Below are 274,132 nucleotides of genomic sequence, written 5' to 3'. Positions count from 1 at the left end.
AATGCAGAGGAACGAATAAGTTATCTGGAAGATAGAATAATGGAAATCACCCAATCATAACAGCACGCAGAAAGACAAATGATAAAAAAAGAAAAGAAAAAGAGACATATGAGACCTATGGGCTGATATAAAGGATGCCAAGCTGTGCATAATAGGGATCCCAGGAGGAGAAGAGAAAGGGGGATCTAAAATGTACTTGAAGAAATTATGGCTGAAAATTTCCCAAACCTAATGAAGCAGATGTCCAGGTAAAGGAAGCACAGAGGGTCCCAAACAAGATGAACCCAAACAGACCTATACCAAGACATATCATAATTAAAATGGCAAAAGTTAAAGATAGGATTCTAAAGGTGGCAAGAGAAAAACAAAGAGTTAGTTACAGAAGAACCCCCATAATGCTATTTGCTGATTTCTCTACAGAAACTTTGCAGGCCAGAAGGGAATAGCAAAATACATTCAAAGTCCTGAAATGGAAAAACCCACAACCTAGGATACTCTACCCAGCAAGATTATCCTTTAGAATAGAAGAAAAAATTAAAGAATTTCTCAGGCAAGCAAAAACTAAAAGAATACAGCAATATTAAGTCTACCCTAAAAGAAATATTGAAAGGTTTTCTCTAAATAGAAAAGAAGCAAGAACCTAGGAAAGGGAAAATCAAAATAGGGAAAAGCAAGTTATGTAAAATGATTGTACACCACTTGAATAAGCCAGTACATAGATTAAAAAAAAAATCAAACATTTTTGTGAAAGCAATTATAACTACAATGAATAGCAAAAGGATAAACATGAAAATGTAAAATAGGACATCAAAATCATAAAATAGGGGAATAAGAAAATGTAGATCTTTTAGAATGTGTTTGAGCTTATAGGACCACCAGGCTAAAGCAAGTAGACACAGTAATGAGTTAACATACTTGAAAACCAGTGTAACCACAAATCAAAAACATACAAAAGATTCACAAAAACCAAAAAGAACTCAAGTATAATATAAAAGAAAACCAGTTGCATCATTTGCAACCATTCTGTAGGTTTTCTCTTCGTTTTGTTTATGGTTTTCTTTGCTGTGTAAAAGCTTTTAAGTTTAATTAGGGTCCACTGCCATTTTAAATCCAGCTCCATACAATGCTCCACCACTGTTGCGGCCACGACTCAGACTGCGTGACAACACCCACCAGCCAACAATTCTGCCACCATGGAGAATATAAATCAGTACAGTAACGCAGAGGGATCCAAGATTAACGTGAGCAAGAATCAGCAGGATGACGGTAAAATGTTTATTGGAGGCTTGAGCTGGGATACAAGTTAAGAAAGATCTGACTGAATATTTGTCTCAATTTGGGGAAGCTGTAGACTACACAATTAAAACAGATCCAGTCACTGAAAGATCAGGAGGATCTGGATTTGTGCTTTTCAAAGATGCTGCTAGTGTTGATAAAGTTTTGGAAGTTAAAGAACACAAACTGGATGGCAAATTGCTAGACGCTAAAAAGGTCAAAGCTTTAAAAGGGAAGGAACCCTCCAAAAGTTTTTTTGTGGGTGGACTGAGCCCAGATACTTCTGAAGAACAAATTAAAGAATATTTTGGAGGCTTTGGAGAGATTGAAAATATTGAACTTCCCATGGATACAAAAGGAAATAAGAGGATTTTGTTTTATTACATATACAGACAAAGAGCCAGTTAAGAAATTGTTAGTAAGCAGTTATCATCAAATTGGTCCTGGGAAGTGTGAAATCAAAGTTGCACATACAAGCAACAACAAAAAGGAGGAAGATGTGCTGTAGCTGGTGGGTGAGGTGGTGCTGGAGTCGTGACTGAGGTCAGGGCCAAAACTGGAACCAAGTAGTAATTATTATCAAGGATATGGAAATTACAATAGCACGTATGGTGGTGATCAAAACTATAGTGGCTATGGCTGCTATGATTATTCTGGGTATAACTAGGAACTACGGATACAGACAAGGAGATGCAGACTACAGTGACCAAAAAAGCACTTATGGCAAAGCATCTCGAGAGGGTGGCAGTCACCAAAACAATTGCCAGCCATACTACAAGGGGACATTGAAGAAAACAGGAGGAGATTGCTTGCAGGATGACAGTGAAGATTGGTCTTCTGTTGATCTAAGATGATTATTCAATAAAAGACTTTCTAGTGTACAAGACACAACTGTGTCCAACTGTATATAGCCGCCAAATCGTTTTAACTTTGTCTTCTGCTGTGTTATGACTCAATGTGGATTTGTGTTTATACAAATTTTATTTGTATGATTTCATGTTAAACCTCAAATAAATGCTTCCTTATGTGTTAAAAAAATAGATAATTTGAGCAGGCTGATCACTAGAAGTGAAACAGAATCTGTAATTTTAAAAACTCCCTGCAAACAAAAGTCCAGGACTGGATGGCTTCACTGGGGAATTCTACCAAACATACAAAGAAGAACTTATACTAATCCTTCTCAAATTCTTCCAAAAGATTGAAGAGGAGGGAACACTCCCGAACTCATTCTATGAAGCCACCATCAGCCTAATACCAAAACCAGATAGAAACACTACCAAAAAGAAAATTACAGGCCAATATCTTTAACGAATATAGATGCAAAAATTCTCAACAAAATACTACCACACTGAATCCAACAACACATACAAAAGATCATACACCACGACCAAGTTGGATTCATCCCAGGGTCACAAGGATGGTTCAACATATGCAAATCAATCAATGTGATAAAGAAATGACAAAACCACATGATCATCTCAATACATACAGAAAAAGCATTTGACAAAATTCAACATCCATTCATGACAGAAAAAAAATCTTACCAAAGTGGGTAGAGAGCGAACATATCTCAACATAATAAAAGCTATTTATGACAAACCTACAGCCAACATAACACTCAACAGTGAAAAGTTGAAAGTCTTCCCACTAAAATCTGGAGCAAGACAAGGATGCTAACTCTCATCACTTCTATTCAACATAGTATTGGAAGTCCTAGCCACAGCAATCAGATAAGAAAAAGAAATAAAACATACCCAAATTGGAAGGGAAGAGGCAAAATTGTCATTATATGCAGATGACATGATACTACACATAGAAAACCCTAAAGACTCCACACAAAAACTACTAAAACTGATAAACGAATTCAGCAAGGTAGCAGGATATAAGATTAACATACAGAAATCTGTTGCATTTCATTACACTAACAATGAACTATCAGAAAGGGAAAGCTAAAAAAAAAATCCCTTTTAAAATTGCATCAAAAAGCATAAAATACTTAGGAGTAAACCTGACCAAGGTGAAAGACTTAAACACTGAGCACTATAAAACACTAATAAAGGAAACTGAAGATGATTCAAAGAAATGGAAAGATATCCCATGTGCTTGGATTGGAAGAATACTGTTAAAATGGCCATACTACCCAAAGCAATCTACAGATTTAATGTGAACCCTATCAAATTGCCCATGACATTTTTCACAGAACTAGAACAAATAATCCTAAAATTTATATGGAACCATAAAAGACCCAGAATTGCCAATGCAGTCCTGAGGAAAAGGAACAAAGCTGGAGGCATAACTCTCCCAGACTTCAGACAGCACTACAAAACTACAGTAATCAAAACAGCATGGTATTGGCACAAAAACAGACATATGGATCAATGGAACAGAATAGAGAGCCCAGAAATAAACCCACACACCTACGGTCAATTAATCTTTGACAAAAGAGGCAATGGTGTTGGGAAAGCTGGACAGCTGCACGTAAATAAATGAAATTAGTACACTCCCTCATACCATACACAAAAATAAACTCAAAATGGCTTAAAGACTTAAATATAAGACATGACACCATAAAACTCCTAGAAGAGAACATAGGCAAAACATTCACTGACATAAATCATAGCAATGTTTTCTTAGGTCAGTTTCCCAAGGCAAAAGAAATAAAAGTATAAACAAACAAATGGGACCTAGTCAAACATATGTTTTTGCACTGCAAAGGAAACCATAAACAAAATGAAAAGACAACCTACAGAATGGGAGAAAATATTTGCAAACGATGTGACCGACAAGGGCTTAACGTCCAAATATACAAAGAGCTCATACAGCTCAATATCAAAAAAGCAAATAACCCAATCAAAAAATTGGCAGACGACCTAAATAGACATTTCTCCAAAGAAGACATTCAGATGGCAGAGGCACATGAAAAGATGCTCCACGTTTCTAATTATTAGAGAAATGTATATCAAAACTACAATGAGGTATCACCTCACACCCGTCAGAATGGCCATAATTAAAGTCTACAGACAACAAATGCTGGAGAGGGTGTGGAGAAAAATGAACCCTGCTACATTGTTGGTGGGAACATAAATTGGTACAGCCACCATGGAGAATAGGATGGAGGTTCCTTAAAAAACTAAAAATAGAGGTGCCATATGATCCAGCAATTCCACTCCTGGGCATATACCTGGAGAAAACTCTAATTTGAAAAGATACATGCACCCCAATGCACTATTTACAATGGCCAAAACATGGAAGCAACCTAAGTGTCCACTGACATGAATGGATAAAGAAGATGTGATATATATATATATATATATATAATCCATGTTGCTGCAAATGGCATTATTTCATTCTTTGTTATGGCTGAGTGGAATACTTTCTACTGTGTGTGTGTGTGTGTGTGTGGATTATCATACTAAGTGGAGTAAGTCAGAAAGAGAAAGACAAATATCATATGATGTCATGTATATGTGGAATCTAAAATATGATACAAATGAACTTATTTACAAAACAGAAACTCACAGACACAGAAAACAAACTTATGGTTATCAAGGGGGGAAGTGGGATAAATTAGGAGTTGGGATTAACAGATACACACTACTGTATATAAAATAAACAACAAGGACCTACTGTATAGCACAGGGAACTATATTCAGTATCTTTTTTCTTTTTTTGCGGTATGTGGGTCTCTCACTGTTGCGGCCTCTCCCGTTGCGGAGCACAGGCTCCGGACGCGCAGGCTCAGCGGCCATGGCTCACGGGCCCAGCTGCTCTGTGGCATGTGGGATCTTCCCAGACCGGGGCACGAACCCGTGTACCCTGTATCGGCAGGCAGACTCTCAACCGCTGCGCCACCAGGGAAGCCCCTATTCAACCCCTATTCAGTATCTTATAACCTATAATGGAAAAGAATCTGAAAAAGAACATGTGATTTTATCCATATATCTCTCTATATAGATATATATATCAATATATACACCTACATATATATATATATCACTTTGATGTACACCTGAAACTAACACATTGTATATCAACTATACTTGAAAAAAAAAAATCCACTGGTTCAGCTTCTCTGGAGAACCCTAACACAGTGGACCTGAGAGGCACTGTTTCCCAGCCTCCACAGTCCTGCTTTGCAGTACACATATTGACTCTCCACACAGATTTGAGAGCACCTCCTCTGTGGTTCCTGTGAGCTTCTGTTGCTGAGGGGAAATGAGAAGGTGGAGGTTAGTGGAATGAGCTACAGCCCCCACCACTACAGGTGATCTCAATGCCTCCACTGGTACTCATCTCTTTTCTCTCCTCCACCTTGGCAAGTCTTTGTGGCTTGCTTGATGGAGTAACCCAAATATCCTTGAGGAGGGCTGGCCAATAAACATGAAAAGATTTGTGTTTCAGACTATTAGTCTATATATTACTGTCTCATTGGTTTTCATTTTTAAGTCTTAAAACAATCATTTCAAAATAATTTTTAAGGTAATGTTAAATAAGAGTGTGCAAATAAAGAAAATCTACTAATTGAGGTAAATCCCAACTTATCACAGTCCAAACTACATATTCTTTTTGAGACAGCATATCTCTTTTGCTAATAAGGTAAAAACTATTGAGTTCTCTATGTCCTTGTAAGTTGGATCTCCTACAGGAGCAAGAATAATCATATAAAGGGCTGGAAAATCTGCTTCCATTGAATCAAATACCAGGCTGTCCCCAGTTCAACAGGTTATATAAATAAATCTGTTTGAGAAAGAGCTTTCCTTGGCAAAACAAATTAGAATGTATGTTTTAGATTTGTCAAACCACACAAAGAACATTATTATACTCAATTGAATAAATCTTTATTGAGCTCCCACGGGGTGCATGAATTTAGGATCTATAATTTACATAAGTAGAAAAGTGTTACTTTAGACCCTTAACAATTTAAAAAAAAGCAAATTACAACTTCTCTATATATTTCAAGTGAATCATTTAATGTGAGTGAGGCTCAGTTTGATATTACCATAAGTATTAACACATGAAAATGGGAAAGTATAAACATTTTCCCTTCTATCAAAAACAGGTTTGATGCCAGGATAAACTAGCCTGTTGGTTTAACAATAGCTGATTAAAAAGGCTAGAGAATCTGGAAGTAAAAAACGTACTTGGAAGCAATGTCCTCTGAGGGCTCATTCCCCTGAGGGCAGCAAAATGCTGAAAAATTTAACTGGCTCAAAAATTATACTGAGAGATCAAAAAGAAGAGTTAGTCACAGCTTGGGAAAAAATTTTGAGAACAGATGACACTAAATGTAGTTAGATTAATAATTCCAAAGTTTCCCTGGAGTTATAATAGCACTCTGAGCTAACCAAAGGGGCTATAACCTCATGCTCCTTTGAACAGAGTGGTTTTAAATGATAGATTCTCCAGTGCACCAACTGTATTTTCAAGTATAATTCTAGTATTTGTACCTAGCAATACAGAAGAAAAAGCAGCAGGGAGAAAATGTCAAGTATATAGGACATAAAAGGGTTTGGCAGCCCTAGAATTCCCAGTTTGAATCTTTTTCATCAGGAAAATCCCATTCCGGCTCAGTCCAAGGTGACACTGGAGGTGGTGCTGTTGATGGCCTGTGACAAGCAGGAGGCAACAGTGAAAGTATTGAACTCTGGCTTTCTTCCTTCATCTGTTAAAGAAACTCAAAATAAGGCTGTTGGTACATAAATTCAATACATTAGTTTTATTTAGTAAAAAATAACTTTTAAAGAAATCATGTTAAATGTGTTTAAATTGTTTTTAGGTATTTTCACTTAAACATGCCTTTGATTCTGGTCATCCAAAAACAAGAAGAAGTAACAGCCAAATAAACTGACTTTTATCAGAATTATTTTGCCCATACATCATTTCTAGCCAATATAGAAAAATAAAATGTCTCTACGTTAATCAAAATATAAGCTGAGGATAAAGTAACACATGATGATATTCCGTTTGTCTTTACTCATTTTGTTTCGCAGAATGAATATTTTAGAAAGTCTATAATTAAACTACCAAAAACGTTTTCTTTTTAACTTTACCTTATAAGAAAATTATTAAGAATCTTAGTAACCAAACTGTCCCATTAAGCCAACAAAATGATGTGACTTTTTAATAGTATTAAAAAACATCTAAACAACAAAGATAGATCAGCTCACCTGTTTGAAGAAAACATGGGATAATAAACTGCTTGCTGATGGCCTGAAATTTTTTTGAAAAAATTATTTTAAAAAAGACCTCATATTAGAATGTAGATTTTTTTTGGTGTAAACTATGTTAGAACTTAGGTTTAGAGCTATAAAACTCAATACACAAAAGTTAAAAGGAAAAAATATATGTAAGGAAGCCCAATTCTTAGCTTCAACCTTAACTAATGGGAAGAATTAATTCTAGAGATAACCTTCAATTAGTCTGTGACTTAACATTTATTAGGCACTTACTAATTATAAGGAACTATACTATGCATTAAGGGGCTTAAAAAGATTAAAAAGACACACACCTTATTTCCAAAATGCTAACGCATTAGTTATCTGTGATAATAATTATTGTAATACCAGCAACTAACACTCTTGTACTGCTTGGAAGTTTCTAAAATGTCTTAACATAAGTGCAGTAATTAACGTCCACAAAGATTAACTGATTTTTACAAGGTGACCTGGTTAGGAAATGACACAGCTGAGACTGAAGCCCAAGTCTTCTGACTTCTAATCTATTCTTCCCATTTGCTCATTGTCTCCACTTGTTTTTAGCATTGGTATTTTCTGGATTAGGCTACTGTATAGTTTTTTGATGAATAGACTGATGAAAGATTTGAATTTGGCAAGAAGGAAATATCACAAAACTTCTATAAAATACAAGACACAGATGTTTTATGCTACTTAGAAGTGACCAATATTACCTTTTCTCAGGATCCTGCTGCAAACAGAGCTGTACCAAGCTAAGGAAGGCAGGAGAGAATGTTTTGGAGGGTGGTGTTTGCAATCTGTCACTATTTACTGTGCGAGTTCCACTGGAGGAGACATGTACACTTTCTCCAATCCCAGAGTCTACACCTGATCGGGAATTTTTCATTCTGGATTCTGACTGAGGGAAAATACTGATATCCAATGGGCTATAAGGAGGACCTTTCAGTTTCTGTAACAACATCTAAAAGAAAGAAAAATTTCCTTCAGTCATTTTCAGGCAAAATATTAAAGCAATAACAACAACAATAAAGGTTCTAAGAGTCTACAGCAAAGATGTTTAAAAGAAATTATCTAAAATGTAAGGGATCTTATGAAAGGAAAGTAGTTCAGGGATTTTAGAAGCATTTACCTGAGTCCTGTGCATGTCCTGGAAAGGTACCTGCCCACTGGCCAATTCACATGCTGTAATCCCAACGCTGTAAATATCTGACTTTACATTATATCCATGTAAATCCTGTAGAACAATTAATTTGAAGTCCTTTACTGTAAATACCCTTTAAAAAGTTACATACATATACTTTTTTGATAAAGGGTGGTGAATAATAATGGAAAAAACTCATGAGAAATCAAGATATACCTAATATTTGGTATACATTTAAAAATTCCTAACATAATAATTTTGACAAGAAAGAATAAAAAAAGTCTTGCAGTAGGCCTTTCATCAATCCAAATATAAGGGCACAACTGTCCTTTAGTCAAACTCAGAAGACACTTAAGACGCATAGACAACCCAATGCAATGGCCACACCTGACCTGTCTCAGTAGTTCTGGACTCAGCCACGGCTGCACTGATGTGCTGAACTGTGGGAAATCATACACAGCCCTATGCTTCTGTCCGTGCTTAACCAAACTATGCAGATGGGACAGGCCAGAGAGGGTCACTAGGCCATCACCAGAAATGAGGATATGGCTGGCTTTAATACTCCTAGAACAAAAAGAAACAATCCTAAATACTAAGAAATTGGCCAATGAAGAAAGGATAAAAATCTGGTCAGAATAAATCCATGTATTCCCTTGGAAATTAAATACTCCTTAGAAGTTATAATTTAAAGTTAAATGCAATATTATCCAATAAAAGATAGCCTCTCATGGTATTAACAAAATTTATAAAGATATGTTTAATGTAAAAATTTCCTTCATCAAATAAATTATAAAAGAGCCTTGTTTTTCATCCTAAACACGGAAACTGGAAACTAATAGAGCAGGATGGCCAATAGTCTGGTAAAGTATAATAAAACCTTGGTTAATTAGAATACTGTCTGCTAGAAATCCTCAGTTAACCAGAATGCTGCTAAGAAACAACAAACAGTAAGAAAAAAGCTTTGAGGTGAAATAAACAATAAGAAAACAAGCTTATTTAAAAGCAACTTAATTAAAAAGGAAAACAAATTCCCAATGTATCTTCGAACAGCACTGTTTTTAACATTCAGCCAATTACTTCTGCACCTACAGTTTGGCAACAAGAGAACTGATATTTAGTATGATAATCTCAAAGTGCTACAGAACACTTAAGAAATCAAAGGTTTAGTTACAATCTGTATATGATATAAACATGACATACAACTGAAAAGCAGATAAAGCAGCTCTTCATTTGCTTAAGGAAAAAACAAAACACAAGCGTTAACTAGGATCCCACTCTCCACAGCTTATACCCCAAACAGATAGGTTCTTGTAACCCTCATTACTGGGACTTGAGCTGTGCGAGGACAGGCACTCCATCCGAGCACGGAGCACAGCAGTTGGCACAGAGGAGGTGGTCTGAACATTTCTGGTAAATGAACTATAAAATGTAAGCATCTACTATACCTACTGGTCCCTTCCTCCCTCAATTTTCATTTGCAAGTTTCCTATCCTCCATTCTAACACTCAATTGCTCCTTCCTAAAATCTCCCTAAAAGACTTCTTCCTCTCAAATTCTTTCACTCTGTAAAATACAAATAAGTAAATACCTGTGAATGCAGCCATTTTGATGCAGATAGTTCAACCCTCTCACTGCTCCAAAGAGAATGTTTCTTATTAAAGCTTCACTCATTCCTTCAGGAAAGTAAGTCCTCAAGAGTTGACTTGCTGAACCTGAAAGAAACCCCTAAAATCTTTAGATGAACACTGAAAGTGATTTTGCTTCTAGCTATGTTTTAAATGTTCTTATCAACCATAAACACACACACACATACACACACACGCTCGCATGCACACGCGTTACATTTTAGAGTCTAACCACTTTCTTATGCCAAAGTAATTTTCCTTCACCAATCTTTAAAAAGACTTTTCTAATGACATGCTAGAGATTAGGAAAGTGAATTAACAATATTCAATATTACTAAAAAAATACATACTGTGTGAGAACATATATATTTTAAATCCACAGGCAATTCACAAAAGCTATCCTAAAAATCAAAGCTCTAGAATCCATCCATTTATTTATTCAACACACCTACTGAACACTACTTGTGTTAGGTATTTTATGAGCACCTGGGGATACCAAAATGAAAAATACATACATGATCCTGCCCTCAAGAAGCTCAAATCCAGTGAAGGAGACAGGTACACACACAGATGTTTACAATACAGTGAAATAAGTTTACAATGCAGAGAAACAAGGATAGGGATGGTGTGCACAAGCAGAAAAACTACTTTTGCTTGAAGAATAACAGCAGCTCTCCACTGAGAAAGAGGAAGGAAACTGAAGGGAAAAAGACAGCTTGTTCAAAGGATTGACTTCTCGGAGAAGCAGTCAGTGGTGGTTTCAATGATCATGAGACCCATTCTACTTTTTTTTCTGAAGACTAAAATTCAACATGAACCAGATATAAAAATATATCATGAAATCTAGAATTAGCCATCAGATTTATAAATTAAAAGCAGTGAATCATAAATCTAAGATCACACTCATCCTTAATTATAGCATCCAGGCCAAACCATGAATTATTTTACCCAAAATGAGTTTTCTTACCATAGGCCATAAAAGGAGAAATAACCCAAAGCCAGCTGCCAACAGTGAAAACAGTCCAGTAAGTTGTAATATTGGGATGCCGGAAAAAGTGGGATAGAATCACTGCTTTCTAGTATAGAAACACAGAGACAAGACATTTAAAAACAACTTTTTTAGCTGATCCACGTTGTTATAAAGCAGAAACTAATACACCAGTGTAAAGAAATTATACTCCAATAAAGATGTTAAAAAAAAGAAGGGAAAAGTAAATAACAATAAAGTGGATTTAAATAATAAAACAAAACAAAACAAAAAACCCAACCTTTTTCCTCATCATGAAGATAACAGCAGTAGTGGCAGCTTATTAGTACCAATAAGGGAGCTTATTAGGACGACGCACTGTTCTTAGCGCTATCATGTCTTTAAATCTCACAACCACTACACAAAGTCTGTGACGTTCTAATTCCCATTTTACAGAAGAGGATACTTAGAAACAAGTTAGAAAACTTGTCCAAAAGCACATAATTAATGAAAGTAGGATGTGAGCTTATTAGACAGTCTGACTCCAGAGGTCACAGTCAATAACTATACTGTGTTCTTATGATAGAAACATTTAAAAAATACATTAAAATATGAGTATAAAAGTCACTTCTAACATTAAATCATAGAACCACTGTTAACATTTCAGTATAATTTCTTCCAGTCTTCTTCTGTGCAATATACATGTGCACATATAAATAGTTAAAAAATTGGGATAATATCAAAACAAAATCCTTCCCCTCTTTATATCAAAAATGATTAGTGACAATTGAAATGGTATTATAATATTCCTGAAATGCAATCTGTTAAAATTTATCAATTCAGAAGTTAGTTTTACTTAGCTGGATGAAAAGGAAACTGTTTGCTTTTTGTTTTTTCTATTTCCCTATACGATTATTTGTGACTGGACTGACGAGGGGTATTTAAATAAATTCCAGACCAGTGTTCCAAATATGATATTCATTTGAAGGAACTTATAGTAGTTACCAAAGTTTGAATATATTTGCTCTTTCATGGATCTGGCTTCCAAGTATTCTTTCCAATTCTGTAATTGCATGTTTATTAGAAGAAAGAAATCTACCTTTCTCTAACAGAACTACTAATTTGTGAAAAAAAAAATTCTTATAGGTGTAATCTCCTCAAATAGACATTAAATTAAATGGTTTTTTTTGTTTTTTTTGGTATTGTTACCTGTAAAGCTTTCAGGCGTTCTTCAGTGCAGTTTTCCAGATTTGTAATTTTTACAGTGACCAGTGTTCCTGTAGGAGTATGACGTGCAAGGTGGACAGAAGTCAAGTTGTCAAATCCTCTTCCTATAATCAGACGTAAAACTTGTGTTAATGACCAAAGGAAAAAACTGATAATCTGGACTTCATCAAAATTAAAAATTTTGGCTCTTCAAGAAAACACTGTTAAGAAAATGAGAAGGCAAGCCACTGATTGAAAGTATTAACAATATTTATATCTGACAAGACTTACACACAGAGTACTATATAAAGAACTCTTATAGCTCTATAATAAATGACAAACATCCCAACTAAAAATTAGGCAGACTAAATAGGTAAGCCACAAAAGAAGACACAGAAGTGGCCAACAAGCACATGAAAAGATGCTCAAAATAGAGGAGTAGGAATTAAACACAATATACCATTACACACCTATTGTAATGGTTAGTACTGTGACTTGATAAACAAACTGTTACATTCAAACAATGGAATGTTACTCAGCAATCCCCTACTCCCAGTCCCTGGCAACCACTGATGTGATTTTTGTTTGTCATGTAAATAGTATCACAGGGAGTACAGTTTTTTGTGTCTGGCTTCTTTCACTTAGTATAATGCTTTTGAGATTCTTCCGTGTTTCAGTAGTTAATTTCTCTCTATTGCAGAGTAATAATCCATTATATGTATATACCACAATTTATTTTTATCTATTCATAAATTGATAAACTTCGGTTTTCAGTTTTTTGTGACTACAAATAAAGCTGCCAAAAACATTCTTTAAGTAGACATATGTTTTCATTTCTCTTTGGCAAATACCTGCAAGTGGGATGGCTAGGTCGTGTACGTTTATTATAAGAAGTTGTCAAACTGTTTTTGAAACTGGCTGAACCTCTCTGCATTCCCACAAGCCATGTATAAGTACTGCAGTTACTTGACATACTCACCAGCATTTGGTGTTGTCAGTTTTTAACTAAAAACACCTAGAATGGTAATCTATTAATAGACACCTAATACATGTTAGTTTCCTCCCTCTCTCCACAGTCACCAAATTCTGTCACTTTTATTGTTGAAATGCAGTTAATCTGAAATTCATCCCTTCCCCCCCAGTGACAAGCATCACTTGCCTTAGCTCAAGTCCTGTCCTTGTTCTCTGGATAGATGCAGTGACTTCCTCACTATGCCCTGCATTCTCGATCAGGACATGCACCAAAACTACTGATGGAACTACTTCAAAAGCCTGTGCCTAGTTCCCATTCACCAGAAATTTTGATTCAGGAGGTCTGTGATGGGATATAGGCACTGCAATGTTTTAAAAAGACTCAGGTGATGAGGATGATACACTTCTGGCTGTAAATCCCTGATATACTATATCTTCCAGATTGCTGCCTGGAACTGCTACCAGTTGTCCTTCTAAATTCAACATTTTATCAAAAGAAAGGTACTACAGTGCAGCAGCTGAGAGCTTAGACCTTAGAGTCACAACAGTTTGCTTTCAAATCACTAACTGTATGACTATTACTTAAATTCTCAGAGCCTCAGTATCCTCATCTGCAAAATGGGAGGGCTAAAGGGGTGAAATGAAAAAATACATATAATATGTTCAGCCTGATTCCGATTAGATGCTATTATGATCATCATCACTATTCCACAATGTCTCTCTGGTAGAGACGATAAATTCCAAACCTTTCCTTAAATCCACTGAGTAATGAAGTTGGTACGTTGCGGGGCTGACAGAGAGAGCCTGAACTTCTATATATATACCCCATATGAGATCTTTCACAATGTGTTCCAAGCCTCCTTTTTCAGATTTATCTACTCCTACTGCCTACTCTCCCTATGTTCCTGAGTCTAGGCACAGAGCAGCTATGGGATAGTCCTTCCTCAGTCACCTATTGGAGTAATTATTTTTTTACCTTTTTTGGATTGACACCATCTGAAAAGTCCTTTCTAATTTGGGGGCATTTTCCATCAGTGCTATTTTAGAAAAGGTCAAATCCTTATTTCTCTTTTGGTCACCTTGACCTGGGCATGGGAGGGTCAATGACATAAGCTTGGTCAATTGGAGGATGAAGTGAGTGACAAAAGAAGCAGAGGAAGTCAGAACTCACACTTAAAACTTATCTAAAATCCCATTTTTAGTAGAAACTTTTTTCAGTTAAGTTGGAACTCACCAGTGAGGTCCAACACCATCTAGTGGGGTTAAAGTACCCTACTAGCGTACATTAACTAGGCTGCTCTTATGCTGTGACCCAGGCTACGGTTCTAGTCACATAGTTTCTCTGGGTTTCTTCCAAGCCCATTTCTTTAGCCAATGATTCTGTGAGTTAGCAAAATTGTTCAAAAAATTCTTTTAGTTTAAGTAGTCAGGACTGTTTTTTGTTGTTTGAATAAAAACCCTGACTAGAATATTTAGTAAACTTTTCCTCATGCTTCAGGATCCAGCCCCTTTTTGCTATCTTCCTTGACTCCTAGAAGAGTCGAGATGCACAGGTGAACGCTCCATCTTCTCTGTTCCCATAACACTTAGCACATCTCTACTATAGTACCTTCCAGTGCATAAGACAAAGTTATCTTTCATGTTTGTCTTCCCAGAGAGGATGTGAACTCCTCAAGTGTTTTACATGGCTTTATATTCCTAGCACCTAAGATAGTTATCTCTTTGTATTATTTAAGAGATGTTTCTGAATACTCAGAGCAACTTTTCACAGGTATAAGGCTAAGAACAATAACTCAGCCAGTTCCAAACTTAACTGAAAAAAGTTTCTACTATGAATGGGATTTTAGGCAAGGTTTTAAGTTAAAAGAAAGTAATTTGGTTAAAGGACTGTAACTGAAAAGATTTACATGATTTGGTTTAAATCAGACAAATGATCAGAAGTTCCCCACAATAAAGATACAAATAACAAATGTTTAGATTATTTAGTGTCTTCCTCCTCTACAAGTACTTCAGTGAAAAAGTAAAAATTCTAGAAGGTAATCTTGAAAAAAATCTGGGCTACTGTTTTAGGACAGATAAAATTAACAGATCCGTTTGACTGACACAATTAACATTTAGTTTTATGCTGTGGGTAACAAGAGAGACCTGCTTACAAAGTAATCTTTTTGTCATCAATTTCATTTCTAACAATGATGAGTCAATTATATGCAATCCAGAATGATTACCTATTTCCACTTGGAGTTCATAGTGAGAAACATTGGTGGAACAGATCACTTCACTGGCTCTAGTGGATGGAGGCAACAAGGAGAGGGTTGGCTCATCAACCTGCATTGTTTTAAAAATATGAAAACAAAATAGGTATAAACTTTTTGGTGCCCCAATTTGGTCCCCTACTCCAATGTAAAATACTGATATTGTCTTTTCAAACACACAAGTGCTCATTAGGAAGGCACTGAAAAGGTGGCTTAAGAGACTGTTTTAAGATCCAAAAAGTATTTACAACAGCTAATAAGGGAATGCTAGTTATAAAGCTATCAGCCTGTGAAGGGGGAGACGGCTAGAAACACAGATTTACAGGTAGTGAAGAATACTTTCCAGCACAATTCCCAGGAAGCATTCTTAGGAGTTGCCAAGAATGGCTGTTGACTCTTCAGGGTATCTAATAAATATATCAAGGGAAGAAATGAAATGACCTATGAGGAATATTCTATTCTGGTGCTGTTAACAGTCTGGAGGTGTTAACAGTCAAGGAACAATTTCCATACTAAAACCTATTAAAAGAAGCTGAAGAAGTTTTTCAAAGATGAGATGAATCAGAAGGGAGGTCAGAAAGAAAAATAAGCCTCAAGAGATGGGAGAACAGGATAGGGTACCGAAGTCCTGAGTTAATGACCATGTACCACTATGGCCTTTCACGGGATACTATGGAGTCAGAGTGCTAGGTTTGCACCAGATCCCAGTGGCACTGAAATAACATGCACACAGGAGAAAGAAGAGGCCAACACCACTGGCATCATATGATAGCCATGAGGATCTCTAAAAGGACACCAGTACTCCAAAGGCACTTAGCAACCTTTACAGGCACCAGCAGGTGGCAAGAATCTTGTTACTACCTCCAAGGTAAAAAGAAGGAAAAAGGGAGTTAGGAATGACATTACTATGTACTAGGAATTCTGCTAACTAATTTTTACATTTGATTCTACATGTTCCCCAAGCTTTTAAGAGCGCAGAAAAATATAATTGTAAGCTCATGGTAAAAGGTGAATAATCTGCAAAAGGGATGAAAGGCTATAAAAAGAAATTCTACCATACGACTGGAAATAATCCCAATGAAGAAAGAAATCTAAATAAATCAATTCAATTTCTTTAGAACAAGTAGTCTTAAACTCAGATTTAAAGAACACATATAAGAGAGAGAAAGAAGAGCATATAGCAGTTTAAAAAATGTTTAAAGTGATAAGCTATAAGTCTGTCAGGAAGGCTACAGCACAGAATGAACTGAGGCTTACAGTTCACTGCTTGAAAAAAATGGCATCAGGTTACCAGATGATGGATTGAAATAAGACTAATCAACCCCTACTTTGCTTCCATCAACTCCATTAGGGAAATAGTCTTCTTTAAACTAGAAGCACTTCGGTTGTAATTAAGTAGCTGAAGCTCAAAACAGGTTGTTTTAAATAGGTTCAAACCTCCAAACCAAAGACAATTACATCTAGGATATTAAGTCTGAAAATAAAGTAAAACTCAGATGAGAAACCCAAATGGAAATAGTCAAACATTGACTCAATTTTCAAAAAAGGAAAAAAAGCATAAAGGGGCAAGCTTGATGCTGTTGCCCAGTAAGGTCTGGTATCAAATCACTACACAAATGAGTTATGGACACTTAAGAAAACAACATGGTAATCACAAGAAGACAATATAGGTTTACTAAGAGTAAATCATCTTAAAACTAACCTCACTTCTCTTTTTAATTTCATGACTAGAGAATTAGAAAGCAAAAATCATGGCAGGGTCCTTGTCCTTGTCAAACTTTTTAATAACTTTTTGAACTAAAAATTCAAAAGACCTGGTTAATGAATAATGTGAGAAAAAACTCATGAAAACAATACCATTTACAATAGCACCAAAAAGAATAAAATACTTAGAAATTAACTTAACCAAGGCAGTGAAAGACTTGTACAATGGAAATTACAAAACATTGCTGAGAGAAATTAAAGAAGACATAACTGAATGGAAACATAACTCATGTTCAAAGATTGGAAGACCTAATATTATTAAAATCTCAAGGGATCCTGAATAGCAAAAACAATGTTGAAAAAGGAACAAAATTGGAGGACTCACTCTTCCTGATTTCAAAACTTACTACAAAGCTACAGTAATTAAAACAGTGTGGTGTTGACACAAAGACAGGCATATAGAGCAAGAGAACAGAATAAAGAGCCCAGAAATAAACCCTCACATATATGGTCAAATGACTTTTGACAAGTGTGCCAAGACCATTCAATGGAGCTAGGACAGTACTTTCAACAAATGGTGCTGAGAAAAAAATTGGATATCCAGATGCAAAAGAATGAAGTTGGACCCTTACCTATACAAAAATTAACTCAAAATGGATCAAGAAAATATTTGTAGGTCATACTTCTGATAAGATGTTAATACCCAGAATATAGAGAGAACTAAAATTCAACAACAAAAAACAAACAACCCAATTCAAAAATGGGCAAAGGACTTGAATAGCCATTTCTCCACAGAATACATGTATGTGGTCAATAAACACATGAAAAAATGCTCAACATCACTAATCATTAGGGAAATGCAAATCAAAACTACCATGAGATAACACCTCACACCCTTTATGATGGCTGTTATCAAAAAAGCAAAAAATGAGTATTGGAGAGGATGTAGAGAAACTGGAACTCTTGTGCTCTGCTGGTGGGAATGTAAAATGGTACAGCCACTGTTGAAAACAGTATGGTCATTCCTCAAAAAATTTAAATAGAATTACCATAGGATCCAGCAATTCCGCTTCTGGTTATATACCTAAAAGAATTGAAATCAGGGTCTCAAAGAGATATTTGTACTCCTATGTTCACAGCAGCACTATTCACAATAGCTACAATGTGGATGCAACCCAAGTGTCCACCAACAGATGAATGAATAAGGAAAATTAGTATATACATATAATGGAATATTATTCAACCTTAAAAAGTAAGAAAATTCTGCAGTATGCTGCAACACTAGTGAACCTTGAGGACATTATGCAAAGTGAAAAATCTCAGTCACAAAATAACAAATACAGTATGATTCCACTTATACTGGTACTTAGAGTAGTCAAAGATCAGAGACAGAAAGTAGAATTGTGGTTTCCAAGAGGCAGGGGAATTATAAGGGAAGGGGGAGCTACTGTTTAATAGGTACAGAGTTTCAGTTTTACAAGATGAAAAGAGTTACAGAGGTGAATGGTGGTGATGGTTGTACAATATTATGAATGTATTTGATGCCACTGAACTGTACACTTTAAAATGGTTAAGATGGTAAATTTTATGTTATGTGTACCTAGCACAATAACCCCTCCCACAAAAAAAGCAGCACTTGTGGAAATTTCCTGAGTTCTAGGCCTCTCTCTTGGTAACAGCAAGGAGTCAACAACAGACACTTTACTTTCTAAACACTACCTGTCTGAAGGGTAATACTTGAATGAAAACTAGGATTGGATACTATATCCTATTGTACAACAAGGTACATAACTAGAAGACTTTACAGTATTAGTGAGTAAAAAGTGAAATGACAAAAATGATGACAATTGAAGATAAGGTCAGAATAAATTTATAAATAGGATTAACTGGGATTACTCTATTTTGTAGGACTAAGGTATCTGAAAGGCAGGTTCTATTTTATAGAAAGAATTATAATATAAAATGAAAGTTAAGAGATTTAGAGGGGAAAATCCCAGAGAAATATTTACTTCTCAGCATGTTTCTTTAAATATTATTTAATACATCAGGCATTGCCCAAGGATGATAAAGATACAAAAGACAGGATGCCTATTTTATGGGGATCACGTGGAGAGACATATACATCAATCATTGCGAGATAATATAGTAAATGCCATTTTATGAGGATGTCTAAGATCTGTAGGACCATAATAGAATTAAAGGTACAAGAGCAAAGGCTTCAGAGATGTGATATTTGAGCCAACTCTTTAAGCACGAGGAAGAATTTTAGAGGGGTATTTCAAGCAGAAATAAAAGTATGTGCTAAGACTCAGTAGCAATAAATGAAACTCAAACATTAGACATATTCCATACCATCAAGAGTCCTTATAAAACACTAACAAGTTTAGGCTTTATCCCATACACTTTAGGAAACCAATGGCAATTTTAAAGCTGGAAAGTGGCACAAACAGGCCTGTATTGGTAACAGTGTTGAATACTGATCTGAGTGGGAGAGGAGGTTATATGTGTGTCTAGGATACTAGCGGCAATGTGTTTACCTGCAATAGTCCAGGTGAGAGATGATGAGGTTTGAGTAGTAGCAGTGATCAGGTGAAGGAGGGGATGGACTCAAGGGCATTTCAGAGACAGATCCGTAAGACTTGGTGTGTAACTAGATGTGAGGGCAGAGGAAGAGGCGATGTGAGGGCAGAGGAAGAGGCAGTGTGAGGATAACTCCAAAGTTTCTAGTTAGGGTGACTTAGTAGATGGATTTTCATTTGCCAAAGCAGGAAATTCAGTAGGTCAGTGAAGTTTTGAGAGATTAAGGTTTTACTCAAACTGCACAGAGATGCCTTTGAAAATTCTAACCAGAGGAATTCTACAGACACATCTGGTGCCCAGGAAAGAGTCCAAAGTTGCAGGTAAAAACTTAAGAATCATCAGTCCTACCTGATGACAGGGTCCCTCACAACCTAAAGGAAAACCTCAGGTAGCTCCAGACAATCTGAAATCTGAGCAACTGAAACCACAGGAGCCAGTGAGACTGCTTAGGGAGAGTCTGTTTAGGCAGAAGAGCAGAGGCCAATTATAGACTTCTGGAGAATAGCTTATGTAGAGGAAGAAGAAACAGTAAAAGAAGAAAAGTGAAAGAAGAAAGAAGTAAAGAAAAAGAGATATAGGAGAACCAGAAATTATATTCTGTAAAATGGTGTCACAGAAGGCAAAAGAGGAGTTAATTGTACTTAACCATTTTCTTACCAAGTTTTGATGGGCACTGGTTTCAGACTGTTTTTCAGGTCTGAGTGATTCAACTTGTGTTCGTGAAGTGCAGAAACAATCCTGTAAATTCAGAAATATACTAAATAAGTGAAAAATAAGTCACAAGATAAGTAAGGGTGGCATGTGGATACAAAAAAGTCTGTTGACTGGGGTGAGGACCAGAGAGAAAGGGCAACGTGCAGGAACTTGAACTGGAGCCAGGATTCATACTGTGGAGGTTGACAGTATGGGAGAGAACGGAGAAGCAGCTGGGTATGCAGAAGACAAATTTCATATCTGCTATAATTTTACTTGGCGCTGTCTCTGATTCTTGCCCTCTACCCTGGAGGTAATAATATCAATTCATCTTTACTGCTGGTGTTAATTTTTAACCCTTTCGTAATCTTTGCAGTGTTTTTCTGAATATTGAGCTAGAGATTTATTCTGCTCATCATATTATTTTTATCTTGATCTTCAGATTTTCTTTTTCCCTTAAGTGTGGGAACCATGTTTATCCACATTAAACCACACATTGAGTATATCAATATTTGGAACCAATTTTGTTTCGTAAGGTGATAAACATCTCTAACCAACTCAAATCAAATTAAGAGACTTAGTTCCATTATCACAATTTACATTTTCCTGCATTTCAACTCAGTGTTCTGTTATCACATATTGTCAATAAAGAAATGTAACACCTACACATGTTAGTGGTGTGAAGCTGATGTTATACTTATTTAGGAAGAAAAGGTATGTCAAAAGAAAAGTATAAACAAGTTGTATGAAAGAGACTTTTAATTATTTTCAAGCATCTCACGAACATTCATTTTTATATGAACATTAAAGTATAATATCAAATGAGTCTTTAAGACAAGTCTATTTTGCAGTCACTTACTTAAAGTAATCAAACTTCCTTTAGCTTAAAATATGCCAGAATTTCTCATTAATCAAACTAATCATTTTCCCAGTTAGCCTAAATTACTGATTAAGTTGAATTCCTACAGTCTGTACATATCAATCTTACCACAATAATTTGACATATATCCCCCCCCGTTTTATGTAAAACTCGCCCCTGTAGAACAGGAGCTAACAGTGTCAAGATAGCTGTAGAATCATTTCCTTTGCAAAGTTTCTATTGGTTTGTGTAGGGTGAATAAAATTTACAATAAAAGTTTTTGAAGATACTTAATACTGTTGTTCATATAAAAAATAGCCACCAGTTACATCATTTATATATTATATTTGGTACTTACATATATTTTCCAACATTTGCCCTGAATCTTTCACAATAATCATTCATACTATTGTGTGGGAAAGGGTTAGCAGGCCTAAAACTGCTCTCCTTGGAAAGGCCTATTTGCAAGGTTGACCCTTGGCTGGTATCTAGGAACTCGGATTTTGGGAGGGTTCCCACCATTCCCCGGTAAGAATGGATCATGGTGTGCCTAAACTGTCTATGCAAACAACAAGGTTTATGCTGAACACCTGCTTTCTTTCTGGGAGTCTGGAATTTTGTTCCTGCTGCTCCTTTGAAAACACCACTTCTTAGCTGTCAAATAGAGGTAAAAGTTGAATGAGGAAGAATCCTTCATAAGCAAAAACATTAACTTTATCTCAGTTACACAAATATCTCACTGAGGAGAAAACAAGAATGTTTTGATTCAAAGGATTCAAAATATTTCATTGCAAGAAGAATACAAAGTAAAATTATTAACAAACTGAACAAATATAAATGACCCTATCAAATTCTATTTTTCCAAAAATCCATAATTATGAAATAATAGATTAAGTAAGATGTCATTTCCCCCAAATTTGGAAGCCCTGGGCAACCACACAGCCCTTTGAATCTCAGTATCTCCATTTATCAAATGCCCTTTTACATCTCATCCAACCTACAAATTGACATAAAATTGTTAATCTTAAGGAATCCTTTAGAGCAGGAGTCAACAAACTATGGTCCACGAGTCAAATCTGACCCGCTACCTGTTTTAGTGCATAAAATTTTACGGAAACACAGACACATTCATTTGCATTTATTTACATATTGCTTATGGCAGATTTTTACAAGAGTAACTTAATAGAGATCACATAGCACACAACTACTACCTGGCCCTCTAAAGAAAAAGTTTGCTGATGCCTGCTTTAGAAAATGAGGTAGATATTTCACCTCAATGTATTTTCCAGATATATAAAGCTGCCCTTTTAAGTAGATAAACTTTACTTTAAACATAAAGTAAATGCATTATATATTTTCCAAATAACTAACAATACAGTCTCCTAACTTCATAGTTCTTCTGCCTCTCAGACTTGGCAAGTGATAGAGTGGATTGGCAGATGTGAGTTTGAGCCCTGGCTCTAATTCTTCGCAATCATGGGCCAAACTCCAAATGAGGATTATACCACGTGCCCTGCTTACAATTTTGAAGACTGAGAAAGATATAATATACAAAAGTATTTGTAAATTACAAATCATCATACAAATGCACCTACCACTTTTTAAAAGATCACTGCTTTAATAATTCAAATATTCAAATAACGTATTATATTCTACATAAGACACAATGAAAGTCCTAAAACTACTTAATCTAGAGTAGATACCATGGACTTAATATAAACAAAAACCATGTTAGTATCTATACATCATATTAGACAATGATCCTAATGCTTCTTGTCTTGTTAAGACAAGGGGCTTATTTTTCATACTATTTTGCTTGCCTTTAGTCAGATGGAAATTTGTCAAAGGGATTTTTGAAAGATTTAAAGGATAAGGCATAGCTAACTGGATGGAAGAGTAATGTCTAAGGACAGTAAATGTATGAGAAAAAGTGGGTACGGGACAAAGGAATAGAAGGAGTATATCAGAAAAGTATAGGAGAAGCTCTTTTTTTTTTTTTTTTTTTTCTTTTTGCGGTATGCGGGCCTCTCACTGTCGTGGCCTCTCCCGTTGCGGAGCACAGGCTCCGGACGCGCAGGCCCAGTGGCCATGGCTCACGGGCCCAGCCGCTCCGCGGCATATGGGATCCTCCCAGACCGGGGCACGAACCCGTATCCCCTGCATCCGCAGGCGTTCTCTCAACCACTGCGCCACCAGGGAGGCCCTAGGAGAAGCTCTTTTTTAAAGAGACAAAAACTCAATGATAATTTAACTCATTTTTAAAGACCAGAAGTCTTTCAGATCAAAATAACATCTCAGAGCCTAAGAATATTCCATCAGAGTATGCCTATTATGGCTTTGCACTAACATCTAATTACTCTAATGACACAAAATTAGATCCATGCTTACAAAAACTTACCAAAAGAGACATTGAATCGCTTTAGTTCACAGAAAGTGAGAAAAATCCATCTACTCCAAAGAAGAATTCTGCTTTATCTTCAAGATACAGAAATATCCTAGTATAAAAACAGAAGCAAAATAACTTATATTTTCATACAAATTCCTTAAAGATCTAGTTGCCATAAACCCACCACTATAGGGGCAGCTATTATTTGACACAAGGACTACAGACATTCCTGAAAGGTGTCCTTACAGAGCATTTCTGTTTACTGAATACTATTTGGGATCTGACATCACAACAGAAAGGCAGAGTGAAGTTGAAAGGAGGTTCTGAATATTTCCAAAGCCTCGATAAACCTGCATCTCTTCTTCCTTATCTTTTCTATACTACTTTTATACAGAACCCTAAGCAAATGTAAAAGCAATACAGAAAGGCAATGTTGGACCCACTTTTAATACAAATGATGCCCAAGAATTTCCAATGGTTCTACTTAGAAGTAAACGTTGAATCTTCCAAAGCTTCCTTATCTGATTAATTACCTATTAAATCATCTAGGGTCACTGACCAGCAAATTTGGGAAAGAGTCAAGATTAGCAACAGAGTAGGAATTAATTACATTTTCTTCTTGCCATGTTTAAAAACAGATTTTTTTTTCAGTTTTCATGTGAAAATAATATTTTCTGTAGGTTGAATATTTTTTTACCTTATGAATCTTAGTTCTCATTTCCATTCTTCTTGGAATTTATTGACAGATAGGAAAGATACAGATTATTATACAAATAATTCCTTCCACTTTCACTGATGGAGTATTAATCTCAATAGTTTATGAAGGCTCCAACAGATGCAGAGGTTTAAAATAGTAACTTATTCAGATTCAAGGAGCTACAAAAGCACCACCAAGTTTCCAAATCTTTCCTAATAGAAAGGGTGGCAATGTTCGAAACTTGCTAGTGCTGGGTATTCCCTTACACCTACCCAGTATCTCTTTCACCTAAATTGTGGTTCATTATTTCATTTTAATGAAGTCCCCAGGTTTGATCAAGGCATCTGCAAACATCTGAACAAAATGAGAAAGAAAAAGCTTTTGTAAACCATAGATATTATACAGCAGCATCCAATTTTATTGCTAAGAAAAGATGTCAATTTATTCAGGATATTCACTACAAACCAAAGGAAGAGAATGAGAAGAAGAAAAACACCCGAAATGGTTTATTTTTGTCACCTGCCATTCATTACCATCAATTTAAGGCACTGGTGTTTGCTGTGTTACAAAAGGGGTAATGCAAAACCTGCCCTGCTCACTTTCCAGGGTGATTCGGATCAATGAAATACTTTATCTGAAAGTGCTCAGAACTACCAAATACTGTTATCAATAAGAGCTTGAGAAGATGCTCTGAAAGGTACCAAATGGTAGGACTCATTTGGAAAGTAAGTTGGCAATGTTTTGATAACTATAAAAACGTTTGTCCCTTTTGACCCTGTAAAATTCTCACTTCTAGTAATCTATTCTAAGGAAATATCCAAGTAAATGAAGAAACCACACGCATGTAGAAAGTAATTACCCTGTTACCTGAAACGGTCAAGTATTCATCCCACAAGTGTTTAATGAATGGCTGCCATGGGTCAGGCACTGTGCTGGGCACTGGGGACACTCACTAGTGATCGAGGCAGACAAGGCCCTGACCACTTGAAGCATACATTTCTACAAGCAGAAAGATCAGGGATGTCGTGATTAACTGCATTTCCTGGTTCTCAGGACTTTGTTTCTTGCTCTTTCCGTGTAATATCAGTTAAGTTCTTTCTTAAATAACAACAAAAAACCTTTAAATTCCATTACATTATCTATTTTTCAGAAAAACTCGTAAGAAGCGGACACAATCTGTGAGAATTGTCAGTACTAAAGGGGTTGCCCACGTGCGTGGCTTAACCCCAGATGATTTTGCTTTAGATGTGACAGACTATTAAGAGATAATTTTATGAGACATTTTGAGGTCAAGGCAGCAGCTGCCCCTGCTAAGAGACGGGGTGAGGGGGGGTCGCTGAAGGGCGGGGTATAGATCTGCCGTCATAATCTTCTCCTGCATGCTCTTTCACTAGGTATGAACATAAACCCTTTTCAAAAAATCATACTTGAGGGCTTCCCTGGTGGCGCAGTGGTTGAGAGTCCGCCTGCCGATGCAGGGGACACGGGTTCGTGCCCCTATCTCGGAAGATCCCACATGCCGCGGAGCGGCTGGGCCCGCGAGCCATGGCCGCGGAGCCTGTGTGTCCGGAGCCTGTGCTCCGCAACGGGGGAGGCCACAGCAGTGAGAGGCCCGCGTACAGCAAAAAAAAAAAAAAAAAAATCATACTTGAGACTTGTATTTCTAAATGTATTTACAAGTATATCAGTGTGGTCCCTCGCACTTATATCTAAAAAGCGAATTAGAATAAAGGTTTCTAAATAATTTAAATTTGTTCTAAAATAGGATGGTTCCTCCGAAAGCTTTAATCTGAAAGGTTAACGCTTTCTGCGACAATCGGAAGGCGCATCTAAATTACAGAGCTCGGGTTTTGAGTTAATTTAAGCATCCAACAGAGGCCCTTGTTACAGGGAATGCAAAAAAGCCAGATTTAACTCTCTTTGCGGAGCTTTAAAATTACTGTAATTTTCAAAGTTATCTTGGGAACCCATAAAATCTTAAAAATTATAGCCACACACAACTCGGTAGAATTTTCCAAACTTAGCATCGTGACTCAGGCTTTCAAAACATGTTTACTAAGCGCCTACTGTATGCCAGGCTCTATCCTAGATAGGCGCTGTCACCAATCCCAATCGAGTTCTGAAGAAAAAGGTACACGACATAACAAACCCACGAGGGAAAAACACAACGCTGAACTTAAATACCGAGGACGAAACGCGGCTTGAGCGTTCAATTACGTAAAAGCTTCCTTCCGAGTCCTGCTTTGGGGGACTTTGCAGCGAGCTCGCAGAAGGCGGCACACAGAGCCGGGCCGGAGGGCACCTCGGGTCTGGAGACTCCGCGTGCCTGTGAGTGAGGCCAAAGGTGACAGCAGGGGTGGGGGTGGCGCCGCGGGCAGCTGGGCCCCGCGCACCTGGCACCGCCGACCCCAGCAGGCACCGCCTACCCCGCACGCAGGTGCCTCGGCCGCCGCGCGGCCCGGGACGCCGGGCCGAGCCGGAGCCGCGCGGCACGCAGGGGCCGCTCGCCACGCCGAGCCGGACTCCCGCCACGGCTCCGTCGGCCTCCCGGGTTCAGGCTGCAAGCGGGGCGGCGAGTTCTAGCCTCCAGCTTCCGTAGGCGCGCGCTGGCGGAGCCGCGCTCCCTCACTTCGCCACCATCCCGTAGCCCTTCCCCTCCCCAGCCCGGCCTCCCCTCATTACCCTGGCGGCGACCGCGGCCAGCGGCTCTCCTCAGGCGGCCAGCGGCGCGGGGCCCGGGCGCCAGGCCCGCCCAGCGGCAAAGCGAGCGCGCAAGGACCGCTCGCGGCACAAGCCGCGGAGCCAGGAGGGCGGCGCGACCCGTCTGGCACTGTGGGCCTGGAATTCTGCCCCAAACCCCAGCAGCCCTCCGGCACTGGGCTCGCCCCACCCTGGACCCAGGGTCGCGGCCCCGCCCCCGCCCCAGGGCTAGCAGCGAGAGGCGTGGCCTTCAGAGTTAGGGGGCGTGGTCGAGAGGAAACTACAATCCCCAGCAGGTCGTGCGCTGGTGCCGTGCAGGCTGCTGGGAGAATGGGTTTCCTCTTCTCTTCCCCAAATGTGTGGGGGCTGTCATTGACCTGGAGTAGTTGCAAAACCGAAGTCGCCGAATGATGATGTTGTGAAATCGCCCGTCCGTTCCTGCCACGCCCGGGCGGTTACTGACAGCGGCGGCTGCTTCTGCTGCTCCTCTCAGGCTGCTGCCGCTTTAGAGGCTTCTCCCTGAGCAAGCGCGTGCGAAGGACGGAGGACGCCGGACCATTCCTGTGAGTAACCTTCCCGCGCACGACTCGAACTTGCCCTTGCCATCCTCCCTTGAAGGCAAAGGAACCTCCCCACCCCGCGCTCCTCCCGGTCTTCGGATGTCACGCGCGGACACCGGAGCCTGAGCTGGGTACCGGAGGACTGGGTCCTCGCCGGGTCCGTCTCCCCACCAACTCCCCGCCGCGGTGGAAAGCGGGTGGTTTCCCAAGTTTAAGTGCGAAGTGTTGGGCGTTGGGCTCTGGCCTCGGGGTGCACCCCAGCTGCACCTCTCAGGATTGGCAGCATCCCATCCTCTGCCGGACAGCACCCACCTGGTGCCTCATCCTTGAGCGATAAGCGGCTTTAGTGTCTGGACGTTAAACCTTAAGCCTTGGTCGCCATCTGTGATGTGAGCGAGACGAGAGGGTATTGGAAAGAGCTCTTTCTGTGTTGAGTTGGGCTTTTCTTGCGATTGATTTTGAGGCAGACACTGCACGTCTTTTAAAAGAAAGACGGTTGCCTTTAGTTTCAAGCGTAAATAATGGATATTGGCAGATGTCCTTTTAGAACCAGAGTAAAGATAATCTCCTAAACACTTAAAAGATTTCTGGGTCATTGTAATAGCGGTGAACTCAGTTACTTGCCCACGAACCTTTTATTTAAACCTGCAGTTTCTGCGTCAGAAACTAACTTTTCACTGGAAATTCATCAAGCTAGAATGGCCCATAGGAATAAAATGAAATGGCCTCTTCCAGTTTTGTTTCGTTTTGTTTTGTTTTATCTATTTCAATGATTATTTTTTCCTGACCTTCAAATCTTTGCTGTAGAATTGGAAGCTACATTATGTTAATAGCATGTTAATGGTGGTGCAGTGACACTTGCGAAGAAATTGTGAAGGACATTTGGTGGGGAGAAAGGGCAGGGCTGAAGACACTTGGTCACTTCAGCAGTTATTCCAGCTTTCTGTTTTTAAAATTAAGTAATGTTCAACAAGTCTCAGACATTCAGCAAACACATACTGTATGAAAGACAGTGTTTTATTATTTTGCAGATTTTTATTCGTAGGGTGAGGGGGGTCAGAAAGACAAAAATTTGAGTACTTTCAATCAGCCAGGCATCTCAGTTATGAGCTGTATGTACATTCGATCACTTAATCACTATAATAACCCTGTTGCATAATCTGAGGCTCAACTTTGTTTATGTAACAAGTGGAGATTCATACCTAGATCTGCCTTACTTCAAAGTTACAGGTCAGGTAACTTGTACTTACTTCAGAAATTACTGACCTTAAAGGTTGGATGATTTAAAAGCATTTTCCAGCGTTATTTCCTAATACTGGTTCCTACTACATACCTTGGACATCTAGAATAACTTACGAACCCTGCTTTAGTACTTTTTGAACCAGTTATTCTCTCTGCTTGTAATTCCCGTCCTCCACAGAGCTGCTCATTAAGACCCTGAAAGCCTGTTACAAATCCACCTGTTTACTTAATGCAAGCCATGATAGGACTGGCCTTGTATCTCAAAGATCTTTCCAGTTCAAAGGTTTACTGGTTCTGAAATTGAAAATATGAGCCAAGGAATGTTATTCTCTACTGCAAATGGTTAACATCTGTAGTCGCAAAGAGTAGAAAAACTTGTTTCTTAAGATTTTTTACTTCAATACCCAAAATATGTTTAAACACCAATATAAGGAATGAGGCAGATGATATTATTTCATGTTTATTTTGATCTTTGTTTATATCATCCATACCAGTTTTTGAACCTCTTTAGTTACTATCCTGTTTAGTTGGTAAGAAATCTGAGGCATTAACGTAATATTCACATTTAAAATAACTTCATAATTGAATGAACTAAATTATTCATGATTTCCAGTCATATTAGTTCAGATCTGCAGTGATCATATAATAGGAAACATTTGTATAGTACTTTTAAGTGTTAGATACCCGTCTAAATATTTTACCTATATTAACTTATCTTCACAGTAGCAGTGTGAGATGTTTTTAATAGATAAGCAACTGAAGCAGAGGATAAGTTAACATACCCAAGGTCATTCAGCTACTAAGTGGTGGAATTGGGTGTCAAACCCAGGCAATCCCAGAATCTGTACTCTAACATTTATTGAGCACCTACTGTGTACCAACCCTACAACTGGATGCTTTTATTATAATTAAGTCATTTATCTTTATAACTACCTTATGTAGAATGGAAGGTCAGCATTTAGTGACTTGTCGAAAGCCACAAGATAAGTAAATGGTATAGCCAGGATTTGAACTCACGCTTGCCTTTCTTCAAAGTCCATGTTCTTCTACTTTCCCTAAATAATCAAATCCTTAGTAAATACCTTCAATGGAACAGACACTGTGCTAAGTGCTAGAGATTTAGTCTCTGCTCTTAAGGAATACAGTCTGAAGAAGGAAAGAGACAACTGGGATAGTGTGTTAATGGGATAGCAGCATACAGAGAGCAGCATGCAGAAGTACTATGGGAACACAGAGACAGGGCAGTGAAATCTGCCTGGATGGGAAGGCTTGGGCCAGTCTTGGAAAAACAAATAGGAATTAGCCTGGCTAAAGAAAAGGAGAAGGGGTTGTTGTGGGCTGAATTGTGTTTCTCCAAAATTTGTAAGTTGAAGTCCTAGCCCCCATAACCTCAGAATGTGACTGTATTTGGAGATGGGGCCCTTAAAGAGGTAATTAAGTTAAAATGAGACCTTTAAGGTGTGTTATAATGCATTCTGACTGGTAACCTTATAAGAAGAGGAACTTTGGACACAAAAAGACACCAGGGACTTGTGCATATAGGAAAAAAAACCCCATGTGAGGACACATTGAGAAGGCAGCCATCTGCAAGCCTCAGGAGAAACCAATGTTGCTGACATGTTGGTCTTGGACTTCTAGCCTCCAGAACTGTGAGAAAATAAACTTCTGTTGTTTAAGCTACCCAGTCTGTGGTATTTTGTTATGGTGGCCCTAGCAAACTAATGGAGAGATGTTTTAGCAAAAGGAATGACATACAAAAAGCTTTTGAGATGTGACCGGGTGATTAGGTTTTATGGTAAAAAGTGTTGAGAGATGAAGCTGGAGACTAGGCAGGGGCCATATTTGGAGGAATTTGTATGAGACTCTAAGGATTTTAAACTTTATCCTAAGGGGGATGGAATGGAGGGGGTTTGTAGCAGTGGGAAAACATTAGGTCTGCATTTTAGAAAGATACTCTTTGAGCCATGGGAGGATGGATTAAAGGGGGTAAGACTGGAGGCAAGAAGATCAATTAGGTGTCTTATTGTCACAGGAAGCTGAACTAAATATTTTCTCAGAAACTGAAATGTCAAACTAAAACAGAACCATTTGTTAACATAGGGAAGATTTTAAAGGACCCAGCTAACCCTTAGGGCATACATAAGAAGATTTAGGAAGAATTTGTATATACCTATTTAGTACCTAGAGACTGGCTTCATTTTGCTTTCCTTAGATAAATAAAGCTTTACTCATGTATCACAGAATATTCAGTATTTTTCCACTGTATTTAATAGATACTTTTATGATGCTTATACTGTTCTGAGCCAAGTCCTCTGACAACTTTATGAAATATCTACTCTTATTATCTCCATTTTATACATAAAGATATTGTAGCATACAGAGATTAAGTAACTTGCTCATGGTCACATAGCTAATAAATGGCAGTATTAAGATTCAGATTCAAACAGTCTGTCTTCAGAGTCTGTGCTTTTAGCCATTATACTATGCTGTTGCCATATCCATATATTATTTATCAAGATCTTCAAGTACCTATGAAAAGAGAAGGAAGGAATACAGAAAGAAATTGGGTATGTTTACGATGGGGAGTATATAGTTTACCAGAGGAGATAAGGAACAATTGCAAGGTTTTTTGAAAAAAGTGTTTCAGAGAAAAATGGAGAGTATTGGGAGACAACACTTACTTTGAGTTGGGGCCTCTGAGAGAGCTTGGTGGGAAAAGTGGCATTGACCGGGGGTGTGAAGAATGTCTAGACTTTGGGTACGTAGAACAGGGAGAGGACATTAAAGACGACATAGCATGAACAGTCATTGGTTTGGGAATTTCCTGGTTTGTCTAGGGAACTAGGAAATATAGTCCTTTGTTTTGGCTGGAATATATTATGTGGTTGGAGAAGCCAGTTTGGGGGATGGTAGGTGGGGGGCAGCAAATGTCTGAGAAAGAGCACTCTTAGGGGAGTGAGGGGCAAGGAAAATTGTGAGGTTTTTAAGCCAAATGATTGAGGTGTATACTAGAAGTAATTATCTTTTAGGAGAGTATCAGTAAAGTTCATCTAGTCCCAACTTAACACGTAAGTCCTATTTTACTGTCTCACAAATCCCACACATCACTCTTACTGTTTCTATTCACATAGTTTATACCTTTATTAACAATAATTCAGGCATAACATGGTAAAATTTCTTAATTATTTTTCTGTCTCTAATCTCTCCATTCCTGAAATTTGTCCTGTATTCTGACTCCAGATTTATTTTTCAGGAGTCTTGAATGTCTTCCTTGGTGAAATGTCTATTCACATCTTCTGCCCATTTTTTAACTGGATTGTTTGTTTTTTTGATATTGAGCTCCATGAGCTGTTTGTATATTTTGGAGGTTAATCCTTTGTCTGTTGTTTCATTTGCAAATATTTTCTCCCATTCTGAGGGTTGTCTTTTTGTCTTGTTTATGGTTTCCTTTGCTGGGCAAAAGCTTTTAAGTCTCATTAAGTCCCATTTGTTTATTTTTGTTTTTATTTCCATTACTCTAGGAGGTGGGTCAAAAAAGATCTTGCTGTGGTTTATGTCCAAGAGTGTTTTTCCTATGTTTTCCTCTAAGAGTTTTATAGTGTGTGGTCTTACATTTAAGTCTTTAATTCATTTGGAGTTTATTTTTGTGTATGGTGTTAGGTAATGTTCTAATTTCATTCTTTTACCTGTAGCTGTCCAGTTTTCCCAGCATCACTTATTGAAGAGGCTGTCCTTTCTCCATTGTATGTTCTTGCCTCCTTGATTGTAAATTAGGTGCCCATATGTGCGTGTGTTTATCTCTGGGAATTCTATCCTGTACCATTGATCTATATTTCTGGTTTTGTGCCAGTACCATACTGTCTTGATTACGGTAGCTTTGTGGTATAGTTTGAAGTTGGGGCACCTGATTCCTCCAACTCCATTTTTCTTTCTCAGGGTTGCTTTGGCTATTCGGGCAGACTTCCTAATGTTAACTAGCCAAATTTAAAGCTCCAAGTATCTTCCCCATAATCATTCCCACTTAAGTTGGTCTGTACACTGCTGCCAAATTGGCTCTGCCTGCTGTTTGCTTTGGGGCCTCTTTTTCTTTCTATGTCCTTTACCTACTGGATACCCCCATTCTCACTGTTGAAATCTTTCCATCCTTGAGGAGCCCTGTATTAAATCTTACTCCTGTGTGAAGCCAGGCTACTTCAGCTAGAAAAGAACTCTCCCCCCACTGACTATACAACAGTTCTGTTCTAATACTCATTAGTTACTTATTTCTTATCTGGTGGTATTCTCTTATATTCTTACAGTTCTTTGATCATTAGATCTTAGATCTAATCTAGATCATGGAGATCATTGGAACTTTCCCCATCAGATTTTAGATTTCTTAGATCTTCATCTTCCCTTAAGACAGAGACTGTTGTATATTAACTTTTTATCTCTTTCCAGTACTTTTAGTTTAATTCAAGAGGCATTTATTGAAAGCTGTCCTGTAAGCAGCTAGTTGACCGGTTGTTAATTGAAATCATTTATTGAAATTTCTTTTGGGGGGTGTGTGGTGGGATGAACTGGGAGATGGGGATTGACATATATACACTAATATGTATAAAATAGGTAACTCATAAGAACCTGCTGTATTAAAAAATTAATTTAATTTAAAAAAAGAAATTTCTTTTATAACTGACTTCTTAATATGTAATGTTCTGACTTTACTGCTAGCTTTACTACTGACTCATATAACCTTGGGGACGTTCTGATTAACTGCACCCTGTATTATGGTTTATTCATGCTAGAAAATGAGCACACAAAGTCTACCTGTGGTATAGAAGTGGAACTAATTCATGTTGTAAAGATCATTGAGATCTTTGAAGTCTATCCATATATCTCTGTCAGTTTGCCAAACTGTGAGTTCTTTCTTTTTAGAAAGGTTTCTGACAAGTCATGAAGAAGGAAGGAATAGTTCGAATAAAATAGGGTCTAATTTAAGAGTGTCACGCTATGTTGTTTAACAATGGAGTTGATAGTTATACATGTTAATGGTGAAAGAATTCACCCACCAGTTCAGTCAATAGTTCATTTCAACAACAAATATTTATTGAGTTGCTTGAGCTCCTGCCGTTGTATTTCCATTCTGATCAGCAAGGAGGAGGAAAGGGAGTAGATAGCACCTTCCCCCTTCCTGTCTGGAAGAGGACTTCCAGGAAGTAAATTGTAATATATGTTGGGTAAGAAACATTAGATGCTGAGTTAGAAAATAAAGGTGGTAGGGGAGGCTACTTCAGATCAGGTGACTGGTCAGGACTGGTAACGTCTCCCAGAGGGTGACTTTTCAGCTGAGACCTGAAGGGTGAGAAGTAGTTACCATATAAAGAACAAGAGGGGAGAGTATTCTGGGTACAGTGAACAGTTGCGAAGGCCCAGGATAGGAGAGAGTGTGATGAGGAAGTAGAAAGAAATGACAGAAGGCCTGTGACCGAGTATGAGCAAAGAGGAGAGTGGTACAAGATGAGGGAGGAGAAGTAGTCAGGGGCCAGACGGGGCTGAACCTTGGAGACTGATTTGAAGTGTGGATTTTATTCTGTATATTATGAACACCTTGAATTTTTTTTTTTTTTTTTGCGGTACGCGGGCCCTTACTGTTGTGGCCTCTCCCGTTGCGGAGCACAGGCTCCGGACGCGCAGGCTCAGCGGCCATGGCTCACGGGCCCAGCCGCTCCGTGGCATGTGGGATCTTCCCGGACCGGGGAACGAACCCGTGTCCCCTGCACCGGCAGGCGGACTCTCAACCACTGCGCCACCAGGGAAGCCCAACCTTGAATTTTTTTAAAAGGAGTTTAGTTTTTAAAACTTTATTCTTGTTGCCTTATGGAGAATAGAGAGGAGATTAAGCATGGAGTCTGTTCGGTTTTTCATATTCTAAGAAATGATGATGGCTTGAATTAGGATGGTAGAAGAGGGGATGAAGAGAGGTGGGTGTGTTTGAGATATATTGGTATTAGACTATACAGGATTTGATAATGGATTGAATGTGGCAAGGTGAGAGAAAGGAGGCATCTGCTATTCAGTGGATCTGTTCAGGGGATCATCAGCCTGTGAGAGATTTGAGTGGAACTTAGGAAGAAGTCTGGTCTGAAGAGCCTGATTGGGAGTTACTAACATGAAGAAGTGGTTAATCTGTGGTCGTGAATGGTTTGCACAAAGGTACATGAAAAACAAGTACATGGTCACAACTGGAACTCTGGGATCAACACATTGAAGGATCAAGGGAGCGGGGAGCTGGGTGATCCAAAGGAGGGATTTGAGAAAGAGCATTCATTGTAAGATGTAGGCTCCAGGAGGCCACAGGAGGAAAGTTGAAGTAGGGAATGGTCAGTAATATTAAACCAGAGATGACCTAAGATAACAACAAAGAAGGTACGATTAGATTGGTTAGCAGGGACTGTTGGTCACTGAAGGGAAAGTGGTTTCAAGAAAAATCAGATCACAGTGAGGTTGAAGGATGAATGAGAGATGAGGAGAAGGGCATGAGAGTAATACTCTGTGAAGAAGCTTGGCTGAGGAAAGCAGCTAGAGGGGAACCCAGAGTCTTGAGGAAGGGAGATTTTTAAATTTTTATTTTATCTGTTTTTTAATAAAATAGAAGACTTTGGACATGATAATAGGCCAAGGAAGAGGGTGAAGCTAATGGAGTATAAGGATAACCAGTAGAGCAAAGTTTAGAGAAGGCAGGAGTAGAGACTTACAAATAACATACATTTCATTATTTTTTAACTGGATGGACATATACACATGGTAGGAAAATTGGAAGGAAATGATGAAAAATAAGTTTCTTTCCCCCTTCTGTCTTCCAGCCACGCAGTTCTTCTTCTTAGAGGATTGCTAATTTCCACTGCCGTCAATAAGTGTATAAATGTATGACTGAGATTATGTTTGTACTTAATTCTCAGAGTTTGGAGAGAAATCTAGCTATAGATTGTGTGGGTTTATTGGTGGGAGGAATAAGAGAAAGAGAGATGGAGAACAGATAGGGGTTCAGAGAAGAGTGAGAAAGGTGTGGTATGGAATTGTCTCAGAAAAGAAGGGCATTGAAGAGGATAACGGAGGGCATGTCTATGGGGTGACGCCCACGGGTGAAGAATTCAGCAGCCCCTCTCCACATGGTTTTGTGACCTTTTCAGGAGAGCTTAACTACTTTATATTTAAAATCTGTGTCAACTTAGAAAATGGCTTTCTCAGAAATTCATCACTTGGGTAAAGTAAGTACATGTTTGGGGTCCAAGTGCCAGAACTCTGCTTTCAGCTTTTAATTGCTTTCAGTCATGGGCATGTTGCGTGGTGCTTTGGGGTTATTCAGACCAGTGGGTATAAATCAAAACAAAGGGAAGCTTGTTGGTTAAGAGAGAGCACTCTCTGTCTGAAGGCAGAAAGGAAGAGGAGACTGGAAACCAACTACAGCGTCTCTGAGGTGGCACTACTGTTCCTAAAGCCTTTAACAACCTAAAAAGAAATTTTCTTTTCAACCATTCTCTTTTTAGCTAGTACTAGGCTAAACCGCTGAGTGTGACTTTGTTTTATGTTTAGTCACAAAATTGAAAGATTACAAATGAGACATATTATTGATTGTGAGTTTCTTAAAGAAGATATTTGGTCATTTCTTATTTGATCCGGGGCTTATTTTAAATGCATTCATAAACAGCTGCAAATGCTGTTTGTGGGAAACATGATAAAACTAAACAGTGAGCCAAAGGTTCAGGTTTAGCTTTCTGACAAAATTGACAACTCATTCTCTTTAGTTATTACAAGACAAGTGGGTACTGTGTCACAGCTATAACAATGATATATCACCCTTTTATCAACAAACTCTTATACAGAGTTTTTCATAAAGCAAATACAGTGCTTTCTTTCAAATATTCAATCTTAGCTTGATTTTGTTCTTCAAGGCAATTCATTTAGTTGATGCTGGACTGAAGTGTATTAATAATCAATTTTGTTCATTCAGTTACTTCTGTAATTCAGTGTGTTGACATTTTTAATCATTAAGCTTATAGTTGGGCATGTATTGCGAGCCTACTGTATGTCAGTTGCTTTAAGGTTTGGGGCATACAAAAATAAGATACCTTCTTTCAAGGAGCTCGTAGTGTAGTGAGGAAAAAATTGAGCATACAGTCTTCTGGGAGCATCCAAGTAGGGGAGTCAGTAAATACTGATTAAGGAGCAAAATCACAATAAAAAAATTTAAGATTTCCTAAACCATTTTCTCCACATTCCCACTGTATTTCTCTATAGTGATTAACAGTAAAATTCTCACAAAAGAGACGAGGACCTATACTTTTCTTAGGAGACAGTAAAGAAAGGACAGAGCATATTCATAGCCAGCCTAGAGAAAAGAACACCAGATGAGAAAGGCACTTGGTAACAGTGCCAAAGGAAGAGAAACAAGCCAGCTGAATCCCTAGTGCTGGAGGGATGAAAGAAAAGGTACTAGAGGAACTAGCCAGGGGTCAAAAAACAGGTCCAAGGGTTTTGTCTCAAGCAGACAACTTCTGGGTTCTCTGATAATCTGGTTTCTCAGCCAACAGCAGGTTAGAAAAGGGAGAGGCTCACTGGCAACAAAGGTTGATAGCCTCACAGTGAGGGAGAAAAGAAAATTAGAAGTGGACCTAAGTCTCCAAAAAATTAGCAATTTGAGATCATTTAGTGTAGGGAGAAAGAAGTCTTTAAAAGCTTATAATCCTGGAGCATATCACCATAGTCACCATAATACAGTAATTGCTAGTCATAGTTATGCTCCTGAGTCATCAACTTCTTTTTATTCTATTCTATCTAAGGACTTTTTCGCCTTTCCCATTGCAGTCTGTTGGACCTTTCTCATTACCATGTCTTAACTTTAAGGAGAAAACATCTTACTATCAGTGTTTCTAAAATAAAATGGGTATGGGGTGGGAGGATAGGGTACAAGTTTCCCCTGCTATCAGAAACTAGAGCGTTCCTATGAAACCTTTTGGAAAGCTGGTATAAAGCGAAGTAATTACCTTAGGACACATCTTACTAACAGCTGCACAAAATAAATCAGGATAAAGCGCAGATGGTCACAGACATGGTTCAAGGCTATAGAGGCTTGATGCTGAGATGCTGAGTGTAGTTCCCTGGGAAGGAGCTTGGTGGTGCCCCTCTCACTGCTCAGGGTGCCCACTGCCTCTATAACACTTCTCTGCAAAACAAATGCCTTTTTTTCATTTTTTTAGTTAGAGAAAACGGGTACTAATGTAGGTCTTTCATAAAAGCAAAGTGGCATAAAGTCAACTTTCAAAAAGCGGGGGATACAGGTATTAAACGTTTTCTATTTTTTTGCCACACTGTTGTCAAACCCGTTTCTAGGGGATGTTTTCAACTTCAATGTAACTGATGGGCTTAACTGATAAGCCCTGCTTGTATGCTCACATTTCTTACTGAAACCCATGAGAGGCCTATGCAGCTCTCTGTAAATTGGGTTAAGAAAGCCTTCAGTTTTCAGATGCTCTAACCGTCTTCTGTTTCTCATGTGGCTCCATTTTCTCCCTACTGCAGATTGCAAGGATGTAACTTGACTACAGATCGATTCATTCATTTAACAGATGTTTATTGAATGCCTGGCATTTGCAAGGTATTGAGATATAGGTGGACTTAATTTTTTGGAATAAGGATTTATTTTGATCTATATCCACTTATTATTTTTAGCAGCTCAGAACAAGTAACAGATTGATTGATTCCTGAATTTTATTGGCAAACCAAAGTCATCCAGTTCTCCCTCAAAAGATAACCGTATCTTGAAGTCCTGGAGTTGACTGTGACAACTGATTCAGAAAACAGTGAGCCTTATGTCTAAACCATAATATAATTTGAATGTCTCTTGCCTAGTAGAATTATATTACTAACATGGTTATATGTCTTAGATATGCAGAATTCTAGAATCATTCTAGAATTATATATGTTTATAAATATGTTTATAATAAATATTCTATCCTGACCATCACTCACCCCCATTTTAAGTTACACCCTGTTCCTGGTCATATAAGATTGCATATCCTGGTGCCACTGATTACTTCATTGATCTGAAGAGATATGTTGCCTACAGTTTTTCTTTTGGCAGCTTTTGGAAACTTTTACTTCTAAAGGCTTTAAGTATTTTAAGTTTAAAATAACTGAAGGATTTAGGATCACCTTAAGCCACCAAAAGCAAGTTTATGTTTGATTGTTAGAGGAGACAGAAATGAGGACACAAAAGAATCTAAAAAAGAGAGGATATATGTATGTGTATAACAGATTCACTTTGCTGTACACCTGAAACTAACACAACATTGTAAATCAACTATACTCCAATAAAATTTTTTTAAAAAATGAGGACATGGATTTTGAACTTCTTCTTGAATTTCTGTTTTTAAAATTTGAATTTACTGCTCTGTGAAAGTGCTGTTTCAGGGCATCTTCTTGGCTATTTGATTTGAAGCTAAGTCTGGAAGAGCAGATTATACAGAAGTATTCTTAAGTCTGCCAGCATGATTATATATGTTTGATTTATTTCTTAACCTTCTGTAAAGTGTTTGTAGGTTTTCAGGTGATGGTGTCTTTTGATTTACTCTACTACCTAAATTTTACCAGTCAACATTGAAAAAAAATGCTTTCTGATTTGTTGTGGAAGGATTTATTTGGTTCTAGAAGTATAGTACATATTTTAGTACCCACATAATCTATTATGTAAAATGCCTCTGCTCGAGATGTTTCCCCCCGTTTTTGGTTAAGAGAATAGGAAATCCACAAACTTTATAATGCCATTTCCTCTGCGTTACCCATTTTTGAAGACCTATAATGTTTTTTTTTTCTTTTTTTAACCATTACTTTAGTCAAAAGGACATAATTTTCTATGCTTAAAAAAGATTTAAAATATAATAACTATGATGACTTTATTAATATCCTGGAATATAAATTCCTGATAGCAACCACTCTTGTGAATATTTTAATATGTCTATACCTAAATGTCATCTGAGTATCCAGACAGACCCTTTAAGAACTAAACAGTTGGCTTGAACCTTCAGTTTCATGTTATGGAGAAGCCAAAAACCCTCCCTAAGATTTCTGCAAATTCCTAGTGTTCTGTGGCCTCTGAGTTACTGCCATCTGGATGGGATTTCTACCCCTTGCCTTCTCTCTCCCTCTCCAGAGGGGAAAAAACAAACAATTGTTTACCTAGTCTTATGCAGAGCATCTTTGCCTTCCTTTGATGCTGCAAGGCCTTACCTTCCACCATAAGTGCCTTTTCCATGTATTTTCCTGAACAAAAAGCATTTCTTTCCTAAGAGGAGCTCCACTGTTGATGTTAAAATGATGAAATGTGTGCCTTGTTAGGTTTAATTTGATAATAATAACCCTTACAGTAACTTATTTTCTCCATTTACCAAACTTTCAAAAATTTCAGTAATTCACACTAAACTCAGTCTCCATTCTTTAAAGAAGTTATAAGAAAACCCTATGCTGGAAGAGCTTTTGCAGTGTTAGAATTGATTATACTATATAACATTGTGTAGCTCTTTTGCCAGGTGGTTCAGGGAAGATAGTGCTCTCTTAAAAGGATACAGAATTTCAGATAGAGTTCAAGTATGGAGTTGATCCTTCTCTTAGAGAACTAAATCAAGACTGTTTTGTGAATGTGTGCAAGAAGTCTACCCTTTTGAGGTTTGCATGTAGTAATTTTGAGCTATTTTCTATCCGATTTTCTTTGACTAAACTACATATGAAGTCACTAAATTATTTTTGACTGCCAAATAATAATTTGCCATGGTTTTCACATTTCTAAGCCAATCATGATCTTTTACAGAAACAAGTTTGAAAAAAATGGGTTATGGGAAAAAGGGATAAAACTAGATGTATCACTAGTAGCCTATCCTAGTTTTAGGATTTTTATATATCTACTATCTTTTTTGATACTCACTGTCACTGGGAAATCATGCAAAAGTTGGAATTCCTGTCTAGAAGTAGAATTTTGAAAATATGATGTTGATACTATTATACTTATTCAGTTACTTGTTGCATTTTCTTTAAGAGTTTTGTGTCATTGTTTTCTTCTGTGGTGCAAAAATACTGTGATTTAGGGTATAGACCAGAGGTCAGCAAGCTATAGCCAGTGGGCCAAATCCAGCCAGTTCTATAAGCTAAGAATGGTTTTTCCATTTTTAAAGGGTTAAAAACAATAACAACAACAAAGATAATAGATGACCAGAGGCTTACATACTACCCAGCTTTTTACAAAAAAGTTTAGATTCTTGAGTTTTAAAGTGGATGAGCAATTGTTAGAAAGTCACTGATGGAAAAAATTGGTAGTTATAAATTGTATATTCTGAATACTGTGTAATTCATTACAAAGTGAGTTACATTAAAAAGATGGCATAGATTGACAATATGTTGGCATGGAAAGATAAATGAGTAGGCTACTAAACGCATACCAACAGTCTATCTCCCAGTGAAGGATGGTAAAAGATTACAAGGAGCTTTTATTTGATTGCCCATATTTATCTACTGCCTGAATTTTTTTTGAATGAACATATGACTTTATTTATAATGAAAAACAAAGGTGCACACATGCATATGTGTGTGTTGTGTTTGTGTGTTTTAAAGAAAAAGAGAGAAACCGAATGGAAATTTCAGTGTCACTTCTGGCTGATTTTCATCAGATGATAAATAGATTTGTTTAAGGAATGTAACTTATTATGTACCACTTTTAAACTCTTGTCATCTTTGAACTTTAAACATTTTTCCCTTCAAAACTTTTACCAGATAACCAAACACCTGAAGATGTCAACACTGAGGCTTAATCTCGCTTGTATTTTTTTTTTTTTACCATTTCTTTAGTTGAAATCTAATTACACTGCTTTAGAGCAGCTAGGTAGTAATATAAAAGCAACATGGCCTTTTAAGAAATTGTCAGGAACTGTGCCCCACATAGGTTACATTGCAGAGATTGCTAGTTCTGCATACATTGTCTCCAGAAAATGTTTTCACCTCCAGGCACATGTTCAGACATGAGAATTTCTTTGAGATAGATATACCTGGGAGCAGAATTGCTGGATCACAGGGTACGTGTGTACTTAATTTGACAACATAGTTTCCATGGTTCTTTTGAACGGCTGCACTAGTCTGCATTCCCATCATGGGCTTTTTATTTGGGTAAATTTTTGTAAGAGTTTCTCTACGGCCGGTAGTTAGTGACAAGAAAGGATTACCTTAGGTAAGAATAATTGTTAGAACTCCTGAATTATTGTTAGGTGGCAATCCCAGATGAGACATAGAGCCATGCTTTTTCTAAAAGCTTGTTCTTTTTGAGAGCTAGAGCTGTTGACAATGTGGAAGCGTAGGAACTGATCTGAATCCTGTATCTTCTAAGTCTGCGTCCCATGACCAGGTACCATGAAATGGTGTTGTTTGTATTTTATAATGCTACATCCTTATCTATTTAACTTTTAAATTATATTAAGCACATAAGTAATGCTCACTGTTTACAAAATACTATTATATATGCTTTATAAGTATTAACTCATTTAAGCCACATAAAATAGGTGCTATTATTGTTCCCATTTTATAAATGAGGAAACTGAGGCACAGAGAGATTGTTTTAATATTACCAATTGGTGACTGTGGATAACTAATGAAAAGTCTGTGAAAATAAATGGGTTATGTAGTATATGTTATTTCATAGTCCATTACAAATACAAAGGTGCTATTTAACTTTTCTGACTTTAAATTTTGAATACCAATATGTGTAACTCATTGAAATGCCAAATGGGAAAAGGAAGCATATTTATTAACATGTTTAATATTATACTTCCAAGAATTTGAAAATAAAATCCACAGATAGTGATAACCTTTATTAGATGCCATAGTTGTTATTCTAGCACATTGGGTGTGTAAATTTTCCAGATAGGTAAAACTTCATTATTTAAACACCATAAAATACTATCTTTTAACATTTTCTGTTAAATCCTGCTTTCCTAACTTCTTAAAGCATAGGTATGAAAGCATGATTTAATGTTTTCCTCGTGATTGGGGTCATATTTTAATAATTGTCATTGTACTTTGTTGAGGATGTAAATGTAAAATATGAAACAGAAGGCTTCTAGTAATGACTAGACCTGGCTTTCGTGAAAAAGTGCCTAATATTCTTTTTCTTTGGGATTATTTACCTAATTTTAGAACATGTAAAGTACAGAATATACAATCACAGTTGTATAATGTGGCTGCTGTAAAATTAATCATCGACTCACAGATGGTTCCTTGCCTAGAAAACCTTCAGTGTTGCGGTGGTAGTTTTAGCTCCTAGTGATTTGAAGACCCGGATGAATCAGTTACTTATTAGCAGTCACCCATTCTCTTCCTATTTACTGTTTGTTGAGGAAATATAGAGAAACAGTATCCCTTTCCACTGCAATAGTTCAGACTGGATTACTGGAATATAAATTCATTATGTTTGCAAACAAGACAGCCGACTAATTTTTTCTTCAAACCTTCTTTAATATTTGGCTTGAAACCAAATGCCAAGCACAAGCAACATCTAAAATTATGTCTCCAGGGCTTCCCTGGTGGAGCAGTGGTTAAGAATCCACATACCAATGCAGGGGACATGGGTTCGAGCCCTGGTCCAGGAAGATCCCACATGCCACAGAGCAACTAAGTCTGTGCGCCACAACTACTGAGCCTGCAATCTAGAGCCCGACTGCCACAACTACTGAGCCCATGTGCTGCAACTACTGAAGCCCGCGAACCTAGAGCCCGTCCTCCGCAACATGAGAAGCCACCATGATGAGAAGTCTGCGCACCGCAACGAAGAGTAGCCCCTGCTCGCCGCAACTAGAGAAAGCCCAAGCGCAGCAACAAAGACCCAATGCAGCCAAAAATAAATAAATAAATAAATATTTTTAAAAAAATAAAATAAAATTACGTCTTGGGACTTCCCTAGGGGTTCAGTGGCTAAGACTCTGTACTCCCAATGCAGGGGGCCCGATTTCAATCCTTGGTCAGGAAGTTAGATCCCACATGCCACAACTAAGAGTTCACATGCCACAAGCTCCCAAGTGCCTCAACTAAGAGACCTGGTGTAGCCAAATAAATAAATAAATAAATAAACAAATAATTATTGAAAAATAAATAAATAAAATTACGTCTCTAAATGTATAGGATAGAAATCCCTGTCCTTGCATGGTAGATTTACTTTCTTATAAATCGTTTGCAACACCAAATTATCTGCTTAAAACTTGTAACTTATGAACGCTTCTGGATAGGGACAAAGTATGCTACAGAGTAAGGGGTTCAGCTCTGCTGATCACCAATAGATGGTCATTTTCAACTCAGACATTATTGTTATTTATAGCATGTTTGTTTATACATGTATAGTTTTGAGGTATCTTATAAATATTAATATAAATATTACAAATATTACAAACCCCATTTTGTCTCTTTTTTTTTAATTAAATTATTTATTTTTGATTTTTTTGGCTGTGTTGGGTCTTCATTGCTGTGCCCGGGCTTCCTCTAGTTGCAGCGAGTGGGGGCTACTCTGTTGCGGTGCATGGCCTTCTCATTGCGGTGGCTTCTCTTGTTGCAGAGCACAGGCTCTAGGCGCGTGGGCTTCAGTAGTTGTGGCTTGCAGGCTCTAGAGTGCTAGTTGTGGCTCGCAGGCTCTAGAGCACAGGCTCAGTAGTTGTGGCTCACAGGCTCAGTTGCTCTGCAACATGTGGGATCTTCCCGGAGCAGGGCTCGAACCCGTGTCCCCTGCATTGGCAGGAGGATTCTCAACCACTGTGCCACCAGGGAAGCCCCCCATTTTATCTCTGAAAGCAGTACTAGTGATAGATGGATGAACACTAAAATAGAAATAGTGTAAAAAATTGAAAGTGAGGAAATTATACATATTAAATATATGACTGGACAATAAGAATGATTACGAAGGACAGTCCCAGGATGTGTGAAAAAAGATGTGCCTGTGCAGTTGAGAGTCAGCCAAAGGTGAAGAAATATGCATGTCTGAAATGGTTTCAGCAGAGGATCATCGCTAAAATGGGATGCCTATTTAGTCAAAGGTTTGAAATTCAGGTTAAAGTTGTAGTTCAAGAACTTAAAGGCTGAGCATGGTGAGTGAAAGTGGTGCTGTGGAAACTTATCAAAAGCCACAGACGCACCATGGGTTCAAGGCCTTTTCTAATCTGCAGGTGAAACTCTGGTGTGGATTCCTTAGCTGCCAGAGGCTGCCTCCCTTCTGTTGGTGGAGATTGTGGCAGGGAGGGGTTGCCTGCCTCAGTAAATGTTCATTGTAAACAAAACAGGACACTTATTTTTTTTAATGCCAAAAATATACCAGCTCGGAGGAAATGCAGACCCCATAAACCTAAATTTCACTCATGGTTTTGGACTTTTAGACTAACAGATTTCTTTTAGACTAACAGCTTTAACAGACTTTTGGAATTTGTCCTGCTTGTAAGTAGAGCTGCCTCCATGTATTTTATATTCTGAAAAATCTACTTGTCATTAAATTGAATGATACAAAAAAAGAGGGATCAAATATTTGCTAGGACCAAATAGCCCCTCAGGGTGAACTTTACAGTTGCTGGTAGAGTAGCTGTGCCGGAATGTAGTGTACTGTGGCTCACCCACGAAGCTGGCCTTGGTGTTGGTGTGTGGGCTCTGCCTTTGTAAGATCTGCTGCTCACTATCCAGCTTGGATTTCGGGGGTGACACCCCCTGCCACCCTTTTTTTCAGCTTTTAGCACTGAAGCCATTGTATAGTCTTTTTTTTTTTTGGTGGTTCAATATCTGATTTTAAAATTATTGTGTATTTTTTGTAAATTTTATCTTTGATGTAGCCAGATACATTAAAAATTAGTGAGTCTCTGTCTTTGGTGAAAATCCATTATTTAATATAGGAAACATGGTCCATTTATTTTATGTTTTAAATTATACAGTTTATCTTTTGTCTGGGTGAAGGTTGACAGTGTCTACAAGAGCTGCTGCTGGAGTTGGTGATTGGCACTGTTCCCATTTCTGCATTCAGATCAGCAGCCAACATGTATTTTAAATTAATCCCCAAAGTATTATTTGTACAATAAAAATTTTAAATATATTTTTCCAATTTAAATGTTTGTCACATCATTATATTTACTGTATTTCTAGGCTCTGCACTCTCGTCAAAGTGAAGTGTCCTGAATTGTTTTAGCCTTTTCTATAAGTCTGTTTTGGCCAGAGTATCCCGTTTTAAGGAAGTAGCAAGATTTTTTTAAGGCACAAGGCCTATATTTAGGCCCTCACTGTTGACCATTTTAGTTTCCATGGCTAGGCTAAACTAAGTCATCAGCACGTTGTATTCTGCCCGCAATGTTTATATCAATGACATGTTTTGTTTGTTCTTTTTAAGTCTCATTCTCATTAAAATAAGTCACTTAGCTGGTTTACTTTATTTTTTCCTAAATGTGCAAGAATTACAAAGGCTGGCTTCTTGTTAAATAACGCATGCTTGGTTGACTGTTTTATTAAAAAAAAGCCGTGAAGTTGTTCCTAAAAAGAGTGAATAAAGATCCAGCATAGCAAGTAGATGGTACTCAAGGAGTTACTAAGAATAAGTGTGTACAAACTAGGAAACGCACTGAATATGTGTTGCTTGTGCTTGCCAAAGTTTAGTTTCTACTACATTTAGAACTCTGACTCTGCAAGCTTTCAGTTTGTTCATGAATCACAGAGGTAGAAAGAAAATGATTAAGGGCACAAACTAACATCACTCATCAGAGGGCAGGAAGTAAATGTGACTTCTTAGGTTGCGAGCAGATTGTATTAGCAGTCAACAGTAGGGTTTACAGTGTGCCCAAGTTTGTGTAAGGTACAATAATAATAATGATAATGATAAAATTGTACTATTTGGTGGTGGTAGAAATAATAATAACTAATATTTACATAGTATTTACTGTATTCTAAGGTATTGTTCTGAGAGCTTTACATGTATTAACTCCTGTAATTTCCCCAGTGACCATCTGAGGTAGGTGCTACTGTTATCCTCTCATAACTCACTTAATCCCCATAGTAACCCCATAAAGTAGACCATGTTATTAAGCCCATTTTACAAATGAAGAAACAAGGTTAAGTAACTTATTCAAGGTCATGCAACTAGTAGTAGAGCTGGAGTTCAGAATCCATGTTCTTAACCACTCTAGTAGGCTCAATAATGGCCTCCTCCCAACCTCACTGGGTGGGGGTGGGCAAATCTTTACTGGTTTGATGCATTTTCGTTCCATTGCCCTTTCAGTGGTTAATTTGGGAGTGGCAGTTTGGACAATAAGATAGCACATGGGGAAGAATTTAATTGCACACAGTAGACTGATCTTGGATGTGAAAATGAATTTTTGACAACTGGAATTAAAATCAGAGTACCTAAACAAATACTTTTGAGCTTTACTTCATGTTGCACTGGCTAGTACAGATTGCTATATTGACAAACATGTTTCAAGAAAATAACTGTTTATATAAAATAGAATTTTAAAAATTTATAAAATTTTTCTGAATTCAAATATAGGAAAATTTTTATGTCAACATAAAATTATAAACTTTTCTGGGAAGGAATGTTGTTTATTATGTGTTTTTCCTTATACATTTTTTTCTCATTTATGAAGTATAAAAACAGCAACCCTATGCCAATAACCACAGAAGTTTTTGAAATTTTACTTGTCCACGGAAATTCATGAAAGCCTGGATGTTGCAAATCTTGGTGTATACTCACTAAACTCCATTCTTACCATCTTGCTTCCTGACCACTTACAGCCTGGCTTTGGGCCTCATCTCTTGATTGAACTGGTTTCTAGAGGGTTACTGTTGATTTTATGGTCTCTGTATACCACCTTTTTTAAACCAAAGATCTTTTTTGACTTTTCTGTAATGTTTAATTCTGTTACCCATTCTGTCTCTGAAATTCTCTTCCCTAGTAGTTGCTGACAGTGTGTCTCTGTGCTACCTCAGTGACCATTTTCAGTCTCCTTTAGTGCTTTTATTTTGGTCTTTTCTATTTCTTGGTGGTGACTCTTGTAAAAAAAAAACACATCATGTTTATAATGCCTGTAAATAGTAGGTATGAGAATGAATTAGCCATAAATAGAAGCTGCATGTTGCTAAGTAGACACTATTTAGTAGAGACTGTCTTTTGATATAAAGCTAGGTTTATAATTAATATTGAACAGTTTTTTTGATTGCAACAGTTGGGTTTTTTAAAGTACACACATATATTTAATGCATTATATTCCTTTGTATATACCATTATTAAACTATTTCTTTATGGATATCTTGATTCCAGTTGTGTACGTATGCTTTAAAAAAAGAAAATACTGTATGGGCATCCTTATGCCTACATCTTGGCATACTCTGTATCTCCATCATATAAATTCCTAATGGTAGAATTGTTAAATTATGGTGTATATGCATTGAAAACTTTGGTAGGCATTGCCAAATAGCCTTCCTAAAAGCTTGTATCAATTTGCACTTTTATCAACAGTATAAGTAGATTCTCTGTACCCCTCCAACAATGAATATAATAAAACTTAATGTTTGCTGATGTAATGGATGAAAAATATTTTCTTTACATTTTTATTTATTTTAATTATAAGTGAAGTTGAGCATCTTTTATATCAGTAGTTTTCGACTGGGGGCAGCTTTGCCCCCCCAGGGGACATTTGATACTGTCTGGAAACATTTGGGGGCTGTTAAAACTGGGAGAGGGTCTGGGAAGAGGGTTCTCCTGGCATGCTGCTAAACATCTTACAATGCATACAACAAAGTATTATTTTCCAGACCCAAATATCAGTAGTGCCAGGGTTGAGAAACCCTGTTTTATATTATTCCGTTTCATCTTCTTTGTTGGTTTATATCTGTAATTTCTGAGTTATTTTATTGTTTGCTTTAGAGTTTATAGTATATATTTTTAATTTATCACAGTTCACCTTTGAGTGATATTTTGATATTTTGGCCTTTGTGCTATTGTTTTAATATGTTTTCCTTCTGCATATGTTATAGACCCCACAATATATTATTATTATTTTACTTTAAACAGTAGATTATCTTTAAATTTTTTAAACAGCTTTAATGAATTATAATTTACATTAGATTGCACATATTTCAAATATACAATTTGATAAGTTTTGACATATGTATATACTTGTGAAACCATCGTCACAATCAAAATAATGAACATATTTATCATCCCCCAAACTTTCCTCCTGCCCTTTGGTCATCCCTCCCCAACCCCAGGCAACCACTGATCTGCTTTCTGTCACTATAGGTAAGTTTACATTTTCTAGAATTTTATATAAATGGAATCATAAACTATGTGCTTTTTTTGTCTGACCCTTTCATCCAGTATATCGTTTCTAGATTTATCCATGTGGTGTGTGTACCATTAGGAAAACATTCTTAATGACAGACGTTCTGGGTAATTGGACTGCTGTTATTAATGAGCATGCTGAATTCTAAAGTCACTTGATGTGTTCTTTGTTTTAGGTCATGACCATCCAAGGAGTGATAATCACATGACAGCACTCATTGCTCCAGATGTCATTTGACCATCAAAAAAAAAAAATCTGTTTAAAAGAAAATATCCATTTGACCAGAACCTTTCTTTATTGAATGGCTTGATGGATTTCCTTTACTCTGATTCAAACCAAAGCTGTCCTGCTCAACCAAAGCAAGAAAGGATCTTGCATGAGTCAATCCCAGAATGCCACTTCTACATCACCGATGGGTGAAGAAAACCTTATGAATATCAATCACAGAGACTCAGAGAGCATCACTGGTGAGTCCAGTTTAATAAATGAAGTGCTGTTGCTTACAGGATAAAATGCATATAAGACCCACCATGATGGAACTCAGCCTCTTTCCAGCCTGGTCTCCTCAGAGACCACTGAATTAATTTCTCCATCCTCAGGTCTCCTATCTCATTATCAAAATCTGCCTTGGGTGCTGTTCCTTGTCTGCATCTGACTCCCTGTACCGTGTGAGCCCTGGTCAGTAGGAACTGCGTCATACTCATCTCCCTTATCTTGTCTTCCTATTCCTATCTTCCTGTCTCCGCAAGAACAGGGTTGCTTGTGTTTCTGTGCCCTGCAGTCACCTAACAACAGTATCTGGCACATAAGAGGCTCTCAGGACATACAGGGTATGCAAAAACAGGTACAGCCCCGTAAGTCCTTACCTGCAAGACTAAATTTTAAAAACTCTGTACACCCAAAGTTTTTTCTAAACTTTGGTTCTAAAACTCACTGGTCCACAAAACCTGACCTGTCCAGTTATTTCTAGACATCTCACTTAGTTGGAATACTTGTTTGCTGAAATTGTATTAATGTGTTTAAATATGGGATACTGCTACAAAACCAGTTGGAGGTGTTATATAACATACAGTAAATACACAGTACTACTTTTCTAAAACTCCATAAAATTATGCAACCCATCTAAACCTAAAGTTTTTCCCATTTTTTGTTCAGCTTTATTGAGATACCTGCATTAAGATACTATAAAATGCACCCATTTTAAGTGTACAGTTTGGTTCAGTATGGCCTGTGGGCCATAGTTTGCTGACGTCTGCACAACAACATCAACACTTGATAATGTCAGTGTTTTTGATTTTAACCATTCTAGTAGGTGTGTACTGGTACCTCTGTGTGGTTTCACTTTCTTTTTCCCTGATGACTAATGATGTTCAGTGTCTTTTCATGTGCTTATTGGCTATTTCTAGATATTTTGAGTTGTCTATGTAAATCATTTGCCCATTTTTATATCTGTCTTACTACTGAACTGTAGTAAATATTCTTTATATATTCTGTGTAAATCCTTTGTTAGGTAAAGGGGTGCAAATATTTTCTCCCAGACCATGGCTCACCTTTTCATCTTCTTAATGGTGTCTTTTGAAGGGCAAAAGTTTAAAATTTTGGTGGAGTCCAGTTTATCAATTTTTGCTTTTATAGTTCATATTTTTTGTGTCATTTCTAAGAAATCTTTGCATACTTCAAGATCACAAAGACATTCTCCTTTGTTTTCTTTGAAGAGTTTTATAGTTTTTGTTTTTACATTTAGGTCAACAGTCCATTTTGTAATTAATTTTGAATATATAATGAAGTTAGGGTCCAGATTTCTTTTTCCCAGTTGAATGTTTAATTGTTCCTGCACCATTTGTTGAAAATATTATCTGTTACACTATTGAATTACCTTGGTAATTTCATTGAAAAATCATTTGATTATGTACGTGTGGATCTATTCCTGGACTCTCCATTCTGTTTCTTTAATCCCTAAGTCTATCTTTACATAAATACCACAGTGTTTTGATTACTGTAACTCTGTAGTAAATCTTGAAATCAGGTAGTGTAATTTCTCAAAGTTTGCTCTTCTTTTTAAAAAATTATTTTGGCCATTCTAGACCTTTCACATTTCTATATAAATTTTAAAACCAGCTTGTCAATTTCTGCCAACAAAGATTAATGGAAGTTTGAATGGAATTATATAGACTTTGTAGAGAATTGACATCTTAAGACTATTGAGTCTTCTAATCCGTAAACATGATATATCTCTCCATTTATTTAGGTCTTCTTTAATTTTTCTTAATAGTATTTGTAGTTTTCATTACACAGGTCTTCCACATATTTTATTAAATTTAATCCTAAATTTTTAATTTTTTTCTGCTACTATAAATGACATTGTTTATTTAATTTTATTTTCCAGCTGTTTATTACTAGTATGTAGAAATGAAATTGATTCTTTATATATTGACTTTGTATTCTGCAACTTTGCTTAACTTAGTTTTATTAACTTTCTTGTAGATTCCTTAGCATTCGCTACATAAACCATAATGTCTGCAAATGGAGACAGTTTTACATATTCCTTTTCAATCTAGATGTGTTTTATTTCTTTTCCTTGCCCTTTGAATGGGACAGGATTTCAGTATATTTTTGAATAAAAGTGGTGGGAGCAAACATCCTTGCCAAATTCCCAATATTAGGAGAGAAGTTACGGTCTTTCACCAGAAGTTTTTTGAGAATGCCCTTTTTCAAACTGAGAAAGTGTCCTTCTCTTCCTAGTTGGATGAGAGGTTTTTGTCATGAATGGGTATTGAATTTTGTCAAATACATATTTTTCATTACTGAGATGGTTTTTCTTTTTTAATCCATTGGTGTGGTGAATTCTATTGATTTATTTTTTAATTTTAAACCAGCTTTGCATTCCTGGGGAAAACTCCACTTGGTCATGATGTATTATCCTTCTTATATATTGTGGATTTGATTTACTAATGTTTTGTGTGTGTGTGTGTTTCCCATTCATTGGTTTGTACTCCTTTTTTTTTGCAATGTCTTTGCTTGATTTTGGTATTAGGGCAATGCTGGCCTCAAAAAATGAGTTGTGAAATATTCCCTTCTCTATATTTGAAAGAGTTTTTGTAGAATTGGTATAATAACATTTTCCATCCTTTTACTTTTAACTTATCTGAATATTCAAGGGACATCTCCTATAGATAGTTTAAAGTCAGATCTTTTTTTCATCTAGTCTGACAATCTCTACTTTCTAATTGGTATGTTTAGACCATTTACATTTAATATAATTATCAGTTTAGTTGAGTCTACTGAACTCCTACTTGTTTTCTCTTCGTTCCATTTAAAAGTTCTTTCTTCCTTTTTTCCCCTCATTCCTTTCCTCTTTTGAGTTGTTCGTTTGCTGGTTTTTTTTTTTTAGGACTCCATTTTAATTCCACTATTGACCTAAGTAGCTATACCTCTCTTTTTTCTCAGCGGTTGCTCTGAGTTTGCAATATGCATTTTTAAATTTATCACAGTCTATCTTCAGATAACATTATACTACTTCATAAAGTGACACACAGTATTCTTCCATTTCCCCCGCCATTGTATTATTCTTGCCATGCCTTTTACATTTACATTTGTTATATACATAATTAATTGTTATTAGTTTTGCTTTAAACAATTATAAGTTAAATACATTATGAGAATAAAAGGCTTATGTATTTCCACACAGATTTACCATTTCTGTCACTTTTTATTTCTTTTTGTAGATTGAACTTTCCATCTTATATCCTTTTTGCCTGAAGAACTTAAACATTTCTTGGAATATAGGTCAGCTGGCAATGACTAGTCAATGTTTTTTGCTTGTCTGAAAAGTCTTTATTTCACCATTTTTAAAAGGTGTTTTCACTGGTGCAGAATTCTAAGTTGACTTTTTTATACACTTTAATGACATTCCATTGTCATCTACCTTGCACTGCTTCTGATGAGATCATTTTTGTCTTTGTTCCCTCAAATGTCATGTGTCTTTTTTTCTCTCTCTGCTTTTAAGATTTTCTCTTTGGGTTTCTTTGTGTTTATCCTGCTTAGAGTCACTGAATTTCACTGAAATATGGATTTATAGTTTTGATTAAATTTGGAAGATATTGACTGTTATTTCTTCAAATATCCTTGCTGCTCCCTCTTCTCTCCTCTTCAGTGACTCCAGTTGCATGTGTGTTAGACTGATTGTTATTGTGATGCAAGTCACTGACACTCTGGTTTTTTTCCTAATCTTTTTTCATTTTGGTTTCCATTGCTGTGCCTTCAAGTCTACTGTTCTTTTCTTCTGGATAGTGTCTAATATGTTAATGTTATCCAGTGAATTTTTAAATTTAGATATTGTACTCTAGTTCTATTTGAATTTTATAAATATAGGAATACTTTCTGTTTCTCTTTTCATCAGATTCATGTTTTCCTTTTAAATCTTTGAGCATATTAATAATGGCTATTTCTAAATTGCTGTTTACTAATTTTATCATCTTTGTCTTTACTGGGCTTGTTTCTATTGGTTTATTTTCCAACTGATAATGGATTACAAATTGCTTATTCTTTGAATATCTAGTAATTTTTTATCAAATAGTGAATATTTTGAGTGTCATGTTGTCTGAATTTTCTTGTCTTATTTGAAAAACTGTTATTATTTTGGCAGGTCCTCAAGTTACTTGCTGATAATATGTTTTTTTTGTTTGTTTTTTTGCGGTACGCGGGCCTTTCACTGTTGTGGCCTCTCCCGCTGCGGAGCACCGGCTCCGGATGCGCAGGCTCAGCGGCCATGGCTCATGGGCCCAGCTGCTCTGTGGCATGTAGGATCTTCCCGGACCGGGGCACAAACCCGTGTCCCCTGCATCGGCAGGCAGACTCTCAACCACTGCGCCACCAGGGAAGCCCGATATCAGTTCTTTTGAGGCTTGTTTTTAATCTTTGCTATATAAGTCTCTATATCACAAGACCATACTCTAGTATGCTTTATTCTAGCATTAATTTAACCCTGCTACCAGTAGGCATGATACTTTTAGGATCTTTTGATTGCCCTTAACTGTTCATGATGTTTTTCTTCTCTGGCTACATGAAATTCAGGCCTTTCTTCGCTTTGTGTAGGAGAGTAACTAATAAATATATGAAGATGTAGAGGAAAATATGAGTGTAATGAGGACAGACCACTTTTGAGGCCATATTCAACAGAAACAAGAGGAGGCCTTGAACCTAAATGGAGGCAATGTGGCTAGAAAAAAGTGAGCATAAGGAAGGGACATCTGGAGGATAAAAATATTAAGACTGGGCAATCAGGAAAGCAATAAATAGTACATTATCAAAAATATGGGGGCTTCCCTGGTGGCGCAGTGGTTGAGAATCTGCCTGCTAATGCAGGGGACACGGGTTCGAGCCCTGGTCTGGGAGGATCCCACATGCCGCGGAGCAACTAGGCCTGTGAGCCACAAGTACTGAGCCTGCGCATCTGGAGCCTGTGCTCTGCAGCAAGAGAGGCTGCGATAGTGAGAGGCCCATGCACCGCGATGAAGAGTGGCCCCCGCTTGCCAGAACTAGAGAAAGCCCTCACACAGCAATGAAGACCCAACACAGCAAAAATAAATAAATTAATTAATAAACGCCTACCCCCAACATCTTTAAAAAAAAACAAAAGAAAAAATAATATGGAAGCAAATAGGATTTGCTCCTAAGGATGTTATTTGAATCTACTAAACCTTGATTGTGTACTCACTTTTAAAATTATTTTTTTGAAGTAGGGAATTGGTAATCTTGAATTTTCACAGAATTTTATTATTGCTTATTAAAAGAAAATTTCTAGGGAATAGTTGTTCTTTTAATGAATGTTACTTTTTTCTTCATTTTCATTATACCCTTGAATGCCTAAGAGTCTGTTTTTAGCTCTGCATGTATTTTATAGTCAACTTCTCTTCCTGCAGATTTATAATGACAATCTGTATGTGATATATTTGTGGCAGGAAAAATTTGAATAGTCGCATAGAATTCATAGTAATATTATTTGGATGTATTTTCAGATCTCTTATTTAAGAGATCTGCTAAGGGTTGAGAGGAGCTTCTTTAGATCCATATTTAAAGTTTTAAATGTACCTCATCTCTGTGATTATATACCTCATCTTTGTGGTTATGAAGCCACTGCTTGTCCTTCTGGGTGAATAGGATTGTCTGATATTGTCAGTCTCCTTGTACTTGATTTGATTAATGTCAGCCTCCTCATTGTTAAGATCAAGTAGTTGAAATTTACTCTTTTAATGTATGTTTTCTTAAAATGAACTTTGTTGTTCTTTGCCAGAGTTAGAACATGTTTCTTTATGCCACCCCCAAAGGAAATACCAGATCTCTTTTAAAAATGAGAGGGTTGATATGACATCCTGTAGTTTCTCTATTTTAAGCTGTAGTATTTTAAGCATATTAAAAGAGATAACTTTTTTTTTTTTTTTGTAAACTGCTAAATTTGGGAGGTGTTAAATGATGGGTAGCATTTGGAACAAGAAGCCAGGAGCAAACACATGAAGGTGGAGAAGCCCAAGTGTGTTCAGAGAAGTATAAGCAGGGGGAGTTAGAGGTGTGCAAGTGAGCGAGTAGTGATGTGAAAGGTATTCAAGACTTTAAATGTATCACATCTTCAGTAAGTGTTAATTTTTTTTATATCTAGCTTCTGTGAGAATGTAGTAAAATGTAATTTTTCCAGATTTTGAAGAATCCTCCCACAGAGCTCAATTCTGTTATTAAAGAACATGTAATTTTATTCCTTTTGAACTCCTTTTCTTCTGGTTGTTTTGTGTTGCCTTTTTTCCGCGAAGCATATAAGTTATTTGAGATCAGATCTCTTGTAAGAAGCACTAAATATATTGATAAGGAAGAAATAAGAAATTTCAAACTTTAAAAACATAAGTGTATTCCCTAAGCAATATATTTTTAGATAGGATACAATTAAAGTTCATGGTAGTATTTTTACTATAGAAGTTCTCATATTAAAGAAACCTAGAGAAAGGCCAACTGTAGTACCAGGATACAGTAATAAAAATCATCGGATACATGGTATTGGCTAATGTTTCTTTGGTTATCCTACTTTGACAAAACTAATTTCACCGATTTTTCTCTGTAGCCTAGAAAATTGAAATATATTGGATTCATTTACATGGAATCTCCTCTTTAGATGTGTGCTCCAAAGAAGATCTCCCTGAAGTCGAGCTGGTGGGCCTGCTAGAAGAACAGCTACCCCAGTATAAGCTAAGAGTAGACTCTCTCTTTCTATATGAAAATCAAGACTGGACTCAGTCCCCACGCCAGCAGCGACATGGATCTGATGCCCTCTCTCCAGTCCTTGCTGAAGAGACTTTCCGTTATATGAGTGAGTATTTTAGAGTTTGTCCATTGAACTAAAGATCATGAATATCTTGGTGGTGACTTTTAAAACATTTGACATCCCTAGCCATTGTTCAGTTTGTACCTACTTTAACTTGAGCTGATTTAACAACATGAAGAGATGATTCTAATTGTGTTATGTCTGAATGCAAAAAGTTTATCATTCTTAAGACTCTGAGTGTCCAGGGTTGCAAGCATACTCAGAGGTTTCCATTTCTCTCATCTTTTACTTGATACTTTCCTCCAACTGTGGAGAAAAGGGAACTTAAAAAAAAAAAAAGTAGTGAAAGTATTTAAAATTTAATATCCCTTTATATTTCACAGCATTTATTATCCTAATACTTTAATATCTTGAGCCATCAGCTTTTTGACTCTAATCTACCCTACTAAACTGACATAGTCACAGGAACTTGTCAAGTCATTAAGAAGCGGAGTTCTTGGATACATAAGTAGCTTTAATAATGCTGAGGAGAAATACGTGCACACTGTATAGTAATCTTCATCATTTACTTAAGGATTCGGAGAATATTTCAGTGAGAAAGTAAGCCAAATTTGTCCTGAAAATAAGTCTGTTTTACACCACACTCTTTAAAAATGACAAAATTAAATAGGACACTTTTTAAACTTTCAAGTATGGAGACCTTTTTTGCTTTTGACCTTATTCCAAAAATCTGCATTCAGGCTGAGCTTACTTTTTTAAAATTCATTCACTATAAAGATGTTTTATGCATAGTAGCTGTTAGAATATATAATAATTCTATAAGTTCAATATTGATGTATTTATAAAATTATTTTCATTTGAATTAGATATGAGATTGCATTAGGTCCTAGATATTTTCCCAGTGAGTGCTTCAGTGTTTTTAAAGATTCTAGCTGGAGAGTGATTGTTGTGAAATTCTCATTTTCATAGTAATCATTAACTTTTAATGGTGCTTTCCTATAACCAGATTACTTACTGCTCAGAAAAAGAATTGTAAACATTGTTTAAACTTGAATTAGGAACTCAAATAGAACTGTATTTCTGTCCTCAATAATTCTTTTAAGTAGCTGAATATTAAATTAAGGCCCTTAAGGTTTTCTTAACTTTATAGTTTGAGAAGTTATTTGCTTGAGATTTTCTAGAAAATGCTTTTTAAAAGGAACATTTTTTTATTTCTATTTCCCTTTGTTCCCTGAGTTTTTAGATTTGTGAGAAAATTTCAAACTGAAATTTCATCGGGATAAATTTAGTTTGTCATTATTCTGATAAAGCGGCATAGAAAGTGCCCCTTAGTTTACATGTTCTTTGTCCTATATGCTGCTGGAGGGGACAGTGAGGGAGACTAGCTAGAAAGATGTCTTAGATCATGATTTAATGGAGTTACTTTTAGGATGAATTTTAAATAAAAAGACTGGGAAATGAAAGGTAAACAGATTCTAAAATACTTGGTTTATAGGACTTTACATAAACAAACCATAGTGTTCAAGGGAGCAATTTAAAACTTGAGATTAATAGGATGTTACAAGATCCATACTTCCAAGATCTGGAAAAGTGTCCTATTCCTTTCATCTAATGGTACTATTTTCACTTCAACAATTTGAAAACTAAACTATATATGATACACCTAATATCATGAAGCAAAGAAGCTAGGATCATCATCCGTTCACTGATACTTTATCTCTGTACTGTACTTTAGTTTCACTGTTATTTTAAAGGTATCAATTCCTTGGGTTAACAGTTCACTCAAATATAAATAAACTTCATTATGAATTTCTATCTTATGATTGTAAAAGATAAGTGATTTACTTTATTTAGCAAATTGACCAAGATTTTAAAATCACGGGGACTTCTCTGGTGGCACAGTGGTTAAGACTCCTGCCAATGCAGGGGACAAGGGTTCGATCCCTGGTCCAGGAAGATCCCACATGCCACAGAGCAACTAAGCCCATGCACCACAACTACTGAGCCCTCGTGCTGCAACTACTGAAGCCCGTGCACCTAGAGCCCGTGCTCTGCAACAAGAGAAGCCACCGCAATGAGAAGCCTGCACACCGCAACGAGGAGTAGCCCCAGCTCACCACAACTAGAGAAAGCCTGTGCACAGCAACGAAGATCCAACGCAGCCAAAAATAAATTAAAAAAAAATTTTTTTAAAAACTTTAAAAAGCATGATACAAACCATTCTCTTACCCTTTTCCACAGTTTTCTATCCCCTTGAGATGTCAAGATTTGTGGTTTAGAATAGTTACTACAGACCCTGGCAAGCCATCCTAGGGTTCAGCTCCCTGGTGCTGTTTCAGCCCCTTCTTGTCCTGACTTACCTCACATGCCAGTAGATACTCCTGCTCATTAAAATGAATTATAACAGCTAATAAAAAGAGGCGGCACAGGCAGAGACACTTTCTCTCTTATATAACACAAAGAAACTGAAAGAGCTATGAGAAGAAAATAAAGAAATTTGGAAGGAAACATGGGCAAGGTTTTGGGATGGGAACCTATCTCACATGAATAAAAGGACACTGGTTGTTCTTTGAAGCCCCTACCAAACCAGAAAGAGATTGCTCTCAAGTGTTTTATTTTAAAAGTAAACAATGGGTGGGTCCAAAAAAGTAATTCCCTTCTAGTCCCTGCCTTACACACACAAAGTTTAAGATACTCAAAGAATGTTTTGCATGCAGGGTTTTCTTAATTTTATTGAGAGAGAGCCCCACAGTGACATGGGGCAAGCAGTGCGATCAGATCACACTGTGACAGAAAGTAGCATTTATTTGTTCGTGTGAAGGCTAAAAATAGAAACCTGATCTGCCCTTCAGGGCATTTTTTATTTGGGAGTAAGGGATCACCTGTACCACTTCCTAATGCATAACAAAAAGGGGGGTGGTTATATAAGTTGTAATTAAGGCATCATTAATTACAGGTACCAAGTGATATTATATGTAATTAATGATGTGTAATAATTACACATCATTAATTACATATAATATCACTTGGTACTTGCTAAAAACACAGATCCTTGTGCTACCATCCCGGATCTACTGATTCAGAAACTCTGGGGGTGGGACCTGTCTGTTTTAACAAGTCCTCCTGATGGTACTGGTGCACACTCAGATTTGAGAACCACTGATGTAAAGCTTTGTCACCAAAGCCATATGGCCATTTCACAGTGACATTAACTGGAGAATTTAAGGAATTAGGGAGGGTGTAGAATTTTGCAGAGGAATAGATTGTAGAAATTATTACTTCTGGTTGATAGTTATACTTTTCCTCAACTCTGCCCTTGAAAGTCATTAACCTTTACTGGCAAGAAAGGAAATACAACAGATAATGTTCAGGAAGCATTAACCATAAGTCAAGTTGTAGAGGTTAGCGGATTTATAATTCCTCGCAACCAGTTCCACAGAAGAATTAAGCCATATGCCCTAAGACATCTGTTGTAGAATGAATTACCTTATCACCTCTACATTATGTACTAGGTAGGTATTATTTGTCAGAGAATTGAGAACATTGTCACTCAAAGCATTATCTATGGGGCTTAATTCTCCCCTGGAACTCTGTTGAGAAAGGCTGTCCTAGACCGTATATATCACCAGCCTCCCTTTTGTTCTGCCTCAGTTCTTTTGAAGGAAGTTTTTTGTATTGCAGAAATGTTCTCTGTATTATAGTAGCAAGAACCACTTCTTTGGGGTTAAAACCTCAAGACCTGTCTGTAGTTATCAGGAGCTATTCTAGCTTTTACTCTGCCATGTGAACTGTGTGTTTCATTTTTGTTTTTTGTTGTTTTGCTTTTGTTTTTTGGTGTGGGAGGTCTGGAGAGTGATGAAAGATTAGAAGTCTTTTAAAAATTAGATAATTGTGGCGAAAACTCTAGACCTTGAAAAGGACATATGAGAGAACTATTCAAGAACCATCTCATATAAATAACAGGGATATCAAAATGGATTAACATTGGCATTTTCCATCTTGAAAACGATTGGGGGATGGTTGATGTGAAATTACGTGGATATAACAGAGTAAGAATTAGTGAAGTGCTTATATATATCTCCCCATGTTTTTTCAGGAATATTAAATTCTCCAAATATTAAACAAAAATGTTGAACATTAACTAACAACCTTCAGAAACCAAAAATGTTCTGTACAAATGTTTATTTTCTCCCTGATATATAATTTGTTCTTAGAGAGTTAGAAAGTTCGTCTGGAAACAAGCAAGGAGCATTGGTAATTTCTGTACCATTTAACATATTTTATTTTAACCTCTGAGAACTGAAGGAAAAATAGTATTGGATAGAATTATAATAAAGTCAGCCTGCTTGGCCCTGAATTCTTGGTTATAGAACTACAGTGAAGAATTAGTCTATCGCTTTGGAAGCATTTAATCACAATACTTAAATGCCAAGAGAATACTTAGGAGCTTTGCCCTGAGTACTTTTGGAATCATCCCAAGCAGCCTATCTTTATCAGGAGTATTGTGTTAAAGAAGAGAAGGCAGAACTGATTAGGCTGCAGAGAGGAATCCTTTGTGTTCCTCTATGAATTGAGCAACTCGGTGCAGTTGAGGTGGCCCAGCCTTTGGGGCTTGGTGGTCTATAGACTGTTTCACTTAAAACATAAGAATTGGAGGATTCTGGTTGCATTATCCAACTTCTTTGCCGTAATAAATATCTAAGCATTTGAAAATTCATTTTTCCTTTTTGAAACCTCTTAACAAGAGCTGCTACTTTTTGATTGCAATGATAACATTTGTTCTTCATGGAAAATTAGCAAAAAACTGAACAGAAAACAACAGATCAACCATAACCCCTACTCAGAGATAACCACTATTAACATTTTGATTTATAGCCTTCCAGCCTCTCTTGTGTATAGACATGTATAGATATACTCACACGTTAAAAACAAAAATGGTACCTATGTTGTTTTATAAGTTGTGTTCACAGATAAATACTCTAATATTTCATCAGATAAAAGCCTTTTGATCTTGGTGGGACTGTGGTAGAAACAGCAACATGGTGCAAAGAGCCCATTCCCGTCACTGAGCACGAGCAGACCCAAGTTTTTTCTTATGACCTTGTGAGACGGGAGTTGTTATCACCTCATTATTATTATATTGGCTTTGCCACTAATAGTTTGCTTTGCTGTCTTGGACATGTCACATAATTCCTCTTAGTCAAGGTTCCTCATATAAGAAAATGAGATCATTAAACTAGGTAACTTCTTAAGGTTCAGCTTTAAATTGTCAGACTATGACAGATGGTAAGCATTTATGGGAAATATATTTTAGTTTCTCCTCACTAAAACATATTTTATTCTAAACATTTCTTTTCTGTATTACTGTGTCCTTCATTTTCTATTCCCCTTTCATCATGTGTGACTGGTACCTCACAGCATTTTATTACATCCTTAGTTTACTGGTTTGACTTCAGATTAAATTTGCCACTTCATCTTCAACTCTTATCAGTCGTATAATATAAGCCATGTCATGTATTTTTTAAATTAGTTGTATAAAAACTGTTTTTAACTGGTCTCCAGGATTGCTGGTTCTTGCTTTGAGTGTTAACCCTGGATCAGTAGTTTTCATCCCTAGCTTCAAATCAGAACATCTGGCATATTTTATATACTACCTGTGCCCTGGACTTCCTCCAAATGAATTAAATTAGAATCTGGAGTTGAGACCCACTGCCCTGCATTACATTTGTTTTTGCAACCATTGGCTAGTTTTCTGTAGCTTAGAGTGTAGATATACTGACTTGATTTTTTTCCCGTGTATTATTGAGACAAGCAGTAGAAGAGACCATACACTGTTAGTATCTGCCTTAATTTTTAATCCTTTGTTCCTGCTATGCTACCAAGTTAAATTGTGAAGATTCCTGGCCCCAAAGCCTATTTCCCTTATCCCTGAGGTTAAATTATAGATTAATTTATACTTATAAGTAAAAATTCTCTACTTGTAAATAAAAATTCTTTTGGAGTAAAAATGTTTCTTTCTAGTGTTTTTGTTTTTGTTGTTGTTGTTTTTAGTTTTCTTATTTTCAATTTAAAACTTTTTCAGCTATCTCCTAACACTATCAACCCAGCACTTTGTTTTACTTTTAACTAGAAGTAAGACTATCATTAATAATTAAGCTCTGGGTAATTCCCAGTTTCATATTTTTTAATTTTAATTTTTTTATATTTATTTATTTATTTATTTTATTTATTTATTTTTTAATTAGTTTCTGCTTTATAACAAAGTGAATCAGTCATACATATACATCTGTTCCCACATCCCTTCCCTCATGCATCTCCCTCCCTCCCACCCTCCCCATCCCACCCCTCCAGGCGGTCACAAAGCACCGAGCTGATCTCCCTGTGCTCTGCGGCTGCTTCCCATTATCTATCTACCTTACATTTGGTAGTGTATATTTATTATTATTATTTTTTTTGGTTGCGCCGGGTCTTAGTTGCAGCAGGCAGGCTCCTTAGTTGCGGCTCATGGGCTCCTTAGTTATGTCACATGTGCTCCTTAGTTGCGGCCAGCGGGCTCCTTAGTTGCGCATGCACATGGGATCTAGTTCCCTGACCAGGGATCGAACCTGCGTCCCCTGCATTGGAAGGCAGATTCTTAACCACTGCACCACCAGGCAAGTCCCAATTCCCAGTTTCATTTTAAGCAGTGGTGGTAAGAAGAAAAATTAAAAGCTCAGATTAAAGTAAAACCTATCTAATGGTGTCTTTTGAGCAACCTTAAGTGTTAAGATGGGACTAAAAAAGTATAGATGACTTAAATCATAGTTTCTGCTGCCAACTCAGTGCATTATTTACAGAGAATTTTAAATCAGGGCTGTTTCATACATACCAGTTGTGTTTATAGCTGTAAATAGTTATATGATACTTAGCAGTTTACTAAATACTACTTAGTAGATTATCATATTTGAACCTCCTAATGACCTTGTGAGAGGTTATCAGCTTCATATTATCAATGTGGAATCTGAACCTCAGAAGGGGTAAGTGACTTGTTCAAGCTCACTCAAATATGTGAATTCAGCTTTTCTGCTTCAAACCTCTGATTTTTCACACTTCAAGGCAAACTAATTTTAAAATCAGTCTAAGTCAAACACAAGTCTGTTTCATGTAATGCACTCCAAAGTCAAAAGACCCCTCTTTTATTATGCATCATTACCTTAAAAAGGTATTGCTTATTGTGATTGTGGAATCATTAGGATCATATCTGTTCTTTTCTTTGGAGCTAAATTAGTCAAGTGCAGTTCCTGAATTTATGGAGTGCCAGAAATAATGGGTTTGAGTTTTGCAAGGAATACTATAGTATACAGTTTAGTTTATAGCAAAGGCCTACATATGATGAAGCTTATCATAAAGAAAAAGGATTTTTAATTAAGCTACAAAGTGTTATGGTTCATAATAGAATTACAAGAAGTCCTACAAGTCCTATTCCTTGTTTATTGATATTAGCTCACATGACAGGTGATCATAGATGTTCAAGATAATCACAACAGAATTCTAATTAAATTCCTTTATACATAACTCCTCATGAACTCGCCCCTCAATAACTTTAATTTAGATTAGGATGTAAAACAATTGGTGATTCAATTCATTCTCCAGTCCCACATTCTCTAGTGTGAGTGAACCAAAGTTCCAATCTTTTTTTTTTTAAATTAATTAATTTATTTATTTATTTTTGGCTGCACTGGGTCTTCGATGCTGCACATGGGCTTCCTCTAGTTGTGGCGAGCGGGGGCTACTCTTCATTGTGGTACAGAGGCTTCTCACTGCGGTGGCTTCTCTTGTTGCAGAGAATGGGCTCTAGGTGCACCGGCTTTAGTAGTTGTGGCGCATGGGCTTAGTTGCTCTGCGGCATGTGGGATCTTCCTGGACCAGAGCTCGAACCCATGTCCCCTGCATTGGCAGGTGGATTCTTAACCACTGCATTACCAGGGAAGTCCCCAAAGTTCCAGTCTTACCAAGGGAAGAGGAGACAGTCAGGAGGTAGCTGCCTTGTGTTCATTTGATACTTTCTTAATTTATTGTATGATGTACATTTTGTTTGTAGTAATTGGTCTATTTCCTGAGTGTCTGACACACGAAATACTTCTTTCCCTTTTCTTTTTTCACCTATTTTTTTATTCTGAATGGCTTTTTGTAAAAGCCTGGGTTGTTTGTTGTGTTGTTATCTTTCAATGCTTATGACTGTTTAAAACTTTGTGTTATTTCTATATCCTATAAACTGTTGTTTTTAACTATCTTAGTTCTAGGCACAGACAGGGTGGAGCAGATGACCAAAACTTACAATGACATCGACATGGTTACACATCTCCTGGCAGAGGTAGGAATATGTCTTTCTTTTCCTCCAGTACAAAAAACGAAAACTTGAAGATCATTTAGAATCTATCAGATTTGCATATCAATGAAAAATGATGATGTCTTTGCTCTAGGTTGTTCTGTATAAGGTTGTTACAGATAGAACAACTGGCATACCAACTGGCATCCCAAAGAAGAATGGCTTCTGAAGTTTATTGTTTTGAAATTGTAGAGGGCTTAATTTTTTGTTGTTGTGTTATAATAGTGCTGGCTGGCTTCTCTGTCCTAGAAAAGCAATCTTGTAAAAAAAATTTTTTAAGTAAATCCTTGGTGTCACTCACCCTAAAAACAGAGCTGCCCATTCAAGAAGCAGCTCCATTGCAAATCAACACCAATAGTTTGAAGCATCTTCCCTTTTCTACTTTTATTCAGGCTATTATTTGAGCTCACTTTGTCCATGACATTTTTAGTATGTATAGTATATCTCTTCGAAGTGGCAGTCTTAAGAGGTCTCTCCCTATGCTTCAATTTCAGTTGATCTGATGGAAATTTCTGTCTTTCTCTTTGAAGTACCCTTCTCCCCATATGCCCCCCTAACCCCCAGCTGCACCCCAGAATGATTGTGTGTATGCCACTTAGCCTATGTTGAAAATGAGGTAAGTGGGCCTTGAAAATTTGGAGATAATCCATCCACCTGTTTTCATGTTGCTGTGGACCAAAAAAATAGAAGCATAATTTTATTTACAGTGATTAATGTAAGTGGAACCCATTCTCATATACTATAAGGCACTCAGATGTATATTGATAGTTTTCCACCTTACAGAATACAATCCTCACCACCACCATGTCGAGGATTCCTATGCCTTGCTAAGTATCACCATCTACCCAGAAAGAGTAACTCTTGCCTTGCTTGACTTTTCTTTAGGCTTCCCTGCATCATTACCACCAATTTCTTCACACTTCCTTCTTTTCTACACTCTAAGAAGAGTCCTATAGCCTCAAAATGTCCAGTCTATTAAATCCCCTATTTTATTTCACATCACGATTCTTATACCAGTTGACAATAGGGCTCTTGATTATGCTTTCCTCTAAGCCTCTGGCTTTGAATGCATATAAGCTTTGCCCTAATTGGAACTGTATTCAACATGCCTACTGTATCATTACCATGCTTAATAGACAAATGCATTCAACAAATATTTATTTGGCTTTTACTGTGTGTCAGGCCCTGTCCCCATTTTTAAAGACTATATTGATTTTGTAAGTCCCTAAAGTCATAAGTTGAAAGGTTGGGTTGCTGGATCCTAATTGATGGAGTGATCAATAAATCTCACTTGATATCAAGAAATGCCCTCTTGCATTTATAACTATGGTGGTCATCCATTTGACTAATGTATATTAAACACAATTTGTGTGTCAGGCCCTATATTCCTTTGTAATATCTGGGCATTAAAATGGATCTTGATGCTTTCTAGGACATTGCTTTTGAGTTTAGCAAAAATGACTGCAGAATTTTAAACTACCACTTAATTTTGTTTGTACTCAAAGAAGAGATGTGTTTGGTATTTTAACAGAGGGATCGTGATCTGGAGCTAGCTGCTCGAATTGGACAAGCTCTCTTGAAGCGGAACCATGCCTTGTCTGAGCACAATGAAGCCCTCGAGGAGCAGCTGGGACAAGCCTTTGATCAAGTAAGTCTTGGATCAAGTATTTGCAGCATGAAGCAACTAGGTCTTGGGAAATGGAGAATTTATTTTCCTGGGTGTCCCTGAAGCGATGACACTAGTATCCATTAAACTCACCAGTAGAGAAATGAAGTGTTATTGTACAGAGGAGTACTCATGTTACTCTACCTTAGTCAATATAAAAGCTTGTATTCAGTACCTACAGTACTTGTGGCATCCTGCTTAGATTTTAACACTTTATCCTTACTCCTTTCTGTAGACTTTTTGTGTGATCTTATCTTAAATTTATTTTTTTAAATGTACCCCCAAATAATAGATACCCAAAGGAAGTATCTTTTCAGAAACCCAAACAAAAGGAGAAAAGAAAAGGAAAAGAAATTTTTGAAAATATATTCATCCCATAACAATAAATATTTGTAGTGAGAACTGATTTATTATTAATTTGAATGGTTACATTTTAAATCTTCTATAATTTGTTATTATCTGGTTTCATTTATATTTTATAAATCATCATGTTTAATAACATTCAAGCCTTTGTGTTAAAAGTACTTATTCCCTAGAACTAAAGTTGGGAAGTCATGTATAGTTATGCAGCTTAAAAATACAAACCTTTAGGATGAGAATTTGAAGTAAGGTTCTATTCTGATACTTTGAAGTTTCTTCCATTTTGTTTTGTTTTGAACTGTGAATGTATCATCTTATGTGAAATTTTCCTCTTATATTCCCATTATATAGAATATGGAAATTGGCTTTTCTTTTCACCTAGTATAGAAAAAGCTGTATTTGTTGAGTTAATGCTCTAAAATTATAGCTTAGGAAGTATCTGAGGTTTGTTACTCTCTTTGTAGCCCTTGTTACTTTAGTCAGTAAAACCTAACAGCTGATTTTATGACTTTGTTGTATGGTGAGAAACAATTGCTCCATGAATTAGAAGCTATATTACTTGTAAATAATGCAAAATAAAGACCATCTTTTAAATCAAACCCTTTTGATGTGCAGGTTAATCAACTGCAGCATGAGCTGTCCAAGAAAGATGAGTTACTTCGAATTGTCTCCATTGCTTCTGAAGAGAGTGAAACTGATTCCAGCTGCTCTACACCTCTTCGCTTCAATGAGTCCTTTAGCTTATCTCAAGGTTTGCTGCAGTTGGACATGCTGCAAGAAAAGCTCAAGGAACTGGAAGAAGAGAATATGGTTCTTCGATCCAAGGTACAGTCAACTTAATTCTCACTCTCCTTTACCTTAAAGGCTATAAGGTTTAGGTCCAGGTAGTATTGAGGTGAAATATGGCATAACTAAGGATTTGCTATTGACATTCCAGTTGCGGTGGGGGGCGGTGACAGCCAAGGCACACGTGCTTGCCCTCCATTGTTACTTAGATACCACTGAAAAGTGGATAATAGCAAGCTGACAGGTGGAATAGAGAAAGGCACAGCATAGAATATATAGCTTGTGGAGTTTACACAAATAACTAAATAATTACAACTAAGTTAAGAACTATATTGGAAAACTACAGTGTTTCATGAGCTTATATAATGGGGGGTTGGGGAATGGATCAAAGAAGTCCTACTTAAACATGTGACATTCTAGCTGAGGCTAAGGGTTAGCCTATCAGAGATATATGTAATGGAGGGGAGGGGTTGGGGTGGGGATGAGTAGACATGTGCAAAGGCCCTGAGAGGAATAAGGGGGAGATGTTTGTCATGTCCTTTTCCATGGTCTTTATTTTATGATAGATAAAGCTTTATGAGTTTTTGTTTTCCTTTGTAAGTGATGAACTTTTATCTTTAAATAAGTAGTAAAGATTTTTTTAGTTAATACTATAAAATCATTAAAAGATATTATCACATACTGATTTTTTTTTTCTTGAAGGCTTGTCACATAAAGACAGAAACGATTACCTATGAGGAGAAGGAACAACAGCTTGTCAGTGATTGTGTTAAAGAACTTCGTAAGTGTTAATGTATTCTGTTTTATAGCCTTTGGGCAGTTCTTTGGTAGGATATCACTAACTCAGAAATTAGGTCTATGGTTTCAATAGAAGCATCTCAAGAAACAATTTTAAATAATTGCTGAAAATCTTGGAATATCACATTGAGCCCACAACTCTAAATAAAGTACCATATGTACTTTTAAGAAGTATCTTTGTTTCAAATTGTCATCATCATTAAATCAAGACCTATATTTCTACCCATTATAGCATGTTAGAATGAAAGTAACCAAAGCTCTTACTTATTTTGTTGATGAGGAAATAGTCCTATAGAGAATATGACTTGCCAAAGTCAGAAAACTGATTAGTAGCAAATCTAGGGCTTAAATGATAGTGTAAAACGTAACATCCTGTGAGTATTGTTAAATGCCAACTCTGTGTCTATAAAGGAATATATTTTACTTTCATGTATTGTTACCTAAAATTTTTTAAAACAAATCAGTTGGAAAAAGATCAGCTTTACTAGAGAAAAAATTTTAATCTCTTTATAAATACTGATATATATAGCCTTTTATGTGGAAAGAGAAGGTATGATAACAACATATCAGATCATTTGAGCTGTGGGCTTCAGAATGTGGTACCTTGCACAGAATATTAGAGAACCAGAGGAATGTAAATTGAATCTTCTCCATCAACACTATCATTACCCACCTTTTACACTTTAAAAACAAAAAGCAGTGACTTACCTAAGAGCTTAGATTCTGGTCTCCTGTCTCCTTATTGCCATCCTAACACTTAGAAATAGCTTTGCCACTTGGGTTTAGATGTCAAAATTTTTATATGAAGCAAAGATTTATTTCCCCAGTGGAATTCTAAAGCATGCAAGAATGCTGCATTGTAAGAATTGCTTTAGAGGCCCTACTCAGTTTGCTGGGTATCCCAGAAAGTCTCTCCTACAGAAGCATCTCAGTAGCTTTTACAGATTGCGACTGTTCCATGCTGGAAATATTCCTTTGTTAGATTTGTTAAGTTTGATTTTCATTTCTTTGGGGATCTTATTTACATTCCTGAAGAGTTTTCAAAGACATAAATGTCTTGGCCGTTGCAAAGATATATAATTCACCTTTCTCTTTTCAGCCTTCTTGTCCTTCATAAAGAAAAAGATTGAGGCAGAATCTTTAGCTTGCTTGCCTTTACAAGTTATCTCTTTTTAGCTTCAGTGCCTCCTATTAAATTCCCAGCATTAGTCTATTTCAGAAGAATCTTTAATTTTCTCTATTGGGTTATCCAGGTTTATTATTTTAAATTTATGTTAGAGAAAAATCAATTCGTGATAGTCCAGTGCTTGTTACAAAACAGGATTTGGCCCACAGGCCATAGTTTACCAACCTCTGCCCTACATTTATATTAATTTTAAGTTTTTTTTTTTTCCAGGTGAAACAAATGCTCAGATGTCCAGAATGACTGAAGAATTGTCTGGGAAGAGTGATGAACTGATTCGTTACCAAGAAGAGATTTCCTCTCTCTTGTCTCAGATTGTAGATCTTCAGCACAAACTTAAAGAAGTAGGTTCATTCGTTCAACAGATGTTTGTTAAGCACTGACCTAGTACTATGCACTCTGCTAAGTGCTAGATACATTAAGCAAAATAAACATGGTCCCCACCCTTTTACATTGCTTTAGTCTGATTGCTGTTTTAGTCTTCTGTCATGAAATATCATGAATAACTACTTTCAAATCACTATTTCTTTCCATAAAATGGATTTTCCTCAGAAAGTTGTGATGTGAACTACTGATTCATGCTCATTGTCCTCTGAACACCTTGATGGATTTTGTATTCTGCCCATTTTATTGCACTTATTTGGCTTTTTAAAGGTTAGCTTTTGATAGTCCTCTGGACTATATCCCTGAAATACGTTCTTAAGATGTCTTAAAAAGAGAGTAACCTGTATTTTATATGGGAAGGCTTCACATGTCTCTTTTAATATGTTGTTAGCATGTGATTGAGAAGGAAGAGCTGAGACTTCACCTCCAAGCTTCCAAAGATGCCCAAAGACAACTGACAATGGAGGTAATGAAATCTTCCTTTATCTTGTGTTATATGGGAGGGGAGGAATGAATAGTTCCTTTCTTCTTTGTGAATAAGAATGGCTAAAGGTGATAACCAGATTTAAAACAACAACAGAAGATTAAGCTGAAAATTATGAGATCTAAGAAGTAAAGCTTTTTAAAGATTCTGTCTCTAAAATAACAGTGACAAGACAACATCCTTCTTGATTAATAGGAAAACCTTGAGTTTATAAGATTCTTTAGGAATATATGACCCTTTTACAGGTCTGTATTAACTAACCCAACAGTTTTTAAAATAAGATAATCTGAATTTTTTAATAAGCACCCCTAGCCCTAGTGATGCTGATGATCTAGTCCACATAACATGCTTGAAGAAATTTTTGAAGTTATTATGTTCTCTGAAAATTATGTACTCTTTTAACATGCTTGTGTATCTAACTATAAAAAAATTTTTGAAACAAGGGAGAAGAAACTACTTGTTTAGGATGATTGAGCACCCTGACATCTTTTTAAATACTTTGTAGACTTGATCTTGTCATTTACAGACTTCAGATTTCATTCATGTTCATTATGTTTAAAAATATACATATCTAATATTCCACTAAACTAACTTGACCATAGCTATCATACTTCCTCTATACATTTTTTTTTTAAGGATAGGAAGCATTAAATATTGAATTGACAGTTACGGTTGTCTCAGCTACATTTCACGTTTTTAGGAAATCATGCATATGTATAATTCTGGCCAAGACACCCCTAAATCTGGCAGCTTGAAATATATATACTTTCCTTGCTTAGTCTGTTTCAGAGTCTTCGTATTAAATTTAAATTCATAAAATTAGTCCTCTGGATAAAATTTAAACTTATCCCAATGGGACTTTTTCCCCATTGTCATTTTGAGAATATAATAAGGAACACTAATTGCCATCCTATCTTTCAGCTGCATGAGTTACAAGACAGGAATATGGAGTGTCTGGGAATGTTACATGAATCCCAAGAAGAAATAAAGGAACTTCGGAATAGATCTGGCCCTGCTGCTCATCTCTACTTCTCCCAGCCATATGGAGTTTTTTCTGGGGTAAGGAACTGAGAAAGAAACTTGAGATTAGATGGTCCTGAGAGTAATATGGTTTCTAATGGTGTAAAGCATCTTGAGAAGAGGTAACATGGTTTGTCCTTGTTGATTGAATTTAATTATTGATTTAGGCCTTCATTTGCATATCTGTATCTACCTTAATAGTCTTTATTTATTGAAGCCTTCCTTCTACCAGTTGACCTTCCAGATTTATTGTATGAGATGAACCCTAAGGAAATTAAGTTTAGGTCTGTGTCCCATAGAGTTACTTAAACTTCAGTCATCCTCCCTACCCTAATCCCACCACAGACCACTTATTCAAATAGTGCTCTGAACATTTAAAACCTCTTTTAACAGATCTTGAGTTTCTTGCTCTATTTAACTTCAGTTAGAGTGTAAGCCCCGTGAGAGCAGGAATCATATTGATTTGATTCCTCAATAAACAATCTTTTTTTTGAAATAAAGAAATTAATGAAAACTTCTGAGTTTATGCCCGAATTTGTAATGTTGGTTCAAAGAGTTATTTTAATAATCTAGTTCTTAAACACTTACATGCAATCCTGTGAAATTTTTTAAAAGACTGAAACTATAAATTATAATAGATTTTCTAGAGAATATTGGGGCAGAATATTTTTTAATTTTTAATTTTGAGGTAATTTTAAACTTAGGGTAACGTTCCAACAGTAGTACAAAAAACTCATATATCCTTCATCTAGATTTCTCAAATTTAATATTTTACTACATTTGTCATATTGTTCTCTTATTTTTTCTGGACCATTTAACAGTAAGTTGCAGATAACCCTATTACCCCTTAATAATTCTGTGTGTATTTATTAAAAACAAGGATACTCTCAAGGACATTCTCCTACATGACTACATATAACCATCAACTTCTGGATATTGACATTGATACAATACTATCACTGTCTCATCCACAGAACCCATTTAAATTTTACCAATTGTCCCAACAGTGTCCTTTGAAGGATACATTGCATTTGGTTGTTTCAATTGGGGACAGTTCTTCTGTCTTTGTTTTGTCTTTCATGACCTTTGTAGAATGTCCTCAGTTTGGGTTTGTCTGTTGTTTCCCCACAATTAGATTTAGGTAATGCATTTTCAGCAGAAATAATGCCATGCTCTTCTCAGAACATTGTATTAGAAGGCACACATTGTCTCTTTTTCCCATTGCTGATGATGTTAATTAACTTTGATTGCTTGGTTAAGCTAGTATCTGCCAGTTTTTTCCACTGTAAAGTTAATCATTGTTAATAGTTAATTGAATTAATATTACTAAATTAACTTTGCATTGATGAAAATTGTCAGATACTACCTTAGCCAAGTGATCAAAATTACTATTTTGGGGGTGATACTTTGAGACTGTTTAAATATTCTGTTCCTCATCAAGCCTTTACCCACAGTTTTAGCACCTATTGATGGGGATGTATCTGACTCAGTTATTACTATGATAATTGCCAATGGTGACTTTTTAATCCATCATTTTTTCAACTTTTTTTAATTGGCATTCTTTTATATGTTAGAGCTTTTCTGTGTCATTTATTTATTCATTTGTTCATTTGGTTATGTCAGTATAGACTCAGGGATTCCTATTTTAATCAGTGGATTATAATCCATTATTATTGTTTTTTATTTTGATACTTAAATTGTCCAAGATATGACCAGTGGGATCTCCTTCAAGCTCCTCTTGCCCTTTCCCTGGCCCAGTCCTGGGATCAGCCATTCTCCAAGGAGCTCTGGTTATTTTTAATGAGAAATGATATTTAGAATCCAAAATCTGGGTGCTAGGTATCCAGTGCCACTAGAGTACCATTGCTTTGAGGTCCCTTCAACAGATAGAGCTAGGAAATATGTGTACGTTCATATACACCCACATAAACACATCTATCTCTATCTTTACATTCATACCTATGTTTATATGTATATTTAAAATCATGAGTTCACACCAGTACCTCCAATTCTAGTCATTGTTAGCACAGCCCCACTGAGCATGACACCCATGCTAGTTGAATCTTCATCCATGACCAGGGGAAGGGGAAGCTTACTTATTTTTCTCTTAACAATTTTTTATATTATAAAAGCTTTACATGTTTATTATAGAAAAGTTAGAAATTACAGAGAAGCAAAAACAAATTGCTGAATACCATCAAATCCTGACCTCCACAGAATCACTATTAACATCTTGGTTTACAGCCTTTCAAACATTTTATTTTTGTGTGTCTGCATATGTAATACTTTTATTTATCATAATTGGTTTTCCCACTGCTTTCTTGTAAAAATATATCATGAAAAAGTAGTTGGTTCTTGTTTAAAAGTTACATTTCCAGAATGTCTCTTTTCTTCCCCTGCATTTTAGCCTGTGACTTTTCTTTCATTATAACGCCAAAAGTATTTGATTCTGGAAACTCCGTTAAATAATTTAAAGATAGTTTATTTCTCCTAACAGGCTTCTTAGATAACAACTGTTAGTAACATCAAACTCTTTTTCTTAGGAATCTCTGGCAGCTGAGATTGAGGGGACCATGCGTAAGAAGTTGAGTTTGGATGAGGAATCTTCTCTCTTTAAACAAAAGTAAGTTCAGATCACATGTGTTGTTACTCAACCATTGGGATGGAAATTAAACAGAAGCCACAATCCATAGTGATTGGTATTATGAGATTCGGTAGTAAATCTGCTTACTATTCAGTTTTTTCCTCGTAGTGCTTGGATCTGTGAGAGCATTCTCTTGTTCTGAAATTTACTTTCTAATAATTTCTCCAAAACTTCAGATGCTCTTCAGGGTGGCTTTATTTTTAATTAACTACACTTAACATGTCTCTTTTCTAAAGCACTCCAGTGGTAGGCAGTGGCAATAATGAACACTTCTCTTTTGACAGAGCCCAACAAAAACGGGTATTTGATACTGTCAAGGTTGCCAATGACACACGGGGCTGCTCTGTCCCATTCCCAGCTCTGCTACCCATTCCAGGCTCCAACCGTTCAAGTGTCATCATGACAGCAAAACCTTTTGAATCTGGTTTACAACAAACAGAGGACAAAACAATCCAGAAGAGTAACTTGGAGGAAGATCCAGGGTAAGAAACATAGATTCACACACTCAAATTCCAGCATTGCTCTGTGCTGTCCCAAGGAAGTTCTAGAACTGTCAGTTTTCATTCAGTAATGATTCCCTGTATCATTATTTGTTAGATCATTGGAGTGAAAAAGTTTAATTGAGCATATTCAAAATGGAGTTTTCATTGAACTATAAAATTCTTTACTACTTTCGTCTCTGGTTTGGCAAAATTTGAGTCTAAATCTTTGTGTTCAAAGTCAAATTTGTTTGAATCTGTTTGGTCATTGGCAGTTATGCATAGCATTACATGACACTTTCTCGTAACCCATGCTCCTAATTTCAGTTGCTTTGGTGCCCATTAGGATAAACAATAATCTAGAATACCTATCGAGGAAAACTAGATTGCTCTTAATTTCCTATTTGTTTAAATTTAGATTTTTTTCTGCTTTTTATTAATTCAGTTCATTGAATTTTGTATAACTAGAAATTAAAGAGAATGACTGGAAAGTCAGCTGAAAGTTTTTGAAAATTAGATGTTTGGCATCTGAGGGAAGTCTTTCTTAATGCAGAAATCCATTACCTTGGGTTTTCAATTGTATTGCCTGGTTTTAGGGGTAGATTCTATACACACAATAGCTTGATGTTTCAATACTACCTCATTGTACACAGTTACCTTAGGAAAAGATCTAACAAACAGATCCGTGTGAATTCACACATGGAATAACTAAAGCTTGGCTTGCTACTCTTTCTTTTGGTATCAGTTGTAAGATACCGCCAATTTTTTAAATGTTAATAAGTGAAAAACTGTGTATTGCAGAACTATGAAAGTGCGGTGTTTACAGATCTTGTTGGTTTCTTTTAAATGTTTGTAATATTCATAGAGGATTCTATGGCCTAAAGTAAATTTTTTCACATTTTAATATTTTTGAAATTGTTTATCTTTTGCAGCTAATGACATGTCATAGTTTAATGGGTAACATTTTTTTCTTTCTTAGTACATAAAATAAGGGTACCTCTTGCCTTCAATGGTATTATAGATTCAGTGAAATATAATAATATTTAGTTTTTTGACTACCTAAACTGAATTTATAGATGGTCATTATCTGTAGGTTCATAAATTAAGTGAAACAGAAAAGTTAATAAATACAACATAAAGTATAGTTTTGCCTATCTGAAGTCACTTGAAATGATCTATAAAAACATTATATATATGGGCTTCCCTGGTGGCATAGTGGTTAAGAATCTGCCTGCCAATGCAGGGGACACAGGTTCGAGCCCTGATCCGGGAAGATCCCACATGCCGCGGAGCAACTAAGCCCATGCGCCGTAACTACTGCGCCTGCACTCTAGAGCCCACGTGCCACAACTACTGAAGCCTGTGCGCCTAGAGTCCATGCTTCGCAACAAGAGAAGCCCCTGCACCACAACTAAGAGTAGGCCCCGCTCGCCACAACTAGAGAAAGCCCTCGCACAGCAACGAAGACCCAGTGCAGCCAAAAATAAATAAATAAATAAATTTATAAAAAATAAAAATATTATATATATATATATTAGAGATTTGGGTTTGTTGTTACTATTTCTGTATTCCAGGTATCTAAGAAAAGATATGTGTTTTTAAGATCAATCCCTTGAACATTCACCATTGTGGAAAGGAGAGGTCTATGCTATGCTTATGCCCCTCACAGATCTAGTCAGTGAATATGTTTTTCCCATAGGAACGTCCAGGAGGTCTGTCAACCAGGACGCTCTGCAGAGAGCGATTTGGCTACAGCCCTGCATCGCCTGAGTCTGCGGCGACAGAACTACTTAAGTGAGAGGCAGTTCTTTGCTGAAGAATGGCAACGGAAGATCCAGGTTCTGGCTGGCCAGAAAGAAGGAGGAAGTGACTGTGGCATCCCCACAGAGAGCCTTGCCTCCCTCTGCACCGACCAGTCGGAGATCACAGACCTGAGCAGTGCCAGTTGCCTTCGAGGTTTTATGCCTGAAAAATTGCAAATTGTCAAGCCCCTTGAAGGTACTAAGTAAGGAAGGGCTGTTTCTAAGCCATGTTGTTTGTTGGCTTTGCCTTCCCCTGGAATTGAGATTTCTCATGTAATTATAAGAACCCTAAGTGTAGAAGAGGTCTTTATTATCCCTAAATCTTCGCTGTTTGTGTGACCCTGCAGAACTTTGTGGAAAATGAATGAAGAGATTTGCATTCTCCAAGCCATCGGCTGTCAGTTCTCTTCTACTGATACAGTTTTTTTACAAATGTGAGGGAGGAGGAGTAATCTTTTCTTATCCTTTTCTAAGGAATATCCTTGATAGCAGTTTTCATGGTAAGATAAACAGGATATGATAGATGAATGAAAATAATCTATATGTAATGCTTCATCTCTACCTTCCTTTTCAAAAAATGTTCTTTACCCAAAAAGTGTCAGTTACTTACAGATATGTATGTCTGTATTTTTCTTTTGTTCAGTTCTGTTAATTTCAGGTCAGTTTCTATTCTCTCCTAAGAACTTGAATTCAAAACAGATCTCTTTGTTTTATGGAATATTGACGGTATTCAAATGATCCTCTGCTATTATCATGAAAGAGTCTGCATTAGACAAAATTTTGAGTCAGTAACCCATAAGGACCCCTCAAACTCAAAGGTGCTATAAGTTCGTTTTATTCATTAATGGTCAGTACAGGTATTTGTCAGAGTTGCCATTTTTAAGATTATATGACTATTAGTGACAATTAGACACTGCATCTGGTGCAGGTACTTGGGATGATCATTCACCAGTATTCGTAGACAGAAACCATGAGGATTGATCCTCCTTTTTTTTATCATCTCCTTCGCTTTCCTACTCTCCCTGAGAGCCTGGTGAAAGGAGAGTCATGAGCACATATGAGTCTTGAGAAATATACAGAAAAAAACATGGTAATTCAAGGTGCCTTCCAACCTAGGAGCCTGGCTTTTAAATTCAAAGTTCAAAGTTCATAGGCATAGTTCCAGGACAAAGGAGTATTGGTTTTTGTCACCTGGGAACATACAACCCGCCGTGATACGTATCTTCTTTCTCATCACTGCCTCAGCATCCTAGTTCCTATTAAGGGTGTTGTCTTGGTTTTTTCACCCCTGCTTTAGATTTCCTTTTTAAAGTTAACTTTTGAAATGAACAGATTATTATTCATACCTTTATCATCTTGTTAATCTTCCACAGATAACCTTAATTTACAAATTTTACCAAAACATTAAGACCAAATAAGTAGTTTTATTATTATCATTACTTTTTTACACATACAGTTTTAGCTTCTTTCAAGATTTAATATTTGTGGGAAATTTAAAACATGTTCCTTTTTTGGTTTGCATCCTCAGGATCACAAACTCTGCACCAATGGCAGCAGCTTGCTCAACCAAATTTAGGAACCATTCTTGACCCACGACCAGGTGTCATCACTAAAGGCTTTACCCAGTTGCCCAAGGATGCCATCTATCACCTCTCAGATTTAGAAGAAGATGAAGAGGAAGGTATCACTTTTCAGGTTCAGCAACCTTTTCACGTGGAACAGAAACCATCAATATCCCAGCCAGTAACAGGAATCTTCCTGCCACCCATGACTTCAGCTGGTGGTCCAGTTACAGGTGAGAAGAGTGCTTGGTTGAGTGTAGTCTAGTAACCAGTAGTACTTTGCTTTCTGCATAACTGTATGGTCAGCTGACTGCCTCTATATAAATCTTACTGGAGTGTACTCAGTCTTGAATATAAGACAATAGAAATCTATAGCATAAGTGCCCCTTCTAATTCTCTCCACTTCTTAGCCAACCTGCATGAATAGATAGGCAGAGAGAGAGCAATTCAGCCAGTGGTTCACAAAACTTTTGGACTCAGGATCTCTTTACACTCTTAAAAATCGTTAAGAATTCCAGAGAGCATCTGTATGGGTTGTATCTACCGATATTTACCTATTAGAAATCAAAACTGAGAAATTATAAAAATATTTGTTAACTCATTATTTTAAAAGAGTTACATGTTAACACAAATAATATGTTTTATGAAAATTAGCTGTTTTTTTAAGTAGTTTACAAAGTGGTTTAGTTTTACAGTTTTGCAAGTCTCTAATTTATGGCTTAACAGAAGATAGCAGGGTTCTTGTGTCAGCTTCTACATTCAGTCTATTACAATATGTTGTTTTGGTTGAGGAGTATGAAGAAAATACAGCCTCACCATCATCAAAAAGTATACAAACAATAAATTCTGCAGAGGGTGTGGAGGAAAAGGAACCCTCCTACACTGTTGGTGGGAATGTAAATTGGTGCAGCCACTATGGAGAACAGTATGAAGGTTCCTTAAAAAGCTAAAAATAAACTACCATATGATTCCTGGGCATGTATTCAGAGAAAACCATAATTCAGAAAGATACATGCCCCCCCGTGTTCATTGCAGCACTATTTACAATAGCCAAGACATGGAAGCAACCTAAATGTCCATCAACAGATGAATGGATAAAGAAGATGTGGTACATATATACAATGGAATACCACTCAGCCATAAAAAATAATGAAATAATGCCATTTGCAGCAACATGGTTAGACCTAGAGATTATTATACTAAGTGAAGTAAGCCAGACAGAGAAAGTCAAAAATCATATGATATTGCTTATATGTGGAATCTTAAAAAAATTGATATAAATGAATTTATATACAAAACAGAAATAGACCCACAGACATGGAAAACAAACTTATGGTTACCAAAGGGGAGAGGGGGGGTGGGGAGGGAGAAATTAGGAGTTTGGGATTAGCATATACACACTACTATATATAAAATAGATAACCAACAAGGACCTACTGTATAGCACAGGGAACTATACTCAATATTTTGTAATAACACATAAGGGAAAATATGAAAAAGAAAAAATATATATTTATGTAACTGAATCACTTTGCTATATACCTGAAACTAACAGAACATTGTAAATCAACTATACCTCAATAGAAAAATAAAATGAAATAAAAAGAATTTAAAGTTTAAAAAAAAGAAAGGAAATACAGCCTCACACAGATACATGGTTGGAAAAAGAAAGAGTATTTTAATAGCCTCTTCAGGTATTTGTGGATATTCTTTGATATTACACCAAAACTTGATAAGTGGTAGTCTCTTTAAGGTTTGTAGCAATGTGAGTCTAAAACCCTATCAGTGAATTTTTCATACTTTGTTACGTTAAAATCTATTAGTCTGTCCTGCTCTCTGAATGTATCTTTTACCCATGCATGATTTTGTTAACGCATTGGTCATTTGGAAAATATTGGTTCACTGAGTTATGCAGATCTTCCAAATGTTGACCCGTTTCATTATAGAATATATTAAAATCATATAGTATCACCACCTGTCTCACTGGGTAAGTCTTTTAGTATTAGGAAGCTTTCAAGCTCTCAGCAATGGATACAAGTCTACCAAAACACTTATTTTCACTTGAAAGCTCAAATTTTGTCACTGGCAGGAAATCCTGTCTGCTATTTTCTTGAAGAGACAGACTCACTACCTTCTTTTTCAAGAAAATGTTGCCAGATATCCAAGTCTGAATAACTGTAGTTTTTGTATTAATTGTTCTTTCAAGTAAAGATGGTGTTCTGTGAAAAAATGTAAAAATTACATATGTGCTTTTCCTTTAGATAATCATTGTATCTCTGTATAAAGCAGAGTGCTTAATGCTTACTTCCTGTTTCATCACACAGAATATTAAAAAGATTCAAGGGTCAAGATTTTTTTTTTAATTAATTAATTTATTTTCGGCTGCTCTGGGTCTTCATTGCTGCACGCAGGCTTCCGCTAGTTGCGGCGAGCGGGGGCTACTCTTCATTGCAGTGTGCAGACTTCTCATTGCAGTGGCTTCTCTTATTGTGGAGCATGGGCTGTAGGTGCACGGGCTTCAGTAGTTGTGGCACGTAGCCTCAGTAGTTGTGGCACGTAGGCTCAGTAGTTGTGGCTCACGGGCTCTAGAGCATAGGCTCAATAGTTGCAGCACACGGGCTTAGTTGCTCTGCGGCATGTGGGACCTTCCCGGACCAGTGCTCGAACCCATGTTCCCTGCCTTGGCAGGTGGATTCTTAACCACTGTGCCACCAGGGAAGCCCAAGGGTCAAGATTTTTTTTTATAAATTTATTTTATTTTTATTTATTATTTTTGGCTGTGTTGGGTCTTTGTTGCTGTGCGTGGGCTTTCTCTAGTTGTGGCAAGCTGGGGCTACTCTTCATTGTGGTGTGCGGGCTTCTCATTGCGGTGGCTTCTCTTGTTGTGGAGCACGGGCTCTAGAGCGCGCAGGCTTCAGTAGATGAGGCACATGAGCTCAGTAGTTGTGGCTCGTGGGCTCTAGAACGCAGGCTCGGTAGTTGTGGTGCACGGACTTAGTTGCTCCGTGGCATGTGGGATCTTCCCGGATCAGGGCTTGAACCCATGTCCCCTGCATTGGCAGGCAGATTCTTAACCACTGCGCCACCAGGGAGGGCCCTGGCAGGCGGATTCTTAACCACTGTGCCACCAGGGAAGTCCCCCAAGGGTCAAGATTTAATAAATAATTTTTACTGCTTCATCAGGACACTCTGATATGAATTTGGCTTCTTTTTTCTACTGTATTTGGACAATAGTGATGAATACTACTACAGCTTGGTGCCATTGCCTTGATTTGTGCTACGGAGCCAGCAGCTTTACCCACTATTACTTTTGCACCAGCAGTGCAAGTGCCAACCCAGTCAAAAAGGCAGATAGCATCTTAACATTGCTATGAAAGTAGTTTTGACCTGTAGACTCACACAAGGTGCAAACAACACTTCAAGAACCACTGGAGTAGATAGTTTGGTTAGAAAGATTGGATGACTAGTTCTTGGTTTGGTATTTTTTTCTAATGTATTTTTTCAGAATGAGTTTTTCTCTTGTTTCTAAGCTATATTAAATCCTTTTGAACTTCAGTTTCAAATTATTGAAGGATTCAGCTATATACTAACCAGTGGATACTAATACAATATGTAGGGCTTCCCTGGTGGCACAGTGGTTAAGAATCCGCCTGCCAATGCAGGGGACACAGGTTCCACCCCTGGTCCAGGAAGATCCCGCATGCTGGGGAGCAACTAAGGCCGTGCGCCACAACTACTGAGCCTGCACTCTAGAGCCCGCGAGCCACAACTACTGAGCCTGTGTGCCACAACTACTGAAGCCCACGTGCCTAGAGCCCGTGCTCTGCAACAAGAGAAGCCACTGAAATGAGAAGCCCGCACACCGCAACGAAGAGTAGCCCCTACTTGCCACAACTAGAGAAAGCCCACGCACAGCAACGAAGACCCAACGCAGCCAAAAATAAATAAATAAATAAATTCATGGGGGGAAATGAAATATGTATATTTCATTTCTAGATTTGGGAATTTTTGTATAAAAGACACCAGATAAATGCTGTATTATTAATAGTAATGACGAACTTTTTACATTATTAACCTAGTCTTTCAATTTTGTGTTTGATTCCCTAAAACTCTCTACTTCAGTTGCAACCTCAAACCCAGGAAAGTGTCTGTCCTTCACAAACTCAACGTTCACCTTCACCACCTGTAGGATATTACATCCTTCTGATATTACTCAGGTTACCCCCAGGTAAGAGGGGCTGGGCAATTTGAGGCCTTACTTCTTTCCTCAACTCTGTTTTCTTGAATTTCTTTTTTAAATTACTGTCATTTTAATTCCCAGAATTTTAATTAATGTACTGTGATAATTAGTCTTTAGAATATTTTCACATTGTATTTTCTCATTTGATCATTATAACTCTTTGAAGTAGGCAAGCCAGGAGAGTATGTAGTGTCTAAATGAAAAAAATGAGGCATAGAAAGTTCAGGTGACTGGTCCAAGGGCAGGCAGGTAGTAAATGACCCAGCTGAAACTATACCCATAGTTAGCAAACTGCAAGATTGGAGGGACTAGTCCTCCACACAAGAGTGCCCTCATTTCTGATATGATCTGCAAGTTCAGGGGGTTCCCAAAACCATGCTCTTGTTTGATAAATTTTCTAGAAGGACTCACAGAACTCACTGAAAGCTGTTATGCACATGGTTACTGTTTATTACAGGGAAAGGTTACAGGATAAAATTAGCCAAAGGAAGAGACACATAAGTCAGAGTCTGGGAGGGTTCCACACGTGAAACCTCTCTGTCCTTAGGAGTCATTACTTTCCTGGTATCAGTGTTTGACAGTGCACACAGAGTATTGCCAACCAGGGAAGCTCACCCAAGCCTTAGTGTCCAGATTTTTTTTACTGAGGCTTCACTGTGTAAGGCATGATTGATTGATTACCTATATAGCTATAACTCACTATAACTATAAGAATTCACCTACAGGTCCACTGACCCAAAGCTTCCACCCTAAATCACATGGTTAGTCTTCCTGGCATGGCCAGTCCCCATCCTACAGCTGTTGGGTGTGGCCAGGTCCACTCCAAGATCTGGTGTGGCCAAGCTCCATCCTGAACAAACACACTTCTAGCAGCCATGGCATAGATTACCTCCCAGAAGCTGAGGGCAAAGCCAGAACCCTCTGGGCAGTCCAAATTATTTACTACACAGACTAGAACAATAAGCAATATTGCTGAAATATCTGTCCTACCAGTTCCGAAAAGAATCTAAGGCAATTTCCAGAGATATGTAGAACTTTGCAGGATAATGTTAACTAGAAGTAGAGAAGAAAAATGAAGCAAAAAGAATCAAGAGTAAGGATATAAAATGGATAGAGGAATACACCTAGTGTATAAATTGTACTATAAAGTCTTATATACTTGCTAAGTAAGGTGAGCCATGTATTTGAGTCTTAGCTTTTTAGCTGCCAGTGTGGAGGGAAATAACATTATGATTCACAATGTCTATAAGATAGAAGCAAATTGACTGTTTAGGGAAGCATTTGGGTGGTATCCTATAAAGACCTCAATAAAGTCTATAATAAACAGGCATACCTGCAACTTTTCTACATTGTTCTTGTAGTCAACAAGATAGCAGGGGTTTTGGGGTTTTTGTTTTTTGTTTTAAAGAAGATGTTGGGGGTAGGAGTTTATTAATTAATTTATTTATTTTTGCTGTGTTGGGTCTTCGTTTCTGTGTGAGGGCTCTCTCTAGTTGTGGCAAGCGGGGGCCACTCCTCATCGCTGTGCACGGGCCTCTCACTATCGCGGCCTCTCTCATTGCGGAGCACGGACTACAGATGCGCAGGCTCAGTAGTTGTGGCTCACGGGCCCGGCTGCTCCACGGCATGCATGATCCTCCCAGACCAGGGCTCGAACCCATGTCCCCTGCACTAGCAGGCAGATTCTCAACCACTGTGCCACCAGAGAAGCCCAAGATAGCAGGTTTTATAAAATTGGTTCTTGAGGAGGCTCTCGATACAGGTTGATACCATCATTTGGTATGGTAGTGACATGAACAGTTTAGGAAAAGACAGGCAATTCTACAATAAAGTAGGACCAGGGAGGTGGGAGACTGGGAATACAGTAGACAGACTACATCAGAACCAAGGTGTCGAAGTTGTTTGCATTTTGCTTCTTTAATACAAGTTGGTACTTTAGAAAGTTTATTTATTAATCCTAAATTTGCATCTTGTTCATAATCTTTATAAATCTTGATATCTAGATATTCTGAGTATTTTGTGTTAAAGTGAAAGTTTATGTATTAAATGCTGGTAACATTTGCTCAAGGGGGAATAATTTGCTAAAGATGTACCCTCTCCATTCTATCACCATTTCCTTGAGTACATGATTGTTTATTTTGTTTTTTTTCTTTTTAACAAAACACAGAATAAGAAGAAAGATTCTAATAGGTGTCAAAACTTTTAATTATTTTTAATCTCCCAGAAACCCATGCTTTAAGTCAAGATTGAGAAAAATTCATTCCATGGGTATCCTTATACTACTATTCTTTGGAATTAACATTCTTGGAAATTTAACAATTAGAACTTTATTCTCAGTAATATAAAATTGACAGATTAAAAAGAAATGTGTCTCCTTAGAAAACCGTCTTTGGTTTAATTTTGAAAGATTGTATTTTCTAAAAGGTTGAAGAATTGTTAAATCACGAATTATTGTCTCTTGGTATATTTCATTTTATGGAATGGATATGTTAATAAAAATTTTAAACTTTACTTTCTTCAGTATTTAAATTTCTTTGATTTTTTAATTATAAAATTTAGTTGTATTTCCACAGATACATATTTTAGAGTTAAAATTTAAGAATAATAAAGTAATTATTTGAGAATAATAAAGTTATCTAAGTACGGTAAACTCATATTCTGTGAAAAGAAATATGTTTCAATAAGTTAATGACTAAATTACAAATAACTAATCATTGAAGTAACACATCAAAATTTTCATTCCTCAGATACTGACATGTTGCCTGTTCCTCTATATTTACTATGGATAACTACTGTAATTACTTTAAATGCTGACTTGGGATTACTTTTTATTCTTAAATTCTCTCTACTGCTTTTTTTTTTCTTTCTTTCTATGTAAAGCTCTGGCTTCCCTTCATTATCCTGTGGAAGTAGTGGTAGCAGTTCATCAAACACAGCAGTGAATTCTCCTGCTATGTCCTATAGTCTCAGCATTGGTGAATCCATCACCAACCGACGAGATTCCACCATAACCTTCAGCGGCACCATGAGCTTGGCCAAACTTCTACAAAAGCGAGGCATCTCTGCTAAAGCATACCAAAGCCCAGATTCACAGGACCCCCTCCTCCAGCCTCTCCCCAGAGGCCTGGCTATCCCTTCCACGCCACCAAATTCACCGTCTCACTCACCTTGCCCTTCTCCTTTGCCCGTTGAGCCTCGAGTGCATCTCTCTGAAAATTTTTTGGCCTCCCGACCAGCTGAAACATTCCTCCAGGAGATGTATGGCTTGAGACCGTCCCGAAACCCTCCTGATGTTGGCCAGTTGAAGATGAACTTAGTGGACAGGCTGAAAAGACTGGGGATAGCCAGAGTGATCAAGACCCCTGCAGCCCAGGAAAATGGAAGAAGCCAAGAGGCAGAAAATGGTCTTCAAAGACCAAACTCTGCTGTCTATTTAAATTCAGGTAGCAATTTATTGAGTGGACTGAGGAGGAATCAGAGTCTTCCAGTCATTATGGGTAGCTTTGGCAACCCAGTTTGCACATCGTCACCCAAAATGGATATCCTGAAGGAAGACTGAGGTTCAGCCTTTGACTGACCTCTTACACAAGTTAGCACATGAAGGAAAGATTTGCACTGATACATGTAGTCTTGTCTGAGAGAAAAGGAATGTTGCAGAAGGGTTGTGAATGTGGGAAGGGGAAAGTGGAAGAACGGAAACAGAACTGGCATGAGGTCTGTCTGATAAATTGAAAGTATAAATGAATAGGTCATGAGTGTTTGGAAGCAGAGAAAGAAGAAATGTTTAATGTGGTCCTCGGTTGGTATTTCTTGTCTTGAAAATAAAAAGTGACTAGAAAATAAATTCATTAATATTGGAACATACCAGAAATACTGAACTTGCTAGCACCTTTACTTCTGGTGAGCATAAGCAGGGAGGACCCAGGTTAGGAGATGGGAAAAAAGAAGGAGCAGCTTTGACCGTTACCTTTAGAAAGCTGTTCTAGACGGTTGCTGGAGTAAACTCAGTCTGTTAGTGAGACAACAGTGAGATGGCTTATCTGCTGGCCCCTGTTAATGTCTGGTTAAATTACAACTCCATCAAAGAGTATGCTCACTGCATTATCAACAAGGAATTTTACCTTTTTCATAAGATCAGACTAGTGGAGACTCCCTTTTTGCTTTCTGTTTTCAGGCCTTTGAGCCACTGGGATCCCAAACATAATCCACGTTCCTTTTGCATTTGTGATTAATAGGGTTAATTTTTTTAATTTGTATTTTTATACATACCCCCCCCAAACAGCATGAGTGGGGGGTAGGAGGGATTTACTTTAAGAAGGAAAATATGGGTACATTGGAACCAAGGAAAATTGTTTTCAGAATATTTCTTCTGAATAAGTGCATTGGCCAAGGTGTATGAACATAATTACTGTACATGTCTTTCAAATTTCCTTGGAGGCTGGATGGGTTAAACCAGAAGTGCAATCAATAGGAATTAGAGAATGTTGTGTATTTATCTCTGTAAGTTTTTTTGGAAGGAAAGTTGGTTGCAACTAAACTTTTTCCAAAATGTGCTATGCATACTTTTAATGAAAGATGACATATATTTGCACAAAAAATTCTCAGGCACAGCAAATTATTATGAACTGAATTAAAACCCAGGTGCTTTCTTTGAGATTGTGTTTTTTTTAATATAAAATGAAATTAAAACATCTGCCTTTTTCTTCATATCCGCAGAATTAGAGAGTGAACTTTTTTCGATAGGAAAGTCAAACGCTTTTGCTTTTTCTCTGGGATTCCTTTTTTCTTTTTTTTAACTATGTGAAATGGCAAAGTGAAACTCCGGGATTAGGTTTCAGCTTTCAGCAGTGTGACGCAAGGCTGTGAATTGGGAAAAAACAGGTCTGTTTTCTGAGCATTGCTGACCGAGGTCTGCTTCTCATCAGATGACATGGCTTTATCTCGGCTATGCAGTTGATAAAGAAATGCTGTTACATGAAATGCATTATGGAGAGAAGATGAAGGAGGGGGCTAGTTCTTTTTGAAAATGGGAGGTGTGTTACTTGATGTTTTCATTGCTTCATTAGCAAATGTTTTGCTCCTCTGTTCTGACTTAAACTGAAAGGTAATTTTCTGCAGAATTCTTGATGGGCATGTTACTCCTGTGGCTCCCATCCATACACCTGTTACAGGCCAGAGGAGGGTCCTTCTCTCCTCTTGAGCTGCCTCTCCTTCAGAAAGAGCTATGTGCTCAAAACACACATGCAAGAGTAAAATGTGTGAGTTTTCCATGATTTTTAGAATCTTTTAATAAAACTTTTCTAAATAAACTTCTTAAAAACAAAAAGAGTGTCCTCTCCCCATTCTCTCCCCCTTGCTCAGTCATTCTGAAATCAGCAGACCACACACAGAGATGTTCAGAAAGGATTCCAGGTGGTTTGTAAGTGAACGCACATGTCCCTGAATGTGGACCAGAAGAATTCCTAATGTTTAAATTTCTAGAATATTCCAATTCATATTTTAAATGATATTTGAGTTTCTACTTCATAAAGTAACTCTGGGGTGCTTATTTTAGACAATTCTTTAAGCTTTTTATTTATTCTCTAAGAAAGTAATCTTCCTGTTACCAGTTTCCGAGAGACATGAGGAAGTAGGAAAATATAAGACCAGAGAGTAGTACAAAGTATTAAATTATCAGATTTTATGTGTATTATATAAACAGCTATAAATTAAGCTAGATTTTGGAGTGTTCTGTATAATTAGTATACTTTTAAAATAACCGAGGCTAAAATGATCACTTTGGAGGCAGGGCAAGGGTGTATTCACAGCCAAATAAGCCTGTCTGATTAAAGAGAACCAGACTTTTGTTTTTGAAAATTAAATTGATGTTGCTGTTCCACCAGAAACACAATGATTGGAAACTGGTGCATGCTCGTCTCTAGAAATGAATCCTGTTTTGAAACTGGGTTTTGTTGTTTTTGAAATTTCCACCTAAAATCATTTTTGGTTGAGAATGAGAATCTCTATTATAATGAAATTGTGTATAAAATATAATAAGAACTGGAGCCTTGTAGCAAGTTCCTTCTTAATTTATCTTTTATGTTTTAGCACTGTTCACATTTTAGTTTTTCTTTATCAACTGTGTATGTACTTTAATGCCAGTATAGGGAACTCTGATCTTTTTTTTTTTCTTCCTTCTGAAGGGTCTCAGTGATTATACCTCAGGTATTTCTGAGTATCCTATTATCTACTAGGAGGGATACCTTCCCTGTGAACTCAGAATTAAAATTTCTCCTGAATTATGATGATCCCAAATCTTATGTAAATAGCCTTAGGCATGGGTCTTGGAAAAAAGTTAATGACTATTGTTAAAGTAGTTTTTTAAAAAATTTTGTACTATATGTCCTTGATTTGACCTGAATGGACAGACTTTGGCAAAGGGAGGAAATAAGTTAAAGGCAGCTCACAACAAGAGCCTGTTCTCTATAAAAGGTGTATTTTATATAGTATTGAAAGCCTGTTATTTTTTCTGAACATTCTGGTACACAATTAGTACTTGTTGGTAATAACATTGACTTTTGACACCTGGAACTAGAACTCTTAGTGTTTAGTAGCCCACTCCTTTGATGTCGGATGCCTGCAAGCCTGTACTCCAAGTACAACACAGCAGCATCTACACTGAGTGGTTGCATAGCCAGCACAGCTACCTGGGAGTGGCATGGTGCCCTCTGGGGCTGTCAGGGAGATACTGTAGTTTGATATCTGGGGCTTGACTTTGTCAAAGAGCTCTTTGTGCACCTACCTTTGCTTTGTCAAATGTTAATCAGATAATAAACATGAGTATCTTCTTAAATTTTCATTTGTCTTTCTGTGGTTTTGTCCCAGTTCTTTTCACAGGTAATCCTGCATTAAGTCTTTCCTTTCCATTATGTTGTTTTTGGTACAGAAAACAACTCTATTTCTCAAAACAACACAAAACAAACCAACAATAGTCATGAGTAGTAAACATCTTATTCTATTTTCTTAGATTTAAAAAAATAGAATAACCATATTGTTTCCTCAGCAAAATATCAACAACAAAAAAATAAAATCTAAAGTCAATGCAGATCTTTAATTTAAAAAGACTCAGAAAGTATGAAGCAATTCATTACCTATAGTCCACAATTTACTATTGATACTCTTAGCTATTTCGAAACTGTTTCCAAGAAATTAAATTTGAGAATTGTTGGATTCTAACAGAAAAGTTATTTGATGTTCTCTTTTCTCTCTCACAATTTAATTGATGTATTTATTTTAAACTCATTTAATATCCATTTAGAAATACGGAGATTGGTTCAAGATAGCGGAATAGAAGGACATGCGCTCCCTCTTGCAAGAGCACCGGAATTGCAACTAACTGCTGAATGATCATTGACAGGAAGACACTGGAACTCACCAAAAAAGACACCCCACGTCCAAAGACAAAGGAGAAGCTGCAATGAGACAGTAGTAAGTGCACAATCACAAATCAAATCCCATAACTGCTGGGTGGGTGACTCACAAACTGGAGAATAATTATACCACAGAAGTCCACCCACTGGAGTGACAGGACTGGGGGAAACAGAGACTCCACTCTTGGAGGGCACACACAAAGTAGTGTGTGCATGAGGACCCAGGGAGAAGGAGCAGTGACCCCATAGGAGACTGAACCAGACCTACCTGCTAGTGTTGGAGGGTCTCCTGCAGAGGTGGGGGGTGGCTGTGGCTCACCATGGGGTCAAGGACACTGGCAGCAGAAGTTCTGGGAGGGACTTCCCTGGTGGCACAGTGGTTGAGAGCCCACCTGCCGATGCAGGGGACACGGGTTCGTGCCCCGGTCTGGGAAGATCCCACATGCCGCGGAGCGGCTGGGCCCGTAAGCCATGGCTGCTGAGCCTGCGTGTCCGGAGCCTGTGCTCCGCAACGGGAGAGGCCACAACGGTGAGAGGCCCGCGTACCGCAAAAAAAAAAAAAAAAGAAGTTCTGGGAAATACTCCTTGGCATGAGCCCTCCCGGAGTCCACCATTAGCCCCCCCCAAAGAGCCTGTAGCCTCCAGTGCTGGGTTGCCTCAGGCCAAACAACCAACAGGGAAGGAACTCAGCCCTACCCATCAGCAGATAAATGGATTAAAGTTTTACTGAGCTCAGCCCACCAGAGCAACACCCAGCTCTAGCCACCACCAGTCCCTCCCATCAGGAAACTTGCATAAGCCTCTTAGATAGCCTCATCCACCAGAGGCAGACAGCAGAAGCAAGAACTACAATCCTGCAGCCTGTGAAACAAAAACCACATTCACAGAAAGATGGACAAAATGAAAAGGCAGAGGAATATGTACCAGATGAAGGAACACGATAAAACCCCAGAAAAACAATTAAATGAAGTGGAAAGAGGCAAGCTTCCAGAAAAAGAATTCAGAATATTGATAGTGAAGATGATCCAGGACCTCAGAAAAAGAATGGAGGTAAAGATCAAGAAGATGCAAGAAATGTTTAGCAAAGACCTAGAAGAATTAAAGAACAAACAAACAGAGATGAACAATACAATAACTGAACTGAAAAATACACTAGAAGGAATCAATAGCAGAATAACTGAGGCAGAAGAATGGATAAGTGACCTGGAAGACAGAATGGTGGAATTCACTGCCACAGAACAGAATAAAGATGAAAAGAAATGAAGACAGCCTAAGAGACCTCAGGGACAATATTAAACACACCGACATTCGCAATTAAACAAAATTGATAAACCTTTAGCCAGACTCATCATGAAAAAGAGGGAGAGGACTCAAATCAATAAAATTAGAAATGAAAAAGGAGAAGATACAATGGACACCACAGAAATACAAAGAGACTACTACAAGCAACTCTATGCCAGTAAAATGGACAACCTGAAAGAAACAGACAAATTCTTAGAAAGGTATAACCTTCCAAGACTGAACCAGGAAGAAATAGAAAATATGAACAGAACAATCACAAGTAATGAAATTGAAACTGTGATTAAAAATCGTCCAACAAACAAAAGTCCAGGACCAGATGGCTTCACAGGTGAATTCAAACAAACATTTAGAGAAGAGCTAACACCCATCCTTCTCAAACTCTTCCAAAAAATTGCAGAGGAAGGAAGACTCCCAAACTCATTCCACGAGGCCGCCATCATCCTGATACCAAAACCAGACATAGATATCACAAAAAAAGAAAATTACAGACCAATATCACTGATGAATGTAGGTGCAAAAATCCTCAACGAAATACTAGCAAACAGAATCCAACAACACATTAATAGGATCATACACCATGATCAAGTGGGATTTATCCCAGGGATGCAAAGATTCTTCAATATATGCAAATCAATCAATGTGATACACCATATTAACAAATTGAAGAATAAAAACCATATGATCATCACAATAGATGCAGAAAAAGCTTTTGACAAAATTCAACACCCATTTATGATAAAAACTCTCCAGAAAGTGGGCATAGAGGGAAACTACCTCAACATAATAAAGGTCATATATGACAAACCCACAGCAAACATCATTCTCAATGGTGAAAAACTGAAAGCATTTCCTCTAAGATCAGGAACAAGACAAGGATGTCCACTCTCACCACTCTTATTCAACATAGTTTTGGGAGTCCTAGCCATGGTAATCAGAGAAGAAAAAGAAATGAAAGGAATACAAATTGGAAAAGAAGTAAAGCTGTCCCTGTTTGCAGATGACATGATACTATACATAGATAATCCTAAAGATGCCGCCAGAAAACTACTAGAGCTAATCAATGAATCTGGTAAAGTTGCAGGATACAAAATTAATGCACAGAAATCACTTGCATTCCTATACACTAACAATGACAGATCAGAAAGAGAAAATAAGGAAACAATCCCATTCACCATTGCAAGAAAAAGAATAAAATACCTAGGAATAAACCTACCTAAGGAGGTAAAAGACCTGTACTCAGAAAACTATAAGACACTGATGAAAGAAATCAACGATGACACAAACAGATGGAGAGATATACCATGTTCTTGGATTGGAAGAATCAATATTGTGAAAATGACTATACTACCCAAAGCAATCTACAGATTCAATGCAATCCCTGTCAAATTGCCAATGACATTTTTTACAGAACTAGAACAAAAAATCTTAAAATTTGTGTGGAGACATGAAAGACCCTGAATAGCCAAAGCAGTCTTGAGGGAAAAAAGTGAAACTGAAGGAATCAGACTCCCTGACTTCGGACTATACTACAAAGCTACAGTAATCAAGACAATATGGTACTGGCACAAAAACAGAAATATAGGTCAATGGAACAAGATAGAAAGCCCAGAGATAAACCCATGCACCTATGGTCAACTAATCTATAGCAAAGGAGGCAAGGATATACAAGGGAGAAAAGACAGCCTCTTCAATAAGTGGTGCTGGGAAAACTGGACAGCTACATGTAAAAGAATGAAATTAGAACACTCCCTCTCACCATACACAAAAATAAATTCAAAATGGATTAAAGACCTAAATGTAAGACTGACACTATAAAACTCTTAGAGGAAAACATAAGAAGAACACTCTTTGACATAAATCACAGCAAGATCTTTTCTGACCCACCTCCTAGAGTAATGGAAATAAAACCAAAAATAAACAAATGGGACCTATTGAAACTTAAAAGCTTTTACACAGCAAAGGAAACTATAAACAAGATGAAAAGACAACCCTCAGAATGGGAGAAATTCTGCAAATTCTGCAATTTGTATTCCTTTCATTTCTTTTTTTTCTCTGTTGCAAATGAATCAACAGACAAAGGATTAATCTCCAAAATATATAAACAGCTCAAGCCGCTCAATATTAAAAAAACAAAGAACCCAATCAAAAAATGAGCAGAAGACCTAAATAGACATTTCTCCAAAGAAGACATACAGACGGCCAAAAGGCATATGAAAAGCTGTTCAACATCACTAATTATTAGAGAAATGCAAATCAAAACTGCAGTGAGGTATCACCTCACACTGGTTAGAATGGACATCATCAGAAAATCTACAAACAACAAATGCTGGAGGGGGTGTGGAGAAAAGGGAACCCTTTTGCACTGTTGGTGGGAATGTAAATTGATACAGCCACTATGGAGAACAGTATGGAGGTTCCTTAAATAACTAAAAATAGAATTACCATATGACCCAGCAATCCCACTACTGGGCATATATCCAGAGAAAACCATAATTCAAAAAGGCACATGCACCCCAATGTTCATTGCAGCTCTATTTACAATAGCCAGGTCATGGAAGCAACCTAAATGCCCATCAACAGTTGAATGGATAAAGAAGATGTGGTACATATATGCAATGGAATATTACTCAGCCATAAAAAGGAATGAAATTGGGTCATTTGTAGAGACGTGGATAGACCTAGAGACTGTCATACAGAGTGAAGTAAATCAGAAAGAGAAAAATATCATATATTAACACATATATGTCGAATCTAGAAAAATAGTACAGATGGACCAGTTTGCAAGGCAGAAATAGAGACACAGATGTAGAAAACAAACGTATGGACACCAAGGGGGGGACGTGGGTGGCGGGGGTGGGTGGGATGAACTGGAAGAGTGGGATTGACATGTATACACTAATATGTATAAAATAGATAACTAATAAGAACCTGCTGTATAAAAAATAAAATTAAAATAAAAAGAGAAATATGAACATTTTGTGAGAAATGAGTAAAGTATGTGTCTCTACTTCTTTGATATATTATTTAGTGATATTCCCAGCATCTTTGTGTTTTCCTTCACAAATTATTATCAGTGGATGTGTTTTAAGTTTAAAAACCTGATGAGGCTGAAGATTTGAGGCTTTCAGCATCCTGTTGACTTTCATCTCTGTTTTTATTATATGTTTGAGTTATGCTAGTATTGGTTTTTCTTTTTTTCATTAGTTTTTATGAAATAGGGCTAAAAAGCCATAAAATTTTCAAGTGAACAATTGCAGTGCAGGTTTGGCGAAGATGCCAAAACACAACTGTTGGCTGACAGGCAGGAAATGCTTTCTTCTTTAACATAAGAAAGTATGAGTGAAGCACACCAAAGGTGAGGTGAGATGTTAGAAGAAATATATATAAATGTCAAATAAGTAAAAAATATTTTATTCCATTAAATTTATTTGCCTTACCTTCTCAGCAAAATCACTAAGTTGTTTAAAAGCAAGAACTTCACATCACATTCAAACATTACAACAAATGGGCCAGAAGATTTTACAAAGTATTTTAATTTCATTTAATTCACTACCACTTATAAAGCTATTTCACCATCTCTCAAAGCAATCGCTAGATCTGTACAATAATGTGAAGAATTGGCGCCATGATTCATTTGCATTCCATCTAGACCTCTCTATATATATCAGTTTAAAGGTAATCAGAACCCATATTGCAAAATGCTCTTCAGCTATAATATGTAGTTATTGCAAGTACCACTCCAATATATGAGTACCTGTGGATTTACAAATGAAAACATGAGAAGCAAAAAATGGATGCTCAGCACCACTGGGAAACAGTTATCTCATTACACATAAATCTGTGCATTCATGCTGAGTGTTTTTGACAAGTTCCCTTTCCTCCCACCTCACTGCTCCTGCCCCAGTTCCACCTGCATTCCAAAGCAGGGCCTCTGACCTTAGCAGCAGGACAACCCAGAAACGTTCATAGCATGTGGACACAGTCATCTTTTGTTCTAAAGATAAAGGGCAAGAGATGGGGAGAAGGGCTTCCCTGGTGGTGCAGTGGTTGAGAGTCCGCCTGCCAATGCAGGGGACACAGGTTCGTGCCCCGGGCCGGGAAGATCCCACATGCCGCAGAGCGGCTGGGCCCGTGAGCCATGGCCGCTGAGCCTGCATGTCGGAGCCTGTGCTCTGCAACGGGAGAGGCCACAACATTGAGAGGCCCGCGTACCGAAAAAAAAAAAAGTCTTCAATGAATTTTTTACAATATTGCTTCGTTTTATGTTTTGGTTTTTTGGCCATGAGACATGTGGGATCTTAGCTCCCCGCGCAGGGATCAAACCCACACCCCCTGCATTGGAAGGTGAAGTCTTAACCATTGGACCACCAGGGAAGTCTTCCTTTTAGCTTTTGAAGTCATCTCTACCTAATCTGCTCATCATACTTGGAGTCGTGGCAGCCACAGTGCAATCACGAGGCTCCCCTCCAGCAACACACTGAGGCAGGCATGACAGAAAGATGGAAAGAATCCAGTTCTTTTTCTGTATATAGTTTGTATGATCTTCATACATAATTTGATGCTTCAGCTTTACTTTGGTAACTACTGCAAAATATCAACAGAGATTTTCAAATGAAGGGCAATTTTCTCCAACTGTTCCTTATGAATCACATAAAATACATTTTTCCTCCATAGCAGGTGTCGTATGGTAATAAGATGGTAATGCAAATCGTAAAATACACAATAATCCAACTAATTGCAAATAATTAGAGTCAGTCCTAGCATTTGAAAAATGGTCCATTTGGTTTCAGTGAATATGTTATGTTTCTCCACACTTAAATTCAAATATTCTTTACTTAGAGACTAATTTGTTAATCAGTCAAGTCACCAAGGCTAGAAAACATATCTGTGAGAGTAAAGATTTATCTTAAATGTAGACATATTTATTTTCTCTGCTGACTGATTAAATATTCATTATGTGTATAAAGGAAGATTTATTGAAAATAAATATTCTGGAATATAGTACCAGTGATAAGGAAGAGTGGGAGAAGAGCTAACATAGATTAAATGGAAAGAACCGAGTTCTACAATGACATTTCTGAGTCTACATCAACTCTGGTAGCCTGACCTCAGACTTTGTAGTTCATGAAATTAATGAACCTCTCTGTTTTAAGTCACTTTCATTCATGTGGTAGTTTTACATATTTTAACTAACACATGGTTCATACTTTGAGAAACACTGTCATAAACATTGGTGTTCCTCAGGGCTCTGTTATAGACCCTCTTCTCTTCTTTTTTTTTTTTTCACACACACACACACACTGTATTCTATTTTTACAAGAGATAAATAAACTGACACCAAGCATTGTAAATGGATGACCACAACAAAAGCAACAATGATTGCAATTACCAAACACGAAACACACTCATACTATGTCATAATATTGACATTCAGTCCAGTAATCCTCCACTGTAACAGCTCCTTTACTTTGCAGTGAAAATTGATTTGTATATTTTTTGCCTCTGAGTCCTTGTGGGATTTTTTTTTTCAACCTCTTCTCTTCTTACACACACCCTTTCCCTGTGTGATCTCATCCACTGCTTTGGCTTAAAATAGGGTCTACTCTGAAGACTCCTAAAGAGTTTATAGCCCAGACTCTTCTTTTGAACTCCCAAAACATGTAACAAGCTCTGTAACTGACCTCACCACTTGGATGTCTCCCTGGCATCTCAGACTCAACAAGTCCAAGAAATCATGACCAGCTCCCCTGAGCCTGTCTGTCCCCCAGACTTTCCCATCTCAATAAGTGGCCCCACCATCTACTCAATTGCTTGAGCTAGAAACCCAGGAATCATCATAGCCTCATCCTTTTCCCTCAATCACCAAGACCTCTTGTGTCCTCTTTCTCTCCATCTCCACTGCTACTCCCTCATTTGGCCACTGCCACAGACTCCTAACTGATTTTCCTCCCTCATACCTTGGCCCCTCCAATTGTTTTTTTCTACACTGCAGTCAAAATTATCTTTCTAATATGCAAAGCTAGTTAGATTCTTTCTCTAATTAAAACTATTTGACTCATTAAACTAGAGAGAAATCCCAGCTATCTACTCCTACTGCAGGTGGTAAGGCCCTCAATATAAGCTTCATTGTGCTTTTTTTGAATTTATTAACTGTCTGTTTCCCCACTAGTCTCTAAGCTCTTTGGATCCCAGGAACTGAGGTATCCACCCAACCTCACAACAGTGCCTGGCACACAGTAGATAGTAAGTGTGGAGTAGAATGAATGGATGAACTTATAACAAAGTTTTAAAAGCTTTGGGGTGTGACTCATCAGTGAATCATGAAATCAATCTGGTGGATTTATAATCAGCTTTCATTTTAAATAGAAGAAAAAGGGACAGATTGGGAGTTTGGGATTGACATGTACACACTACTATATTTAAAATAGATAACCAACAAGGACCAACTGTATAGCACAGGGAACTCTGCTCAAAATTCTGTAATAACCTAAATGGGAAAAGAATTTGAAAAAGAATAGATACATGTACATGTATAACTGGATCACTTAACTGTACACCTGAAACTAATACAACATTGTTAATCAACTATGCTCCAATATAAAATTAAAAAAAATTTTAAATAAATAAATAATAAAATTTATTTTAAAAAATTTAAAAATTAAAAAAAGTTTTTTTAAATAATGAGAATAGTATGTAATAAGGGTATTATTTAAAACATTTTTTTACTATAAAATGTGTAAAATATAGTGAGGTGCAGCAGAATAAAAATAAAAGCCACTGGTCTTTTTTTAAGCAAGCATTTTTTTTTCTGTTGGTTGGCCAAAAAGTTCGTTCAGGGTTTTCGGTAACATCTTAACAAAAAACCCAAACGAACTTTTTGGCCAATCCAATATGAGAAAAAGCAGCTTTCTTTAGGGGAAAAAAAAATCTGAGTTTCTTGGTACTGAAAAAGACTCCTGCCCTGGGGGATTTGTACTTTAATAGATTTCAAATCCTGAAATTCAAGGAAGAAAGTGCTTACTTTACAGTTCTGGGTTTCTGTGAGCAAATGACAGAGGAACTTAAAACCCATCACAGATCCTGTCTGGAAACTACTGCCACAGCCAACTAAGCCTAGGAGTGCTGTTTAATGTTTTATTTCCTCTGAAAGTATATCTTAAGCATATCTTGTCTCACATCTTGGAGGATTTCTTTTTTTTTTTTTAATTAGTTTCTGCTTTATAACAAAGTGAATCAGTCATACATATACATCTGTTCCCACATCCCTTCCCTCATGCATCTCCCTCCCTCCCACCCTCCCCATCCCACCCCTCCAGGCGGTCACAAAGCACCGAGCTGATCTCCCTGTGCTCTGTGGCTGCTTCCCACTATCTATCTACCTTACGTTTGGTAGTGTATATATGTCCATGCCTCTCTTTCGCTTTGTCACAGCTTACCCTTCCCCCTCCCCATATCCTCAAGTCCATTCTCAAGTAGGTCTGTGTCTTTATTCCCGTTTTACCCCTAGGTTCTTCATGACTTTTTTTAAAATTCCATATATATGTGTTAGCATACGGTATTTGTCTTTCTCTTTCTGACTTACTTCACTCTGTATGACAGACTCTAGGTCTATCCACCTCATTATAAATAGCTCAGTTTCGTTTCTTTTTATGGCTGAGTAATATTCCATTGTATATATGTGCCACATCTTCTTTATCCATTCATCCGATGATGGACACTTAGGTTGTTTCCATCTCCGGGCTATTGTGAATAGAGCTGCAATGAACATTTTGGTACATGTCTCTTTTGGAATTATGGTTTTCTCAGGGTATATGCCTAGTAGTGGGATTGCTGGGTCATATGGTAGTTCTATTTTTAGTTTTTTAAGGAACCTCCATACTGTTCTCCATAGTGGCTGTACCAATTCACATTCCCACCAGCAGTGCAAGAGTGTTCCCTTTTCTCCACACCCTCTCCAGCATTTATTGTTTCTAGATTTCTTGATGATGGCCATTCTGACTGGTGTGAGAGGATTTCTTAATGACTGCTTCTCCAGCCTTCTCTCTTAAAGAGCAGAGTGCCTGAGCCAATGAGGTGCTGCCGTTCTGTTTCCATATCAATTAAAGAAACAAATCTTCCCTTCCATCTCCCAAGGACAAACCTCACAACGCAAAGCCCACGTCAAGAGTCTGAATGAAGGAGTGACTTTCTGCTCTAGTTTGACTTTCATTGCAATACTGAAAGACTCAAACTGGATTGTCTTTAGAAGGGAAATTCGTGCTCATGCCAGGTCAGCCTTTGTAAAAGACTTTGACTGGATTCACTGGAAGCCTGTCTCTCTGCAGCACACATACTGTGGATTTTCTGCTCTGGCATTTCAATCACTTGGAATGACCACTGAGGTCTCAAGTTCCGGAACCCTCTGGATTTGACCTAGAATGAATTCTGATTTTGTGTTGGTGCGAAACAGTTTCTCTATAACCTTGTGGTGTCTTTAAGACTCTTGGCTTGGAGAGAAACCACATGGGAAAAACAAATCTTTGGGGAGTCCAAGGTAAGCCCTTTGGAAAGATGTTTCATATAATTTTTTTCTGGAGGCTCAGCTGGCTCACTGGTGACTACAGAGTCACCTGTTGGCACATTCAGTCCACTGATCCTCAGGTAAAATCATCAGAGAGAGATATAGGAAAGGAAAATAATGAGGAGAAAGAATCCTAACCCCATCACCACCACACACACCCCTATGTTTAGAGCCATACAGTGCGCATCAAGCCAGTCTGTATGCAGCAGATCTATCTATGCTGATATGGAAATATCTAGTAGATAGCCTGTTATATATTTTTTTTTAAAAAAGCACAAATGATGTAGTGTGTAAAGTATGTTCTCACTTGTGTAAAAAATTTTAAAGATTACAGAACATTTCTGGAAGGATAACCAAAAAGCTGTTAACAGTGATTCCCTCTTGGGAGAGTACAGAGGTGGAGGGCTGACGTCTAGCTCGTATGCAGTTATTGATATACTGAAATACTACCATACTGGTTGTGCATATACATTGTTCAAGCCCCTCGAATGCCCTGACTGCCACCTTGGTTACCTCAACACCTCCCCTGGCACCCCCATACCTCCTCAGGATTCAGCAGGTAAGGGTTTAATACCTGGCATGGGGATGGGAGAGGGTCCTCCACCCTGTTCCATCCCTATAACCCTTGACTACTCTGATCATTCCATAGTCTTGTCTTACTGGTTGTTAACTATTTTGAGTGTCATCCCCACGAGTATTTGGAGGGAGAGGCCTTTACTTTTTAAGAGCAAAAGAATATGCACCAAACATTGGTGAAAAAAGGAAACAACCAAATGTTCATCAATATAGAGCTAGCTAAAAATATAAACAGGTACATTCATAGAAGAGAAAGTTACAAAGTCATGATGATATAGAATCAAATCTCAAGCTTGTTTTAAAGATTTGTCTTAAGTATAATTAAAATTATAGATTTGCTTTTAAAATAATCTAGTGTTAGAAAAGTGGGCTGAGTATAGATGAATGAGACTAGCCACAAATTGCTAATTGTTGAAGCTAGGTGATGTGTGAGTTCACTGTACTCTTTTCTCTACTTCTGTACATTTAAAAAATCTCTCCATAGTAAACTTAAGTTTAAAAATGATTATATGAATATACTATATATATATATATATATATATATATATATAGTTACTGACATTAAAAGAAGCTCATGACATTGTTTAAAAAAGGCACATCTAGAATGTAAGTAGAGTTTGTTCTCATTTATGGAAAATTATATAAATCTGTTTCTTTAGAGAGAATTCTAGAAGACATTAATCAAAATATTTTCGGTGGTCATCTCTAGATGTTAGTATTTTGGAGAATTTTTACTTCCTTAGACTCTTCTTTGTTATGATTTTCTTTACAATAAGCATATTTCAATTTAACAGAAACACAAAAATAAACCTATTCTCCCACAAATTTAGAAATAAAAGTTTCTGTAAACAAAATGCCACTGGGGTTCATAATATTCCTAAGCTCAGTTACCAGTTTTTGAGAATGTATGCAAGGCAGTGTGCCAAGAGCTTTCCTGACATGGTCTCGTTTCATGTGCACAACAGCACAATGAGGAGGCATGAATTTTTGTCCCCATTTTGCAGATGAGGAAACTGAGACTCAGAAATGTGAAAGTATATATATATATATATATATATATATATATATATACTTTTTTTTTTTTTTTCCGTACGCGGGCCTCTCACTGTTGTGGCCTCTCCCGTTGCGGAGCACAGGCTCCAGACGCGCAGGCTCAGCGGCCATGGCTCACGGGCCCAGCCGCTCCGCGGCATGTGGGATCTTCCCGGACCAGAGCACGAACCCGTGTCCCCTGCATCGGCAGACGGACTCTCAACCACTGCGCCACCAGGGAAGCCCTATCCTCATTTTCTGATAAGGAAACTGAAGCACGGATATGTTGAATAACTATGGTTGGTGGCAGAGCCAGGATTTAAACTCGGGCCCATTTAATTCCAAAACCTGAGCGGTTTCCACAATGCCTGGCCGCCTCCTGGCCTCTGGCCATGAAGGAGAACGCAGAGGAGGATGTGGGCTGGGAAGCAGAGCGGCAGCAGGGGCCAGCGGTTGGCTTGTGCACATGCTGAATTTGTGAGGCCTGTGGGGGCGCTCAGGAGCCAGCCGAGTCTTGCGCTTGGGTGTGAGGAGAGAGGTAAGCTGGGGGAGGACACGGGCGGAACTTGGGCCCGGGCATCCCACCTCACGTGTCTGTGTTTAAGATGTGAGTAGGGCGCCAGCAGAAGATTGGAGCAATCTCAGCACTCCAGGCCTGCACTATACCTTATCTTCCACCTGGATGCCCAGGAAGTAATAAACGTGTCACCTGGCTACCGCTTCGTTCGGAATAGGGAGCAGATTTGTGTCACCTTGGGAGATGAGATGTCTGCTAGGAAAAAGCATTCAGAATCAGAGAACATGGACAAAGTCAGGACTTCCAGGCAATGTCCCTGGACCCGCATCCAGCTCCTCAGCCCCACCCCGGCCTGGCCTCGAGGATGAGCCCCTTACCTGATGCCCAGTCCACAGCGTCCCTTCACTCCTCAGCCTGGCGCCAGCTCCTCTCTGCACCCACCTCTCTGCTCTGAGCCCGTTTGAGTCAGGCAGACAGATGAGTCAGGCAGCTGATCTGGAGAATGACTGGGTGGGTGTCCCTCACACTAAAGGAGACTAGCTGTTTCTGGAGGTAATGAGTAGATGCCATGTTCATAACATAGTCTGAACTTGAAGGGTGAGAGCTGAGGGTAAGGTCAGGGTTTCTGGGAGGCCAGAGCCTGCATGTCTTTTCCATTAAGTCGAAAGATACCACTCAGTTTACGCCTCTGAGAGGTGCAGCGTGGAAGGTGCTGGTCTGATTCCACCCCGGCTGGGCACGCTGCCACGCCCTCTGTCATTCAAGGCCCACCCACTCTCTATCCTCTGGGACCATGTAAAGTCAGTCCCCACATCCTCTTCACGCTAACCTGCTAAACCTCCCATTCCTATCTCCTCCTTCCCCATCTCCTCCTACATCCTCTCTCTTCTTCTCTCACCCTCAGGGATCAAGGACCTCATCTCTGCTGCACTGCCTGCCACCCTGTTCACTCCAGCTCAGCCAAACAGAGCTGAGTAACCTTACAGATTTCATGGAGTCCCCAGACTCAGAAACACAAAAATGCATAAATCTACTCTGAAATCCATCCTCTTAAATCCCCTCTTTGTCCTGTTTCTGGCCCATTCCTTGTCTATGAGTCACTGTCAGCATCAATCCTATTCCTCCACCTAATTTCCTAATCCTCTGAATTTCTCCCTCCTCCATTTCAAGTATCTTTACCAAGTCAAGGTCAAATCCTAATGGATTTCTGGCGTCCTCCTCTTTCTCTTCTAGTCAGTGGGTCACCAAACCACCCCTGCTCACTTCTGGCCAGATTACCCAAAAGGGCTCCGTGTGAGTCTCAGCCACCCTACTGCCAAATTCCTTCTTCCAAACCACCCCCTTCCCCTACCCCCCACCCCCCATGGTGATGGAGCAGGTGCAGAACATGGCCTGGCTCCCACCAGGCCAGAGCCAGCCATGCCCAGGGAGGGTCCTGACTGGCATGGCAGGGAAGCTGCATGGATCACGGATCACTTGTCCCGCAGGACTGCTATCGTCACTGACCTCGAAGAACAGATCTCAGAGCTGACAGCGATAATAGAGCAAATGAACCGAGCCCATCGTTCTGCCCCCAAAACTGGTGAGTGGTCCTTGAGTTAACCGACATCTTTTTAGGAAGGGGAAAGGCCAGTAGTTTCAGATCACCTGCTATGTTCCAGGCAAGGCCAAGCACCTTCCTCCTGGGAGCCAGGCTGTCCAGGCAACAGCCCTGACTCCATCCTCATCCATAATCGCAAGAACTCAAGTCCCTCCTCTAGGCCTAACTCAATTTCCAGGAGTTCTCAGGGAGCCTCTGGCATGTTCAATGCCACTGTCCTCTCCACACTAGGGAGTGCCAGCCATTTCCAGCAGGGCTGGCTGTGGCCTGTACGGTGAGTTAAATTTCAGACCTTGCTGAGGCTCTTGGTAACCGCATCAGCGTGACCAGGATTTCAGTTTTGCTCAAAAGCTGCCCAGAAGCCTCCAGTACCACTTCCTCTTGCTGGTGAAACTGCCAAAGCCCACTCTCCAGAATCTGCTGATTTCAGTTAGCGCTCATCGTGTTCCCTGGGGATTCTGGTAACACTTTCTTTAAAATTCACCATTCACTTTATCACGGACTTTTCTTCTCCGCCCTAAGCAGAGATGTCTGGTGGCCTGGGCTGGAATGATACATCAGACCAATCCTTAGATCTCCTCCCAACTCCTCCCCTCTCCTCCCCATCTGCCCATCCCCTCCTGCCACCAGCACCCGCCCCCGCCCCGCCTCGCTTGCCACGTGTGAAGGGTGAATTCCCAGTAGGCCAGCCCCTCGCCCTCTGATACACACCAGATGTGTCTGAATCCTACAGTGACCCGGCATAAGACTCAGGCTGCGACCTTCCCTTCTGAAGATTCATTCCTATACCTTCCTGAAAACCCTGCCAAGTTCATGGTCACCTTCTACAGAAAGGAAATCGAGGCTCAGGAAGTTAAATAATTTGCATGAGATCACTCACCTCATCTGTGGTGGGTTATTGGGCAAAATGCACACTTTCAGTCACTGAAGTGTCGGCCCTGCTGAAGACATATTTAGAGATTATTTCCATTGAGGGACCTCAGATTGTGATTCTTAAAATTCTCCCAGCTGTGAACACCCTACATTATTGTATGCCTGTGCAGAAGGGGGTGTGTGCTGGCCCCGAGCCCTCGTCTCGGCTGGCGGTGTCTATTCCTCCTGAGGCACTGGCCAGAGGACCCGATGTGTGTGTTAGAAGAGAGGTTCACCTGGAACTGAGCACTTCCTGCCTCCGGAAACAGAGCCCTTCTGCCAATGAGGATTTATTAGCATGGGTTTTAAGTTCATCAAAGCAGGGTCTGAGTCTCAGGCCTCTTTGGCTCCTCCAGGTCAAGACCTTTGCACAATAAACGATTGCTCAATTGAATTACATATCCAAAAATCCAAAGGCCATGATCTTACAAAGAGATTACAGTCCAGCCAAAGAGGCCAGACCTGCCCACAAAACAGTGAAAGGGATGGTTTCCATGCACCCTTTGTGAACTGATTACGTACCAGACAATGTAGAGCGAGGCAAGAATTGTCCCGTTCCCTCAGTAACGATGTGCTCTCTGGCACCGCTGAACACAACGGGAGAGGCTTGGGGAGAGGGACATACCCCATGAATGGGAAGGCTTCTCAGAAGTTGCAGGTTGGAGTGGGAGTGGGGTCCTCAATCCTGCCTTGTAAATGCCAGCCTCATTTCTAGCTCGCCAATGAAATGGATCTCTGCTGTGCTGAGATGCAGAAGAACTTTGAAAGCGAGAGGAGGTATGATTTCTGGCACAAGTTCTTGTGTACTGAAGGTCCTAAGGCTCCTGCATCCTTGCAGGATTTCAGTTCACTGGGATTTCAGACAACACCAAATGGAACTCGGTGGCGAGGGGTAGGGGAGATAAGAGACATGTGTTTGGAGAGCAGGATGGTTTGATCTGAGGTCACTTAAAATACAGCCCGGAGAAGGTTATTCCTGGCTTTGTAATTTCTCATCCAAATTTCATTTCAATTATAATCTCCCTTTCAGTTGATTGCCGAGAAGAGCCGTTTTTTGGTTCTCTAGGAGGTTTCTATGGTAAACTACTGTTGTTCTCAGCCTGGTCTCTCCCCACGCCCCTCCTCTTCCTCCTCTCACCTCTACTGTCCCTGGCTACTAGGTCAAGGTCTAGGCAAAATGGGAAGAAGGTATGGGAAGGGCAGGAGCCAGAGCTTCAGAGACAAACCAAGGGAAAGATAAAGGAGGTGTGTTGTCTGTGGGAGTGAGAAAACCCACAAAGTCCCCTTCCACACCTCCTGTTGGGCACCAGAGCAGCCCCAGTAGTCCTGCTGGAGAGAAGTCTTCCTAAGTGTCACAAACTTGCTTTAAAAATTTTTTTAAATTAATTGACTTATTTACTAATAGACTTTATTTTTTAAAGCAGTTTTAAGTTCACAGGAAAAAAGAGCATAAAGTAGAGAGAATTCCCACATACCCCTGGGCCCCATACCTGCACAGCCTTTTGTCATCACTGACATCCCACACCAACATGCGACGTTTGTTCCAATCAATGAAGCCTACACTGACACACACTGTTATCCCCCAATGTCCACCGTTTACATTAGGATTCACTGTTGATGCTGTACATGCTATGGGTTTTGACAACTATTTAGTGACACGTATCCGCCACTATAGCATCACACAGAATAACTTCACTGCCCTAAAAATCCTCTGAGCTCCGCCTATTCATCCCTCTCTCTCCACTCACCCCGGCAACCACTGATCTTTTGACTGCCTCCGTAGCTGCGCATTTTCCAAAATGTCACATTGTTGGAATCATACAGCCTGTAGCCCTTTCACAGTGACTTCTTGCACTTACCAATATGCATTTCAGGTTCCTCCGTGTCTTTTCTTGGCTTGACAGCTCATACAGCCTTTTATTTTATTTTTTAATATTTATTATTTTATTTACTTATTTTTTATTTTTGGCTGCGTCGGGTCTCAGTTGCAGCACGCGGGATCTTCACTGAGGCATGTGGGCTCTTCCTTGTGGCACATGTGCTTCTCTCTAGTTGTGGCACGTGGGCTCTTGAGCACGTGGGCTCTGTAGTTTGCGGCACGCGGGCTCTCTAGTTGAGCCACGAGGGCTTAGTTGCTCCGCGGCATGTGGGATCTTAGTTCCCCAACCAGGGATTGAACCTGTGTCCCCTAGATTGGAAGGCGGATTCTTTACCACGAGACCACCAGGGAAGTCCCATATGGCCTTTTATTTTAACACTCCTCTTGAACACTGCCGACATCTGCCTCCTGGAATGGAGGCTGGAGAGACCTTGGGCTCTAAAATTATCCTGGGTGTTAATCAGCCCACAGTTTCCCAAAAGGATTGTAAGCAAAGACTGTGCTGTTGGGTGACATCCATGGCCCCCTGATGTCTCCATGCAAAATAGTGGATGGTGAAAACAGGGATCTCCTCACCCTTTTCTGGATGGATGTTAGGAGAATGTGTCAGGAAGTGAGGGCCCCGCAGCCTGCCCACCAGCTGCCTGCGTGAGGGAGGGGAGGCGGGATCAGGTGAACTTTGCACGGATGACTGTGGCCTTCTCCTGGGGTCCCACAGGGAGCTCAAGGAGACTCACGCAGCACAGCTCAGTGAGCTGGAGAAAAACTACAAAGCAGCCTTGAAGGCAGAGAGGTTGGCTGCCCAGGATAAACTGGGTACGGTTGGGACCTGGGAGAATGACTCTGATGAGGGGGTGGAGGCTGACCCTGCAGATCCAGGGCAGAGGAACTCCCACGGCCATGGGTGGACTCTGGCTTGGCTTTCGAGGTTTCCTTCTCAAGCCCAGGAAGAGCAAGTGGTTGAGAATGAAACTGAAAAAAGGGAAACCATGTCAAGCAATGTCCTCCCTACCCCCAGAAGTTTGAAGGGTCTGTGACCAAGTTTTGGGGTCTGAGCAAGTCCCTTCATCTCCTTAAGTCTTAGTTTCCCCATCTGGGAATCAAGGACAAGAATACCTGCCTTTATCAGAGTGATAAGAATGTGAAAGCACTGTTTAAAGTATATTTAAAAGGTCTACAAACGTAATACTGTTCCAGTTCAACAAGTTTCCTCACCTGTAAAATAATGGTGTTTCATTAAATTCTAACAGGCACACTGTGATTTGTATGGCCTTAAAACCTGTAAGGGTTGTGTGGGCCATTTATCCCATTATTTATGCTGCCTTTAGGAAGGACAAAGTGTGTATCCTCCAGAATTCTGAGTTCATAGACTAATCGCCACAGGGAGAAGAATTTCTGTAATCTCCTTCCTTTCTCTTATCTTACATTTTTACAAGATGATATTTGTACCTTGCTGGTTTTCCAGTTCTCTAAAGAGAACATGTATTGTTTTCAAAACCAATTTACACTAGGAATGTTATTTTAAAAAGACAGAAGTTTTTGCTTCTGTTTTTCCTTCAGTTGTAGGTTTGCCCCCAGGGATTAGTCCTCATACTTGGGGTGCATCAGAATCACCTGAGAAGCATATTATTGACAGATACTGAGCCTTGCCTCTGAAACTCAGCAGGTTTAGGGTGGGGTCCGGCCATCTAAATTTCTAATAAGCTTCCAGAGTGATTGCTAAGGCAACACCATGGTTTCACCACCGACAGGATGAGTTTGAGGTATGGACAGTGTGCAGGAGAGCTCTCATTTGAATTTGAAAACATGTACTCCAGAGGAATAATGATGACCCTGTTGTTTTCCTTTTGTCCAGAGAAGATGGGAAAAGAATATAAGTATCTGAAGAATATGTTTCATATATATCAGGTGAGATTCAGAGCTCCTTGGTGGATTATGAGAGAAAGAGAAGCAAGGCTCATTCCTGGTTGATGACGCTCAAATGAATCTAGAGCTCTTGCCCAGAAAATCACTTCCTGAAATTCCCAGCCTCCTTGAACCTAAGTGGCCCTCAAGGAGAAGAGGGAACCTGCGGACTGTGATGGCACCCATGCAGGACATGTCAGTCACCCAGACCCTAAAGGAGCCTGTTGAAAAATACGTTTGTCATTACAAAAGTAATACCTGCTCATTGTTTTTTAAAAAATGGAAATTCAAAAACCAACAACAGGGACTTCCCTGGTGGAGCAGTGGTTAAAAATCTGCCTGTCAGTGCAGGGGAGATGGGTTCGATCCCTGGTCCGGGAAGATCCCACATGCCGCGGAGCAACTAAGCCCATGCGCCACAACTACTGAGCCGGCGCTCTAGAGCCCGCGAGCTACAACTACTGAGCCCGTGTGCCACAATTACTAAAGCCCACGCGCCTAGAGCCCATGCTCCACAACAAGAGAAGCCACCGCAATGAGAAGCCCGCGCACCACAACGAAGAGTAGCCCCCGCTCGCTGCAACTAGAGAAAGCCCGCGTGCAGCAACGAAGACCCAACGCAGCCAAAAATAAAACTAATTAATTAAAACAACAACAACAACAGCAGCAACGACAAAAAGAATGAACTATCACCACCCCAAGACAACCACTGTTAACATTTTTACTTTGTAACACCTTTGATCTTAGTAAAGTACTGGGTCAAAAAGAATAAACACTTGTAAGGCCTTTGATGCATTTGGCCAAATTGCCATACAAAAGGACTGTGTCTCTCTGTACTAACTCTAGCAAGCAGAGTAGGGGAGACCTCAGAACATAGCCCATCCACTTAGCCAGCTAATTTGATGGAGCCCCAGGAAACCAGATTTAGGGCATGATTTCATCCTAGGGGGATGAGAGAGTGGGAGGGGGGAAGTGGACAGGGGAAGGGCTGGGCCAGCAAGCCCCCATCCTATGGTGACCAACTGGTCCTGGTTTGCCAGGGACTTTCCGGGTTTTAGCACTGACAGTCTGGTGTCCCAGGAAACAACTCAGTCGCAGGCAAACAATGACAGTTGATAAAAAAAATTAACAACTTGGCATTTCCCTTGTTTCCCCCTGTGCTATTGATGAGTGATTCATGATTCAGAGGGAGCTAACATGAGCATCTGCAACATGCTCAACTGCCTGTCTTCAAAGGAAGCCCAGTTCCAACAGGGCAAACGCCATGCAGAGTTTTCTTTGATCTTTAGGGTTCTGCAGGCTCTTGGGTGACTGGGCTGGAATTGATTCCCACCAGTCACCATATGGGGCCCCCAGCAAGGGTCCCAGGTGAGGGAAACTGCAAAGGGCTCAGGGCTGAGCCTCAGGCCAGGGTGCAGCCTTTCAGGATGCTTTTCTTCATGGTACCTTTGTACCTCCACAGGACAGCATTTATGATGAAATGGAGGACAAATGGTCAAAGAAGAAGGCAGAATGGGGGAAGGATGAGAAGTTGGAGTGGGAAAAGATCCTGTTACAGCAAAGTGAGTACAGAAATTTTACACTTTTTGATGACAGATGCACCAAGAAACTAGCATTAAGTTTGGCCTCGACTTGAGGAAGGCAGCCTTGAAGTCATGAAGTATGATGGGTGGGCTGCATGGCTGGACTCCTGAATGGAAGGTGCCTGGAGTCTTCAAGAAAGTGCAACAAGGATAGAGTCTTTTATGTAGTTTAGCCACCTGAGGGTCTGAACCGTACCATCCAGAACTCACTGGTTGCAAGTTTGGCAATCGGGCTGGAACGAGCTTGTGGACATCTGTAGGACTGCAGACTTGTTTTCTGGGTACAGGTGACCCCGAAGTTCCAGAAAAAAAGCTCTTGAATTAGTTTCAAATATTCACTTGTTGGGGGAGGGGCAACACAGTCCATACTCCCACGTCCCCCCTAAAGGAAGCCATGCTTGATATATTTTTCAACTGAGATATATATATATATATATATATATATATATATTGAAGTACGTGGGCCTCTCACTGTTGTGGCCTCTCCCGTTGTGGAGCACAGGCTCTGGACACGCAGGCTCAGCAGCCATGTCTCACGGGCCCAGCTGCTCCGCGGCATGTGGGATCCTCCTGGACCGGGCCACGAACCCGTGTCCCCTGCATTGGCAGGCGGACTCTCAACCACTGCACCATCAGGGAAGCCCGAGATATATTTTAATGGATACAAGGTGTACAACATGTTGATTTGATACAGTCATATATTGCTGTGTATTTTTTTAATATTTCCAACACTTAGCACAGAGCCTGGATCATACATAGTGCCCTACAGGAGACTTTCCTACCCCCACTGAGCTTCTTCATAAATGGAAAAAAGAGAGAGAAATCTCTGGAAACTTCTCCCTGACCTAGAGGACTAGTTGAAGTAGAATTGGGGGCTCTATAAACCTATTCCACATCCTAGCCCAACACAATTCAGATCAGATTTAGTTAATATTCACAAATCACTCATATAAATGCAGATACTCCCTGGGAAAGGTCATCCTTAAAGCCCTTCCTACCCTGGACTCCCAGGAGGTAGCATGAAGACCCTGAAGTCAAGGCTGGGGAATGGGGTGTGGAGCTGCTCCTGTTTGAGTCTTTGCCTGGAATCTTGGTGTAGCATAGCCCACGTCATCATCCAGACTCCCAGATACTCGCACAACGCTCGTCCCATGTTGCCAGAGTCTATGCTAAGATGCTACGAGCAGTTTTGGAAGACCAGAATTTAGCTGCTCATAGTGTAGCTCAGTCCAGACTTATCTTGTGAGCCCGGGGGTTGCCTCCCTATCCACCCCTAGCACCACGATGCTGAAGAAGAAATTTGTGTAAGACCTACACCCGTCCTTCCCCCTATTTAGTACTGGGGCTCTGCTGGCAGGTTCCCCTGTCCCCCAAATCCACTTAAGCCTAGCTCTGCCCCAGGGATAAGTATAAATTTTATTGAATAAATTTTATTGAATAAAGAGTAATAAATTTTGTTGCTGGAAAAGTCACATGAGCCAAGAGTTGTATTTTAAGATAAGGATATCCAAAAAGCATAGTGATTACTTCAGCAGAGGGAATGGACAAAATAATAAGCAACAGGTCCAAAATAAACTACATAAAAAGAACCAGAGGCATTAGCAGTAAATCCCATAAGGCTGATGTGATGGAAAACCATTGCCATGTTCACCTCACTCTCACGCATCTCCAGGTGAGAGTCAGAGGTTAGACACCAGGCTGGAAGGACCTTGAGTTTGGCCCAGTCTGGAATTTCTATTATCTTCAGATACTCTGGTTTTCTCTCCATTTCTGTTTTTCCTACATTTACCCATATATGTGATTTCCTCACCTCCACAGAACATAAGATAACCAAAAAATTTGAGTTAGATTCAGAAGAAGAGAAGAGGAAAATACATGACTCCTACAGTGCTATCTTTGAGAACTTCAATTGGGAGAAGGAGGTAACAGCCCAAAGCACATCAATGGTTGAAAGTGCAGTCTGGGTGGGACCTCCAGTTCCCAGGGGTACCTCTGTAATGGGGCAAACATTTTGTCCTTTGGGGCATGGTCTTCCTTTTCCAGCTTCCCTGGAAATTTATGCAAGCAGACTGTCAGTCTTGCTGTCCTTTATCTAGGCAGTCTTACCACATGGTTATTGGACTGAAAATTGTAATTAACAGGAAATAATAGAATGCTAAACATATACAGAACCTGAAATTCCCTATTTACCAAAATCCCAGTCTCTGAATGGCCTTCTCATCCTTGACTGTAATTGAAGAGAAAGGGCATTGTTGCAAACTCGACTAAGCAAATCTGGACATGTACCAACTCGTGTTTGATGAGATTTGACAAATGTGTTCATCCATGTAACCAACATCCAAATCAAGATCTAGAATATTTCTTCAACCCGGACAGCACGCCTGTGTTCCTTCCAGATAAACCCTATCTCCCTCAAAACCGGCCCCAAGACAACCACTTTTTTGATTCCTACAACTATAGACTAGTTTTACTTGTTTTTAAACTTCATATAAATGGAATCATGCAGTATATGCTCTTTTGTGTATAGCTTCTTTTCCCTCAATAATTTCTGTGAAATTTATCCATTCATTGTTCATATCAGTAATTTATTCCTTTTATTGCACAGTAGTATTTCTTTGTAGGAATACCACACAATGTGTTTACCATTTTCCTGTTTTTGGAGATTTTGGTTGTTTCCATCTTTTGGTGTTTACAAATAAAGCTTTTATAAATACCCTTGTACAGCTATTTTTGTAGACATATGCTTTCATGTCTCTTGGGTATATACCTAGATGTGTTATTACTGGACTCTAGAGTAGGGATAGGTTTAAATTTATAACAAATTACCAAAATATTTTCCACAGTCGTTGTACCATTTTACTCTTGCATCTTAACTATATGAGAATTCCAGTTGTTCCATATCATCAACAACAATTAGTATTACCACTCTTTTAATTTTGGCTATTCTGATGGGTATGAAGTTGTATTTCATTGTGACTTTAGTTTCCCTGATGATTAATTATGTCAGGCAATTTTTCATATGCTTATTGGACCATTCATATGTCTTCTTTTGTGAAGCTTTGGTTCAAGTTTGTTGCCATATAAAAAGAACTTGATTTGCTCATCTTTTTATAATCGGTATGTAGGAGTACTTTTTATACTATGGATACAGGTTCTTTGTCAGACATATGTGTCGCGAATTCTATCTCCCAGCCTGTGGTTTGCCTTTTCATTTTGCTCACATTGTCTTTCCATGGACAGAAGTTTTTAGTTTTGATGAATGTTGGTTATCAATTTTTTCCTTTTATGGTAACAGCTTTCTGTGTCTTCTGTGAAATGGTTGCCTAGTCCAAGAACATGAAGATATTCTAGTTCCTAAAAAGCTTTATAATTTTAGCTTTTATGATTCTATGATCTATTTTGAATATTTTTTGTGTATGGAGCAAGGTAAGGCCATAGGTCTTTTTTTTTTCCATATAGATATTTATTGTTCCAGAATGATTTGTTGAAAAGATGTCCCTTTCTCCATTGAGTTACCTTGGTGTCTTTGTTGTACTTGAGGGGGCAGGGGGTAGACTCTTCATTCTGTTCCATTCAACTATTTGTCTATATTTAGGCCAACAACACAGTGTCTTAATTACTGTAGCTTGAAATCAGGGAGAAAAATCTTCCAACTTTGCTCTTGCTTTTCAAGATTATTTTGGCACTTCTATATCTTTTGTATTTCTATATAAATTTTATAATTATCTTGTCAAGAAAGCCTGTTGGTATTTTGAGTGTGATTACAATGAATATAAACTTCAATCTGTGGAGAACTGGATATTAACAGTATTAAATATGTACCCAAAAGAAAAGGCTTTAATGAAAATATGATTTCTTTAAATATTTCTCAATGTACTAAGGTTGAACAAGAGTAAGATTTTCATTATTTAACTTCAACATGTCATGTCATTAGTTTATAATGTATGCTTCATTAAAGCAACATCTAAACTATGGTGAATATTATATTCCTGAATCCTATTCCGGCTTTCTTAATTTTCTGAAGGAAGTGCCAGAAACCCAGTGCTGACCTTTTTCAAATAAAATTCTTTTTAGGAGCTCTTAAAACAACACGAAAGGGACACCTTGCAATTAAAGGAGCTGAGAAAGACCAAAGAGGTAAGCTTTTTCATTTTTCCTGTGAAATTAGCCTCTTACAAATATATCACTAAAATGATACACTCTCAATAAAATGGAATCTATGATAATTTTCCCCAAACCATTAAAAAACAGAAGATCTAAAGCTGAGCTTGCTGGATTCAATAAGTCAAAAAGATTTTAGATCTGAAAAAGAAAGCCCTTGTTGTCTTTTTAGAGCCAGATCTGAACAAGTATATGAACAATATACTGTGTGATCTTCAATGTTAAATGCCTCCCATTTCTCGTAAGGCTCAAACCACAAAAGGGCCTTAAATAGTAAAATGCCAGATTCTTCCTTCTGAACTCTGAAAAGTACAATACTGCCCCTTGGGAATGCTGCCTTCAGGCCTTTCCTTAAAACTCTGAGTGAACCTCACTCCCCCAGCCTAAGAACTTTTCTTCTGGGACAAATTACAGCACTTCCATGAGGGAGACACCAGAAGGGAAACTGTTTAAACCCACAAACTGCCTTGTGGTTCCTCTTTCACTGAGAATTTAATTTGGATCCAGAATGGACATGTTTGGGAAAAGATTAGCCATTATGAAAGCATGGCATGATATTTTAGAGCTCAGGCAGGGCTTCACCCTTGATGGGCAAACAGACCACAATGTCCCACAAGGTAAAAGGATGGGCTTTGGTGTAAGGTAGACCCAGTGTGTTATAATAACGGCTTTAATGAGCTTGGCTACTAATTCTATCACTTGTGTCATTTCTGGGTCTGTTTCAATTAATTGATTTTGCTCCTCATGTATGGTCATATTTTCTTGCTTGTTTGCATGTCTGGTAATTTTTTTATTGGATGCCAGCCATTGTGATGTTTACTTTATTAGGTGCTAAATAGTTTTGTATTCCTTTAAATATCGTTGAGCTTTGTTCTGGGATTCAGTTACTTGGAAATATTTTGATTTTCCAAGGCTTGGTTTTAAGTTTTGTTAAGCAAAATTAAAGCAGTCTTGATCTAGGGCTAATTTTTCCCTACTACTGAGACAGTATCCGTCAGAGTAAGCTGCCCAATGCTCTGTGTCTTAAAAGGGGTTTTTATACTCTGGCTGGTGGAAGCATGAATTTTCCCAGTCCTGTTTTGGTCCAGGGATGGTTCTGCCTGCTGGTGGTTCTTTTCTCCAGCCTCATCTCATTCTACTCCTTCCCTCCATCATGCAGCTCCAGTGGCACTGGACTTCTTGCTGTTTCTTTTAACAGGCCAGGTTGCTTCCACTTTGGGGTCTTTGCACTTGGTGTTTTCCCTTCTTGGAAACTCTTTCCCAGATCTCCACATAGCTCACTTCCTTACCTCCTTCCGGTCTTTCTTCAAATGCCACCTTCTCAGGGGTTACTCTACTTAAAGGCTCAACAACCTGCCCAGCACGTCCTTTCTCCTGTTTCATTTTTCTACACAGACTTATAACTGTCAAACCTGATAAACTCAATGAATTCAGGGATTTTTGTCTATTTTTTTGCCACTGCTCTTCAGTTTCTAGAATAGTGTCTGGCATATCACAGACATTCAGTACATAGCAAGTGATTTTTGAATGAATAAATAAATGAAAGAATGCAAAATGACCTGGTACAGCGCTTTGCCCAATGCCATTGCAGTAAATGATAGTACCTCTCCAGTTTATACATTGTGGAAGGATGCTCTTTGAGTGCAAAGAGCCCTGATGACATGTAGGAGTTAAATGGGGCTGCACCTGAAAGCATAGGCCCATCTGGTTCATTTTTTTTTTTTTTTTTTTTTTTCAGTATGTGGGCCTCTCACTGTTGTGGCCTCTCCCATTGCGGAGCACAGGCTCCGGACGCGCAGGCTCAGCGGCCATGGCTCACGGGCCCAGCTGCTCCGCAGCATGTGGGATCTTCCCAGACTGGGGCACGAACCCGTGTCCCCTGCATTGGCAGGCGGACTCTCAACCACTGCGCCACCAGGGAAGCCCCATCTGGTTCATTTTTATAGTCTCTTCAGCCTCTATCTAAAGTAGCTTCCACACTTATCCCTTCCCTGCACTTACACTGCATCTTCTATCCACATCCTTGGTTTGTTTTCAATTTATTTATTGTATTTACTTTAATTTTTTTGCATCTCTTTCTCTAGAATGGATCCCCATAAAAGTAAGAACTTTATCTGTCTTGTTCATCGTAATATTCCTGAGGCCTAATACAGTAGTAGGTTTTGTGGGGTTTTTTCCCCTAATTAACAAACTATTTTTTTAGAGCAGTGTTAGGGTTACTGAAAAATTAAGGAGCAAGTGCAGAGATTTTTTCCCCCTACACACACACGCGCACACACACACACGCGCGCACAATTTCCTTTATTATTAACATCTTGCCTTAGTGTGGTACATCTGTTACAGTTGATGAACGCATATTGATACGTGATTATTAACTAAAGTCTATAGTTTACCCTAGGGGTTCCTCTTTGTGTTGTACATCCTATAGGTTTTGTCGCAGGCATCATGCCATGTAGCCTCCTCTGCAGTATCATATGGAATAGTTTCTCTGCCCTAAAAGTCCTCAGTCCTCCTATTCGTCCCTTGTTTCCCTTCCTAACTCCTGGCAACCACTGGCCTTTTTACTGTCTCTATGGTTTTGCATTTTCCAGAAAGTCATGTAGTTGGAGTTCATACTAGATATTTAATAAATATTTGTTTAATGAATGGATGACTGGTAGCTCTTTTGACAACCCATGTGAGCTGTGGTGAGGGCTGGCTCTGGGGCGGTGATAGTGAGGCTGAAGAGAAGGGTACAGACGAGTGAGACACAGAGGAAGTAGAATGAACAGGGCGTAGTAACAGGGCAGGAGAAGGAGTAGCTAAAGTTGATGCTTTCATAGTCGAATCCAGGTGTCCCGGAGAAGAGAATAAATGGGTAGACATCATCATGATGTCCTGAAACAATTTCTTCTTACACAGGTCATAGAGGAAGAGTTGCATGCTCAAGTTCTTATCCTAGAATCACTTAACACAACCCTCTACCAAACCCAGATGGAACTCCAGAGAGAGGTGAGTCCTGGCTGGATTGGGGATAGGAGTTGGAGGGAGGAAGCCTCTGCTCTGGGTGACTCTAATTTGGGAAAGATGGCTACTAAAATGTACCTGTCTTTCAGAAAGCTATGGTGGCAAATCTGGAGAAAACACTCCAGACCAAGCCTGCTGAAGCTGAAGAAAATTTTAAATATACCATACAGCACCTGACAGAAGAAAACATTCATCTAAGGTATGAATGATGCAGCTCAAAAAGACGTGGCTGAGTCATCTTTAGAAAGTGGAAGGGATGGGAATTCCCTGGCGATCTAGTGGTTAGGACTCTGCACTTCTGCAGGGGCCCTGGGTTCGATCCCTGGTCGGGGAACTAAGATCCCGAAAACTGTGTGGCATTGGGTGAGGAATAGGTGAAAATGAATCTAGGTATTCCCTCATGAAATCAAGGCACAGGCAGTGTCAGGAGGGGGATATGCTGGCCACAGAAGTTATCTACTGAGGTCATTTCATTTGAAGTGATGCTGGGAGACTCCTCTCCCTTTCCTGTCTTAGTTTTTTATGCAGAACAACACAGGAGGTTTATCTGAGAGTCTCTGGGTTTATTCAGTTTTATGACTGAGAATTATTGTTAAATCCAAGGCCTTGAGCTTTGTGATCTTCTATTATAGGCTTTATGCTTTGAAGGGCTTTTTTACTTATAGGGTATTGATTAATTCTGGGAAGAGGTATTGAGGGATTTATTTGAATCTTGATGGGAGGTGCACTGTGAATTTTGCCAATATCAGTTGGAGATTTTGCCCATAAGGAGGATGGTAGCTCCTAATTCAATGGGGACAAATAATCAGTGTTTCCAAAATCAGTTCTAGGGCCGTGAGAGATGGAGCAAATAAAAGATGTCACAGGGTCATTTAATTCACCTGGTTGGCTTCTTTGATGACTGTGGTCAAATTCTAGAATTATTTCCCCCTTCTGGGAGAAAGAAATTCCAGCAAGATACTTCTCTAAGAAGTCTCAGCTTAATAAATGGGTAGGGACAGGGGAACTAAGGAGAAAAGGGTGTGTATGTCTCAAAGAACCTAAATGAAAGGAAATAAGTTCAGAGACAGGAATCTCTTGTGGCTCATTAGAGATCCCCACTATGTGAATTGTTTTAGTATTCTGAGGCAGGGGCTGCTTTAAAGTAGTGGGGTTGAGCACTGAGAGTGTGGCTCTGATGTCTCTTAGGACTGGAGGAGATTCATCCCCAACCTGGAGAAATGTTTCTCCAAGCCAATTAAGAGGGAGGGTTGGGAGGAGCCCCTGTAGTTCCTTGGAGCCTCATCACTGAGAATTGGGAGGATGTTGGAAAGGCTGGTTAGAGGGCTAAATGTACCTGAAGTGTTTGAACTTGTAAAATCTCTTTTCCAAAGTCCTGGCTCTTTGCAATAACAGGAGAAACTAGGAGGGTTCTGGTCTCATTTAGGAGACTCCATTTTCTGGGGTTGAAGATTAAGAATTTTGGCCGTCTTCCTTATAGGTGAGTCATCTAGAGTGTGAGAGCACTGGTTTGCCAGATTCACTAAATCCAGAGCGGATGTAGTTTCCCATTCCATCTGGTCCTTTTTATAGAAGGGAAAGATCCCAGTTCAACCCATTAATAAATATAGAATTAAAAGCTTCCTGGGTGGAATCCACCTCTGTAGGAAGACCAGAATTTTCTTTAAAAACAATCTGAAGTCAACTGTAATCATCATGAATAGGTTTGTCAGATTTTCATGTGCAAGCCTGAATTTTCTTCCTATCAACAGGCTTTGGAAAAGCCCTAGGAGTCACGTGATGGAGTCACCTAGTGGTTGCTCAAGCCATGTAATAAGTTAGCAGGTTTCTTGGTTGTAATTCTAGAGACCTGTCAGGATTTCCTCAATTAGCAGTTTTCATCAAATGCTGGGCCTGACCTTTACCAACAAGCATATGAACTATCTGATATAAGTCAGAGAAACCAGGTCAGTAAGTTCGAATGACTATAGTAAATTCCTGAGCAAATCTGTGAGGGTCTTTGGTTACTTTGGGTGAATCTTTGACTATGGTTCACAGTTCAGCTTTAGTCCAAGGAGTATGAGAAATTAAGGCTCTGGATCCTCAGACAGCTTAATTTTAAAGGGACAGGTTCTGACAAGTTCAGAGGAAAAAGGAGTGGGGAGAATTTCAGAAAGAAGGGGAAGTTCAGTAAAGGAATTAGTATAGGGGAACTAAGGATATAGAGGAAGTACAGGCAGCATAGAAGGGAAGGAGGAAGATGGTGCCAGAGGCAGAGCCTGGTCACAAGGAGCCAAGGGAGAGACTCAAGATGGGGTCAGAGATGGAGCCTGAGACAAAGAAGCCAAAGAACAAGAGCCTGAAGCTTCAGGAGCCATTTTATCTTTCTTTACTTATTTGTTTGCCTCAGTTAACCTTAAGATCTTATTTTGCAGAGAGGCAATTTTAGACTCCTGATAGTATTTGGAAGCCTCGAAATAAGCATTCCACTCAGTTCTAGAAATTTTTGAACTATTGTGGTCCAATTTGGTTTTAGGAAAATTAAGTTTGGGGATTTCAAAAGTTCCCTGTGATGGCTGTTGAGATCCTAACTTGCCTTTGATTGGGTCAGTCCATTTAACTAGAAATGCACATGAGGAAGGACCACAGTTTCTAAACATAAAATTGGCTGGAGTCCCTGCGGTGAGGGTGGGGGGCAACATCAAAATATTTAGATAACTGGGGCCCCATTTCTCAGAGGTTTTTCTCTGGAATAAAAGAATAATTTTCAAACAGCTTGCAACTCAAACAGCCTACAAGCTAATACCAGCCAGTTCTAAGGAAACAGCTTGATCCCAAAGGAGCCAGACCAGAGGGTTTTCAGCCAGTTTCCAGAGAACAGCCCCTGTACCAAAGGAATGGGCCAACAGCTGAACTGACACAGTTTCAGTGAAGCAGCTCCTGTTCCCAAAGGAATGGGCTGACAACTTCTCAACCAGCTTCAGTAGAAACAGTTTAATCTCAAAATCAGACCAAAGTGCCAAACAAGTTCTTTCACATAGAACAAGGCCTTAACAAGAAAGATAAAACCTTAAAATAGATCCTGAATAAAGCCCGGAGAGCTTCAAACGGCAAAGAGGACATGAGCTCAGATCCAGGAGAAAGATGTACCTTCAAACTCCAGGGTCATTGAGGAAAACAGTGAACTCAATGGGCTTGATTGTGGGTACCACACTTGTTTACCCACAAGCCCAGAGCCATTGAGGATCTTCTCTGGTCCCCATATGGACCACCAAAAATGTTGACCTAAAACAAACAGACTGCCAGTTATCTCTCCAGGAAAGAAGGGTTTATTGCGTATCAGCAAAAAATTGCAATTTGGGGTCTGCAACCATGGCAAGCCATATGCAAGGCCCCACACAGCGAGGGAAGAAGAATGTTTTTATAGAGGGTAAAAGTAAGTGGGGAGGGCTATGGTAAACAGAGTCCATGGCCTTTCACTGGTTGAGTTCTTACCAGGAAAGAATAAGAGTCTTTCTTCCTGTTGGGCTCTGCTACCATCTCAGGGAATGAGAGCTCCCCCTTCTGGTCTCCCTAATCTATTTAAGTGAGGTTTCTGTTTATTAATTTTTTTTTTTTAATGAAAGCTCCTTTCTTTCTATCTTTCTTTCTTTCTTTTTGGCTGTGTTGGGTCTTCGTTTCTGTGTGAGGGCTTTCTCTAGTTGTGGCGAGCGGGGGCCACTCTTCATCGTGGGCCTGTCACTGTCGCTGCCTCTCTTGTTGCGGAGCACAAGCTCCAGACGTGCAGGCTCAGTAGTTGTGGCTCACGGGCCTAGTTGCTCCGCAGCATTTGGGATCTTCCCAGGCCAGGGCTAAAACCCGTGTCCCCTGCATTGGCAGGCAGATTCTCAACCACTGTGTCACCAGGGAAGCCCAATATCCAATTAACATCATTCCTCTTAAAAGTGAGTTGAATACTGTACTTATGAGTAATAAAAACAAGGACAATCATGCTTAGGTTTTTGAAATCTAAGTCTAAACAGTGGTGCTTTCACCACTGAAAAGCAAAGTGGCACAGGAGAGGAGGCTCACATGTTCCTGGGATAGCTTGTCACACTCGCCACCAGCAATCAGGCCGGATGTGGGAGCATTATATCCTCAACCTCAACACATGAGGGTTTTTTTTAGCCAGGTCAGATCGCAAATATCCCCCTCAGTGATCTTTGACATTTCTTTTAAACTTACTATACTTTTTGTATCTACTATAAGTTCATTTTTAAACCATTTCATCAAATTAAAAACACAATTAATCATGCCTACAGCTATGACTGTCTAGCTATTGCAAAGCCAGAGATTTAGCTTGAATTTGCATGAAAATTATATTGCCCTCCCATTCCCTCCACTTCCATCTATCAAGAAAAAAAAAAGAAAGAATAAAATAGCAGCATTTTCACTATTGTTTAGTTATGCAACTAAACAATAGCATCAATTAAGGGGAAAGAAGAGTTTTTTTCTCAGTGTGAAAGTAGGTTGTGGCATCTGTTTGCCCATATTTTTCTTGTCATCCTTATTGCTTACTTCAAAGTTCACCTTGGTGAGGATGGTGAGAATATCTTCACCCCTGAAAAACATAACATAACCTTGTGACCATCTATGGGGGGAAAAATCAACTGGTAAACCCTATCATCTGCTGTGATTAGTGATAGTTATTTCCCGCAAAACAACAGGCATTTGAAATAACAAGATGTTAAACCAAGACCTACCACAGCTTTCCAGGTAAAGAAGTTGTCTCAGAACTTAATATCTTATGACCATCAGAAACTTCACTGTCAACATCAGATTTGGTTTCTTTGCCTCCTGACCTATTTGCACCTCACTCTGCTCCATGTATTGTGTCACTTACCCCCAATCGCCTCAACGCCCCCCAACGTCCTCTGACTCAAATTGGCATTGCTTCTGTGGATTTATCTGTGGCCGCATCAAACTTTAGGCAAGTGGAAATTGAAAGTCTCCTGCAGCCACCCCACTGCTTTCTCACCAGCTTCTCTTATCAGTTTAGTTGGGCAACCTGTTTATTCACTTCTATGGCTAACCCCTGGGAACCTCGCAGGATTCGTGGTCTAAGTTACAAAATGAAAATGTAGTGTGGATGTTATGGTTCAGTCCTTTATCTGCCATGGGAAATTCTTGCTCTTCATACACTTAAAACATAATGAGACACGGAACTAGAAGCAACCTACAGAGGATTCCTTGCTATTTATCTGCTGGTTGTGTGTGCATTTGGTGAACTGTGCCGTACAAAACCATCATTTAAATAAAGGAAACATAAGATAATAAATGAGGGAAAGTTATTTTCCCACATTTTGTGGGCTTCAAAGCAGGCCAAATTTGTGGGAATAGAAAAAGTTTCTGATCTTTAGCACTTATCTCCCACAAGAAGGTCCGAGGTTGGTCAGCTATTATAGAACTTTTGACAGGGTTGGAGGATGTTAAACATGGAAATTCCAAACTAGTTGAGTGGGTTCAGTCATATTTCTGCCTAAAGAAAGAGATGAACTATATGACTTTGCCGTCTTTCCCACTCTACGATATGCTGATCGTCCTTTGAGGTGCTAAATAAAAGAAACTCCTCAGTAAGTATTTCAGTTTTTTCCATCGGTAAACTTGCCCTCTTTCTCACTCTGCAACTGACCTGAGAATTACAGTTATGTGATCCACAGCTAGACATTTAAAGATGAAAGAAGTGTTGAATAAGCAAAAATTACCTAGGACATCTTTCTCTCAGGCTCTGGCAAAGTGACTGGATATACCAGGTCCCCTCCATGGTGCTTCGGTAGGAAACACAGTTGTTCACGGTGGCCATCCCCAGCAGAAAGTCAGCCTCATCTGGGATATATCTCTTCTGAAGTGATGAATCCATTTCTAAATAGGCTTCCTTCTGTTCTGAGTCAGTTTCAATAGCTATACCTCTCTGGTAGTTATCCCCTTGACAAGCCTGAATAAAAAAGATTTTGGGTTTGCCAAGAAGGGAAGGGCACTTTGAACCAGTGAAGTAAGAGGTCAGCTCATAGATGGGGGCTTCTTGCCCATCGGAGCCATAGATGATGCCTTTGTCTCCATGGGAGAGGATGCAGCAGATGAAGCAGTCCTTGTTATTGTGGTCCATGCTTTGGTAGGATTTCAGAACCTCACAGATTTTCTTTGCAGTGTAGTCTTTGTAATGCACTATCTCAAAATGAAGCTCACTAAAGGTCTTTCTCAAAGCCTCTGAAAAGTGAAACGAAAAAAGTCATATTACACCGCAAGAATTCCCAGACCACAACCCAGGACTAGAGAGAACATTGATCAGATAAGAATCTGAACCAGAACTTAAAAACAAGACCCTCTATATTAGTGACTGGATTCCACAGACTTCTAATATTTACTGCCACCAGCTGCAAATATTTCCCAGCCCTGAGGCAAAAGAGAAAGGGGAGACTGCTATTGTTGGCCTGTTGTCTTTTCTCAACTAGCCTACAAGATGGGTAAGCTATTAATTAGGCTTACTACCTAACCAATCTAAAAAGTAACTAATCCTTACATAATCAGAAAAAAAGCAAAAATGAATTTTTAATAAAAGATCCATACTTATTTTATCCTGAACCCTCTCAAAATTGTTCATCAAAATACGAGATATGAATGTTTTAAAAGTCAAGTAGTACTAAAAGACTTATTACAAAAAGCTACCCCCCTCTACTCGTCCTTTTATCCAGTCATGTTCTGTCCAGCCATTTCTATGAAGGAAACCACTTTCAACTTTTAGCTATTATTATTTTTTTGGTATTAGCCTTCATTTTGTAATGAATTTGGGCTCATTTCTATTTATTCATTTATAAATTTTAGACTTTTGTATTGAGTTCCTATTGTGGGTGATGAGTGCTTGGTGTTCTTATACATTTACAACTTTTAGTTGAAGCAATAGAAATATATGTATTACTAATACTATGTAAACATAATATTCTTTAATTATGCTTCCTTTCTTATTAAACTTTTTGTCTTTCCTGGAATTAGCAATAGCATTATTTTTTCATTGCTTTGTTTTCTACATGCTTAACATTATTTTTCCCCAAATGCTCTAATTGATCTAGTCAAAGTCTTTCAACATTTTTCAGGCTGCCTGTCTGATTAATTTAGATAAAAATAGCATATATTTAAGCTGTACAACATTATGATATGAATAGTGAAATGATTACTACAGTTAAGCTAATAATATATCTCCTCACTCAGTTACCTTTTGTTTGCATGTGTATGTGTGTGTGTGATGAGAACACCTGAAATATAGTCTCTTTACATATTTCTCATGTTCAGTACAGCATTATCAACTATTGCCATCATGCTGTACAGTAGATTGCTAAACTTATTCATCCTACATACTGCTACTTTATACCCTTGATCAGAAATACAATCAATGCCATTTTAATAAAAAATGTTTTAATGGTAAATATTAAGTAAATGAAAATCGAAAGCCTGAAACCTTTTCTTCAATACCAAGATATATGATGATGAATGATGTAGTCAGTGAACTTAGGTTCTGTGGCTTTTTAAAACCTTAGAATAGATTTGCTCGAATAAACAAATGTTAACAGAAACCATTCACAGAGTCCTTATGATTAAAATCAAGCTATCTTATTTTCTAAACTACTTTATTTAAAAAATAAGTAATTACCTGATGTTATGACTCATAAACACCATTTTCAAAAATTCTTTGATCAAGTAAAAATTCTTAATATCACAATGGTTGGGTTGAATTATTTCTTTTATTGCTTTTAGTTGTAGCCATTTCTATGTTCACATGATGCAAACTATTTTTCATTTAACTTGTAAGCTCTCAATCTTAGCTGAAAAAGGCTGAGCCAAAGACTTTCTGTTTAGTTTAACATTTGAAAATGCTATTTCTGTTAAGGACTCAATTTCTGCTGCACTCATAGCCCAACTTTTATAAACACAACTTCCGTAAATGGTCTTGATACCAAAGCAATGTTTTCACCCAACACCTAATACACTCTATAGAGGCTCTATTCATTTAGTTGAATTAAAAACAAACTTTATTGTTGCTTTTTATAAGCCTTTTAGTAAGATTTGATATTTTATCTTTATATATATATTGCTTTGATTTTTAAAATTAATTTAAAAAAAACAAAAGCAGAAAACAAGTATGTAAGAATGTTGTTCACCTCCACAGGGAAATACGGTTATATCCATCTTTTTGAAACACGTGGCCCTGTTGATACAGCTTTTGTTCTCCCCTTTTGACAAAAACATAGATATTAGAAATATTTCATTTCTCTTTTGAGTTCTACTGTACCTGCATCCAAGTCTGTTCCATTCCTATCCTTAATGCTGTGAAGTTTGGGCACATCCTTCCTTGCTATGCTAAAATCATAATTGTTAAAGATCAAACAGTATCCCCGAGGTTTGCTTTTCATTCGGTAAACTGTGTTCCATGTCTGGAAAACAAAAATCCAACCCAGGAGCTGACTCTGTGGATCAAACACTTGAGAGGTGAACAAACAACTCCCTAGTAAGAGGTTAGGCATCACCTAAGCCAAACTGGGATGCAAGTGCACTTTCCATGGCCCCACCCAACTTGGCACTGCTCCCCTAAGGAACTAGTTTCCACTCATCCCCTGACAAGGATCACAGACTTCTTCCCCACAGTTAGTGTGGGAAGTCAGTGTCCCAATACTTGGGCCTCCTGAGCATTTGCACTTATATTAATAGTGTTGTCACCACATTGTATTGGTATTATTTATTCTCATTTCTGCTCAAGGCAGTGAACATCTGTGCCAGGGACTAGGATTATTATTAATTTATGAGAGCTCAATCAGGAGTTGCTGGGTGAATGACTGTCTTGGTGCTGTCTTTGGGCTGCCCCTTTGAGACCTTGTGATTCCCTCGGCTCTCTGCTCAACTCATCCATGCTTCTGGGCTAACAGGTGAGGGCCTGCCCATCACACGGCATAGCATGGCCCCAGGATTTTTCAAGCTGATGGCTTAATCTGGATCTCAGGACCACAGTGACTCAAGGAGACAGATGTGCTGGGCAGGCAGGTCTTGGCTGAGCTACAAGTTACAGTATCCAGACTCTACTACTTGACAGTATCAATCAGAGGTGACCCTGTGACCTCCTGACTTCCCTGGGGTTGTTTCAGTGCTGAGATATTTAGCATTTATTGGGAAGTCCATGCAGTTCCTCAAGGTAGAGAAAAGGGCCCCAGACTAGGAGGCCAAATTCCTAGCTCTACTACTTAATAACCTTAAGACTTTGGACAAGTTAACGAATCTCTCTTGCACTCAGTGTCATTAGCTGATGGGTGGGGATGACACTTGCAGAGTGCTTTTACTGTTTACAAAGTGCCACATGACTTCAGTTAATCCTTGATGTTCAGACTGAGAGAGGTCTGGTAATTTGCTCAGGAGTCCACTAATAAACAGTCTCTCCTAAGCTTAATTTCAAGCCTCCACTAGACGTTAGGCATACAGGATTTCCTCTGTTTCCCACCACAAGGAAGAGTGAATGGGCTGCTGAGTCACAATGTGGTAAATTGCTGAAAGTTACAGAAACAGAAGTGATATCTAGAAAGGCAATTCTTGGGCCAGCTCATTGGGATGAGATCATAGAGACAACTAGATCGTGAGCATGTGCTGCTTACACCTAATCACAAAGGAGAAACTGTTTTGAAATGCCAAGCTAAAAGAAGACTTTGCTTTTTCTAATCCTGCTGACTCTTCTCCCAAAGCCCTCTCCCATTTAGGCTGATGCAGCTGCTGAAAGGATCAGGTTGGAGGCTCCCCACCCCTCTGCCCTCCAACTATTCCAACATCTTTGCTTTTAAAATAGAAATTTAACACATGGGAAACCAAAGAGATCACCTTTCCAAAATTCAAAGTTTAAAAGTCACATTTTGAACTTGTGCTTTTGTGAATTTTTTTCTACAGTTCTCAACATTTTCAATAAGTTTCTGTCCCTTATTTTTTATCTGGAAAATTTTTTATCTGGAAGCTAAAAAAAGCTCAGGAACACAATAACTAGAATCTGCAGCACAAAGGGGAAAAGGAATGGGAATTTCCCGGTACCTGTGACTCACTGTCCTTTTCTCCTGGAGAGTCCGACATGGCCAGCATTTCAAGGGAGCCCTCCCTTATGAGCAATTGTGACACATCTGGAATGACACAGGTAGGGAAGGTGCTTTGGTGAGGAAAGATGTAGCACCCAGGACAACATAAGGTCCCTTTTAAAATGAAAATTCACAGGACTTCCCTGGTGGCTGAGTGGTTAAGGATCCTCCTGCCAATGCAAGGGATATGGGTTCGAGCCTTGGTCTGAGAAGATCCCACATGCCGTGGAGCAACTAAGCCTGTGTGCCACAACTACTGAAGCCCGCATGCCTAGAGCCCATGCTCTACAACAAGAGAAGCCACCACAGTGAGAAGCCCACACACCACAACGAAGAGTAGCCCCCACTTGCTGCAACTAGAGAAAGCCCATGCACAGCAAAGAAGACCCAATGCAGCCAAAATTTTTCTAAAATTTCAAAATAAATAGAATAAATTTTTTAAAAATAAAGTCAGGATTTGTTAAAAAAAATAAAAGAAAGAAAGGAAGAAAAAAAAAGAAAATTCACAGACCACCTTGAACATAATATCCTTGCAGTTCACAGAATAAGGGAAAATCTTATCACTAACTAACTCTGCCCCTATTTCAAACATGCTGGCCTGGGGCTGCAGGGTCTTTGTCTTTTGACAATTCCTTTTATATCTTCCAATGTGCAGAGAAGGTGAAAAGTAGCCGGTGCTATTAGGAGAACAGGTCCATTAACATGCAAATGTCATCTGCATACAGAGTGAAGTAAGTCAGAAAGAGAAAAATAAATATTGTATATTAACGCATATATGTGGAATCTACAAAAATGGTACAGATGAACCAGTTTGCAAGGCAGAAATATAGACACAGACATAGAGAACAAACGTACGGACACCAAGCAGGGAAAGTGGGGGTGGGATGAATTGGGAGATTGGGATTGACATATATACACTAATATGTAGAAAATAGAAAACTAATGAGAACCTGCTATATAGCACAGGGAACTCCACTTCACTGTACAGTAGAAGCTAACACAACATGGTAAAACAACTATACCCCAATAAATAAATAAATAATTAAAACAAAACGGAAAAAAAAAAGATGCAGAAGTGATCACAGTTGTGACTGCTGTAGCCCTCCCTCTCCCCAGCCTGAGTGAGCAAGTGAGCCCTAATCAGCCACTGCTTTTGCCCCCTCTTGCCTGGGTGGAGAACAGATGCCTGAGGGTGGCCCACATGCACAGATGGGACCAAAACCAAAGCTGAACTCCAGGGGCAGTGGGATCAAAGAAGAGAAAGGGAAATCTCTCTATGCAGCCACAGGAGCAGAGGATTAAATCCCTGCAATCATCTTGGTAAACCCTGCATCTGTGGAATATCTGAATAGACAATGAGTGTTCCTGAAATTGAGGCTGTGGACTTTGGGGGCAACTGTGGACTTTGGGGGCAAGTACATGCCAGAGTTGGGCCAGGTCAGAGTCTGAGCTGACCCCACAGAGCCCACAGCAGGTCCAGAGACCCACCTAGAAGTACTGGAGGACTTCCCGGGCAGACAGGGATTGGCTGCGCTTCACTGTGGGAGCAAGGACACTGACAGGTGAGGCCACAGGAAAATATTAATATTACTATAATTTTTTTCACTTTGTTCTATTGTTTTTTATTATTCATTCATTTTTTTCTTTTCTTTTTTATGCTTTTATTTGTAATATATTTTTTACTTTATTTTTTTTCCTCTTTCTACTTTACTTTGTCATTATGGTGTGCTTTTTCCTTGTTTTTGTTTTTTCCTTTGTTTTGCTTTGTTTTTATCTTCTTTTTAACTATATTTTACATTTTTCAATTTTTACTTCACTTTTTTGTTGTTTTGTATTTTTTTTTGTTTTTATCTTTCTTATGTTTTTATCCTTTTTTGTCTCTTTTGTGTGTTTGTTTTATGCTTTCTTTGCCTTTTTTTAGATTGCTTTCTGCTTTTGATTGGTTTTTTGTTTTTCTTTTTGATAGTTTAGTTTTTAGTGTTTGTTTTCATTTTTGGGTTAGTTTACTTGCTTGGTTGCTCTCATCTTTTTTCTCTTTTTCTTTTCTTGTGAGTGCATGTGTGTGTTTCTTTGTGTGTCTGTTTTTTTCTGTTTGGTTTTGCTTTTACCATTCGACTTGGGGGTTTCTTTCTGTTCTCTTTTTTTTTTTTTTTTCCTTTTCTTCCACACCATGTGGCTTGCAGGGTCTTGGTGCTCCAGCCAGGGGTTGGGCCTGAGCCTCTGAGGTGGGAGAGCTGAGTCCAGGGTATTGGACCACCAGAGAACTCCTGGCCCCAGGGAATATTAATCAGCGAGAGCCCTCCCAGAGATCTCCATCTCAACAGTAAGACCCAGCTCCACCCAAGGGCCAGCAAGCTCCAGTGCTGGATGCCTCACAACAAACAACTAGCAAGACAGGAACGCAACCCCACCCATTAGTCTAAACCCCAGCCTTTAGTCAGACAGGCTGACTAAAGTCATACTACACTCACAGACACCCCAAAACACACCACCAGATGCGGCCCTGCCCACCAGAGGAACAAGATCCTGCTCCACCCACCAGAATGCAGGCACCTGTCCCCCCACCAGGAAGCCTACACAAGGCACTGGACCAACCCCACCCACTGGGGCAGACACCAGAAATAAGAGGAACTACGACCCTGCAGCCTGCAGAAAGGAGACCCCAAACACAGTAAGTTAAACAAAATGAGAACACAGAGAAATATGCTGCAGATGAAGGAGCAAGGTAAAAACCCACAAGACCAAACAAATGAAGAGGAAATAGGAAGTCTACCTGAAAAAGAATTCAGAGTAATGATAGTAAAGATGATCCAAAATCTTGGCAATAGAATGGAGAGAATACAAGAAATGTTTAACAAGGACCTAGAAGAATTAAAGAGCAAACAAACAGTGATGAACAACACAATAACTGAAATTAAAAATACTCTAGAAGGAATCAATAGCAGAATAAGTGAGGCAGAAGAATGGAGAAGTGAGCTAGAAGATAGAATGGTGGAAATAACTGCTGCAGAGCAGAATAAACAAAAAAGAATGAAAAGAATTGAGGAAAGTCTCAGAGACCACTGGGACAACATTAAATGCACCAACATTTGAATTATAGGAGTCCCAGAAGAAGAAGAGAAAGAGAAAGGGCCTGAGAAAATATTTGAAGAGATTCTAGTTGAAAACTTCCTAATATGGGAAAGGAAATAGTCAATCAAGTCCAGGAAGCACAGAGAGTCCCATACAGGATAAACCCAAAGAGAAACACACCAAGACACATATTAATCAAACTATCAAAAATTAAATACAAAGAAAAAATATTAGGAACTTCCCTCATGGTCCAGTGGTAAAGAATCTGCCTTACAATGCAGGGGACATGGGTTCGATCCTTGGTCACGGAACTAAGATCCCATATGCCGCAAGGCAACTAAGCCCACATGCCACAACTACTGAGCTCACATGCCTCAACTAGAGCCCGTGTGCCACAAATTACAGAGCCTGTGTGCTCTGAAACCTGCATGCCACAACTACAGAGCCCATGCACCCTGGAGCCTGTGTACTACAACTAGAGAGAGAAAACCTACACACCACAACTACAGAGAAGCCCGTGCACCACAATGAAGAGTCTGCACGCTGCAATGAAAAATTCTGCATGCCTCAATGAAGATCCTGTGTGCCACAACTAAGAGCCGACATAGCCAAAAATAAAAATAAAAATAAATAAATAATAAATCTTTAAAAAAAAGAAAAAATATTAAAAGCTGCAAGGGAAGAGCAACAAATAATATACAAGGGAATCCCCATAAGGTTATGAGCTGATTTTTCAGCAGAAACTCCACAGGCAAGAAGGGAGGGCCCAATATATTTAAAGTGATGAAAGGGAAAAAGCTACAGCCAAGATTACTCTACCCAGCAAGGATCTCATTCAGAATTGATGGAAAAATCAAAAGATTTACAGACAAGCAAAATGTAAGAGAATTTAGTACAACAAAACCAGCTCTACAACAAATACCAAAGGAACTTCTCTACATGGGAAACACAAGAGAAGAAAAAGACCTACAAAAACAAACTCAAAACAATTAAGAAAATGGTAATAGGGACATACATATTCATAATTACCTTAAATGTGAATGGATTAAATGCTCCAACCAAAAGACACAGGTTCACTGAATGGATACAAAAACAAGACCTGTATATATGCTGTCTACAAGAGACCCACTTCGGACTTAGGGACACATACAGACTGAAAGTGAAGGGATGGAAAAAGATATTCCATGCAAATGGAAATCAAAAGAAAGCTGGGGTAGCAATACTCATAACAGATAAAATAGACTTTAAAATAAAGAATGTTACAAGACACAAAGAAGGAAACTACATAGGGATCAATCCAGGAAGAAGATATAACAATTATATATATATATATGCACCCAAGATAGGAGCACCTCAATACATAAGGCAAATGTTAACAGCTATAAAAAGGGGAAATCAACAGTAACACAATAAAGGTGGGGGACTTTAACACCTCACTTACACCAATGGACAGATCATCCAGACAGAAAGTAAATAAGGAAACACAAGCTTTAAATGACAAAATAGACCAGATAGATTTAATTGATATTTACAGGACATTCCATCCAAAAACAGCAGATTACACTTTCTTCTCAAGTGCACATGGAACATTCTCCAGGATAGATCATATCTTGGGTCACAAATCAAACCTTGGTAAATTTAAGAAAATTGAAATCGTATCAAGCATCTTTTCCAACCACAGTGCTATGAAATTAGAAATCAATTAGAGGAAATAAACTGTAAAAAACACAAACACATGGAGGCTAAACAATATGCTACTAAATAACCAAGAGATCACTGAAGAAATTAAAGAGGAAATTAAAAAATACCTAGAGATAAATGACAAAAAAACACAACAGCCCAAAACCTATGGGATGCAGCAAAAGCAGTTCTAAGAGGGAACTTTATAACAATAAAATCCTACCTCAAGAAACAAGAAAAATCTCAAATAAAAAATCTAACCTTACACCTAAAGGAACTAGAGAAAGAACAACAACAAACAAAAAAAAAAACCCCGAAGTTAGTAGAAGGAAAGAAATTATAAAGATCAGAGCAGAAATAAATGAAATAGAAACAAAGAAAACAATAGCAAAGATCAATAAAACTAAAAGCTGGTTCTTTGAGAAGATAAACAAAACTGATAAACCCTTAGCCAGTCTCATCAAGAAAAAGAGGGAGATGACAAATCAATAAAATTACAAATGAAAAAGAAGTCACAACAGACACCGCAGAAATACAAAGCATCCTAGGAGACTACTAAAAGCAACTCTGTGCCAATAAGGTGGACAACCTGGAAGAAATGGACAAATTCTTAGAAAGGTATAACCTTCAAAGACTGAACCAGGAAGAAATAGAAAATATGAACAGAACAACCACAAGTAATGGAATTGAAACTGTGATTAAAAATCTTCCCACAGGGCTTCCCTGGTGGCGCAGTGGTTTAGAGTCCGCCTGCCGATGCAGGGGACACGGGTTCGTGCCCCGGTCCGGGAAGATCCCACATGCCGCGGAGCGGCTGGGCCCGTGAGCCATGGCCGCTGAGCCTGCGCGTCTGGAGCCTGTGCTCCGCAACGAGAGAGGCCACAACAGGGAGAGGCCCATGTACCACAAAAAAAAAAAAAAAAAAAAAAAAAAAAATCTTCCAACAGGGCTTCCCTGGTGGCGCAGTGGTTGAGAATCCGCCTGCCGATGCAGGGGACACAGGTTCGTGCCCCGGTCCGGGAAGATCCCACATGCCATGGAGCAGCTGGGCCCATGAGCCATGGCTGCTGAGCCTGCACGTCCGGAGCCTGTGCTCCACAACGGGAGAGGCCACAACAGTGAGAAGTCCGTGTACTGCAAAAACAAACAAACAAACAAACAAAACTCTTCCAACAAACAAAAGCCCAGGACCAGATGGCTTCACAGGTGAATTCTATAAAACATTTAGAGAAGCGCTAACACCCATCCTTCTCAAACTCTTCCAAAAAATTGCAGAGGAAGGAACATTCCAAAACTCATTCTATGAGGCCACCATCACCCTGATGCCAAAGCCAGACAAAGACATCACAAAAAAAGAAAATTACAGACCAGTATCACTGATGAATGTAGATGCAAAAATCCTCAACAAAATACTAGCAAACAGAATCCACCAACACTTTAAAAGGATCATACACCATGATCAAGTGGGACTGATCCCAGGGATGCAAGGATTCTGCAATACACACAAATCAATCAATGCGATATACCATATTAACAAACTGAAGAAGAAAAACCATGTGATCATCTCAATAGATGCAGAAAAAGCTTTTGAGAAAATTCAACACCCATTTATGATTAAAAGAACTCTCCAGAAAGTGGGCACAGAGGGAACCTAACTCAGCATAATTAAGGCCATATATGACAAACCCACAGCAAACATCATTCTCAATGGTGAAAAACTGAAAGCATTTCCTCTAAGATCAGGAACAAGACAAGGATGTCCACTCTCACCACTATTATTCAACATAGTTTTGGAAGTCCTAGCCACAGCAATCAGAGAAGAAAAGGAAATAAAAGGAATACAAATTGGAAAAGAAGAAGTAAAACTGTCACTGTTTGCAGATGACATGATACCATACATAGAGAATCCTAAAGATGCCACCAGAAAACTACTAGAGCTAATCAATGAATCTGGTAAAGTTGCAGGATACAAAATTAATGCACAGAAATCTCTTGCATTTTATACACTAACAATGAAAGATCAGAAAGAGAAATTAAGGAAACAATCCCATTCACCATTGCAACAAAAAGAATAAAATATCTAGGAATAAACCTACCTAAGGAGGTAAAAGACCTGTACTCCGAAAACTACAGAATACTGATGAAAGAAATCAAAGATGACACAAACAGATGGAGAGATGTACCATGTTCTTGGATTGGAAAATCAATATTGCGAAAATGACTAGACTACCCAAAGCAATCTACAGATTCAACACAATCCCCATCAAATTGCCAATGGCATTTTTCACAGAACTAGAATGAAAAATCTTAAAATTTGTATGGAGACACAAAAGACACCGAATAGCCAAAGCAATCGTGAGAGAAAAAAAAAATGGGGCTTCCCTGGTGGCACAGTGGTTGAGAATCTTCCTGCTAATGGGGAGGACACGGGTTCGAGCCCTGGTCTGGGAGGATCCCACATGCCGCGGAGCAACTGGGCCCGTGAGCCACAACTACTGAGCTTGCGCGTCTGGAGCCTGTGCTCCACAACAAGAGAGGCCACAATAGTGAGAGCCCCGCGCACCATGATGAAGAGTGGCCCCCGCTTGCCACAACTAGAGAAAGCGCTCGCACAGAAACAAAGACCCAACGCAGCAATAATTAATTAATTAATTAATTAACTCCTACCCACAACATCTTCTTAAAAAAGAAAATGGAGCTGGAGGAATCAGACTCCCTGACTTCAGACTATAGTACAAAGCTACAGTAATCAAGACAGCATGGTAGTGGCACAAAAACAGAAATATAGATCAATGGAACAGGATAAAAAGCCCAGAGATAAACCCACGCACCTATGGTCAACTAATCTATGACAAAGGAGGCAAGGATATACAATGGAGAAAAGACAGTCTCTTCAATAAGTGATGCTGGCAAAACTGGACAGCTACTTGTAAAAGAATGAAATTAGAACACTCCCTAACACCATATACAAAAATAAACTCAAAATGGATTAAAGACCTAAATGTAAGGCCAGACACTATAAAACTCTTAGAGGAAAACATAGGCAGAACACTCTATGACATAAATTACAGCAAGATCCTTTTTGACCCACCTCCTAGAGAAATGGAAATAAAAACAAAAATAAACAAATGGGACCTAATGAAATTGAAAAGCTCTTGCACAACAAAGGAAAACATAAACAAGACCAAAAGACAACCCTCAGAATGGGAGAAAATATTTGCAAATGAAGCAACTGACAAAGGATTAATCTCCAAAATATACAAGCAAGCAGTTCCTGCAGCTCAATATCAAAAAAACAAACAACCCAATCCGAAAATGGGCAGAAGACCTAAATAAACATTTCTCCAAAGAAGATATACAGACTGCCAACAAACGAAAGGATGCTCAACACCACTAATCATTAGAGAAACGCAAATCAAAACTACAATGAGGTATCACCTCCCACCTGTCAGAGTGGCCATCATCAAAAAATCTACAAGCAATAAATGCTGGAGAGGATGTGGAGAAAAGAGAACCCTCTTGCACTGTTGGTGGGAATGTAAATTGATACAGTCACTATGGAGAACAGTATGGAGGTTCCTTAAAAAACTAAAAATAGAATTAGCATATGACCCAGCAATCCCACTACTGCGCATATACCCAGAGAAAACCTTAATTCAAAAAGACACATGCGGACTTCCCTGGTGGCACAGTGGTTTAGAATCCACCTGACAATGCAGGGGACACAGGTTCCAGCCCTGGTCCAGGATGATTCCACATGCTGTGGAGCAACTAAGCCTGTGTGCCACAACTACTGAGCCTGCGCTCTAGAACCCATGAGCCTCAACTACTGAAGCCCGCGCACCTAGAGCCTGTGCTCTGCAACAAGAGAAGCCACCGCAATAAGAAGCCCACATGCAGCAATGAAGAGTAGCCCCTACTCGCCACAGCTAGAGAAAGCCCATGTGCAGCAACAAAGACCCAATACAGCCATAAATAAATAAATAAATAAATAAATAAATAAATAAAATTTATTTTAAAAAAAGACACATGCACCCTGATATTCATTGCAGCACTATTTACGATAGCCAGGTCATGGAAGCAACGTCAATGCCCATTGACAGACAAATGGATAAAGAGGAAGTGGTACATATATACAATGGAATATTACTCAGCCTAAAAAAAGGAATGAAATTGGGTCATTTGCAGAGACGTGGATGGACCTAGAGACTGTCATACAGAGTGAAGTAAGTCAGAAAGAGAAAAACAAATATCATATATTTAACACACGTATGTGGAATCTAGAAAAAATGGCACAGATGAACTGGTTTGCAAGGCAGAAGGAGAGACACAGACATAGAGAACAAATGTATGGACACCAAGGGGGGAAACGGGGGGTGGAATGAATTGGGAGATTGGGATTGACATATATACATTAATAGGTAGGAAATAGATAACTAATGAGAACCTGCTGTATAGCACGGGGAACTCTACTTCCATTCACTGAAACTAACACAACATTGTAAAACAACTCTACCCCAATTTAAAAAAAAATGCAGATGTGGTAGAAGGTTGTGGAGAGGAGGCAATGAGGCTATCAGGAAGTAAATTAACTAAATAAACCTCGAAAACATATCTGCAAGTATTACCGTTTGAAAATTCATCTGGACCTCTTTCAAGGCTCATTCTTTGCTCTGAATTTAAAAAGAAACACACACATATTTGATTAGAAACTGCTGTGACATAGAGGAGTCTGTCCATTTAAGACTACATTTTGCTGATCCACAGCTCTCAGGTTATTTATACCTCTGCTTAGTTCTTCATAATCGTTGATTTTCTTCAATAGGCTCTTGTTGATTTGCTCACAGATTCTTTTCAGGGTGTCCAAGTTTCTTTCCCCTAGGATGACCCTCTTCTCCATCTCTATGAAAATATCAAGCAAGGTCTAGAGGGAGGAGAAATCAAGTTGGAAGACTAGATGGAGCCATATTGGCTTTTAGATTAACTTTTTTTTTTTGCTTCCACTCTCTCCAAACTAAGCACCCACCCTAGCTTCCCAAGCCAACCCTCCTGGGAGGACATCCTGGTCTTATAAAGCCAATCAGTAGATTATTAGGGAGGCAATTCATGATTTCTGGCCCAGAAAGACAGAAATAAGAAGACACAGGAGAAGTCACATCAGATGTCACCTAGTCCCCAGGCCCAGGCCCTGTGCTGAAACTGCCTGTGGACACCTTTATGTGAAGACAGTGAAGCAGCCTGAGTGCATGGCTGAGATGCAACAGCCTGGTCCCTATGGCAACAGCCCTGGGGACTGCCTCACACCCTCCATTGCCTCTGCCACCTGATCATCTCCAGGCTGAGTGTTCCCATAACACACACGCGCACGCACACACACACACACACACACACACACACACAGAGTTCCAGGTCCCAGGTTGTTTCAGAGACTGCAGAAGTGGGAAAGCGATCTCAGGCCCACCACCGTCTCTCCTGGCTCTGCAAGGTCTCCACATTGCCTGGGCCTCCACACCAGCCTTCTCCCCTCGCTCCTCACCCTGCCTTGTTCCTGGTAATTAACGTGAGCAGCACTTCACAGTATACAGGGGCATCATATCTACAGCACTCATGCCTGACAGCGTTCTTCTTCTCCCCAGTTAAAAAGTGAGAATTCATGTTGCTTTACTGACAAGTGCTCTCTTTAGTCTCAGAAATCCCCACTGGCTGACTCACCCTCAAGACTAAACCTCGGGCAGACACCAGGTCTTACCATGTCATCATCCAGCTTACATTTGGCAATCTCCTGGCTCAAAAAAAACTTGAAGTCCTTCAATTCCAGTTTGCTCACATCTTCTGAAATCTGAAAAAGCATGACCCTGAAGTGGGAAACAGAAACACTTTAGAAATATTTTCTTACATGATTTCCCATCCGATTTCCCATCCGAGTCACAGTGGACTTGATTCCTATGGCCTCCCTTTAAAATAAAGCCAGATAATGACGTGATTTATGAGTTGAGTCCTTGGAAAGAGGCTGGTGTGGTGACACTGAAGACAAATGGCTCATGCCCAACTATCCCACTCTTAGAATTTAAAGTTCTCCAACTTTGACTTTCAGTTAATTTCAGTTAAATGAATTGTGTTTTTCCTTTGTCCTTCGCTATAAAATCAAGATCTTGTTGCAATAGAGAAAAAGCTTTGATTCTGGATATCATGCTTTTCAAAATGCAAATCAGATGGAATTCCTCAATTAAAACTAGTCAATGTTCTCCCAGCCGCTACCTTCAGTAGGAAGGCCAAACGCCTCCTTCTGGAGTAGGGGCTTTTGTGAACGGAGCCCAGCCTGCCTCCTCATCTCTGGATGCTCCTTACTGCTGTCCCCCCATCTCCTCTCTGAACACACGCAGCTGCCCTGCCCCTCACCCTGTTATGCTGGGCCTCCTCCCACCCCTATCCCCTTGTCCGTCTGCAGACAACCACTCATCCACTAACAGCTCAAGCACTGCCTGACTGTCCTCAAGGCTGTATTCACCCCGCTGTACCTGCCTGTGTATCGCCAGAAGAGTAACACACATAACTGTCTGTTTATGAAGCTGTCCAAGTTCCCTGAGAATGGGATCAGTGCCCTTTTGGTTTCCATAAGCCTAGAGGGTCATGAGATACAGTGTTTAAGTGCAGGGGACCCAGACTCCTGGTGTTGGAACCTTGGATCCACCATCCATGAACTGTGTGGCTTTAGACATGTTACACATTTTTTCCCCCTCATCTGTAGATTGTAGATAATACTCTATTTACCCCTCTGGGAGGTGTTGAGGATTACATGAATAAGTTTACCTGAAGCACTTAAACCAACCTTTGGCAACACACTAAGTGTTCAAACATGACAGGCATTATTATTTCCTAAATTATGATAGGCTCTTGGGATATGCTTGTTGAATGAACAAAGGAAAGTTTTACAAGTCAGCAAACCTTTTACTATTATGGTGCAAAGGAAAATAACGTTAATACAAAAACATGTTAACTTCAAAAGTAAATTAGAAAAGTAAAATTCTAAAAATAAAAACATGGTTGACCCTTGAGCAACACAGGTTTGAAGTGCACAGGTCCACTTATGTACAGATTTTTTTCAATAAATACGTAATACAGGGTTTCCCTAGTGGTGCAGTGGTTGAGAGTCCACCTGCCGATGCAGGGGACACGGGTTCGTGCCCCGGTCCGGGAAGATCCCACATGCCATGGAGCGGCTGGGCCCGTGAGCCATGGCCGCTGAGCCTGCGCGTCCAGAGCCTGTGCTCCGCAACGGGAGAGGCCCCAACAGCGAGAGGCCCGTGTACCGCAAAAAAAAATTTTTTAATAAATAAATAAATAAATAAATACGTAATACAGTACTACACAGTCTGCGGTTGGTCAAACCCACAAATGTGGAACCTAAGATACAGAGGATAGACTGTAAGTCATAAGCGGGTTTTTGTGCAGAGGGTCCACACCCCTAACCCCCATGTTGTTCAATGATCAACTGTAGTGTAGAAACAGAAGTTACTCAGTATTATCACCTGCTTCATCCTTCTTCTCATGGAATCTCTACCCTAGAAGTATTTCTCTAAAACTTTCTCAGTTTGACCAAGATTGGGTCCAATCAAAAGCTACCTCCCCTTTTAACTTTATCACAAGGTATTTTGCCCTTCTACGTTCCTCATTATTGAAACCTACTGGCTTTCTTGTACCATCGTTGTCTAGAAATAAATCTGGATAGTTTATAAGGTACTAATTTTATAGGTAGCAATGATAATTTGAAATTTTAAATATCCTATAAATGGAAAGTGGCCACACTAGCATTTTTTTTTCTTACTTGATATTCAACAATGATGAACAAGCAGGAGATTTTACTTGTGCTGACCCTTTTGTTCCCAAGCTAACATGTTCAAGATTTTAACAGACAGATCCTGCCCTTGTTAGACACTCGTAACCCTCCAACAGAGAGGCCCATGTCATTGTCTGCACTGGAAGTTGCCTTGGCCTTGCTCACATGGCAGGAGTGCAACCTTCAAAAGACCAAGACAGGGGACACAAGATGAGACCCTCTAGCTTTCCTAATTATGGAGCTGTTGTTTTTATGATTAATTGATGCCTTAATGAAAAAAAATTCATCACAAGGACTTCACAATTCTATTGAACCAAAGTTACCCAGTATTGAATAGTATCCTTCCCCACTCTCCTTCCAAATTCATGTCCACTTGGAACGTGTAAAAGTGACTTTACTTGGGAAAAGGGTCTTTGTGGATGTAATCTTGCCAAGATAAGGTCATACTAGATTAGGGTGGCCCTAATCCAATGGCTGGTGTCTTTAAAAGAAGAGGGAAATTAAGACACAGATACACAGCAGAGAAGGCAAGGTGAAGAAAGAGGCAGAGATTGAACTGATGCATCCGTAAGACAAGGAACACCAAGGATTGCCTGCAACTACCTGAAGCTAGGAGAGGATCATGAAACAGATTATCCCTCAGAGCCTCTAAAAAGGAATCAATCCTGTTGACATCTCAACTTCAGCCTCTAGCCTCCAGAACTATAAGGAATTAACTTCTCTACTGTGTTAAGCCTTTGGCAGGACAGACAGCCCAAGCCACTGCTGTTCTGACAGCATCTGGGGTCACAGGGATTAAGCAGTCATTGGGCGTTACAGGATGGCTTACGAAGTAAAATTGTGGAAGCTGTTTAGCCTTACAATGATCGGTTATTACCATGGGGGTTTCCAGATGGCCAGGCATAGATTAAAAATGGTTATCTTATACCATAATAAAAAAAGCACTCATTACGGGGGTCCGGCCTGGCCAATCCAGAATGACTGACAACACACAGCTCACTTAAGAACTTGGTAACACAAGCCTTAAGGTATGGAATAAAAGCCTAAAACCTTACTGAGAATTTCATAGTCATCCAGAAGTAGGTGGGAGGGGGTCTCAGGTGGGAAGTAGTGGTGCTTTATTCGATAATAGGCAAAGAAGTGCATGGTATGGGCATCAGCAAAGCAGAGGCATCAAGATAACGGATATGTAACAGACAGAGAGAGTTAGAACGTTTAAAAAATGTCTATATGTATATGTATAAGTGATTAAATTTGTTATAAAGCAAAAAATTAAAAAAATAAAAAATTTAAAAAAAATTTAAAAAAAATGTCTATTTGGATTTCGGCATACCTATAGGTAATGTTTCACCTTGGAAAGAAAATTTTATTTTATGGTTTTAGCATATTTTTCTCTGAATTCTACATAAAGTCTCTAAATTTCTTAACCTGACCATGGTGGGACATCTTCCCAAGTCTCCAAAGTCACACCATACAGACAACCTACAAACAGCATCAGCCCTTCCCATAAAGATGTGCCCATTCAACCCACACGTCCCAGTTCCACACCATGGAGGTTTTTCCCACCTATAGGCAGAGATCTGGGCCCTGCCCGGCATCTGAAGCTCCCTCTCCATCTCCTCCTCACTGGTGTCCAGGTAGGTGAGCAGCAGATCCAGTCTATTCATTCGGAAAAGCAGCTCCTTCAAGAAGGACAGGTTGCTTTCCTCCAACATTCTCTTTTCTTGGAGCCTCTGGAATAGCATCAAGGCATCCTTGATGGGTTCCTGCTTCCTGTGTGGAATGTAGTCCAGGCTCAGGAACTTGAGGGCAGCCAGGTCTTCACTGTCCAGCTGTTCCCCAATATTATACAGACATCTGTTGAAATTCATGCTGATCGAGCGTTAGGAGAATGTAGTTGTTACCTAGGTTAAAATACAATGTTATGTTCAGATGGGAAGAAAACTACCACTTACTGATTTGTTCCTTCATCAAATGCTATTACATCTACTATATGCCAGACATTATGCTGTGGATACAGGCAAGAAAACAAACAAACAGGTTCCCACTCTCAAGTAGCTTACTGTTTTGGAAGGTAGATTTACAAAGTAGCCAGTGGTCAGAGAGTTGTGACCAGGGCACAGTAGAAATATAGAAGAAAGAGCCTTAACTCAGCCTGGGAGAAGGGCTTTCTGGAGGGAAGCCACCTTTGGGGAGGAGATGGTGAAGGACAATTTTTGAAGGAAATAATTTATGCAAAAGTTGGAGGCAAGAATGTTCAAGTCAGTTCGGGCAGGCAAAGGGAGCTCAATAAAGTAACCACGAAGGGTCTGGGAGAGGGAGTGGTGAGACAAAGGGATGGAGCTGTGGCCGGGAACTGTTATAAAGGGCCTCATACGATGGGTCAAGGGGGTCAGGCTCTCTCCTGGATATAATGGAAACCAAGAAAGGATTGTAAACATGAGCGTGACATCATCCAATTAGGGATTAACATTTAAAGTGTGGGGGACATACGTAGATGTATAACTGAATCACTTTGCTTCACACCAGAAACTAACATAACACTGTAAATCAGCTATACTCCAATATAAAATAAAAATTAAATTAAAAAAATAAAGTGTGGAGGACAGATTGGAAGGGTTGGAGGCGGGAGAAGTCATGTGGTCTAATGGAAACAATGGTGGCAGGAGGACGCGATGCAGTACTCTCCCCCAAGGGCCTCAGGACAGGCACCCACAGCTGCTCAAGAACCCAAGACTGGAAATGGAACCAAGAGAACTCGGTCAGCCTTTCAACACAAACAGTCTCTGAATCAGATTATGGGGTATTTTCACATACTTACATGTTTGAGCAGGTAAAAAAAAAGAGAGGGCAGTGTTTCAGGAAACTCCAGACAACCTTCACACAAGCAGCCCAAGATCTGGGGTTTCTCGAGCCCCTTGAGTCACCTTGGCCAATTTCTCCCTCACCTCCCCTGCTCTGATAGGCCCATGTTCATGGTACAGGAGCCCTTGGAGCAGGGTTTGTATCGGGTACATCATAGGAACAAGACTGGGACCTGGATCCCTGGGGCGGGCTACAGGGCCACTGTCAAAGCCAGGAATCTCACCTGCAGCTGACTGTCGGAGAGGCAGGCAGTGCAGTGGCTCAGAGTCTGGGGCTGCGGGGTCCGACAGAACTTGGACCAGAACCCAGCTGGGGCACTGGCCCAGGCCTGGGCAGCTCACAGCCTACAGCTGAGGAGATTCCTGCTCGGTAAGGTGGGATCAGAAGAGCAATATCTCCTGAAGTGTTGTGAGTATACAACACCTATCGTGCTTTTAGAGTAACGACCAAAAACTAACGAACAAAGGCGTGTTCACCTGAAAGAAGGAAAGACCTTGGCTGTGGGGCCGGACACCACTGGGCATGTGACCTGAACACTTCTCTTACCCTCCTGGTTTTCCCACTTCCTCACTGGAAAATTCATTTGAAAGCAGTGATTTTCCACCTCTTCAACGTTGAAGAACTCTTCCTTGAAGGCTTACTCAGATGCTCCCTTACCTCAGGGCTACCATCTGAAAACCTTGAACTAGAAAACCTTTAACTTCTCGTCCAGCTCCACCATTTGCTTGCTCCCACAGACTCTGTGCCCCTGGGCACTTTCTTTAACCTCAAATAACCTTAACCTGTTTGGACCTCTTTCCTCCCTGAGACAAGGCTCCTAAATTTTTAAGCTCCCTGCATTCACTGACATTCTCGGATGAAACCACAAATCCTGACTATCACTTGAGGGGTGATGGAGTGAACCAGGACCTGTGTATTTTGTACCTCTGATGTTAAAATAGAAACATTAAGGTAAACTTTAATATTTTTAAAAAGTGGCCCAAAAGACTTTGAAGCTTTTAGTTTTTCTTTTTCAAATAAACCTTTTCTGGGACTTCCCTGGTGACTCAGAAGTTAAGAATCTGCCTGCCAACACAGGGGACACGGGTTCGAGCCCTGGTCCGGGAAGATCTCACATGCCGCAGAGCAACTAAGCCCATGCTCCACAACTACTGAGCCTGCACTCTAGAACCCATGAGCCACAACTACTGAGCCCTCGTGCCACAACTACTGAAGCCCGTGCACCTAGAGCCCGTGCTCTGCAACAAGAGAAGCCACCACAATGAGAAGCCCTCGCACCGCAACAAAGAGTAGCCCTCACTCGCTGCAACTAGAGAAAGCCCATGCGCAGCAACGAAGACCCAATGCAGCCAAAAATAAAAATAATTAATTAATTAATTAAAATAAAATAAAACAGTATTTAAAAAAAAAAAACAATCCTGATTACTTCCCGCCAATTCTGATTACAGAACACTGGGGTGGTTTTTTTTTTTGGTAAAAATTGAAAATTCAATAAATTATAACATGGTCATGGTTGTCATTATCATACATCACATACACACAAATACACATTTATATAAAAGTTAGAATCAGGTTGCACATCCAAGCGTGTACATCTGTATTTTTTTATACCCACTTAATATTTAGAATGAACATTTACCTTTACCATAAATATTCTTCTTTGGCATATTTTTAATATTTCTTGATTTCCAGCATGTGGAGATATCAAAATTTATTTTAAGCAATTTTCTGTTTCTTTACTATTAAAAATAATATTGCACTGACAGGCTTTTTCATATATCCTGTGCATACCTCTGATTATTTCCTTCTTAGAATTGGAATTATGGACAAAACTTTTTTCTCCCTTTTAATCTAGAGCTGACATTATTGTTTAGACAAGTTTTCTTGATTAGGAAACTGGAGGGACAGTGTCTTAGAAAGATACATCTTGTTTTACACTGGATTCACAAAGGCTGCAGAGCCTAGATTATTTACTGCAAAAGCAATCAATTATCATGAAAATACTTTTATATAGGAAAGATACCTTAAATATTTGGGCTGCACCTAAAAGCATACGTTCAAAGTTCAACAAACAAAACCTCTAGACATTCAAGGGAGCAAACTAGCAAGTTCATTCCTTAAATCACACTCCATAGAAACACACATGTGCTCAACAGGGTTTGTACATGGAGTCTCACCGCAGCCCAATATATAATCCTGAACAACTAGAAACATCCCAAATGTCCTCCAATAAAGGAATGGCTAAATTAACTAAAGCATAGTCATCCTACAGAATATTATGCAGCAGTTAAGAAAATGCACTCCAACTTCTGAAATTAAAATGGATAGATATTCAAGATTAGTTATTACGACAGCGAAAATAGCAAGTTGCAATATAACCAAAAATCATACATCTACTTTTTAGAAATACTCAAACAACATAATTAGATTTTCAGTGATTACAGAAATATATATTAAAGCAGAAAATAAAAGATAAGGAAATTCTGGAAAGAGACATACCAAACTCATACAGTGCCTAGACTGTATTCACAGATCTTTGAAGAAAATACACAGGAAGCTCTTTCAGTGGTTGCCTGAGAGGAGAGGAACTAGAGGTCTGGGGGTGGACAGGAAGAGACTTGCTTTACATTCTATACCCTTTGCACAGTGTAAATCTTTACCATTTTATTACCCTAAATGTACATGTACTTAAATTAAAATCTCTTTTTAAATAACTATTTTTATTCCAGTATATGAAACTGGAAAGGATCAGAACTGGGTCCAGCCCTGTTTAAAACCATTAGGTCCAGTGTCCTTAAATCTTCCAATAAGTTCTAACCATTGCTAAAATATCATTTTACAGAATAAAATCAACCAAAGAAACAAATGAAAGCAGAATCTCTTTTTCCCCCTCTGCAATTATTTTCTTTCTAATGATAACAATGCTTATTGTATTCCTTTGAGAAAATACAGGAAAGATAAAAAGGAGAATAAAAATTACCTATAATTCTGTCATCCAAAGATTAAATGCCTAATCAAAACATTCTCTGATGTAAATCATACCAATGTTTTCTTAGGTCAGTCTCCCAAGGCAATAGAAATAAAAACAAAAATTAACAAATGGGACCTAATCAAACTTACAAGCTTTTGCACAGCAAAGGAAACCAAAAACAAAATGAAAAGACAACCTACAGAATGGGAGAAAGTATTTGCAAATGATGCAACTGACAAGGGCTTAATTTCCAAAATATATAAACAGCTCATAAAATCAACAACAAAAAACAAACAACCAAATCGAAAAATAGGCAGAAGACCCAAAGAGACATTTCTCCAAAGAAGAAAGACAAATGGCCAATAGTCACATGAAAAGATGCTCAACATCGCTAATTATTAGAGAGATGCAAATCAAAAGTACAGTGAGGTATCACCTCATGCCGATCAGAATGGCCATCATTAAAAACTCTATGGGGCCTCCCTGGTGGCGCAGTGGTTGAGAGTCCGCCTGCCGATGCAGGGGATACGGGTTCGTGCCCCGGTCTGGGAGGATCCCATATGCCGCGGAGCGGCTGGGCCCGTGGGCCATGGCCGCTGAGCCTGCGCATCCGGAGCCTGTGCTCCGCAACGGGAGAGGCCACAACAGTGAGAGGCCCGCATACCGCAAAAAAAAAAAAAAAAAAAAAACTCTATGAATAACAAATGCTGGAAAGAGTGTGAAGAAAAGGGCACCCTCCTACACTGTTGGTGGAAATGTAAGTTGGTAAAGCCACTATGGAAAACAGTATGGAGGTTCCTCAGAAAACTAAAAATAGAATTATCATATGATCCAGCAATCCCACTCCTGGGCATATATCTAGACAAAACTCTAATCCAAAGAGATACATGCACCCCTATGTTCATAGCAGCACTATTCACAATAGCCAAGACATGGAAGCAACCTAAATATCCATTGACAGAGAAATGGATAAAGAAGATGTGGTACATATATACAATGAAATATTACTCAGCTATAAAAAAAGAATGAAATAATGCCATTTGCAACAACATGGATGCAACTAGAGATTATCATACTAAGTGAACTAAGTCAGAAAGAGAATGACAAATACCATATGATATCACTTATATGTGGAATCTAAAATATGACATAAATGAACCTATCTGAAACAGAAACAGACCTGTGGTTGCCAAGGGGGAGGGGGTTGGGGCAGGGATGTAGTCAGAGGTTGGGTTAACAGATGTAAGCGTTTATGTATAGCATGGAGACCTATATTCAGTATCCTATGACAAACCATAATGGAAGAGAATATTAAAAAAAGAATGTATATATATGTATTACTGAATCACTTTGCTGTACAGCAGAAATTAACACAACACTGTAAATCAACTTTTAAAAAATTAAAGTAAAATAAAAAACAAAGATAAATGCCTAATAATCTTACTGTCCTTCCTACCGAATATTTTACGCATATATATTTTCCCTCATATTTAAACACCATATTTCTGAGGTATACGTGGACTTTTCCACTGATAATATTATAAGTACATCTTGATGTCTTTATTTTTTCTTCTACAGCATGGATTTTTAAATCTGTAAGGCATCTAATCATATGAATGGGCAAGAATTTATCTAACCAGTCTCTGATTACATTTAGGATGATCTTAAAATGCAAATCTCCATGTATACCTCTGATTATTTTATTAGAATAATTTCCTAGAAATAGGATTACTGAGACAAAAGGAATAAAGATTTTTAAGGCTTTTGTTACATATTCAATAGCATTTTCTGACAGTATAAAAAAAATTCGAATCCAAGGCAAGGATGACGTGAATTTGGATATAACATGATGGGCTCCTGTCCTCTATGGCCAGTTCACCTCACTCGTTTCATTATCTTTGCAATAGCCTGACAATGCTTTCTAAATTATTTTTGCATCATATTAAAATGGACACTTAGTAGGGAAAGTGCTGGCAAGGCTTCTTTTCTGACCCAGCTTTTTCCAGAACACATTGTGGTATAATATTGTCTTTGTTTGTTTAGGTCACACACCTCTTTGATCGTAGTGCCTGGGAAGCACTGTTACCTGCTCTAGATTTTATACCGTTAACAACGGGCCACCTCTAGGTTCTGGCTCTATAGGAACAGGGACCAAGAGGTACTTCTTTTTTTCTTTTTTTTTTTTGCGGTACGCGGGCCTCTCACTGTTGTGGCCTCTCCCGTTGTGGAGCACAGGCTCCGGATGTGCAGGCTCAGCGGCCATGGCTCACGGGCCCAGCTGCTCCGCGGCATGTGGGATCTTCCCGGACCGGGGCACGAACCCGTGTCCCCTGCAACGGCAGGCGGACTCTCAACCACTGTGCCACCAGGGAAGCCCCGGAACTTCTTTTTTTATGGGCCCTGGGTTTAACTGCATGTGCTCATATGCTAGAAACTTTGTTAGAGTAATATTTTCAGGAGAATATTCATTGTTGTATTTTTCTCATCCTAAAATAGTAAAAGTAACATTTATTCCTTAGAGAACTTCTAAAAGAAAAATAAAAATCGCTTAGAAAAAAATCACTTAGAAAAACTTAGAAGTAATTTTGGGGTCAAATTTGGTGCGTTTTTTTCCCATTTTATTCACATGTTCACATATATATACATATATAATGTGTATGCATATACATATGCTGAATATATAAATTCGAATATAAATTTGAATATATTGGTTTATATTGCATACAAGGTGGAAGAGAGGGGTAGAAATGGAAAGCCCTCCCGAATTTTTCTTTTATTTCCAATTATATAACAATAATAAATCCATATAAATATATTTGTATTATATGGTATATAAGTATATCTAACATTTTTATAATAAATGTGTGCCCCAAAGTATTTTGATATGAATTTTTATATTATGATGTGTGTTTATAACATATAACCATATAAACATAAAAATATTTTTCTTGTCTCACTTACTGCAATCCTCTGAAGAAATTGCTATTATCATCCTCATTTTACTATTGTGAAAAATCAGTTCAGGGGCTTCCCTGGTGGCGCAGTGGTTGAGAGTCCGCCTGCCAATGCAGGGGACACGGGTTCGTGTCCCGGTCCGGGAAGATCTCACATGCCGCGGAGCAGCTGGACCCGTGAGCCATGGCTGCTGAGCCTGCAGGTCGGAGCCTGTGCTCTGCAACAGGAGAGGCCACGACAGTGAGAGGCCCACGTACCACACACACACACACACAAATCAGTTCAAAAGTAAGCTAGTGAGAGGCATCAGGCCCAGGTTTGAGCATCTCACTCAAGGGTCTCAATGACAGACCCTGCAAAGATTTAGAATTTATTCTGATTCCAGTTGGAAGCCAGTGAAGGAATTTAATGAAGAAAGACACATAATCAAAATATTTTTAAAGATTATGAATTACTTAAAATTTTAAAAGACTAAAGAAACCCCCAAAACACAGAAACAAGAATTCTTAACAAATCTACAAAAGCAAAGAGAGGGTCAGAACCTTACAAACCAAGCCGGTACATGCTGGAGCCTGGATTTAGACCTCAGCACCTCATCCCAGAGTCCCAAATTAGCACTGCCTTTTGTGCCACAATTAAATTGCAAATAAATCTCATCTAATCACAAACAATCCTTCTAGCGACATTCTAGCAACATCTTAGCTCTTTTGGTGATATGGAAAACTACCTCAAAGCTGGAGAAAATAAACCCAAAATTTGCATTACTCTTCTGAGACAAAAATCCGTTACCTCGTTCAAAGCTTGAGAGTACTGGAAAGCCGCTCTCAGGCCCAAACCCCTAAGCAATAGGGTGACTACTACCTCCAGTCCAGGATGGCCACCCCAAATTGGGGTTCCCCCAGAACCTGCCAGATGTCCACCCTGCACACAAACACCCTCCGAGGGCTGCAGGGTCCCAGCCAGGGCTATCTCACAGCCCAGGAAAGGTGTTCAAATCACGACAAAACTCAGAGCCAACCAAACTGAAGAAATTTATAACTCCACCTATAAATGCTTAACCCCACAAGTACTGATTATCAGTCTATGCTTGCCATTATGTTATTCCCGGTACTGTCCTGTGCCCTTTTAATGTCTCAAAAATAAATAAATAAATAAATAATTGAGTTCTTAGCACTGTTTCTGTTTACGTGTGTGTCTGTTTATGTGTACATGTGTGTTTATATTGGTGGTCTGAGTGTCGGCAGATTGGTAAGCTATAGCAGCAAAGTCAGTTGAGAGTTGAGTTTTGGTTTCTATTCCTTGAGAACTCACCATAAGGATGAGGCCTCTGTACAAATAACTGAACTTGGAGTATTCCCCCCAAAAAATCAGGAATGCATCAACCGAAGCTGGAGATCTGGGACCCGTGGGCCCTCACTACGGCCCTGGGAAGCACTGCTAACTCTCCTGGTTTCCGCATCTACAGTCATATACAAGGACCACCCCATGAGCCCCGAGGCCACCAGATCCCACCCTCAGTAGCCTAGAAAAGTCTAGAATCAAAAACCTTCCTCTCTAAAAGCCCATCCAACCTTACCACAGCCAAGTCCCAGAACCCTCACAGCGGCAGCCGCTTCACAGGCCTCTCTCTCCCGGCACATCTAAGAAAAGAATGAAGTCAAATGAAGAACCAACAGCACAGCTCACTTACTTCCTGTTTTCGAAACTCCTGAGTCACTAGTGAGGTAGGCCGGCCTCCAGGCAGCACCCCCGTCTAGATCTCTAAGAGGGAGCCTGTGGAAGAGGAGGCAGGTGCCGGGAGGGGACCCTGGCCACCTGAGCTTTGGCTCTGGCTGTGTGACTTTGGACGGGTCAGTTTCTCTTCGGGGCCTCTCTACCACATTCCAACAGGAGAAAGTTTGAACTGGATGATAGCTAAGAACCCTTTCTTTTCATATTGCTGGAATTTACAGATTTTTAGGGGCTCATTATGAAGCCTTTAATGGTTTCCTTCAATAATATTCACTGAGCACTCCTGAGTGGTCTTGAGATATGTAAACTGCAGGGTCCTCACCACAGCTCTCAGAGGGTCTGCTGACCCTCACAGAAACTCTCTTGGTTTCCCCATCTACACTCACATACACGATCACTTCCATGACCCCGAGGCCACAAGACCCCACCCTCAACAGCCCAGAAAACTCTAGAATCATAGTCCTTCCTCCCAAAAGGCCCAGTGGAGCTCACCAAAAAGACAAATCCTGGGGCCCTCACCGTGGACTGGGCCCTGGAGAACAAAGTACACATTAGCCCTGCCTTTTTGCTTTCAGTCAGTTGAAATGTTTTCTGATAATAAAACTAGAGAGAGAAAAAAAAAATCAAACACCTCTCTTCTTTGAAACTGCCTTTTTTCTTTCCGCAAATGGAATATAAGCTTTCAGAGGGCAGAGCTCACAGCTGAGAGGATTAATGAGATGTCTGAAAGTGCCCCTCCACCTGAAGAGGGCTAAGGAAGGGCACCGTGGTCCCATCGTGCCCTTTGCTACCGCGCCTCTGCCCCGAGAACTCTGAGTGAGAGCACAGTAACAGAATGAAATCCTATTAACGGCTAAATCCTAGCCCAGGAGGCGCTCCCTGACTCTTTCTTGCGGCTTCCTGAGCATACACTCAGCTTTCATCCCACTGTTTTATGGCTGGTTCCTGTCCGAGGCTGTGAGCTTCACAAAGGCAGAGACGGAATATTTCATGCCCGTTCCCAAGGATGTGCCACAGGAGTAGCAGTATCTAGAACATACAAAGGTTTCCTGCAAATCAACGAGGAAAAGAAACCCTGGAGAATGGCAATGGATATGGACACAGGGTTCCTTGACAGGGATACTCAGATGGCCAAAGTGTACGAATGACGCTCAGACTCATGAGTAAGCTGGAAAGTGCCAAAATAAAGAAACGGGCTCCCTACTTTGGACCTATCAGAATGGCAAAGGTTTGCAAGCTGGATCAGGCTAAAGATTGGTGGGCAAGTTCTCCTATAGTCCTTATATAGGATTGGGAGACTGTCCATCATGGAATAATAAGTAGTGGTTACAAAGTGGGACCTGGCAAATTACATCGAACTTAAAGTACAGTGCTTACTTGAAAAACAAAAAAAGTCAGAAACGGAACAAGCAAAATACAATACAAATAATACTAATACATAATAATAATTGCTAATACTTACTGGGTACTTAGTAGTGCCAGTCACTGTTCTAAGTGGCTCATGCTGTTATTATCAACTTAAATCTTCACAGCCACCTCATGAGGGAGTGTTAATCCCATTTAATGATGAGGAAACAGAGGTACAGAGAAATTACTTTCTTGTTCCTGATCGCACAGTTTAAAAAGTAGCGTACACCCACAAAACAAGGACACATTTTGCAAAGATACAGAACAATTCAAGGATATGTATCAAAAGATTTAGAGGGTCGTCTTTGGGAGGATAGGAGATAGGGTGGGAGTGGGGAAATCAAAGAAAGTACCTAGAACAGGGCAGGGTAGAAGGGCCCCGTAAGCCTTAGAGACCAAGGGCTACAGGGAATAGGGATCTGACAGGGTGATTAACTTAACCCTCTGCCCCAGGCCAAACGGAAAATAATTTAAACATAAGTAGGTGAATAAAGTCTTGTAGAATTTCCAAAGTAATCCAGCAGGAGAGAGACGGCGTGTCTATATTTGGGGCAGCAGAGTAACTGGAGATTCCTCAGAGTTAAAAAGGAGCAAAGTCAGTGGTTGTGGTTCAGAGAGAAACCCAGTCCAAGATCTGGGCCCCTAGCAGGACCCAGAGGTGAGTCCACTCCGCAGGTCTGATCTGCCCCTTGAGTGGGCAACGTGGTCTCCAGAAGCCACTTTTGCACCAGCCACTCACCTGGTCCACCCTGGCAACATCACAGTCACCAAGCTCCCGATGCCAAGCCCCCTAGACTGCCTAACTTCACACGTTCCAATTACTGAGGCAGGTTCTTACAACCGGAGAAAAATCCCTGTAAACGAGGCAAGGGGGAGGGGGAGGAGGGAGGTGGGGTTGGAAAGGCCTCCCGGAAGAAGTTTTCTTTTACTTTCGGATCACTCAGCCAGGCTTTTCTGCCTGTCCCAGCAGACTCACTTCCTGTTTCTCTCCTCTCCACATTCAGAATTTACTAGCGAATTCAGCAGGGCTTTGAAACATCGCGAGATAAAAGAAAGAGAACCTGTGAAACCATTACCCTCCGGTAGAAGGGCAAAACCTGGTCTTCAGTAAGAGAGAAAGAAAATTCCTGAACAGAGAGAACTAGAGAATAAAACTGACTTTGAAAACTGGAAAACAGAAGTGATTCACTCGAACAGAAAATGTTTCTTATTTAAAGGAACCGATGCCCAATTTCCAAACATTCAAAAGTGGGAGATGATAGACAATTCATCAATATGCAAACTAAAAACCAGGAAGCTGTATACTCACTACATTTAGTGTATATAAGGCCTATACTTTTTAAAGACAGATTTGAGACTTTCTGTGGCAAGTAAAAATGCCATTCTTCCTTGAAGGGGGTCTGGGGAGAGGAATTATTCCTCTATTCTGCGGCCCAAATCTCAGCACTGAAGCCATGGACCAGCCCCCCATATCATCTGGCAAGAGCTCTTCTTGGGTCGAAGCAGATCTCTTGCTGAGATGTGGGGAGATCCTGCACAAAAAGGGATGTGGGTCTGGCCCAGCCCTAAGCAAGGATAACAGTCCCTGGCCAGTGCTGTGCCTTAGTGACCCATACCTGTCCAGTGCCGGGCCTGGAGTGGTGGTAATGCGGAGATCTGTCCCCCAGGACCTTGAGCCCCCAAACCTCCTCAGCTTTTCTTCATCTTCCATCCCCTTCCCACCCTCTGCCTCCGTTTCCTGTTTGGATTTTTTTTAAGGTTTTCTGCCTTTTTGTTGTTACACCTTGTACATTTTATAACAAAAACACCAAAAATAATACAATACCTATATGTTGTACCTTTACATCAATTATCTCTAATTCCCCCAGCAAAGTAGAGGATTGTTCTCCCATTTCATGGATGAGGAAACAGAGGCTCAAATGAATACCCAAATTCGAACTAAGTCCTGTTGGACCAAAAACAAGGATTTTTCCACCGTAACACACTATCTCCCTTTCCCCAGCATTTAGAATTTGAAATGAACCATGTGGATGGAAGAGCAGTAAATTTAAACTAAGATAATGACCTATGCACAGAGGTCACAAGGTCACCTATGAAAAAGGAGTCCGCCTAATGGCACCAGCTAATATTTAATAAACATTGTGTGTGCAAGGCACAGCCACCCAAACTGGCTCATTTCACCTTCTGAACAATTCTCAGAAGTGGATGCTCCCATTTGAGTGACAAAACTGAGGTTTGGAGAGGCGAAAGACTTGGACAAGTACCTTCAGCTAGTGAGTGGCAGAATGAGTTTTGTGTGCCTCTCTAAGACCCTGGGAGGTTAATCAGTGTCTGAACATTAATACACACCCATGGTTCTCAACTTGACTGATCTGAGGGTTAACTGAGCAGGTTTAAAAAAAATACCAGTCTTCAGGCCCCAGCTCTGGAATTCCTACCTGAGCAGAATTGCAGGAGGTAAAACAGACTGACCACCTAAAGGAACGCCTGGACCTTTGACAGTTCTCAGTAAATATTCACTACCACTGTGTTACGTAAGCTCACAATATCTGTAAGATGGCTACGAATTATTAGACACATTGTACAGATGAGGAAACTAAGTTCAGTGTCAATCAGCTGACAAACTGCACGGCCAACACAGGATCCCAAGATTGTCTCACTTGAGAGTTTACTTCCATCCCCCAGCCCCCAGCCTGGCAGAAGTGGATGACCCACCGCAGGCATCCAGGGGGCCATACTGAGGAGGAATGGGGGAGTCTCAGGGCTTTGATGTGCCATTTGTAAGGTATTGATCCTAGGCTCTCCCAGTCTTAGATCTTTTTAAAAAGGAAGATGAATAATCAGTAAGTGAATTGTGAACCTGAAGTTGGTTAAATTCCTTTTGTGATCTTCTAGGATCAATTTTTTTTTTTTTTTTTTTTTTTTTTTTTTTTTTGCGGTACGCGGGCCTCTCACTGTTGTGGCCTCTCCCGTTGCGGAGCACAGGCTCCGGACGCGCAGGCTCAGCGGCCATGGCTCACGGGCCCAACCGCTCTGCGGCATGTGGGATCTTCCCAGACCGGGGCACGAACCCGTGTCCCCTGCATCGGCAGGCGGACTCTCAACCACTGCGCCACCAGGATCAATATTAATTTACTTGCTCTAACCAGTTTCTTGCCTCCATCTTGAGCTATACGCCTGTGTGATTATTTACATCGAAATGAATAATGTACCTGGTCTTTAGTCCTGGGGAAGCTGGAAAATCTGGAGGCGTTGCAGTTCAGCGGGGCATGAGGGAGCTGGTCCCTGCCCAGCGCATGGTGAGGACAGCCTGTTTTTGTTGTTTGTTTTTTGTTTTTTGCGGTACGCGGGCCTCTCACTGCTGTGGCCTCTCCCGTTGTGGAGCACAGGCTCCGGATGTGCAGGTTCAGCGGCCATGGCTCACGGGCCCAGCCACTCCGCGGCATGTGGGATCTTCCCGGACCGGGGCACGAACCCGTGTGCCCTGCATCGGCAGGCGGACTCTAAACCACTGCGCCACCAGGGAAGCCCCTGCAGGTGGTATTCTTTTCACCCCCTCCTGATGAGCTAGAGATAAATCAGAGAGCCCCAGACACTTTTACCCAGACCTCTCAGCTTTCAAAAGTAAACAAGACTGGGGGTTAGGCTGAGGTCTCTCTGTCCCCAGTGGGGATGAGAGGCAAGATGCTGAGGTTAAATTTCAGTGGAGGGGGAAGTATTGCACGTCTTGGGCCTTTCTAGATATTGATGCACCAGTGACTGTGGTCTTCCAACCCCTGGCACCAAGATGAGCACCGAACAGACAACGTGCTCTGGTTTGGGGGCTGAGGCCACCTCCCTTACCAGGACCTTTGCCCAAACCTGACTATGGATAGATCCCTTCAAGTCCCTGTAAACCTCACTTATTATGGCCCCCACCACTGAATGTGTTCATGGTATTGATGATTTGTCTATGTGGACCCCCAATCACCTTCACCCTCTACCTCTGATGGGAACTGCTGCAGTTAGGGTCATCTTACTGGGGCACGTGGAAGACCTTGAACCTGCCTGACTACAAGTGCTTAGTGCTATTGTACCCCCAAAACAGTATCAGCTGCCTAGCGAAGAAAAGGAAATAACTGCCCTCACTGCTGAGCCCAAGGAAGCCAAAGTGCTGTGTGAGAGTCTATTCAGCAGTCCTGTTTGCCTAGTGCACAAAACTTCGGGTGCCTGGAAACCTACCATTGATTACAGGGGGCTCAACGCTGTGCTGCTGCCCTTGTGCTGGTGGTACCTGACACTGTGACTATCACAGACGCTATTGCTCAAGCTGAGGGAACTTGATATGTGACAGTTCACATTGCAAATGCCTTTTTCAGCATCTTTCTCACTCGATCATCACGATCAGTTTTTCTCTATGTGAAATGGGTTACAACATAGCTTTAACATCCTTCCACAAGGCAACCTAAGTTCCTGGGCTATCTGCCATCAGGTGGATCCTTACTGGGGAAAAGCTCTGCTCCTGGAGGCTGTTAATGCCTCCTCCTGGTGGGCTCAGACCAGGGCACAACCCAGCAAGGACTGGACCCTCTGTTGGTCCGCATGCAGCAACGCAACTAGGCTATGAACACAGACACATCACAGAGTCCTAATACCTAACTGAAATCCCTGACCATAATCTGGGAAGGGGCGTGGCTTCTCATTTCAGAGGAGACAATTACCAAGCTTTTGGTCCTCTCTGCCCCCAACAAATAGAAAGAAGGCCCAGTGACTTGTGGGACTATTCAGCTACTCACTTGCTCACATTCCCCCTGTGGGATCTTGACAGCACCCACCTATTAGTTTAACAGAAAGGTCACTACGTGTGAGTGAGACTTCCGACAAACAGGATGCCCTGGAAACCCTCCAATGGGCCACCCAGGCCGTCCTTCCCCTGGGCCACACAGAACCACATCTGCCATTTGAGTTACAAGTCTCAGCAATCTCCCTGTTTGCAAATTGGAGCCTACGGCAGAAGGACAGTGCCATAGGTCATAGGTGCCTGTTGGGCTTTTGGACACATAAGCTCCTGGAGTCAGCAGGAATGTACACATCTTTTGAGGGACAACTGTTGGCCTGTTATTGGGCATTGGTGGATACTAAGTGTATGATCCATGGCCGTGAAGTAATCTTGAGACCAGAAATCCCAGTCTTGTTGTGGGGCTGAGCAGAGGCCTCAAATTCCTGGGTGGGAGTGACTCAAGATCATCCATAGTAAAATAGAGATACAGGAGTGGGCAAGCAGGAGACACACTGGAATGGATAAACCTTGCCCAGCTGGGCTCTCACAACTCCTTGAAAAGGTCTCAGGAATGCTCCTCTGCCTACCAGGCATCTTGCTGGAGGAGCCATTACCTCCACCAGCCCAATGGGGGCCCGGGTATAAAGACCTCTTGGACCACCCAGGGGCTTGGTTCATGATGGCTCCTCCTGGTTAACTTCTACCTGGCTGGCATGTGGTGCACCTGCCATCCAAATGTTCACCAAACTCGGGAGAATAACGGATGAACACAGTGAGAACTTCAACAAAGAGATAGGATGTGTAAGAAAGTACTAAATGGAAGTTATAACTGAACTGGAAAATACACATCCATTAGGATGACTATAATCAAAAAGACCGTCAATGACAAGTGTTGAGGGGTTCAACAGCAGGCTGGGTGAGGTAGGAGAATGAATCAGTGAGCTGGAAGACAAAGCAATGGAACTCACTCAGATCAGCAAAACAAAAAAGGAATTTTATAAAGTGAGGATACCTTTGGAAATTCCCTGGCGGTCCAGTTGTTAGGACTCTGTGCCTTCAATGCCAAGGGCTCGGGTTCGATCCCTGGTTGGGGAACTGAGATCCCACGAGGCACAGCCAAAAGAAAAAAAAAAACCTTTAAGGACTGTTGGGACAACATCAAGCAGAATAACACTCATGTTGTATGGGTCCCAGAAGGAGAAGAGAGAAAGAAAAGACCAGAATCAAACTAAAAATTCTGCACAGCAAAGGAAACCTCATCAAAATGAAAAGGCAACCTACTGAATAGGAGAAGATATCTGTAAATCTTCTGTCTGATAAGGAGGTAATATCAATACTATATAAAGAACTCATACAACTCAACAACAGCAAAACAACCCTACTGAAGAATGGGCAGAGGCTCTAGATAGACATTTTTCCAAAGAAGACATACAGATGACAAACAGACACAAGAAAAGATATTCAACATCACTAATTATTAGAGAAATGCAAATCAAAACCACAATGAGATAGCTCTTCACAACAGTCAGAATGCCTCTGATCAAAAAGACAAGAAATAACAAATGTTGAAGAGGATATGGAGGAAAGGGAATCTTTGTACACCAGTAGTGGGACTATAACTTGGTGCAGCCACTATGGAAAAGAATATGGAGATGTCTCAAAAGGTTAAGAATAGAACTACCATATGACCCAGCTATTCCACTTCTGGGTATTTATCCAAAGAACAAGAAAACATTAATTTAAAAAGATGTATACACCCATATGTTCATTGTGGCTTTATTTACAATACCCAAGGTATGGAAGCAACCTATCATCAATGGATAAGTAAAGAAAATGGAATACTACTCAGCCATATAAAAAAAATGAAATCCTGCCTTTTGCAACAAAATGCATGGACCTTGAAGGTATTATGCTAAGTGAAATAAGTCATACAAAGAAAGACAAATACCATGTGATTTCACTCATAGGTGGAATCTAAAACAAGCAAAAAAAACAAAAACAAAACAAATGAACAAACAAAATGAAACAAAAACAAATTCATAGATACAGTGAACTGATTAGTGGTTACTGGAAGGGAGGGCGATCAGGGGGTGGGTGAAATAGATGAAAGGGGTCAACTGTAGGGAGATGGATGGCAACTAGACTTGTGGTGGTGGTCACTTTGTAGTGTATACAGTTGTTGAATTATAATGCTGTACGCCTGAAACTTATTATTTTTTAAATTAATTAATTAATTAATTAATTATTTTTGGCTGTGTTGGGTCTGCGTTTCTGTGCGAGGGCTTTCTCTAGTTGCGGCGAGCAGGGGCCACTCTTCATCGCGGTGTGTGGGCCTCTCACTGTCGTGACCTCTCTTGTTGCGGAGCACAAGCTCCAGACGCGCAGGTTCAGTAGTTGTGGCTCACGGGCCTAGTTGTTCCACAGCATGTGGGATCTTCCCAGACCAGGGCTCGAACCCGTGTCCCCTGCATTGGCAGGCAGATTCTCAACCACTGCGCCACCAGGGAAGCCCTGAAACTTTTTTTTTTTTTTAAAGTAGTGAAACCCTTGGTTTGGAAAAGAAAAAAGGAAGTAAAAAAAAAAAACTGTCTAAAAATGAAAATGATCTAAGCTGTACATTTATAATTCTTGTGCATTCCTCAGTATTTGTATAATATTTCAATTAAAAGTTTCACTTAAAAAAATATGACATTTCTGGTCTCCTGATTTTCTGTTTTTCCTCCTAGACCTTGCTGGATGTTTTCATAAAGATAGAGAAAATGATCCTACCAGAGAAAAGAAACTGAGACACATTGAAAAGACTCCAAATGGTTAGGAATCTGATGAAGAAAGTCAAAGGCTATGAAGATTTAAGCGGAGGGTAGAAATAACTGACACTTGTTCAGCTCAATTTATTCTTTCATTGAAAAAATCATGTCACACCATTCTTCTTCTTTGTTTTGTATTGCTTCTGTATTTTTTCCAAATTTTATTTCACTTATTATAATGTTATTTAAGTATATATAAACATAAAGCTACATATAAATGCTTTATGCTTATAGCTCTTGTACATGGATATAAGCAAAAAAAGTTTATGGATTAGACACAAGTAAAACTATAAAACTACATATAAATTATAAAAATTATATACATTATTTAAATAATTATATAAATAATTACATTAAACAAAGATGGACTAAAATTCTAATTTTAAGAAAAGACTTATGGGACTGGATTTTGTAAAACAAAACAAAACAAAAACAAACAAACAAAAAAACCAAAACAAAACTGACAATACACTGCTTACAACAGACAGTTCAAGTGTAAAGACACTGAAACACTGAAGATATCAGGATAGTATTATACTAACATCAAACAAGTAAACACAAAGCAAAAGTGATCAGAACTAAAATGAGAAGTAGACAATCCACAGTCATCGTATGTGATATTTATGCACCTCTCTCAGTAACTGACAAGACAGAGAGAAAAAGCAGTAGAGCTATAGGAGATTCAAATAACACAATGATCTTGACCTATATGACAAAGTTGATTAATTAAGAGATAGAAGTATAAGCATGCTAGATGTAAATGTAGAATTATACCAGAAGAAACAGCTTTAAATGTCCCAAGTGGTACCATGGGGAAAAGGACCAGTAAAGTGGGGACTTTGGGGTCTCCCACTGGTAAACAAATGCCTCCTTGGCTACCTACCAGCCACTTCTTTGCACTCAACTAGATCAGCCAGACTTCCTGTCAATTGTTGGTAGTCTGTTCTGTTCCCACACTTCACAGTCTCCCAGACTGAAAAAGAACATGTGCAGTGAGACTCAGATATAAAAGAACTCCTTGGGACTTCCCTGGTGGTCCAGTGGTTAAGACTCTGTGCTTCCACTGAAGGGGGCATGGGTTTGACCCCTGGTGGGGTGAACTAAGACTCCCACGTGCTGTGCAGTGCGGCCAAAAAGAATAAAATAAGAACTCCTTGATATTATCCTAAAATCACTGATCTCTAACCAAGGCTCATTCCAGAACTTTCCCCTAAAGATTCTGGGCTTCCACAGCTGAATCATCAGCTGGGCCATTTAGGTGCTTCCTCTCAGAGCAACCTGGCTTCATCATGAATGGCAGGCACCAAGTTGCCCACTTCAGTCATTCCTGAATGACTTCAACAATGTTTTTCATATTTCCCATTTACTTGTTCTTTTATTTATCTAATTTTTAACTGGTTCCCTTTCTTTATTTAAATAAAAATTGACAAATAAGTGTTATTAAAAAGGAAATTGGGAGACTTCCTTGGCAGTCCAGTGGTTGAGACTCCACACTCCCAATGCAGGGGGCACAGGTTTGATCCCGGTCAGGTAAGTAAGATCCCACATGCCAAGTGGCATGGCCTAAATAAATAAATCTAAAAAAAAAAGGAACTTTTACGTCACTACCATAAATGGAAAAACATTACATTTGCTACAGAAAATGAGCTGTAAAAATAAATAGAATGAAAATGTAACACTGTTTACTAAGCTCTAGCTAGATACTATTGCCTACTCTCTCCTTGGTCAAAAAGGGAAAGGAGCATATTTTGAGACATAATAGATACATTGGCTGTAACAGTGGATTTTTTCCTGATGATGTAAGAGAATTATAAAGAGGATAACTTTTCACTGTGCAATCCACTGGTGTTTAATGCATAATGACTATGCACCACCCAGCATTATTGGTGGTCCCTCTTCTGTTGTTGGGCCCCACGCTGCAGGGGACCAGTTCCTACAAGAACTTGGCTAAATGCCACCCTCCACCATGCATACACAGCAGGCTGGTAACTAGAGTGGACTAATAACCACTCTAGTTATTAGTGGGTGGGTGGGTTCCCTTCGGCACCGACTCTAGTCAGTGTCTCCATGTCTGGACTGAGCACAGCAGCGGCCTCCACCACGTCTCATCCCCCACAGTTTCCTCTGGAAATTCCAGGCTCATGTCAACGCTCCCAAAGTTCAAGTGGCCAGCTGCGCACAGTCTGCCCCAGCCCAACCCCACACAGCCTGAACGTGGACTTATCAAGATATAATGGGCTTGACCAGGGGCTGCTCCTAGAAGGAAGGAGGGGGATGGTGCGTTGAAAGCCAATGTCAGCACCTCCGGCCTGACTCTCCCTCTACTGACAACTTGACCTGCAGCCCTCAGTCTCTGGGGAAGGATCTAAAGTTGCTATGTCAGCCACCAGGGTCAGCCTTCCAGAAGCAGGCAGTTGGGGAAAGAAGCCTAGTCTTTTACTATACATATAGAAAGCAGCTGGGTGAGCTTGGACTCTGGAACTAGGCAGAGCTGCGTTCAGCTCTGCTTCTCGCCGAGGACCTGTGCACCTTCCTTTGCTCCCCTGAGTCTTGGTCTTTTCACGAGGGAAATGGAGGTAAAAAATGACTACCTGGGGAGTCGAGCTTACGGGTGTTCTCTTACAAGAGCTCCATAAATGCTAATTCCCTCAGGCAGCCACAGTCACCTACGCTCTGAAGCTCTTGGGATCAGGAGGGCAGGCAGGAAGCTCAGCACGGATAACCAGTCACAGATCACACCATACACAATGGGAACCAGAAACCAGAGCTCATGGTGACTCAACCTCTTCCCATCCTTCCCTCAGGCCACTGCCACCCCCTCCCTCCCACGCTGCTTGCAGTTCTGCTGGTTCACTTGTTTCTTACTGCCTGGCACCGAGAGTTGTCATTTATCAATTATTTTAGTTACTTCTTTGAAAAATACAACATCCCCCCCCAAAAAAACCCTCCCACAGATACAAAAACAAAATAAAAAGCAGTAGTTTTATCACTGTACTTATTTATTTATTTAAAGCACCGATAAAAACATGAAAACCAGGAATTCCCTGGCGGTCCAGTGGTTAGGACTCCGCGCTTTCACTGCGGGCGCCGGGTTCCATCCCTGGTGGGGGAACTGAGATCCCACAAGCCGTGCACGTGGCCAAAAAAAAAAAGTGAAAACCTCTCCTATGGCCTCTTCGATGCCACCTTGAGAGGTCACCACTGTTAACATCTTGATTCTTTCAGTCTCTTTTGTATGTTTGTAAAGCCATCGTGACTCTTGCTCTGCTACTTGCTAGCTGTGTGACCTTGGGCAAATTATTTAACAGCTCAGTGCTTCAGTTTCCTCATTCATAGAGTAGAGATATTAACAACTCCTGCACTTGAGGGTGATTATGAAAATGAAATACTTGCAAAATATTTAGAACAGTTCCTGGCATGCTGAGTAAATACATAATAAGTGTGAACAAACATTGTTATAGCATCTATGCACATTCCATAGATGCTATGCCATTATATATGCCATATATACCATTTCGTTTACAGAAGCAGGGTCAGTATACCATGCCAGAGTCAATCAATGTATTGCCTCTCAGCTCAAATCTCGTCTTCTTAGTCTGGCGTGGTGACACTGTAGCTATAGCGTGTAAAATATCTCTTTTGCCAGCTGGCACGCTCTTAGGCTTTGTAGGTAGAGGGCACTGGAGGACCAGGGTGAGCGAGAGCAGAGGGAGAGGTTTCTCTTCCTGGTTGGGGCTGCTCCTCATGGGGCCCTCTGCCGAGAGCTGTATCGGCCCCAGTGGGCAGCCCCCTGCTCACCAGCCCCGCTTGCCAACTGCAGACGAGCTCTGGCCCCTGATCCCCCTCGGGAACTTCTCTATCGTCTGTGGACTCAGCCACATCTTCAACCAGTTCTTTTTTTGTTTGTTTGTTTGCCCCTCTGCATGCAGGATCTTAGTCCCCCGACCAGGGATCAAACCCATGCCCCCTACAGTGGAAGCATGGAGTCTTAACCCCTGGACTCCCAGGGAAGTCCCTTCTTTTACCAGTTCTGATTCCCAAACTTGGGGTCTTGGGTAGAAATCTTCCAAATCTCTTCCTTCCTTGGGTACTCGCCCTCAGCTCTAGAGATATTTTACCTTGAGCAGTTAACCTTCTTTAACTGGTTAATCATTCTTCCAATTAAATTTTCCCTTTCAAATTAAATTACAGATGTGGTTTCCATCTCTGACTGGACTCATATATATATATATATATATAATATATATGTATATATATATAATATATGTATTATATATATTGTATATATATTCAGTTAGGGGTTATACTACATATTATACCTTCCTTTCTTTTTACTTATCAAGATATAATGGGCATCATTCCAGGTCTGTACATATAATCCTAATTCATTCTTTTAATTCATGCCTAGTACATCATCATATACTTGTAAAATTTACTTAACCATTCCTCTGTGTAAGGAATAGTTTTCAGTTTGGGTAGTTTGTGGGTAGTTTCCAATTTGGGCTATTATACAGGGTGCTGTACTGAACATGTGTTTTTGTGAACATGACTGTTTCTGGGGAAATTCCTGGAAGAGGAATGAATTGCTCTGTCCTAGAATTGTACAATTAAATTTTTGAAAGATATGGTGAAATTGCTTTCCCTAAAAGGCTGCACCAATTTATATTTCCAACACATAAAAGTGCCCATTTCCTTACACCCTTTCCAATCTTTTTTTTCTTTAACTTTTATTAATCTGAGGGGTAGTATCTCATTGTTTTAGTTCATTTTGTGCAATTACTAGGAAGACTGAACTTTTCATAACTTTATTGTTCATTTTTATTTCTTCTATGAAATACTTATTCATATCCTTTATTCATTTTGCAGTTGAACTTTTTTTTCATGATAATGATACAGGTGAATTTTTAATAATGAAGAAGAAAATACAGCCAAAATATCTCATTGATAAATCAAATCTGTAGATAGAATTTTAACTTAAACATAAAACTATTATCTGGGCTGTAGCTAATTTAGAACTTGTGATCATGGAGAAAGATGTTAAGAAAAGTATACTTCTGCTTGGTAAATCTTTCTTACCACAACCACATAGATTGGCAGGATTCCAGCCTTTAATCACATGGGGTTGAACTTTTTGTCACTTTCTTTCTGATTCATAGAAATTCCTCCTCAGTTCATTCCTAAAAGTATGTTTAGTTTTACAAATTTTATTAGAGACCTTCATCCTTAGTTACTTACGTAGCAAATATTTTCTCCTCATTTATTGCATGTCTTTTTTTATTGTGGTAAAATATAGGTAACATAAGATTTACCATTTAAACCATTTTTAAATGTACAGTTCAGTGGCATTAAGTACATTAACACTGTTGTGCAACCATGCACTGTCCATCTCCAAACTTTTTCATCTTCCCAAACTTCATTGCCCATCTTTTTTTTTTTTTTTTTTTTGGACAAAGCTTTTTTTTATTGGAGTATAGCTGCTTTACAATGTTGTATTAGTTTCTGCTGTACAAGGAAGTGAATCAGCTGTATTTATACATATATCCCCTCCGTCTTGGACCTCCCTCCCATCCTGCCCATCTAGGTCATCACAGAGCACCAAGCTGAGCTCTCTGTTCTATACCACATGTTCCCACTAGCTATCTGTTTTACACATGGTAGTGTATTTATGTCAAATCTAATCTCCCAATTCATCCCACCCTCCCCTTTCCCCCGTGTCCACACTTCCGTTCTCTACATCTACATCCCTATTCCTGCCCTGGAAATAGGTTCGTCGTACTATTTTTCTAGATTCCACATACATGTGTTAATATACGATATTTGTTTTTCTCTTTCTGACTTGCTTCACTTTGTATGACAGACTCTAGGGCCATCCATATCTCTACAAATGACCCAATTTCATTCCTTTTTATAGCTGAGTAATATTCCATTGTATATATGTACCATATCTTCTTTATCCATTCTTCTGTAGGTGTTCTGTAGGAGTTGTTCCACATGTATATGTATTTCTGATGTATTTGTGGGGAGGAAGGTGATCTCCGCATCTTACTCTTCCGCCATCTTGAAGCTCCTCCCATTGCCCATCTTTTAATGCAGTCTTCGTGTCTTCGATTATAAGAAGTTTTAGGGCTTCCCTGGTGGTGCAGTGGTTGAGAATCTGCCTGCTAATGCAGGGGACATGGGTTCGAGCCCTGGTCTGGGAGGATCCCACATGCCGCGGAGCGACTAGGCCCGTGCGCCACAACTACTGAGCCTGCGCGTCTGGAGCCTGTGCTCCGCAACAAGAGAGGCCGCGATAGTGAGAGGCCCGCGCACCGCAGTGAAGAGTGGCCCCCACTTGCCACAACTAGAGAAAGCCCTCGCACAGAAACAAAGACCCAACACAGCAAAAGTAAATAAATAAAATAAAATTTTAAAAAAGTTTTATATTTTTATGAAGTCAAATGTATCAAACTTTTCATTTATGATTTCTGGCTTTTATGTCTTGCTTAGTGAAACTTTCTCTGATTTTTTTTATTTCCTATATTTCTTTTAAATAGATCTATTTATTTATTTTATTTTTGGCGGCATTGGGTGTTCGTTGCTGCGCTCGGGCCCTCCCTAGTCGCGGCGAGCGGGGGCTACCCTTCGCCGCGGTGCCCGGGCCTCTCACTGCGGTGGCCCCCCCCGCCGCGGAGCACGGGCTCCAGGCGCGTGGGCCTCAGTAGCTGTGGCTCACGGGCTCCAGAGCGCAGGCTTAGCAGCCGTGGCGCACGGGCTCAGCCGCTCCGCGACACGTGGGATCCTCCCGGCCCAGGGCTCGAACCTGTGTCCCCCGCACTGGCAGGCGGACTCCCAACCACTGCGCCACCAGGGAAGCCCCCTATATTTCTTTTAATACCTTTATACTTTTGTTTTAACATTTATATCCTTGGAATTTTTGTGTTTGTGTGCATGGTCTGAGATAGGCATTTAATTTTGTTTCCTTGCAGGAGGAGAGCCAGTTGTCCTAAGACCATTTTTTAAATTTACCCATTCTTTTTTGATTACTTTGTTATTTCACTTTTGCCCCACTCCCCCGAAATATGTATATATATATATATATACCTTTGTATATGTACACACAAATATGTGTATATATACCTTTCTTCTCTCCCCAGTCAGATTATAATTTCCTAGAGGGCAGGGACATTTCTTGCATCCATAGATCTTCTAACTGCCTGATATATGGCAGAGCTTAGTAAATGTTGTATTGTGGTGTGGCTGATAGGGAAGCTGAATGAGAACTAGCCCATTTTAAGTACAGCAAAGCATCAGGTGTCAGAACTCAGAACTAGGAATAAATAAGAGCTGTCTCCCCAATTTTCATGAATGGATGTGTTTGTGGTTTATGTTAATTCTGGCTTATCCCTTTGTGCAAAACACTGCCTTAGGTTGGAGTATAGGAAACAAAGGATAAATAAGATCTGATTTCTGCCTTTATGAAATTTGCAATCCCTATAGAGGGCTAATTAAATCATAAACAGGATGGAATAGTCACAGTAAAAAAAAAAAAGGATACATATACCCCAGTGTTCATTGCAGCACTGTTTACAATAGCCAAGACATGGAAGCAACCTAAATGTCCACTGTCAGAGGAATGGATAAAGAAGATGTGGTACATATATACAAGAATATTACTCAGCCATTAAAAAGAATGCAATAACGCCATTTGCAGCAACATGGATAGACTTAGAAATTGTCATACTGAGTGAACTAAGTCAGACAGAGAAAGAGAAATATTGTATGATATCACTTATATGCAGAATCCAAAAAGAAATGACACAAATAAACTTATTTACAAAACAGAAACAGACTCACAGACTTAGAGAATGAACTTATGGCTACCAGGGGGGGAAGGGTGGGGGGAGGGATAGTTACAGAGTTTAGGATGGACATGTAAAGACTCCTATATTTAAAATGGATAACTGACAAGGACCTACTGTATGACACAGGGAACTCTGCTCAACATTCTGTAACAAGCTAAATGGGAAAAGAATTTGAAAAAGAATAGATACATGGATATGTATAACTGAATCACTTTGCTGTATACCTGAAGCCAACACATTGTTAATCAACTATACTCTAATATAAAATAAAAAGTTAAAAAAAGTCTTGTTTGCCCTTTCAAAGAAAAAAAGATCAGAGTGACCTATATGTTCTGATATAGAACAGCCTCTGAGATATGTTCAATTAGAAAACCAAGGTGCAGAAGAGTCTGCTAACATTTGGGAGGCCAGAAAATGAGGGAAGGACACAGACACACGCTTCTATAAGAATAAAACGTCTCTGAAAGAATATTCAAAATATTGGAAACAGTAATTACCTCTGTGGAAGGAACTGGGGGCTTAGGGGACAGGGGTCAGTGTGAAGTTTACTTTTTCCTGTGTATCCTTCTGTAATGTTTAAATTGTTTACTACTTGTTTGTATCATATTTTCCAAATAAAGAAAATAGGAATTTCTAAAAGATGTTTATGGTGAAAGGAAAGAGATGAGCACATATACACATGTAACAAAAATAGGAACAATAAGAGAGAGTGTAGAGGGGTGATACGTTGAGAATTCTAAACTCTATGGCTCCAAAATACAACAGTGGTGCTTGCTGCAAGGGGTCAGGCTGTCATCTTGCTTCAGAGCACAGTGCCTCTCAGGTACCGTGGGCTCCGGACAGGACTATTAAATGCTGCCCTGCCTGTGCACAGAGTGTCTGGTGTCAGAGCCAGGGTGGAGCTGGGAGGGGAGGTTGTTGAGATCTGAGAGCCTGTTCAGTGCCCTCACATGTGTTCTCTTCCAGCTGCTGAATTACTTTCATTGTCCTTCCCAGAAACTATAACTTCCTACTGAACACAAAGAGCAAAAAGGGGGAAATGGATTTATTAACCGCAGGGATCTTGGACCTAAGGAGGCAGTGCCGGAGCCTGAGGAGGAGTTGAATCAGCCTAACTCTTCCACCAGACAGCTGTGCTTCCAATTACTGGCAGAATGAATCATGTTTCTTGTAAGTAATAGAACTGCCCGTTTTCATTCTATCTTTAACCTGGGCGAAGTCCATTTCTCACAGGCCTGAAACTGTGGATTATATTGGCTTGTCCTAGACATTTCATGGTGATAACTCGAGTGGAGAGGTCAGACTCCCATCTCCAGGAACTGAGATGGGGTGCAAATTACCCTATGTAGGCTTCTGTCCCTCAGGGAATATTTTCACAAGGGCAGTGTGGTGAAGACAGGAAGGTCAGGATTGTGGACTTGGAGCTCAACTAAATAGCGTTCAAGTCTGGTCCTTCCCACTTTCTAGCAGTGTGACCTTGTTCATTGCTTAGCATCTCTGAGCCTTGATTTTCTTATCTGTAAAATGGGAACAGTAACACCTCTCTGTCACTCTCACCGAGTCGTCATTTCCAGCCTCAGCAAGTGGCTAGACCCAAGGGCTGGAGTTACTAATTTGGCAGCGCAAGGAGCCTCTAGCCAAAACCAACTCACTGTCTCCTGGCATGGTGGCCAGAGCTGGGGTGTGAGTGGGGAAGGGCATGAGTGGGGAAAGGGTGGGGGTGGTGAAGAATCTTTCAAGTGGTGAAATAAGCAGCAACGTAGGATGATCAGATGTAGTACTGAGCTTCTTTTTTTTTTTTAATAAATTTATTTATTTATTTTTGTCTGCATTCTGTCTTCATTGCTGCGTGTGGGCTTTCTCTAGTTGTGGTGAGTGGGGGCTACTCTTCGTTGTGGCGCGCAGGCTTCTTATTGCAGTGGCTTCTCTTGTGGAGCATGGGCTCTAGGTGCACGGGCTTCAGTAGTTGTGGCATGCGGGCTCAGTATTTGTGGCTCGTGGGCTCTAGAGCGCAGGCACAAGTTGTGCCACACAGGCTTAGTTGCTCCGCGGCATGTGGGATCTTCCCGGACCGGGATTCGAACCCATGTTCCCTGCATTGGCAGGTGGATTCTTAACCACTGCACCACCAGGGAAGTCCCAAGGAGAACAGTTTATTGGCAATTTGTATTCGTACATATGATTTATCGGCCTCAGATTTTACTGTTTCCCAGGCCATGCAAATATTGGACAAACCTGAGGATGGGAAGACAAAATGACGTGGGGTCAAGAGGAACACAGGGGGTGCTGTCAGTGCTCCTCACAGATCTCCTCCCACCTTCTGAAATCCCCCTGTGCTCCCCACCTTGTCCCTCCCCACCGCTACCCCCAGCAGCTTGCCAGCTGGGAGGGTCCCCCACCTGGGGCAGCTCTTAGCCAAGGATGGGGGTACTGAGGGAAGAAGAAAGCCTGGCTCCCTGGCCTCTGGTAGAGGGGCTCCAAGGAAGATTTTTTTTAAATTAATTTATTTATTTGTTTGTTTTTATTTTTGGCTGTGTTGGGTCATCCTTGCTGCGCGCGGGCTTTCTCTAGTTGTGGCAAGCGGGGGCTACTCTTTGTTGCGGTGCTTGGGCTTCTTATTGCAGTGGCTTCTCTTGTTGTGGCGTGCGGGCTCTAGAGCGCAGGCTCAGTAGTTGTGGCGCATGGGCTTAATTGCTCTGCGGCGTGTGAGATCTTCCAGGGCCAGGGCTCGAACCCATGTCCCCTGCATTGGCAGGCGGATTCTTAACCACTGTGCCACCAGGGAAGCCCCTCCATGGATGATTTTGCTGCAGAGCGCTCTGACCAGGCCAGGCTGAGATAGCACTGGCGTGGCCTCAGCCTTGCCTGTCTCCTCCCTTTCCCTGTCCTGCTTCCCACTCCCTGCTGGTTTCTCCCCAGAGCACTCCTGAACACATCACTGGCACAAAAACCTCCTCTCAGAGTTTGCTTCTGAGCATCTGATGGAAGATAGGCTTTGGAGGATTTCAGTTTTGTTTTGTTTTCTGTTTTGAAGGAAGGAGAAATTACAGCATGTTTTGTATGCTGAGGGGGATGACATGGGAGAGAGGGGAAGGATAACAGAGCAGAAAGGAGATAGAGGGAGGGCTGTGGAGGTGACATCTTTGAGTAAGCAGGATGGCATGTTTCCTGCACAAGGCACTGACTCTTTGGAGTAACACGGGCAGCTCATCCATTGTTGATGGGAGAGAAACCAGCGAATGAGGGTTAGGGTGCCTGTGGGCGGGGAGACTTGGTGATGGAAGGTGGAAGTCTCTTCTGATCACTTTGCTTAGAGAAATGAGTGAGACAGACCATGAAATGAAAGTGAGGGGCGTGGAGGATACTAGAGGTCTGAGCAGACAAAAGAAGGTTTAAAATAGTCTGAGAAAGCAAAAGGGTGACAGAACTAGGGAAATGTCACACAATTTCCAGGAAACACTGAACACCATTTGAGGTTTGTGGTCATCGGCTTTAAGTGAGACCAGTCTGCAACATTGTGGTTTTACACCAGCCATAACCAAGAATTCCAGTACAAACGTGGAGTAAGCAGACATATATGATTAACCAGTTTGGATTCTAGGACTGAAGGAAAGGCAAGGGTGTTGAGGGTTGGTGCAAGAGAGTGAGTTTAATGATGACACACGGACTCTAGTTGGGTAAAGAGGGAGTAAGGGAGTGAGGGGTGATGTTGACATTGGAAAGATGGCAGATAGGGTCAGTGGACTGACTAGAGGCCTCCATGGCTCTGAAGACAGCTGAAGGGAGGGTCCTAGAGGAAGTGAGATGGAATTGTAGGAGGTGGTTGTCAGAGAGGGGCACACTTGAAGCTGAGACTTGGGTGGAAGTACAGATATTGGTAATGACAAAGCGTACTGGATTCGTGACTGAGCAGACATGGAGGTTAGGCTCACTTAAAGGGGGTGGGGAAGATCAGGGACAAATGCAGAGTGAAATAATGGGAAAGTGTATGCCAAAATAGAATTATAAGCGAATGAACTCTTCTTCTTTGTGTGTTCTTGTATTTCCCCAATATTCTACAATGAACATATATCACTATATAAGCAGAAAAAAATTATTAAGTAAAATTAAAGACACTACTCAGAGGTAAAAAGGAAAAAATGTCTTTATTTATTGGTAAGGTAATTACTACTATTTACAAGTACTCAGTCCACAAAACTCATAGTTATTCCCATTCTAGAATTGTACCAGTATTTCCAGGCATCTTACAGCATCATTTTAAATAAGACCAAATGAGAGATGTGAGTTTCACAGTGTATAATATATACTTTGTTTCAAGAAATTCTTATTTTAAAATGCACATATATTTTGCTTTGTTGTATTTGCATTTGCACTAAGAAACCCTGAAATTATCTATGGGATGAGGAGGACAGGGGACCAGGCAGGCTGTGCAGAGAAATGGGGGCAAGACTTTTCTTGAACACCCTTTCATATTTTCTTATCTTCGAACAATGTAAAGATAGCACCTTTTCAAAAATAAATTTAAACAGTAAAATTTAATATAATCTAAAAATTTTAATAGAAAAACCCTCTTTTAAATTTTCATACATGCAAAAGTTATGTTAAATACAATGTTTGTATTGCCAAATGGGTCTTTCTTTAAACAGGAAATTCCCTTATTGCTTTTTTAAAAGGGTTCTACTTTCAGAAATTTAGTTTCTGTTTAAAGATACGAATATATCCCTATATTTTTACCACATCTTTAAGAGCAAACTGCAGACTTTTGACAAGACTCAGACCCTACCAGAAAAAAGTTAAAAAAAAAAACTTGTCACATACAACATATACCTCACCAGACGATAGTTACCCTTGCTTGGTATGTCTCCAAGAGTTTAGAACCCGTGGTTCTAAGTACATTCTAAGGGGGCAGATTCAAGTCCAACAGAGAAAAAGACATTAAAGCTGTCCGCAGGTGAAACCAGATGGCAGGATTGCAAAGCAAGAGATACACAGGATTGCAAAGCCTCCACTAACAGCTGTGAGACTTTGGTAAGTTTAACACTCTGAAGGCTGGACCACAGGGTCTCTCAAATCCATGACTCTGTGTGTGGTGTGAGTTCCCTCTGCTGGAAGAGTTAAGGGGAGGGATGGTGAAGTGGAGTCTATAGGGTTGAGAGGATAGACTGCAGCAAGTTTCAAACAGATTAACCACTGACACTTGACAATAAACCTGAGAATCCCCAGCCATGGACCCTAATCTATGCTACATTTAAAAGTGCAATGTAAAGTTCATCACTTTCTGTGAGCACCCGGATGTGAGCACAGAAGTCATGTGACGGTACTCAAATACGAGGTGGTCATACGGAAGAGAAGGGCACTTGTATTAATTTTTAAAGATTACCCCCACAAGGAATGACAACATTTAAAAATGAAGGTGGAGGACTCTCAGACCCTGAAGATAAATCCACAAAAACCTAAGGGCCCAAGAATTTCAGGTTGAGAACTTGACTACGTCACTCAGAAAGTATCCGACCTGGAAAATTTTGTTAATCCGATATGGCACACAAGTCGTCTATAAAATGAGGTAAATGTTTACTTTGGGTCACCTCAGCGGAGACTTGATCACTGATCTTTGGCTGCTATTCAGCCTATTCACTGTTGTGTTAAACGGATCAGTGTCTGGTCTGATTGGTCAGTAACCACAATGTACTAGTTGCGTATATGTTTAAATTACCTGAGTACTGGGGGAATAATTATATTGCTAAGGGAAATGCCACGATAACAAACCTGCCCACCACCATGGTGAGTCCCTGAAGCAGACGCCACTAGGATGCTATAGTGACTAATAGTCCTAATAATACTATACACCGGTAGTATCATTATTAAATAACTAACATCTGCATAATACTCTATCAAAAGTGTTCATGTCTTTCATTTTGTTTGGTAGAAGCGAAACTTTTGAGCGATAAAGAGAAAAGAAAAGAAAAAATTAACTACAGCTCTTGTAGGTTGAGCAAAACTAGGCAAAATATACAGAAACCTTATTCCATCTGCCATGTTCATCATAAATGTCTGGACAGACAATGGCTGTAGGGACTGCCAAATGGTTGTGATCAATCACTTCCTTTTGTCTCTGGACTCTAAATTCACACACACACACACACACACACACACAGATACAGACAAGGGCCAAGTGTGTATATGCTCCATTTAGGAAAAATGAGCCAAGAACGATTGCACTCCTGTTGTCTGTATAGACCCATGACTCACAGGCATAAACGTCTAGTGATTCCTCACATGCTTGCTGGAGGCCTCTGTAAAGAAAGCTCATGGAAAGTTTCCTGATTCTAGAGTTTAACCCTGCACATGCACTAAGTTCCAGTGAAACAGAAATATAAACTAGACCACAGGCCCAGGACTTCAACATCAAGCCCCACATATTTCTGATGCAGGAGAATTCATCACCTGTGCTGCCCAGCTGGACTCAGAGCCAAGAGCTGGCCTGGTTGTTCCTCAGTCAGAGAATATCAGCGGGTGTTGCTACTGTTGATTTGAAGCTAAAAGTCAGCAGGAATTAGATGCAAAGGAACTCAAACTCTGCTACTTCCATTAAGGTCACTACCAGAATACAGCTACCATGGGCCTTATATGCACCACGCCACAATTAGATTTAAACCTTAATCCTCCCAACAGATAATACTTCTCTGCTATATAGATAAGGCTCAAAAAACTAGCTTGACTTAGTGTCTCAGAGCAAGGAAATCACAGCATACAACAGAAACCCAAGGCTTCTCTCGCCAGACCCTTTGCTCTTTCCTCTGTACCAAATCATCCTTCAACTAGCAAAGGACTGTTAAATGGCCAAAAGCTGTGTATATCCAATTGGACAAAGACTGTACCCACCAGCTGTTAGCTTTGACATGTATGAACAATGATTTTGGAAGATCATCCTGACATATATGACATTTGTTTCCTTGGTCAACCTACATTCAAATCCATGTAATTACTAGCTACATTATAACAAGGTTCTTATGAATATTTCTCATTGCAAATTTGCCAGACTTTAATTTGACTTTCATAAAAATAATTATAAAATCAAGCATCACTGAGTTATTTTTTCTTCCTTCCCTGACATCTTTCATGAGCACCTACATATCCAAGAAATGTTCATAAAGTCCTGTTATGACCCATGACATTCCAGTTCAGTTAAGTGGGAAATAAAATCCTGTAAACGATAGCTGGCTGGACGTTGTAGCAAATCACTCTGTCTCCTTGGGCTTTAGTTTCTTCGTCTATAAATGAAGTCATTAACCACAGGACTTTCAATCTCCCTCCTTCCAGGAACTAACATTTAATTCCTTCCAAGAATTAAAAATTCCTCTTGAAATTAAAAAAAAAAAAGTTCAGTACATAGGAGTGTTCACAACCTTAATTTTTAAAGTATCAAGGCTTCCATACAGAGCTTCCCCCTCCAGAAGGCATAGCCAGACACTGCCTGGCCAGAGAGAGCAACAAGCCCTGTGAACACAGTCCCTGAGGCCACCTCTCTCCTCATCACTTTGGGTCAGAGGAGCAGAGTGTGTTAGAGCTAAGGCAGGGGCTGTTGACTACAGTCAGCTGCCAACCCTGAGGACTCTGACCGAGAGAGATGCTGTGTGCAGATTTAGTCCTGATTCAAGCCTCACCTGAAGCCAGTCTCCGCGTTCATGTGTTTTCAGGTGAAAGAAGCCACCAATTTTCTTTTTTGCTTTAGTTGGTGTGAGGTGGGTGTTCTGTCAGCGGCGTCTGAAAGGGTCCTGACCAACATGGAATTTAATCCAAGGTTGTAAAGTTTGTGCTCCCAGAGCAGCTGAATGTGTCTGTCTTCATGCTGAGCTGTCATCTTCTGAGAGCCAACCCTGTTCCCGGCCCAAGAGAAACATTGCCTGCAGAAACACCTTCCTTACACTAAAGCAGGAAATGGGTGTGGCATAGATCAAATTTTAGGGGAGAATAAGGAGAGGGTCATTGAACCATGATCTCATCATCTTCCAGTGTCCAAAACAAGACCATTCAGAGGGGATACAGAATTATAACAAGGGGTGAGCATATATAGAAGGAAAATCTAAGCTCAGTCAAGGCCAAACAGTGGTTCTGAGCTAAAAGGAACCTTAAAATACACCAGGTCCCACCTTTTACTTCACAGATGCACAAACCGAGGCTAATCACTTTTTTCTCGGGGTACACAACTAAATTCAAGACTACAGTCCAAGGCTTCAACAAAGAAAGTTTTCTACCATTTAGACTTAACAAAAAAAAAAAAAAAAAAAAAAAGATTTTCTTGTGTCAGAAGATAGGGCATGTTCTTCTACTAGAAAGACAGGTGGCCAGCTCACTACCTGTCACTGATTTCTATGACGGGTGGGAGGTTGGAAGCGATGCCCAAAGTGTCCTTTCAAGTGTAAGTGTCGATCAAAACTTTCTACTATAGTAAAAGTTCTTCCTGTGGCACAGGGAATACTACTTTTTTACGTAGTGTGAAAGCAGGCTGAGGCATCTGTTTTTTTTTTCCGTGTTTGTCCGCTTGTCGACTCACATCATCGTTGACAGCAGTGAGAATGGATAAGATATCTTCCTGTCTGCAGGCAGAAAAGAAAATATATTTTCAACCAGGAGATAGAAATCACATACCAGGTCTTAGAAAACAGATTTTAAAATATGTGGCTTCTTCCCAGTCTAGCATGCCAAGATTCTAACTGGAATTTTGCCAAATATAAAGAAACATTTTTTCTGAAATTAAAAAAGAAATGCTAAATTATATAAAAATTTTCAATTCTGCAGTCAGTATTTAAGAACATCATAATAATAATCACACCTTGCATTTTAATGCACTTAGTCCACAAAGACATTTTGCATATAATTATTTTTCTGTGTTCTTCCTTCAAGCTGGTAGGTAGGTAGGTAGATAGGTAGATAGATAGATAGATAGATAGATAGATAGATAGATAGATAGACTAGGAGGTGATAGAAATATATATAGAGAGAGCCTACTATTAATAATACCCTCTCTATTCTAGGTTTTGGGAGGGATAAAAGGCAAACATGACACAATTCCTGAACTTAAACACTTAGAATACAGACATGAAACATGTACCAAGGTTAGCATAAAGACAAACTCCATAATACAAGGCAGAATGTGATCAACACTGCATGAAAAGTAGGTCAAAGTTCCCCTGCAAATTCTGAGGAGAAGACAGTGCCTCTGGCTGGGAGAAGAAGAGAAGACTCCATAGAGGAGGCAGCATTTGATCCAGGGCTTGTGGGCATTTACCAGAATGTTCTGGGGGTGGGCAATACATATCACTGGAAGCAAAGCATAGGCTCTGGAGACAGAGCTCAAGTTTGAATCATGCCTTCATGACTGGTTCTCAGCACCTGCATCCTGCATCACACTAGCTGTTCTCTCTGTCCCCAGATCTCCCTGTGGCTGACTCATCATTCAGTCTTACTTGAAATATCTATCGCCTCTACCAGGAAGCCTTCTCAAGTAGCTCCCTGCTCCACACTCTATATCATTATCCTGTTTTGCTTTTCATAGCAGGTATTACTTCCCCAAATTATCTCACTAATTCAAATATTCATTTACTTACATTTTTATTATCTGTCTTCCTGTCACTGAGCGGTAAGTCCCATGGAGAAGGGATCTTGTCTCTCTTGTTCACAGCGATACCCCGAGCCCCCAGCTCAGTACCCAGTACAGTAGGCACATAGCAGGCCCTTGATAAATAGTGCATTTTCCCTGATGCCATAGGAATTGGTCTTTGATGGAGAGGTTGGTAAAGAAGAAGGAAAAGCCAAGGTGACTCAAGGCTCCCATCCTGGTTCCCAATCTTGAATTCCCAGAATTGGAACCGTTCCTAGCAACGGGGATTCAGGAGTAGGAACCCCTGGAGAGGGCTAAGAAAATGAGTTCAGGACTGTGCATACTGAATGTGAGGCCCAAAGGCAACAGAGGCGTGGGATGTCTGGCATGCTGTGAGAAATGCATAGGACTGACCCAAAGAATGAGGTTGACTCAACCCGGCACTCACTGGTCCAGCAAATACTTATCAACCTCAACAGTGTATCAGGTACTGTGTCGGGTGCTGAGGATATAAGGTTAAGTGAAACATCTCTGCCTTTCAGAAACTCAGAGATGGCAATTTGGGAGATGTTTTCATGGAGTTGCCAGTGGCTACCCGGTATAGCTAAAGCTGCCAAAAGGGGCTACAGAGAGAGAGCAAAGAAGAGGGGCTGGGGGCAGAACCTTGGTGAATGCCCATTTCCATTGTACCAGGTAAAGAGCACGTGACAGAGACAGAAGGAAAGTTGTCAGAGCAGTGGCAGGAAACCAAGGGCCTTCAGTAAATATAAGTGATTGATAATAAACAAATGAAGGAACAAATAAAAGGCCTCCCTGCCTATACTGCTGCTGTTCCCTCTCCCCAGAATGTCTTTCACCCTGATTATTCACCCAACATCTATCTGGCATCTCTAGAAGCTCCCCCTGATCCTCCAACTCTGGGTGAGGTGCTAACTCCATATGTCCCCATGACACCTGTGCTTTACAATGTATATTTACCACAGGGAATGATCTTCCCCATATACTTGTCTGTTTTTCCAGATTGTGACAACTTGAGGACAGGGACTGTGTCTTCTTTTAAATTCTGTATCTTCCTTTCCAGTTACGTGCCAGTGCTCAGTACAGGTGTGTTGGATGGGTGGATGGATGGATGAATGGATGCATGGATGGATGCATGGGTGGGTGGATAGATGGATGAACAGGTAGGTGGATAGATGAATGAATGAACAGGTAGGTGAATGGAACAACTCAAAACTCTCACCTTGGGACCAAGTCCTTCAGATGATTATACAGAGATTGGATATACCAGCTACCTTCCTCCACGTGCCGAAAGGACACGTAGCCGGGGACAGTGGCCAGGCCAAGAAGGAAATCCGCCTCAACGGGAACACTGTCCAGAAGGGAAGGGGGCACGTGCTCAGGATTTACTGCATCTGCTTCAATGGATACGGAAGGTTGTATTTCTTCACCTTGACAGGCCTGTATGAAAAAGAGTTTGGGTTTGTGAGCCAGAGCAGGACACTGCTGAGCTGTGAAGTGAGACATGATCTGCCGGATGGGAATGAGGTTCCCATCAGAAGAGTAGACAGCTCCAAATTTCCCATGGGTCAGAACACAGAACACAAAGCAGTCTCCATCAGCATGGCCTGGATGAGTCTGAAAATACTTCAGAACCTTCTCTAGGTGGTCTTTAGTCACATTGACATAAATATGCACGGTGAACCCAAGCCACTGAAACACGCGCTTCAGGCACTCTGTGAAAAAGGAGAGAAAGGGGAAGAAGTGAAATGGAGGGAAAGAAAACAAAACAAAGGGGTGAAACAATGCTAGTAGTTATAAAAATCTGCATAGCAAATAGGCTGAAGCTTTGGATGTTTTTTCTACTTTCATAACAATAAAATTTTACAATTAACCTACCTTTTTATAGTAGCCACAGTGCTATCACAATGATCCTGTGAGTCAGCAGAGGCCAGAATTTTATCCTGTTTCACAGATGAGGAAGCTGAGGCCCCATGAATCTCCCACACAATCACAAACCTGGTTAGTGGTGGAGGCACAACTCTAACCCAGGTTGTCTCATCTGACCCAGGTGCTGTCTCCCAACCAGAGTCGTAAATGGTCAGGGACTCTGGTCACTCTTTAAGCAGGTCGGTGACCCCAGGAGCCATGGTCTGAAAGTCTGTGTTCCCCCTCAACCCCCAAGGTGAGGGTATGAGGAAGTGGAGCCTTTGGGAGGTGCTTAGGTCATCAGGGTGGAGCCCATTAAGAAGACCCCAAAGAGCAATCTTGCCCTGGACGCTGAGTAAGGTTACAGAGAGAAGACGGCCATCTGGGAAGTGGGCTCTCACCAGATACCGAAATGCCAGAGCCTTGATCTTGGACTTCCCAGTCTCCAGAACTGTGAGAAATAAATGTTTGCTGTTTAAAAGGCATCTAATGGTATTAGACGCCATTGGATGGACTAAGACACCAGGAATATACAGGAAGCTTAGAAACATTTCTGGTATCATCCTTATATTTACATAGAAGATAAAAACTACAGAAAAAAAATGTGAAAATAAAAAGTGATTTTAAGATTTCTAACTTGCGTCTCATGCACTTCCAGACTTTCTTACCAGCATCTTTATTGGTCCCTGGTCTTTCTGACAGTGAGGTAAAACTGTGGTTATTGACAACAACACAATACCCTCTGTGTTTCCGATCCATCCTGTACACAGCTGTCTCCTTGAAAGAAGAAGAGACAGGAACCACTTATTAGGGAATCCTCATTTTAAGGGTTTAATGTTTCTAACCAACCACTCCATTTATCAGTACCAAAGGCAGAGAGTTCTCAAGACCCTGGTCCTGATCTGGAATTAACGATTAATTCCAAGGTAGAATGCCAGGTCCTCATTAAAATTCAAACTTCACCTGTTTTGACTGCAGAATGTGAATTCGCAGTGTTAAATAATAAAATATGTATTTTTAACTTTGGCAAACCCAGGGTTTATGCAAAAGCGTCTTTCTTGTTGGATTAGCAAAGTGAAGAAAGCATAGGTAAGGATCTAACAAGACAACAAAAATATCAAATGGTAATTTGTTTTTTAAAATGGTAGGATTCTAGAGTGATCTGATTCCTCCAAAAACAGAGAAATCTCTTTTGTAGAGATCACAGTGTGAATTTTAAAATATGTGCAATTGTTTTTGAAGATTACTGTAAATAGCATTTGATTACAAATTAGCTGAGTTGGCTTCAGCAGGGCCTCTCTGTGGCTACAATGATCTCCTGAAAACATGGTACAGCTTTGATCCAAGCAGAAAAGAAGTGGCTTCAGTCGATGAAAAAGAAATTCCCCTCTCTTCATATTTCAGAGGATATGCATGACTGAAAGGGCGATAACATCACCTCCATAGCCAGAGGTCAACACACTTCTAATTATTACAGAAAAAGGGGAAAAGAACAGAGACAATCACACAGATGGAAACAGAAATCTGAGCCCACAGAGTCCTTAAGGGCTGGACCCTGGTTGGAGAAGACCTGAGGAAACAGTGCAAACCTTTGTACTGGTTTCACAAGTTAGAGTGTCAACGGATGCTCCCAACATCTCCACGGAGACCGGGGTTTCTCTGTCACCTAGAAAGACAAGTACTCAGACTCTTCACATAGCTTTCCCCAAACACTTAGATTTCCTTACAGAGGATGGGTTGGAATCAGCTCAAGTGTTTCTAGTTAAAAGTTTGGTTGGGTTGAGTCAACATTTATCTGTCACTGGATAGAGGCTGGGCAGACACCAAAAAGAAAGGGGGGTGGGGGAAAGGCCCAGTGACCCAATTTGGGCAGAGCAAAAATCACCACAGCCCTGGGATCAATTTAGTCATGGCTTTGGCATTGGCTGCAGACTGCACTGCTTTGAAGTGCACCTGCAAACTCCCTGGTTCCTCCGGATAAGAATCCTTCATAGAGAGAGGAAGCCAAAGATGAATTGTCAGATGACAGTAAAGGGAAAATGTGACTTGAAGCTTTTCTTCTCCCACACACGCCTGGCAAGTTTTCAGGAGAATCCGGAAGCTCTGCTCTCGTCTGTGAGGCCTGAGTTAGCTATTAACCACGGTGAAGGGTCAGTCCTGGGCACTCAGCTCAGGCTGAGCAAGTCCAGGATCCTCCAGACCAGAGAACCTACCAAATGGGACCCCCGCTGCAGTCCTCCTGCGCACCTGTAAATTCCCCCTCAACGTGGGAGAAGGTAACTCTCCAGCGAAGACAGGTCTCAACTTTGAAATGGCAGAACTGCAGCACTGAAGGAAACGTGCTTGTTTTTCAGAAGTGAAACCATTGCCTGAGCTCTTGTAGCTGCAAGGGGTTAGAGCCAGGTCCTCAGAGGGTGTGATCTGGAGTCAGACTGCCAATTTCAAATCCCAGCTGCATTCCATTCTAGCTGTGTGATCTTCAGCAAAGCACCAGACCTTTTGGGTCTCAGTTTCCTCATCATTAAATGGGAATAACAGTGGTACCTATCTCCAGGTGACTGGATTATTAAAGGAGATAAGTCCTAGGAAGCTCTTAGAACAGTGGCTGGCACATGACAAGAGCTCAGTAACAATAATTCTCATCCACATCATATCATGCAGCCTCCCAGATAGGCAGAAAGAGAAAAGTCCCTAGGAAAGTGGGGTGTATTGGACTCTGAAGTTTAAATTTCCAGGAAAAAAAGAAATGAGGAATGGACACATCACAGAGAGAACACCAGAACCCTGACTGTTTGTAAGCAGTTTAGCCCAGTGGTTTTTCAAGGTCATGGTTTCTGGGCAAGGATTCAGAGCATTAAACACACTGGTGCCAAGTCCCTGCCTCTGACCGCCTCTTTCCCTCTGAAAAATACAAGCAGCATCTGGAGCCATACTATTCTACAGAGTCAATATTCTGCTGCTGCTGCTGGCCTGAGGGCTTCTGCCCGCCAAGGGCTCCATCCCTCCCCACAGCGGGTGACCTCATTCTGAAGGGTGGAGGGAGACCAGCTCTGCATTCCCCAGATGCTGGTAGGCTAGGCTTTCCAAGTAGAAACCACCCAGCCCTCGCCATCCGCCCCCATGGAAAAGCCTGGTATAATCCACGCATTCAGTGGCTTGCCCTGAATTAGAATAAGAACTGAATTCTCCACTAATGTGTATGCCTTCTCCCAAGTCATCCCAAATTGCTTGGTATGTATCAAATATATCTATCTGGCATACTGATCCAAGTTATAAAAAGTGTATTAGAGGGAATTCCCTGGCCGTCCAGTGGTTAGGACTCGGCACTTTCACTGTGGGGGAGCCCAGATTCAATCTCTGGTCAGGGAACTAAGATCCTTCAAGCCGCGCAGCGAGGCAAAAAAAAAAAAAAAAAAAAGTGTATTAGAAACACCTACCATTACTCTGTGCATGCTCATCTTGCCAGGACACCTCCTGTTGAGGCAAGAGGAAATTCATGAATTGCAGGAAATTCACACAGTTAGGGTAAGGGCTGAAAATCTAGGCTTGATTCAGAGAAGAAAAAATACCCGATCCCCAGCCATAGAAAAAGTCACTAGCAGGTAACAAGAAAAGAATCAACATCTTCCTTCCAAACAGCAAGGTTCACCAAGACACAGTGGCAAAAGTATATGACACATACACAAAGATATTTATTCACTGCAGCATTATTTGGAATAACTGAAGACTGGAAATAACCCTAATGTTGACCAACAGGGAGTGGTCGAAAGAACGACAGTTCATCACACAGTGTGGTAGATACTGTGACATGAAAGAAGTAATGTGAAGATTGGTATTTAGTGTGCTCCCTCTCTTATAATAAAGGAGAGATTCGAGTGGGTTTTTTTCAATAGGATAAATCAGAAAACTAATAAAAATGGTAATCTATGGGGGGAGGAGAAGCAAGCCAGGGATGCAATGCAGACTTCTCTGAGTGTACTCAATAGTTTTTCCTTTTAGTTTTATAAAATTAAATACAAAATTGCAGCACAGTTTAGGGCCTTTGTGTTTTCTGCATCCACTCCCCATCCACTCACTCCACTCCCACCACCCCCAGCCCTTAGGCTGCAGCTGAAAGCCCCAACGGGGACATGACCACGACGTTTTGGGGAAGGACTGACTCTGCCACTGGCTGTGTGGTGGGATGTACCAGGACATCTGTTTGACGTGACAGGCAAGTCACCCCCAAGTCACTGGGGGCGCCTCCCTGGTGGAGCCCACCAGGCTTCTGGCTGCAGGAGGGTGATTTCTCTTCGAGCCAGACCGGAGCTGCACCGCCTCACTCCCAAGCTGCCTGTGAGAAATGGAAGCCCTTTCTAAGGGGTGTGGCTCAGCCTTAATCTCTGAAGTGCTGCTGTTCCCGCTCTGAGGGAACAAAGGCGAAGAAGTTTAGTTTCACTTTCCAGAAGACTTCCTGCCTTTCTTTTTGCAAGACACATTTCCCTTTCTTCTGCACCCTAGAGTCCTCCTCAACAGCATCCAAGGGCCAGGCAGGCTGTTTTCTGGGTTTGCACAGTGGATTTTGAAAGCAGCTGAGTGAATTTTCTGGGATTAAGGGCATCACAGATACAGCACTGGGCTCAGCCCAGGCATCTCCAGGCCCCAGGTTTCTTTGGTTTGTCTCTTCCCTTGTGCTGATAAAATCAGCCAGAAAAAGGACTCGGAATAAGCTTTAGGGTCTGTCTGGCTCTCTTTGTCTGAGAATGTTGCATTCCCTGTTGATACCTCCCAAGTAGCTGTGTCAGAGAGGAAAGAATGAATGCCCCATTGCCTGGCCATACTCGGTCTTCTTTCCAGTGTTTTCCAGAGGGGTCCAGTAAGGCCTTAAAAAGCAGCTGTTGTTATGTCTCCTCGTTAGAGGGCATGCATGTCTTTAAGAAAAGGCTAGGACACACTAAGAAATATTGATTTGGTTTTTAAACAAATTAGAGGATGCTGCTTGAAATACAGTTTCTTTTTGTTTTGTTTTGCTTTACAACCTAACTGTCCATCGACAGGTGAATGGACCAAAAAATGGAGTATATATTTGTACAAAGGAATATCATTCAGCCCCAAGAAAGAAGGAAATCCTGCCATTTGCAAAAACGTGGATGAACCTGGCAGATGTTAGGCCAAGTGAAGTAATCCAGACACAGAAAGAAAAAAATGTATGATCTCACTTACATGTGGAATCTAAACTAGTTGAACTCACAGGGTAGAATGGGGTTGTCAGAGGTTTGGTGGGGTGGAGGGGTACAGGTGAAAAAGTGGGGAGATATTGGTCAAAGCGTACAAAGCTTAGGTATAGGGGATGAATAAGTTCTGGGGATCTAATGTACAACATGGTGACTGTAGTTAACATAGTGTATTGTATACTTGACACTTGCTAAGAGGGTGGATCTTTTCCTTTTTTTTTAACTTCTTTAATGGAGTGAAATACAGTTTTGATAAAAGAAATTTTCACATATTGAGGAACAGGGAAGTCATCCTGGCTTATACATGAGTTAACTTGAATTTTATGCTAACTACAACAGCCTGTTTGCGGCCTATCAAGCATACATTGTACATCTGCTTTAATTATTAAAGAAAAGGGTGCACTAACCAGAAGTAAAAAATGTCCATAGTTATGAAGATTAAATGCCTCCCTTCCTGGGACACCAATGCTGGTCCTCCTCTGATGATAAGACCGTACAGACTTAGGTGCCAAGGCCATACCGACTCGCTGTGTATGTGCTGATCTGTATTTGTTTTTGTTTTTGAAACCTTGAAGGAAGGTTTCCCTGACTTTTTTGATGTTCTTTGCTCTGACAAGACATAAAACTGCTGAAAACCATGCTTCTCTGGAACAGTTCCTCAGAGTTATCTGAGAAACTGTCTTCCAGGCTATAGTCCTCAGTTTGGACCAAATAAAACCCTTTTCTATTCCTGTTATAGACTGTTTATTGTTTGTTTGTTTGTTTGCTTGTCAATAGTTTCTTCTCATTAAATGCAATCGTTGGCAGTACTCTTTTATATAAGAAAACCTTTCAGGTACATATGAAACATGAGATAATTTACCAAGTTTTAGTTTATCTCTCACTTCATGGAGAGAGACTGGTGGCCTAGATAACTTTTAAGACACCTTCCAACCCTGAGAGTCTATAAGCATGTGTGTAACGTGAGGTGCTGCCCTCCAAAGCCTCCTGCACTCCCAGCACCACCACGGCTATTCTCCATCTTCATCTGGCCGTGACCAGAATCACCCAACAGCAACAAAACAGCAGCACTTCAGAGGTTAAGGCTGAGCCACACGCCTTAGAAACTACTCAGGTGCTAGGAGGCAAAGGGGAAAGTCCTGTGTGTGTGTGCGCGCGCATGTGTGTTTTCCACTCGCAAATCAGTCTCTGAGCACAAAATCAGGTAAAAATGTGGGCAAGGGACAGAATTAAGCTGAGTAGGCAAAACAACTTTTGAGGGAGAAAAGAGGACTCCTGCTTACAGTAAAATGCTGAGTGGTAACATAAATGTGGAGAGAATACTGGAGTTTGAAAATCATTGCTTTTCAATCTTGCAAGAATCATCAATGGATGCTCAATCTAAGGTGACATTTTAATTCATTTCAAGGGAAAAAATAGTAACTTCATAAAATTAACTATATAGTGAAGAAATCAGACAACATCTGGACCAAATAATCAAAATTTAAATCATGAATAGGGAGCCAATGAACACCACATGCCTGCAGATGGGATGCCCTGAGAAAGATATGGTGTCATTGATGTAATATTCCGGCCAGAATATACAGCTTGAATCTAATCATGAGGTAACACCACTCACACACACACACACACACACACACACATGCACACAAAGAGGAAAATTCTATTTTTTTAATAAAATGTGGTGGTGGTGGTGACTATATTCTTCAAAAGTGTCCATGTCATAAAAGAGGAAGAAAGTTGTGGAGATGAAAAGATTTAAGGAGACATGACAACTAAATACAATATATGATCCTAGACTGAATTATGTACTGGAGGGGAAAAAGCTATAAAACCTGTAAAAGATATTATTGGGTTAATAGATAAAATTGAAATATGGACCACTGACTTGGTGAAACTTTTGTATAATTTAATTTAACTGTACTATAATCTGTAAAACAATATCATTATTATGAAATATACACTGAAGTATTTAGGGGCAAAAAGCCATGATGTATGCAAGTCACTCTTAAAAAGTTCAGAAAAAATTATGTGTGTGCGTATACAAATAGATAAAGAGAGAGCACACAAATGATAAAGCAAATGGGACAAAAGTCACAACAGGTAGGTGAATCTGGGTAAACAAATTTTGTGTTATTCACATTTTTTTCAACTTTTCTATAAGATTAAACATACTTCCAAATTTTAAAATAATAATTATAACTGTAAAAATATGACACCATGAAAATAGTAAAGAAGCTATGAAAGAATTTTTTAAGAATTAAAAAATAAAACTTCCAGGGTGGGAGGGAGATGCAAGAGGGAGGGTATATGGAGATATATGTATACATATAGCTGATTCACTCTGTTGTACAGCAGAAACTAGCACAACATTGTAAAGCAGTTATACTCCAATAAAGATGTTTAAAAAAATAAATAAAAATAAAAAACTTCCAAAACAACCCAATTAAAAAATGGGCAAAGGACTTGAATAAACATTTCTCCAAAGAAGATATACAAATAGCCAACAAGCACCTGAAAAGATCAACATCACTAATCATTAGGGAGATGCAAGTCAAAACTACAATGAAATACCACCTCACACCCATTAGGTTGGCTACTATCAAAAACCAAGAAAATAACAAGTGTTAGCAAGGGTGTGGAGAACACTTGTGCCTTGTTTGTGAAAATGCAAAAGGATGCAGCTGCTATGGAAAACAGTATGGTGGTTTCTCAAAAAATGAAATATAGGGAATTCCCTGGCAGTCCAATGGTTAGGACTCAGCGCTTTCACTGCCCAGGCCCAGGTTCAAACCCTGGTCGGGGAACTAAGATCCCTCAAGCTCCGATGCACTGCCAAAAAGAAAAAAGAAAAGAAATATAGAATGATATGTGATCCAGCAATTCTACTTCTGGGTACCCCAAAAGAATTGAAAGCAGAGTCTCAAAGAGATATTCGTACACCCATGTTCATAAGCAGTATTATTCACAATAGGGAAAAGGTAGAAGTTACTCAAGTGTCCATCCATGGATGAATGGATAAACAAGATGTGGTATATACACCCAATGGAATATTACTGAGCCTTAAAAATGAACACAGTTCTGACATGGATGAACCTTGAGGACATTATGCTAAGTGAAATAAGCCAGTCACAAAAAGACAAATACTGTATGCTTCCACTTATATGAGGTAGCCAGAATAGTCAAATTCATAGAGACAGGAAGTAGAATGGTGTTTGCCAGAGGTTGGTGGGAGGGGGAATGGGGAGTTAGTGTTTAACGGATATAGTTTCAGTTTTCAAGATGAAATGAGCTCTGGAAATTGTTTACACAACAATGTGACTGTACTTAACAACACTAAACTGTACACTTAAAAATGGCTAACACAGTACATTTTATGTTATTTGTATTTTACAACAACTTTAAAAAATTTTTTTGTATGGTTAAGATGGTAAATTTTAGGTAATGTGTATTTTACCACAATTAGAAACCAAAAACAAAGAATTCCAGGGACAACCTAACTTCATTGATGCTGACAGATGTCAGCAAAATAGAGCTGCCAAGCAAGATGGAAATAAACATAAATCCCAGGGAAGAATGTCATGTGTCTTCCAAGGACCATGATCATGTTGTGAAAAATGGATTGCAAATTCTCCCAGTGTTTCCCCCTCTACCTACCCTACCTTTGCTGGGTACTACAGGAACCCAGTTCTTGTCCTCTGGGACCCAGTGCAAAGTAAAACTGTGAGGCCCCTTGTTCACACATTATCAAGAATTACAAAACAATGACAGCTGAGCATTCAAAAAGTATGGGCCCTGTGCGACTGTACAGGCTGTACGCCCATGAAGCCTGCCGTGATCGAATCCCACAGATAAGAACAGAACCATTCAAAGCAACCCAGTGGTGTACTGGAGTCAGCTCTAACCAGCTAGTGAGAGCCAATCATTAGATTTTCAGAAATTCTGCAATACAGTTAATATCAAGTCGGTAACTTGAAATCAGCCATGGTAGGAGTATTTACACCAAATGCTACAAATCATTCTCTCTCTCTCTCTCTCTCTTTCTCTCTCTCATTTGCAGTGAAGCTGGTGGTTACACATTTACCAACACATCAATGAACCTACCGGCAAGGCTCCAAGCAATTGGTTAATGTCCGAGCGGGAAAATAGTTCTTTCTCTCCTTGATGCAATGACTCAGTTTCCTTGGCTACAGGAGGTGCCCCTACCTGGGAGGCTGGGAATAGAATCAGATAGAAAAACAAAAAAATCACCTTCTGACTAGTGGCAATCCGAAATAACCCATCATCATAAGAAATTATGTTACGGGGACCTGTAGATTTGTAGTGGCATTTGCTTAAAGAGGCCTACATATATATACCAAGAAAAAATGTGAATGTATAAATTATTTTTATCATTATATTTTCATTCCTTATATTATGATATTTTGTTCCTTACTATTTCTATTATTTTTGTAATTTAATTAGTTCCTTAAAATTACTATATACTTTACTAAATACCATTTCAGAACTTATGGTGCTCAGTGTGTCAGGTAACTGCCAAATAAAGATTACAAAAGCATTACCTCAAGAAATAAAACCAGAACTCAGACTGTACTAGCAAATAAAGATTACAAAGGCATTACCTCAAGAAATAAAACCAGAACTCAGACTGGAACAGCAAAAAGAAAACGAAAGAAAGAAGCAAAAGAAGGTAGGAAGAGAAGGAAAGGAAAAGAAAAACCATTTAAAAGTGTCGATTAGGGCTTCCCTGGTGGCGCAGTGGTTGAGAGTCCGCCTGCCGATGCAGGGGACACGGGTTCGTGCCCCGGTCCGGGAGGATCCCACATGCCGCGGAGCGGCTGGGCCTATGAGCCATGGCTGCTGAGCCTGCGCGTCCAGAGCCTGTGCTCCGCAACGGGAGAGGCCACAACAGTGAGAGGCCCGCGTACCACAAAAAAAAAAAAAAAAAAAAAAAAAAAGTGTTGATTAAATACATGTTATATACATAAAATATGTCTCTATGGAACCATTAATAAAAATAAGCTATATCTGCATTATATACATGGGAAAATGCCAGATATATTAGGTGGGAAAAAAGCAAGTTATGGAATATGATTATCATGATTTTAGTTAAATATGTATTATAGGTATCTATCTATCCATACATGCATACACACATGCACTTATCTGTATAGAGAAGAAAAGCTACAAAAATATACTCCAAACAGGGGTTATCTCTGGGGAACGTACTAGCAGTGGAAGAAAAAGAAGAGAGAGACTTTACCTCCTACACTCTGTATTGTTGTCATTGTTTGAATTTCTATTTAATTTTATTATAATTATTATACATTATTTTTAATAATGAATTTAAAATATTAAAACAAACACCAAGGCTCAGGAAAACTCAGTAAGATATCCTGGTGGTCCTTAAACAGAGCTTGTGTCCTAATCAGATACAGTGGGCTTAGTCTTTCCACTCACCTCACTTACAGAAGCCTAAAATCTGCATACCTACTATCTTTTCAGTCCTTTAGTCCTTCATCCTAAATGCCAGAATTAAGCCCAAGCTCTCAGAGGACTGTAGAAAGTCAATATTAAAATACTGAGACCTATGATATAATAATAAATATCCATGTGGTCTCTGCCCCTCTTCCTGGCACACAGTTCCTAAAACCCTACACTCTCATAAGTGATTGTGTCTTTTTGTATGCTAATGACATGACTGGTGGTTAGGGACATCCTGATAGCCTCAGGATGGGGGCTGGTTGCCAGGGGACCCAATCAAATGATCAGAGGGTTGGAACTTTCAGCTTTACTCCCAGAACTCTGGAAAGGGGACAGGGGCTAGAGGTTGAATTAATTACAATGGCCAATGATTTAATCAATCATGCCTACGTAACAAAGCCTCCATTAAAAACCCTAACTGAGGGACTTCCCTGGCAGTCCAGTGGTTAAGACTCTGCGCTTCCACTGCAGGGGGGGCACGGGTTCCATCCCTGGTCAGGGAATTGGGATCCCGCTGCCAGGCAGTGTGGCCAAAAAAAGAAAAAAAAAATCCCTAACTGAGGGGGTTCACAGAGCTTCTGGGTTGTGAACAAGTGGAGGTGTTGGGAGGGTGATCCACCTGAAGGGGGCATGGAACTTCCATGCTCCTTCCCTCACGCCTTGACCTATGCATCTATTCCACTTGGCTGTTCCTGAGTTGTATACTTTTGTAATAAATCAGTAATCTAGTAAGTAAACTATTTTCCTAAGTTCTGTGAACAGTTCTAGCAAATTATCAAACCTGAGGAAGGGGTCATGGGAATCCCTGGTTTGTAACCAAGTTGAACAGAAGCTGTGGGTAATCTGGGGACCCACTACCTGAGATTGGTGGCTGAAGTGGTGTGGGGAGTCTTGGGGGACTGAACCCTTAACCTGTGGGATCTGCAATAACTGATGAGTGTCAGAACTGAATTAAAACACAGGACACCCAGTTGGTGTCTGCAGAGTTGGAGAATATTTTGGTGTGGAAAAACTCACACCCCTGGGGTCAGAAGTGTTCCAGAATGTTGTTGTGAGTATTAGTAAAGGAAAACAAGTTTTTTCTTTCAACATCCAAAAAATGATCATACAGCATGTAGATTATAGAAAAGAAAAATCAAAATTAGAATTCTTCTGACAGGGAACTATATTCAATATCTTGTAATAACCTATAATTGAAAAGAATCTGAAAAGAATGTGCGTGTGTAACTGAATCACTTTGTTGTACACCTGAAATGAATACAATATTGTAAATCAAAAAAAAAAAGAATTCTTCTGATAATAAAGCTCAGTCCTCAAGACTCACTGAGGCAAATGTAAACATTTACTACATAGAAACTAGAGAGCCTTCTCCAGAGTCCAAATAGTCAAAGTAATCTGGCCACCTGCCCTATGTTTACTCTGTGTGGAGTACTGCATTATAGAAAAACGATGATGTGATCAGAAAAAAAAAAAAAATCTCAGCATTCAAAGTTCAAGTGAGGATTTCAAATATACTTTCAATATTAACTCCCTGTTTTTATTTCTCACTTGATGACTTGATGGTTAGAAAAGCTGTTTTTATTCTTCATAATTTTTACTTAAAGTATACATTAAATTATCCATTGATTTGGTTATTGTTTGAGATTTTATCAAATTAACAACAGTACATTTTGTTCCTCGACTCATTTTGTGTTGATAGAATTCTTAGAGAGAAGTTTCCTTTTGGCTAGTTTTGTTTTCAACCAGATAAGTTTGCACACTATGTTGAGTCTCTGAACTAAAATATGGGTGTGGCATACAAGCTTCATGAATACCATCCTGAGTGTTTACTTTTAGCTTTTGTTTAATAGTGGAGAAATGGATTCAATAAACCACAAATATTCAGCATATTGACACATGGTAAGGCAGCCAAGTTTGATTTCTGCCCTACGCAGCTACTTCTACGTAATACCATGGCAATACTACCTTTACAAGCCTGATTAAAAACAGAAGAGAAAGAAAGAAAATTCTTCTCTGATAGTACTTTACGAGAATATGAAAGTTTTCATGACTTTCCTCTCTAACAAACGTATTCATAGCAGTGTGTATTGAATGCTTACTCTGTACCAGACATGCATTTTATAGGAATTACCTCATTCAATCCTCAAAAAAATTATGAAGTAGGTACTATGATTAGCCCCACTTTAAAGATGGGAAAAGTGAGACACAGAACAGCTGAGGAAAGGGCCACGGCACCATTAATAAGTGGAGTGCTGGCAATCTGACTCCATGGATCCCACTCTTAATTCCTGTGCCATCCTGCCTCCTTCCTTTTGATGTTATTTCATTCAAAACAATTTCTTTTACAATCACTTCCATGTAAGAAACAGAAGAAGACATTTGTCTAAAACCACTTTCCCTCACTAGAATATAAGCTCCAAGAAGGTAGAAGCTTTGCACTATACCTTGCTGTAGCTCCAACTTCTAAAACTGTGCCTAGTACAAAGTATGCATTCAATAAACATATGTTGAATGAACAAATGGGGAGATTTCAAAAGAATATTATCAGAGTGATAAGTAAACATCATACATGGCCAATTGGTTTAAGAATTCCCATGGTCTGATTCGAGCAAGCAAGCAAGCATAAGCTAGTTACCTTTCTCTCTTTTATATTTGTCTATCTTTCTCATAAGATTAGGTACAATTTTTTTGCAGAGATCCTCCAGTAATGCCAGATTATCTTCATTTATTTTATCTTGTTTCTCCAGATATGCCAGGAAACTTAGAGAGGTCTGCAAAAGAATCAATGGAGTCACATTTACTTGCCTACTGATTACCTATTGCAGTAATAAATTAGGTAGAGAGTCCATGCAGGAAGACTTCAATAGTAGGGGGGAAGAGGCATTATAGAGATTGTAAATCTCTATACAATCTATATTAATACCAGATACCAAAGACACATCACTCATTAACTACTCAGAAACAATCCGGTGAGCAGATGCTATTATATCCACATTTTAAAGATGAAGTAACTGAGGCACAGGGAAGTTCAGTAAGTCGTCCAAGGTCACAGAGCCAATAAGTGGCAGAGCTGGTATTTGAGTCCTGGCAGCCTGATGCCAAAGTCTGTCTCATTAACCATTGAGCAATACTGCCTCTAACTCACAGCTATAAATGATATAATAGATTAGGGCAGCAGCAAAGCAGGGGTACCAAAGAAAAGAGAAGAAAATGCTTTGAAAGAATTTTATATTTGGTATTTTAAAAGAAAAAAATATCTTAAGCACTCCTGGGAAAAATTGCAAATTGGCTACTATTATTTTAATATTGAATTACATATGAGGTGGAAGGCACCATAATCTTTTCACTGATAAGGACTTCTCAACCAATGTATTAATCTGGTTATTAAATATATATATGAATAAAATTGTGTTAGAGCCCACAGAAAAGAATAACTAATCAGAGGGACTTCCCTGGAGGTCCAGTAGTTAAGACCCCCATGCTTCCACTGCAGGGGGCACAGGTTCGATCCCTGGTCGAGGAACTAAGATCCCACATGCTGCGCAGAGTGGCCAAAAAATAAATAAATCAAATAACTAATCAGAAAGTGAACAGCTAAACACTCGCTAACTGCATACATAAGCAACAGCAGGATGGGAACAGGGGGCTGGGGAGTCTCCAGACATGCTGGCCAGTTGAAAAGGGACTGTATGGTCAGGAATATTGAGAAGGAGACCTGAGTACAAACTCTGAGTGAAAGCTAGGCCACAGCTGGAACAGCAGACTGGTATCAGGCCATGAAGGAACACCGAGGGGTTTGGGCAAGTATCCCATGGATGAAGGGGTTCCAGCAGGAACTTTTAAGGAGAACAGTGACATGAACAGGTTTGTTTTTAAATAGAAGTCTTGGGGATAGGTTGGAGGAGGAAGTGGGCTAGAGAGAAAATATCAGCAGGAAGATTAAATGCTCCGGTGAAGAGATCAGCACAGCCTGGTCTAAAGCTAGTGGTGGAAACGCAGAGGAAGCGCTGGATTTGAGCGACTTTTCTGAGGTATAATTTGGTGAGTTGGGAGGTCAACTGGAGTGCGTGAAGAAAGGAAGGACGAATCGAAGATGACTTCAAATGGTGATGCCCCTCGTTTCTGCACGACTCACGGGCTCCACAGAGCAGGCGTCACACGAGCTGCACATGGGAGGTGATACGTGAATCGCATCTCGAAAGATCACCACGCCTTCACTTCCGACATGCAGAAGGGCCTTCCAAGCAAAGAAAATCAGATAGGGAAAATGACAAACTAAAAATCTGGTTGTGAGCAGGCTCGTGGTAGTTTCGGCAAGAATAGTTTCGTGGGAGTGAAGGAGGCTGAAGCCATCTTGGAATGCGTTGGAGTGTGACTAAGAGTCGCGTCAGTGGAGAGAGAGTGTGTGTGGACTATTCTCTCAAAAAGCCTGGCATTAGGACTTCCCTGGTGGTGCAGTGGTTAAGAATCTGCCTGCCAACGCAGGGGACACGGGTTCGAGCCCTGGTCCAGGAAGACCCCACATGCCGCGGAGCAGCTAAGCCCATGCATCACAACTACTGAGCTTGCGCGTCTGGAGCCTGTGCTCGGCAACAAAAGAAGCCACCGCAATGAGAAGCCCACGCATTGCAACGAAGACTAGCCCCCGCTCACCACAACCAGAGAAAGCCCGCACAACAACGAGGACCCAACGCAGCCATAAATAAGTAAATAAATAAATAAAATAAAGACAAGTAAATAAAATTAAAAAAAAAAAGTCTGGCAGTAAAGGGAAAGAAGATAGAGCAGTAACAGAAGGATGAAAAAGGGTTAATGGAAGAGTGTGTGTGTGTGTGTGTGTGTGTGCGTGCGCGCGAAATGTGTGTTTTCAAACAAGGTACTCAAAATGCCAACAACCAAGGGAAAGGCCAGAGTTACAAAGTCTTAACTGAGTTCTGTACTAATTTGATCAAAAAAGAGATGATAAATTTTCAAGACATTCCCGAGACACATAGGAGAACCAAAAATGCAAAGAAACGTGTGTGTCCTCACCTGCAGCGCCAGCACACCAACAACCTGCCCAGGAAATAAAGCAGGAGGGAGGAGGGGGTAAAGGAAGATTCATCCAGAGCTGATCAGCTGGGCAAAGGGGTCAGAGGGAATCCCCGAACAAGGTTCTACAGTCGGTTTATGTGCAAATGAGCTCCCGCTGAAGCTCAAAACAGAAACTTCTATCTTGACTGCATCCTACCAGGAGGAAGAAAAGGGGCTAAAGCATGTTTCCAGAAGCAATGATGGAAACCCATTATACTTCGTACAGAGTGTATTAGATGTTGAGTAAATGACACCCTCCATACACACACACACACACACACACACGAACACCCACAATTTAAATGGAGTCTGCACATTAGTTTAAGAACACCACCCTGGCAAATATTAGCAGAAATTCTGAAACTCTCTTGCTCTGCATCTTTGTTAAAAAGATAGGTTTGGGTGTGGTTTCCTTTACATCTAACGTTCTATGTTGATTGCTACATTGAGAACGGATATCCTGACAGTTGTTTGGGTCACTCAGGATGTGTGAAGGCAGCTATGTTTGCTCTAAGTTTGTGGGAAAGCTATCAAAGAGGAAACCTAGGGCTTCCCTGTCGGCGCAGTGGTTGAGAGTCCGCCTGCCCATTCAGGGGACACGGGTTTGTGCCCCGGTCTGGGAAGATCCCACGGCTGGGCCCGTGAGCCATAGCCACTGAGCCTGCGCGTCTGGAGCCTGTGCTCCGCAACGAGAGAGGCCACAACAGTGAGAGGCCCGTGTACCGCAAAAAAAAAAAAAAAAGAGGAAATCTAGAACACCCTGCAAAGGTCGTTTCTGTCCATCCAGAGAGACCACGTGAATTCACAATTCTTCCTTTTTGGCTGAGAGGTATTCAGGCCCTCCTCCACTGGCTGGTAAAGAATTTATTTCTGTGATAAAGTCTTGATAAAGTCTTTTGCAATTGCAATTGCAGATAATGTAGTCCCATTAAACCCTGGTATGGAAACACATCTGGGCTGCTTAGAGTTTGTCCTTTATGCATTTGAGAAAGCTGGCCTGATCACTTGAGAAGGCTGGCCTGATCACAAAGCCCAATAGAGATCAACCTGGATTATCAGGTGTGTAACTCAGCCACAGTTCTGGCGTGAATAGTTACATCTCCTTCAGAATACAGTGAGATCATTTGGAATCCAAGAAGGAAGTGCAGTTTTCATGAATTTGTCCAGGAAATTCCACAGTTTTATGCCACAGCTAAACACAGTAACTTCTTATTTACTGTTGTACGGAGTGAGAAAAGCATAAAATCATTTGGCTACTTGGGCATGGGCCTTTGATGATTTAAAAGCTAATTTATCAGGAGGGAGAAATGTTTGGAATGATCCTGAACAATGAAAATGTTTCTGAAGCCACAGATGCCTTTAAGCAGAGGTCTAGGACCTGTGGAAAGGCCCAGAGGAAGAAATACATTCCCCAGCTTTTCTTAGTGGGAAATCATGGCTCAGTGTTGAGCATATCAAATGCCCTTCTCATCCTCCACCTCATTGTGGGGAGTAAGGACTTCTGTGCATGACAATAGGTTTAACAATAGAAAGTGGACTCTTTTTATTTATAAACCCAGAGACTGGAAAAATTATGAGAGGATGCCCAGAGCTGGGAGATAATTTTACCCGAATATCCTGGAAGGTTTTTCAAACTACAAGAATCTCTTCTGATGTTGAGAAATTCTACATTTAAAGCAAAATGCTGTCATTTGAGTACGTAACCACTTTGCACCAACATAAACTCGAGATTGCACCATCCCATTCATTCATGCTTTCATTCAGAGCACCATTTTGTAATTCTGCAATGTTTTGGGGCTATAATGATAAGTAAGACTCAGTCCCCATTCCCAAGGATCCCACAACCAATCCTTAGGATAAAGGAGCCTGGAGAGAGAACCAATGGAAAGACGCAAGAGGCTAAAATCCCTGAGGGCTCTGAAAAGGAGAAAAAAAGGACTCAAAGATTGCAACCAAAACAGAGAATTAACCTGCAGGTTAATTAACCTACAGGTCTGACACCAGGAAACATGTTTAATGAATTATTAAACATGGTCCTCATAAGACCTACCACATGTAAAACAGCTTCCTACTCCTCAGTGATTTTTCTTTCAAAAAGAATTTATTTGTCAATAATATCAGTTAGTCTGGGGAGAATGTGATATGGGAGGGCTACACATGTAAGCTCTTTGCACTGGTGATGTGCTCATCTGTAAGTTGGACGGGGGATCCATGGCTGTTCACTTAGTTCTACATTTAGTTCTACTTCCATACATGTTACATGTCTTTTTTGGTGTTATCAAACATTATGTAACTTAAAACTTAATAAAGATAGCAGTTGAATAACAAAATTAATGTTATAGGGTAAAATTTGAAAATTGGCCCCTTCCCAAATTAACTAACTTGCTTGTCACAAGCTGTTATGAGAATCAAAAGAAAAAATATAAAGTTTTGAGGCCTGGAAGAGAGATGTGCAGCTACTTTCCTGCCCTTAATTGTGACCAATCTAGCAAGAATATCAGCCGACAGCATTATGTTAATATTAAAAACATTACTATTAGTTCCAAGCACTTGTATAGCCCTTTAGAAAGCACATCCTCAAACATCTGTCTCATTTGATTTTCACAAAACTCTACATGGGAGACACTGCAACGTCCACTGAGAAGGACACGGCTCCCTCAGAAACCTCAACTAATGGAGGTGAGGAACAACTCATTCCCATTCTGCCATTAGCTACCACCTCCTCATTTCTTTGTGGTGCCCTGCACATTTCTGTATCATAAAACACAGTGGACGCCAGTAGCACTCATTTACTGCATGGTTACTATGTGCAAAATACAGGCCCCAGGTAATAGTTTATGTACATTACTTCATCTAATCCTCTTAACAGTCCTGGAAGGAGGTAGTATAATTGTCTATAATATGACACATTAGAAAATGGAGGCTCAGAAACATTCAATCACTTGCCCCACATCCAGGAGTTAGTCTAGGACTAGACTCCAGGCCCATCAAAAGTCAATGCTGCTAACCCTTGTCTGATACTGTCTCCTGCAACAAAATAAGCTCTCCTGAAATCCCTTTCTAGCATCTTCCCAAACACTGATTAAGGCGATGTTCACAAAGACCCCATCCTATAGGGCCCACTCACCATCTGGACTTTTGGAATCGACTCCCTCAGAAGGAAGATCATGCTGTTTAAGTTCTCTGAGCTGATGTCTTCTGACAGTTCATAGAGCAGGTTTCTAAGACATACACCCAAGAGACAAATTAAAGCCCCGCACTTGCAGAGGATGGGCAGGAAATTGAGTGCTTTTATCGTACGTTATCTCTCATTTGAATGACCACAACCCTGTGAGTAGACAATTATTAATCCCATTTTATAGATTTAAAAACAAAAACTTTGAGCTTCAAAGTGACCTATTAAACGACAGCAACACAATAAGCAGTGGGAGCAGGCCTTCTGATTCCAAGTCCAGTGCTGCTTCAAATTCCACTAAGAAGGCATAAAACACAATGTCGGCATGCCTGCCCTCCTCCGGCCTCCGTTCTAGAAATCAGGCTTACTTTATAGGCCCTCATCAGGGAGGACCCAATGCCAGTGAGTATAAAGTTCACCGTTGAAAAAGAAAGGAAATTATCCCCACTTCTAGAGAGCCATACAGTTGACAATTAGAATAACTGAATATGGGGACTTCCCTGGCGGTCCAGTGGTTGGGTGCGGGTTCGATCCCTGGTTGGGGAACTAAGATCCCACATGCCGTGCGGCATAACCAAAAAAAAAGAGGAAAGAAAAACTGAATACTTCATTCACAGGTTAACAGCTCTGCGTGCCTGGGATCATTCCTCAGCTGTCTAACCAGCAGAGTGGAAATAATGATCTCCAGAATTCCCTCACTGACCCAAGGGCAGCTCAGGTTGTAGGAACCAGTTCAAGTGTTAAGGCCAGAAGGATTCTAACCGTCCAGGCCGTAAAATAGTATTACGAAGGCTCCACTTCATGAGGCTGTTTGATGTAGATACTATGTTAGTGGACCGTTTAAAACTGCATTGCTTAAGGTCTGATGCCTTTATTCTACCTCTTTAGGGAAAATGCCTATATTTTACCTGTCTGGGTTTCACCCCAAAACTGGACAAACTGGACATGGCGTAAATGATGTCCCTCCCTACCCCAAAGACACATCTCCTTTTTTATTTTGCTCATTTGGGTCCAAGTATTCATTTCTCTCTTCTCAAATGGCTAGGTATAGGCTGACACACCAGTGACTCACTGGAGGCAGGAGGCTGAGAGCGTGGAGGCTGGCAAAGAGGAAGGCGCTGGCCTGCTGCACGCGGACCTGGGCCTCCTTCCTCAGTGAGAAGCAAAACAAAGGGAAGCCACCCCCAGGCACGGGGCTGGGTTTTGAAACTTTGCAGACCTCCCAGCCTCCCTTCTCCTTAGCACCTGAAGCTAAGAAATCTCCTGCTTTAGAATCACCATACCAGCCAAGGAGGTAGATAAGGGGGAGGGGGGGGGGGTAAAAAAAAACAACCTTAAAAATTAATTCATCATGAATCGCAGCCTCTTTTCAAAGCCCAGTGGCCCTGCCCTGTGGATCACCTGAACAGAGAGACCTTCCGGCGGACAGGCAGCCAGCGCTCCACCTGCTCCTTGGTGTAGCGGAGGTGCCGAAGGAGGGCCTTCTGCTTGATGGTATAGAGGAGCTCCGCTAGGAAGAAGGGGTCTTCCTCACTCAGCCATTCCTCTGCCAACAGGTAATCAAAGATATCCAAGGCTGAGCCGCACTTCTCCAGGTTCTTGGGGGCGATGGAGTCTCGGCAGAGAAACTTCAGGCGCTCCACATCTTGATCCCCCAGATACGAATCAATAGTCAGAAGCATCCCTCGGAAGTTCACTTGACAGTTATCATCTAAAGTGGAATTCAAACTTTGGCCTTGCGATGTCATGGCCAGCCTGAAAGAGATAAGGAGTTGGGGGCCGCAGCTTAGAGAGTGAGGACAACACGGCACCCCAACTTCCCAGGCCCTCCCCCAGTTCCAGCCTCCTCTGTTCCAGGCCTTAGACTTTTCTAGAAATGCTAAAAAATGAAATTCACTGCGAGGTCACTTCAAAAACCTATAGCCCAGAAAACGTGACCCCAACACTGGCATGTTAACCTTTTAGGAGGTCTGGAGGGAGCTTTTATTGAAACTCAATTGACCCCGAGTTCCCCCAAATCAAAATGTCCCCATTGGGAGCTAGTCAAGAGGGAGGACGACACAGCACAATCTCTCCCGCCTGGAGCTCTTAAGTCATTCCCACCAAATGGCAGAAGTAACACTTTTACATTTTAGAAATAAAGTAATGGCAGGGTGGGGTGGGGTGGGGGGGTGTACATTTCTGAAGTATCTACCAACCCAAGGACAACAAGGTAACATTGCTAACCATACCAGGGCAGGCCTTTCTTTATCTCACAGAAAGAAAAGTCATAATCCCAGACCCCAGAAAGAGTGGTTTCAGACATTTGCTCAAATCAATGTAGGAACTGACAAATTACTGAAGTCAGTATTTCCACACTAAATGTATTTCCACACTAAATTTCATTCTAATCAGAGGAGCAATAAATCGATAACATTTTTTCAATGTAATTATTCATTCTTTAAGGACTTGAGGTATATATTCACTATGCAACACTTATCTATTTAGAAATAAGAAACTACTTTCTAAGGGAAGGCGAACATACCAACAACAAAAAAATAACAAAGAGTGGTTATATATAAGTGGTATAATTACAGATACTATAAATTTTATTCTGGGCTCCTGTCTGAGTTTCTCAAATTTTATGAGTGAACGTATATTACTTTTATAGTTAGAAAAAGAAAAAAAATGTCATTTTTAATGTGAGCATCCATGGGGTCCTCCCTTCTAGTAGCTCTGTGATACTAGAAACAGTATGACGGCATTCCTGGAGACATCTTATTCTAACATCGTACATTTGTCTTGCAGTTTCCTGAAAATTCTGATCTCTAACTCTGGCAAGTCTGCCAGACTTTGTCTCCATTTATGGGCTAGCATATTTCTACCAGGAAAGGGCTGTGTTGGAGCCTTCCTGGGGCTTTCTAAGCTTTCTTTTTCCCTGGTACGGCTAGTAAATCCAGGCAGAAACAGTGCCATGGCTGACAATGTGAGATTTTGCAAGTTTCCAGGAAGTAAAGCAAGGGGAAAAAAAAGGCTGGCACCTGAGACCCCAGCAGAGAAATGGTGTTAATTACATACCTTCAGATCAAATTCCACTGATCCTCTGGAGGTAAAAAGTTCTCAGAAAATTTTCCTGAGAACAGAGCTTTAAAGAAATTAGAATCCTCTTCGTGCTCCAAGTCCAAGTGCCAAGAAAGCTCCCGTTTGCGCGGTTAAAAGAAGTCAAATTTGCCTTGGCTGAGCAAGTGAAATTGGTCGGTTAAGGGAATTTAAATTTGCCTTGGCTGAGCAAGTGAAATTGGTCGGTTAAGGGAATTTAAATTTGCCTTGGCTGAGCAAGTGAAATTGGTCGGTTAAGGGAATTTAAATTTGCCTTGGCTGAGCAAGTGAAATTGGTCGGTTAAGGGAATTTAAATTTGCCTTGGCTGAGCAAGTGAAATTGGTCGGTTAAGGGAATTTAAATTTGCCTTGGCTGAGCAAGTGAAATTGGTCGGTTAAGGGAACTCAAATTTGCCTGGCAGAGCAAGTGAAAACTCGGTCGGCCGATTTGGGAAACTTATGCTAATTGTGATGTCATCATTGACTCACTCGCCTTGCCTCCTCCCCTTTCCTGGGGTTAGGACAATGCTGACAAACAGCGTCTCCTAAAGGCAGATGCACAACCTTCCCACTGTAGAGCTCAGGACTTTCCCAGGTAAAGCCGAGGGCCCCAACAGAGGAATTCCTGGAAGGCACTAAGTGCTCTAGTGTTTCCCTGGGGTCACTCCCCTCGTAAGTTAAAAAGGGAAGTGTCGATTTTTCCTAACCATCTCCTTCCCCAAACACACTAACCTTTAAAATAAAACTCAAAATGTTCATGAGGGCTTCCCTGGTGGCGCAGTGGTTGGGAGTCCGCCTGCCAATGCAGGGGACACGGGTTCGAGCCCTGGCCCAGGAGGATCCCACATGCTGCGGAGCAGCTGAGCCCGTGCGCCACAGCTACTGAGCCTGCGCTCTAGAGTCCGTGAGACACAACTGCTGAAGCCCGCGCGCCTGGAGCCCGTGCTCTGCAACAAGAGAAGCCACTGCAATGAGAAACCTGCGCACCGCAACGAAGAGTGGCTCCCGCTCGCTGCAACTTAGAGAAAGCCCGTGCACAGCAAGGAAGACCCAACGCAGCCAAAAATAAATAAAATAAATTTCAAAGAAAAGCTGAACAACAACAACAAAAAATGTTCATGAAATAGTAGTCGGCCATCTTAACCCTTTCTCAAGTAAGTACATGTGCAAATAAACAACAAAAAAATTTAAGGCAAAAAAAAAAAAAAAAAAAGGAGGGGGCTGGACTCTAAGCCCATTTGGAAGTATTTGCAAGGAGCTGAGTTAACAGTAGGCAAAACTGGTGAAGTCTCTGCCCTTCCAGCACATTGAGTCCAGCAGGAAAAAGACTTCGAAGACATTATTTCACATAATAAAAACAATGCCTAACACTTGTATCCCAACTACCATGTGCCAGGTACTATTTACTCATTTAATCATCTCAACAACTCTCTAAAAAAATACTATTACTATGACCCCTCTTTTAAGACGTGAAAATTAAAACACAAAAGGTTAAGTAATTTGCCCAAGATCACATAGGGAGCTGGTGGGAGAGCCAAGATTTAAACCAATAAGTTTGGCTTTAAGTCACTACACTATAATTCAGCTAATTCAAATGCACAGAGCTGAAAGAAGTACAGAATCTTAGAAAGATATTTTATCTCTGAAAAATAAAGATTTATGGGGGACTTCCCTGGAGACTCACGCTCCCAGTGCAGGGGGCCCAGGTTAGATCCCTGGTCAGGGAACTAGATCCCACATGCATGCTGCAACTAAGAGTTGCTAAGGAGCCTGCCTGCCGCAACTAAGACCCGGTGCAACCAAATACATACATACACAGATACATAAATTTGGTCATGGAAAAAGTTATTTCTAAAAAAAAAAAAAGATTTATGATGCCTTATTAACAAATGTATTATAGTGCCATTTCCATATCCTAGGCATGAAATTCTGTGTTTAAGAAAGGCAAGCCCAGGTGGTTTTTTTTTTTTTTTTTCTAAACTCGTCCTCCTTCCCTCTTCTAAGAGCAGCTACAGCCTCTTAGTTTCACAGACAAAAATGCTACCAGAAAAGCCTGGAGGGAGGGCAGATACACTTTATTTTTTGCTCTTGCAAGGGCTCAGAACTGAATCAATCCGTAAAGAGACGAGAATAAACGCTATCTATATAAGGCAAAGTCGAGTGGGTGCTACCATATGAGAGTTAACGTTGTTTGACAGAGTGTAAACAGAAACTATTCCTAATCCTATGAATTTATCAGCTGCTCTTTGATTGTAGGCTGTGTCTACAATCTTGAAGGGGAGGGAAGGACAGTCTGAGAGAAGGAAAGCGAGTGGAGGAAGAATTGGAAGAATTTTGGACACAATCCAAATTCCTGAAAATACGGCATTCACCAACAACTCCCCACCCATTCTGAATTCTACCCATTCTGCAGTGTTTTGCCTCTAGTCTCGGGTTTACAGTACCTCGAGAGAGGACAATGATCAAATTCCGTTACACAGGTATTTGCGGAACACATACTACCCATCAGACGGATGCATCACTATATAGGACAAAAAAGTCCTGGCCCTCAAGGAATTTATGGTGCTTCTCTTCTTCCACTTAAAACATTAAAAAGGGAAGAGGCCAACCGATTCTTACACAACTGGAGTTCATTAGCCATATCCTATTCCTTCTGGGCTGTGAATTTCTTGAAAGAAAAGGGTGAGGTAAATATCTGATTTCTAAGCCATACAAGCAAAGTGAGCAACATTGAGTAGGAAAAACAGGTAAGAAAAATGTGAGCACAGGAAGATGAAGGAAAATAAAAGGAGAAGTGCTCCTGTGTGAGAGGTAACGAAAGAGGACAAGTTCGTTGTAGGTAGAGTTGGGTGGCTTTGCTGGGGGGAAATATCAGCAGTCAAATTCCTAATGCCTATTAATCTGTAGCCGAGCAGGCCCTGCAGGGGAAGAGCGGGTGGGGTGCGACAAGCCGGTAAAGAGGTAGAATTATGCTAGAGGAGCCACTGAAGAACGTACACCTTCCTTTGGGGTTTTGGTTGGGAGCCTGTTATTCAAACGGACACTACTGGACCTGAAACAGACCACATCGTGTGGTCTTTCCTGAAATGAGGATTTTTTTTAAAAACTGAAGTATACCTGACTTACATTATTATATTAGTTTTAGGTGCATAACATACTGATTCGATATTTTTATACATTACAAAATGAAACCACTAAATAAGGATATTTTCTAAATCTCATTGTTAGATGAGAGAACTGGCGATGAGTGAACGTGACAACCAAAAAAACCTTCCCTGAGGTCATTGCTCCCCTCTCCCACTCTCCCAATCTTCCAGGAAACCCTGAGCCTAGAGGCCCCTTTAGTTACCACAACAACTGAATTTAGCAGCCAAAGGACAAAATATCCTGTATGGCAGCGCTGCCAATAAAGATTCAATCTGAGTCATTTATGTAATGTTAAGTTTTCTAAGTGGCCGCATTAAAATTTAAAAAAGAAAAACATAGGAAATAAGAATAATTAATTTTAATAATTATTTTATTTGACCTGATATAGCCAAAATAATAAAAAAAAAAGAAAGACAAGCCCAAGTGGTGATGGTTGCACAACAATGTGACTATATTAATGCCACTGAATTGTACACCTGAAAATGGTTAAAATAGTAAATTTTATGTTATGTATATTTTACCACAAATTTTTTTAACGATAAGACAGACAAGCTCTAAGTGTTGCTCTTCTATTCATTTCTTCAATTATACATATTTTACTCCCTGGACCATCTGGGAAGCCAATTTGATGAAACTATCGCTTCTCCCCTTGTTCATAAAATACATGAACTTTTTCAACTTTCGTTCAATAATATTAAATATTTAGCAAGCTCTTCCTATGTGTAAAGCATGAACTCTCTAAGGTGTTATTATCCATATTCAATAGATGAGGAAATCAAAGTTCAGAGAGGAAAAGTATTTTGCCATCCTCCCCACCCTAGGAAGAGTTGGGAATTCAGGACTGACACCTAGGTCTCTCTAATTCCAAATCCTATGCTCTTGATCCCAAGGCTACTACTGCCACTAACTCCATATGAGGTAATGTAATTTCTGTAACTATTGGGCAGGGTGATGCTGCAGTGGGGCTCACCTAAGCCCCACAGGAGCCCCACAGAGCAAGGCAGGAATCCAGATGGTGATGCCTTGTAGGTATTTGAGCTAAGCCTGAAAGGCAGAAGTAGAATAGAGACACCAGAAGTAAAACTTAAACTTTTATCCTAGGACTCCCAGTACTCAAGGGAAACACTTGAATCAAGTTAAAGGGGGGGAGATTGTGTGCTATGTTATTTGCATTCGGCATTTCATACTTCCCATTCAGAACACAATTACTGAGGGCATCCTGATGGTGAGTTGATAGTAGTGTAGTGGAAAGAATAAACATTTCTTACAGCCTCTTTCCTGATTGGTTGCAGTCAACTTGGTCCATACGAAGAGCCAATGAAAACCTACCATGGCCCTGGTGACAGAGGGGAAATACCAGATGGTTCCTATTTAGTTCCACCTTGGGAGGGGGCGATGGTGTCAGTAATTGGCTTTCCTTTACATCCAGGGTCTGGTCCAAGTTCCCCCCCCTCAAAGTAAAAACTCGTGAACTAAAGAATGGACACAGTGATGGGGAAGATAAATGTAGTAGCTGGAAAAAACCTTGGTGCCCTGAAAGTTTCATTCCACCTCCTGTTCCTATGGTAGCAGGTTCTTTTGATTAGCTATCCCATCCCCAGCTTCTAGGACTCCCTCCCTTCCTCACTCCATACTTTTATTCACACACTTCAGACCGTCTCAGAACTAGTCTTACTCTAGGTATATGGGAGCATGATGAAGCTAAGTTCTAAAGGAGAATGCTTTTGGCGCTAAGGATCCCAGCAGAGGTCTCCAAATGGTGCACTGGCAGGAGACTATAGCTAGATGAGTAAAATGTGACCCTTTTTGTATTCATTGTACTACAGACTGATCTATTTTAAGACATTTTTTGGCCTTGCTGCACGGCATGTGGGATTTAGTTCCCCGACCAGGGATCGAACCCATGCCCCCTGAAGTGGAAGCGCGGAGTCGCAACCACTGGACCACCAGCGAAGTCCCCAGACTGATCTATTTTAACATGTCTCTTTCCTTAATAAAAAAGCAGTTAAAAAAAAAAAAGAGGTGAGAAACTTCCAATATTTAATGTAGAAAGGCTGGAAAATAGGGAAACACACAGAGTCATTTATAACCTATACTGTTAAATTTTTATCAAATCAATATGTTGTACACCATAAACTTACACAATGTTGTATATATGTCAATTATATCTCAAGTTTTTAAATTTTAGTGTATATCCTTCCACTTTTCTCTGTGTAATTATTTTTCAAAAATTGAAATATGCTGTACAGTTTGCTTTTTTCACTTAACAACACATATACCTTTTTTTTCATATCATTAAATAGTCTTTGACAACATGATGGTTAGTGGTTAGATGATATTCTCCTCCCTGGATATACCATATTTATTTAACTAATTTATAGTTATTGGACATTTAATTCATTTCCAATTTTTTATTATTGTGAACAGTGCTGCATTGAAGATTCTTACAAATAAATCTCTGAACGTATTTATAATGACCTCCTTAGGATTAAGCCCAATGCAGAATTAGCAAGCTAATCTTTAAATTCACTCTTCCCCACTCTGTGAACTCCAAAGGCCTTCCATCCCACTTTCTGATCCAGTTGACTTTGAAGCAAGAAGCCAGGGAATTCGGGGGTGACAAAACCTCAAATTTCCACACGATGGTGATATTTCCTAAAAGAGTCCAACAGACTAGCATTAGATTGGCTAGGGAACTAGGAGGATGTGGCTAAAGGGGTAAAATAGTTTTAGTGCTGCAAAAAAGAAAAAAGAAAGAATCAAAAGAGGCCGAATGGTCTTCCATTTAGAGGAGAGTTTGTCGTTTGAAAGAAGAAAAATAGAGAGAAGCCTGCTTTGGCCTTTGATTCAATAATTTTTCAAAAAGGCAGCACAAGACAGCCATGTTTATAAAAATTTACAATGAGGCAAGTGACATAAAATGTCCCTGATATCAATGTGTGCAAAAAGAGTCCAGTTAAGATGGCAGTATTCCCCAAATTGGTCTTCATATTCAGTGCAATCACTATCAAAATCCTCACTGCCCTTTTTTTTTTATGTTATTTATTTATTTTTCTGGCTGCGCCCCACGGCATGTGGGATCTTAGTTCCCTGACCACTGATTGAACCTTCGCCCACTGCAGTGGAAGCACAGAGTCTTAACCACTGGACCACTAGGGAGGTCCCCTCACTGCCCTTTTTACAGAAATTGACAGCTGATCCTAAAAGTCATGGACATGTAAGGGACTTGGGAGAGGCAAAATAATCTTGAGAAAGAACAACAAAGTTGGAACACTCACACTCTCCAATTTTAGAACTTACTACAAAGTACAGTAATCAAGACAATATGGTACTGCCATAAGGATAGACAGTTCCGTGGAATAGAATTGAAAGTCCAGAAATAAACCCTCACATTCACGGTCAGTTGATTTTCAACAAGGATGACAAACAATTCAATGGGGGAAAAATAGTCTTTTCAACAAATGGTGCAGGATATCCATTAGCAAAATAATGAGGTTGAACCCATAGTTCATACCATATACAAAAAATTACTCAAAATTGATCAAAGACTGAAATGTAAGGGTTTAAATCATAAAATCTTATAAGAAAATATAGGTGTAACTCTTCATAACCTTGGATTAGGCAATGGTTTCTTACATATGATGCCAAAAGCATAAGCAACAAAGAAGAAAACAGATCAATTGGACTTTATCAAAATATAAAGTTTTATGCTGGAAAGGATACTATACAAAAAATGAAAAGACAACCCACAGAATAGGTGACAAATTTTGCAGATCTTTATCTGATAAGAGACTAGTATCCAGGATATATAAACATACTAACAATTCAACAATAGAAAGACAATTTTTAAAGATTTTTTTTGATGTGGACTGTTCTTAAAGTCTTTATTGAATTTGTTACAATATTGCTTCTGTTTTATGTTTTGGTTTTTTTTTTTTTTTGGCTATGAGTCATGTGAGAGCATATCTCACCGACCAGGGATTAAACCTGCACCCCCTGCATTGGAAGGCGAAGTCTTAACCACTGAACTGCCAGGGAAGTCCCAAAAGACAATTTTTAAATGGGAAAGTACTGAATAGATGTTTCTTCAAAAACAATGTAAAAATGGCCAATACACACATGAAAAGATGCTCAATATCATTAGTTAGTAGGAAAATACAAATCATAACCACAATGAGATACTAATTCATGCCCACTAGGATGTTTATAATTAAAAAGACAAACAATAACAAGTGTTGGAGAGGATGTAGAGAAGTTGGAACCCTCATACCCTGCTAGTGGGAATGTAAAGTGGTATAGCCACTGTGAAAAACAGTTTGGCAGTCCTCAAAAAGGTAAACATAGAATTACCAGCAATTCAACTCTGACTTTATGAACCAACAATTCCAATTTTACGTCTATACCCAAGAGAACTGAAAACATATATCCACACAAAAACTTATACATGAATACATAGCAGCATCATTCATAATAGACAAAAAGTGGAAGCCATCTAAATGTCCATCAATTGATGGATACACAAAATGTGGTATATCCATACAATGAAATATTATTCAGGCATGAAGCAAAATGAAGTACTTACATATTATACAACATAGATAAACCTTGAAAACATTATGCTAAATGAAAGAAGTCAGAAGGCCGTGTATTGAATGATCTGTTTATATATGTGGTTTTGTGAAACCACAAAAATATAAAAGGAAATAAATGAGAGCATCATACATACTAAAAACTTAGGTCGGCTCAGGTGTTAACATTACATTTTTTAACAATACATACATACATTTTTAAACAATAATAAAAAAATTAAAATGATTGCCTAGGCAAATATTTATTTTAAACTTATAACATGCATAAACATAAAAAACACTTTAATCAAATAACAATGTACCAGTCAGACTAGGTTAGGTTAAAAGAAATATAAACCCCACATATTTTTATCTCACATAAATGTCCAGATGTAGGTAATCTAGGGTTGGTATGGTGACTCTGCTTCTTAATGTCTTCACCCAACAAGGGTCCTTCCTGTTCACCACTTGGTCATCCCCACAGTGTGGCTCTTATCCTCACAATTCAAGATGGCAGCTAGAGCTCCAGCCATCACATATGCAGTCTAGTCACTAAGACAGAAAAAGGGACAAAGGGGCGAAGGGCAAAAAACAGTTGCCTTTTAAGAAAAATTCTCAGCAACTGCCAAACAATACCACTGCTTACATATTATTTTCCAGGACTAGACACATGACCACATCTTGCTACAAGTTGAGGCTTGGACAGCTAGACTGTATTCTGTGAGGCTGTGTGCCCAGTTTCAAATTAAGACTTCTATTACTAGGGAAAAAGAGAATGGATATTTGGGACAGTGAGCAGGGTCTACCACACAGACAAATTGACAAGGCTGACCTCAAATTGTGACCTCTTGGTGGCATAAGTAACATGCTTAATCCTGAAAACTTGCTCCTAGAATATGGGAGAAGAGATTCCCATTTCAAACACTGCAGACAGAAAAAGCTGTCAAGTGACCCCTACCATGGCCTATTCATGGAAGAGGATGGAAGGCATTGGGGACTGGAATGAAACTGGGGTTGATGAGACAGTCCTCCTAACCAGTGGCCCAGAAAAGCAGCCCTGAGACCACGGGTCCTGCTACTGAAAAGAAGAGCTAGAGATGAGACAGAGAAGTGAAGGCAGAACTACAGGAAAGAGTAGTCTCTTCAGCACCAAAGAACCAGCGAGTCAAAAGTTGATAGAGGGACTTCCCTGGTGGTCCTGTGGTTAAGACTCTGTGCTCCCAATGTGGGGGACCTGAGTTTGATCCCTGGTCAGGGAACTAGATCCTGCATGCATGCCACAGCTAAAAATCCCTCATGCTGCAACTAAGACCTGGCACAGCCAAATAAATAAATAATTTTTTTTTTTTTTTAAGTTGGAGGAATGGGCTTCCCTGGTGGCGCAGTGGTTGAGAGTCCGCCTGCCGATGCAGGGGACACGGGTTCGTGCCCTGGTCCGGGAAGATCCCACATGCCGCGGAGCGGCTGGGCCCGTGAGCCATGGCCGCTGAGCCTGCGCGTCCGCAGCCTGTGCTCTGCAACGGGAGAGGCCACAACAGTGAGAGGCCCATGTAATGCAAAAAAAAAAAAAAAAAAAAAAAAAAAAAGTTGGAGGAATTACCTAGACTTTACTTTAGAAACCAGTATGCTTAAATATACAGAGATAGAAAAGCGGATTTGGAAAACAGAAAGAAAAGATACCAGCCACAGTTCTGTCATCCATACACCACTTTTGGAATATTTCTTTCCGGCCTTTTGTTTTCCTGTGAGACATATTTTTTGTTAGTTTTTGCTTTTTTTTTTTTGGCCACACCACACGGCATGTGGGATCTTCCCCAACCAGGGATTGAACCCATGTCCCCTGCATTGTAAGCGCACAGCCTTAACCAATGGACCTCCGGGGAAGGCCTGTTTTGCTTTAAACGTACTTAGCTATAAAAATAAAGGCTCTGTTTATGGCTTGAGTTTATATCCTAGGCTGGGGTGACCAAGGACAAGCTACTTAGCATCCCTTTTGTCACTTTCCCCATCTATAAAATGGGAAGAAATAATAATGAGGACAATAATACCTACCTCAAAGAGCTGTTTTGAGGATTAAATAATTCATGTAATGAGCTAAGAACAGCTTATGTAAGCCTTTATTATTTGTATATATAAGTTTAGCGGTTACATAAAATTCCAACCAGTGGACGTTTAATCATAACCATGCTCCTGTTACTAAACACTTGATGAATTTTCAGTTGGGGGCTATTATAAAGTTTTAAATATTTTAATACATTTATCTCTTTTATATTTAGGGCTATTACTTAAAGCAGTATCTTCAGAGTCTTCATGTAGATTTTAGAACATTTCATTTAAGCTGGGTTGTGGGTATGTATTCATTATATTGTTACCTAATATAATTCTCCTTTAGCATGCCTTAAATATTTCATTTAAAAACTATACTCAATGAAAAAGAATAAGGCACTTAGTAATCAAATTGCTCATATACACAAAAATGTCAAAGAAGTAGTTGTAGACTCCACTATTAAAGTGAGAAAAATAACTCACGAAATAACTTACATGAGAGCTGACTAAAAGACAGAGATGGGGGTCTTTACAGCTCTTCACAGGCACCTCCTGGCTTATCACTCACCATGGCTCACATTCTCTCTGCTCCAGCTAAAAGTTACACTCGTGGTTTTTAACATGCCTTACATTTCCCTTATCTGACCCTTCGTTTGCTTTGTTTCTTATCCCGCAATGTATTCTCTTCTCCACCTCAACCTGCCAAAATCCTACCAATTTTCAAGGTTTGATTCAACCTTTTCAGAATAACTCCTCCACAGTGTGCTATAATAGTAACAGCTATGTTCACATGGCATCACCGATGCAGTCATAAAAACTCTCATTGGGTATGATCATAAAGGCTCCCTCATCTCATCCTCAGAACAATTCTGCGAAGTAGGCAAGGGGAGGCAAGGCTTTATTCCTCCCATCTTGTTGGCCTGCTCCTGAAATCAGTCCCTCTTTACTCCACCCCATCCCCCTTGCCAGTGAGCAAAACACACAGGCAAACCCTTAGCACTCTTTTTCCTTGGCACCTGCGGGTTGACTGATGAATGGTATTAATAAAAATAATGTAATCTAAAGACAGAAAACGGACAAAAGTAAACAGAGAGCACAATATAATTTAATAAATATATTTTTTTTGTTTTTGTGTGTTTGTTTTGTTTTTGGTTTTTTTTGGAGGGGCACATGTGGGATCTTAGTTCTCTGACCAGGGACCAGAGATTGAACCTGAACCCCCTGTGGTGGAAGCGCGGAGTCTTAACTACTGGACTGCCACGGAAGTCCCAATAAATAATTGCTTTTTAAAAGAGAAGGAAAGAAAAGATGGTGATTTAACAGGCTCTGTATTTTCACTGTGTCCCTCAGATGCGATATGGAAAGCTATGTGGCCATGCTGCCTCTCTGCGGGGGAAAACGGTGGGGCTGGAAAGGTAGGGTAATGACTCTCACAAACAGCTGAGAGAGGAGTACGATGCCTTCCCTGGAATGCATGCTACATATCTTCCAAAGTTTGTTCTAATTTCTGAAGGACACCAGATCGTAAGGCTGGTTGTTAACATTCTAGACCTGGCACTACCAATGATTTTCTCTGAGATTTGGGAACAGCTCACTTAAAAGCTGTGTGCCTCAGTTTCTTCAATCATAAAATGGATGTTCTCATTCCTTTTGGCATACATTATGGTTAACTACTCCCCAGGGAAGCTCCATGCCCCATTTTCCCCTAAAAGAACCCCAGCTTTTGGAGACCATGTGCCCAAGGGAGCTGAAGCCACTGAACCCCAGTCCCAGGGGACTGAGTCTGGGCTGGTATAAACCAACCATGGTAATCCCATTCCCTCTGCCAATGGTCGGTTTAAGGAAGAACATATCATGTGATTCTAGCCAATGAGAAGTGAGGGAAGGGAACTCTTGGGGAGGAGAGCTTCTGCGAAATTTTTCCTTTGATCTTAAGAAGCCACACAAGGAAGAGATGTTTTCCCTTGTGTGTTTGGGTATGATACTTGGACCTGTGGCCCTCTTGTGACCTTTAGATGACAAATTTGATAATAAAAGCCCAAACACTGAGACTACAGAGAGGAAAGGTGGAAAGCATCAAACCCTTGAGGACATTGTTGAGCCAATGAATTAACCAAGCCAGCAACTACACCCCCTACCTCTGAACCTGTTGCTTAATAAGAGTAAACAAATTTTTAAAAAACTTTTTGTTTTAAGTTAGGTGTTCTGTTACTTGCATCTAAAACATTTTGAATGATATGATTGTGTTTTTCAAATCTTTTTTTCCCCATTTTACTGAGAAATAATTGATATACATCACTGTATGAGTTTAAGGTATACAAGGTGATAATTACATATATTGTGAAATGATTACCACAATAGGGTCAGCTAACATTCACTGTCTCATATGTATACACTAAAAAGAAAAGAAAAAAGGAAAAAAATTTTTCTCCTTGTGATGAGAACCCTTAGGACTTACTCTCTTAACAAATTCCCTATGTGTCACACGGCATGTTACCTTTAGTCATCATGTTGTACATTATACCCCTAGTACTTATTTATCTTACAACTGGAAGTTTGTCCCCTTTTCTTTTTGTAAATTTTTAATTTATTTTTAATTATTGGAATGAACATCATTTGATGTGAATTTTTGAGAGATTATAGCTGTCAGGTGTCATTATATTATTTATTGAAAACCGAATGTCACAATATGCCATATCCTAAACTTTAATTCTTCACTGTCAATCACACTTATACACTAAACCTGCTTGCATTCCATCCATCACACCCGTCTTGTAGGTCTTATTATTTTATATCACACAGCTGTCATTTGTTCTCTCTCATTCCATTTCTAAAGCCTTTCTTCCATCTCTGGTTTACCTCTACCATATTCTCTATCAATCTCACAGGTTAAAGCTCATAGGATTACAGACTGTAGCTGCTCCTAAACCCTCTCTAACTAAAAATCTCATATTCATCATGTTCAGTTTTTGTGAAACATAGCTTAGGTGTGGGAGAAATCAGGGCCTACAACAAGAATCTGATATTTCAGCCTAACATTGGACTATGCACTGCAGGTGCTTACCCGTGCTTAGAGCAGTCTTTTTTTTTTCTTTTTTTTGGAAGTTTGTGCCTTTTGACCACCTTCCTCCAATTACTCCCTTCCCCCACCTCCGGTTACCACTGCCTAATCTCTTTTTCTATGAGTTTGTTTTGTTTTGTTTATGTTTTTGTTTTGTAGATTCCACATATAAAGGAGAGCATATAATGCTGGTATTTGTCTTTTATTTCACTTAGCATAGTGACTTCTAGGTCCCTCTTATTTTTATATTTAATGCAAATACAAGTTACCTTAATAATATATAAAAATACATAAAACTAAAAAGTAATATAAATAAATACTATGCGTCAGCTTTATGTTTTCAGTTTTTTGTGAGTCAAAGAAGATACATGACATTTTTCAAGAGGGGTGGTGATCCCATTCCCGAGGTAAAAGAAAGGTGCAATTCCCATCCATGATAGGAAACAGAATATGGAAAATGCCTGTCACCCAGTCAGGATGGGACAGAGAAGGATGCAAAAGCTGCCAGGTCATTAAGATCCCTCACAAACAGCTTCCCTCTGTAATAATTAACACAGGGTTCTGGTTCATGAGTCCAAGCATATACATTGTTCCTGCTGGTGCCCCCAGCAATGTGAAATTCAAAGACACCCTCGGGAGTCCCACATTCATTAACACAAGGATAGAAAATTACCTTTAAAGTAGAAATAAGTGTGTGAAGTGTCTGAAAAGTGTTCCTTTCATACTTTTCAGCTTTTGTTGGGTGATCATGTCAAAACACATATAAACATACCCCCACAGATACATACCACTTAAAAACCAACTTAAAAATATATAAATAAGTTTTTTTTTTAACTTCAAGTGATTGTTTTTGGCCATGCCTCAGCATGTGGGATCTTAGTTCCCAATCAGGGATTGAACTCATTCCCCCTGCAGTGGAAGCACGGAGTCTTAACCACTGGCCCACCAGGGAAGTCCTTTTAAATAATATTTTAAACAATCATATTCTTGTAGGTCATGCTTTCAAATCCAAGGAGGAAAGGTATACTGATTACTGTAGAATGCCATGTGAGTCCTAGACAGAGAAGCAACCTCAGATCAGAAAGCCACTGTTTTAAATTGAATGTTTGTGTCCACCCCCAGATTCATAGGTTGAAATCCTGTCCCCCAATATGATAGTATGAGATGGTGGGGCCTTTGGGAGGTGATTAGTTGATGACAGGGCAGCCCTTATGAATAAGATCAGTGTCCTTATAAGAAGAGACACAAGACAGCCTGCTTTCTCTCTGTTCTCTTTGCCGTGTGAAGATCCAACAGGAGGGTCATCTGCCAACCTGGAGGCGGGATCTACAAGCACCTTGATCTTGGACTTCCCAGTCACTAGAACTGTGAGAAATAAATGTTTGTCTTTCTGGCTAGTGATGGAGACTGCAAAGCTAAGAAGGGCCTTTGGCTTTTCATTGGCAAGAGAGGATGAGTTTCTTTCTCAGAGTGTGCTGCAGCCAGACACAGTACCTCTCCTTAGCAGACACTCTGCTGTTCCAATCATACACCTTGCTGTTGAGCTCAATGTGGAGTTCCAGGAGTGAGTGTTTTCTGGAGGGAATGAGAAAGGCAAAAATTAATCCCACGCAAATATCAACGAGGAGGCAGATTAGCATTAGGTTGAAATCAGCTAACAGATATGAAAGTGCTTTAAAATTGTTCCTGTCTAAATATTCTACAAGCTGCTTAGCAAGTGATCCAAACAGGTTTGCAGCACTCTGACCCAATGACCACAGTCCCCACCCACAGGGGCAACTGAGTTTTAGTCTGGGTACACACCAGCCAGACGATAACCCATCTGGATCATCTATGCAAATGCAGGATGGATGTAAAAGGCCAATAATACCGTTGGCCCGTGGTGTATGTACCTTGGAAGGCTGAGCTGCCCCTGCTCTAGCCCTCCCTTTACTGCTGTGCCATCCCTGAGGAGGCTAGGGGTCCCAGGCCCTGAGATTTATTCCTGGGGTCCCCCAAGCTACAACAGATGCCTTTCACAGGTGACTCAGAGAAATTCTAAATTGTGATTAGGGGGCAACAGAGAAGGGACAGCTAATCTTACATGTGAGGTACACTGAGGCTTCCCTCATCCTAAATGGACACCAACGTTTCCCTTAGAAAAGTATCTTTGCCAATAAACATCAAAAATGTCTAAGTTACAAAGACTTGCAGACCTGTATAGCCAGGTACCATTTTTCACCTATCAACCTCAAGACTTGGGGAAATAAACGAGCACACAGTATCAGTGAGATTTCAGGGATGCAGACTCTCTCATAAAAGCTGATCTATGGGAATTCCCTGGGGTCCAGTGGTTAGGACTCAGCGCTCTCACTCCCAGAGGCCCGGGCTCAATCCTTGGTCCGGGAACTAAAGTCCTGCAAGCTGCGTGGTGTGGTCAAAAAACAAAAAGTTGGTCTAACTGTCCTAGAGGACAATCTGATGAGATGCATCAGAGGCTTTAAAAATGCTTGTCATTCAACACAGTAATTCCACTTCTGGGAATGTTCCCTTCAAGAAAACAATTAAGAATAAGCACAAATACTGAGCTACAAAGATGTTGAACACTTTCTTTTTTGTGAAAGCAAAACATTGCCCAATAACTAAAGACTGGCCAAGTAAATTATGCTATAGCCATATTAGGGACTGCTCTGCAGACATTAAAATGATACTATAGGGACTTCCCTGGTGGCGCAGTGGTTAAGAATCTGCCTGCCAATGCAGGGCACATGGTTCGAGCCCTGGTCCGGGAAGACCCCACATGTCGTGGAGCAACAAAACCTGTGCACAACTACTGCGCCTGCGCTCTAGAGCCCGCAAGCCACAACTACTGAGCCCGCGTGCCACAACTACTGAAGCCCGCATGCCTAGAGCCGGTACTCCACAACAAGAGAAACCCGCACAATGAGTAGCTCCCGCTCGCTGCAACCAGAGAAAAAGCCTGCACGCGGCAACGAAGACCCAACTCAGCCAAAAATAAATAAATAAATAAATAAATAAATAAATATTTAAACAAATAAATAAAATAAAATGATGCCATAAAAATGTGATTCCTGACATGTAAAAATATACTGTTGCACAAACTAAAAGCAGGTTATAAAGTAACAGTAAATTATGATTTCATTTTGGCTTAAAAAACATCTTTATATATGATTGCATCGGTATCCAAAAAAGATCTGGAAGGCAACACACCAAGGTCTGGTTAACAGATTAGTTCTAATAAGTAGGATTATAACTGCTTGTTATGTTCTGCTTTCAGCATCTATATCTCATGGTCTATGTTCAGTAAGGAGTATGTATTGCTTTTGTAATAAGAAAAAAAATTTTCTTAATTTTGAAGAAAAATATCCAAACCACAAGCTGACTACTATATGACCTTCTGAAGTACAAAGCATTCATAAACTGTGCAGAGTCTATATCATACTCCTAAGGCAACCCCAACAAGGAACGAAACATCCCTCCCCCTGAAGAAAAGGGCATCAAATATGGCACAGTGGCACTTCCACCCTGGTAGCAGAAAATAAACAACTGGGGCCAGGATCCGCTACAGCTTGGGTGGTTCACCTTTCTTTCCCCAGTTTCTGGGAGAGGCACTTCAGGTACAATGACGGTGAAGGGGAGGACCGCTCCAGCAGGGACACGTCCGCTTTGCACAGGCTCCAGAAGAAGTCAGCTTCTCGGTGAATCATGCAGGCCCCGGGCTGCCTGGCCTTGGATTCTGCGCTTTTCACTGATGGCCTATCCACCTCCAGGAAGCTGCTGTCCTCTAGCTGGCCCTCTGGTGTCACATAATTCTGAATAAAAAAGACCTTTGGCTTCCCTGAGAGAGAGGGGCATGCATCTGCCATGAACATCCTTCTGATATGATCCAAAGGGACCCCTGAGCGAGTCTGATCCACGCCAAACACGCTCTGGGAGCCCCCTCGGCTCACCAGGATACACACGAAGCTGTCGTAGTCTTGATGTTGGGTCATGTGCGCAACTTGGCCAAGAATGTGCATTATATTTTCCACAGTGAGATGTAAGAAACGCTTGACTTCATAGCCCAGGGAAGTGAAGGTTTCCTCAAGAATGTCTGGAAAAAACAAACAAACATGAAAAACAACACAGGAGGGACTTCCCTGGTGGCGCAGTGGTTAAGAATCCACCTGCCAATGCACGGGACATGGGTTCGCGCCCTGGTCCGGGAAGATCCCACATGCCGCGGATCAACTAAGCCCGTGCGCCACAACTACTGAGCCTGCACTCTAGAGCCTGCAAGCCACAACTACTGAAGCCCATGCGCCTAGAGCCCGTGCTCCGCAACAAGAGAAGCCACCGCCATGAAAAGCCCGCGCGCCACAACAAAGAGTGGCCCCTGCTCGCTGCAACTGGAGAAAGCCCGCGCGCAGCAAAAAAGACCCAACGCGGCCAAAAATTAAAAAAAAAAAACACACACACAGGAGTAAGAAACGCTCAAGAGACACTAGGTAGCAATCCTAAACATGGTCTAATCTCCATTACTTGTCTGTTTCTGCTATTGTGTCATAGTTTGAGGCTTTAAAGGACCTAAGAACGGGGCAGGAGGGATAGAATCAGCCTAAAACATGAAATATGTGACTTTCATGTCCCAGGTTCCCAGTTTTGGTCCGTCCCCTGTTATTCCACTTCCCCTGCCTGAGGCCACCACTGCATCTGGCCACGGGCAGAGACTGAGCCCCCCTCTAGTCTAAACGAACCAGGAGAGGAAAAATACTTTTTCCTTTCAACCAAAACAAAGTTGGGGATTGTTCAAAGGGCTCTTTCTTACAATAACTCACAAGTTCATAGGAATGGGTGCATTTGCAGCATGCAGATCCAAACCTAGATCCAATGGCCACAGAAAGGGTGACCCAGGTCATGAGTTCCCTCACCTCCACATGCTGTGAGCTGATCCGGAGGCCCCTGGATCTAAGCTGGGACCATTCCCAGACTCCTCAGCTCCTCTCATGACCTACTTCCCAGTGTAGCCTTTGACTAAGCAAGGGGGTGCCCTTGGCCAAGACGCCCTACAGCAGCGGTCACCAACCTTTTTGGCACCAGGGAACGGTTTCATGGAAGACAGTTTTTCCACAGACTGGGGGTGGGGTGGGGTGAAGTTTCGGGACGATTCAAGTGCTTTCCACTTATTGTGCACTTTATTTCAATTATTATTACATTGTAATATATAACAAAATAATTCTACAACTCACCATAATGCAGAATCAGTGGGAGCCCTGAGCTTGTTTTCCTGAAACTAGATGGTCCCATCTGGGGGTGATGGGAGACAGTGACACCCAAAGTGTGTTGTTTATGTCCAGTCTACTCCGTAATCTCATTTTGGTTGCTGTCACTGCAGAAAACCCTGCTTCACAAAGATAGGATGTTGGAAATGAAAGCAGGCTTTTCCGTGCTTTTGTGGCAATCTCAGGATATTCCGCCTTGACTTTAATCCAAAGGGTATGGAGATTTGAAGTTGTCTCAAACATACTTTTAAGGCCACCATCATTTGTGATCTCAAGCAATTGATCCTCTTCTAGCGCGGACAAAGTCGATTCACCCAGCTTATTCACAAATGGGTTGCAGATCCATTCCTTCCCAGTTCGGGGGTCTTTTGTGGTTGGGAAGTAATGCTCAAACTCTTTTGAAAGCTGAGATAGGTGCACCAGCTGGGAGAAAGAAGGCCCTAGTTCAGTCTCTTTCAAAATCTCTGCTAATGTTTGAAACATGTCAAAAATCCCAATGTTCACTCGTCACCCCCGTAATTCCGGTTTGGCTTTGAATGCAGCCACTTTATCTGCCGACTTGAACACAGTTGCCATTCTCCCCTGAAGTGAGAGACTGAGTTCGTTGAGCAGGTTGAATGTGTCACACAAGCAAGCAAGTTTTGCGACCCATTCTGTGTCACTGAAATGTGCTGCCAGTGGTGACTGTTTTTCTACAAGAAATCCCTGGAGCGGCTCTCGTAACTCAAAAACTCTGGCCGGTGATCTACCTCTAGAAAGCCATCTCACTTCTGTGTATAAGAGAAGATGTGTGTGCTCTGTGTCCATCTCCTCACAGAGGGGCACGAACAGATGTGAGTTAAGGGCATGTACTTTAATGTCGTTGATAATTTTAACCATGTCCTGCAAAACATTGTTAAGTTCAGGTACCATTTTTCGGCTAGCCAGCATTTTGCTATGGACACACATTCAGAAGCGACCTCTTTGACCCGTAGTGAAACCAGAAAGCCATCCAGTCATGGCAGCCGCTCCATCTGTGCATATACCAACACAAAATGACCAGTTCCGTTTTCCTGATATGTAATCATTCAAAGACTTGAATAGTTCTGCAGCTGTGGTGTTGGTTGGCAACAAAAGTGCACATAACATATCCTCATGTACATCCTCCTGAAAAATATATTGCACAAAAACAAGCATTGTTGCCTTGTTGTCAGCATCGGTAGACTCGTCGACCTGGATTGAGTACCACGGTGACTCATTAATCCTCTCTAACAATTGTGTCTCAATATCCTCTGCTATTTCATTAATTCATCTAGTTATGGTGCTAGCCGAAAGAAGAACACGTACCACCTTTTGAACTGCAGCCTCTGCTAAAAGTTCATGACAAATGTCCTGAGCAGCAGGCAGGATCAGATCTTCACCAGTAGCAAAGGACTTCTTAGCTTTAGCAATGCAGTTAGCCACTAAGAATGATGCTCTCAATGCAGACACATTTGATGAAGTGGTAGCCTTCAATGATTGTTTCTGTTCTTCGTGTTCACGTTTTTTTCTTTTGAAAAACTCCAAAGGCTTGTCGTTTTGTTTGTTTTTTTAAATAAATTTATTTATTTATTTATTTTTGGCTGCGTTGGGTCTCCGTTGCTGCGAACGGGCTTTCTCTAGTTGCAGCGAGAGGCGGCTACTCTTCATTTTGGTGCGCAGGCTTTTCTTGTTGCAGAGCAGGGGCTCTAGGCGCGCAGGCTCGGTAGTTGTGGCTCGCAGGCTCTAGAGCGCAGGCTCCGTAGTTGTGGGCTTAGTTGCTCCGCGGCACGTGGGATCTTCCCAGGCCAGGGCTCGAACCCGTGTCCCCTGCATTGGAAGGCGTGTTCTTAACCACTGCACCACCAGGGAAGTCCCCAAAGGCTTGTCTTTTAATGCAGGGTGCTTGGTCTCCATGTAGTGAAGCAGTTTTGAAGGTTTCACGGCTCCGTCGGATAGCCAGTCGCCACAAATTATACAAAGCAGCCTTCGAGAATGTGAATCACCTGTTGCAACGAGCCCATAATTTAAGTAGGACTCTTGGTATTTCCTTTAAAATGAAGCTTTCTTAGGGTCTTCTGCTGTCTCATCATTAGGTCTTTCCCTCTTTTCTTTTCTTTTTTTTTAAATTAATTATTTATTTTTGGCTGTGTTGGGTCTTCGTTTCTGTGCGAGGCTTTCTCTAGTTGCGGCAAGCGGGGGCCACTCTTCATCGCGGTGCGCGGGCCTCTCATTGTCGCAGCCTCTCTTGTTGCAGAGCACAGGCTCCAGACGCGCAGGCTCAGTAGTCGTGGCTCATGGGCCCAGTTGCTCCGCGGCACGTGGGATCTTCCTGGACCAGGGCCTGAACCCGTGTCCCCTGCATTGGCAGGCAGATTCTCAACCACTGCGCCACGAGGGAAGCCCTCCCTCTTTTCAAAGAAGCTCTCCAGCACTGTTTGTTTTTTACCTATTTTGGCTCGGGTTAGCTTGCGGGCTTACCAAAACTGTGACTGAGACAAGTGCACAGTGCGGGAAAGAGGTGTGGACGGAAATGGTCAATAAACTAATGGGTGGGCCACGCGTGGACTAAAGTAAGTGTTGAATTCTGACTTAAAGCCTGCCACCAGATGCACCTTAACTGTCACTTGCCACTCACTGATAGGGTTTTGATATGAGTCTGAAAGCAATTGATTTAACATGGTCACTGTGCAGTCAAACCTCTCTGCTAATGATAATCTGTACTTGCAGCTGCTCCTCAGCGCTAGCTTCACTGCCTCAGCTCCACCTCAGGTCATCAGGCATTAGATTCTCATAAGGAGCGCGCAACCTACATCCCTCGCATGCGCAGTTCACAGTAGGGCTCACGCTCCTATGAGAATCTAATGCCGCCACTGATCTGACAGGAGGAGGAGCTCAGGCGGTTATGCGAGCGATGGGGAGTGACTGTAAATACAGCTGAAGCTTCGCTTGCTCACCCGTCACTCACCTCCTGCTGTGTGGCCCTGGACCGGTACCAGTCAGTGGTTGGAGGGTTGGGGACTCCTGCCCTACAGGGCCCCCAGAGATTCTTCTCCTAGTTTCCAGGAATCCTGGGTTGACTTTGCCTCGAGAAGCGGTGTAAGGCAGTGGAAAAAGCAGACAAGCCTGCCTTCTAACACTGACCTCACCACACCTATAGGCTGCATTGCTTTAAGGAAGTGGGACTCCCTAGCTTTAAGTGGAAGTGAAGATACCCACCCTATGAGGATGCTGTCTTCACAGACATGAGATAATACAAATAAAGCTCCTGGTGCTCAATAAAAATATTCCCTGTTCTCTTTTTTAAAATCTTTGTGTTCATCTTCTAGAAGTTTCTATGGCCTTGGAACCCTAGAAATCCTACCCACCTACTTTGTTCCCATCTGCTCCGTTTGCCTTCATTGGAGAAGTAGGTACCGAATTGTTTCATCTTTCTAATAGCAAAGAGAGACATCTTTCTCTTCCTCATTCAAAAAGTCCACAACCTTTTGAGGTACCCATTAATTTTCTACTCCTTGTCTGAGGGATGCCTCCAGTTCTTAGTCCATTTTCAGAGCAGAAAAACCATTCTGTCCTAAGCCCAGAGGCTAAACAAGAATCTCCTAATTCAGGTTGTCATCCAAACTATTAGCCACTTCTCTGGATTTGCTTCCCTGTCTCAGGACTATGTACCCACTTCTGTTCCTCCCCTGGGGTATGACCTTCCAGAAGCCTACGACTGCATTCACCCCAAACCAAACAACATGGTAGTAATCAGAGTACCTATAACTTCCACCAAGGAACAGAGGGGTCCTATCTCATACCAGTTTAGGCATCACACAAAGGGGTCAAGGGGAGATAAATCACTGAAGGTACATATAACAGTTTACTACAAATTCCCAATTCTCGACATTAAATGGGAACAATATGAAGTACGGAGAGACAAATAATTCAGAGACTCACAGCTTCAACCAACAGTTTCAACTGTCTTCTCTTGCCAACTTGACCAACCACTAATAAACTATAAAAGTAAAAGTAAGCAATCACAATTTCTCTTCTGGCTTCTCAGCAGGAAACGGAAAAAGATTAAAAGTTGGAAAAGAAACACAGCCTTGGGTTAACAAAAATCTGGAATCTAAGCAGCCACTGGACAAATAAGAGCTGGCTTGTGTGCTCTTAATTTAATTCACCCAGCCTATGAGCAGTATCTGGACACAATCACATAGAGTCTTGTAGAACATTCCACTCAGCAGACCCACATCCTGCCAGATATGGCGGTTTTAAATAAGCCCATGATTCTTTGACACTCCTCCCTTAAAAAGATAGAGTGTAATTCCCCCCCCCCCCTTGAATGTGGACCAACTTGGTAACTCGTTTCTAATGAGTGGAATGTGGTAGAAGAGATACAACGTGACTTCCAAAGCCAGGTCACTGTGGAACAACTCACTCTGGGGGAAGCCAGTTGCCATGTCTTGAGAACACTCAGTACAGGTCCCCAATGCCACGTGGAGAGGCCTCCATGGAGAAGAACTTAGGCCTCGCACCAACCAGCCACGTGACTGAGTACCTGAGAAGCCCCTCCAAAGCCAATCAAGCCTTCAGATGACCCCAGCTGACATCTGACCACAACCTCCCAAGAGACTCAGGGCCAGAACAACCTGGCTAAGCCACTCCTAAATTCCAGACCCACAGAAACTGTGAGAGATAGAAATAAATGAATATTGTTGTTTTAAGCTACTAAATTTTGGAGTGATTTGTACACATTATCAGATAACTAATTCACCAGGTAAGTCAACAAAAGGAAACGATAATAACCATTCCCTAAGAATGTAGTTAGGCTACTTACTTTTCTCCTTCTGCCTGGCCCGTAGGTAAGGGTGAAAAAAATGAATTTGTATATATATATATATATATATATATATATATATGTCACGTCATAATGAAGAGATATAAAGAAGGTGCCAACCCCCTTAAAACCCTGTGATAAGTAAGTATTATCAGGAAATGACAGTTGCTGAAAACCTATTAAATACCTCACTTGTCCACATAGGATCTCAGAGTGGTAGAAAAGGCGTAGCAGCACCGCCCACTAGGCATGGCTTCTGAGGGTGTAGGCAAGGCTTCAGTACCCAGTTCTGTGCTCGGGATGAAACCAAGTGCTGTACCATGTGAGAGAACCTGGACTAGGACCCCAGTGCCGTCCCCACTGCTTTAGTCCAAACTCTCCCTTTCAGGAGCCACACTCTCCGGTCATGGAGCATTCTCTCCTCTAGGGGGCAGAAGCAAACAGAGAAACACCAGACGCGAAGCTCTTTTGTTTGCTTGTTATCTCAGACTGGCTTGCTCCCCTCAAAAGCCTCTTTTCACTGATAGATTTACTCCCTTATCAAAGTCCTTGAAAGAAAGCCACAGTCTCCCTTTCCATCCTGATACGCAGAGGTCTGGACAGAACACATGCTGCCCTGTGCCTTAACCTCCTTTCTTTATCTGGGCTCCCCGCAGGTTCTGGCTGAAGCAGCAGCTGGGCTGTCACAAGGCAGTCAGCAGGCAGCTGCGTGATACGGGTGAAAGAGGAACAGTCTTGGAATCACAAGATCTGAGTTTCAGTCCTGGCTCTTCCACCCACTTACTGGTCTGAACCTTGCCTGGTCCTGAAAAAAAACTAACTGGTCCTGAAAAAAAACTAACTTACACTAGCAGAAGAGCTAAGAAGGAGATGCAAATCTGAGGTCTAGGGCAGGAAGTCCTTACCTAATACAACAGAAGGAAAAGGGCTAAAAGCTGGAGGTGAACCCAAAAGCCATAGAAGTCCCCAAGGCCAAGTATAAGGCCAATCAGAACACCAAATCTGGATGGGCCTCAGACCAAGATGGAGCATCCCTTAAATATCCCTGTGGCAACAGTCACTCAATGGACACAGCCTGAAGTCATCACAGCTGGCATTTCCCAATAACAGCACATCTTTCCTCTATCAGTTGGTGAGGACTGATGCCAGCTGTTGTTCTCTCTTGGGCCAGCAAGAACACAGATATAGCCCAGTCTAATTTATAGGATCAAGGGGGTTGTGACAGTGTGACTTTGAACAAATTACATCTGTAGTTTATTCATATATAAAATGGATCAATACCAATGCCTATACCGTGTCCTCCAGAAGGTGGCTGAGAGGACCCACTGAGATTTCTGTCAAGATGCTTTGCAAACTGTGAGTGCTTATTCAAACATATTAGTTTTAAAGAACATAAAGGCAGCCACTGCACCACAAATCATGGAGCCTGCCTGCGATGCCTCTCTTGCATGGAATATACCTCCTTAGAACCCAGAGGGAGGTCTCTACAGTCTAAACTAAAATGGACTCAGAGCAGCCAGATTCTGTGTCCCATGTATCAACAGTAACTTCCTTGTCCTTACTTGCAAATAGGGGAAGAAAAATGTGGGTGTTGAGTTTGGAAAATCAAGCTTCAACCAACTGCATTAGTCCCACTTCTCCTTCTACCCACCCTGCAAACCCCACTCCTGACCCAGCCCTATGTCTGTAAAATTCAGCTGTTCCTTTATTAACTTCCTGAAATGATGAGGGGTTTCTTCTGGCCTTGAAATTAGTACAGGGCTGTTAGTGAAGGGCTAGGATCAGCATTACCCACCCATCTGGGGACTACTGAGATGAAATCCAAAGAACTAAATAAAATGTCATGATCTCATTCATTTAGAATGTGTTTTGACCGAAAATGAGCTCACATGTATCTTGACACTATCTAAAAAAGGGGATTCATTAAATAAATGTATAGAATAAATAAGAAAGAGGGGATGCTTCCTCAGTCTATTTATGATCACTTATTGAGCACCTTTAATAAGCCCAGCTCAAATTACTATAAAGCACATGAATGGAACACAAGTGGGCAGGATATTCTTAGTGGAAAGGGGAGTTTTGAGGTCAAATGTGAATGAGAAATGCAAGGTTGACAAGACTTAACCAGGTTTCGTTACAGGAACACTGCTCGGAAACTTTAAGGCCAACATGCACTGCAAATCTCCTAAAGAGGAACAAATTATTTCTTTTTTTTTTTTTTTTTTTTTTTTTTTTGCAGTACGCGCGCCTCTCACTGTTGTGGCCTCTCCCGTTGCGGAGCACAGGCTCCGGACGCGCAGGTTCAGCGGCCATGGCTCACGGGCCCAGCCGCTCCGCGGCATGTGGGATCTTCCCGGACCGGGGCACAAACCCGTGTGTCCTGCATCAGCAGGCGGACTCTCAACCGCTGCGCCACCGAGGAAGCCCTTTTTTTTTTTTTAAGCACAAAAGATCACTAGTATTTCCTTCTGGACTAGCTTTTCTTAGGAGAAAACAATATCAATAATAAACATGTCAAGAGAGGCTTCTATGGCCCCTCGGGTGGCCTAAAAGTCCTCTGCTTTTCCACATACCCACCACGCCTATCCACAGTTCCAAGACCCCAAAAGCTCTGAAAAACTTAGGTTCTTTTCCCTGACTCATTTTGTGGCAAAACCTTTCCTGAACCGATGAGAAGCTATTTATAGTCTTTATTCCACTTAGTGTAAGTATCCATTCCTTTTGCTGTAGAAATAGTCACATATTTGATTATGGGGTACTGCCCTAGAACCCACTGGAATGTTCTATAAATTACGGTATATGGGCCATGTCATCTTTCTGAACTCTTAAAACTTTAAAATTTTGAAATGCAAGGGTCTCCAATAAGGGATCTTGGACCTATAATTCTTTATACCCTAGCTTTATGCTGTCTGTGAAAAAAGGGTTTGCTATGTAGCACTGATTTAAAGGGAAATTTCATTAGTGATGCTAGGTTTCCAACTGAATGGCTGCTTAATCTCAGAGGATAAGAATGCCCAGAAAAAAAAAGCATACCACCACAGACTTCCTGGTCTTTTGCCCACAGGGAAGCTATCGTTAATAGTTTGCTAATCCCGCAGGGGTTAAGAGGGAAGACCCCACTTCCTTGGCACTCAAGCTGGCAGGCAGCAGTAGCCGCTCCATGGGAACAAGGCCTCCATCTACCATCTCATGTGTGACTTACCACGTGTCTTCAAAGCTCAGGAGCAGAGGCCACAGTGGCTGCTCCGATTCCCCTTGCTGAGATATGTTTACATCTATCAGTGCAGGAACATGCTACTGATTTGGCTTGTTGCCCATTCCATTAAGGGAAAATGAGGAAAGGAGGCTGGGTAACCCCAAGGAGCAGCCAAGCTCCAATCAACACCACTGCAAAGATCTCTACGATCAACTCCGGGCTTTCAGGACTAGCTGCTCTGTTAGAAGAGGAAGTTTCTTAGGCAAGATTTCCCAGGGAAACGTGCAGCATCTGCTAGAAGAATCTAAGCCTTAGCCTGGTTAAAAGTATAGAAAAATCTTCAAGCTTTTCAGAAAGAGCAGGGAGAAAAGAGAGGAATAAACACGTCCTCTTACAATCTGCTAACACCAGCTTTCAGTCAGCAGCCTAAAAACCAGCCAGAGCCCTAGGTCAAGGTCCAGAGTCCAGTGTCTGTGATGTGAGGCTTTCACTTCTTGGCTCCAAACCAGAGCAAAAGTCCACTGCTATGTCAGGGCACCTTGAAGCAGGGCCTCGCACAGGTCTAGCTTTGCTAGGTCTCTGACACAGGTGACGCAACACGGAGGACACCAAGCACAAAGCCACTGAACGAATTAGCCTCAAAACCTTAAGTTTCCATGCCTGCTCCAAGAAGAGGTTACTGACTACTCCAAGGATTCTTCTCAAGAATGAGCCACCAAACAATAACCTTATAACCTTATCTTTGTTCACAATGTGGCTCTGAGGCCAGACTCTACTTCATGGCCTCCATACCTGCTTCACAAAGGGCCAAGCATGGTGGGGTCTTTTGTTTTTGTTTTTAATTTGAATAATTTATGTGTCCAAACTTTAATATGAACTTATTTCTTTTTGCTTCAGTACTCTACCAAACTTATCTTTTACTGCAGTAACATGATTTGGTGTATCAACTATACCATTCACTGCTTTTTTTTTTTTTTCTTCTTTCTTGCAGTACGCGGGCCTCTCACTGCTGTGGCCTCTCCCGTTGTGGAGCACAGGTTCCGGATGCGCAGGCTCAACGGCCATGGCTCACGGGCTCAGCCTCTCCGTGGCATGTGGGATCCTCCCGGACCGGAGCATGAGCCCGTGTCCCCTGCATCGGCAGGCGGACTCCCAACCACTGCGCCACCAGGGAAGCCCCATTCACTGCTTTTTATATTTAAGTTATTTTTTTTTAACATCTTTATTGGAGTATAATTGCTTTACATTTTTGTGTTAGTTTCTGCTGTATAACAAAGTGAATCAGCTATACGTATACATATATCCCCATATCCCCTCCCTCTTGCGTCTCCCTCCCACCCTCCCTATCCCACCCCTCTAGGTGGTCTCAAAGCACCAAGCTGATCTCCCTGTGCTATGCAGCTGCTTCCCACTAGCTAGCTATTTTACGTTTGGTAGTGTACATATGTCAATGCTACTCTCTCACTTAGTCCCAGCTTACCCTTCCCCCTCCCCATGTCCTCAAGTCCATTCTCTATGTCTGCGTCTTTATTCCTGTCCTGCCCCTAGGTTCTTCAGAACCATGTATATATTTTTTTTAGATTCCATATATATGTGTTAGCATACAGTATTTGTCTTTTCTTAGTTCCCCGACCAGGGATCAAACCCACATCCCCTGCATTGGAAGGCAGATTCTTTACCACTGGGCAACCAGGGAAGTCCCAAGCATGGTGTTCTGCAATAGTAGGGGTGCAATAAACATTTATGGGATAAAGGAAGAATAAACCTATAAAGGTTTGGGGAAATTACATATTCTGGATAAAAGTCTGATTTTTTTTTTTGAGGACAGGAAAAGATAGGTATAAGAGAGTCTTCCAGATTCTACAGGTACAAAGGAATGGTTTTAGAAACACACCAAGACCAGTAGAGCTTACTCCTTCATTCATTCACCCAACAAATATTTACTGAGCTCCCACGTACCAGGCATGGTTCCAGGTTCTGGAGACACATAGGAAAAGCTCCCCACCCGCATGGAACTTAGAGCAAAGTAGCTAAAAGCAGAGGCTTTGCAGTCAAGCTTTCAAATCCCGACTCTATTACTTAACTAGAAAAGTTAGAAAGGGAGTTTGTTGTGCTCTGCTTGCTCACCTTGAAAATGGGGATAATAGTACCTATCTTGCAGTAATATTTATGAAAATTAAGTGAGAATCCCCGTAAAGGAATTAGCAAAGCACCTGACACATAGTATATTTTTAATAAATTTTACACCCTGGGACTTCCCTGGTGGCGCAATGGTTAAGAATCTGCCTGCCAATGCAGGGGACATGGGTTTGATCCCTGGTCCGGGAAGATCCCACATGCTGTGGAGCAACTAAACCCATGCACCACAACTACTGAGCCTGCGCTCTAGAGCCCGAGAGCTACAACTACTGAACCCGAGCACCACAACTACTGAAGACGGCGTGCCCTAGAGCCCGTGCTCCACAACAAGAGAAGCCACCACAATGAAAAGCCCACACGTCACAACGAAGAGTAGCTCGCACTCACCACAACTAGAGAAAGCCCGCGCGCACCAACGAAGACCCAACACAGCAACAACAACAACAAAAATTTACACCCTGATCACTACCACCCTCAAGTTAGTCTTACCATATTATTGTTAGTTTCTTTCTTTTTTTTTTTTTTATGGGTTTGAGAGAGTTAGATCCTTAGGAAGAGAGAACAATTAGTGGGCTGCTGAAGTGGCTCTGGGCAAGAAGCTGTGAAGAGGAAGAGAAGTTGAGACAGTTTTTTAAAAAGGTGGTGAGGGGCGCAGTATTTACCAGCAATCCCACTCAGGAGAATTGAAAATATATGTCCACACAAAAACTTGTATTAGTCAGGGTTCTCCAGAGAAAAGAACCAATAAGATAATACAGTGATATGTATAAGAGATTTATTACAAGAAGTGAGAGCCCTCATGTCTAGTAATAATGTTTATTGCCAGACTCCTGCACTCATCCCAAATGTTCAGCGTTAACCAAGTGAGAAAGTTAACTAGGGAAGAGACATAGGAAACCCCACAGAATCACCTAGACGAACTGGGCTGTTAGGAAATGAAGAAATGAAACGTGTTGCACATAATTAAGACTACTGTCAATCCAAGCAGGATTCCCAGCCTGGAGTCCTCAGAGAAAAATCGCTGGGAGGGGAATTGGAAACTGAAGAGCTGGAGGCCTAGAGCGGGAGTGTGAGAAGAAACTGTGTCATCCACTTCACATTAATTAATACTCTCCTGCTGTTCTGAGTCTCAGCTGCGTGTATACGTGGATTCAGGACCCGTCAGCTGATAAAAGCCGCAACACAACAGGAGTAAGAGTGTGCTGTCTGGTTTCTTTACCTGTCAGTTAGCCACCTGAGCCCAAGGGCGTTGTAGATGTGGCCTCAAGCCCAGTTATTTGTATTGTTCCCAGAGGCAGGGAGAGCTTGAGTCAAGGAAGCAGATGTACAAATGCACCTCAGGCCAATACCTGTTCTTACCTCATCAAAGAGGCCCCCTGCTCCAGCTCCTAGAGATTCTGATTCTACGCTCCTTTCCATTTTTCTCTCCCATCAGACCATGCCACTCTCTGCCCTCCCTCCCCCTGGCGTTTGTGTTCAGATTCTCTTTCTCTGTCATGCCTGCTCATACCATGACTAGTAGTAGTCTCCCCAGCTATCCACCTGTGTATGTCCCCAAAAGTTACCCCCTCTTGGTGTTACCCCTTCTATTCCAGTTAGCCCCAGGCTATGGGGACCTGCCCCACTCCCCCATGAGCCCAGAGCAGGCCTCAGGACTCCAGTTCTCTGGTCCCTCACTTGTCTGGGTCAGGCTCCCTGTACCAAGCACAAAGCCATGGCAAGTTCTAGCTCAGTGGTTTGCAGCTAAAATTAAACAAACAAAATGGACAAATAACATTAACTGGCATTTAGTACGTGCTTACAGTGTGTGTCAGGCACTGCCGTAAGTTCTTTACAGGTAGGACTCATTCACTCCTCCCAACCTCCGTATGAGGCGGGTCCTGTTATTAACTCATTTTACAGGAGAAAAACTGAGCTACCGAGAGGCTAGAAAAACTGCCACAGGTAACAAGCTAAGCCATGGCAAAACCATGATTCAAACCCACACAGTCGTATTCCAGGGCTCAACTCTGATCACAATCCTATAATACAGAAAAATACAAATATACACTCAGTCCCTGCCTAAAAGAGGCCCCTAACTCAGCAAGGGAAGCAGACAGTGAATTATAGCCACAAATTCACAAGTCATGGCTTTATCTTTGTGGTTCTCCTCATACAACAGATACACATCCTGCACCAAGTCCAGCTGGGAACTTCCTGCTAACGCATGAAGCAGAACTGATTACAACCAAAAGAGGAGGACAATTACACAATCTCTTTTAAAGCAGGAAGTTACTCACTGAGAAAATATTTTCTCATTCTCATGTGAATACTAATGGCTAAAACAGAAAGAACACGTCTTGTACATCAACTACACCTCAATTTAAGAAAAATAAAATTAAATAAATAAATAAAGGACACATCTATAGCTCAGGAGATAGCATTTCTTACATCCATCCAAATACAGGACATGAGAAAGTGAGATCATACATGAACTCCTGGGAAATTCAGCTTAATATTTGCTAATTTGATCTTCTCTTGGATTCTCTTCCCATAAAACTCACCATGGTAACATTCTAAGTGAGCCTAGAAGACAGTTCTGACTCATTCTAAGAGAATGTTGAGAAGCTGGACAACTGTGGAAATAGAAGGAGCAATCCTTTCAAGAAAGAGATAGGGATTTCCCTGGTGGCACAGCAGTTGAGAATCCGCCTGCCAGTGCCGGGGGGCACGGGTTCAAGCCCTGGACCGGATGGATTCCACATGCCGCAGAGCAATTGGGCCCGTGCTCCACAGCTACTGAGCCTGCGCTCTAGAGCCCACGAGCTACAACTACTGAAGCCCGCGAGCTACAGCTACTGAAGCCCGTGCTCCTACAGACCGCGCTCCTCAACAAGAGAAGCCACCGCAATGAGAGGCCCACGCACCGCAACCAAGAGTAGCCCCCGCTCGACGCAACTAGAGAAAGCTCGCGCGCAGCAACGAAGACCCAACGCAGCCAAATATAAATAAATTAATTTATTTAAATAAATAAATTTTTTTTTGAAAAGAAAGAGATAAATAATTAAACCCAATGTTATTGTACTTATCTAGGCTTTTCTTCTTTTTTGATGCATCATCAGTGACTAATTCAGTTCGAGTCAGAAATCCAACAACTGAGCAAAAGAATCGATTCAGATCCAAAGTTGAGACACAGGTAGTACACACTCAGGCCAGTAACCAAAGTCCAGGGTGACAGAACTAAGGGACACATTGCCTCTAAGTGAACACAAATTTATCCTTTTTTTTTTTTTTTTTTTTTGCGGTACGCGGGCCTCTCACTGTTGTGGCCTCTCTCTTTGCAGAGCACAGGCTCCGGACGCGCAGGCTCAGCGGCCATGGCTCACGGACCCAGCCGCACCGCGGCATGTGGGATCTTCCTGGACCGGGGCACGAACCCGTGTCCCCTGCATCGGCAGGCGGACTCTAAACCACTGCGCCAACAGGGAAGCCCATCCTATTTTTAATGTTCCCCAGAAAAGCTTTCAGAGTCTATCTAGGTGAAATGATGGGGTATCTGATAATACTGAAGCCCAGAAAACTTTCCATTTTAAACCCCCCTTTGGATCCCAGGACTCCTCCCTGCCACAGCATCCAGCATGGAAAGACAAGACTGAAGCTCACCAACTTTCACAAAGTTTGCCTTTGTGCCAGAGACAACGCTATGTGTTCCCCCAACCTCCTTTCATTTTCCTCATGACACACAACTTGTCTACTGTGGTTGGATGGGACACATGAGTTCTAACCAAAGGAATGAGGGTGGAAATGATGCATATCACTTTCAGGCCTGCCCCTAAAGTCTCTTGTGAGATCTTCCACTCGCTTCCTTCATCCACCAGCCAGATATAGAGGATCCTGAGGAAAACTCCAAGCCCTCAGATGATGACACCACTGATGAGCACATGGAACAAAGCTCTACAGTACCACCCGCACCAGACTGCAACATGAGTGAGAAACTACCCTTCATGTGTGAAACCACATTTTGGCATTGGTTTGTTACAGCAGCTAGTGTGGATCACTCGATGAATACAGCTTGTGTGTGCCGTGATCTCACTGTGATCTCACTGTGGGAGCATCATTTCATCTGGAGCATTCACACCTACCTGTGTCATTGCCAATGCAATCAATTATCAGGCAGATTCCCAGGGGCTTGCTCTGCATCTTGTATCTCTCTTCCAGTACGTGCTGGAGAGGAAAGCAGGGATTGTTAAAGACCCTAAACATTGTTTTTTTCCTCAAGATTCCACCCATGTGATCTTTTCTTTTGGATTTCCTTAAATTTCCTTTTGGCAGGTGAGTCACTCAATAGACACAGGCTGAAGTCATCACAGCTGACATTTCCCTTCCATATCAACAAGCTATTTCAGTTTCTATTTAATTTTAATAAAAATTGCAGTCTCTTTACGCATGTCTTAGCTTTGTGGGATAAAGATAATTTAAAACACAGAGAAAAGATGGGTCATATGTTTCCACAGTAACCTAAGATTGGACAAGTGATATCTTTCCAAACCAATACAAAAGGAGGTCTTTCTATTATGGAGAAGAGGTATCAGCATAGAAAAAGTCAGAACAAGTCAAGGTTCAGTGTCACTGCTTATTTATATATTCAGCCATCACTCAGCTGAGAAGAGAAATGCCACTTTGGAATTTTCCTGCATTCCAAGGTTCACTAATGCAATCCACTTCAACATCTTTCTCTTTGCTACATCCAAGGTCCCCCTTTAGAACAGAAGAGTTCTCAGAATAGCACACCCTCAGCATCCTGTTGTTACAAAGAATTCTTAATGGACAGATATTTTTAAAGCCATCAGTGTTCTCCACAGATACTGTGCTTACAATACAATACCAAATCAGATCATTTATTCTGTACCTGAGGTAAAAATGCTTCTGATTCCTGAATGGATGTCTTCACTGGTTCTCCTGAGGGATGAGAGAGAAATCATTTACAAAGCTGAAGGAGAACTAGCCCTAATCCTAGTCCCTGCGGGCTGCGTTTCTTTATGTCTCACCATTTTTCTCTCCCTATTTTCTTCCCCCTACTGTCTTTTCTTTCCCCAGCTATACTCAGCCCCAAGCTTCTAACCTCACACTGAAAAACCTAACTGATAAGAAAACACAAGTCCCCATGCTAAACAGGGGTTATGTAGAAAAACTGCTTAAATAGAAGTAAAAGAAGCCTCTCCCTTGCCCTTCTCCAGGTAAGGACCCAGTGACTGCTGAGGTTTTAACCTGATAGGGAGAATTTAATAAACTAACCACCCAACAATATCAATAGCTTTACTGCATGTGCTGAAATTGTGCACAATGCCTCAAGGGAACAACCTTAGAGACACAGAGAAGGGAAAGCTTTTGTGGGTTTGCCACTTATAGAACAGATGGCCATGTTTTCTTAGTCCAGTGATATTGGGAGATCATAAAATAAAATGTCAATGGTAAGATAGGGGACAGTGGGCTTAGGAAATATAGATGAACCTAGAGCAAACTCTGTAGATAAAAAATGACTTTACTAGTCCCGGGGAGGTGGAGAAACCACCAGTTTTGAAGCCATAAAGGGCTGGCTGAAACCCTAGCACCATCACTAACAAGTCCTGTGATCTTGGGCAAGTTTCTGAAGTCTCAGGGTGTGTTGGGCTTTGTTTGCCTTGTTTTGTTTTTTAATCTCTGAGATGAGCATCTAATTTATGACTGCTGCAAAAATGAGAAATAATGTCTAAAGACAGGCAAAGAAAATGCCAATATTTGGTAAGGTTTGGGGGAAATGAATACTTTCAAATGGTAATGCTGTATAAGTTGAAACAGTCTTCTTATTTTTTTTTTTTTTTTTTTTTTTGCGGTACGCAGGCCTCTCACTGCTGTGGCCTCTCCCGTTGCGGAGCACAGGCTCCGGACGCGCAGGTTCAGCGGCCATGGCTCACGGGCCCAGCCGCTCCGCGGCATGTGGGATGTGGGATCTTCCCAGACCGGGGCAGGAACCCGTGTCCCCTGCATTGGCAGGCGGACTCCCAACCACTGCGCCACCAGCGAAGCCCTGAAACAGCCTTTTTAAAGGACAATTGGCAATACCCTTTAAACCAACATTCTGCTTCTAGAAGTTTATCCTAAGGAAATAATAGAGCACGTGTGCAAAAATGTCAAGGAGATGTACTGAAGGACTGTTTGTAATGGCCCTAAGCTAGAAAGAAACTAGAAGTCTACCAACATGAAACTGGTTAAATAAATTATGATATATACAATGGAATACTATGCAATGTTAAAAAGGATATGAGAAATATTTATGTATTTGACAAGAAAAGATATGCAGGATGTATTTAGTGAAAAACAGATTACTGAAAAATATGTATAATATGGAGCCAACGTACTTAAAAATTTTACATGTGTTTGCGTGCATATACCTACATATACTTACTAGAGGTACACAGATCAAACATTAATAGTGGTTAGGTCTGATACTCAGAATTAAGAGGAAATTTCACTTTATCTTTTTGTATTTTAGCAATCATGGCTTAACAGAATTTTAAAAACACGCAAAATAATATATGTAATATGTCCATCTCAGTTCAGGGCACTTACTAAAAGTGCTTAATAAATTGTAGTTATTGTAGTTATTATCATCATCATCCAGTTGAAATCTATTTGGAAGTCCAAAATAATATGAATACTTGATTATTTTAAACTTCTATTAGATTAAGGTCAAGTTATCAGGATGCTTTTCTCTTTTACTAGCAAATGAACCACATCCAGGCAAAAGCAGGCAACTAGCTCTCCTAAGGATCTGCAGGGCTGTTGGGAGCCTCACTTACCTCACCTGTTTAATTACCATCAAGGATAAACCTGCCATCAGGCAGCCCAATGGAAAAAACACTGATTATTTTAAATTCCTATCCAAATCTACCAGGTCTCCCATTTTAAACAGCTAATTCTCACCACCTCACCAGTGTTTTAAGAAACACACTGTCACCTCAGAAATTAATTTGCTCCTCAACAGCTTTTGCTGGAGAGCTGACTTTTACATAGGGAATGCTGGGCATGAGCTGCTCCATCTGGCTGAGCTGGGCAGAATGCTTGCAGGTGCACACAGACAGCATGTCGGCTGAGTCATGAGGTGTTGCCATATAGAGGAGGTTTCCATCAGGCCACTGCCCTGCTCTCTGCATTCAGGATCGCCCCTGCACACAAATTCCAAGCTCCTCAGGGAAGACTGAGTCCTCCTTACCTGTCTATGCAGCCCCACCTCCGGGAGTTCTTAAGTACTACAGTAAGAGACTGAGTCTCAGCCCTCACTTCAAGGAGGACTCAAGACAAGCAAAAAATACGCTTCTTGAAAATGATGGGATCAAGTGCTGATGTTTTAAGAGCGATGAGAGGGATCTTAAATCCCTTAAATCTTATGGTTGAAATGACTAGGTGTTTTTTTTTTCTTCCTTTCTTTGTAGGGGTGGGGAATGTCATCTGTACAGTATCTAGATTTATTACATGGGCTATAAAACAAGATCCTAGTAACCTTTCTTCTTCCTGCTGCTAGATATTTGGTTTAACATGGTTCATTACCATGGCTAGATTAATGTTTAACATGGCCTGGTTATAGTTCTATTTCAGGTATAAATGTTGTATCTCTTAAAAAATATAGTCAAGATGATGAAGCTGATGAAGTAAGAGGTGTTTAAATTCAAATAAGCTAATTTGATAGATACCTAGAAATGCCAATGAATACATTTTAAGAGTTTAACTGTTTTTTATTTTGAGAACTTAATTAAAATATGTAGATAAAAGAAAGGCAACTCTAAAAATGTAACATTCTGTACTTGAATTATCAATCATTTATAAAGAACGAATATAAAGAAAAGCTGGTCTTACTCTGAGTGTCACGTTGTCCCATCATGAGTCTGTGTTCTTTACTCCTCCCATTCTGGAGCTTCAAATATAAAAAATAAGGTCACACTCCCTATTCATTTTTCAGAGACATTATATATTACACCTCTTTAAATATCTCGATAGGATTCTTACCCAGGAAAAAATAAAAATATCAATTCACTGTTAAATTATCTAAAGAAGGCTAGCAAGAGCCATTAACTCCATAAATCCATATTCTATGGCCAAAGTAGCAATTCAAAGTGAAAATACAATGAATGTGTAAATATGCTCAACTAGCATTTAGAATATGGTATAGGAGAGTTGCTACAATAGCTCCAAGTTAGAAAAAGCTGTTGGAACATGCAATTGACATTCAACCTGATCTTTAACACAGAGGCAAGGTACAGTATGGTTAAGAGTGGGAGTGGGATTCTGCCACTTACTAGCTATGTAACTTTGAGCAAGTTCTTTAACTGTATGTCTGTTTCTTTATCTTCAAAATGAGGATAATAATAGTATTTACCTTATAATTTTTTTGAAGATTAAATGTACACAAAGTACTCAGCACAGTGCCTTTTAAGCACACAGAAGTGCTTAATAAATGTCCAGTTATTATTTTTCTATAATGCCTAGCTACACATAAGCCACATGTGGGAGTGGTTCTTGAAAATTAGCTACCCTTCTGAGGGCCAGAATGGGATGAATCAGAGAGTGAAAGATTGAACAGACCCTTTCTCTTCTCAGATGACAGGTCCTGTGTAAGGTACACATAGCACACACTGTCAACCATCTGATACGCTCAGCTTTCAAATGACAGTTCTCCTCTGAAGCTATCCTAGCCAAAAGAGAGAAGTACACTATTTATTAAGCTGTGTCTGTAGCTAAGTCTGTGCATCTAAATGAAAGAAAAACATATAAGTTGCTTTTATCACTAATAACCAATGACTTAGCCAGAGGATAATGATATTAGGTAGAATTTGGAACCCCACATAGGTGTGCATTCACTTTTACATACTATTAAAGAGATATAACATGAAATCAAAGCTAGATTTATTGCAGATAAATATAAAAAGCATTATATTACAGAGTCACAACTTTTTTTTTTTGGCTGCACAGTGCGTCTTGAGGGATCTTAGTTCCCCAACCTGGGATCAAACCCGTGCCCTCTGCAGTGGAAGCACGGAGTCCTAACCACTGGACCGCCAAGGAATTCCCACAACTTCTTTATTCTATAGTATGTTGGTATCATGTGTTATTTAATGCCACCATAATTTTTAAAGCACTTTTGCAGCCTTGTATGAGTTAACATCCAGGTATTCAGTTCCCAGATCTTGCGAGGAATTCACTGAATCCATATGCCACAGTGCCTGCTAACTAAATGAATGAATGATCAGGGTCACAGATTAATATAGCAAATTTAAAGAAAAATTTACACACAGAGCACGTGGGTTCTTAATAGGCTACATGGACAGTGAATACAATTACTTGCATTAACAAAATAGAAAGACAATAACAAAAATATGGCAGGCTTTTAACTAAGAATGACAGTATAATTTATGTTAGATAGACAATAGCAGAGAAAGCCCAGAAAATCTGGATCTGAATCCTAAATCAGTTTTCTCTCATGATTTGGTATCATAGAGATTCAGAAGGACAAAAAAAGCATATTTAATTCTTGAAAAAAATGACAGATATATCTAAGCTATGACATGATACCATGTAGTTTATTAAATACACCATGGTGTAGAGAAAGGAGTATGGACTGGCCCAGGTCTGGCGGTAGGTAGAGGTGGGAAGTCACTTAATGTTCCTTAGGCCTAAATGTCCTTATTTATTTAATGAGGGTGTTGGACAGTATAATGCTTACCATCCATCTGAGCTCTGAAATTCTATTGCTTAGTGGTATCTCTTACAGATTATATTCTCCACAAAACTATTTTTATGACAGGTATAGTCAATATGTTCATCACACACTTTTATGAAAGTGCTTATGATTTAATCACAGATTATAAACTGTGGTCTAAGTCCTGACTACAAATTCCACATATCCTTATATGGAATGAGGATGAGGATGAGATTACACTAAGGTTAACTTCTCAAGATAAAAGATTAACCGAAGCACAGTTCTAATGATAACCTTGCACCACTGACCAACACAACAACCAGAAGTGACTACATATTATTTATGGTCACAAATCAATCACTCAGTAACATCACTCAACAACAAAAACACTTTTGTTGAAATCATTAAAAGAAGCTCAATGAAAAGCAAATGCACAGAGAGGTAAATACAAGGATATTTATTTTGAAGTATTGTTTTATAACAAAAGGTTGCAAATAATCTAAAAGTCCACATATACAAGAAAAGGCTAAACATACTGATACATCTAGAAAGTGAAACTATGTTCCATCATTAAAAACAATGATTGAATAAAGGCAGTCCCGTATGATTCATACGAAACAATTTGTAAGAGTTCTCAGATCAGCAAGTGGACATAGCGTGCTACCATTTGTACAGAAGAAAAAAATACAAATTAAATATGATATGTGATATGATAGATTATCTCTGGATAGAAGAAAATGGTTAACAATAGCTGCCTCTGGGGAAAGGAACTGGGGTAAGAGGAAATATACTTTAAAAATTCTTTTAGCACATTTTGAATTCTTTGCCCATGGGCATGTCCTACCTATTTTTACTTAAGAAGCTAAATTTTCAAAGGAACAAGTGAACAATGAAAAAAATGTTTGTATATGTAGATACACACACAGGAAAACAAAAAGACTAGAAGGGAATAACTGTTAACATGGAGGTGATTTATTTTCTTCCCTTTATATATATTTCTCTGTATTTTCCAAATTATTTCAATGAACACATGTTAGCTTTGAAATTATAAGAATGTATACATATTTTAAGACAAATGCACATTTCTGTCACAATTTTTTTCAGATATTAAACGAAGTACATGCTGGGAGAATGTGTACATTTTTATCAAAGTTCTGAAATTGTTTCATGCTGGGATTCCACACATTTGCTCCAGACTCACCCTTAGGTTATATGAAGGATCCTTTATACTCAAGTTTGGCAGAGATGCCTGGAGAGCATTTACATAATTTGTTTCCGCTCCTTGAGCTGCAAGCAGAAGACAGGCTCTGAGTTAAGATTTACAAATTATCATCAAATGACTCTTCAACAGTGGCTCAGTTCATGGTCAATCATGATCTTTCAAAATACCCTAAACTTTCCAGCCACCTTACTGAATTCAAAATATCAGATCAGATGACTCTTCTATCGATGTCATTAAGAACAGACTAAAAATGCTACTCCTGTTCTTGATCTTGAATCAGCCATTGGGGGGTGGGGGGGGCAGGGCTGTGTGTAGATCACTGAGTATCAGCCATGCCCTGTGGTGGTAGTAGACTGCTAGCAGAGCCCACGCTGAGTGTGAGTCTAAAAGACAACAGGTAGGGGTGCCATGAGAGAGAAGGCCAGGGTGCGCTGGTCCCCTTTATGGGAGGAGGGGTTCTCAGCAGAAAAGATGCCCTTTTGCATGAGGAGGTTTTGTGCAACTGGAGACATATGCAGGGCAGCTGTAGGACCCCAGTGATAGGATATCATCCCAAGTCAGGCCAAACTCTGGAGCAAGGCAGCAGGGCTCAGCATAGACTCAAAAGCCCTGAGTGCCCACAGCGCCACCAGCCAGTACAGAAAATGGGGGTGCAGACTCTTTCCTGAAGACCAGAATGTTAAGAACTGCTTGGCGGCATTTTGCAGAGGGCCAAGACTGTGTGGTCAGGGGTGCTGGGTGATGAAGTTAGCAGATGGGGGGTATGGAGGATATAAAGGGTTCTGATCTCTAGCCACAGGCTGGTGGGAGCTGTGGACCTTCGGGTTCTGTTCCATCCACCCGTCCAACACACGGGTCTCTACCAATGAAACCCACTATGCACAGATACTTCCTTAGGCCACAGAGAGGCCAAAATGCTGCTTACCAGACTGCTTGTATTTCTGGATTTTTGTCTTCAGGTCTATTCTGTGGATGTTCCTTAGGCATTTTTCTAATAAATCCAAGTGATCTGGAGCAACCAGGTTTAGCTTCTCCAATTCAATCACAAGATCCAAGAAACTCTAAGAGAACCACCAACAAGAAACAAATGTCAGTAGGGCTGACTATTTGGCCTCATATGCAAACCTCAGGCTGTGTAATTTATTAGAGCAAGAAAATGTGACCAGAGGGAGCCCTTTCAGTGACCTTCAGTGATCCTAAGCCAGACCGCTCTGTTTTATAGTCCTTCCAAAGCCATGAGCAAATTACACTCCTGGAATTTACTCAGAAAAGAGGTACGTCTTTGGGGGGCCAACCTGTACCTAGGTTGGGGATAGATACATGGGCCATTTGTGTCAGGAAGGATTGAGAGAGCAGGCCTGAAAATAAAATCCTCCCAAGTTCAATCTCTTCCCAAAAGCCAGGCTGGTGTTATACTGAAAAACTCTGAGGGCTTTACTGAAAAATGGAAGTGAGAAGGTAGCTAGGGAAACGTTTTTACTAGAAAAATTCTAATGATACAGTTTTGAAGTCCCTAAAATGTTTTAAGCAATGCTGGAAATTCCAACTCATTCTGACACAGCAGACATGAGGTGGCAAAATTACAGGGTTAGGGTATTTTGCTACTCATTCACCCTGGACCGTAGGGATTGTGAAAGAACTATATTTCAGAAATAGGCACTGCTTTTGGTGTTACTTCCTTTCTGTTTAACATTTGGTTACTAATGTGCTATCTTTATTTTTAAATTAATAATGATAATTAAATCTACATAAATGATTGGGAAATAAGTTGATTAGGGGACACCAAAAAAGGAGTTGTATTTTTTCATTTTCCTTCCCAGTTCGCATTTGATGGTGGGGGCATACTGTCACCCTATATTCCCACATTTCAGAAATGAAACAACAATCATTAAGGAACATGAGGAAATTCTTAAGCAATGATTTACCAGAGTCCTCAGAAGCAGGTCCTTGGTGGACATACTGTCACGTACTAGAGACCCGAGCTTTCCCTGGCCTGTCCATAGGTCAGAAGTAAGGCCAGCTGGAATTTATATACTTTTCCAGCGATCACAGCATCCCTAAGATCTTCACCCCTACCTCATTTGCAACCCCAAATCTGTACTTTTGCCATTCCCTGGATACATCAGTCTCAAGGACCTTCCCCTGCCCAGCTACCCTGCAGCCTAATGACTCCACACTGACCCTGAGCCCGCTGAGGAGTCAGAGAGCAAAGATGGGAGTGGACCGGCATTTCCTCCTGTTTCTACTCAGCATGAGCAGAAGGGACTCCCTAACCCTCCCAGATGATCTGTCAAACCAGGGAGAGAAGCTGATGTATAAGCCAGGCCTATGAATTTTACACAAATAAAGGATAAAATACAAAGATGAAAGAAACACCCAGGGCCACACCAGCCGATATCACTCTATTGCCTCTCAATTTATGAACCAATTTTCTTCCCATCAATGTTACTATGAAAAATAAAACCCATACTCTTCTCCCTTCCCACCTTCACCCCCGACTTGGTCCTCCCTGCTTAAGTACCTGTTTCCCTCTCTTCACACCATAGAGAGCACCCCTCCAACTTCCAATAGGCTCTTGGGAACATGAACGAAGAAAAAGAAAGAAAACTCACCTTATCCTTGGCTATCTTGCCTCGGCCCATATAATCTCTCATGAGGAATATTAATGAGGACACATCAGATTTATCCAAACCCTCACCAATCTCCATCAACAGCACCCTGTAAACGAGATAAGTTTCTGTAGTAAATTCAGAGACCAGTCCTAGTGAGAACTCCAAGAGCCTAGGCCTCCTCTATGTCAATAACTGGTTAAAAGACTAATTCTTGCCCCCATTTGAATGCGCCCCCAAGAAAACAGAAAGCTTAGATCACCCCAGGAGGAGATCTTAAGGGAAGTCAAAAAGCAAATTTATCCGTTCCCCAGTTTTCAATAGGAGATGGTACCTCTTTTAACAACTGCTATGAAAAGAACAAGAGAATAAAAACTTCCCCAAAGGGTTTCCCTGGTGGTGCAGTGTTTGAGAGTCCGCCTGCCGATGCAGGGGACACGGGTTCGTGCCCCGGTCCGGGAAGATCCCACATGCCGCGGAGCGGCTGGGCCCATGAGCCATGGCCGCTGAGCTTGTGCGTCCGGAGCCTGTGCTCCACAACGGGAGAGGCCACAACAGTTAGAGGCCCGCGTACCGCAAAAAAAAAAAAAAAAAAAAAAACTTCCCCAAAGAATCCCCTAGCTCCCCCAGAAGTTATAATGAAATAAATTAAGAACCTAAATGACTAAGACGAAAGACATAAATAGAATTCAAAGTGATCTTGTCTTCTCTGTTTAACAAACCCCCAGTGATACTGATGCTGCTAATCCAGGGACAATACTCTGAGTCACAAGATTGTGAAGCAAAGTAACACCTGGGCTATCCTGGCCCGCGCCCGAACTCAAAGGTTAAAAGGCATCTAGATTGGGATTGTGTCTGTAAATATCTCTGTCTAGAAAGCCCCTCCTGACTTAGCCACCTCTGTTCCAGTTGGAGTTACCATCATGCTTTATCAGGGCTCCCAAGGACACCTCATGATTGTCATTATTACCTTGACATTGCCGTCATTACTTAGAAGCCTGTTTTCCCAATTAGACTCTAATATTCTTGAGGATGGAAGAGTCTTCATTCGTTTTGCTTTAGTGCTTACCAAACACCTGGCATAGGTCAACCCACAATAAAGCCCACTCAACAGAGGAATAAATGAATCTAACACTCCCAGGCCTCTCTACTCAGAGGCCCAAAGGAACCACCTCCATTCACCACAGCAAGGAAACAAGAGATGGAGAGAGTCCCCTGACTTATTCACAAAAACCCAGTCAGTGCCTCCCGAAAAGTTTTAAGAAGATTATGACATCATGATGGTTGGAGAGGTGGAAGATGATCAAGAATAACAGCAACAATAATAATAAACCCTTATATTTGTAGAGTGCTGCCCAGTTTAAAAAAGTACTTCACATAATTTAAAATAATAATAATAATTTTTAAAAAGTACTTCACATACTAAATTATCACAATCGATCCTCACAAACACACTTGTGAAATCAGATATTATTATTTTTAGCTTCACAGGTAGAAAAACGAAGGCCCAACTGATGTCAGTGGCTGGCTCAGCCTACGTGGCTTGTAACTGACAGTTCTGAGGCTTCAAACAGGACTTTAGACCTCAAATCTCATATACGTTCCAAGGGTCACACTGCTTGCAACTCTCTTTAACATAGTTTTTAATCACGTACATCACCTCCAAATATATATTATCAATATAACTAAAGGCTGGTGGTCTGGAGAAAAAGGAATCACTGATTTAAGGTTACAAATTATCTTTCTTTCCCCAGAAGCGCAGCCTTTCCGCTGGTTTCTGTGCTCCTCTGAACCTCCAAGAGAATATTATGTGAACAGGAGGAAGGAACAACTCAAAGGCTGTCTGAACTAGAGGGGACTCCAGTGGCCGTTCCTCTCCTGAACCGAAGGAGGTCTAGAGATGGTTAATTGAAGAAACGTTCAACCTGGGCTCCCCAGAGCCTTCGGGAACAGGGACCTCACAGAAAGCAAGCCCACCCCACTAATTTCCTCAGCAGGGGAAAGACCGGAGGGGGTTCAGGAAGGATCACAGAGCTCTACAAAGGTCAGGAAGATTGCTGTCAGGCTTGTTATTTCCTTTCTGAGTAACCGGAAATTACCAGGCTCTGACATCACAGGCTAGCAAAGAACACAGCAGATCTCACAATCAGAGAGGCCTGCAAGAGTACTAGCTCTTAGTCACTCCTCTCTCATTCTACCCATCAGGCAAACACATACCATCCATCCCTTCCTCTTTCATTCTGATCTTCTACCCAATTACTTTAAGCAGACATGCCCTAAGAATTCAGAGTTCAGAGGAATGAAGTAACATCGGTATGGCAAGAGGATCAGTGGGTAGAGAAAGTCATGAGGCTGCTTTTCCTACTGTCCTCATTTCTGTGACTCTGAAGTCTAGACCTCCTCCCTCCCTCCCACCAGTCCAGCCTCAGGAGGGGCTGATGAATTACCTATAGTCCGAAATAAGATGTGGGTGCCTGTGCAGGAGGGCCTCCGCTGTCCGTCTGTCCATCTTCAAGACCCTCTTGAGCAAGTCAAACCGCCTTACTCTGTAGAGCAGCTCAGCCAAGCTCACAGAAGACAGCTTTCCTTTCTCTCTTAAAACATCCAGAAGGTCCCTGACATTAAGTGGAACCACATCTGCAGCAACGTCTCGGCACAGAAAAAGAAGCATCTCCTTCTCGTCTTCATCAAGTGCTTCTTCCACCTGATGGATGACCTCAGCAGACATCCTGTACAGTGTCATTCCAAGGAACAGCAGTAAGGAAAGTCTAGTCCAGTCAACAGAAGGCCATAAAGCTACCAATTGCATTTCTGATGGTTTTCTTCATTTCTTTCAGAATCCTTTCCAATGGAGGAGTTCTGTGGTTAAAAGGGAATTTTTTAAAATCCTCCTATCAAAGTAACTTTTGCCTAAAACTCTAGGTATAGGCTCTTTCTTTCTTGCTGGTCTCTCTAATCGAGCAGATTAAATTCATATTGTTAAGTCTACAGAAAGCGATCCTCTCAGTAGACAAAGAGACTGACCCGAAATTCAAGACAGACAAAGAAGATAACCTACATTTTAAAGGAAATGAGATCAGAGACAAATTACTTCCCCCAAATCCCATGTGCTTTATCAGAACTTATCAGAATGTAAAGTGTGGTAAGGGGGAAATCACTGCTAGGGAATTAATGATGAAGTGGCAAATGATTGACCTTGGTGTGGGGCAAGAGGAAAAGCCCAATGACTAAGCTGCTTTCTGGATGAGAGAAACTGAGGTCACAGGGGTTAACTCCTTTTCGGTGACCTCCCGGTAGGCTTGAACAAATACAAATCTTAGCAAAGGGGACCCTCTGCAAGGTGTCAAAAATGATGGGAGAAAACACGTTTCTGTCCCTACCCCATCCCTTTTTTCCGGTTGTTCTACTTTGAAACCCTTCATTCACACCTGCTGCCATCCTCCCAAAACCCAGGCCCTTTACACAGCATCATCATGAATGCTCATGGGACCTGCCACCATGGCTGAACTTAGGCCTTGTCAAGTTTTGATCACCTCTTTGGACCTCGAGCCCCTTGGAAGAGTCAGAAGTCTGCACTCACAACACACTGCTGGACGGCAATTATCACTAGAGATCCTGATGGTATCAGTGGAAGGAAGGAGGTTGAGCAGATCTGCAGAAAGGTCTGGGAATTGGGTGCGAACGGTGGGGAGTTCATGCCATGGGTCTATTCTAAACTTCTTGCATTGGAACTCAACCTATTTTCTTTCAAAATTTAAGTTGCAAATGGGGGTCACTGTCTACTCTAAAGTTTCATAGCCATATTTTATGTTAAATAAGCTCTTATGTTCTAGGAGAGTACCCTATCTGTTTCTATCAGACAGCATTTCAGGTTAAAAGCTAATCTTAGCAAAAGATAACTGGAAAACAACCTAACTGTAAGTTGCTAACTGTTGCTACATATTTGTGTACAAGCATATTTATGTATTTATATAGCAGGATTTACGCAAAGGAACACTGAATCTATTTTAGTTATTTATATACAATCTCAGTTCACAAAAGATGAGGCATCTTACAATAAAAACATGTAAGTAGAAAAAAATTTTATATGAGAACAAGGGGGGAAAATATTAGGTAGAAAGTCAAAATGAGGTGGAGGGATAAAGAATACAATGCAAATATGCAGGCCAGAAAGACCTAAACAGATTTTAGTAGACCTTGAATTTGTCCCAAGCTTCCTGGCAGTCAAAGCAGAAAGGGATATAGGGGATGTTAAACAGCTCTTGCTGTCAAAAATAAGAAAAATTGAAAGATTCTTAGAGGAAGCATAATTTCCCTAGAGTTCCAGAGTTCCCCATCAATGAAAATATTAGTGAGTACTTTAGTGTCTGAAATTAACAAAATTACATTTATTTTAAATTTTGGTTTTTAAAAATTTTTAATATTTGACTTTAAAATAAATCCATTCATTCATACCTTTCACACTGGCCTTCTCCCCAGTAGTCTAAATGGGTGAGTTCTTAATAAAAACAGACATTTTAGTTAATGTAGACTTGTTAAAAAGTATTGGCGTGTCTATGCCAATCCCATGCTCATTCATCCAAGCCTCACTTAAACACGGCCATTCTAAATAACTGGAGAAATGAAATTTAATAAATGATTGTTTACTGAAAGTAGAAAAACTAGTACTCAGACTACTTTATTATTATTTTTTTTAATCTGAAAGCTCAATGCTAATTTTATGTGTTCTGCAGAGCCTAAATCTGTACTCCACTCACAGGCTAACAGGACTTTAACCTAACCACTAGTTTCCATAAAAGAAGGTCAAGTTCTTTTTCTATTCACTAAAAGTCACAATTTTGTTAGTTGCTGTTATTATAAATTAACCTGTAAAATATTTATACACACTAGAAAGTATAAAATAAGTAAACACAAGGAGAAATAAGATGTTATCTACATTCACCAAACATACCTGAAATAGAACCAGAGCTACTAGAAATGAAATGTTCAATTCCCTCTTTTTAAAAACAGTAACAGGGCTTCCCTGGTGGCGCAGTGGTTGAGAGTCCGCCTGCCGATGCAGGGGACACGGGTTCGTGCCCCGGTCTGGGAGGATCCCACATGCCGCGGAGCGGCTGGGCCCGTGAGCCATGGCTGTTGAGCCTGCGCGTCCGGAGCCTGTGCTCCGCAACGGGAGAGGCCACAACAGTGAGAGGCCCGCATACCACAAAAAAAATAAATAAATAAAAAAAAATAAAAACAGTAACAAACTTTTGTAATTCATAATTATCAGTGATATAATCATGCCATCAAGAGCTAACAAAATTAGATAATGTTTTAAAAAATATTATCTGCTCAGTTCACTTCCTCCAGCCATTACACCCAAGGCTGCTTTCTGCCAGTCACGCACAATCAGCAAGAGAACAGGCATGCTGTCTTCCCTCTGTACTAACAGAGGTATAGTTTGGCAGTAAAATCCAAATTACTCGGTGGTAGCATCTGGCATAGTCAAAGAAAATATCAAAAGGAAAACTACAGATCCTGTGCTGACCCAGGCCAACCAGATGCAGCAAAATACCAGTGCTTATATGTTGGGGTGGTGTTGGGGACAGTTAATTGGGACTAGAGGTGATAGGCACTTGAGAGAGGGGAGCATGAAAGGAAGAAGTAGGGTTACAGTCCAAATAATCACTACTTTGCTGGGGTTTCTTTTAAACCCAAACCAAGAAATTAACATAAAAATTACTCTCAGACTAAGGAAGCCCATAGGGTCTTTTTTTTTTTTGAATACAAATTTTTTAAGGTGCTTTTTAACATTTCAGACACCATAAATAGCAAAAAATAAATATTGCAAAAACAATACAAAAAGATTTAAAATATATAATTTACATATAACCATCATGTAAGTATATGTCTTCGTTACACACATTTTATTCATAATTCTGTTTATAGCTTTATTTTATTATCTGTTATGGTTCCAGTAATATAAGTTATATCCTTTATAAAAGCCTTGTAATATTTTTACTAGAAGTCAAGCCCACAAGGTCTTGAGAGGCAAACTCCAAACCACCCTATAAGGTCAACTTCCCAGCCCAGGGGATATGAAACATCCATTCTGCTGGAGGTGAGCTCATGATTAAAACTCACCATGCATAAACATAAAAATCACCACGACAGTAGACAAAACAAAACTCACACCCTAGGAACGTACATCTGAAAGAGTTTAAAATAAGCATCTTAAAAGTTTCAAGGGACTTCCCTGGTGGCACAGTGGTTAAGAATCCACCTGCCAATACAGGGGACACGGCTTCAACCCCTGGTCCGGGAAGATCCCACATGCCACGGAGCAACTGAGCCCATGCGCCACAACAACTGAGTCTGTGCTCTAGAGCCTGCGAGCCACAACTACTGAGCCCATGTGCCACAACTACTGAAGCCCACGCACCTAGAGCCCATGCTCCCAACAAGAGAAATCACCACAATGAGAAGCCTGTGCACCACAACGAAGAGTAGCCCCCGCTTGCCGCAGCTAGAGAAAGCCCACGCGCAGCAACAAAGACCCAATGCAGCCAAAAAAAATAAACTAAAAAAAAAAATTTCAAGAAGAGGGCAATTTCTGAAATGTGACAGGCCAAATCAATGGTTCTTAATCAGGGGCAATTTTGCCCCTCAGGGGACATTTGACAATTTTTGGTTAAATTTGAGATATTTTTGGTCATCATAACCAGGTGGTGCTACTGGCATCTAGAGAATAGAAGCTAGGGATGCTGGTGAACATTACACAATGCATATTCCCCTCAACAAAGAATTATCCAACCCTAAATGGCAATAGTGCCAAAATTGAGAAACCCTGCACGAGACAATCTGAAAAAGAAACATGGCTATAATACACACTGAAATGCTAAAGAAAACATAAAAAACATTTGCTCAAATATATAGTTGAGCATTTAAGAAAGTAAGTAAACTTGTAGGAGGGCAAAAAGAAAAAACAACTCAAAACCACAGTGCTGGTTCTTTAAGATTTGCCATATACAATAGCATTAAAACATGTAGGAATGATTCTAACAAAGATATGCAAGACATTAACAGGAAAAAAAACCTATAAAATATTATTGGAGGGGCTTCCCTGGTGGCGCAGTGGTTGAGAGTCCGCCTGCCAATGCAGGGGACACGGGTTCGTGCCCCGTCTGGGAAGATCCCACATGCTGCGGAGCGGCTGGGCCCGTGAGCCATGGTCGCTGAGCCTGCGCGTCCGGAGCCTGTGCGCCGCAACGGGAGAGGCCACAACAGTGAGAGGCCCGCGTACCGCAAAAAAAAAAAAAAAAAAAAATTATTGGAAAGACATTAATAAAGATCTAGATAAATGGAGAGCTTTACCTTGCTCATGAATAGGGAGATTCAATATAATAAAGACATGAGTTCTCTAAAAACGATGCTCTATGGATTAAAAGCAAGGGACTTATGAGGCAGCAATTTATAAATAGTTCAATAGTAATTATGAGAAAAAGAGAAAAGTCCACTGCAAATATTATACTTAATGGTGACATGTTAGAAGCATTCCTTTAAAAATGAGGCTCAAGACAAGTATACGTATGATCATCCCTTCTATTCAACATTGTACTAGAGGACAGAGCTTAGCACTAAAATAAGAAAAAACGGTTAGTTAGAGTATAAGCATCGGAACCAAAGAAACAACTATCATTCTTCACATGCAATAAGATTTTCTACTTGGATAGGAAACCCAAGTATACCAACAGACAAAATGTTAGAATTCATAAGAGGTTAAGGTTTTGAGATATATGATTAATAAATAAAAGTCAATTACATCTCTGTACATTAGCAAAAAACAGGAAGAAAATGTATATTTCAAAGAAAAAATGATACTATTTACAACAACAACAAAACCTGTAAGGTATACAGAATAAATCTAACAAAAGATACATGAGACATTAAAGAAGAAATTATAAAACTTTATTGAAGACTTCAGTTAAGACAGATAATTGAAGAAATGTACAATAATCATGGACAGAAGACTCAGTTTCATCAAGATATCAATTCTCAAATGAATTTATAAATTTAAGCCCAATCAAAAATCCAAATCCAAAAACTTTTGCCATGGACTGTGGCAAGCTAATTTTGAACTGATATGAAGGAGAAAGGCCAAGAATAACCAGTATAAGCTTTAAGAAAAACCAGTTGGAGGAAGTTGCCTTAGCAGATATCAAGATTTAATACAAACGTATAGTAATATGACAAGGAACAGATAATAAAACAACTAATACACAGATGAGAACTCAGAAATTGATCCACACACAGATGTCTAGGGTGGTCCTGTAAGTCAATAGGGAAAGGACATTAATGTCCAGAAATAGTGCTGAGACAACGGGTTATCCATACATATAGAGAGGATAAACTGGGATCCTTTCCTCACACCATTTACAAGTCAGTTCCACATGAACTAAAGTCCTGGACATAAAATTTCTAGAAGACATTCTCCAAGAATATTATTATAACCTACAATTACAAAAATGATTTTGTAAGACATAAAAAGCATACATCCTTTTAAAAATGAAAAAAAGATAAAGAGCAGACTCAGAAGACAAACGTATCATATTTAATTAACAAAGAACTAGTATCCACAATGTAGAAAGCATTTCTGCAAATCAATAAGCGTAAGACAAGCGACTCAAGGGAAGAATAGGCAATAGGCAGCTCCCAGGATAAAAGAAAACTCCAAACAGCCATAAACCATATGAAAAGATATTCAAACCAAAACAGTATTCAGAGAAATGCAAATTTAAACTACAGTGAGATATTATTTCACATTGGCCAAATGCTAGTATCTGTTACCAAATGTCAGAGAAAATACAGTGAGATATGAAACCTTTTACATTGCTGGAGGAATTATAAACTGATATAGCCACTTTGAAGAACATTTGGCAATACTTGGTAAAGATGAAAGCACTCATTACTCCATGACATGAAAATTTCATTCCTAAGTGAATATCCTTTTAAAACTCTTAGACAGATATACCAAGACATGTACATAATGTTCCAGGCAGCAGTAGATGGTATAGCAAAATAATGGAAACCACTTAAAAGTCTACCAAGAAGAGATTGAATAAAATGTCGCAGTGCTTTGATGAAATACTATACAGCCCTGAAAACGAAAAACCATGAATGAATCTCACAAACAAACAAAAAACAAAACAACAAAACAAATATTTTTGCTAAGGCAAAAAGTTGCTAAAGCATGCGTTCCATATAATTAATTTATATTAAGGTCCTAAATGTTAATAATAACACCATATATTGTTTAGGAATATATGTGTGTGTTTGTGTGTGTGTATACTGAAAACATTAAAAGGGATTAACAGAATGTGACTAGATAAAAATACAAAGGGGAAATGACTGAATTTGTAACATTTTACTTCATCAACTCGGCAACAGGTATATAGATAGTAAAATAAATATACCTCTGACCACATTTTCTGACCACAGTACAATAAAATTAGAAAACAATAATTAGCCAAAAGGAAACCCTGTAAGTTTTTGAACAGAAAAAGGCATTTCTCTCTCTCTCTTCTGCACTCAGCATTTACAGTCCAGTTAACAAGTACTACATAAAAAAAACAACCGGAGTGTGCCATACAGAAACTATCTCACAGCATTCAAAATGCTTTTACAGCTTATTTGGTGTATATATATATAGACAATCCTTAGAACAAGAAAGGCTAGAGGCATCCCAAAGTTATCATCAAAAAGAACAAGTCAGATTTTACTTAACATGGTTCAAAGGATAGGGTAGAAGGAGTCGGGAGGGGGATGGCAGGTAGAATAAGTTCTTTAGAGTTTGGTGAAAGGATAGTGCCCACCACTTACCAGCCCCACTCAACCTGAACTTCCTAGTTCAGCACCACACACCTCCTCTGAAGTCAAGGGCTTCACCTCACTCAGGGACAAAGGAGTTGCCCAAGCCCAATTCTTTCTCTTTCCTGCTTTCAAACACCCAGTCCTCCAGATTGACCACTATTTCTGTTAGCGTCCTTTCACTCCTACTGTATTCCCTAACTGGGGGAAACTGGCAGCTATGTGTGTTTAGAATGTTTAAGGAATTCCCCTGTTCTTTTACCCCCCTCACTGGCAAATTGTAATTTAATGACTGTCTCTCCTTTTCCACTCCCACAGAATTTCCACAATGGTACAAACTGTCCCCCACCTTCAGAGCCAGAGCAGTTCCAGTTTCATTTCTCTAGTAGTTGCCAGTGATCACTGAAAACACCAAACAAAGCAGATGTAAGTCACCAGGGTTCGTTTCCACTGGCTAATGGAAAGGGTGTCAGGTGCTAGAAGCAGAAACCACTTCAGTTATTTTGAGTAGAAATACATTGAAATAGGTGCTTACAAAACTGCTGTTAAGGGCTGGAGAAATGGGCCCTTGAGTGAGCTTCTGAGAAAGACTCCCAGGGCTCCCAGAAAGATCTTGTCTCAGCCAAGGCAGTGAGGAAGCAGGAGGCCATCACTGGTAGCACAGAGCTCAAGAACACCTCGGGCAGTGACCCCGAGATCAGAGGGCCAACTGCCACCCCATCTGCCTCCACTCCTCCAAAGCTGGTGACTGGACTTCATAATGCTGCTGCCCAAATCCCCACGTCACCACCACCACGCTTGCCAGCAGAGAAATGAACAAAAGCAGCCAGCTATTGGCCTCTACCCCACTTGTTTACAAATCTTGCCCAAATGCACCTTAATTCACATCCTGGTTGTAAAGGAGTCTGGGAAAGGCAGTTTGTAGTTTTCTACCCTCCAGACAGAGGTGGGAGTGGGTCCTGGGCACCAACTGACCTTAGCCACCAGAGAAGGATATTCCATGAGAATATTTTTATCTTCTTTGTGGTTAGATCCTCTGCACAGACCCCAGTGCCTGACTCCTAGTAACCACTCAATGAGTACTTGAATGAACGAATAAATGGAGTTTTGTAAGTCGCTACCAGCTGACGGCCTCACTTCCTTTGCTCCCCAGATGGGACCTAGAGCATGTGCTACAAACCCTCTTCTGGCCAGCACCTCAATCCTTTTTTGCCCTTTTGCCGCCTGACTGCCAGCTCTGCAACACCTTGGTGTGCCAGAACTTTCCAGTTTGAGCACTGAAAGTCCCATATTCCAGGAAACTCCTCAGTCCCGGGCGAACTGGGATGATCACCTCCACATCCCATCCTCAGATGGTGAGCCTCCACCACTCATACATGTAGAGGAGAAGTCGTGCTGAACGGAGGGGAAAGATCAACCCACACACTTGTAGTCTTCAACCTCAGCTGGCCCCTTACTGCTGCTCGGCATGCTATTCCAGGACTGCGGTCAGCTCCTTTCAACACCCTCTCACAGCTTTCTTCCATCCTACCACCACACACTGGGGCCACTTTTCATCGATGAGCTTGCCACTGATCAAGAGTGAGCTCCGGCAGCCTGCTCCCGTCTCCTGCTGTCCCTCGTCCTCCAGGGCCATCCACTTCCCGTGCCCTCCTGTCTCCATAAGCCCCTGCACTTACCCTTTCATCAACCTCTCTCCACCTTCAGGGACTCCTCCCCTCAGCTTGTAAACATGTTCAGTCTCTTCCATCTTAAAAATAAAGACAACAAAAAACCCCTTCAGGGCTTCCCTGGTGGCGCAGTGGTTGAGAGTCCGCCTGCCGATGCAGGGGACACGGGTTCGTGCCCCGGTCTGGGAAGATCCCACATGCCGCAGAGCGGCTGGGCCTGTGAGCCATGGCCGCTGAGCCTGCGCGTCCGGAGCCTGTGCTCCGCAACGGGAGAGGCCACAACAGTGAGAGGCCCGCATACTGCAAAAAAAAAAAAAAAACCCCTTCAGCCTGAGATCCCCTAGACCAACCAGCCTTTCACTCTCTTTCTTTCATGTGAAGCTAGAATTTCAGAAAGGCAGACTGTAATGTGTACTTCAGCTCCTTCAGCTTCTCAGTTCCCTCCTCAATATGGCTCCACCTGCATCCTCCCTGCCCCACATCCTTTACACGATGACACTCAGGGCCATATTGGAACCTGAAGCAAAGGAAGAATCAGTAATGCGGATACTGTCTTTATTTAAAATTTTGGTATTTTGTTCATCATGCGTCTTTTGCGTTCATGTCAATTTTTTCAAAATCTTGCATTAAAATATTAATTTATCTTGATTTTCACACCCCCTTAAATGTTGTGCCTGAGGTGAGTGCCTCACTCTCCTCACCCTAGTGTCCTCACCTGACAGTGTTCTTCTAGAGGCCTTGGTGACCTCCTAGTGGCCACATCCAAGGTCACATGGAAGTCTTCTTTTACCCAAGCATTCTGACCTGTTCCTTGAAACTCTTCCCCCTTAGCTGATCTCACACCACTGTATTCTACACGGTCCCCCTCTAACCTTCCCTGACTCCTCAGCACCCTTTATGCACCTGCTTCTTTTTTTTTTTAATAAATAAATTTATTTATTTATTTTTGGCTGCGTTGGGTCTTTGCTGCTGTGCACGGGCTTTCTCTAGTTGCGGCGAGCGGGGGTTACTCTTTGTTGCAGCGTGCAGGCTTCTCATTGCTGTGGCTTCTCTTGCTGCAGGGCACAGGCTCTAGGCACGCAGGCTCCAGTAGTTGTGGCATGCGGGCTCAGTAGTTGTGGCTCACGGGCTTAGTTGCTCTGCGGCACGTGGGATCTTCCCGGACCAGGGCTCAAACCCATGTCCCCTGCATTGGCAGGCAGATTCTTAACCACTGCACCACGAGGGAAGCCCCTGCACCTGCTTCTTAAATGAGGGTGTGCCCTAGCATCCACCATCTCTCACCCTGGCCTTTCTGTTCCCTCTGCCTATGGCCTCACCATCTCCAAACAGATCTTATCAGAATGAACTTCCTGAAGTTCTTGCCTGAACCAAATCACTTTCCTAAATTCAAACCTTTCAGTGATTCCTCATCTCCCATTGTAGGTTCTGATTTTCTTTGTATTCAAGGCCCCTCCTGGTCTAGCATCTGCATTCAACTCTCATTAACACACACCTTGCACTTTCAGATTCAAACAAACCTCATCAAGGAGTTCTTTCCCGCGCCTCTGCACATTTGCCTGGATTACTCGCTTCCACTTACCTGCCTGGCAAAACCCTACTCCGTTTGCAGGGCCAGCTGAAGTGTCTCCTAAGTGTAAAGCTTTCCTGGGAAGAACTCATCTAGACTTGGTTAGTAGCTCCTTTGTTCCACCACCATATTGTGTACCTAGCTCCGTGGCACCCAACATAGCTCCAATAGGTGACAGTAAAATGTGGTTAAATCAGGCTTTTCAGCCTTTCTCAGAGAATGTCAACTTTGCCTCCAACCATCTGGTATTGAAAACACATAACGTTCCCAGTAGATAGCTGCCAGCATGACTGGTCCCCATCATACTTAAACCTATCCAAGGACAGACATACTTAATATTCCATTCTTTGTACTGCTCTGGTCATGGCATGCCTGAAAGCAGGTCATGTTCACTGAGCCACAGCCTGCAAGCAAATGTAATTTCCCAGCAACGTTACAAAACTGAGCCGCAGTGGGGAGAAGCCTGCCTTGCCAGCTGCAGAAAGCAGCATGCAAACCTGAACGTTCAGGTGTCCGGAAATCCCCACTGAGATATGAAGTTGAAGGCCCCGAGGGAGTCACTCAGAAGTTTCTAAAATGGTAAAGGAGAAGGGGTTACATGATCCTGGGCAAAAAGAATGTGACCACCTCTTAGGAGTTCAGTGCATCCCTGAACATAACAGGACCCACCTTCCTCCTCCTCCATCCGTGTACAGGAACCTGTGGGTGTGGGCTCTGTGTGTAGCAATTCGAGCAGCTAATATCATGAACCCATCTTTACTACATCTGTAGGCATTTTAACCCTAAGATAGTGCACAAAGTGCCACTTTGTGCCCTTTTCCCCCAATATTTAAAATGAGGTATTTAGTAATAGATCATCATGTGGGTTCTGATTTCTGCAATGCTGCAGAAACATAGTCTAGAAGACCATGTACTGAGGCTGAAGCATAAACACATTCCAATTTGAGATTATTTAATGCATAGTTTTTAATTTTTTTGTTTTTTTAAATTTAATATTTAATAATTTTAATGCACACTTTTAGCTACTGATACATAATGTATCAACAGCTAAAAGTATGCATTAAAAAATTGTTTGGCTTCCCAAGCACTGCATTTCAATTATAACAAATTGCCCACAAACTGTAGATGATCCCAATTATAAAATGGCATAAAATTAGAAGGTATATTTTATAAAGTTCTTTGATGAGGCTCAGCCCCATGACTCTCAGGGAAACTCCTACAAATTTCAACATAACATTACCTCAAATAACTTCCCTGGTTCGTAACAGCTGCATACGGGTTGCAGAAAATGAAGGAATGAAAGAACCCCAGAAGGAGAAAAGATCAAGATTGAAAGGAGATCATGAATCATCTAGTTGGATACAGACAGGTGAGCAGAGTCACTAGAGAAATCCATTTCATGCAGTGGCCCACTCCTCCCGAATCAAAGTTATTTTCACTAGGGCAAACTTCTCATACAGAGCCCAAACCCCTCAGAGTACCTCCCCTCCTCCGCCCAACCCATAATCTAGTTCAAGACACTTATCTCAGTGTTCCCTGGACAGTGTTTTTCTGTCCCAACATCTTTGCTCAAGCACTTGCCTCCAGTTGGAAAGCCCCTTCCCTCTTTTCAGTCCCTGCCTGTTGAAATTCTATACCATCTTTCAAGGCATCTCTTCCTAAAGTTGTCTTGATTCCTAAATCAGGTCATCTCCTCCTGCTTCATAGCACTGTTTTCACTTTCTTCTTGAGTACTATCATATATGGTAAGCTCCCACTCATCTGCATTAGGCTGTGGTGGGTGCTGACCACGATCACCAAGCTCACCCTCCTAGGCCTTGAACAGACTGGTCATCATTACAGAGCTCCAGCAGGCCTGTACTTGTGTAATGCCTACTCATCCTTTCATAATCTACAATGAATACGGAGGAGTAAGAACCACACTTGGAACTTGGTTGTTAGATCCAGGAGACAAAGCCCGTGAAAGGAAGTTTTGGCAGTTCTATGGGGGTAACAATGCTGTTGTTGGAAAGCTGGGTGACGCACCATGCAGGGCTTCCTGGGAGCAGACAGGACCTCATCATGAACAGACAGAATACAATGTCTCCAGCCAAGCTCACCAGACATCCCCTGGCCTTTTAGCAAAAGGTACATCTCCCCAGGACGTTTGGCTAAAAATGTATCCTTTGCACTTATCACAAGTTCTAAAACTCTAAGATTTATGGGTGAGAGTTTTCATTTTGCTAAACCTCCAGGCCAGTCCTCTGTGTGTAGTATGGACTCAAAAGTGCCTAAAATTTAACGTAGTTTTTCCTCAAGTAGGACAGTCCTCAGACATCCCCATGATTACTGATAGCATCATACAAAATAAGAAAAATAAAAGAGAGCAAACTACATATTTAAAAAAAAATACTTAGACTGTATTCAAGTGCATAAATGTCTGGAAAAGACAATAAACTGCAACTTTGGGTTATCTTAGGGAATGGACCCCTGCAGGCTTTCTTTATTTACTTGGCATGTATTTTAACCCAGATAATTATAATACAATTTGACTGAAAATTTTTTAAGAGAAAAAATATTACAATATAGAGTGTTAAATGCAATCCTATGGTTAAGTGCAAAGATAGCCCCTGAGTATAGGGAAGTATAGAGGAAGGGAATCCTCACTTCCTCTATGGATGGTTGTGAAGTCTTTCTCGAGGAGGTGGCAGTAGCCGAATATAAAGGAGAAATAGGTCATTTCAATCATTGTGTTTCTTACGTAACTGATTTACTCTGTAACCTGTTACCACTTCCCCAACCTGGCCCAACCGGTCTCCTCCCATTCTAGACTGTTGATTCTAGACCCTCTTCTAGGCTGCCTTGAATCCAAGTTAACTTTGCAGGTAATTTTGCTGGGTCTCCCCAACCACTCCGTGATTTTTTTCTCTGTGGGGATAAAAAACAAGTTCAGATCCATCTCTATGTTCCCAGCACCCAGAACTCTGCCTGGCCTTGAAGAGTGCAATATATATTTATACTGAATTATACTGAATTAAAGGAAAGGAGGCATTTCAGTCCATAAACACGAGTTTAATTAGCCTTTGGGGTCCTGTAAGGAAGAAATAACCAAAAAGAATTCATTCCTGAGATTGTAAAAAGCGAAAGACGCTCCTGGCGACTTGGAGTGCTGTGGGTGAGTCCCAAGGAGGCTCAAGGGCGGGCTGAAAGCGGGAGACTCAAGCCTTTTTTGCCGGGATCAGGGGACAGTGCCCCGACGCCCCCAGAGCTGAGGGCGACGCCAGCAGGGGGCGCAGGTCGGGAGAAAGGGTTCTCCGTCTATTCACCCCCGGGCAGCCGCCTGCTCTTCCCAACGGCTTCCGCCGGGAACCTCGCCCACCCTTGCCGGACACGTTCGTACCTGACGCTCCGGAAAAGCAGAGCACGTGCGTTGGCGTGTCCAATCACGTAAGTTAGTTAGGTGTCTGGCATACATCCGTGCACTTCGATAAGTGGTTATACTTTTGTATACTTTATGGTCCAGTACTGTACAGTAGTACAGTGTCATTATTTCAAGCTCAGGAAGTCCACTCGATGCAAGCCCCTGTGCCAGCTGTTGTAGTGTACTACTGAACTTTTCGAGGTACTATACTGTAAGATTAAAAATGTTTTCTTTATTTTTTGTGTTTTTTTATGTACTATTTATGTGAAAAGTAGTATAAATCTATTACAGTACAGTACTATATACCCAATTGTGTTAGTTGGGTACCTAGGCTAACGCTGGACTTAACCAACGTGCTCCGGTTTGTATGTAGGGGACTTACTTGTACTTGTACTTGTACTTCAGACAGGACCAGGAACTGGAGGAGAGCATCGCAGGCGCCAAGAGGCGGCTTCCAAGGCAGGCATAAAGCCTCTGTGCGCTTCCTCCCAGCAGCCTGCCAGGAAGGCACAGCCCAAACAAAACTTCCTGCTCCAGAACCCTCCGCCCCTACACCTTAAAAACTCCACAGGAGCACACGGGTGTCCCTCCAGAAAGTAAACTCTCCCTTGTGTGGGCAAAGAGCCCACCTGGCATTGCGGGGAATTACTTGCGTCAGGTCAGGAACCAGTGGGCGTGGCCGCTGCGCTCCGCCACCCTACTAAGAGCCGGGCTGGGACCCGCCTGCCCCCAGGGATCAAACCTACTTCCATTTCAGCTGCCAATCGGCCCTCGGCCACCGCTCAGAAAAAACTGCCGCCGACTACCCTCCCGACACTCCAGTCGCGCAAGATTCCCAGCGGGAAGGGGGCAAGGGGCACCCAGCCCCTGCAGGCCTGCAGGTGGATTCACCTTCGAGAGCGGGTGCCAGGTAGTAATACTGTTAAATGAAGTGTAAATGTCAGTTACAAACAAATGTAAAACAAGAAGTCGTTAGGAAAAGCCATTTTAATCAGGACGTCCAACCCAGAAGCTGTAAGTAAAATAAGTATTACTATTAAAAATGCAACTTCTGTACAGCAGACACATTCAAAAGTCCCTTCCAAACCCGAGTCTCTCTCTCTCTCTCTCTCTTTTTTTTTTTTTAATTTTGGGGTTGGCCCAAGTTTTTAGCCTCTCCCCATGAAACTTTTTAACGATTATTTAGGGGAACCACCGGAGGGAAATTACCAAAAATTCAGTTTCCCTTATCTGAAATCTCTTATCTGAAGCAGGTCAAGCCTGCCAGAGACCGGTCTGGTCTTAGTTTTAGATTATCATGGCCTGTCGGTGTCCAACAGTTCCCTACTGGCACTACCTCTCTTTTCGTAAATAAATTTCAAATGTCAACAAATGAAAATATTCGAGAGCTTTAGAGTCCTTGAACTTACTCCTGTTACTTGAACCAAAAATTTGTTCTTAATTTCAATGGTCTTTGTTCTATTGCATTCCGCTGTTAATAATTTAAAAGAATATGCCCTGACCAGACATTCCCCAGACCCTTTGAAGGGAAAAAGGGTGGGGGAGGGGAGGACACGTTTATTTCAAGGCTCTACAAAAAAATCTTTTATCAGTCAGTCATTCCGAACCTTCCCAAGGCAAGCTATTCTTCCAATTTGCCAAAATACGCATCTCACTGCTTTGAGAAATAGCAACCCTGACCTACTTCACCAGAGAGTAAAAATTCTTGTCTCTCCTGTTGCTTCCGTCAAGACACACTACTGCACAAAAAGTCCTAGTTCTCATCAACTTTGCCAAAGGAAGACTGCCAGATCTTTTGAGCAGGTCACCCCCGGAATTGAGCAACCCTCAGGATGTTCTTAGGCAGGTCCCCGGTGTCCTTAGGCAGGATACCGGGGACCTGCCACAAAGCTCACGGCCCGTTTTCTAGTACTTCAGTTTGGGGCGAGAGTCACCGGGTCTGGGCGATCCGCCGCTCCGACCGCACCGGAATCCCGGAAGACTCAAGCGCCCCTCCAGAGAATCGGGGCGGGGGCGCTCCGGCCCGCCTGGTGCCCGCGGGGCAAATCGGAGATAAGAGATCGGCAGGACTGAGTCACCTGCCAGAAGGCCCACCCCTCCCCTGGCCCCTGCCAGGCACCCCCTGCCCAGGCCGAGTGCAAGGAAGCGCCAGTCGGGGAACGCGAGAGGATGCGGGGCCTGACGTCGGGCGGGGAGCTGGGGAGGGTGGGGAGCTGCGGGGTCCCGCGCGGGCACGTACCGTCCTGCCCGCGGCTAGGCTCTCCTTTGGCTGCGACCCGTCAAGACTTCACTCCTCTGACATTTGAAAATCGCAGGCAAGATGGAGGAAAAGAAACCGAAAGCCTGAAAGCGGATGTGCCTTTGCTGGCCAGTCCCGCATGCGCTCGCCTTGCTCACCTTGGTCTTCTCTCGTATCGTACAAAAGCTTTAACCCTCTAAAAGGTTGATGGTCTGACATTCACTGCGTTAGACCCAGAGACCCCACCCCCACCCCACTCACCAGCCCTTTGAGTTGAAACACTGCCGTGCTGTTCAACAACCCGCCTGCCTGCTGTTTCCTGTTTACACCCGCTCTGACTGGGCTTGCTGTGAACTCTGGGTGGTTGCCTAAGTACGCAGATCTACTTGTCACTCTGGACAGAAATGTGGACAGAACTGTGGACAGAAGTTCTTGTGCCCAAGAGCACAGTGAGGCCAAACAAACGGAAACCTTGGAGTTTGGAACACAGAAAGGTTTTTTGCAAGGCCATGCAAGAAGAGGAGGTGGCCCGTGCCCTAAAAAAGCCTGGAGCTCCCCAAAGGGTTTCGGCAAAGCACTTTTAAAAGCCAAGTAGTGGGGGCTTCCCTGGTGGCGCAGTGGTTGAGAGTCCGCCTGCCGATGCAGGGAACACGGGTTTGTGCCCCGGTCCGGGAAGATCCCACATGCCGCGGAGCGGCTGGGCCCGTGAGCCATGGCCGCTGAGCCTGCGCGTCCGGAGCCTGTGCTCCGCAACGGGAGAGGCCACAACAGTCAGAGGCCTGCGTACCGGGGAAAAAAAAAAAAAAGCCAAGTAGGGGGTGGAGGGGGTCGCAGGATACATGATCAGCTCGTGCACAATTCTCTGATTGACTGATGGTGAGGTAGTGGGGTGGTGTCACAGGAGTGAACGTGATCAGTCCTTAAGCTTCAGGAGGCCTGGGGCTCTGTGCTCACAGTCGTCAAATAGTTAACATCTTCCTTTTGTTGAAGCGGGGGGGGGGCGGTTTACATCTGCAAAACAACTCAGGAAATGTGCGTCAAATACTATTATCTAGTACTTCAGAGAGGAGCTACAGCAGAGGACATGGCGGGGGAGGCCTGTCCCACGGGAAGGCCCCCATGGGGTCCTGCTCTTTACTGCACTTCTAGTGTTTGTTACGGATGCCTTGGAAAAATAATAAAGAGCGTATGTAAAAGCGCTTTATGCTTTATTCCTCGTAACTACTTTCTTGTGATTTTTTTAAAGTTTCTAACTTTTCTTAAATATATTTAAACTTACAGGAAAGTTGCAAAAATAATACCAAGAAAAATTCACCACCGTATGACAGCATGAGGAGCTCTGCTGACCCACTCCCTAATGAAACTGATGAAAATTGTTTTAAGACAAGCAAAAACAACCATTTACAGCCTTGGAAATATTCCCCAAAGGGTAAATAAATATCTATTCAAGAAAATCTAGGAAAAATTGGTAAGAAAGGCGAGAATCTGTGGTATTTCAACCAAGCCCTCTTCCTCTCTTTGCCCTCCCAACTGCAAGGCAGAGTCCCCACTCTGTCTTTAAACCGGGAGCACTGGGCCTCCTCTTCCCAGGCTCCCAGTGGGAGGGGCAGATGTCAACAATTCTCACCCTGCCTGGCCCTGGCTACCTGATACTGAGCCTAAGTCCTGTATAAATGTGGTTGAGAGATGGAGGATTCTTTCTTCCATCCAGCCCCACTCATGCAACGGAGGCTCTACCTTGGGCTGGAGCGCTGAGAATACTGGGGTCCTAATCACCCGTACCTCGGCTGCTGTAGTAGTGGTTCAAGCCAGAAGAAGAAAGCCAAGAGAACCTCGGGCTGCTACCGCATCCTCACCTAGAATTCAGCCTCTAGAACAGGAATGTGAGTCTGAGAGAAGCTTGCCATTGTTCCACCTCCTGCTCCAAAGCCCAGATTCAGTGATTGTGCCCCCCCCCACCCCAGGATGTTTTATGGATGGGCCCATAAAACAGATAGCTCTTAATCTCTTCCCATAGAAACTGACTTTATTTGCAACAGAGCGTGGAGAAATAACAAGCCAAAGGGTGCTCTCAAAAACCTGGAGGTTGTGGTGATAGGCAATTGGGAGGAGATTCAAGATATGAGCTAAATTGTAAACTGGCTAGTTTGCAGGAAAGAATCAAAGATAAAGACAGCTGAGGGAAGCCCTCCTGGGGTAAGACAAATATTAGACACTGACCTCATAAACTTTTGCTTCATAGGGGCCAGATTTTGATTGGATTTATTTGTAGAACAATATATGTACAAGCAAATAACAATAAGGAGTTTGGGGAGGGTGGAGAGGGTGGAGAGGGTGGGGAGTGGGGAGGAAACAAGTACCCAGAGTTGCTACAATACATTACCTAAAATGTCCAATTTCCAACAAAAAGTTATGAGGCATGCAAGCAAACAGGAAAGTATGACCCATGCATTGGAAAAATAGCAGGTGACAGAAACTGCTTTAAGAGCAACAGGATGTTGGATTTATCCAAAAAAAAATTCAAAGTACTATAGCTATTATAAACATGTTCACAGAACTAAAGAAAAACATAGAGTCTGATGACAATGTCATACCAAATAGAAAATATCAATAGATATTCAGCCCCTAGAACAGGGATGTGACTCAGAAATCATAAAAATGAACTAAATAGAAACTCTCGAGTTGAAAAGTACAATAACTGAAATAACTTCATTAGGGGCTTAACAGGAGACTTGAACTTGCAGAAGAAAGAATAAGCTGACTTGAAGGTAGATGGATAGGGATTATACAAGCCGAAGAACAGAGAAAAACGTAAAGAGCCTCAGAGAAATGTGGGACATCATTAAGCACATGAACATGTGCATAATAGGAGTGCTAGAAGGAGAGGAGAGTGAAGAAGGAGAAGAAAAAAATCCAAAGAAATAATGGCTAAAACCTTTCCAAATTTATTGAAAAACACTTACATATCCAGGAAGCTCAACAAATTCCAAATAAGATAAATGCAAGAGATCTATAGACACAATAGAGCAAAAATGCTGAAAGTCAAAGACAAGGAAGAAATCTTGAAAGCAGCAAAAGAAAAATGATGGGAACGTACTGTATAGCACAGGGAACTCTACCTAATGCACTATGGTAACCTAAATGGGAGGGAAGTCCAAAGGGAGGGGATACCTGTATGTGTACGGCTGATTCATTTTGTTGTGCAGTGGAGGATAATACAACATTGTAAAGCAACCATACTCCAATAAAAATTAATAAAAAAAGAAAAGGCAATTATATAATTATGAGACAGTATAAATGAACATTTTTCCTACTCAACTGATTTTGAAAACAATTGTATAAAATAATATAATGGATTGTTGTGCCTATAACATATAGAAATTAATATATGTGTACTGGTAAAAGGAGAGCAAACTAAACCTAAAGCAGCCAGAAGGAAGAAAATAATAAAGATTAAAGTGGAAGGGGCTTCCCTGGTGGCGCAGTGGTTAAGAATCTGCCTGCCAATGCAGGGGACATGGGTTCGAGCCCTGGTCCGGGAAGATCCCACATGCCGCGCAGCAACTAAGCCTGTGCGCCACAACTTGAGCCTGCGCTCTAGAGCTCGCAAGCCACAAATACTGAGCCCACGTGCTACAACTACTGAAGCCCCCGTGCCTGGAGCCCGTGCTCTGCAACAAGAGAAGCCACCAGGATGAGAAGCCGGCACACTGCACGAAGAGTAGTCCCCACTCACTGCAACTAGAGAAAGCTCGCTCACAGCAACCGAAGACCCGATGCAGGCAAAAATAAATAAATAAAACAAATAAATTTTTTAAAAAGGATTAAAGTGGAAATTAATAAGATATAGAATAGAAAAACAATAGAGAAAATCAATTAAACCAAAAGCTGATTTCTTGAAAAGGTGAACAAAATTGCAAACCTTTTGCTACATTGACCAAGAGAAAAAGAAGACTCAAATTACTAGAATCAGAAATGAAAGAGAGAGAATGAATGAACTGGGAGATTGGGACTGACATATATACACTAATATATATAAAATAGATAACTAATAAGAACCTGCTGTATAAATAAATAAATAAAATATAATTCAAAAAATAAAAAATAAATTATATATTTTAAAAAAGAAGAAAAAGAAAGTGGGTACATTACTACTGACCCTACAGAAATAAAAAGGAATTTAAAGGAACACTATGAATAATTGTACTACAACAAATTAGATAACCTAGATGGACAAATCCCTAGAAAGACACAAACTATCAAAACTGACTCAAGAAGAAACAGACAATTTGAGTAGAGCTATACAAAGTGAAAAAAATTTTAAATCTACCCACAAAGAAAAGCCCAGGCCCAGACAGCTTCATTTGTAAATTCTACCAAACTTTTAAGAAAGAATATTCTTCACAAGCTCTCAAAAAACAGAAGAACAGTGTGTTAGTTTGCTAGGGTTGCCATAATAAAATACCACAGACTAGGTGACTTAAACAACAGAAATTTATTTCTCACCGTTCTGGAGGCTAGAAGTTCGAAGTCAAGACATCAGTAAGTTTGGTTTCTTCTGAGGCCTCTACCCTGGACTTTAGATAGCAGTCTTCTTGCTGTGTCCTCACATGGTCTTTCCTCTGTATGCACACATCCTTAGTGTCCTTCTGTGTGTTCTCTTCTTATAAGGACACCAGTCATATTGGATTAGGGCCGACCTTAATAGCCTCATTTTAACTTTGCCTCTCTAAAGACCTTATCTATGACTACAGTAATATTGTGAGGTACTAGGAGTTAGGACTTTAACATATGAACTGGGGGTAGGGGTAGAGGGGTAGGACACAATTCAGCCCATAACAAGAAAGGAACACTCCCCAACTCATCAGGCCATTATTACTATGATACCAAAACCAGACAAAGACGTCGCAGGCAAAGGAAAGCGCAGACCAATATCTTGTGCATGTGGATGCAAAAGCCCTCAACAAAATACTAGCAAACTGAATCCAGCAACATGTAAAAATAATTATCCACCATAACCAAGTGGGATTTATCCCAGGAGTGCAAGATTGGTTTAATGTCTGAAAATCAATTAATGTAATACATTATATCAATAGAATAAAAAATAGAATTCACATGACCATTGCAGTAGACACAGAAAAAGCATCTGACAAATTCCAGCATGGTTTCATGATAAAAACACTCAACAAACTAGGGATAGAAGGGGACTCCACAACTTTAGAAAGGGCATCTAAACTTAGGAATAAGTTTGACATAAGAAGTATAAAGTAGTGTGGTACTGGCACAAGGGTAGATATATAGATCAATGAAACAGAATTAAGAGCCCAGAAATAAACCCATATGTGTATGGTCAACTGATTTTAGACAAGAGTACTGAGATTATCCAATGGGGGGAAATAGTCTTTTCAACAACTGGTGCTAGGACAAATGGATTTCCACATACCAAAGAATAAAGTTGGACCATTACTTCATACCATATATAAAAATCAATTTGAGATGAATCAAAGACCTAAATGTAAGAGCTAAAACTATAACATTCTTAGAAGAAAATAGAGGAGTAAAACTTAATGATATTGGATTTGGCAAAGGATTCTTAGATATGACCCCCAAAGCCTCAGCAACAAGGGAAAAAATAAATAAATTTGACTTCCTCAAAATCAAAACCTTTTGTGCTTCAAATGACACAATCAAGAAAATGGAAATACAACCTACAGAATGGGAGAAAATATTGGCAAACCCTTTATCAATAAGGGACTTGTATCCAGAATATACAAAGAACTCTTACAACTCAGTAATAAAGAGACAAATAAAAGAATTTTTAAATGGGCAAAGGATCTGAATAGATATTTCTCCAAGGAAAATATACAAATAGCCAATAAGCACATGAAAAGATGTTCAACATCATTAGTCATCAAGGAAATGCAAATCAAAACCACAATGAGATACCATTTAATACTCACTGGGATGGCTAGAATCAAAAAGTCAGATAATAACAAGTGTTGGTAAGGATGTGGAGAAATTGGAACCCTCATATACTGCTAGGGGGGATGTGAAATGGAGCAATCACTTTGGAAAACAGCCAGGCAGTTCCACAAATGATTAAACATAGAGTTACTATATGAACCAGCAATTTTACTCCTAGGTATAAACTCAAAAGAAATGAACATATGTCCATGCAAATACTTATACACAAATGCTTATAGTAGTATTATAGCCAAGAAGAACCCAAATGTCCATCAACTAATGAATATTTAAACAAAACATGTTATATTCATACAATGAAATATTATTCAGTTGTGAAAAAGGATAAAGTACTGATACATGGCATAATATGGATGAACCTTGAAAAATCCTGCTAATTGTGTGTGTTTGTTTGTGTGTGTGTGTGTGTGTGTATAGTTTATATAAACTCTTACAATTAAAAAGAGAAATGCTTATTATGGAGACTGTGGAAAAGATATATAAATAGACAGTTCCCAGAAGAAGAAGTATAAATGGCTAAAATACATTTGAGATAACCACTCCTGCCTCCCCTCTATCCCCCCATAGATACCCCCACAGCTTGTTTGGGCTCTAATACTGCACACCAGACAGCCACTCTGCTTGGATGGCTATTCTGCTCTGCCCCACATAGTGGGGCTTTAAGGCTGGATTATCAGGAAGGAAGAGGGGAAGGAAAGAAGGAAGATAATTTATTTTTTTAACCATGAATGAATGCTGAATTTAATAAAGTGCTTTTCCTGCATCTAGTTAGCCCTTCTCCAGAGGCAACCTTTCACTTCTTTTAGATGGTTATTTTATTTGTGTTTCTAAATAACATGCTTACATTGTTACTTCTCGATTTTTTTAGGTTTGGGTATTTCCTATTGACTTCGTATTATACAAGATGAGACTATAGCTCTCTTTTTCCATAAACTCCACTTGATGTTCCCTCCAACCTTTCTAATATCACCATGTTCCCAAGATAGTTATATTCTGATTTTGATTAGATCAATTTTAGTACTTACGCTATTATAATCATACAAATGATAGTCATAGCAAAGTCATGTAAGAACCTGTGATTACTTTTCCTTCCCTGCATTACTTTTAGTTTTCCCTGGAGTTAATAATTGTCTTGTTTTGTTTGGTTTTCTAATTAATTCAACCTTAGAATCTTTGTCACTTATCCAAACCTTGCTTCAATTTATTGACACATAAGGTATATAATTAATGTCAGTTTCCTGGAGAAGTGACTTCCAAAGCTGTTGGACATGCTCCAGTCTGTGCTGTTATCCTCTACACAGAGTACCCAGCTATCATCCTGGGATCTCCCTTAACCATCAGCCTGGAAATTCCTTTTATCTCCTTTTTATATATATCTTCTGTATCATGGACTCCATGCCTTTCTCTTTCTTGGTTTGTTCCCTCATTATGCTTCAGTAGCATCCCACCGTAGTTTCCTGAAAATGGGTGAGAATTTACAGTCTGTAAATATCTTTATTATCTTCATTCTGGGCATAGACATTCTAGACTGGGAATATGTTTTTTTCAGAATGAAGAAAGCATTTCTCCCATTGTCTTCTATCGGTTTTGCTATTGAATCATCCAAAGACATTTTCATTCCTATTTTTATATGTGAACTTTCCCCCCACTCCCCTCTCTGGAAGTGTGATCATTAATTTTGTGTGTCAATTTCACTGGGCTAAGGGAAGCCCAGATAGCTGGCAAAATATTATTTCTGGGTATGTCTGTGAGACTGTTTCTAAAAGAGATAAGCATTTGAATTGGTAGATTCAGTAAAGAAGAGTGGTGGGCATCATCCAATCTTTTGAGGACCTGAATAGAACAAAAAGGCGGAGGCAGCATGAGTTCTATCTCTTCCTTAGCTAGGATGTCCATCTTCTCCTGCCCTCAAACATTGGTGTTCCCACTTCTTGGGCCTTCAGACTTGGACTGGGACTTACACCACCGGCTTTCCTGGGCCTCTAGCTTGCAGATCGTGGGACGAAGATTCCATAACCAATGAGCCAATCCCTCATAATAAATCTCTTTCTTTAAATCTCTTTATACCCTATTGGCTCTATCTCTCTGGAGAACCCCGACTAATATAAGAAGTGTGTAGCACCTTCTCACTGTTCTTAGTATTCTGAAATTTCACAGTATATGCTGTACATCCACAATTTGCATTCACTGTGCTGGGCACTCAGTCTTCAATCTGGAAATACATCCTTCAGTTCTAGAAGACTTTAAGCATTTAGCTGGTGATCTGTCCTACCCATTTTTCTCTGTTTCTTTTCCCTTTCCCTCTTTCTTCTCTGTTTCTTTTCTTTCTTTCTTTCTTTCTTTCTTTCTTTCTTTCTTTCTTTCTTTCTTTCTTTCTTTCTTTCTTTCTTTCTATTGTCCCTCCTTAACTTGCTCTGTATTTATTGTTCTATTTTCTCCTTTTTTCTTTGTCTTTTATCTCTACTTTTTGGGACACTTCTATTTTCTAACCCTTCTACTGAGGTTTTCTTTTCTTTTTTTAATCCCAGAGTTAAGAATTATAATGAAGTTAGGGCTCCTTCAATTTTTAAAAACTGTGAAATGTAAAAGAATTCAGAAAAGTGTATGAAACAAATACACACATTAATAAAGAATTATAAATCAAACATCCATGTAACCACCACCCAAGGCACAAAACAGAAACATCTCAGAGGTCCCCTGTGTGTCTCTCCCTGATCATAACCCACTTCCTCCCCCTAGAGGTACCACTATCCTAACTTTGGAGATAATGATTTTCTTGACTTTATAAGTTTTACCACTTAACATATGCACCCCTAAACAGTATAGCTTAGTTTTGACTATTTTTCCACTCTATATGAATGAAAATAAACCGTATTCTTTTGTGCCTTCCTTTTTATGCTCAACATTATGTTCACTGAGATTTATTGTGTTGTATGTCTGTATAGTTAATTGATTTTCATTGCTGTATACTACAAAATTCTTAGAAGAAAATCTTTGAAATTTTGGGGTAGGCAGAGTTTTCTTAGACAGGACATAAAAAAGCACAAATCATAAAAGAAAACATTTACAAATTGGTATCCATCAAAAATCCGTTCTTCAAAAGACCCTCATTTAAAAAATAAAAATAGGATTTCCCTGGTAGTCCAGAGTTTATGACTCTGCACTTCCAGTGCAGAGGGTGGGTTCCATCCCTTGTTGGGAAACTAAGATCCCACATGCTGCTCAGTGCAGCCAAAAAATAAAAAGAAATAAAAATTTAAAAATAAAAAATATAATTCCTGTCCATAAAAAAAAAGACCCTCATTAAGAAAATGAAAAGGCAAGCCATAGACTAGGGGAATATATTTTCAATATATATCTCTCAAAGGACATAAAGTTTGAATATATGAAGAATTCTTACTCTGAATAATAAAACAAATGACCCATTTTTAAAATGGGCAAAAGAGGGGACTTCTCTGGTGGTCCAATGGGTAAGACTCCATGCTCCCAATGGATGGGGCCCAGGTTCAATCACTGGTCAGAGAACTAGACCCCACATGCATGCTGCAACTAAGAAGCCCATATGCCACAACTAAACATGCTGAACGAAGATCCTGGGTGCTGCAACTAAGACCTAGCACAGCCAATAAATAAATAAATAAATATTTTTAAATAATAAAATAAAATAAATGGGCAAAAGATCTGAACAGACATCTTACAAAATAGGACACACTATGGCCAATAAGTACATGAAAAGCTATTCAATTTCATTAGTTATCAGGGAAATAAAAATTAAAAGCCTACAGGAATGGCTAAAATCAAAACAGCTGACAATACAAAGAATCAGTGAGAATGTGAAATAACAACTCTAATACATTGCTGGCAGAAATGTAACATAATGCAACTTGGAAACCAGTTTGGCTATTTGCTATAAAGTACACTTAGCATATAACCAAGCAAAAGCACTCTTAAGTCCTTACTCAAGAGAAATAAAAGCATATATCTATACAAAGACTTGCATATGAATGTTTATAGCAGTTTTGCTAATAATAACCCAAAACTGGGAATAACTTAAATATTCATCAACAAGCAAATAGATAAGGACTTCCCTGGTGGTGCAGTGATTAAGACTCCTCACTCCCAATGCAGGGGACCTGGGTTCAATCCCTGGTCAGGGTACTAGATCCCACATGCATGCTGCAACTATGAGTTTGCATGCCACAACTAAGGAGCCTGCCTGCACAGCCAAGACTGGGCGCAACCAAATAAATAAATAAATATTAAAAAAACAACAACAGGCAAATGGATAAACCATGTTAAATATATTCATATAATGGAATAGTAGTCAGCAGTAAAAAGGAAGAAACAGCTGATCCATGCAACAACATGGATAATTATGCCCAACATACATGCTAAAGTATTTAAGGGAATTGTGCTGATGTCTTTAAAATACATCAAAAAAAATAAGATGGATTGACAGACAAATGGAAAAATGGATGTGTTAAAGCAAGTGTTGTAGGATGTAATGGTATAATCTAGTGATAGATACATGTAACTGTAGACATATGTCACTGTAAAATTCTCGCAGCTTTGCTTTGTGATTGACCAATTTATAACCAAAGGTTTGTGCAGAAAACACTGTGTGAGTGAAAGAATCCAGGTACACAGCAAGTACACACTGTATGGTTTATTTATAAAAAAAAATTTAGAACAGACAAAACAAATCTATAGTGACAGAAAGTTCATCAATGGTTGCCTGGGAGAAGTGTTGATTGTAAAAAGTCATGAGGAAATTTTGGAGTAATGGAAATATTCTGTACATTGATTGTACAATAGTTACATGGAAATATATATTTGTCAAAAGTCACTGAACTGTACACTTAAAATGTATTTATTTATATAAATTACACATTGATAAATTTGATTTTTTTTTTTTTTTTTTTTTTTGCCGCATGGTGCAGCTTGCAGGGATCTTAGTTCCCCGAGCAGGGATCAAACCTGGGCCCTCAGCAGGGAAAGCACAGAGTCCTAACCAGTGGACCACCAAGGAATCCTGATAAAGTTGATTTTAAAACAAAAAGACAAGGACTTCCCTGGCGGTCCAGTGGTAAAGTATCTGCTTTAGAATGCCGGGGATGCGGGTTTGATCCCTGGTCAGGGAACTAAGATCCCACCTGCTGTGGGGCAACTAAGCCACCCACCTCAACTAGAGAGCCTGCATGTGCAGACTACAGAGCCCATGCGCCCTGGAGCCTGCGTGCCACAACTAGAGAAGAGAAAACCCAACTAGAAAGCCGCAACTAGAGAGAAGCCCATGCACCACAACTAAGACCCGACAGAGCCAAAAATAAATAAATAATAAATAAATCTTTTTAAAAAGACAAATGTTGTTAAATAAATAAAACAGACAAAAGTGAATTGGAAGCACTGAGCTCCTAAGTGGGTCTAATCCATTCTGAGCATCTCAGTGGATGATATGGCTGAGCTATGTCCTTGGGGAACCCCCATTGTCAGTATTTTCAAAGTTTTCCTTTTCAGTTGGTCAGATTTAGCAGAGATGACTCTTCTAATCTCCTGCCTGCAGAGGTAAGGCCTGGTTGCGAGAGCTTCTAGAGTGGAGTGAGAGAAGATTGATGAGGTAATCCAATAGGCATACTTCATCTTAGTTGGATACTCTTGACATGTCCCTCTTATTGAAACCCTTACTTCCTTTGCTTCTAGGATCCGACTCTCTCCAGATTTATCTCCCACTTCTCTGATCTTTCCTTCTCAGTCTCTTTACAGACTTCCTTTCTTTTGTTTGCCCCTTAAATATTGGTTCTGTCTTTGACTCTCTTCTTTTTGTCAACCAGGATTTAATTAGCTTTTGTTTTAATGATCATGCATCCCTCTACTGTGTTCTTCTAGTTTCCATGTACATCTGATTTCCTCCATGGTCTGTTGGAGTTCTATCTGTCATCTGCCTTTGTGAAGCACTAAAGAAATGTGTTGAGTACAGAATGTGACAGAGAGAGACAATCAAGGTCAGAGGAGAGAAAAATCATCAGAGCCCAAAGGCCACCAGCTGGTTCAGCAATGTCCCAGGCTTGGAGGAAGATGCTGACACAGATGGAGGCCAAGCCTAGGTACAGATGTATCACTTCTGTGTCATCCTGCTGCTGTTCCTTACTTGTGATGGGCTATTTCCATGCTGTTGCTCCACAGCAAGGAGCTCTTTCCCAACACAAAATAAATGCTTGGGCACCCTGGTTTTCCCTTCTTGATGACTGAACATTTTATAATAAAATATTAAAACATTGGGCTAAGTGCAAGAAGTCAGACACCAAAGAATACATACTGTTTCAATATCTAAACTGAAGTGTAGCTCAGGGCACAGACTCCAGGGGAGAATCTGTCATGCACATATGCCCTCCTGGGGCCTGCAAGGAGACAATGACAAGGAGAGCCATCGTTTGAAAGTAGGAATTCAGGGGCTTCCCTGGTAGCACAATGGTTAAGAATCCGCCTGCCAATGCAGGCGACGCGGGTTGGAGCCCTAGCCCGGGAGGATCCCACGTGCCACGGAGCAACTAAGCCCCGGCGCCACAGCTACTGAGCCTGCACTCTAGAGCCCACAAGCCACAACTACTGAAGCTCGTGCACCTAGGGTCCGTGCTCCACAACAAGAGAAGCCACTGCAATGAGAAGCCCGTGCACCGCAACGAAGAGTAGCACCTGCTCACCGCAACTAGAGAAAGCCCGTGCACAGCAACGAAGACCCAACACAGCCAAAAATAAAAACAAATAAATAAATAAATTTATTTTTTAAAAAAAGAAAGTAGGCATTCAGTAAGTGGTAGCTATTATTTTATCCTAGACCTATTAACATGTTTTTTATGTACATCAACTCATATAATTCTCTGGTAGGGACCATTGTGTTCACTTTACTAATGGGGAAACAGGCTTAGAGAGGCTAAATAATTAGGTAAGGAGTTTAAAGTCATACAGGTAATAATTGGCAGAGCTAGGGTTAACAAGCAGAGAGTCTAACTCTCAAGCCCAGGCTGTAGGAGAGGTCTATTGCCTGCTGTTAACCAAAGAGATGGCCATGTTGGGAATGCAGGTACCACCTACTCCCACCTCAT

The 274,132-nt window shown here is 40.4% G+C and overlaps 5 protein-coding genes and 1 pseudogene across 23 annotated transcripts; 3 read left to right on the top strand and 3 right to left on the bottom strand.

The window, feature by feature from the left end:
• Positions 1-1,178: 1,178 nt before the first annotated feature.
• LOC308621700 (heterogeneous nuclear ribonucleoprotein D-like) lies at positions 1,179-2,195 on the top strand (annotated as a pseudogene). Its single transcript has one exon. The product of its transcript is annotated as a heterogeneous nuclear ribonucleoprotein D-like (transcript).
• A 3,906-nt stretch (positions 2,196-6,101) lies between these two features.
• On the bottom strand, positions 6,102-27,388 carry STRADB (STE20 related adaptor beta). Of its 6 annotated transcripts, XM_081242890.1 has the most exons (14): positions 27,234-27,388; positions 26,736-26,877; positions 24,824-24,905; positions 23,867-23,963; positions 20,574-20,654; positions 15,606-15,705; positions 12,412-12,533; positions 11,203-11,311; positions 10,199-10,322; positions 9,003-9,174; positions 8,599-8,703; positions 8,183-8,430; positions 7,443-7,485; positions 6,102-6,937 (listed from the first exon to the last, which is right to left on the bottom strand). In XM_081242890.1, the coding sequence occupies exons 4-14, from the start codon at positions 23,876-23,878 to the stop codon at positions 6,794-6,796; spliced, it is 1,260 nt and encodes a 419-aa protein (XP_081099016.1). In that variant the 5' UTR covers positions 23,879-23,963; positions 24,824-24,905; positions 26,736-26,877; positions 27,234-27,388; the 3' UTR covers positions 6,102-6,793. The 6 variants fall into 6 exon arrangements, with proteins under 6 accessions (XP_081099016.1, XP_081099015.1, XP_081099017.1 ...); XM_081242889.1 differs by lacking the exon at positions 26,736-26,877; XM_081242891.1 differs by lacking the exons at positions 26,736-26,877; positions 27,234-27,388 and adding an exon at positions 25,419-25,956.
• Positions 27,389-27,664: 276 nt separating this feature from the next.
• Positions 27,665-89,337, top strand: TRAK2 (trafficking kinesin protein 2). Its single transcript, XM_081242888.1, has 16 exons — positions 27,665-27,814; positions 49,592-49,883; positions 56,576-56,770; positions 65,002-65,078; positions 66,625-66,741; positions 67,735-67,944; positions 68,608-68,686; positions 70,100-70,230; positions 70,662-70,736; positions 71,676-71,813; positions 74,318-74,397; positions 74,703-74,900; positions 76,597-76,895; positions 78,228-78,494; positions 82,384-82,489; positions 85,382-89,337. The coding sequence occupies exons 2-16, from the start codon at positions 49,793-49,795 to the stop codon at positions 86,058-86,060; spliced, it is 2,742 nt and encodes a 913-aa protein (XP_081099014.1). The 5' UTR covers positions 27,665-27,814; positions 49,592-49,792; the 3' UTR covers positions 86,061-89,337.
• Positions 89,338-101,772: 12,435 nt separating this feature from the next.
• Positions 101,773-117,358, top strand: FLACC1 (flagellum associated containing coiled-coil domains 1; the record flags this gene model as incomplete). The annotated part of the gene is given in 12 exon segments (XM_081241757.1): positions 101,773-101,832; positions 101,996-102,204; positions 103,385-103,469; positions 103,471-103,479; positions 105,125-105,186; positions 107,007-107,104; positions 108,144-108,196; positions 109,656-109,755; positions 111,595-111,698; positions 113,851-113,913; positions 116,839-116,928; positions 117,033-117,358. Coding segments are annotated over 12 exon segments (1,053 nt in total). The 3' UTR covers positions 117,153-117,358.
• Positions 117,359-120,228: 2,870 nt separating this feature from the next.
• CASP8 (caspase 8) lies at positions 120,229-152,527 on the bottom strand. 4 transcript variants are annotated; one of them, XM_081241915.1, is made up of 10 exons: positions 151,632-151,648; positions 150,015-150,078; positions 141,214-141,551; positions 137,560-137,665; positions 136,596-136,734; positions 136,439-136,483; positions 127,018-127,103; positions 125,246-125,387; positions 122,667-123,168; positions 120,229-121,522 (listed from the first exon to the last, which is right to left on the bottom strand). In XM_081241915.1, the coding sequence occupies exons 3-10, from the start codon at positions 141,516-141,518 to the stop codon at positions 121,387-121,389; spliced, it is 1,461 nt and encodes a 486-aa protein (XP_081098041.1). In that variant the 5' UTR covers positions 141,519-141,551; positions 150,015-150,078; positions 151,632-151,648; the 3' UTR covers positions 120,229-121,386. The 4 variants fall into 4 exon arrangements, with proteins under 4 accessions (XP_081098041.1, XP_081098042.1, XP_081098044.1 ...); XM_081241916.1 differs by lacking the exons at positions 150,015-150,078; positions 151,632-151,648 and adding an exon at positions 152,316-152,527; XM_081241918.1 differs by lacking the exon at positions 150,015-150,078 and having other exon boundaries at positions 151,632-151,876.
• An 18,585-nt stretch (positions 152,528-171,112) lies between these two features.
• Positions 171,113-262,204, bottom strand: LOC308622130 (CASP8 and FADD-like apoptosis regulator). 10 transcript variants are annotated; one of them, XM_081243271.1, is made up of 19 exons: positions 261,309-262,204; positions 244,767-245,178; positions 242,323-242,428; positions 240,636-240,771; positions 239,690-239,775; positions 236,649-236,706; positions 233,665-233,714; positions 232,898-232,979; positions 216,941-217,451; positions 214,853-214,933; positions 198,860-199,213; positions 197,411-197,504; positions 191,846-191,981; positions 187,831-187,940; positions 181,951-181,987; positions 180,103-180,179; positions 179,182-179,290; positions 177,828-178,320; positions 171,113-175,583 (listed from the first exon to the last, which is right to left on the bottom strand). In XM_081243271.1, exons 2-19 carry the CDS (start codon positions 245,126-245,128, stop codon positions 175,430-175,432), a joined length of 3,036 nt encoding a protein of 1,011 aa, XP_081099397.1. In that variant the 5' UTR covers positions 245,129-245,178; positions 261,309-262,204; the 3' UTR covers positions 171,113-175,429. The 10 variants fall into 10 exon arrangements, with proteins under 10 accessions (XP_081099397.1, XP_081099395.1, XP_081099401.1 ...); XM_081243269.1 differs by lacking the exon at positions 261,309-262,204 and adding an exon at positions 261,048-261,300; XM_081243275.1 differs by lacking the exon at positions 261,309-262,204 and adding an exon at positions 261,048-261,300 and having other exon boundaries at positions 244,767-245,048.
• Between the last annotated feature and the right edge of the window lie 11,928 nt (positions 262,205-274,132).

Source organism: Mesoplodon bidens (genome assembly GCF_964165515.1).
Source record: "Mesoplodon bidens genome assembly, chromosome: 8".
Classification (NCBI taxonomy): Eukaryota; Metazoa; Chordata; class Mammalia; order Artiodactyla; family Ziphiidae; genus Mesoplodon; species Mesoplodon bidens.
This window is presented reverse-complemented; position numbering and strand designations above follow the sequence as displayed.

Excerpts from the sequence above, each read along its gene's own strand:
- STRADB (XM_081242890.1), bottom strand. Across the intron at positions 15,706-20,573 it reads CCAGTGCCCATCAAAACTTG|GTTGATGAGCCAACCCTCTC; the intron begins GTAAGAAAATGG and ends AAAACAATGCAG. Across the intron at positions 12,534-15,605 it reads TGAACTCCAAGTGGAAATAG|GAAGAGGATTTGACAACTTG; the intron begins GTAATCATTCTG and ends GTCTGATTATAG.
- LOC308622130 (XM_081243271.1), bottom strand. The coding sequence starts at position 245,128 with ATGCAATTGGTAGCTTTATGGCCTTCTGTTGACTGGACTAGACTTTCC. Across the intron at positions 187,941-191,845 it reads CAAATATAAAAGAGAGAAAG|CCTCCCAGGTAGGGGCACCT; the intron begins GTAACTAGCTTA and ends TTCTATTCCCAG. Across the intron at positions 180,180-181,950 it reads TGAGCATGCACAGAGTAATG|GTGACAGAGAAACCCCGGTC; the intron begins GTAGGTGTTTCT and ends TTGTCTTTCTAG.
- TRAK2 (XM_081242888.1), top strand. The coding sequence starts at position 49,793 with ATGAGTCAATCCCAGAATGCCACTTCTACATCACCGATGGGTGAAGAA. Across the intron at positions 67,945-68,607 it reads ATATGGTTCTTCGATCCAAG|GCTTGTCACATAAAGACAGA; the intron begins GTACAGTCAACT and ends TTTTTCTTGAAG. Across the intron at positions 82,490-85,381 it reads ATTACTCAGGTTACCCCCAG|CTCTGGCTTCCCTTCATTAT; the intron begins GTAAGAGGGGCT and ends TTCTATGTAAAG.
- CASP8 (XM_081241916.1), bottom strand. The coding sequence starts at position 141,518 with ATGAATTTCAACAGATGTCTGTATAATATTGGGGAACAGCTGGACAGT. Across the intron at positions 125,388-127,017 it reads AAAAGGACAGTGAGTCACAG|ACATGGAACACAGTTTACCG; the intron begins GTACCGGGAAAT and ends TTTGTTTTCCAG. Across the intron at positions 123,169-125,245 it reads TGGAACAGACTTGGATGCAG|AGGCTTTGAGAAAGACCTTT; the intron begins GTACAGTAGAAC and ends TTCACTTTTCAG.